Raw genomic sequence first — 288,358 nt, 5'->3', positions numbered from 1 at the left:
TGGTATAAAACACCCCTGTATATACTGTAATACTGGCACTACCTCTGTCAGATGGCCAGTACAGGTGGAAGGTATATAACACCCCTGTATATACTGTAACACTGGCGCTACCTCTGTCAGATGGCCAGTACAGGCGGTACAGTATATAACACCCCTGTATATACTGTAATACTGGTGCTACCTCTGTCAGATAGCCAGTACAGGCGGTATGGTATATAACACCCCTGTATATACAGTAACACTGGCGCTACCTCTGTCAGATGGCCAGTACAGGCGGAAGGCATATAACTACCCTGTATATACTGTAACACTGGTGCTACCTCTGTCAGATGGCCAGTACAGGCGGAAGGTATATAACACCCCTGTATATACTGTAACACTGGCACTACCTCTGTCAGATGGCCAGTACAGGCGGAAGGTATTTAACACCCCTGTATATACTGTAACACTGGCGCTACCTCTGTCAGATGGCCAGTACAGGCGGAAGGTATATAACACCCCTGTATATACTGTAATACTGGTGCTTCCTCTGTCAGATGGCCAGTACAGGTGGAAGGTATATAACACCCCTGTATATACTGTAATACTGGCGCTACCTCTGTCAGATGGCCAGTACAGGTGGAAGGTATATAACACCCCTGTATATACTGTAATACTGGTGCTACCTATGTCAGATGGCCATTACAGGCGGAAGGTATATAATACCTCTGTATATACAGTAACACAGGCGCTACCTCTGTCAGATGGCCGGTACAGGCGGAAGGTATATAACTACCCTGTATATACTGTAACACTGGTGCTACCTCTGTCAGATGGCCAGTACAGGCGGAAGGTATATAACTACCCTGTATATACTGTAACACTGGCGCTACCTCTGTCAGATGGCCAGTACAGGTGGAAGGTATATAACACCCCTGTATATACTGTAATACTGGTGCTACCTCTGTCAGATGGCCAGTACAGGCGGAAGGTATATAACACCCCTGTATATACTGTAACACTGGCACTACCTCTGTCAGATGGCCAGTACAGGCGGAAGGTATATAACACCCCTGTATATACTGTAACACTGGCGCTACCTCTGTCAGATGGCCAGTACAGGTGGAAGGTATATAACACCCCTGTATATACTGTAATACTGGTGCTTCCTCTGTCAGATGCCCAGTACAGGTGGAAGGTATATAACACCCCTGTATATACTGTAATACTGGCGCTACCTCTGTCAGATGACCATTACAGGCGGAAGGTATATAACACCCCTGTATATACTGTAATACTGGTGCTACCTCTGTCAGATGGCCAGTACAGGTGGAAGGTATATAACACCCCTGTATATACTGTAATACTGGCGCTACCTCTGTCAGATGGCAAGTACAGGTGGAAGGTATATAACACCCCTGTATATACTGTAATACTGGTGCTTCCTCTGTCAGATGCCCAGTACAGGTGGAAGGTATATAACACCCCTGTATATACTGTAATACTGGCGCTACCTCTGTCAGATGACCATTACAGGCGGAAGGTATATAACACCCCTGTATATACTGTAATACTGGTGCTACCTCTGTCAGATGGCCAGTACAGGTGGAAGGTATATAACAGCCCTGTATATACTGTAATACTGGCGCTACCTCTGTCAGATGGCAAGTACAGGTGGAAGGTATATAACACCCCTATATATACAGTAACACTGGCGCTACCTCTGTCAGATGGCCAGTACAGGCGGTACGGTATATAACACCCCTGTATATACTGTAATACTGGCGCTACCTCTGTCAGATGGCCAGTATAGGCGGTATGGTATATAGCACCCCTGTATATACTGTAACACTGGTGCTACCTCTGTCAGATGGCCAGTACAGGTGGAAGGTATATAACACCCCTGTATATACTGTAATACTGGTGCTACCTCTGTCAGATGGCCAGTACAGGCGGAAAGTATATAACACCCCTGTAAATACTGTAAAACTGGCGCTACCTCTGTCAGATGGCCAGTACAGGTGGTATGGTATATAACACCCCTGTATATACTGTAACACAGGCGCTACCTCTGTCAGATGGCCAGTACAGGCGGAAGGTATATAACACCCCTGTATATACTGTAACACTAGCGCTACCTCTGTCAGATCGCCAGTACAGGCGGTATGGTATAAAACTACCCTGTATATACTGTAATACTGGTGCTACCTCTGTCAGATGGCCAGTACAGGCGGTATGGTATATAACACCCCTGTATATACAGTAACACTGGCGCTACCTCTGTCAGATGGCCAGTACTGGCGGAAGGTATATAACACCCCTGTATATACTGTAATACTGGTGCTACCTCTGTCAGATGGCCAGTACAGGCGGAAGGTATATAATACCTCTGTATATACTGTAACACTGGTGCTACCTCTGTCAGATGGCCAGTACAGGCGGAAGGTATATAACACCCCTGTATATACTGTAATACTGGCGCTACCTCTGTCAGATGGCCAGTACAGGCGGAAGGTATACAACACCCCTGTATATACTGTAACACTGGCGCTACCTCTGTCAGATGGCCAGTACAGGCGGAAGGTATATAACACCCCTGTATATACTGTAATACTGGCGCTACCTCTGTCAGATGGCCGGTACAGGTGGAAGGTATATAACACCCCTGTATATACTGTAATACTGGCGCTACCTCTGTCAGATGGCCATTACAGGTGGAAGGTATATAATACCTCTGTATATACAGTAACACAGGCGCTACCTCTGTCAGATGGCCAGTACAGGCGGAAGGTATATAACTACCCTGTATATACTGTAACACTGGTGCTACCTCTGTCAGATCGCCAGTACAGGCGGAAGGTATATAACACCCCTGTATATACTGTAACACTGGCGCTACCTCTGTCAGATGGCCAGTACAGGTGGAAGGTATATAACACCCCTGTATATACTGTAACACTGGCGCTACCTCTGTCAGATGGCCAGTACAGGCGGTACAGTATATAACACCCCTGTATATACTGTAATACTGGTGCTACCTCTGTCAGATGGCCAGTACAGGCGGTATGGTATATAACACCCCTGTATATACAGTAACACAGGCGCTACCTCTGTCAGATGGCCAGTACAGGCGGAAGGTATATAACTACCCTGTATATACTGTAACACTGGTGCTACCTCTGTCAGATCGCCAGTACAGGCGGTATGGTATAAAACTACCCTGTATATACTGTAACACTGGTGCTACCTCTGTCAGATGGCCAGTACAGGCGGAAGGTATGTAACACCCCTGTTTATACTGTAATACTGGCGCTACCTCTGTCAGATGGCCAGTACAGGCGGAAGGTATACAACACCCCTGTATATACTGTAATACTGGTGCTTCCTCTGTCAGATGGCCAGTACAGGCGGAAGGTATATAACACCCCTGTATATACTGTAATACTGGCGCTACCTCTGTCAGATGGCCGGTACAGGTGGAAGGTATATAACACCCCTGTATATACTGTAATACTGGCGCTACCTCTGTCAGATGGCCATTACAGGCGGAAGGTATATAATACCTCTGTATATACAGTAACACAGGCGCTACCTCTGTCAGATGGCCAGTACAGGCGGAAGGTATATAACTACCCTGTATATACTGTAACACTGGTGCTACCTCTGTCAGATGGCCAGTACAGGCGGAAGGTATATAACACCCCTGTATATACTGTAACACTGGCACTACCTCTGTCAGATGGCCAGTACAGGCGGAAGGTATATAACACCCCTGTATATACTGTAACACTGGCGCTACCTCTGTCAGATGGCCAGTACAGGCGGAAGGTATATAACACCCCTGTATATACTGTAATACTGGTGCTTCCTCTGTCAGATGGCCAGTACAGGTGGAAGGTATATAACACCCCTGTATATACTGTAATACTGGCGCTACCTCTGTCAGATGGCCAGTACAGGTGGAAGGTATATAACACCCCTGTATATACTGTAATACTGGTGCTACCTATGTCAGATGGCCAGTACAGGTGGAAGGTATATAATACCTCTGTATATACAGTAACACAGCCGCTACCTCTGTCAGATGGCCAGTACAGGCGGAAGGTATATAACACCCCTGTAAATACTATAATACTGGCGCTACCTCTGTCAGATGGCCAGTACAGGCGGTATGGTATATAACACCCCTGTAAATACTGTAATACTGGCGCTACCTCTGTCAGATGGCCAGTACAGGCGGTATGGTATAAAACACCCCTGTATATACTGTAACACTGGTGCTACCTCTGTCAGATGGCCAGTACAGGCGGAAGGTATATAACACCCCTGTATATACTGTAACACTGGCGCTACCTCTGTCAGATGGCCAGTACAGGCGGAAGGTATATAACACCCCTGTATATACTGTAACACTAGCGCTACCTCTGTCAGATGGCCAGTACAGATGGAAGGTATATAACACCCCTGTATATACTGTAATACTGGTGCTACCTCTGTCAGATGGCCAATACAGGCGGAAGGTATATAACTACCCTGTATATACTGTAACACTGGTGCTACCTCTGTCAGATGGCCAGTACAGGCGGAAGGTATGTAACACCCCTGTTTATACTGTAATACTGGCGCTACCTCTGTCAGATGGCCAGTACAGGCGGAAGGTATATAACACCCCTGTATATACTGTAACACTGGCACTACCTCTGTCAGATGGCCAGTACAGGCGGAAGGTATATAACACCCCTGTATATACTGTAACACTGGCGCTACCTCTGTCAGATGGCCAGTACAGGCGGAAGGTATATAACACCCCTGTATATACTGTAATACTGGTGCTTCCTCTGTCAGATGGCCAGTACAGGTGGAAGGTATATAACACCCCTGTATATACTGTAATACTGGCGCTACCTCTGTCAGATGGCCAGTACAGGTGGAAGGTATATAACACCCCTGTATATACTGTAATACTGGTGCTACCTATGTCAGATGGCCAGTACAGGTGGAAGGTATATAATACCTCTGTATATACAGTAACACAGGCGCTACCTCTGTCAGATGGCCAGTACAGGCGGAAGGTATATAACACCCCTGTAAATACTATAATACTGGCGCTACCTCTGTCAGATGGCCAGTACAGGCGGTATGGTATATAACACCCCTGTAAATACTGTAATACTGGCGCTACCTCTGTCAGATGGCCAGTACAGGCGGTATGGTATAAAACACCCCTGTATATACTGTAATACTGGCACTACCTCTGTCAGATGGCCAGTACAGGTGGAAGGTATATAACACCCCTGTATATACTGTAACACTGGCGCTACCTCTGTCAGATGGCCAGTACAGGCGGTACAGTATATAACACCCCTGTATATACTGTAATACTGGTGCTACCTCTGTCAGATAGCCAGTACAGGCGGTATGGTATATAACACCCCTGTATATACAGTAACACTGGCGCTACCTCTGTCAGATGGCCAGTACAGGCGGAAGGCATATAACTACCCTGTATATACTGTAACACTGGTGCTACCTCTGTCAGATGGCCAGTACAGGCGGAAGGTATATAACACCCCTGTATATACTGTAACACTGGCACTACCTCTGTCAGATGGCCAGTACAGGCGGAAGGTATTTAACACCCCTGTATATACTGTAACACTGGCGCTACCTCTGTCAGATGGCCAGTACAGGCGGAAGGTATATAACACCCCTGTATATACTGTAATACTGGTGCTTCCTCTGTCAGATGGCCAGTACAGGTGGAAGGTATATAACACCCCTGTATATACTGTAATACTGGCGCTACCTCTGTCAGATGGCCAGTACAGGTGGAAGGTATATAACACCCCTGTATATACTGTAATACTGGTGCTACCTATGTCAGATGGCCATTACAGGCGGAAGGTATATAATACCTCTGTATATACAGTAACACAGGCGCTACCTCTGTCAGATGGCCGGTACAGGCGGAAGGTATATAACTACCCTGTATATACTGTAACACTGGTGCTACCTCTGTCAGATGGCCAGTACAGGCGGAAGGTATATAACTACCCTGTATATACTGTAACACTGGCGCTACCTCTGTCAGATGGCCAGTACAGGTGGAAGGTATATAACACCCCTGTATATACTGTAATACTGGTGCTACCTCTGTCAGATGGCCAGTACAGGCGGAAGGTATATAATACCTCTGTATATACAGTAACACAGGCGCTACCTCTGTCAGATGGCCAGTACAGGTGGAAGGTATATAACACCCCTGTATATACTGTAATACTGGTGCTTCCTCTGTCAGATGCCCAGTACAGGTGGAAGGTATATAACACCCCTGTATATACTGTAATACTGGCGCTACCTCTGTCAGATGACCATTACAGGCGGAAGGTATATAACACCCCTGTATATACTGTAATACTGGTGCTACCTCTGTCAGATGGCCAGTACAGGTGGAAGGTATATAACACCCCTGTATATACTGTAATACTGGCGCTACCTCTGTCAGATGGCAAGTACAGGTGGAAGGTATATAACACCCCTGTATATACTGTAATACTGGTGCTTCCTCTGTCAGATGCCCAGTACAGGTGGAAGGTATATAACACCCCTGTATATACTGTAATACTGGCGCTACCTCTGTCAGATGACCATTACAGGCGGAAGGTATATAACACCCCTGTATATACTGTAATACTGGTGCTACCTCTGTCAGATGGCCAGTACAGGTGGAAGGTATATAACAGCCCTGTATATACTGTAATACTGGCGCTACCTCTGTCAGATGGCAAGTACAGGTGGAAGGTATATAACACCCCTGTATATACAGTAACACTGGCGCTACCTCTGTCAGATGGCCAGTACAGGCGGTACGGTATATAACACCCCTGTATATACTGTAATACTGGCGCTACCTCTGTCAGATGGCCAGTATAGGCGGTATGGTATATAGCACCCCTGTATATACTGTAACACTGGTGCTACCTCTGTCAGATGGCCAGTACAGGTGGAAGGTATATAACACCCCTGTATATACTGTAATACTGGTGCTACCTCTGTCAGATGGCCAGTACAGGCGGAAGGTATACAACACCCCTGTATATACTGTAATACTGGCGCTACCTCTGTCAGATGGCCAGTACAGGCGGAAGGTATATAACACCCCTGTATATACTGTAATACTGGTGCTACCTCTGTCAGATGGCCAGTACAGGCGGAAGGTATATAACACCCCTGTATATACTGTAATACTGGCGCTACCTCTGTCAGATGGCCGGTACAGGTGGAAGGTATATAACACCCCTGTATATACTGTAATACTGGCGCTACCTCTGTCAGATGGCCATTACAGGTGGAAGGTATATAATACCTCTGTATAACTATATACAGTAACACAGGCGCTACCTCTGTCAGATGGTCAGTACAGGCGGAAGGTATATAACACCCCTGTATATACTGTAATACTGGCGCTACCTCTGTCAGATGGCCAGTACAGGCGGAAGGTATTCAACACCCCTGTATATACTGTAAAACTGGCGCTACCTCTGTCAGATGGCCAGTACAGGCGGAAGGTATATAACACCCCTGTATATACTGTAATACTGGCGCTACCTCTGTCAGATGGCCAGTACAGGTGGAAGGTATATAACACCCCTGTATATACTGTAATACTGGTGCTACCTATGTCAGATGGCCAGTACAGGTGGAAGGTATATAATACCTCTGTATATACAGTAACACAGGCGCTACCTCTGTCAGATGGCCAGTACAGGCGGAAGGTATATAACACCCCTGTAAATACTATAATACTGGCGCTACCTCTGTCAGATGGCCAGTACAGGCGGTATGGTATATAACACCCCTGTAAATACTGTAATACTGGCGCTACCTCTGTCAGATGGCCAGTACAGGCGGTATGGTATAAAACACCCCTGTATATACTGTAACACTGGCGCTACCTCTGTCAGATGGCCAGTACAGGCGGAAGGTATATAACACCCCTGTATATACTGTAACACTGGCGCTACCTCTGTCAGATGGCCAGTACAGGCGGTACAGTATATAACACCCCTGTATATACTGTAATACTGGTGCTACCTCTGTCAGATGGCCAGTACAGGCGGTATGGTATATAACACCCCTGTATATACTGTAACACTGGCGCTACCTCTGTCAGATGGCCATTACAGGCGGAAGGTATATAATACCTCTGTATATACAGTAACACAGGCGCTACCTCTGTCAGATGGCCGGTACAGGCGGAAGGTATATAACACCCCTGTATATACTGTAACACTGGCGCTACCTCTGTCAGATGGCCATTAAAGGCGGAAGGTATATAATACCTCTGTATATACAGTAACACAGGCGCTACCTCTGTCAGATGGCCGGTACAGGCGGAAGGTATATAACTACCCTGTATATACTGTAACACTGGTGCTACCTCTGTCAGATGGCCATTAAAGGCGGAAGGTATATAATACCTCTGTATATACAGTAACACAGGCGCTACCTCTGTCAGATGGCCAGTACAGGCGGAAGGTATATAACACCCCTGTATATACTGTAACACTGGCACTACCTCTGTCAGATGGCCAGTACAGGCGGAAGGTATATAACACCCCTGTATATACTGTAATACTGGCGCTACCTCTGTCAGATGGCCAGTACAGGTGGAAGGTATATAACACCCCTGTATATACTGTAATACTGGTGCTACCTATGTCAGATGGCCAGTACAGGTGGAAGGTATATAACACCCCTGTATATACTGTAATACTGGTGCTACCTATGTCAGATGGCCAGTACAGGTGGAAGGTATATAATACCTCTGTATATACAGTAACACAGGCGCTACCTCTGTCAGATGGCCAGTACAGGCGGAAGGTATATAACACCCCTGTAAATACTATAATACTGGCGCTACCTCTGTCAGATGGCCAGTACAGGCGGTATGGTATATAACACCCCTGTAAATACTGTAATACTGGCGCGACCTCTGTCAGATGGCCAGTACAGGCGGAAGGTATATAACACCCCTGTATATACTGTAATACTGGTGCTTCCTCTGTCAGATGGCCAGTACAGGTGGAAGGTATATAACACCCCTGTAAATACTGTAATACTGGCGCTACCTCTGTCAGATGGCCAGTACAGGTGGAAGGTATATAACACCCCTGTATATACTGTAATACTGGTGCTACCTATGTCAGATGGCCAGTACAGGCGGAAGGTATATAATACCTCTGTATATACAGTAACACAGGCGCTACCTCTGTCAGATGGCCAGTACAGGCGGAAGGTATATAACACCCCTGTAAATACTATAATACTGGCGCTACCTCTGTCAGATGGCCAGTACAGGCGGTATGGTATATAACACCCCTGTAAATACTGTAATACTGGCGCTACCTCTGTCAGATGGCCAGTACAGGCGGTATGGTATAAAACACCCCTGTATATACTGTAATACTGGCACTACCTCTGTCAGATGGCCAGTACAGGTGGAAGGTATATAACACCCCTGTATATACTGTAACACTGGCGCTACCTCTGTCAGATGGCCAGTACAGGCGGTACAGTATATAACACCCCTGTATATACTGTAATACTGGTGCTACCTCTGTCAGATGGCCAGTACAGGCGGTATGGTATATAACACCCCTGTATATACAGTAACACTGGCGCTACCTCTGTCAGATGGCCAGTACTGGCGGAAGGTATATAACACCCCTGTATATACTGTAATACTGGTGCTACCTCTGTCAGATGGCCAGTACAGGCGGAAGGTATATAATACCTCTGTATATACAGTAACACTGGCGCTACCTCTGTCAGATGGCCAGTACATGCGGAAGGCATATAACTACCCTGTATATACTGTAACACTGGTGCTACCTCTGTCAGATGGCCAGTACAGGCGGAAGGTATATAACACCCCTGTATATACTGTAATACTGGCGCTACCTCTGTCAGATGGCCAGTACAGGTGGAAGGTATATAACACCCCTGTATATACTGTAATACTGGCGCTACCTCTGTCAGATGACCATTACAGGCGGAAGGTATATAACACCCCTGTATATACTGTAATACTGGTGCTACCTCTGTCAGATGGCCAGTACAGGTGGAAGGTATATAACACCCCTGTATATACTGTAATACTGGCGCTACCTCTGTCAGATGGCCAGTACAGGTGGAAGGTATATAACAGCCCTGTATATACTGTAATACTGGCGCTACCTCTGTCAGATGGCAAGTACAGGTGGAAGGTATATAACACCCCTGTATATACAGTAACACTGGCGCTACCTCTGTCAGATGGCCAGTACAGGCGGTACGGTATATAACACCCCTGTATATACTGTAATACTGGCGCTACCTCTGTCAGATGGCCAGTACAGGCGTAAGGTATATAACTACCCTGTATATACTGTAACACTGGTGCTACCTCTGTCAGATGGCCAGTACAGGCGGAAGGTATATAACACCCCTGTATATACTGTACCACTGGCGCTACCTCTGTCAGATGGCCAGTACAGGCGGAAGGTATATAACACCCCTGTATATACTGTAATACTGGCGCTACCTCTGTCAGATGGCCAGTACAGGCGGAAGGTATATAACACCCCTGTATATACTGTAATACTGGTGCTACCTCTGTCAGATGGCCAGTACAGGCGGAAGGTATATAACACCCCTGTATATACTGTAATACTGGCGCTACCTCTGTCAGATGGCCGGTACAGGTGGAAGGTATATAACACCCCTGTATATACTGTAATACTGGCGCTACCTCTGTCAGATGGCCATTACAGGCGGAAGGTATATAATACCTCTGTATATACAGTAACACAGGCGCTACCTCTGTCAGATGGCCGGTACAGGCGGAAGGTATATAACTACCCTGTATATACTGTAACACTGGTGCTACCTCTGTCAGATGGCCAGTACAGGCGGAAGGTATATAACTACCCTGTATATACTGTAACACTGGCGCTACCTCTGTCAGATGGCCAGTACAGGTGGAAGGTATATAACACCCCTGTATATACTGTAATACTGGTGCTACCTCTGTCAGATGGCCAGTACAGGCGGAAGGTATATAACACCCCTGTATATACTGTAACACTGGCACTACCTCTGTCAGATGGCCAGTACAGGCGGAAGGTATATAACACCCCTGTATATACTGTAATACTGGCGCTACCTCTGTCAGATGGCCAGTACAGGCGGAAGGTATATAACTACCCTGTATATACTGTAACACTGGTGCTACCTCTGTCAGATGGCCAGTACAGGCGGAAGGTATATAACACCCCTGTATATACTGTACCACTGGCGCTACCTATGTCAGATGGCCAGTACAGGCGGAAGGTATATAACACCCCTGTATATACTGTAATACTGGCGCTACCTCTGTCAGATGGCCAGTACAGGCGGTATGGTATATAGCACCCCTGTATATACTGTAATACTGGCGCTACCTCTGTCAGATGGCCAGTACAGGCGGAAGGTATATAACACCCCTGTATATACTGTAATACTGGCGCTACCTCTGTCAGATGGCCAGTATAGGCGGTATGGTATATAGCACCCCTGTATATACTGTAACACTGGTGCTACCTCTGTCAGATGGCCAGTACAGGTGGAAGGTATATAACACCCCTGTATATACTGTAATACTGGTGCTACCTCTGTCAGATGGCCAGTACAGGCGGAAGGTATACAACACCCCTGTATATACTGTAACACTGGTGCTACCTCTGTCAGATGGCCGGTACAGGTGGAAGGTATATAACACCCCTGTATATACTGTAATACTGGCGCTACCTCTGTCAGATGGCCATTACAGGCGGAAGGTATATAATACCTCTGTATATACAGTAACACAGGCGCTACCTCTGTCAGATGGCCGGTACAGGCGGAAGGTATATAACTACCCTGTATATACTGTAACACTGGTGCTACCTCTGTCAGATGGCCAGTACAGGCGGAAGGTATATAACACCCCTGTATATACTGTAACACTGGCACTACCTCTGTCAGATGGCCAGTACAGGCGGAAGGTATATAACACCCCTGTATATACTGTAACACTGGCGCTACCTCTGTCAGATGGACAGTACAGGCGGAAGGTATATAACACCCCTGTATATACTGTAATACTGGTGCTTCCTCTGTCAGATGGCCAGTACAGGTGGAAGGTATATAACACCCCTGTATATACTGTAACACTGGTGCTACCTCTGTCAGATGGCCAGTACAGGCGGAAGGTATATAACTACCCTGTATATACTGTAACACTGGTGCTACCTCTGTCAGATGGCCAGTACAGGCGGAAGGTATATAACACCCCTGTAAATACTATAATACTGGCGCTACCTCTGTCAGATGGCCAGTACAGGCGGTATGGTATATAACACCCCTGTATATACAGTAACACTGGCGCTACCTCTGTCAGATGGCCGGTACAGGTGGAAGGTATATACAACCCCTGTATATACTTACTGTAATACTGGCACTACCTCTGTCAGATGGCCGGTACAGGTGGAAGGTATATAACACCCCTGTATATACTGTAATACTGGCGCTACCTCTGTCAGATGGCCATTACAGGTGGAAGGTATATAATACCTCTGTATATACAGTAACACAGGCGCTACCTCTGTCAGATGGCCAGTACAGGCGGAAGGTATATAACTACCCTGTATATACTGTAACACTGGTGCTACCTCTGTCAGATCGCCAGTACAGGCGGAAGGTATATAACACCCCTGTATATACTGTAACACTGGTGCTACCTCTGTCAGATGGCCAGTACAGGCGGAAGGTATATAACACCCCTGTTATACTGTAATACTGGTGCTACCTCTGTCAGATGGCCAGTACAGGCGGAAGGTATATAACACCCCTGTTTATACTGTAATACTGGTGCTACCTCTGTCAGATGGCCAGTACAGGCGAAAGGTATACAACACCCCTGTATATACTGTAATACTGGTGCTACCTCTGTCAGATGGCCGGTACAGGCGGAAGGTATATAACACCCCTGTATATACTGTAATACTGGCGCTACCTCTGTCAGATGGCCGGTACAGGTGGAAGGTATATAAACACCCTGTATATACTGTAATACTGGCGCTACCTCTGTCAGATGGCCATTACAGGCGGAAGGTATATAATACCTCTGTATATACAGTAACACTGGTGCTACCTCTGTCAGATGGCCAGTACAGGCGGAAGGTATATAACTACCCTGTATATACTGTAACACTGGTGCTACCTCTGTCAGATGGCCAGTACAGGCGGAAGGTATATAACACCCCTGTATATACTGTAACACTGGCACTACCTCTGTCAGATGGCCAGTACAGGCGGAAGGTATATAACACCCCTGTATATACTGTAACACTGGCGCTACCTCTGTCAGATGGCCAGTACAGGTGGAAGGTATATAACACCCCTGTATATACTGTAATACTGGTGCTTCCTCTGTCAGATGGCCAGTACAGGTGGAAGGTATATAACACCCCTGTATATACTGTAATACTGGCGCTACCTCTGTCAGATGGCCAGTACAGGTGGAAGGTATATAACTACCCTGTATATACTGTAACACTGGTGCTACCTCTGTCAGATGGCCAGTACAGGCGGAAGGTATATAACACCCCTGTATATACTGTAACACTGGCGCTACCTATGTCAGATGGCCAGTACAGGCGGAAGGTATATAACACCCCTGTATATACTGTAATACTGGCGCTACCTCTGTCAGATGGCCAGTACAGGCGGAAGGTATATAACACCCCTGTATATACTGTAATACTGGCGCTACCTCTGTCAGATGGCCAGTATAGGCGGTATGGTATATAGCACCCCTGTATATACTGTAACACTGGTGCTACCTCTGTCAGATGGCCAGTACAGGTGGAAGGAATATAACACCCCTGTATATACTGTAACACTGGCGCTACCTCTGTCAGGCGGCCAGTACAGGCGGTATGGTATATAGCACCCCTGTATATACTGTAATTCTGGCGCTACCTCTGTCAGATGGCCAGTACAGGCGGTATGGTATATAACACCCCTGTATATACTGTAATACTGGTGCTTCCTCTGTCAGATGGCCAGTACAGGTGGAAGGTATATAACACCCCTGTATATACTGTAATACTGGCGCTACCTCTGTCAGATGGCCAGTACAGGTGGAAGGTATATAACTACCCTGTATATACTGTAACACTGGTGCTACCTCTGTCAGATGGCCAGTACAGGCGGAAGTTATATAACACCCCTGTATATACTGTAACACTGGCGCTACCTCTGTCAGATGGCCAGTACAGGTGGTATGGTATATAGCACCCCTGTAAATACTGTAATACTGGCGCTACCTCTGGGAGATGGCCAGTACAGGCGTAAGGTATATAACAGCCCTGTAGATACTGTAATACTGGTGCTACCTCTGTCAGATGGCCAGTACAGGCGGAAGGTATATAACACCCCTGTATATACTGTAACACTGGCACTACCTCTGTCAGATGGCCAGTACAGGCGGTATGGTATATAACACCCCTGTATATACTGTAATACTGGCACTACCTCTGTCAGATGGCCAGTACAGGTGGAAGGTATATAACACCCCTGTATATACTGTAACACTGGCGCTACCTCTGTAAGATGGCCAGTACAGGCGGAAGGTATATAGCACCCCTGTATATAGTGTAATACTGGCGCTACCTCTGTCAGATGCCCAGTACAGGCGGTATAGTATGTAACACCCCTGTATATACTGTAATACTGGTGCTACCTCTGTCAGATGGCCAGTACAGGCGGTATGGTATATAACACCCCTGTATATACAGTAACACTGGCGCTACCTCTGTCAGATGGCCAGTACAGGTGGAAGGTATATAACACCCCTGTATACACTGTAACACTGGCGCTACCTCTGTCAGATGGCCAGTACATGCGGAAGTTATATAGCACCCCTGTATATAGTGTAATACTGGCGCTAGCTCTGTCAGATGGCCAGTACAGGCGGTACAGTATATAACACCCCTGTATATACTGTAATACTGGTGCTACCTCTGTCAGATGGCCAGTACAGGCGGTATGGTATATAACACCCCTGTATATACAGTAACACTGGCGCTACCTCTGTCAGATGGCCAGTACAGGTGGAAGGTATATAACACCCCTGTATACAGGGCCGAAACTAGGATTTTTGTCACCAGGGGCAAGACAGTAATTTGGCGCCCCCCATGTAATTCCCCCTGCAGTAGTGCCCATATTGTAATGTCCCCATAGTAATGCCCATATGTTAATACCCCCATAGTAATGCCCCTGTAGTGCCCACCATACAGTAATGCCCCTGTAGTGCCCATGCTCCCATATTAATGCCCCTGTAGTGCCCATGCTTTCATAGTAATGCCCCAGTAGTGCCCATGCTCTCATAGTAATGCCCCTGTATTGCCCATGCCCCCATAGTAATATCCCTGTAGTGCCCTTACAGTAATGCCCCTGTAGTGCTCATGCCACCACAGTAATGCCCCTGTAGTGCCCATGCCCCATTAGTAATGCCCCTTATTGCCTATGCCCCCATAGTAATGCCCCTGTGGTAATGCCCCTGTAGTGCAGCTTATTAAAAAAAAAAATACTTACCTTGAACCCCGCTCCTGCATCCTGCATCCAGCATCGCGTCCGGTCCGCCGGCTGCTCCTTGGAACTATGGGGGAGATGTCATGACGTCTCCCCCATAGTGCCCGTGGGGAGAGCCGGAAGCTGGAGTTCGGGAGAGAACTCCAGCCTCCGGCTCCGGCTACACCGCGTCGCTGCAGAGAAGGAGCCGGGCGACCGCTGGTAATAAATATTACCAGCGGACGTCCGGCTTGGAGCCTCTCTGCAGCGCCGGGCTGGAGGTCACTGGCACCAGGTACAGCGGCTCACCCGGTGCACGTGCACCTCCAGCCCCCCCCCTAGTTGCGGTCCTGCTGTATATTCTGTAATACTGGTGCTACCTCTGTCAGATGGCCAGTACAGGCGGAAGGTATACAACACCCCTGTATATACTGTAATACTGGCGCTACCTCTGTCAGATGGCCAGTACAGGCGGAAGGTATATACCTGCAGAGAGATGGTAATAACCCCCCCCATACCCACACCTGCAGAGAGATGGTAATAACCCCCCCCATCTCCACACCTGCAGAGAGATGGTAATAACCCCCCCCATCCCCACACCTGCAGAGAGATGGTAATAACCCCCCCATCTCCACACCTGCAGAGAGATGGTAATAACCCCCCCCATACCCACACCTGCAGAGAGATGGTAATAACCCCCCCCATACCCACACCTGCAGAGAGATGGTAATAACCCCCCCATCTCCACACCTGCAGAGAGATGGTAATAACCCCCCCCCCATCCCCACACCTGCAGAGAGATGGTAATAACCCCCCCCCCATCCGCACACCTGCAGAGCGATGGTAATAACCCCCCCATCTCCACACCTGCAGAGAGATGGTAATAACCCCCCCATCCCCACACCTGCAGAGAGATGGTAATAACCCCCCATCCCCACACCTGCAGAGAGATGGTTATAACCCCCCATCCCCACACCTGCAGAGAGATGGTAATAACCCCCCCAGATGGCAGAATTCCCTCAGTAGTAATAACCCCCATTTCCCAATAAATGATCATTAAGTTGTTTAGCGTCTGTTCTCCAGGTGTTTAGTGCCCACAAGCTGGAAGTCCGACCTGCGACAGTCACACAGAGGTTTCCTGAACATGTGGTTGGGACAGCGCCCTCCAGAATATCAGAGGCAACGGTTATTGGCAATGGTGGATAACAAATAAACTGAGCGTCCAGCAATGACCTCCATCTGGCCTCTACAGTTTGGTTTACATGGACAATGAATCTATGATTAGCTCGTGTGAGGATCCAGGCACGATATTCTCTCTCTATATGGGTCAATGAGTTCAGAGTATATCACTATGTACCTGTCAGGGGGTAGATGGGACAGAGCAATGTTCTGCAGATCACTAGAGAGGTCAGTAATGTAATAATCTGCAGAATATATCACTATGTATTTGTCAGGGGGTAGATGGGACAGAGCAATGTTCTGCAGATCACTAGAGAGGTCAGTAATGTAATAATCTGCAGAATATATCACTATGTATTTGTCAGGGGGTAGATGGGACAGAGCAATGTTCTGCAGATCACTAGAGATGTCAGAAATGTAATAATCTGCAGAATATATCACTATGTATCTGTCAGGGGGTAGATGGGACAGAGCAATGTTCTGCAGAGCACTAGAGACGTCAGAAATGTAATAATCTGCAGAATATATCACTATGTACAGTTGGGCAAAAATGTATTAGGACAGACACCGATTGTGCTGGTTGTTGCACTGTAAAAGATGAGAGAGGTCTGTAACTTCCATCATAGGTTACACTTCAACTGTGAGAGACAGAATCTGAACCAAAAATTCCGGAAATCACTTCGTATGATTTTTAAACAATTTATTTGTATATTTTTTCGGTAGAAAAATATTTGGACAATCAAAAAGTTTAACTCAATACTTTGTAAAGTAACCTCGGTTGGCAATTACAGAGGTCAAACATTTCCTGTAGTTCTTGACCAGGTTTCCACACACTGCAGCAGGTATTTTGGCCCACTCTTCAATGCAGATCTTCTCTAGATGTGTCATGTTTTGGGGCTGTCGCCGGGCAACACGGACTTTGAACTCCCTCCACAGATTTTCTATTGGGTTGAGGGCTGGAGACTGGCTAGGCCAATCCAGGACCTTGAAATGCTTCTTACGGAGCCACTCCTTAGTTGCCCGGGCAGTGTGTTTGGGGTCATTGTCATGCTGGAAGACCCAGCCACGTTGCATCTTCAATGCTCTTACCGAGGGAAGATTTTTCCCCAAAATGTCACGATACATGTCCCCATTCATCCTCTCGGTAATACGGATCAGTCGCCCTGTCCCCTTTGCAAAAAAGCATCCCCAAAGCATGATGTTACCACCCCCATGCTTCACAGTGGGTATGGTATTTTTGGGATGCCACTCATCATTCTTCTCCCTCCAAACACGAGTTTATACCAAAAAGTTCTATTTTGGTCTCAACTGACCACATGACATTCTTCCAATCCTCCTCTGGATCATCCAGATGGTCACGGGCAAACTTTAGACGGGCCTGGACATGTGCTGGCTTAAGCAGGGGGACCTTTCGGGCGCTGCAGGATTTGAATCCATGATGACGTAGTGTGTTACTACTTACTAATGGTAACCTTTGTGACTGTGGTCCCAGCTCTCTTGAGGTCATTGACCAGGTCCCCCCATGTAGTTCTGGGCTGATCCCTCACTGTTCTCAAGATCGTTGATACCCCAACGAGGTGAGATCTTGCATGGAGCCCCTGGTCGAGGGAGATTGTCAGTGATCTTGTATTTCTTCCATTTTTTAATAATTGCGCCAACAGTTGATCTCTTCTCACCAAGCTGCTGGCCTATTGGCGAGTCGCTCAACCCAGCCTTGTGCAGGTCTACAACTTTGTCCCTGGTGTCCTTAGATAGCTCTCTGGTCTTGGCCATGGTGGAGAGGTTCCAGTCTGACTGTTTGAACTGGTTAACTGTATAAAAAGACACCTGTCCACACCCTCAAGCAGGTGCCATTAATACAGGTAACGAGCGGAGGATAGATGAGCTTCCTAAAGAAGTAACAGGTCTGTGAAAGCCAGAATTCTTGCTGGTTGGTAGGTGTCCAAATATTTATTTTCCACAAGAATATACAAATAAATTACTTAAAAATCATACAATGTGATTTCCTGAATTTTTTGTTCTGATTCTGTCTCTCACAGTTGAAGTGTAACCTATGATGGAAGTTACTCTCTCATCTTTTACAGTGCAACAACTTGCACGATCGGTGGCTGTCCAAATACTTTTTTGCCCCACTGTATCTGTCAGTGGGTAAATGGGACAAAACAATGTTCTGCAAACATTTATAGAGGTCAGTAATGTAATAATCTGCAGAAAATATCACTATGTATCTTTTGGGGAGTAGGTGGGACAGAGCAATGTTCTGCAGATCACTAGAGAGGCCAGTAATGTAATAATCTGCAGAATATATCACTATGGGCTCTATTTACTACAAACCGCATTGGTAATGCAGATTGTAGTGTGATATTACCGAGTGAATTCGCATTGCGAATTCAGGCAATATCACAGGGATTTACTGTAAATCCCTTGCAGGGACAGAGCTTGCGATAAAGCTCTGTCCCTGCTAATCCCCTTCGGAGCCTTATCACGGTATTTTCGGAAAAAATACCGTGATTAACTGCCCGCGCATGTGCCGACCGGTCGCCGCTGCTACCCCCCCTCCGGCGGTAAGCCCCGCCCCTAAGCCCCACCCCCCGCAATCGCGGACACCCCCTCCCCCCCGCGACCCCCCTCACTTACACTTACCTGCATGCTCCAGGCCTCCGGTGAAATTCTCCATTCCTCCGGTCAGGTGATCTCCCGTACTGCACTGGGGCCCGATCACCTGATGACCGGGCTGCAGTGCACTGTGGGAGACCAGCTGACCGGAGGGGAGACATCACCGGAGGCCCGATCACCGGTCCCTGGATTCAGGTAAGTAATTATTTTTTTTACACTGTATCAGCTTGCGGTCTATTTAGACCACATAGCTGATTACTGGTACCGGCTCCCGCCTCTGCTCTCCCCGTTAGAGCAGAGTGGGAGCCCGGTAAGCGGGGGAGACCCTCCAGGTGGCGTTATTTATCACAGGGCTTCCCCCGGTATTTTTTTCACATTTATTTTTAGTAACTATGGTCGGATCACATTTCCCATTACAGTTATGGGAAATGCGATCTGCTTTCCTAAAAATAAGTGATACTGGGGGTTGGAGTAGAATTTTACGAATTCTACTCCAATTGCCCTGTAATAACTACAGGTGAAACTAAAATAATGTGAAAAGGGTGTGACAACACAAAACAGCCTTTATCACTTTATTTTAGTAGACATAATGTTGATAAATAGAGCCCTATGTATCTTTTGGGGAGTAGGTGGGACAGAGCAATGTTCTGCAGATCACTAGAGAGGCCAGTAATGTAATAATCTGCAGAATATATTACATTGTTGCCGACTTTCTGGCTGCTCCTTCCGGGAGGGAGCAGCCAGATCGTCAGGGCAGGGGGCGTGGCCGGCACAAGGGGGCGAGGCCGGGCGACTGACATTTGTGGGCGTGACGGGGCGGACCACGTGTTCGCCTCATTTTGACTCCGCCCCCGATACACAATGCCGATAATACAAGCATTGTGAAGCTGGGGGTGGGGCCAAAATAATTCAGCGAGAATCGCGTCACTGGCCCCCTCCGCTGTGGGGATTTCACAGTTAATCGTGGGGGGGTGTATGTATGCATTTGTGTGTGTAATATATATATATATATATATATATATGTGTGTGTATGAGTGTGTGTGTGTGTGTGTGTGTGTGGCGGGAGACGTGTTTATGGGTGCGCTTATAGCAGCCACATATTATCGCTTATTTGGGGTATACACGTTGCTCCCCTGTGGTCCTGTAGCTTTGGGACCACCCTTGGGCTTTATAATGAGTGTTCAGGATGCAGAGTGATGGAGATCTTAGAGGACTAATTACAGGAACATTTGTCATTTCTAGAACTGGTATAAATCAGATAATTGTGATATTTGCAGCAGCACAAAGCGCGGTGATTATTATTATAATCCTAAGTGTTTCCCTGACGATGTCGCTGCAGGAAACACATTCAGCTCTGAGTCTGCAGTCAGCGCGTGGCGGGAATCCTTTATGTGCCCTGCGCTGCTTGTTCTGCAAAGTGCCACCGTCAGCACGGTTACCAAGCCCCCGGCATACATTCTCCTCATATACCTCCTCCATTGTGTTTCTCCTCTCCCTCCCGGTTATTACAGTGTCTTTTCCTCCAAGGACTATGAGGGCAGAGATGACAGGCCTCCAGGGGCATTACAGAGGGGGAGATGTGCTGGCCGCTGCTAATAGCGCTTTTCCGGGGATATCTCACTATTTGGGGTGACTAAGGGTACGATACCTCGTTCATGGGGAAAGTGCCCCCCGAGTCCCAGTTACTTTCATGGAAAAGCGTCTACATTCCTCGGTCTTTAGAGAAACAATAACATGTTTATACGTTAGGAAATAAAACAGAGGCGGCTCTTGCGTTGTGACAATGGTGGGGGATAGATCCCCTTCAGTAAATGTCCCCTGACATCATCATCCAGTAACCACGTGGACATAGGCGAGCGATCAGCCGCTCTGGCTGTTACGGTCAGACCTAGAGAGATCCAGCAGTGTCATTGGCCTGTAGCCCACAGACGCTATACAGCTGTATTATTACATTGCAACTTAGATATCAGCTAGGACACGCCCTGCCTACATCTCTCTGCCCCCACCCCCACCAAGGGTCCCAACTCAGAATCTAGTGGTCAATCTAGCACCCTGCACCTGTCAAAACCCGTGCAGTTCCTGTTTCCGGTCTGGGGTGTCGCTCTCGGCTCTGGTGCTTCTAGCACACTCTGGTCTGCATCTCAGCAGGGGTCCACCGGAACACGTCATGACCGCTAACCGCTATGTTGCATTGCTTGATGACCATTTGCAGCCATTCATGGCTTTCTCATAGACCATAAAGTCACCTGGAGCACGAGGCCCTCACATACCAGCCTCCTCTAATAGTCATCAGTGTATGGTAAGTACCATAGGGCATGACAGTCACCTGGAGCACGAGGCCCTCACATAACAACTGTCACGGCCAGGGTATTTCAGCATGGCACTAGGCAGGTGTTACCTGTGAGGTCGTTGTGGCGCGGGCTGTCTGGTGGCGGAGCTGGTGTCTGGCGGGGAGCTTTGGCTGCGCGCGTTGTTGTGCGGCCCTGTTGTCACTATGCGCTGGTGAGGCCTGGCGGTGTCTCCGTTTCGTTTGGCATGGGCGCCGCCATCTTACCTTCTGGCCATGTGATGCGGCTGGCCAATCCTGGTGAGTCACATGTTCCCTCCGGCCAGTAACAGCACGGCATGGGGTATTTAGGAAGGGTCAGTGCCTTCCTTCTTGGCCAGTGCAACGTGTATCTCAGCCTAGCTGAGAGGGAGTTCTCTGTGCTTTCCTGTTCCTGTGAATCCGCTGTCTGCCAGTCTGCCTGTCAGCTCCTAGCTCCCACTGGACTACCCCGCTACCTCCATCACCCTTGCCCATACCTGAGTGCCTGAGCCTGCTGACATCCTGCACTTCAGTTCACTATCTGTATACCTGGCTTGATTATTTTCAGTTTCACTACCTGCAAACCTGGACTGCTCTAATTGTTTCTACTTGGACATTAACCCTTTTACTCCCACCACAGAACTCTTGTGCACATTTATATATTCCTGGACTTTTATTTACTGCCACTCAATTATATGTCTACTCAAGTACTTATTAAAAATTCTAGTTTTATTTTTAAATCTGCTTCTGTGATCACTCCTGCTACCACCCCGGGTCCACAAACAACCCAGAACATCACACCAGCCTCCTCTAATAGTGATCAGTGTACAGTAAGTACCATAGGGCATGACAGTCACCTGGAGCACGAGGCCCTCACATACCAGCCTCCTCTAATAGTGATCAGTGTATAGTAAGTACCATAGGGCATGACAGTCACCTGGAGCACGAGGCCCTCACATACCAGCCTCCTCTAATAGTGATCAGTGTACAGTAAGTACCATAGGGCATGACAGTCACCTGGAGCACGAGGCCCTCACATACCAGCCTCCTCTAATAGTGATCAGTGTACAGTAAGTACCATAGGGCATGGCAGTCACCTGGAGCACGAGGCCCTCACATACCAGCCTCCTCTAATAGTGATCAGTGTACAGTAAGTACCATAGGGCATGGCAGTCACCTGGAGCACGAGGCTCTCACATACCAGCCTCCTCTAATAGTGATCAGTGTACAGTAAGTACCATAGGGCATGGCAGTCACCTGGAGCACGAGGCCCTCACATACCAGCCTCCTCTAATAGTGATCAGTGTACAGTAAGTACCATAGGGCATGGCAGTCACCTGGAGCACGAGGCTCTCACATACCAGCCTCCTCTAATAGTGATCAGTGTACAGTAAGTACCATAGGGAATGACAGTCACCTGGAGCACGAGGCCCTCACATACCAGCCTCCTCTAATAGTGATCAGCGTACAGTAAGTACCATAGGGCATGGCAGTCACCTGGAGCACGAGGCTCTCACATACCAGCCTCCTCTAATAGTGATCAGCGTACAGTAAGTACCATAGGGCATGGCAGTCACCTGGAGCACGAGGCCCTCACATACCAGCCTCCTCTAATAGTGATCAGTGTACAGTAAGTACCATAGGGCATGACAGTCACCTGGAGCACGAGGCCCTCACATACCAGCCTCCTCTAATAGTGATCAGTGTACAGTAAGTACCATAGGGCATGACAGTCACCTGGAGCACGAGGCCCTCACATACCAGCCTCCTCTAATAGTGATCAGTGTACAGTAAGTACCATAGGGCATGACAGTCACCTGGAGCACGAGGCCCTCACATACCAGCCTCCTCTAATAGTGATCAGTGTACAGTAAGTACCATAGGGCATGACAGTCACCTGGAGCACGAGGCCCTCACATACCAGCCTCCTCTAATAGTGATCAGTGTACAGTAAGTACCATAGGGCATGGCAGTCACCTGGAGCACGAGGCTCTCACATACCAGCCTCCTCTAATAGTGATCAGTGTACAGTAAGTACCATAGGGCATGGCAGTCACCTGGAGCACGAGGCCCTCACATACCAGCCTCCTCTAATAGTGATCAGTGTACAGTAAGTACCATAGGGCATGACAGTCACCTGGAGCACGAGGCCCTCACATACCAGCCTCCTCTAATAGTGATCAGTGTACAGTAAGTACCATAGGGCATGACAGTCACCTGGAGCACGAGGCCCTCACATACCAGCCTCCTCTAATAGTGATCAGTGTACAGTAAGTACCATAGGGCATGACAGTCACCTGGAGCACGAGGCCCTCACATACCAGCCTCCTCTAATAGTGATCAGTGTACAGTAAGTACCATAGGGCATGGCAGTCACCTGGAGCACGAGGCCCTCACATACCAGCCTCCTCTAATAGTGATCAGTGTACAGTAAGTACCATAGGGCATGACAGTCACCTGGAGCACGAGGCCCTCACATACCAGCCTCCTCTAATAGTGATCAGCGTACAGTAAGTACCATAGGGCATGACAGTCACCTGGAGCACGAGGCCCTCACATACCAGCCTCCTCTAATAGTGATCAGTGTACAGTAAGTACCATAGGGCATGGCAGTCACCTGGAGCACGAGGCCCTCACATACCAGCCTCCTCTAATAGTGATCAGCGTACAGTAAGTACCATAGGGCATGACAGTCACCTGGAGCACGAGGCCCTCACATACCAGCCTCCTCTAATAGTGATCAGTGTACAGTAAGTACCATAGGGCATGACAGTCACCTGGAGCACAAGGCCCTCACATACCAGCCTCCTCTAATAGTGATCAGCGTACAGTAAGTACCATAGGGCATGGCAGTCACCTGGAGCACGAGGCCCTCACATACCAGCCTCCTCTAATAGTGATCAGCGTACAGTAAGTACCATAGGGCATGACAGTCACCTGGAGCACGAGGCCCTCACATACCAGCCTCCTCTAATAGTGATCAGTGTACAGTAAGTACCATAGGGCATGACAGTCACCTGGAGCACGAGGCCCTCACATACCAGCCTCCTCTAATAGTGATCAGTGTACAGTAAGTACCATAGGGCATGGCAGTCACCTGGAGCACGAGGCCCTCACATACCAGCCTCCTCTAATAGTGATCAGCGTACAGTAAGTACCATAGGGCATGACAGTCACCTGGAGCACGAGGCCCTCACATACCAGCCTCCTCTAATAGTGATCAGTGTACAGTAAGTACCATAGGGCATGGCAGTCACCTGGAGCACGGGGCCCTCACATACCAGCCTCCTCTAATAGTGATCAGTGTACAGTAAGTACCATAGGGAATGGCAGTCACAGGTGCTTCTGATAGATCTTATTACTCCTGCATATTATAAGGAGAATGTGACATGCTTATGAGAGTTCCATGGTAGAGGAAATCAGAACCTGGGAACTAATTGCTAATTATTGTAATATGAACGTTTATAATGACACAATCATTAAAATATCAGCAAGCGTCACAAATCTTTGCCCCCTTGCGGTTTGTATTTAGAGTTACGAAACAGATCTTGAAAAAATTATCTTGTATATAAAAATCATTGGTTTGTCTGTCTGGTTATTGCATTTGGACACTCCTGCACCGATTGGGATGAAACCAACACAAGGTGGTCCAGTTGGATCCTGACCAGGTTTTATGGGGGTTAGGGTCTCGGTCGGACCTCCCGTTGGTGTACGCTGGGCAGAACTTTGACCCAGGGAGCCTGTTCCCAGCCTTCCACTGGATGGATGTGGATGAAAACGTCACAGAGGGGTGGCAATTGTTCTGCCCAATAGAGTGGTTAGGGTCCTGGTCGGACCTCGCGGCAGAGTGTGTCGTGCAGAACTTTGACCCAGGGAGCCTGTTCTGGACTTTCCACTGGATGGATTTGGACAACATCACATAATAAAACTTAATAATTTGAAGATTGAAACCCGGGCAACGCCGGGTACTTCAGCCATTTGTTTCATATAAAGGTTGGGGAAATTATTTTAGTGATTTATTTTACAATATCCCCCTCTAGTGGCCAATTATTGCACAACACACACAGAAACGAGTGATTGACAACAGGCACTCTCAGTGTAGAAATGTGCATTGTAATTAGTGCACACACATGGCGCGGGCAGTATACAGGGTTTTCCAGCCAAAAATGACTAAAGTATGTAAATAAAATTTATTTGGGACAAATATACCTTTAGGGACTGTTTATGAACTATGGAGACAAAAAAATGTGAACAGAATTTGCACAGGCTCCTCAAGTCCAAAATGACATAATGTGTATGTATTTATATACTACTGTGCAAAAGTTTTAGGCAGGTGGAAAAACTGCTGCAAAGAATGTTTTCAAAAATAAAAGTGTTAATAATTTATTTATATCATATTAACAAAATGCAAAGTGAATGAACAGAAGACAAATCTAAATTAAATCAAAATTAGGTGTGACCACCCTTTGCCTTCAAAACAGCATCAATTGTTCTAGGTACACTTGAACACAGTTTTTGAAGGAACTCGCACAGATGGCCTGATTCAGACCCGGTCACAAGCACTCGAGCGCTCGCAACCGGGTCAATGGTGGCCCAGAGCGCATGCGAGCGACGGAGCCGGCTCCGTCGTGCGCATGCGTGAGACCCGGATCGCGACGGGCAATGCGTCGCTCTGGGTTCGCACAAAAGGGGGCGTGCTGTCGATGTTGAGTGACAGCACGCCCCCTTTGGAGGGCGGGACGGGGGGTGGCTGCCCAAACGGAGGCGTTCCCATGTGAATGCCTACCGTTTGGGGCCGGCCCAACTGACATCACAAGTGTTGTCAGTGGAGAGATTCCGGCTCTGTTAGAGCCAAAATCTCTCTGGGGCTTGCGGCAACGAGACCCTACCACAAGGGTCTCGTCGCAACCCCGATTGTCGCGATGGTCTTGACCACCGCGACCATCTTCCTGGCCGCTCGCTATAGCTGTGGGTGGTCAAAATGGTGGAGAGAGGTACAATAATGAGTGTGTGCAGGTAACAGTGACACATGGTGGAGAGAGGTACAATAATGAGTGTGTGCAGGTAACAGTGACACATGGTGGAGAGAGGTACAATAATGAGTGTGTGCAGGTAACAGTGACACATGGTGGAGAGAGGTACAATAATGAGTGTGTGCAGGTAACAGTGACACATGGTGGAGAGAGGTACAATAATGAGTGTGTGCAGGTAACAGTGACACATGGTGGAGAGCGGTACAATAATGAGTGTGTGCAGGTAACAGTGACACATGGTGGAGAGCTGTACAATAATGAGTGTGTGCAGGTAACAGTGACACATGGTGGAGAGCGGTACAATAATGAGTGTGTGCAGGTAACAGTGACACATGGTGGAGAGAGGTACAATAATGAGGGCGTGCAGGTAACAGTGAGACATGGTGGAGAGAGGTACAATAATGAGTGTGTGCAGGTAACAGTGACACATGGTGGAGAGAGGTACAATAATGAGTGTGTGCAGGTAACAGTGACACATGGTGGAGAGAGGTACAATAATGAGTGTGTGCAGGTAACAGTGACACATGGTGGAGAGAGGTACAATAATGAGGGCGTGCAGGTAACAGTGACACATGGTGGAGAGAGGTACAATAATGAGTGTGTGCAGGTAACAGTGACACATGGTGGAGAGAGGTACAATAATGAGTGTGTGCAGGTAACAGTGACACATGGTGGAGAGAGGTACAATAATGAGTGTGTGCAGGTAACAGTGACACATGGTGGAGAGAGGTACAATAATGAGTGTGTGCAGGTAACAGTGACACATGGTGGAGAGAGGTACAATAATGAGTGTGTGCAGGTAACAGTGACACATGGGGGAGGTTTCCTGCAAGTTTGGGGCTTTATTAAAAATGTTTGCAGCTAAAACTGATGTATAGTAACAGTAGATAATTCATGTAAGAAGTGAAGGAGAAATAATGGCCACATTTACACAATAGATAATGTAGAACATTATTGTTCATGTACCCAGGCCACGTTCTATCTGATACCATCTGATCTTTGCTATATAACAGTGCTGGATTAGGGGGTAGAGGGGTCTTGGAAGCAGCACGAGGTGACAGAGCTGATCGAACTATTTTGTTACTTGTCCCCGGCCAGTCACCGCCTCCAGCGTTTGTATGGCTCACAGGGCCGTAGGGAGGGTGGTGCGGCCGGTGCCCCCGCACAGGGCCGGAATCCTCCAGCGGCAGCGGCCACACACTTCTCTGCGCCGGAGGTCTCTTCCTGCAGCCGCACAGTGAAAGTCGGCGTAGGATCCCGCCCTCCCTCCTCCCCTCAGAAGGAAAGGTAAGCGCTCAGGGGGGGCAGAGAGTGAGCGAGAGAGGCGGCAGTGCTGCACAGGGCGCACTGCCGTCCAGCTACGGCGCTGATGGCTCATTCCATAAGCAGCCTGAGCTGGGGACGACCATTGACCATCGATAATTAGAAACCATTGATGGTCAGCAGCCGATGTGGAATAGTTTTACCATCATTGGAGGAGACTCATATGGCTTCCTGCCATCGATGGTAGCCATGGGCCCAGTGTGTTTATTTTCTTCGCTCTCACACAGTGCTACGCTGTGTGTAAGAGCTGGGGGCGGTACAGGGCTGCTGACTGACAGCTGAGCCTGACATGTCAGGCCCCCGCCTCTTAAGCCGCATACACACTTAACAATATCGCTCATGGAACATGTCGTTTCCCCTACCTGCCGTGCTTAATGTCGTTAATGACACTGAACGATATTGTCAGCACTATCACTGAGTGACGGCACCCTCATCCCCATACTTACAGGACCTGACTATATCATCAGGTTGCCCTGTAAGTACGGGCGATGAAAGATATTGTTAATGATCCACGGGCGCATGCATCGTTAACGATATCTTGCATACACACTGGACGATATTGAACAATAACGTTTATATCGTCCAACTTATCATCTAGTGTGTATGCAGCATCACATACACATACAGGGTACCGCGATGCAGACGACACTCCTCCCCCGGACCCCAACCCCATGTCAGAAGTTGAACAGAGCTGTCCGGCCGCCGCGCATGCACGAAGGAAAGTGCCCAACTGCACGGGCTGTCCCTTCCGAGCATGGACACAAACGCACGCTTCTGTTATCCAATGCTGCTGTATCTCCAAGGCCTGAGAGTTTCTTTGCAGGCCAGAGACCAAGGGGTACATTTACCAAGTGGCGGTTTAGTAAACCCACATCAATGTCCATTTTACAGTGGTTTTCACAGAAAAGCAGCTGCGAGTGACCCTGACTGACCAGATAGCCCTGATGGCAGCGTAACCAGCTCTCTCACCCATCACATCCACCTCATCTTTTCCTGCAGTTCCTACACCTGACGCTTAGTAAATTTGGGGTTTGTACACGTGTAATGGGAAAAACATCGATGGTGCTTCAGTGTTCTATTCCAGCGTTTCCCATACTCATTCCTCAGGGAGCACTAACAGTGCATGTTTTCCAAGTCTCCTCACAGAATCACAAGTAATATAATTAGCTCCACCTGTGGATCTTTTATAATGTGTCAGCCAGTAATGACTACTCCTGTGCACTACCTAGGATACATGGAAACCCCTCCACTGTTCGTGCTTCCTGAGGAATGAGTTTGGGAGACGCTGTTCAATTGTACCGTGAAGTCTGGATTCTTGTCGGGTTTCTGGTGGTTTGGTTTCCATCTGCCTTTCCCTAATCTGTGCTTCAAATACAGGACCTCAGCCATCCTTGTCCAACACTTGCCGGACGTTGTGATTAGACCTGTTCCCCACTAACCGGAGGAGACGTCTTGAAGTCCAGCAACAGTTGGTGGATTCTTTGCTGGAAAGAGCCAGGTACAATGTTCCATCCCTTCACTTCTATGGTCATGGGTGTCTCCTGTACCTCGGCTAGATCAGTCAGTGCCTGTGTTGTACACCACCTCTCTGGTCTCTGGCTCTCTTGGATATGAACCCTGGAAGGTGCCTGTGTAACCTATAAGGTGTAGCTCCCCCAAATGTTTCAGTTATTGAGCCACATCTCCTGGTCTTTGACGGTAATATGACCCGGGAGCGGTTTCAGAAAAAGTTGGGTGCCTGTAACCACTCTATGTTCTACAAATGGGGTGATAGGTCCCCATGGAACTGTAGAAACATTATCTGGTCCTTCTGGGTGGGTGTGAGCTGCTCCCCTAATACCAGGAAGGCTATAAGAGGTCATCATGTTTCTATAGATCCCTTTATCTCCATCTACAGGACTTGCAGTTTCCAGTGGAGTCCTATCGAGCTTCAGCATGGCTCCATAGCACAATATGTATGTACCAGCCAATGACGCACAGCAGGGAGCACAAACCAAACTGAATGCTCAGAAGGATTGTAAATAGCAGCGTTCCACCTCCTGTTCCTCACACTGCACCGTACATTCGTACTTACGATCAGTCGTTAATGATGCAGCAATCACAAATAACACCTGGTATTTCAGAAGAATTGCCAGTAAATAACAGAGGTTTTGCTTGTGGGGAGAAATAAGCAAACTATCCACCCAAAGTGACCAAGAAAGAGAACTGAAGGCCTGATTCACTACAGCTCGCAACTCTAATAGTGATTACACACGCAGTCTGCGATACTATGCTAATCCATGGCGATCGCTATGCCACCGCAGCACTACATAAGGACGCCCACCTTACCTTACCCACATCCGTAATACTTAGCAAGACTGAGACACCATCAGTAACATGGAGTACCATCACATCCTCACACACACTTACACAGGCTCTGACCTTACTCAGGAATTACTAACCTCATCACACACAGTGATTACACAAGACTGAGATACCATCAGTAACATGGAGTACCATCACAGCCTCACACACACACTTACACAGGCTCTGACCTTACTCAGGAATTACAAACCTCATCACAAGCAGTGATTACATAAGACTGAGATACCATCAGTAATATGGAGTACCATCACATCCTCACACACACTTACACAGCCTCTGACCTTACTCAGGAATTACTAACCTCATCACACACATTGACTACACAAGACTGAGACACCATCAGTAACATGGAGTACCATCACATCCTCACACACACTTACACAGGCTCTGACCTTACTCAGGAATTACTAACCTCATCACACACAGTGATTACACAAGACTGAGAGACCATCAGTAACATGGAGTACCATCACAGCCTCACACACACTTACATAGGCTCTGACCTTACTCAGGAATTACTAATCTCATCACACACAGTGACTACACAAGACTGAGATACCATCAGTAACATGGAGTACCATCACATCCTCACACTCACTTACACAGGCTCTGACCTTACTCAGGGATTACTAACCTCATCACACACAGTGATTACACAAGACTGAGAGACCATCAGTAACATGGAGTACCATCACAGCCTCACACACACTTACACAGGCTCTGACCTTACTCAGGAATTACTAACCTCATCACACGCAGTGATTACACAAGACTGAGATACCATCAGTAACATGGAGTACCATCACATCCTCACACACACTTACACAGCTCTGACCTTACTCAGGAATTACTAACCTCATCACACGCAGTGATTACACAAGACTGAGATACCATCAGTAACATGGAGTACCATCACAGCCTCACACACACTTACACAGGCTCTGACCTTACTCAGGGATTACTAACCTCATCACACACAGTGATTACACAAGACTGAGAGACCATCAGTAACATTTGTACCATCACATCCTCACACACACATACACAGCTCTGACCTTACTCAGGAATTACTAACCTCATCACACGCTATGAGTCCTCAGGCTGAGCATGGCATCGCAGTGTATAATTTATGCACGCCCCTGCAATGGCACGCCTGCAATCTGCCGAACACCCCCCGTCACCTCTCACAAACGGCACTTCCTGTCACTCACTCTGTGATGGGTCTGCGTAGTCATTGTGATCCCAGTCCCGTCACAGTGGCTGGTGCGCGCACTGCAATGCATTTGCAGAACGCAACAAATCGGCCGATCGCATGCGTAATAGTAGTTGCGATCGGTAGTGAATCAGGCCCTAAAACCAAATGTGTGAATTTTTTTTTTCTTCTAACCACCTGGAAGAAATCCTTTATGGTTCCTGTGTCAGCAATAATCCATCTTTTCAAAAAAAGTAAAGATCCGAGTTCTGCACAAGTTGTATAATAAGATCTGCACTAACGCATCCGTATTTTTTTTTTAAAATTGGTTTGAATGAAGAACAGAAAATCTCCTGGAATAATAGGATCGCACAACAAGGAATAAAGGTGCGTACACACGGTCAGATTTTCCTTCAGACCTGTACAATAACCATTTTATAAATCGTTCAAATCTGAAGGAAAATCTGACACGTTTGTCCGATGAACGATGCGCGTTCCCGTTTGTCAGATAACGATATCTGACATCTGGTGTGTTTACAGTCAGATTTTCATTCATTTTAATACTGTCAAAAATCGTTCGTAGTTCATCGTTCGTCTGACAGATGTGACCGTGTGTATGCACCATAACACTTTGAAAAGTAGACAACCCACCGCATGAAATGAGGGGCTCCTGTGTTTACTGATCCCCCCAATCTCGTACATCTTCATTCTTTCTGTAGTGAATGTAATTACTATGAACAGAGGCAGATTGAAAGATGGGGACCAACTCAGCAAACGCGGGTTCCCCTGAATGTGTATGTTCCAGTACGTGATTGGATGCGTTAGGGGCCATCGCACCTCAGGGCAGAATGACTGCTCATCACAAATTAACCAGAAAGAGGCCACATCATATAAAAGAGGACTCTCCTCTCTGACATAAGGGGACCTCGGAGTTTGTAAACGCCAGGATGGGAAACCTATTCCTCTATCTCTGGGCAATGATTTCTGCAGTGCAGGGGTGGTCTCTGGTGATAAGAAAACAGTAAATCAGGGGTCACATCATATGAAAGAGGGGAGGGGGGGGTGGGCACCTGTGTGGGACAGAATGAGAGAGCACTTCATACTCCCACCCCCAGGAGGGAGAGACTTTTCGGTAAGCCTCCCATTTGAACTCCCATCATTGTTTAGTCTAGAGGTGCCCACACGCATAGCAATATTTTACACGATCTGGCCGATTCCGACACATTGGAACGACAGATCGTGTAAAATATGGCGAAATCGTGAATCCCAACTCACAATGCGATGCGCGTCCTGGCTGGTCGCACATCGCATCGTCAGATCTGCCGTGCTGTAGGGTAGATTTGACAATCTAGGACACGATGCACTGTGACAGTCTGGATGCAGGAGAGATCATTTGAAGATTGGACACCAAATCGTATGGGGATCGTGTGCAGAGCTGCCGGGGAGTTTCAAGGGAAATCGTACACACCGGCTGATCGTGGGCAGATCGCTATGTGTGTGGGCACCTTCACTCTTCATTAGCAGTAAAGGGGTGACTGTTCTCCCCATGGCCTGAGCTTCCCACGTTGGGCAGATGCTTCTACATGACCCAGCTGATCTGTTACAGCTGTAGCACGCTGTGTTTAGGATAAAGGGAACAGGCACACAACCCTGAAGAAGTCCTTTTATTGGGGACGAAACACGTTAGCACGGCATAGACACTGCAATGCAACAAGAGGGGCGAGCCTCTAACCGCTGAGACTACATGCTACTAAGTGTTCCCGCACGCCTGTATTAGCAGGGCACCATGCACTGTCCAAAATGTTCAGCGTACCGTGGGTTGCTGACACCTGCCGTAGAATATAAGAATGAGGGTTACTTTTCCTTAAATTTGCATAAATGCTCTCGAACTGATAAGTATTAATACAATAAACTCTGTAACTCTATCCTACCCAGATATGGGGCCAACTCATTATAGACCATAGCTCTATCACTCTATCCTACCCAGATATGGGGCCAACTCATTATAGACCATAGCTCTATCACTCTATCCTACCCAGATATGGGGCAAACTCATTATAGACCATAGCTCTATCACTCTATCCTACCCAGATATGGGGCCAACTCATTATAGACCATAGCTCTATCACTCTATCCTACCCAGATATGGGGCCAACTCATTAGACCATAGCTCTATCACTCTATCCTACCCAGATATGGGGCCAACTCATTATAGACCATAGCTCTATCACTCTATCCTACCCAGATATGGGGCCAACTCATTATAGACCATAGCTCTATCACTCTATCCTACCCAGATATGGGGCCAACTCATTAGACCATAGCTCTATCACTCTATCCTACCCAGATATGGGGCCAACTCATTATAGACCATAGCTCTATCACTCTATCCTACCCAGATATGGGGCCAACTCATTATAGACCATAGCTCTATCACTCTATCCTACCCAGATATGGGGCCAACTCATTATAGACCATAGCTCTATCACTCTATCCTACCCAGATATGGGGCCAACTCATTATAGACCATAACTCTATCCTACCCAGATATGGGGCCAACTCATTATAGACTATAGCTCTATCACGCTATCCTACCCAGATATGGGGCCAACTCATTAGACCATAGCTCTATCACTCTATCCTACCCAGATATGGGGCTAACTCAAGTGCAGCACATTCAGTCAGTCACAGGAATATATTTGCATTAAAAATAGAATTTGTATTATGAGGCCAAAAAGTCGCCTTAAATTACATCATTTTCCTCTGTGAGTTTGCTAATTACTTAAGTTTGTAAGACATTAATCCGAGGCAAAGTCATACCTGCCAGGATAGTGCAGCCCCAATAACCACTGCAGCTTCCACTGGTCAGTAATGACACCTGTAACAGGTAGCACCAGCCCTGCACAGAGATTCATATTCCAATAACAATACGTTGTATGGCTTCAAGGGATACCAGTAATCCCATCAATGCTGCTGTCATGTCACTGCAAGGGTGTAATGAGCCCAGCATCACCCACAATAACATCACCCGCAATCCCTCCCAGCATTACACCTACTTCCTCAATCCTCAGCACCACCCACAATAACATCTCCCGCAATCCCTCCCAGCATTACACCCACTTCCCCAATCCCCAGCACCACCCAAAATACCAGCACCCGCAATCCCTCCCAGCATTACACCCACTTCCCCAATCCCCAGCACCACCCACAACAACATCTCCCGCAATCCCTCCCAGCATTACACCCACTTCCCCAATCCCTAGCACCACCCACAACATCTCCCGCAATCCCTCCCAGCATTACACCCAAATCCACAATCCTCAGCACCACCCGCAATCCCTCCCAGCATTAAACCCACTTCCCCAATCCCCAGCACCACCCACATCATCACCCGCAATCCCCACCAGCATTACACCCACTTCCCCAATCCCCAGCACCACCCACAATCCCTCCCAGCATTACACCCACTTCCCCAATCCCCAGCATCACCCACAATAACATCACCCGCAATCCCTCCCAGCATTACATCCACTTCCCCAATCCCCAGCACCACCCACAACACCCGCAATCCCTCCCAGCATTACACCCACTTCCCCAATCCCCAGCACCACCCACAACAACATCACCCGCAATCCCTCCCAGCATTACACCCACTTCCCCAATCCCCAGCACCACCCACAACACCCGCAATCCCTCCCAGCATTACACCCACTTCCCCAATCCCCAGCATCACCCACAATAACATCACCCGCAACCCCTCCCAGCATTACACCCACTTTCCCAATCCCCAGCAGTACCCACAATAACATTGCCCGCAATCCTTCCTTCCTAGCATCCCACCCTCAAACTCACCCATTATCTATTTCAAGCCATTGGCCCCATGAGGGTCTACAAAAGACGTTTCTTTAGATGTAATGGCTGGACTGTAATGAAGTAATGGCTGGACTGTAATGAAGTAATGGCTGGACTGTAATGAAGTAATGGCTGGACTGTAATGAAGTAATGGCGTCACTTCTTAGCCTGAAATGTTATAAAGGACATTATAGCGGAACACATTTGTAGCGCTTGTTTATGTAACACCACTTTATGATGGAGAAAGTCAAACATTTCTGTTTACATTTATTTTCCCTCAGATGTGAAAAACAAAAGTGAAGTCATAGAATACAAAACAATCTAATATACAACACAGTTAGGAAATGAAAACTATTACAAAAAACAATTTGCAGTCATCTCACACTGGGAAGAGTGATCTGGTTCTCCTGTGCGCCGATAGAAATTCCCAGTCCACGCTGATCACTATTTGGCCGCCTGCTAATGAAAACAAATCAGTCAGCACCTGCAGAACGGCGCACTTTGCATCAACATGTAAACGCGTTTCACCCAAAGTGTATGTAATGTTCATGGCAAACACTGGTTCTCATACGTTCCAACGGCCAGTACTGGAGAACCATTTCTGTAGTGACCCCTTTTATTTAGGGGATACATGTGCAAACGGGGCCTTAGGAGTTTATGCTGCAAATATAAGCTCTCTACAATCTAGAACCCTTCTGCACTCTTCTATGGGCCCATCCAGTTCTCTATACATACATAAATCATGCTGTTTTACTGATTGCTACACATAAGTCAGCATTAACAAGTATCACTTTTCACTACTGTTCTCTTTAGGGCTCACAGTCCTATGTTGCAGCAGTCTGTCTGTGTGGGGTCGTCATAGCCATCTCTATCTGCCGTAAGAACAAACCTTGTTTGCACCTTCCTCCTCCTCCACCCCTGCCTGCGTCATGAGATCAGCAATGTTTTTCTCCAGGTCGTCGATGCGAGTACTCATGTCATCGAGTGAGATCAGTTAAAGATTACACATTGAAGGATACGTACAGTCTCTATATGCACTATAATATAATATACATGTATAGAAGTACAGGACTTGTTACGCCATAGAAGCCTGGCCTTGACATACGCATCACTAGGGATACTGCTGTGTAGCTGCATGGGACTTAGGAGCCTACTGATCATTAAATATTTGCAGGATATCCCCCCCCCCCCCCCAAAAAAAAAGCCAGGACAGGCTCTTATGGGACAATATAAATGTTCACGATGCAAATTTAAGCAAAAAAATTATTTATCACATCCACAAAATAAATAAAAAATATGGATTGTGATAAATATGCCCCAGAAGCACTGGTGCAGGTGTGATCCATCTTTTAAACATCTCTTTAGGGATTGGAGGGGAGTACAGAGCACTGTGATTTGTGTACAGTCTCCTAGGTAACAGAACCACTCTGTACATACTGGTGGACACAAAACAGACATGCTGGATTTACCTATTGGGCTTTGACTCCTGCTTTTTAGTTAGTATCTAAGGACTGTGAGATTTGTCATGTGCTATGTGTGATAGAGGCGAGAAGGAAGGAAATACTCCATCACGTTTTCCTATTCTACAAAGCTGCAATAGAATGCCAGAATAACACTGAATAATGCTTTTACATCCATTTTTCATATATGAACATATAAATTGTTAGGTTTCGTTGTCCCTTGTAGGTCTACAATTACTGAGGGCATACAGCTGTGTGAATGCAGAGAAGTCACATTGCCTAATAGCATACGACTATTCACAAGGATATTTCTCCCGATTATCTGATCGGACATGGTCTGGAACTTGTCCTGCATTTGTTGAAGCAAATTCTGGACCTGTACAGGAATAGATATGTCAGTAGCAGACACATAGCCACATGGGAATATACACTATATTATACAGGACTGAGTCATGCTCTACGTGTGATGTACAGCACCAGACAGTGTTACATATATAACTAAATGCCTGTAACACTAGACTGTACACATCCCCCTGTACACTGAGCTAGCTATGCAGCCTGTAAGGGCCCCCACACTGAGGAGCTGGGGATACATACAGCCCCCCTGTATAATGGTCCTGAGGACCCCACACTGAGGAGCTGGGGATACATACAGCCCCCTTCCCCTGTATAATGGGCCTGAGGACCCCACACTGAGGAGCTGGGGATACATACAGCCCCCTCCCCCCTGTATAATGTGCCTGAGGGCCCCACACTGAGGAGCTGGGGATACATACAGCCCCCTTCCCTCCTGTATACTGGGCCTGAGGACCCCACACTGAGGAGCTGAGGATACATACAGCCCCCTTCCCCTGTATAATGGGCCCGAGGACCCCACACTGAGGAGCTGGGGATACATACAGCCCCCCTCCCCCCTGTATAATGTGCCTGAGGGCCCCACACTGAGGAGCTGGGGATACATACAGCCCCTCCTGTATAATGGGTCTGAGGACCCCACACTGAGGAGCTGGGGATACATACAGTCCCCCCTGTATAATGTGCCTGAGGGCCCCACACCGAGAAGCTGGGGCTACATACAGCCCCCCTCCCCCCTGTATAATGGGCCTGAGGACCCCACACTGAGGAGCTGGGGATACATACAGCCCCCCCCCCTGTATAATGGACCTGAGGACCCCACACTGTGGAGCTGGGGATACATACAGCCCCCTTCCCTCCTGTATACTGGGCCTGAGGACCCCACACTGAGGAGCTGGGGATACATACAGCCCCCTTCCCTCCTGTATACTGGGCCTGAGGACCCCACACTGAGGAGCTGGGGATACATACAGCCCCCTTCCCTCCTGTATACTGGGCCTGAGGACCCCACACAGGAGCTGGGGATACATACAGCCCCCCTCTATAATGGGCCTGAGGACCCCACACTGAGGAGCTGGGGATACATACAGCCCCCTCTATAATGGGCCTGAGGACCCCACACTGAGGAGCTGGGGATACATACAGCCCCCTCCCCTGTATAATGGACCTGAGGACTCCACACTGAGGAGCTGAGGATACATACAGCCCCCTTCCCCTGTATACTGGGCCTGAGGACCCCACACTGAGGAGCTGGGGATACATACAGCCCCCTTCCCTCCTGTATACTGGGCCTGAGGACCCCACACTGAGGAGCTGGGGATACATACAGCCCCCCTGTATACTGGGCCTGAGGACCCCACACAGGAGCTGGGGATAGATATAGCCCCCCCTGTATAATGTGCCTGAGGACCCCACACTGAGGAGCTGGGGATACATACAGCCCCCCTCTATAATGGGCCTGAGGACCCCACACTGAGGAGCTGGGGATACATACAGCCCCCCTCTATAATGGGCCTGAGGACCCCACACTGAGGAGCTGGGGATACATACAGCCCCCCTCTATAATGGGCCTGAGGACCCCACACTGAGGATCTGAGGATACATACAGCCCCCCTGTATACTGGGCCTGAGGACCCCACACAGGAGCTGGGGATAGATATAGCCCCCCCTGTATAATGTGCCTGAGGACCCCACACTGAGGAGCTGGGGATACATACAGCCCCCCTCTATAATGGGCCTGAGGACCCCACACTGAGGAGCTGGGGATACATACAGCCCCCCCCCCCCTGTATAATGGGCCTGAGGACCCCACACTGAGGAGCTGGGGATACATACAGCCCCCCTCCCCCCTGTATAATGGGCCTGAGGACCCCACACTGAGGAGCTGGGGATACATACAGCCCCCTTCCCTCCTGTATACTGGGCCTGAGGACCCCACACTGAGGAGCTGGGGATACATACAGCCCCCTTCCCTCCTGTATACTGGGCCTGAGGACCGCACACACAGAGGAGCTGGGGATACATACAGCCCCCTTCCCTCCTGTATACTGGGCCTGAGGACCCCACACAGGAGCTGGGGATACATACAGCCCCCCTCTATAATGGGCCTGAGGACCCCACACTGAGGAGCTGGGGATACATACAGCCCCCTCTATAATGGGCCTGAGGACCCCACACTGAGGAGCTGGGGATACATACAGCCCCCTCCCCTGTATAATGGACCTGAGGACTCCACACTGAGGAGCTGAGGATACATACAGCCCCCTTCCCCTGTATACTGGGCCTGAGGACCCCACACTGAGGAGCTGAGGATACATACAGCCCCCTTCCCCTGTATACTGGGCCTGAGGACCCCACACTGAGGAGCTGGGGATACATACAGCCCCCTTCCCTCCTGTATACTGGGCCTGAGGACCCCACACTGAGGAGCTGGGGATACATACAGCCCCTGTATACTGGGCCTGAGGACCCCACACAGGAGCTGGGGATAGATATAGCCCCCCCTGTATAATGGGCCTGAGGACCCCACACTGAGGAGCTGGGGATACATACAGCCCCCCTCTATAATGGGCCTGAGGACCCCACACTGAGGAGCTGGGGATACATACAGCCCCCCTCTATAATGGGCCTGAGGACCCCACACTGAGGAGCTGGGGATACATACAGCCCCCCTCTATAATGGGCCTGAGGACCCCACACTGAGGATCTGAGGATACATACAGCCCCCCTGTATACTGGGCCTGAGGACCCCACACAGGAGCTGGGGATAGATATAGCCCCCCCTGTATAATGTGCCTGAGGACCCCACACTGAGGAGCTGGGGATACATACAGCACCCCTCTATAATGGGCCTGAGGACCCCACACTGAGGAGCTGGGGATACATACAGCCCCCCCCCCCCCTGTATAATGGGCCTGAGGACCCCACACTGAGGAGCTGGGGATACATACAGCCCCCTTCCCTCCTGTATACTGGGCCTGAGGACCCCACACTGAGGAGCTGGGGATACATACAGCCCCCCTCCCCCCTGTATAATGGGCCTGAGGACCCCACACTGAGGAGCTGGGGATACATACAGACCCCCCCCCCCTCCTGTATACTGGGCCTGAGGACCCCACACTGAGGAGCTGGGGATACATACGAACAGATACCACCACAGGCCCCGGACACCACGGCGCAGTTCCCCGTCCCCGCACTCACCACCTCGGTCAGGTCCTGGACGGTTTTAGGGTCAGTCTCCGACATCCCGGTCTCCTCAGTCTCAGCCCGTGCACCGACACCTCACCCGCAGCGGCCGCGCTGAGATCTCGCGAGAGGCGGGAACGCCGGGCACGCCCACTCTCCGCCTTACCGGCCAATCACAGGGGAGGACTCGCTCCTGGGTTTCCTGGAGTTTGAACGGTCCCTTGGTTGCCATAGAGACAGAATCGAGTGACGTCATCCGCAGTGACTGCTGGGCGGGACCAGGGAGACAGAAAATCGGGACAGTCAGCTGCTCGGCTTCTCATAGTGAGGTATAGCACCAGTGTCCTGCACTGCTGCACAATGACACGGGAGGCCACAGGAGCTTACACTCTACATCATAGTTGCCAGCAGTCCCAATTTTCCTGGTTTCAAAGATTTGCCCCTGACAATGTCCCTATTTTCCAGTTGTGACCATGTCCTCCTTATCCCCATAGTAGCCATCTGCTCCGGCTCTCTGGGCCTTGTATTCATAATATGTATTGAATTTACAGATCAGAAATGCCCAATAGTCAGGTAAGGAGAGCAGGAGATGCTGGGGATTGTAGTGCTCCTGGGTGTGCAGAGATGGTACCACGTACAACCTGCGTACGGCCACCAGCATAGCGGCAGAGTATCCCTGGAATATATATTACTCTGCATGGATATGACAGAATAAATATCCTCACATCCCACAATTTAGGTCTTGTCCCGAATGCTGGGAAGTGTATCGCTCACCACCAACAGCGCACACCATGGCAATGCAAGGGTGTTTCTAGGGGTAGGGTCACCCAGGGCCCTAGATGCAGGCTGGAGGGCACGGTACCCTTGCAACAAGTGCCCGTTCCCCTATACAGAGTGGGCTTAGCCATGACCAGATTCCCCAACATAACACCCAGGCTGGTATAGGTCAGACAACATATGAATGAACATGGATTACGTGTTACAGCTGTATGTTATCTTCTATATTCGCCTTATTACAGTTTAGCATCACTAGGCAGCTGTGAGTACTCAGGAGTAATAATGAGAGTGTGACCATCCCATGTACTGGCGGGGACATGCCCACTGTGCTCCTGAGCCGCATCCTATGACATCATCACGCTGCAGGGAGCCTGCCAGCTCTCACTACATTGGCCCTGACTGATCACATGAGCCCACTGTGCTCCTGAGCCGCATCCTGTGACATCACGCTGCAGGAAGCCTGCCAGCTCTCGCTACATTGGCCCTGACTGATCACATGAGCCCACTGTGCCCCTGAGCCGCATCCTGTGACATCATCACGCTGCAGGAAGCCCGCCAGCTCTCACTACATTGGCCCTGACTGATCACATGAGCCCACTGTGCTCCTGAGCCACATCCTATGACATCATCATGCTGCAGGAAGCTCGCCAGCTCTCACTACATTGGCCCTGACGGATCACATGAGCCCACTGTGCTCCTGAGCCACATCCTATGACATCATCACGCTGCAGGAAGCCTGCCAGCTCTCACTACATTGGCCCTGACGGATCACATGAGCCCACTGTGCCCCTGAGCCACATCCTGTGACATCATCACGCTGCAGGAAGCCCGCCAGCTCTCTCTACATTGGCCCTGACTGATCACATGAGCCCACTGTGCCTCCTGACCCGCATCCTGTGACATCATCACGCTGCAGGAAGCCCGCCAGCTCTCACTACATTGGTCCTGACTGATCACATGAGCCCACTGTGCTCCTGAGCTGCATCCTGTGACATCATCACGCTGCAGGAAGCCTGCCAGCTCTCACTACATTGGCCCTGACTGATCACATGAGCCCACTGTGCTCCTGAGCCACATCCTATGACATCATCACGCTGCAGGGAGCCTGCCAGCTCTCACTACATTGGCCCTGACTGATCACATGAGCCCACTGTGCTCCTGAGCCGCATCCTATGACATCACGCTGCAGGAAGCCTGCCAGCTCTCGCTACATTGGCCCTGACTGATCACATGAGCCCACTGTGCCCCTGAGCCGCATCCTGTGACATCATCACGCTGCAGGAAGCCCGCCAGCTCTCACTACATTGGCCCTGACTGATCACATGAGCCCACTGTGCCCCTGAGCCGCATCCTGTGACATCATCACGCTGCAGGAAGCCCGCCAGCTCTCACTACATTGGCCCTGACTGATCACATGAGCCCACTGTGCTCCTGAGCCACATCCTATGACATCATCATGCTGCAGGAAGCTCGCCAGCTCTCACTACATTGGCCCTGACGGATCACATGAGCCCACTGTGCTCCTGAGCCACATCCTATGACATCATCACGCTGCAGGAAGCCTGCCAGCTCTCACTACATTGGCCCTGACGGATCACATGAGCCCACTGTGCCCCTGAGCCGCATCCTGTGACATCATCACGCTGCAGGAAGCCCGCCAGCTCTCTCTACATTGGCCCTGACTGATCACATGAGCCCACTGTGCCTCCTGACCCGCATCCTGTGACATCATCACGCTGCAGGAAGCCCGCCAGCTCTCACTACATTGGTCCTGACTGATCACATGAGCCCACTGTGCTCCTGAGCTGCATCCTGTGACATCATCACGCTGCAGGAAGCCTGCCAGCTCTCACTACATTGGCCCTGACTGATCACATGAGCCCACTGTGCTCCTGAGCCGCATCCTATGACATCATGCTGCAGGAAGCCTGCCAGCTCTCGTTACATTGGCCCTGACTGATCACATGAGCCCACTGTGCCCCTGAGCTGCATCCTGTGACATCATCACGCTGCAGGAAGCCCGCCAGCTCTCACTACATTGGCCCTGACTGATCACATGAGCCCACTGTGCTCATGAGCCACATCCTGTGACATCATCACGCTGCAGGAAGCCCGCCAGCTCTCTCTACATTGGCCCTGACTGATCACATGAGCCCACTGTGCTCCTGAGCCGCATCCTATGACATCACGCTGCAGGAAACTCGCCAGCTCTCACTACATTGGCCCTGACTGATCACATGAGCCCACTGTGCTCCTGAGCCGCATCCTATGACATCACGCTGCAGGAAACTCGCCAGCTTTCTCTACATTGGCCCTGACTGATCACATGAGCTCACTGTGCCCCTGAGCCGCATCCTGTGACATCATCACGCTGCAGGAAGCCCACCAGCTCTCACTACATTGGCCCTGACTGATCACATGAGCCCACTGTGCTCCTGAGCCACATCCTGTGACATCATCACGCTGCAGGAAGCCTGCCAGCTCTCACTACATTGGCCCTGACTGATCACATGAGCCCACTGTGCTCCTGAGCCGCATCCTGTGACATCATCACGCTGCAGGAAGCCCGCCAGCTCTCACTACATTGGCCCTGACTGATCACATGAGCCCACTGTGCTCCTGAGCCACATCCTGTGACATCATCACGCTGCAGGAAGCCCGCCAGCTCTCACTACATTGGCCCTGACTGATCACATGAGCCCACTGTGCCCCTGAGCTGCATCCTGTGACATCATCACGCTGCAGGAAGCCCGCCAGCTCTCACTACATTGGCCCTGACTGATCACATGAGCCCACTGTGCCCCTGAGCCGAATCCTGTGACATCATCACGCTGCAGGAAGCCTGCCAGCTCTCACTACATTGGCCCTGACTGATCACATGAGCCCACTGTGCTCCTGAGTCGCATCCTGTGACATCATCACGCTGCAGGAAGCCTGCCAGCTCTCACTACATTGGCTCTGACTGATCACATGAGCCCACTGTGCTCCTGAGCCGCATCCTGTGACATCATCACGCTGCAGAAAGCCTGCCAGCTCTCACTACATTGGCCCTTACTGATCACATGAGCCCACAGTGCTCCTGAGCCGCATCCTATGACATCACGCTGCAGGAAGCCTGCCAGCTCTCACTACATTGGCCCTGACTGATCACATGAGCCCACTGTGCTCCTGAGCCGCATCCTATGACATCATGCTGCAGGAAGCCTGCCAGCTCTCGCTACATTGGCCCTGACTGATCACATGAGCCCACTGTGCTCCTGAGCCACATCCTGTGACATCATCACGCTGCAGGAAGCCTGCCAGCTCTCACTACATTGGCCCTGACTGATCACATGAGCCCACTGTGCTCCTGAGCCGCATCCTATGACATCACGCTGCAGGAAGCCCGCCAGCTCTCTCTACATTGGCCCTGACTGATCACATGAGCCCACTGTGCCCCTGAGTCACATCCTGTGACATCATCACGCTGCAGGAAGCCTGCCAGCTCTCAATACATTGGCCCTGACTGGGATCACATGAGCCCACTGTGCTCCTGAGCCGCATCCTATGACATCACGCTGCAGGAAGCATGCCAGCTCTTACTACATTGCCCCTGACTGATCACATGAGCCCACTGTGCTCCTGAGCTGCATCCTGTGACATCATCACGCTGCAGGAAGCCTGCCAGCTCTCACTACATTGGCCCTGACTGATCACATGAGCCCACTGTGCTCCTGAGCCACATCCTGTGACATCATCACGCTGCAGGAAGCCTGCCAGCTCTCACTACATTGGCCCTGACTGATCACATGAGCCCACTGTGCTCCTGAGCCGCATCCTATGACATCATCACGCTGCAGGAAGCCTGCCAGCTCTCACTACATTGGCCCTGACTGATCACATGAGCCCACTGTGCTCCTGAGCCGCATCCTGTGACATCACGCTGCAGGAAGCCTGCCAGCTCTCACTACATTGGCCCTGACTGATCACATGAGCCCACTGTGCTCCTGACCCGCATTCTATGACATCATCACGCTGCAGGATGCCCGCCAGCTCTCACTACATTGGCCCTGACTGATCACATGAGCCCACTGTGTTCCTGAGCCGCATCCTGTGACATCATCACGCTGCAGGAAGCCCGCCAGCTCTCACTACATTGGCCCTGACTGATCACATGAACCCACTGTGCTCCTGAGCCACATCCTGTGACATCATCACGCTGCAGGAAGCCTGCCAGCTCTCACTACATTGGCCCTGACTGATCACATGAGCCCACTGTGCTCCTGAGCCGCATCCTATGACATCACGCTGCAGGAAGCCCGCCAGCTCTCACTACATTGGCCCTGACTGATCACATGAGCCCACTGTGCCCCTGAGCCACATCCTGTGACATCATCACGGTGCAGGAAGCCTGCCAGCTCTCGTTACATTGGCCCTGACTGGGATCACATGAGCCCACTGTGCTCCTGAGCCGCATCCTATGACATCACGCTGCAGGAAGCATGCCAGCTCTCACTACATTGGCCCTGACTGATCACATGAGCCCACTGTGCTCCTGAGCTGCATCCTGTGACATCATCACGCTGCAGGAAGCCTGCCAGCTCTCACTACATTGGCCCTGACTGATCACATGAGCCCACTGTGCTCCTGAGCCACATCCTGTGACATCATCACGCTGCAGGAAGCCCGCCAGCTCTCACTACATTGGCCCTTACTGATCACATGAGCCCACTGTGCCCCTGAGCCGCATCCTATGATATCACGCTGCAGGAAGCCTGCCAGCTCTCACTACTTTGGCCCTGACTGATCACATGAGCCCACTGTGCTCCTGAGCCACATCCTGTGACATCACGCTGCAGGAAGCCCGCCAGCTCTCACTACATTGGCCCTGACTGATCACATGAGCCACTGTGCTCCTGAGCCGCATCCTGTGACATCATCACGCTGCAGGAAGCCTGCCAGCTCTCACTACATTGGCCCTGACTGATCACATGAGCCCACTGTGCTCCTGAGCCTCATCCTGTGACATCACGCTGCAGGAAGCCTGCCAGCTCTCACTACATTGCCCTGACTGATCACATGAGCCACTGTGCTCCTGAGCCACATCCTGTGACATCATCACGCTGCAGGAAGCCCGCCAGCTCTCACTACATTGGCCCTGACTGATCACATGAGCCACTGTGCTCCTGAGCCGCATCCTGTGACATCATCACTCTGCAGGAAGCCCGCCAGCTCTCACTACATTGGCCCTGACTAATCACATGAGCCCACTGTGCTCCTGAGCCGCATCCTGTGACATCATCACGCTGCAGGAACTCTGCCAGCTCTCACTACATTGGCCCTGACTGATCACATGAGCCCACTGTGCTCCTGAGCCGCATCCTGTGACATCATCACGCTGCAGGAAGCCCGCCAGCTCTCACTACATTGGCCCTGAGTGATCACATGAGCCACTGTGCTCCTGAGCCACATCCTGTGACATCATCTCGCTGCAGGAAGCCTGCCAGCTCTCACTACATTGGCCCTGACTGATCACATGAGCTCAGCGTCTCAGGAACTCCTATACACACCAACCATAATGGTAATAATGCCTATTGTGCTTATGACACTGTGTTTGAGTTAAAGGGGGTGATTCTGAGGCGGACACGGAAACCATCTGACGCAAGTGTCCAATGGTTTCACTTTATGCATACGTCTGGGCCACTCTGCACCGCGGATGGATTATCGCACAGATTTCGATGAGCATTTCTGGGTGGTAATTGGGTTGAGGGGTGAATACCAGTTGTAGCCATGTCGGTGTCAGTAATTGCAATGACGCAGGCGGCCAGGTCATTTGGACATTCTGCTCCTGCCATAGGCAGTTGCAGGGTCTGATGATCCGGCCGCTGGGGCACGCATAGTGCGTCTTAGTATGCGCATTGGTGGAATGGCGCAACAGTATTACCATCATAATACACTAGCGGCTGAGCCAGAAGATGCAGCCACTACTTCAACCATGTCCACCTCTAAGTCACCCCAGAGATGTATTCACAATAGTGATCGGTGTGTACACGGGTGCACTTGTTACATGTTCTAAAGACTTCACGCCAGGGCTGTGTGACATTAGGCTTTGCTCCATCAGTTTATCTCAGGTGCAGTCAGTAGCGTCTTCCTCAACGTAGGTGCGGCTAGATCAGCTGTCACCATAGAGGGTACTGAGCCACCTGGTGGGGATGGGCACAGGATTCCCAGAGCTCAGGATGCCGACAGATTTCTGTAACTATTATAACCCTAAGCCATCCCTCCTGCAGGGTAATCATTCCCTCCCGCAGCCTACCCCCCGACACCCCCCCCCCCCATTGTCTTACCCCTAACCTTAATACCGCCAGGGTGTCAGCGGTCAGGATTCTAGAGCCGGGATTCAGACTGCTCTCAGGATCACAGCTGTAGGATTATGACCGTCGGGATGCCAACTACATTCCCTCGCTAAGCATTCACTAAAGGTCGGCCTGTAAGAAGGTCGACAGGTACAAATGGTCGACAAGGTCAAAAAGTCGACATGAAAATAGTCAACACAAAAAAAATGGTTGGCGCATTATTTTTTTTTTTTTTGGTTAGGGTTAGGCACTTACCAAAAGGGTTAGGGTTAGGCACCAGGAAGGAGGATTAGGCACTAGAAGGGACGGTTAGGGTTAGGCACTAGAAGGGATGGTTAGGGTTAGGCACCAGGAGGGAGGGTTAGGCACTAGAAAGGACGGTTAGGGTTAGGCATTAGCAGGTAGGGTTAGGCACTAGAAAGGACGGTTAGAGTTAGGCACCAAGAGGGAGGGTTAGGCACTAGAACAGACGGTTAGGGTTAGGCACCAGGAGGGAGGGTGAGGCACTAGATGGGACGGTTAGGGTTAGGCACCAGGAGGGAGGGTTAGGCACTAGAAAGGACGGTTAGGGTTACGCACCAGGAGGTAGGGTTAGGCACTAGAAAGGATGGTTAGGGTTAGGCACCAAGAGGGAGGGTTAGGCACTAGAACAGACGGTTAGGGTTAGGCACCAGGAGGGAGGGTGAGGCACTAGATTGGACGGTTAGGGTTAGGTACCAGGAGGGAGGGTTAGGCACTAGAAAGGACGGTTATGGTTAGGCACTAGGAGGTAGGGTTAGGCACTAGAAGGGACGGTTAGGGTCGGGCACCAGGAGGTAGGATTAGGCACTATAACAGACGGTTAGGGTTAGGCACCAGGAGGGAGGATTAGGCATTAGAACAGACGGTTAGGGTTAGGCACTAGAAGGGATGGTTAGGGTTAGGCACCAGGAGGGAGGGTTAGGTACTAGAAGGGACGGTTAGGGTTAGGCACCAAGAGGGAGGGTTAGGCACTAGAACAGACGGTTAGGGTTAGGCACCCGGAGGGAGGGTGAGGCACTAGAAGGGACGTTTAGGGTTAGGTACCAGGAGGGAGGATTAGGCACTAGAACAGACGGTTAGGGTTAGGCACTAGAAGGGACGGTTAGGGTTAGGCACCAGGAGGGAGGGTTAGGCACTAGAACAGACGGTTAGAGTTAGGCACCAGGAGGGAGGGTGAGGCACTAGAACAGACGGTTAGGGTTAGGCACCAAGAGGGAGGATTAGGCACTAGAACAGACGGTTAGCGTTAGGCACCAGGAGAGAGTATTAGGCATTAGAACAGACGGTTAGGGTTAGGCACCAGGAGGTAGGGTTAGGCACTAGAAGGGACGGTTAGGGTCGCGCACCAGGCGGGAGGGTTAGGCACTGGAAGGGACGGTTAGGGTTAGGCACCAGGAGGGAGGGTTAGGCACTAGAAAGGATGATTAGGGTTAGGCACCACGAGGTACGGTTAGACACCAGGAGGGAGGGTTAGGGTTAGGCACCAGGAAAGAGGATTAGGCACTAGAGGACGGTTAGGGTTGGGCACCAGGAGGAAGGGTTAGGCACTAGAACAGATGGTTAGGGTTAGGCACCAGGAGGGAGGGTTAGGCACTAGAACAGACAGTTAGGGTTAGGCACCAGGAGGGAGGATTAGGCACTAGAACAGACGGTTAGGGTTAGGCACCAGGAGGTAGGGTTAGGGACTAGAATGGACGGTTAGGGTTAGGCACCAAGAGGGAGGGTTAGGCACTAGAACAGACGGTTAGGGTTAGGCACCAGGAGGGAGGGTGAGGCACTAGATGGGACAGTTCGGGTTAGGCACCAGGAGGGAGGGTTAGGCACTAGAAAGGACGGTTAGGGTTAGGCACTAGGAGGTAGGGTTAGGCACTAGAAGGGACGGTTAGGGTCGGGCACCAGGAGGGAGGATTAGGCATTAGAACAGAAGGTTAGGGTTAGGCACCAGGAGGGAGGGTTAGGTACTAGAAGGGACGGTTAGGGTTAGGCACCAAGAGGGAGGGTTAGGCACTAGAACAGACGGTTAGGCACCAGGAGGGAGGGTGAGGCACTAGAAAGGACGGTTAGGGTTAGGTACCAGGAGGGAGGATTAGGCACTAGAACAGACGGTTAGGGTTAGGCACTAGAAGGGACGGTTAGGGTTAGGCAACAGGAGGGAGGGTTAGGCACTAGAACAGACGGTTAGAGTTAGGCACGAGGAATGAGGGTGAGGCACTAGAACAGACGGTTAGGGTTAGGCACCAAGAGGGAGGATTAGGCACTAAAACAGACGGTTAGGGTTGGGCACCAGGAGGTAGGGTTAGGCACTAGAAGGGACGGTTAGGGTTAGGCACCAGGAGGGAGGGTTAGGCACTAGAAAGGATGATTAGGGTTAGGCACCAGGAGGTAGGGTTAGGCACTAGAAGGGACGGTTAGGGTCGGGCACCAGGAGGGAAGGTTAGGCACTAGAAGGGACGGTTAGGGTTAGGCACCAGGAGGGAGGGTTAGGCACTAGAAGGGACGGTTAGGGTTAGGCACCAGGAGGGAGGGTTAGGCACTAGAAAGGATGATTAGGGTTAGGCACCAGGAGGTAGGGTTAGGCACCAGGAGGGAGGGTTAGGCACTAGAACAGACGGTTAGGGTTAGGCACCAGGAGGGAGGATTAGGCATTAGAACAGAAGGTTAGGGTTAGGCACCAGGAGGGAGGGTTAGGTACTAGAAGGGACGGTTAGGGTTAGGCACCAAGAGGGAGGGTTAGGCACTAGAACAGACGGTTAGGGTTAGGCACCAGGAGGGAGGGTGAGGCACTAGAACAGACGGTTAGGGTTAGGCACTAGAAGGGACCGTTAGGGTTAGGCACCAGGAGGGAGGGTTAGGCACTAGAACAGACGGTTAGAGTTAGGCACCAGGAGGGAGGGTGAGGCACTAGAACAGACGGTTAGGGTCAGGCACCAAGAGGGAGTATTAGGCACTAGAACAGACGGTTAGGGTTGGGCACCAGGAGGTAGGGTTAGGCACTAGAAGGGACGGTTAGGGTTAGGCACCAGGAGGGAGGGTTAGGCACTAGAAAGGATGATTAGGGTTAGGCACCAGGAGGTAGGGTTAGGCACCAGGAGGGAGGGTTAGGGTTAGGCACCAGGAAAGAGGATTAGGCACTAGAGGACGGTTAGGGTTGGGCACCAGGCGGGAGGGTTAGGCACTAGAACAGATGGTTAGGGTTAGGCACCAGGAGGGAGGGTTAGGCACTAGAACAGACGGTTAGAGTTAGGCACTAGAACAGACGGTTAGGGTTAGGCACCAGGAGGGAGGATTAGGCACTAGAACAGACAGTTAAGGTTAGGCACCAGGAGGTAGGGTTAGGCACTAGAAGGGACGGTTAGGGTTAGGCACCAGGAGGGAGGGTTTGGTACTAGAAAGGACGATTAGGGTTAGGCACCAGGAGGTAGGGTTAGGCACTAGAAGGGACGGTTAGGGTCGGGCACCAGGAGGGAGGGTTAGGCACTAGAAGGGACGGTTAGGGTTAGGCACCAGGAGGGAGGGTTAGGCACTAGAACAGACGGTTAGAGTTAGGCACCAGGAGGGAGGGTGAGGCACTAGAACAGACGGTTAGGGTTAGGCACCAAGAGGGAGGATTAGGCACTAGAACAGACGGTTAGGGTTGGGCACCAGGAGGTAGGGTTAGGCACTAGAAGGGACGGTTAGGGTTAGGCACCAGGAGGGAGGATTAGGCACTAGAATAGATGGTTAGGGTTAGGCACCAGGAGGGAGGGTTAGGCACTAGAAGGGACGGTTAGGGTCGGGCACCAGTAGGGAAGGTTAGGCACTAGAAGGGACGGTTAGGGTTAGGCACCAGGAGGGAGGGTTAGGCACTAGAAAGGATGATTAGGGTTAGGCACCAGGAGGTAGGGTTAGGCACCAGGAGGGAGGGTTAGGGTTAGGCACCAGGAAAGAGGATTAGGCACTAGAGGACGGTTAGGGTTGGGCACCAGGAGGGAGGGTTAGGCACTAGAACAGATGGTTAGGGTTAGGCACCAGGAGGGAGGGTTAGGCACTAGAACAGACGGTTAGAGTTAGGCACTAGAACAGACGGTTAGGGTTAGGCACCAGGAGGGAGGATTAGGCACTAGAACAGACAGTTAGGGTTAGGCACCAGGAGGTAGGGTTAGGCACTAGAAGGGACGGTTAGGGTTAGGCACCAGGAGGGAGGGTTTGGCAGTAGAAAGGACGATTAGGGTTAGGCACCAGGAGGTAGGGTTAGGCACTAGAAGGGACGGTTAGGGTCGGGCACCAGGAGGGAGGGTTAGGCACTAGAAGGGACGGTTAGGGTTAGGCACCAGGAGGGAGGGTTATGCACTAGAAGGGACGGTTAGGGTTAGGCACCAGGAGGGAGGGTTAGGCACTAGAAAGGATGATTAGGGTTAGGCACCAGGAGGGAGGGTTAGGGTTAGGTACCAGGAAAGAGGATTAGGCACTAGAGGACGGTTAGGGTTGGGCACTAGAACAGATGGTTAGGGTTAGGCACCAGGAGGGAGGGTTAGGCACTAGAAAGATGGTTAGAGTTAAGCACTAGAACAGACGGTTAGGGTTAGGCACCAAGAGGGAGGATTAGGCATTAGAACAGACGGTTAGGGTTAGGCACCAGGAGGTAGGGTTAGGCACTAGAAGGGACGGTTAGGGTTAGGTACCAGGAGGGAGGGTTTGGCACTAGAAAGGACGATTAGGGTTAGGCACCAGGAGGTAGGGTTAGGCACTAGAAGGGACGGTTAGGGTCGGGCACCAGGAGGGAGGGTTAGGCCCTAGAACAGACGGTTAGGGTTAGGCACTAGAAGGGACGGTTAGGGTTAGGCACCAGGAAAGAGGATTAGGCACTAGAAAGGACGGTTAGGGTTGGGCACCTGGATGGAGGGTTAGGCACTAGAACAGATGGTTAGGGTTAGGCACCAGGAGGGAGGATTAGGCACTAGAAAGGACGGTTAGGGTTAGGCACCTGGAGGGAGGGTTAGGCACTAGAACAGACGGTTAGGGTTAGGCACCAGGAGGGTGGGTTAGGCACTAGAACAGACGGTTAGGGTTAGGCACCAGGAGGGAGGCTGAGGCACTAGAAGGGACGGTTAGGGTTAGGCTCCAGGAGGGAGGGTTTGGAACTTGAAGGACGGTTAGGGTCAGACACCTACCCTGATGGTTAGGGTTAGGCACTAGGAGGGAGGGTAGGCACTAGTAGGGACGGTTAAGATCAGGCACCTACCCCGACGGTTAGGGTTAGGCACCAGGAGGGAGGGTTAGGCACTAGAAGGGACGGTTAGGGTTAGGCACCAGGAGGGAGGGTCAGGCACCTACCCCGACAATTAGGGTTAGGCACCAGGAGGGAGGGTTAGGGTGAAGATTAGGGCTAAAAAAAAAACATGTCGACCATTTTCATGTTGACCTTTTGATTTTGGTGACCATTTGTATATGTCGACCTTCAGTGTATCGACCTTTTTTCCCAGTTGACCTATTGACTGTCTAACATCTGGGGGCAAATTTACTAAGGGTCGATTTGACTTTCGTTTTGTAGTTCGATTTAGCTCACCTCAAACCGACTTAAATCGAAAGTTCAAATCCCTCATTTACTAACATTCGATTTGAGGAGCAGTGATTTGCTGTTCGATTTGGCATGTTCATGTACAAATCGAGCAGCAAATCCGACTTCAAACCAAATTGCAAATCCCCGACTGCATAGACCTGCTTCATGCTTTCACTTTCAGCATGAGCAGTTCATTTCCACACAGATACATGCATACGTCAGTGAGATGCATGCGTGTATCTTAGCATAACAAGCTTATAAATAGTTAAATTTAGTATAAAAATGACGTGGGGTCACCCATCAAAACAGAACCAGCCCCGGACTTTTCATACTCAGTCCTGGTTGTCTAAGTACAGGGAAAAAATTGCGTAGTGTTCCACTGTACTTAGTACAACCAGCACTGGGCTCTGGAATTACAGGGGAAAAAATGCGTGGGAAAAAAATGCATAGGGTTCAAGCTCCAGAACCAGCACCGGACCCTTTCTAGCGGGGGGCTGATGCCACAGCCAGGGGAGCCCTTTTACCGTGCCCCACAGCCGCAGCATCAGCCCTGACCACTAGTCAGCCCAGGCCAGGGATTCCTGGGAAGTTGGGGAACCCCCCAATAAGGGGTCCCCCTCTCCAGGGCACCCCTAGCCTAGGTTGATGTAAATGTAGTGCATTTTGTATAGTTTTAAATATTGTCTTTTGCTGTGGAACTCTAGGTCCCAGCAAGCCTCCCCTGCATGCTGGTACTTGGAGAACCACAAGTACCAGCATGGGGGGCATTAAGGGCCAGCTGGTACCTGTAGTTCCACTGCAAAAGCAATATTAAAAAAGGACACACACCGTACACAGTATAATTTTAATAAACATACAAGCACACACACATGTACTCAAACTCACCTGTGTATCCCTGTAGCATTGGTCCCCTGGTCCAGTAGAAATTCCATATGGTACCTGTGGAAAAAAAAACATACTCTCCTTCTCCTATGCGTGGTTCGGTCCTCTTCGGTCCAAAGTAGGCTTCCATGGGTCTTCTTAAAACAAAAAAATTAAAAACACAAACCACGCACCAGGATGGTTGTTACTTCCCGACTGAAGTGCTCAGACGCGGCTTCTTCCTTTGAAGGTCCGTGTCTGAGCGTTCATTGGCTGAGAGAGGCCAGCCCCCGCCTCTCAGCCAATGAACGGCTCCCACCGATGAAGTCAATGGAGAGCCGCAGGGTAACTAAAGTTTATTCTGCGGTTCCCACCATTGACTTCAATGGAGGAGCCGCTCATTGGCTGAGAGACGGGGGCTGGCCTCTCTCAGCCAATGAATGCTCAGATACGGCTCTACAAAAGTTAAAGCCACATCTGAGCTCTTCATTCGGGAGATAACAACCATCCTGGTTGTTATCTAGTGTGTGGGTCGGTTGTATTAATTTTATTATTTTAAGAAGACCATGGATGCCTACAAGGACAAGGGGACCACTCCTGGTAATGTAGGTGAGTATGTGTGAGTGTGTGTGTATGTATGTATTAAAACTGTAATTTCACGGTGTATTTAAACATTTCTTTACAGGTGAACTACAGGTACCAGTGGGCCCTTAATGTCCCGCATGCTGGTACTTGTGGTTCCTCAAGTACCAGCATGTGGGGGAGGCTTGCTGGGACCTGCAGTTCTACTGTAAAGACAATGTTTTTAAACCTCTTTTTTTACACTACACCTACACTATCAACCCGCCACCCACCACCCAGGGGTGGCGTGGATAGCCCCGACCTATCAGCCTACGCTAGGGGTGCCCTGGAGAGGGGGACCTCTTTATTGGGTGGGTCCCCAACTCCCCAGGGATCCCTGGCCTGGGCTGACTAGCGGTCAGGGCTGATGCTGCGGCGGGGGGGCTCGGCGAAAGCACTCCCCTGGCTGTGGCATCAGTCCCCCGCTAGAAAGGGTCCGGTGCTGGTTCTGGAGCTTACAGGGCTGGTTCCCAGGGCCCCCGGGAAGAACAGTTGGCTCCTCCCATTCAGTCCTAGGAGCCCTCCTGCTCTGTGACCAGCGCTGCCCGTTCTTGGACAGGTGTGAGATATATTACCATGCGGATACAGGCGTTTCCATGCACTGACAGAACTTGTGATATGCAGTATGTACAGTATGTAAGTACTGAGATTGGGACAACAAGCCTCCGGACTCGCGTGGAATAAGCGTGTGCTGGCAGGTGGGTTAGTTATCAGCTCATTATTCGGTAGTCTCCTCTTACACTGAATATCTCATCCCTCATCCTACACGTTGCTCTATTACAGATCTCACACCTGCTCTGCGCCTCTACCTCCTCAGGATATAAAGTACACACTGTTCCGCGTTCTGCGTGTAACAGTCTCTCATAAACAACAATCTCGGCATCACACATCTCAGGACGGCTGCCAGTACCCAATTAAATCACCCATAAATGTTTCTAACACCCACATACAGATCAGGCAACTGTACTTCTTCATTTTCAGTAATTCTCATGTTATATTAACTAAGCGGCATGTACAGGTTCTTATTACCCCAATCACTGACATACCCTCTTATTACCCCAATCACTGACATACATACCCTCTTATTACCCCAATCACTGACATACATACCCTCTTATTACCCCAATCACTGACATACCCTCTTATTACCCCAATCACTGACATACATACCCTCTTATTACACCAATCACTGACATACCCTCTTATTACCCCAATCACTGACATACATACCCTCTTATTACCCCAATCACTGACATACCCTCTTATTACCCCAATCACTGACATACATACCCTCTTATTACCCCAATCACTGACATACATACCCTCTTATTACCCCAATCACTGACATACATACCCTCTTATTACCCCAATCACTGACATACCCTCTTATTACCCCAATCACTGACATACATACCCTCTTATTACCCCAATCACTGACATACATACCCTCTTATTACCCCAATCACTGACATACATACCCTCTTATTACCCCAATCACTGACATACATACCCTCTTATTACCCCAATCACTGACATACCCTCTTATTACCCCAATCACTGACATACATACCCTCTTATTACCCCAATCACTGACATACATACCCTCTTATTACCCCAATCACTGACATACATACCCTCTTATTACCCCAATCACTGACATACATACCCTCTTATTACCCCAATCACTGACATACATACCCTCTTATTACCCCAATCACTGACATACCCTCTTATTACCCCAATCACTGACATACATACCCTCTTATTACCCCAATCACTGACATACATACCCTCTTATTGTTGTTGACGCCACAAGGCAGTAAGGTAGCAGGACATACATAAGACATGGGCATACAAGGTAAACTAAATGCAACTATGAAAACCAAAGGGAGAGAGCTGGCATTATACAGGGGAAAGGGAGGATGGGGCAGTGGCAGATGCCTCCACATGGGGTGAGTAGTACAGGTGGGGGAGGATGGGGCAGTGGTATAAGCCTCTGTAGGGAGTAAGTAGTTCAGGTGGGGGGAGGATGGGGCAGTGGCAGATGCCTCCGCAGGGGGTGAGTAGTACAGGTGGGGGGAGGATGGGGCAGAGGCAGAAGCATCCACATGGGACGAGTAGTACAGGTGTGGGGAGGATGGGGCAGAGGCAGAAGCATCCATATGGGACGAGTAGTACAGGTGGGGGGAGGATGGGGCAGTGGCAGATGCCTCCGTAGGGGGTGAGTACTACAGGTGGGGGGAGGATGGGGCAGTGGTATAAGCCTCTGTAGGGGGTGAGTAGTACAGGTGGGGGGAGGATGGGGCAGTGGTATAAGCCTCTGCAGGGGGTGAGTACAGGTGGGGGAGGATGGGGCAGTGGTATAAGCCTCTGCATGGTGTAAGTAATACAGGTGGGAGGAGGATGGGGTAGTGGTTTAAGCCTCTGCCTGGTGTAAGTAATACAGGTGGGGGGAGGATGGGGCAGTGGCAGAAGCATCCACATGGGGTAAGTAGTAGTGGGGGGAGGATGGGGCAGTGGCAGAAGCATCCACATGGGGTGAGTAGTACAGGTGGGGGGAGGATGGGGCAGTGGCAGAAGCATCCACATGGGGTGAGTAGTACAGGTGGGGGGAGGATGGGGCAGTGGCAGAAGCCTCCATAGGGGGAGAGTAGTACAGGTGGGGGGGAGGATGGGGCAGTGGCAGAAGCCTCCATAGGGGGAGAGTAGTACAGGTGGGGGGGGAGGATGGGGCAGTGCCAGAAGCCTCTGTATGGGGAGAGTAGTACAGGTGGGGGGCGGATGGGGCAGAGGCAGAAGCCTCCGTAGGGGGAGAGTAGTACAGGTGGGGGGAGGATGGGGCAGTGGCAGAAGCCTCTGCAGGGGGAGAGTAGTACAGGTGGGGGGAGGATGGGGCAGTGGCAGAAGCCTCCACACCCATGTTACCAGCACCCATAATATGATAGATAGACCACATTGCAGCTGTGGTTCCACGAGTGGCCCCCTGTGTAATCTTACATGGGTGCCACCTGGCTGAAACGCTGCTTCCCCCCAGTCATCTGGTTGTACCTGAGAATATTACATGTAAGGTTTAATTAAATCTGGAACAGAGATAGTTGTAAATAGTCTCTTCTTTATAAGCTGCTAGTGTGGGGGTGTCCATAGCACTGCCTACCTTCAGTATCACACCTGCTGACATAGGTTGGATCTAGTGCCAAGATCATTGGATGTGCTAAACACTAGATGGCAGCAGTGATTCCTGATTTCCTGGGTGCAGTCCCGTCAGTGCAGTTAGCAGGATGAGAGTCGAGGAGAAATAACAAGGATGAGATGGAAATGTGCAGTCAGACGTTTTATAGTTGTACTGTAATTCTGATATTAGGTGAAGTACGGCAGGCGTAGTGGTTAATTCCTGACCAAGGCCCTATCTGTCTGGAGTTTGTAGGTTCTCTCTATGTTTGTCTGGGTTTCCTCCTGTTGCTACAGTTTCATACCAAAAATATACTGGTAGGTTACTTGGCTTCTGACAATATTAAAGTAAACCCTAGTGTGTATAGATGTTATAGGGAATATAGGGCCTGATTCAGACCTGGTTGCAACCACTGTGCGCTTGCAACCGGGTCGATGGTGGGCCAGTGCGTATGCGCGAGACCCAGATAGCGACGGGCACTCCGTCGCCCCGGGTCTCGCAACAAAAGTGGCGTGCTGTCGATGTTGAGTGACAGCACGCCCGCTTTGGTGGGCGGGCCGGGGAAGTGGCTGCCCACACGGAGGCGTTCCCATGTGAACGCCTCCGTTTGGGGGCGGCTCCACTGACATCACTAGTGACGTCAGTGGGAGAGATTTCGGCTCTGTTACAGCTGAAATCTCTCTGGGACTTGCGGCGTCTTGACCATCGCGACCAACTTCCTGGCCGCTTGCTATAGCTGTGGGTGGTCACTTTCTTATCACTTTTCACTCTGTCTCTTATCACTGCTTAGTAAATAGACCCCTATATCCCCAAGAGTTTCTTCTAGCCTCCAAACCTTCAAGCTCTACCTTTAAAACTCACCTCTACAGGTGCCAGCACACAGCTATAACTGATGGGAACCGGTGCCAGCCCACAGCTACAACTGATGGGAACCAGTGCCAGCACACAGCTACAACTGATGGGAACCGGTGCCAGCACACAGCTATAACTGATGGGAACCGGTGCCAGCACACAGCTATAACTGATGAGAACCGGTGCCAGCATACAGCTACAACTGATGGGAACCGGTGCCAGCACACAGCTATAACTGATGGGAACCGGTGCCAGCACACAGCTACAACTGATGGGAACCGGTGCCAGCACACAGCTACAACTGATGGGAACCGGTGCCAGCACACAGCTACAACTGATGGGAACCGGTGCCAGCACACAGCTACAACTGATGGGAACAGGTGCCAGCACACAGCTATAACTGATGGGAACCGGTGCCAGCACACAGCTACAACTGATGGGAACTGGTGCCAGCACACAGCTACAACTGATGGGAACCGGTGCCAGCACACAGCTATAACTGATGGGAACCGGTGCCAGCACACTGCTATAACTGATGGGAACCGGTGCCAGCATACAGCTACAACTGATGGGAACCGGTGCCAGCACACGCAGCTACAAATGATGGGAACCGGTGCCAGCACACAGCTACAACTGATGGGAACCGGTGCCAGCACACAGCTACAACTGATGGGAACCGGTGCCAGCACACAGCTACAACTGATGGGAACCGGTGCCAGCACACTGCTACAACTGATGGGAACCGGTGCCAGCACACAGCTACAACTGATGGGATCCGGTGCCAGCACACAGCTACAACTGATGGGATCCGGTGCCAGCACACAGCTACAACTGATGGGATCCGGTGCCAGCACACAGCTACAACTGATGGGAGCCGGTGCCAGCACACGGCTACAACTGATGGGAACCGGTGCCAGCACACGGCTACAACTGATGGGAACCGGGGCCAGAACACGGCTACAAATGATGGGAACCAGTGCCAGCCCACGGCTACAACTATTGGGAACCGGTGCCAGCACACGGCTACAACTAATGGGAACCGGTGCCAGCACACGGCTACAACTGATGGGAACCGGGGCCAGAACACGGCTACAAATGATGGGAACCAGTGCCAGCCCACGGCTACAACTATTGGGAACCAGTGCCAGCCCACAGCTACAACTATTGGGAACCGGTGCCAGCACACGGCTACAACTAATGGGAACCGGTGCCAGCACACGGCTACAACTGATGGGAACCGGTGCCAGCACACGGCTACAACTGATGGGAACCGGTGCCAGCACACGGCTACAACTGATGGGAACCGGTGCCAGCACACACCTACAACTGATGGGAACCGGTGCCAGCACACAGCTACAACTGATGGGAACCGGTGCCAGCACACAGCTACAACTGATGGGAGCCGATGCCAGCACACAGCTACAACTGATGGGAACCGGTGCCAGCACACAGCTACAACTGATGGGAACCGGTGCCAGCACACAGCTACAACTGATGGGAACCGGTGCCAGCACACAGCTATAACTGATGGGAGCCGGTGGCATCACACAGCTACAACTAATGGGAACCGGTGCCAGCACACGGCTACAACTGATGGGAACCGGTGCCAGCACACGGCTACAACTGATGGGAACCGGTGCCAGCATACGGCTACAACTGATGGGTACCGGTGCCAGCAAACGGCTACAACTGATGGGAGCCGGTGCCAGCCCACGGCTACAACTGATGGGAGCCGGTGCCAGCACACGGCTACAACTGAAGGGAAGCGGTGCCAGCACACGGCTACAACTGATGGGAACCGGTGTCAGCCCACGGCTACAACTGATGGGAACCGGTGCCAGCACACGGCTACAACTGATGGGAACCGGTGTCAGCACACCGCTACAACTGATGGGAACCGGTGCCAGCACACAGCTACAACTGATGGGAACCGGTGCCAGCACACAGCTACAACTGATGGGAACCGGTGCCAGCACACAGCTACAACTGATGGGAGCCGGTGCCAGCACACAGCTACAACTGATGGGAGCCGGTGCCAGCACACAGCTACAACTGATGGGAACCGGTGCCAGCACACAACTATAATTGATGGGAACCGGTGCCAGCACACAGCTACAACTGATGGGAGCTGGTGCCATCACACAGCTCCTACTGATGGGATCCGGTGCCAGCACACAGCTACAGTCAGGTGCATAAATATTGGGACATTGACAGAATTTTCATATTTTGGCCTCTATTCACCACCACAATGGCTTTGTAATGAAACAAACAAGATGTGCTTTACCTGCAGACTTTCAGATTTAATTTGAGGGTAATTACATCCAAATCAGGTGAACGGTGTAGGAATTACAACGGTTTCTATATGTGCCTCCCACTTTTTAAGGGGCCAAATGTAATGGGACTATCAACTCAAAAGCTATTTCATGGACAGGTGTGGGCTATTCCCTCGTTATTTCATTATCAATTAAGCAGGTAAAAGGTCTGGAGTTGATTCTAGGTGTGACATTTGCATTTGGAATCAGTTGCTGTCGACTCTCAATATGAGATCCAAAGAGCTGTCACTATCAGTGAAGCAAGCCATCATTAGGCTGAATAATCAAAACAAACCCATCAGAGAGATAGCAAAAACATTAGGTGTGGCCAAATCAACTGTTTGGAACAGTCTTAAAAAGAAAGAATGCACCGGAGAGCTCAGCAACACCAAAAGACCCGGAAGACCACGGAAAACAACTGTGGTGGATGACAGAAGAATTATTTCCCTGGTGAAGAGAAACCCCTTCACAACAGTTGGCCAAATCAAGAACACTCTCCAGGAGGTAGGTGCATATGTGTCAAAGTCAACAATCAACAGAAGACCTCACAAGAGTGAATATAGAGGGTTCACCACAAGATGTAAACCATTGGTGAGCCTCAAAAACAGGAAGACAAGGCTAGAGTTTGCCAAACAACATCTGAAAAAGCCATTACAGTTCTGGAACAACATCCTATGGACAGATGAGACAAAGATCAACTTGTACCAGAGTGATGGGAAGAGAACAGTATGGAGAAGGAAAGGAACTGCTCATGATCCAAAACATACCACCTCATCTGTGAAGCATGGTGGTGGTAGTGTCATGGCGTGGGCATGTATGGCTGCCAATGGAACTGGTTTCCTTGTATTTATTGATGATGTGACTGCTGACAAAAGCAGCAGAATGAATTCTGAAGTGTTTCGAGCAATATTATATGCTCATATTCAGTCAAATGCTTCAGAACTCATTGGACGGTGCTTCACAGTGCAGATGGACAATGACCCGAAGCATACTGCAAAAGCAACCAAAGAGTTTTTTAAGGCTAAAAAGTGGAATGTTATGCGATGGCCAAGTCAATCCCCTGACCTGAATCCGATTGAGCATGCATTTCACTTGATGAAGACAAAACTGAAGGGAAAATGCCCCAAGAACAAGCAGGAACTGAAGACATTTGCAGTAGAGACCAGGCAGAGCATCACCAGGGATGAAACCCAGCGTCTGGTGATGTCTATGCGTTCCAGACTTCAGGCTGTAATTGCCTGCAAAGGATTTGCAACAAGTATTAAAAAGTGAAAGCTAGATTTAGGATTGTTTAGTTTGTCCCATTACTTTGGCCCCTTAAAAAGTGGGAGGCACATATAGAAACCGTTGTAATTCCTACACCGTTCACCTGATTTGGATGTAATTACCTTCAAATTAAATCTGAAAGCCTGCAGGTAAAGCACATCTTGTTTGTTTCATTTCAAAGCCATTGTGGTGGTGAATAGAGGCCAAAATATGAAAATTCTTCCAATGTCCCAATTGTTATGCTCCTGTCTGTATAACTGATGGGATCCGGTGCCAGCACACAGCTATAACTGATGGGAACCGGTGCCAGCACACAGCTATAACTGATGGGAACCGGTGCCAGCACACATCTATAACTGATGGGATCCGGTGCCAGCACACGGCTACAGCTGATAGGAGCCGGTGCCAGCACACAACTACAATTGATGGAAACTGGTGCCAGCACACAGCTACAACTGATGGGAACCGGTGCCAGCACACGGCTACAACTGATGGGAACCGGTGCCAGCACAGAGCTACAACTGATGGGAACCGGTGCCAGCACACATCTATAACTGATGGGATCCGGTGCCAGCACACAGCTACAACTGATGGGATCCGGTGCCAGCACACGGCTACAGCTGATAGGAGCCGGTGCCAGCACACAGCTACAACTGATGGGATCCGGTGCCAGCACACGGCTACAACTGATGGGAACCGGTGCCAGCACAGCGCTACAACTGATGGGAACCGGTACCAGCACACGGCTACAACTGATGGGAACCGGTGTTAGCAAACATCTACAACTGATGGGAACCGGTGCCAGCACACGGCTACAACTGATGGGAACCGGTGCCAGCACACGGCTACAACTGATGGGAACCGGTGCTAGCAAACATCTCCAACTGATGGGAACCGGTGCCAGCACACGGCTACAACTGATGGGAACCGGTGCCAGCACACGGCTACAACTGATGGGAACCGGTGCCAGCACACGGCTACAACTGATGGAAACCGGTGCCAGCACACGGCTACAACTGATGGGAACCGGTGCCAGCACAGCGCTACAACTGATGGGAACCGGTGCCAGCACACGGCTACAACTGATGGGAACCGGTGCCAGCACACGGCTACAACTGATGGGATCCGGTAGCAGCACACGGCTTCAACTGATGGGAACCGGTGCCAGAACACGGCTACAACTTATGGGAACTGGTGCCAGCACACGGCTACAACTGATGGGAACCGGTGCCAGCACACAGCTACAACTGATGGGAGCCGGTGCCAGCACACGGCTACAACTGATGGGAACCGGTGCCAGCACACGGCTACAACTGATGGGAACCGGTGCCAGCACACAGCTACAACTGATGGGAAGCGGTGCCAGCACACGGCTACAACTGATGGGATCCAGTGCCAGCACACAGCTACAACTAATGGGATCCAGTGCCAGCACACAACTATAACTGTTGAGAACCGGTGCCAGCACACGGCTACAACTGATGGGAACCGGTGCCAGCACACGGCTACAACTGATGGGAACCGTTGCCAGCACACGGCTACAACTGATGGGAACCGGTGCCAGCACACGGCTACAACTGATGGGAACCGGTGCCAGCACACGGCTACAACTGATGGGATGCGGTGCCAGCACACGGCCACAACTGATGGGAAGTGGTGCCAGCACACGGCTACAACTGATGGGAACCGGTGCCAGCACACGGCTACAACTGATGGGAAGCGGTGCCAGCACACGGCTACAACTGATGGGAACCGGTGCCAGCACACGGCTACAACTGATGGGATCCAGTGCCAGCACACAGCTACAACTAATGGGATCCAGTGCCAGCACACAACTATAACTGATGAGAACCGGTGCCAGCACACGGCTATAACTGATGGGAACCGGTGCCAGCACACGGTTACAGCTGATGGGAGCCGGTGCCAGCACACAGCTATAACTGATGGGAACCGGTGCCAGCACACAGCTATAACTGATGGGATCCTGTGCCATCACAAAGCTATAACTGATGGGAGCCGGTGCCAGCACACAGCTACAACTGATGGGATCCAGTGCCAGCACACAGCTACAACTAATGGGATCCAGTGCCAGCACACAGCTACAACTAATGGGATCCAGTGCCAGCACACAACTATAACTGATGAGAACCGGTGCCAGCACACGGCTACAACTGATGGGAGCCGGTGCCAGCACACGGCTACAACTGATGGGAACCGGTGCCAGCACACGGCTACAACTGATGGGAACCGGGGCCAGAACACGGCTACAAATGATGGGAACCGGTGCCAGCCCACGGCTACAACTATTGGGAACCGGTGCCAGCACACGGCTACAACTATTGGGAACCGGTGCCAGCACACGGCTACAACTGATGGGAACCGGGGCCAGAACACGGCTACAACTGATGGGAACCGGGGCCAGAACACGGCTACAAATGATGGGAACCAGTGCCAGCCCACGGCTACAACTATTGGGAACCAGTGCCAGCCCACGGCTACAACTATTGGGAACCGGTGCCAGCACACGGCTACAACTAATGGGAACCGGTGCCAGCACACGGCTACAACTGATGGGAACCGGTGCCAGCACACGGCTACAACTGATGGGAACCGGTGCCAGCACACGGCTACAACTGATGGGAACCGGTGCCAGCACACACCTACAACTGATGGGAACCGGTGCCAGCACACAGCTACAACTGATGGGAACCGGTGCCAGCACACAGCTACAACTGATGGGAGCCGATGCCAGCACACAGCTACAACTGATGGGAACCGGTGCCAGCACACAGCTACAACTGATGGGAACCGGTGCCAGCACACAGCTACAACTGATGGGAACCGGTGCCAGCACACAGCTATAACTGATGGGAGCCGGTGGCATCACAGAACCAGTGCCAGCACACGGCTACAACTGATGGGAACCGGTTCCAGCACACGGCTACAACTGATGGAAACCGGTGTCAGCACACCGCTACAACTGATGGGAACCGGTGCCAGCACACAGCTACAACTGATGGGAACCGGTGCCAGCACACAGCTACAATTGATGGGAGCCGGTGCCAGCACACAGCTACAACTGATGGGAGCCGGTGCCAGCACACAGCTACAACTGATGGGAACCGGTGCCAGCACACAACTATAATTGATGGGAACCGGTGCCAGCACACAGCTACAACTGATGGGAGCTGGTGCCATCACACAGCTCCTACTGATGGGATCCGGTGCCAGCACACAGCTACAGTCAGGTGCATAAATATTGGGACATTGACAGAATTTTCATATTTTGGCCTCTATTCACCACCACAATGGCTTTGTAATGAAACAAACAAGATGTGCTTTACCTGCAGACTTTCAGATTTAATTTGAGGGTAATTACATCCAAATCAGGTGAACGGTGTAGGAATTACAACGGTTTCTATATGTGCCTCCCACTTTTTAAGGGGCCAAATGTAATGGGACTATCAACTCAAAAGCTATTTCATGGACAGGTGTGGGCTATTCCCTCGTTATTTCATTATCAATTAAGCAGGTAAAAGGTCTGGAGTTGATTCTAGGTGTGACATTTGCATTTGGAATCAGTTGCTGTCGACTCTCAATATGAGATCCAAAGAGCTGTCACTATCAGTGAAGCAAGCCATCATTAGGCTGAATAATCAAAACAAACCCATCAGAGAGATAGCAAAAACATTAGGTGTGGCCAAATCAACTGTTTGGAACATTCTTAAAAAGAAAGAATGCATCGGAGAGCTCAGCAACACCAAAAGACCCGGAAGACCACGGAAAACAACTGTGGTGGATGACAGAAGAATTATTTCCCTGGTGAAGAGAAACCCCTTCACAACAGTTGGCCAAATCAAGAACACTCTCCAGGAGGTAGGTGCATATGTGTCAAAGTCAACAATCAAGAGAAGACCTCACAAGAGTGAATATAGAGGGTTCACCACAAGATGTAAACCATTGGTGAGCCTCAAAAACAGGAAGACAAGGCTAGAGTTTGCCAAACAACATCTGAAAAAGCCATTACAGTTCTGGAACAACATCCTATGGACAGATGAGACAAAGATCAACTTGTACCAGAGTGATGGGAAGAGAACAGTATGGAGAAGGAAAGGAACTGCTCATGATCCCCAACATACCACCTCATCTGTGAAGCATGGTGGTGGTAGTGTCATGGCGTGGGCATGTATGGCTGCCAATGGAACTGGTTCCCTTGTATTTATTGATGATGTGACTGCTGACAAAAGCAGCAGAATGAATTCTGAAGTGTTTCGAGCAATATTATATGCTCATATTCAGTCAAATGCTTCAGAACTCATTGGACGGTGCTTCACAGTGCAGATGGACAATGACCCGAAGCATACTGCAAAAGCAACCAAAGAGTTTTTTAAGGCTAAAAAGTGGAATGTTATGCGATGGCCAAGTCAATCCCCTGACCTGAATCCGATTGAGCATGCATTTCACTTGATGAAGACAAAACTGAAGGGAAAATGCCCCAAGAACAAGCAGGAACTGAAGACATTTGCAGTAGAGACCTGGCAGAGCATCACCAGGGATGAAACCCAGCGTCTGGTGATGTCTATGCGTTCCAGACTTCAGGCTGTAATTGCCTGCAAAGGATTTGCAACAAAGTATTAAAAAGTGAAAGCTAGATTTAGGATTGTTTAGTTTGTCCCATTACTTTGGCCCCTTAAAAAGTGGGAGGCACATATAGAAACCGTTGTAATTCCTACACCGTTCACCTGATTTGGATGTAATTACCTTCAAATTAAATCTGAAAGCCTGCAGGTAAAGCACATCTTGTTTGTTTCATTTCAAAGCCATTGTGGTGGTGAATAGAGGCCAAAATATGAAAATTCTTCCAATGTCCCAATTGTTATGCTCCTGTCTGTATAACTGATGGGATCCGGTGCCAGCACACAGCTATAACTGATGGGAACCGGTGCCAGCACACAGCTATAACTGATGGGAACCGGTGCCAGCACACATCTATAACTGATGGGATCCGGTGCCAGCACACAGCTACAACTGATGGGATCCGGTGCCAGCACACGGCTACAGCTGATAGGAGCCGGTGCCAGCACACAACTACAACTGATGGCAACTGGTGCCAGCACACAGCTACAACTGATGGGAACCGGTGCCAGCACACGGCTACAACTGATGGGAACCGGTGCTAGCAAACATCTCCAACTGATGGGAACCGGTGCCAGCACACGGCTACAACTGATGGGAACCGGTGCCAGCACACGGCTACAACTGATGGGAACCGGTGCCAGCACACGGCTACAACTGATGGGAACCGGTGCCAGCACACAACTACAACTGATGGCAACCGGTGCCAGCACACAGCTACAACTGATGGGAACCGGTGCCAGCACACGGCTACAACTGATGGGAACCGGTGCCAGCACAGCGCTACAACTGATGGGAACCGGTGCCAGCACACGGCTACAACTGATGGGAACCGGTGCCAGCACACGGCTACAACTGATGGGATCCGGTAGCAGCACACGGCTTCAACTGATGGGAACCGGTGCCAGAACACGGCTACAACTTATGGGAACCGGTGCCAGCACACGGCTACAACTGATGGGAACCGGTGCCAGCACACAGCTACAACTGATGGGAGCCGGTGCCAGCACACGGCTACAACTGATGGGAATCGGTGCCAGCACAGGCTACAACTGATGGGAACCGGTGCCAGCACACGGCTACAACTGATGGGAAGCGGTGCCAGCACACGGCTACAACTGATGGGATCCAGTGCCAGCACACAGCTACAACTAATGGGATCCAGTTCCAGCACACAACTATAACTGTTGAGAACCGGTGCCAGCACACGGCTACAACTGATGGGAACCGGTGCCAGCACACGGCTACAACTGATGGGAACCGGTGCCAGCACACGGCTACAACTGATGGGAACCGGTGCCAGCACACGGCTACAACTGATGGGAAGCAGTGCCAGCACACGGCCACAACTGATGGGATCCAGTGCCAGCACACAGCTACAACTAATGGGATCCAGTGCCAGCACACAACTATAACTGTTGAGAACCGGTGCCAGCACACGGCTACAACTGATGGGAACCGGTGCCAGCACACGGCTACAACTGATGGGAACCGGTGCCAGCACACGGCTACAACTGATGGGAACCGGTGCCAGCACACGGCTACAACTGATGGGAAGCGGTGCCAGCACACGGCCACAACTGATGGGAAGCGGTGCCAGCACACGGCTACAACTGATGGGAACCGGTGCCAGCACACGGCTACAACTGATGGGAAGCGGTGCCAGCACACGGCTACAACTGATGGGAACCGGTGCCAGCACACGGCTACAACTGATGGGATCCAGTGCCAGCACACAGCTACAACTAATGGTATCCAGTGCCAGCACACAACTATAACTGATGAGAACCGGTGCCAGCACACGGCTATAACTGATGGGAACCGGTGCCAGCACACGGTTACAGCTGATGGGAGCCGGTGCCAGCACACAGCTATAACTGATGGGAACCGGTGCCAGCACACAGCTATAACTGATGGGATCCTGTGCCATCACAAAGCTATAACTGATGGGAGCCGGTGCCAGCACACAGCTACAACTGATGGGATCCAGTGCCAGCACACAGCTATAACTGATGGGATCCAGTGCCAGCACACAGCTACAACTAATGGGATCCAGTGCCAGCACACAACTATAACTGATGAGAACCGGTGCCAGCACACGGCTACAACTGATGGGAACCGGTGCCAGCACACGGCTACAACTGATGGGAGCCGGTGCCAGCACACGGCTACAACTGATGGGAACCGGTGCCAGCACACGGCTACAACTGATGGGAACCGGGGCCAGAACACGGCTACAAATGATGGGAACCAGTGCCAGCCCACGGCTACAACTATTGGGAACCGGTGCCAGCACACGGCTACAACTAATGGGAACCGGTGCCAGCACACGGCTACAACTGATGGGAACCGGGGCCAGAACACGGCTACAAGTGATGGGAACCAGTGCCAGCCCACGGCTACAACTATTGGGAACCAGTGCCAGCCCACGGCTACAACTATTGGGAACCGGTGCCAGCACACGGCTACAACTAATGGGAACCGGTGCCAGCACACGGCTACAACTGATGGGAACCGGTGCCAGCACACGGCTACAACTGATGGGAACCGGTGCCAGCACACGGCTACAACTGATGGGAACCGGTGCCAGCACACACCTACAACTGATGGGAACCGGTGCCAGCACACAGCTACAACTGATGGGAACCGGTGCCAGCACACAGCTACAACTGATGGGAGCCGATGCCAGCACACAGCTACAACTGATGGGAACCGGTGCCAGCACACAGCTACAACTGATGGGAACCGGTGCCAGCACACGGCTACAACTGATGGGAAGCGGTGCCAGCACACGGCTACAACTGATGGGAACCGGTGCCAGCACACGGCTACAACTGATGGGATCCAGTGCCAGCACACAACTATAACTGATGAGAACCGGTGCCATCACAAAGCTATAACTGATGGGAGCCGGTGCCAGCACACAGCTACAACTGATGGGATCCAGTGCCAGCACACAGCTATAACTGATGGGATCCAGTGCCAGCACACAGCTACAACTAATGGGATCCAGTGCCAGCACACAACTATAACTGATGAGAACCGGTGCCAGCACACGGCTACAACTGATGGGAACCGGTGCCAGCACACGGCTACAACTGATGGGAGCCGGTGCCAGCACACGGCTACAACTGATGGGAACCGGTGCCAGCACACGGCTACAACTGATGGGAACCGGGGCCAGAACACGGCTACAAATGATGGGAACCAGTGCCAGCCCACGGCTACAACTATTGGGAACCGGTGACAGCACACGGCTACAACTAATGGGAACCGGTGCCAGCACACGGCTACAACTGATGGGAACCGGGGCCAGAACACGGCTACAAATGATGGGAACCAGTGCCAGCCCACGGCTACAACTATTGGGAACCGGTGCCAGCCCACGGCTACAACTATTGGGAACCGGTGCCAGCACACGGCTACAACTAATGGGAACCGGTGCCAGCACACGGCTACAACTGATGGGAACCGGTGCCAGCACACGGCTACAACTGATGGGAACCGGTGCCAGCACACGGCTACAACTGTTGGGAACCGGTGCCAGCACACACCTACAACTGATGGGAACCGGTGCCAGCACACAGCTACAACTGATGGGAACCGGTGCCAGCACACAGCTACAACTGATGGGAGCCGATGCCAGCACACAGCTACAACTGATGGGAACCGGTGCCAGCACACAGCTACAACTGATGGGAACCGGTGCCAGCACACAGCTACAACTGATGGGAACCGGTGCCAGCACACAGCTACAACTGATGGGAGCCGGTGGCATCACACAGCTACAACTAATGGGAACCAGTGCCAGCACACGGCTACAACTGATGGGAACCGGTGCCAGCACACGGCTACAACTGATGGGAACCGGTGCCAGCATACGGCTACAACTGATGGGTACCGGTGCCAGCAAACGGCTACAACTGATGGGAGCCGGTGCCAGCCCACGGCTACAACTGATGGGAGCCGGTGCCAGCACACGGCTACAACTGAAGGGAAGCGGTGCCAGCACACGGCTACAACTGATGGGAACCGGTGTCAGCCCACGGCTACAACTGATGGGAACCGGTGCCAGCACACGGCTACAACTGATGGGAACCGGTGCCAGCACACGGCTACAACTGATGGGAACCGGTGCCAGCACACGGCTACAACTGATGGGAACCGGTTCCAGCACACGGCTACAACTGATGGGAACCGGTGTCAGCACACCGCTACAACTGATGGGAACCGGTGCCAGCACACAGCTACAACTGATGGGAACCGGTGCCAGCACACAGCTACAACTGATGGGAACCGGTGCCAGCACACAGCTACAACTGATGGGAGCCGGTGCCAGCACACAGCTACAACTGATGGGAGCCGGTGCCAGCACACAGCTACAACTGATGGGAACCGGTGCCAGCACACAACTATAATTGATGGGAACCGGTGCCAGCACACAGCTACAACTGATGGGAGCTGGTGCCATCACACAGCTCCTACTGATGGGATCCGGTGCCAGCACACAGCTACAGTCAGGTGCATAAATATTGGGACATTGACAGAATTTTCATATTTTGGCCTCTATTCACCACCACAATGGCTTTGTAATGAAACAAACAAGATGTGCTTTACCTGCAGACTTTCAGATTTAATTTGAGGGTAATTACATCCAAATCAGGTGAACGGTGTAGGAATTACAACGGTTTCTATATGTGCCTCCCACTTTTTAAGGGGCCAAATGTAATGGGACTATCAACTCAAAAGCTATTTCATGGACAGGTGTGGGCTATTCCCTTGTTATTTCATTATCAATTAAGCAGGTAAAAGGTCTGGAGTTGATTCTAGGTGTGACATTTGCATTTGGAATCAGTTGCTGTCGACTCTCAATATGAGATCCAAAGAGCTGTCACTATCAGTGAAGCAAGCCATCATTAGGCTGAATAATCAAAACAAACCCATCAGAGAGATAGCAAAAACATTAGGTGTGGCCAAATCAACTGTTTGGAACATTCTTAAAAAGAAAGAATGCACCGGAGAGCTCAGCAACACCAAAAGACCCGGAAGACCACGGAAAACAACTGTGGTGGATGACAGAAGAATTATTTCCCTGGTGAAGAGAAACCCCTTCACAACAGTTGGCCAAATCAAGAACACTCTCCAGGAGGTAGGTGCATATGTGTCAAAGTCAACAATCAAGAGAAGACCTCACAAGAGTGAATATAGAGGGTTCACCACAAGATGTAAACCATTGGTGAGCCTCAAAAACAGGAAGACAAGGCTAGAGTTTGCCAAACAACATCTGAAAAAGCCATTACAGTTCTGGAACAACATCCTATGGACAGATGAGACAAAGATCAACTTGTACCAGAGTGATGGGAAGAGAACAGTATGGAGAAGGAAAGGAACTGCTCATGATCCCCAACATACCACCTCATCTGTGAAGCATGGTGGTGGTAGTGTCATGGCGTGGGCATGTATGGCTGCCAATGGAACTGGTTCCCTTGTATTTATTGATGATGTGACTGCTGACAAAAGCAGCAGAATGAATTCTGAAGTGTTTCGAGCAATATTATATGCTCATATTCAGTCAAATGCTTCAGAACTCATTGGACGGTGCTTCACAGTGCAGATGGACAATGACCCGAAGCATACTGCAAAAGCAACCAAAGAGTTTTTTAAGGCTAAAAAGTGGAATGTTATGCGATGGCCAAGTCAATCCCCTGACCTGAATCCGATTGAGCATGCATTTCACTTGATGAAGACAAAACTGAAGGGAAAATGCCCCAAGAACAAGCAGGAACTGAAGACATTTGCAGTAGAGACCTGGCAGAGCATCACCAGGGATGAAACCCAGCGTCTGGTGATGTCTATGCGTTCCAGACTTCAGGCTGTAATTGCCTGCAAAGGATTTGCAACAAAGTATTAAAAAGTGAAAGCTAGATTTAGGATTGTTTAGTTTGTCCCATTACTTTGGCCCCTTAAAAAGTGGGAGGCACATATAGAAACCGTTGTAATTCCTACACCGTTCACCTGATTTGGATGTAATTACCTTCAAATTAAATCTGAAAGCCTGCAGGTAAAGCACATCTTGTTTGTTTCATTTCAAAGCCATTGTGGTGGTGAATAGAGGCCAAAATATGAAAATTCTTCCAATGTCCCAATTGTTATGCTCCTGTCTGTATAACTGATGGGATCCGGTGCCAGCACACAGCTATAACTGATGGGAACCGGTGCCAGCACACAGCTATAACTGATGGGAACCGGTGCCAGCACACATCTATAACTGATGGGATCCGGTGCCAGCACACAGCTACAACTGATGGGATCCGGTGCCAGCACACGGCTACAGCTGATAGGAGCCGGTGCCAGCACACAACTACAACTGATGGCAACTGGTGCCAGCACAGAGCTACAACTGATGGGAACCGGTGCCAGCACAGAGCTACAACTGATGGGAACCGGTGCCAGCACACGGCTACAACTGATGGGAACCGGTGCCAGCACACAGCTACAACTGATGGGATCCGGTGCCAGCACACGGCTACAGCTGATAGGAGCCGGTGCCAGCACACAACTACAACTGATGGCAACTGGTGCCAGCACACAGCTACAACTGATGGGAACCGGTGCCAGCACACGGCTACAACTGATGGGAACCGGTGCCAGCACAGAGCTACAACTGATGGGAACCGGTGCCAGCACACGGCTACAACTGATGGGAACCGGTGCCAGCACACAGCTACAACTGATGGGATCCGGTGCCAGCACACGGCTACAACTGATGGGAACCGGTGCCAGCACAGCGCTACAACTGATGGGAACCGGTACCAGCACACGGCTACAACTGATGGGAACCGGTGTTAGCAAACATCTACAACTGATGGGAACCGGTGCCAGCACACGGCTACAACTGATGGGAACCGGTGCCAGCACACGGCTACAACTGATGGGAACCGGTGCTAGCAAACATCTCCAACTGATGGGAACCGGTGCCAGCACACGGCTACAACTGATGGGAACCGGTGCCAGCACACGGCTACAACTGATGGGAACCGGTGCCAGCACACGGCTACAACTGATGGGAACCGGTGCCAGCACACAACTACAACTGATGGCAACCGGTGCCAGCACACAGCTACAACTGATGGGAACCGGTGCCAGCACACGGCTACAACTGATGGGAACCGGTGCCAGCACAGCGCTACAACTGATGGGAACCGGTGCCAGCACACGGCTACAACTGATGGGAACCGGTGCCAGCACACGGCTACAACTGATGGGATCCGGTAGCAGCACACGGCTTCAACTGATGGGAACCGGTGCCAGCACACGGCTACAACTGATGGGAAGCGGTGCCAGCACACGGCTTCAACTGATGGGATCCAGAGCCAGCACACAGCTACAACTAATGGGATCCAGTGCCATCACACAACTATAACTGATGAGAACCGGTGCCAGCACACGGCTATAACTGATGGGAACCGGTGCCAGCACACGGTTACAGCTGATGGGAGCCGGTGCCAGCACACAGCTATAACTGATGGGAACCGGTGCCAGCACACAGCTACAACTGATGGGAACCACTGCCAGCACACAGCTACAACTAATGGGAACCGGTGCCAGCACACGGCTATAACTGATGGGAACCGGTGCCAGCACACGGCTATAGCAGCTATAACTGATGGGATCCAGTGCCAGCACACAGCTATAACTGATGGGATCCAGTGCCAGCATACAGCTACAACTGATGGGAACCGGTGCCAGCACACAGCTATAACTGATGGGAGCCGGCGCCAGCACACAGCTACAACTGATGGGATCCAGTGCCAGCACATAGCTATAACTGATGGGATCCAGTACCAGCACACAGCTATAACTGATGGGATCCAGTGCCAGCACACAGCTTCAACTGATGGGAACCGGTGCCAGCACACAGCTACAACTGATGGGAACCGGCGCCAGCATTCAGCTACAACTGATGGGAGCCGGCGCCAGCACACAGCTACAACTGATGGGATCCATTGCCAGCACACAGCTACAACTGATGGGAACCGGTGCCAGCACACAGCTATAACTGATGGGAACCGATGCCAGCACACAGCTATAACTGATGGGATCCTGTGCCATCACAAAGCTATAACTGATGGGAGCCGGTGCCAGCACACAGCTACAACTGATGGGATCCAGTGCCAGCACACAGCTATAACTGATGGGAACCGATGCCAGCACACAGCTATAACTGATGGGATCCTGTGCCAGCACACAGCTACAACTGATGGGATCCAGTGCCAGCACACAGCTATAACTGATGGGAACCGGTGCTGGCACACAGCTACAACTGATGGGAACCGGTGCCAGCACACGGCTACAACTGATGGGAACCGGTGCCAGCACACGGCTACAACTGATGGGAACCGGTGCCAGCACACGGCTACAACTGATGGGAACCGGTGATGGGAACCGGTGCTAGCACACAGCTACAACTGATGGGAACCGGTGCCAGCACACGGCTACAACTGATGGGAACCGGTGCCAGCACACGGCTACAACTGATGGGAACCGGTGCCAGCACACGGCTACAACTGATGGGAACCGGTGCCAGCACACGGCTACAACTGATGGGAACCGGTGCCAGCACACGGCTACAACTGATGGGAACCGGTGCCAGCACACGGCTACAACTGATGGGAACCGGTGCTAGCACACGGCTACAACTGATGGGAACCGGTGCCAGCACACGGCTATAACTGATGGGAACCGGTGCCAGCACAAAGCTACAACTGATGGGTACCGGTGCCAGCACACAACTGATTGGGACTGTGTGTGAGGCTTGGAAATAGGTAACACTGATGGGAATCTGCTATCAGACTTTAGAATACTATTGAGCATTATTTCATCATCAGTGTATATTACATTAGAAGTATAAAACCCCCAGATTTAGGACCCGCCGCAATGCTGATGGGAAGGACTCCCAAATAATAGTCCAGCCTCTGGCAGGTGAGTGTGCATCAAACACTGCACAGATCAATAGATTCGGTGCAGTCTCTTATTAGAAAAGTGTAAAAACAGGAATGGGGGAGGGGATCTAGTGTGGGGTCACCCAGCCATAATGTCACTCAGCCCTAGGGCTGGATTACCTAACGAACTGGGGAACCCCACCTCCCAGAGCATAGGATTCGCTGCCAACTATTTTTTTTAATAAGGAAAAAATTCTGTTGTGTGTGTGGAGTCTTTTTTTCAATATCTGTTTTTACAGGTGGAGTACCAATGCCAGTGTGGGCTCTTCAAGTACCATCATGCCCTGGCAGCCTTGCTGGGACCTGCAGTCCACCTACTACCTCCGTACTGGCACCAGGTGTATAAGGAGAAGAGTCTAGAGGCTGGATGACATCATGACAGTGGGGTCCCACGTTGCTTGTCTCCCGGCTATTGTGCCTGGTTCAGCCTAGTGCTGGTTAGTGGAAAATCAGGAGGACCCCATGCCTTATTTGTCAATCCTAGCCTGGCTAAGAGGTCTAAGGCTGGTTACCATTTTGCTGGGGACCCCTACCTCATTTATTTTATAAACTTTTCCTGTGTTATTCATTAATCACATTAAAGCCTGCACATATCCCGCAGTGAATTAAGGGCCTGATTCAGACCCACTCGCGATCGGCTGTCCGCTCGCAAGTGGGTTCGATGGTGTGCACTGAGCATGCGCACGACGGAGGGAGCTCCGTCGTGCGCATGCGCGAGACGCGACGAGCGAAGGATTTTCCTTTGCTCGTTGTGTCTGATCAAAGGGGGCGTGCTGTCGAAGTTGATTGACAGCACGCCCCCTTTGGTGGGCGTGCCGGGGGCGTGCCTCCCAGACGGGGGCGTTCCCAAGGGAACGCCTACCGTCAGAAGCCGGCCCACTGACATCACTAGTGATGTCAGTGGGAGTGATTTTGGCTCTGATAGAGCCAAAATCACTCCGGGCCTTGCGGTTGAGAAACTCAACCGCAGGCTCCGGCTCGCAGTGGCGATGGTCGCGATGGTCAAGACCATCGCGACCATCAACCTGCACGCTCGTATAGGCTGTGGGTGGTGACCCACAGCTATACGATCATCCAGGAGGACGCTCCATTTTTATGGAGGACGTCCCTCATTCAGAGCGAGCGCTCTGCTCAGAGCGTCCGGCTCTGAATGAGGGCCTAAATATGCTACTGATTGATGGACAGTTGTGGGATTTGTGACATTATAGGCATTGATGGTGGATTTTAAATGACCGATGTTTAGTAAATACTGTTACACTAAAGGTCCATCAATATCTGTCATTCTTTAATTGAAGCCCAAACTAACTCTTAGTAAATTTACCCCAATCTGTCCATTTATACCAGTCTTTTTACCGTCTTTCCCAGCACAATGGTGCTTTATATATCAAGCCCGGAGCTGGCTGTGTAACTGAGCTCTGCCTTTACTGCTCCTGTAGTTACTGCAGAGACCTGCAGTCTGCAATGTTACGGGCTCAGGGGAAATGTGAGGAATGTTGCGCTCCAGGTGTATTCCTGCAGAGCGCAGAGCTATTCCGGCTGGCAGAACGCATCATGTCTGGGATAAGCGTAGAGCCAGGAGGAACCATAGAGCACCAAAGACAACATTTAGATGGAGCTTTATGGCTGAGAGTCAGCTGTGATCACTTATCTCCCAGAATGTCCCCATGGTGAGAGAGCAGAGCTCTGACTGGGGTGGAGGGACGTTAGAGGTAGCTGTACAGTGTGACAGGGACAAGTCTGTAAATCAGGGAATGACAGGTACTAGGAACAGTTGTCAGAGGGCTGTGTGATACTGTGAAATCGCTCCAAGACTCTCAGCTCCCTGTATATAATGAGCGTCTGGCAGTGATTTATGCACAGTACACAGAAGGTTCAGTTCTGTTTTGCAGCATGTAATCCTTTAATCCAGAAAGTAAAGTATATCCGTATCCTATTCCATTCCGCAAACACAGATGTGACTGTCACCATCTGTCTGCCTCTCACAGCATAGACATCACTGGTGTATACATGCTGCAATATCAGGCCGATGGCTCAAAACCCACCACTGTACACACCTGTCCAATCCCCCAAGGATCCAGCTCCAGATCATACTGTGTATACAATCCTACTGCAGACCTGGTCACATAGTCTACACCCAATCTATGTGTACACACCTGTCCAATCCCCCAAGGATCCAGCTCCAGATCATACTGTGTATACAATCCTACTGCAGACCTGGTCACATAGTCTATACCCAATCTATGTGTACACACCTGTCCTATACTCCGGGGATCCAGCTCCAGATCATACTGTGTATACAATCCTACTACAGACCTGGATATAGATTCTACACCCAATCTATGTGTACACACCTGTCCTATCCTCCGGGGATCCAGCTCCAGATCATACTGTGTATACAAACCTACTACAGGCCTGGATATAGATTCTACACCCAATCTATGTGTACACACCTGTCCTATCCTCCGGGGATCCAGCTCCAGATCATACTGTGTATACAATCCTACTGCAGACCTGGTCACATAGTCTACACCCAATCTATGTGTTCACACCTGTCCAATCCTCCAGGGATCCAGCTCCAGATCATACTGTGTATACAAACCTACTACAGACCTGGATATAGATTCTACACCCAATCTATGTGTACACACCTGTCCTATCCTCCGGGGATCCAGCTCCAGATCATACTGTGTATACAATCCTACTGCAGACCTGGTCACATAGTCTACACCCAATCTATGTGTACACACCTGTCCTATCCTCCGGGGATCCAGCTCCAGATCATACTGTGTATACAATCCTACTGCAGACCTGGTCACATAGTCTACACCCAATCTATGTGTACACACCTGTCCTATCCTCCAGGGATCCAGCTCCAGATCATACTGTGTATACAATCCTACTACAGACCTGGTCACATAGTCTACACCCAATCTATGTGTACACACCTGTCCTATCCTCCGGGGATCCAGTTCCAGATCATACTGTGTACACAATCCTACTGCAGACCTGGTCACAGATTCTACACCCAATCTATGTGTACACACCTGTCCAATCCTCCAGTGATCCAGATCATACTGTGTACACAATCCTACTGCAGACCTGGTCACATAGTCTACACCCAATCTATGTGTACACACCTGTCCTATCCTCCAGGGTTCCAGCTCCAGATCATACTGTGAACACAATCCTACTGCAGACCTGCTCACATAGTCTACACCCAATCTATGTGTACACACCTGTCCTATCCCCGGGGATCCAGCTCCAGATCATACTGTGTATACAATCCTACTGCAGACCTGGTCACAGACTCTACAACCAATCTTTGTGTACACACCTGTCCTATCCTCCAGGGATCCAGCTCCAGATCATACTGTGTACACAATCCTACTGCAGACCTGGCCACATAGTCTACACCCAATCTATGTGTACACACCTGTCCTATCCTCCGGGGATCCAGCTCCAGATCATACTGTGTACACAATCCTACTGCAGACCTGGTCACAGATTGTACACCCAGTCTATGTGTACACACCTGTCCAATCCCCCAAGGATCCAGCTCCAGATCATACTGTGTACACAATCCTACTGTAGACCTGATCACAGATTCTACACCCAATCTATGTGTACACACCTATCCAATCCCCCAAGGATCCAGATCATACTGTGTACACAATCCTACTGCAGACCTGGTCACATAGTCTACACCCAATCTATGTGTTCACACCTGTCCTATCCTCCGGGGATCCAGCTCCAGATCATACTGTGTATACAATCCTACTGCAGACCTGGTCACAGACTCTACACCCAATCTATGTGTACAGACCTGTCCTATCCTCCAGGGATCCAGCTCCAGATCATACTGTGTACACAATCCTTCTGCAGACCTGGTCACATAGTCTACACCCAATCTATGTGTACACACCTGTCCTATCCTCCGGGGATCCAGCTCCAGATCATACTGTGTATACAATCCTACTGCAGACCTGGTCACATAGTCTACACCCAATCTATGTGTACACACCTGTCCTATCCTCCGGGGATCCAGCTCCAGAACATACTGTGTATACAATCCTACTGCAGACCTGGTCACATAGTCTACACCCAATCTATGTGTACACACCTGTCCTATCCTCCAGGGATCCAGCTCCAGATCATACTGTGAATACAATCCTACTGCAGACCTGGTCGCTGATTCTACACCCAATCTATGTGTACACACCTGTCCTATCCTCCAGGGATCCAGCTCCAGATCATACTGTGTATACAATCCTACTGCAGACCTGGTCGCTGATTCTATACCCAATCTATGTGTACACACCTGTCCTATCCTCGGGGGATCTAGCTCCAGATCATACTGTGTATATAATCCTACTGCAGACCTGGTCACATATTCTACACCCAATCTATGTGTACACACCTGTCCAATCCCCCAAGGATCCAGCTCCAGATCATACTGTGTATACAATCCTACTGCAGACCTGGTCACATATTCTACACCCAATCTATGTGTACACACCTGTCCTATCCTCCAGGGATCCAGCTCCAGATCATACTGTGTATACAATCCTACTGCAGACCTGGTCACATAGTCTATACCCAATCTATGTGTACACACCTGTCCTATCCTCCGGGGATCCTGCTCCAGATCATACTGTGTATACAATCCTACTGCAGACCTGGTCACATAGTCTACACCCAATCTATGTGTACACACCTGTCCTATCCTCTGGGGATCCAGCTCCAGATCATACTGTGTATACAATCCTACTACAGACCTGGATATAGATTCTACACCCAATCTATGTGTACACACCTGTCCTATCCTCCGGGGATCCAGCTCCAGATCATACTGTGTATACAATCCTACTACAGACCTGGATATAGATTCTACACCCAATCTATGTGTACACACCTGTCCTATCCTCCGGGGATCCAGCTCCAGATCATACTGTGTATACAAACCTACTACAGACCTGGATATAGATTCTACACCCAATCTATGTGTACACACCTGTCCTATCCTCCAGGGATCCAGCTCCAGATCATACTGTGTATACAATCCTACTGCAGACCTGGCCATAGATTCTACACCCAATCTATGTGTACACACCTGTCCTATCCTCGGGCGATCCAACTCCAGATCATACTGTGTATACAATCCTACTACAGACCTGGTCACATATTCTACACCCAATCTATGTGTACACACCTGTCCAATACTCCGGGGATCCAGCTCCAGATCATACTGTGTATCCAATCCTACTGCAGACCTGGTCACATACTCTACACCCAATCTATGTGTACACACCTGTCCTATCCTCCGGGGATCCAGCTCCAGATCATGCTGTGGATACAATCCTACTGCAGACCTGGTCACATAGTCTACACCCAATATATGTGTACACACCTGTCCAATCCTCCGGGGATCCAGCTCCAGATCATACTGTGAATACAATCCTACTGCAGACCTGGTCGCTGAGTCTATACCCAATCTATGTGTACACACCTGTCCTATCCTCGGGGGATCTAGCTCCAGATCATACTGTGTATATAATCCTACTGCAGACCTCGTCACATATTCTACACCCAATCTATGTGTACACACCTGTCCAATCCCCCAAGGATCCAGCTCCAGATCATACTGTGTATGCAATCCTACTGCAGACCTGGTCACATACTCTACACCCAATCTATGTGTACACACGTGTCCTATCCTCGGGGGATCCAGCTCCAGATCATACTGTGTATACAATCCTACTGCAGAACTGGTCACATAGTCTACACCCAATCTATGTGTACACACCTGTCCAATCCTCCAGGGATCCAGCTCCAGATCATACTGTGTATACAATCCTACTACAGACCTGGTCACAGACTCTACACCCAATCTATGTGTACACACCTGTCCTATCCTCCAGGGATCCAGATCATACTGTGTATACAATCCTACTGCAGACCTGGTCACAGACTCTACACCCAATCTATGTGTACACACCTGTCCAATCCTCCAGGGATCCAGATCATACTGTGTATACAATCCTACTGCAGATCTGGTCACATAGTCTACACCCAATCTATGTGTACACACCTATCCTATCCTCCGGGGATCCAGCTCCAGATAATACTGTGTATACAATCCTACTGCAGACCTGGTCACATAGTCTACACCCAATCTATGAGTACACACCTGTCCTATCCTCCAGGGATCCAGCTCCAGATCATACTGTGTATACAATCCTACTGCAGACCTGGTCGCTGATTCTACACCCAATCTATGTGTACACACCTGTCCTATCCTCCAAGGATCCAGCTCCAGATCATACTGTGTATACAATCCTACTGCAGACCTGGTCGCTGAGTCTATACCCAATCTATGTGTACACACCTGTCCTATCCTCGGGGGATCTAGCTCCAGATCATACTGTGTATATAATCCTACTGCAGACCTCGTCACATATTCTACACCCAATCTATGTGTACACACCTGTCCAATCCCCCAAGGATCCAGCTCCAGATCATACTGTGTATGCAATCCTACTGCAGACCTGGTCACATATTCTACACCCAATCTATGTGTACACACCTGTCCAATGCCCCAAGGATCCAGCTCCAGATCATACTGTGTATACAATCCTACTGCAGACCTGGCCATAGATTCTACACCCAATCTATGTGTACACACCTGTCCTATCCTCTGGGGATCCAGATCATACTGTGTATACAATCCTACTGCAGACCTGGTCACATAGTCTACACCCAATCTATGTGTACACACCTGTCCAATCCTCCGGGGATCCAGCTCCAGATCATACTGTGTATACAATCCTACTGCAGACCTGGCCATAGATTCTACACCCAATCTATGTGTACACACCTGTCCTATCCTCGGGCGATCCAACTCCAGATCATACTGTGTATACAATCCTACTACAGACCTGGTCACATATTCTACACCCAATCTATGTGTACACACCTGTCCAATACTCCGGGGATCCAGCTCCAGATCATACTGTGTATCCAATCCTACTGCAGACCTGGTCACATACTCTACACCCAATCTATGTGTACACACCTGTCCTATCCTCCGGGGATCCAGCTCCAGATCATGCTGTGGATACAATCCTACTGCAGACCTGGTCACATAGTCTACACCCAATATATGTGTACACACCTGTCCAATCCTCCGGGGATCCAGCTCCAGATCATACTGTGAATACAATCCTACTGCAGACCTGGTCGCTGAGTCTATACCCAATCTATGTGTACACACCTGTCCTATCCTCGGGGGATCTAGCTCCAGATCATACTGTGTATATAATCCTACTGCAGACCTCGTCACATATTCTACACCCAATCTATGTGTACACACCTGTCCAATCCCCCAAGGATCCAGCTCCAGATCATACTGTGTATGCAATCCTACTGCAGACCTGGTCACATACTCTACACCCAATCTATGTGTACACACGTGTCCTATCCTCGGGGGATCCAGCTCCAGATCATACTGTGTATACAATCCTACTGCAGAACTGGTCACATAGTCTACACCCAATCTATGTGTACACACCTGTCCAATCCTCCAGGGATCCAGCTCCAGATCATACTGTGTATACAATCCTACTACAGACCTGGTCACAGACTCTACACCCAATCTATGTGTACACACCTGTCCTATCCTCCAGGGATCCAGATCATACTGTGTATACAATCCTACTGCAGACCTGGTCACAGACTCTACACCCAATCTATGTGTACACACCTGTCCAATCCTCCAGGGATCCAGATCATACTGTGTATACAATCCTACTGCAGATCTGGTCACATAGTCTACACCCAATCTATGTGTACACACCTATCCTATCCTCCGGGGATCCAGCTCCAGATAATACTGTGTATACAATCCTACTGCAGACCTGGTCACATAGTCTACACCCAATCTATGAGTACACACCTGTCCTATCCTCCAGGGATCCAGCTCCAGATCATACTGTGTATACAATCCTACTGCAGACCTGGTCGCTGATTCTACACCCAATCTATGTGTACACACCTGTCCTATCCTCCAAGGATCCAACTCCAGATCATACTGTGTATACAATCCTACTGCAGACCTGGTCGCTGAGTCTATAAACAATCTATGTGTACACACCTGTCCTATCCTCGGGGGATCTAGCTCCAGATCATACTGTGTATATAATCCTACTGCAGACCTCGTCACATATTCTACACCCAATCTATGTGTACACACCTGTCCAATCCCCCAAGGATCCAGCTCCAGATCATACTGTGTATGCAATCCTACTGCAGACCTGGTCACATATTCTACACCCAATCTATGTGTACACACCTGTCCAATGCCCCAAGGATCCAGCTCCAGATCATACTGTGTATACAATCCTACTGCAGACCTGGCCATAGATTCTACACCCAATCTATGTGTACACACCTGTCCTATCCTCTGGGGATCCAGATCATACTGTGTATACAATCCTACTGCAGACCTGGTCACATAGTCTACACCCAATCTATGTGTACACACCTGTCCAATCCTCCGGGGATCCAGCTCCAGATCATACTGTGTATACAATCCTACTACAGACCTGGTCACATATTCTACACCCAATCTATGTGTACACACCTGTCCTATCCTCCGGGGATCCAGCTCCAGATCATACTGTGTATACAATCCTACTACAGACCTGGTCACAGACTCTACACCCAATCTATGTGTACACACCTGTCCTATCCTCCGGTGATCCAGCTCCAGATCATACTGTGTATACAATCCTACTACAGACCTGGTCACAGACTCTACACCCAATCTATGTGTACACACCTGTCCAATCCTCCGGGGATCCAGCTACAGATCATACTGTGTATACAATCCTACTGCAGACCTGGTCACAGACTCTACACCCAATCTATGTGTACACACCTGTCCAATCCTCCAGGGATCCAGATCATACTGTGTATACAATCCTACTGCAGACCTGGTCACATAGTCTACACCCAATCTATGTGTACACACCTGTCCTATCCTCCGGGGATCAAACTCCAGATCATACTGTGTATACAATCCTACTGCAGACCTGGTCACATAGTCTACACCCAATCTATGTGTACAAACCTGTCCTATCATCCGGGGATCCAGCTCCAGATCATACTGTGTATACAATCCTACTGCAGATCTGGTCACATAGTCTACACCCAATCTATGTGTACACACCTGTCCTATCCTCCGGGGATCCTGCTCCAGATCATACTGTGTATACAATCCTACTGCAGACCTGGTCACATAGTCTACACCCAATCTATGTGTACACACCTGTCCTATCCTCTGGGGATCCAGCTCCAGATCATACTGTGTATATAATCCTACTGCAGACCTGCTCACATAGTCTACACCCAAGCTATGTGTACACACCTGTCCAATCCTTCGGGGATCCAGCTCCAGATCATACTGTGTATACAATCCTACTGCAGATCTGGTCACATAGTCTACACCCAAGCTATGTGTACACACCTGTCCAATCCTCCGGGGATCCAGCTCCAGATCATACTGTGTATATAATCCTACTGCAGACCTGGTCACATAGTCTACACCCAATCTATGTGTACACACCTGTCCAATCCTCCGGGGATCCAGCTCCAGATCATACTGTATATACAATCCTACTGCAGACCTGGTCAAAGACTCTACACCCAATCTATGTGTACACACCTGTCCAATCCTCCGGGGATCCAGCTCCAGATCATACTGTGTATACAATCCTACTGCAGACCTGGTCACAGACTCTACACCCATTCTATGTGTACACACCTGTCCAATCCTCCGGGGAACCAGCTCCAGATCATACTGTGTATACAAACCTACTGCAGACCTGGTCACAGACTCTACACCCAATCTATGTGTACACACCTGTCCTATCCTCGGGGGATCTAGCTCCAGATCATACTGTGTATACAATCCTACTGCAGACCTGGTCACAGATTCTACATCCTATCTATGTGTACACACCTGTCCTATCCTCCAGGGATCCAGCTCCAGATCATACTGTGTATATAATCCTACTGCAGACCTGGCCACATATTCTACACCCAATCTATGTGTACACACCTGTCCTATCCTCCGGGGATCCAGCTCCAGATCAGACTGTGTATATAATCCTACTGCAGACCTGGTCATAGATTCTTCACCCAATCTATGTGTATACACCTGTCCTATCCTCCGGGGATCCAGCTCCACATCATACTGTGTATATAATCCTACTGCAGACCTGGCCACATAGTCTACACCCAATCTATGTGTACACACCTGTCCAATCCTCCGGGGATCCAGCTCCAGATCATACTGTGTATACAATCCTACTGCAGACCTGGTCACAGATTCTACACCCAATCTATGTGTACACACCTGTCCAATCCCCCATGGATCCAGCTCCAGATCATACTGTATATACAATCCTACTGCAGACCTTGTCCCAGATTCTACACCCAATCTCTGTGTACACACCAGTCCTATCCTCCGGGGATCCAACTCCAGATCATACTGTGTATACAATCCTACTGCAGACCTGGTCACATAGTCTGCACCCATTCTATGTGTACACACCTGTCCTATCCTCGGGGGATCCAGCTCCAGATCATACTGTGTATACAATCCTACTGCAGACCTGGCCATAGATTCTACACCCAATCTATGTGTACACACCTGTCCTATCCTCCTGGGATCCAGCTCCAGATTTTACTGTGTATACAATCCTACTACAGACCTGGTCACATATTCTACACCCAATCTATGTGTACACACCTGTCCAATCCTCCGGGGATCCAGCTCCAGATCATACTGTGTATACAAACCTACTGCAGACCTGGTCACAGATTCTACACCCAATCTATGTGTACACACCTGTCAATCCTCCGGTGATCCAGATCATACTGTGTGTACAATCCTACTACAGACCTGGTCACATATTCTACACCCAATCTATGTGTACACACCTGTCCTATCCTCCGGGGATCCAGATCATACTGTGTATACAATCCTACTGCACACCTGGATATAGATTCTACACCCAATCTATGTGTACACACCTGTCCAATCCTCCGGGGATCCATCTCCAGATCATACTGTGTATACAATCCTACTGCAGACCTGGTCACTGATTCTACACCCAATCTATGTGTACACACCTGTCCTATCCTCCTGGTATCCTGCTCCAGATCATATTGTGTATATAACCCTACTGCAGACCTGGATATAGATTCTACACCCAATCTATGTGTACACACCTGTCCAATCCTCCAGGGATCCAGCTCCAGATCATACTGTGTATACAATCCTACTGCAGACCTGGTCACATATTCTACACCCACTCTATATGTTCACACCTGTCCTATCCTCCGGGGATCCAGCTCCAGATCATACTGTGTATACAATCCTACTGCAGACCTTGCCATTGATTCTACACCCAATCTATGTGTACACACCTGTCCAATCCTCCAGGGATCCAGCCCCAGATCATACTGTGTACACAATCCTACTGCAGAACTGGTCACATAGTCTACACCCAATCTATGTGTTCACACCTGTCCAATTCTCCGGGGATCCAGCTGCAGATCATACTGTATATACAATCCTACTGCAGACCTGGTCACATATTCTACTTCCAATCTATGTGTACACACCTGTCCAATCCTCCGGGGATCCAGATCATACTGTGTATACAATCCTACTGCAGACCTGGCCATAGATTCTACACCAAATCTAGGTGTACACACCTGTCCAATCCTCCGGGGATCCAGATCATACTGTGTATACAATCCTACTGCAGACCTGGCCATAGATTCTACACCCAATCTATGTGTACACACCTGTCCAATCCTCCGGGGATCCAGATCATACTGTGTATACAATCCTACTGCAGACCTGGCCATAGATTCTACACCCAATCTATGTGTACACACCTGTCCAATCCTCCGGGGATCCAGCTCCAGATCATACTGTGTATACAATCCTACTGCAGACCTGGTCACAGATTCTACACCCAATCTATGTGTACACACCTGTCCAATCCCCCATGGATCCAGCTCCAGATCATACTGTATATACAATCCTACTGCAGACCTTGTCCCAGATTCTACACCCAATCTCTGTGTACACACCTGTCCTATCCTCCGGGGATCCAACTCCAGATCATACTGTGTATACAATCCTACTGCAGACCTGGTCACATAGTCTGCACCCATTCTATGTGTACACACCTGTCCTATCCTCGGGGGATCCAGCTCCAGATCATACTGTGTATACAATCCTACTGCAGACCTGGCCATAGATTCTACACCCAATCTATGTGTACACACCTGTCCTATCCTCCTGGGATCCAGCTCCAGATTTTACTGTGTATACAATCCTACTACAGACCTGGTCACATATTCTACACCCAATCTATGTGTACACACCTGTCCAATCCTCCGGGGATCCAGCTCCAGATCATACTGTGTATACAAACCTACTGCAGACCTGGTCACAGATTCTACACCCAATCTATGTGTACACACCTGTCAATCCTCCGGGGATCCAGATCATACTGTGTGTACAATCCTACTACAGACCTGGTCACTTATTCTATACCCAATCTATGTGTACACACCTGTCCTATCCTCCGGGGATCCAGATCATACTGTGTATACAATCCTACTGCACACCTGGATATAGATTCTACACCCAATCTATGTGTACACACCTGTCCAATCCTCCGGGGATCCATCTCCAGATCATACTGTGTATACAATCCTACTGCAGACCTGGTCACTGATTCTACACCCAATCTATGTGTACACACCTGTCCTATCCTCCTGGTATCCTGCTCCAGATCATATTGTGTATATAACCCTACTGCAGACCTGGATATAGATTCTACACCCAATCTATGTGTACACACCTGTCCAATCCTCCAGGGATCCAGCTCCAGATCATACTGTGTATACAATCCTACTGCAGACCTGGTCACATATTCTACACCCACTCTATGTGTTCACACCTGTCCTATCCTCCGGGGATCCAGCTCCAGATCATACTGTATATACAATCCTACTGCAGACCTTGCCATTGATTCTACACCCAATCTATGTGTACACACCTGTCCAATCCTCCAGGGATCCAGCCCCAGATCATACTGTGTACACAATCCTACTGCAGAACTGGTCACATAGTCTACACCCAATCTATGTGTTCACACCTGTCCAATTCTCCGGGGATCCAGCTGCAGATCATACTGTATATACAATCCTACTGCAGACCTGGTCACATATTCTACTTCCAATCTATGTGTACACACCTGTCCAATCCTCCGGGGATCCAGATCATACTGTGTATACAATCCTACTGCAGACCTGGCCATAGATTCTACACCAAATCTAGGTGTACACACCTGTCCAATCCTCCGGGGATCCAGATCATACTGTGTATACAATCCTACTGCAGACCTGGCCATAGATTCTACACCCAATCTATGTGTACACACCTGTCCAATCCTCCGGGGATCCAGATCATACTGTGTATACAATCCTACTGCAGACCTGGCCATAGATTCTACACCCAATCTATGTGTACACACCTGTTTAATCCTTCGGGGATCCAGCTCCAAATCATACTGTGTATACAATCCTACTGCAGACCTGGTCACAGATTCTACACCCAATCCATGTGTACACACCTGTCCTATCCTTCGGGGATCCAGCTCCAGATCATACTGTGTATACAATCCTACTGCAGACCTGGTCACATATTCTACATCCAATCTATGTGTACACACCTGTCCAATCCTCCGGGGATCCAGCTCCAGATCATACTGTGTATACAATCCTACTGCAGACCTGGCCATAGATTCTACACCCAATCTATGTGTACACACCTTTCCTTTCCTTGGGGGATCCAGCTCCAGATTTTACTGTGTATACAATCCTACTACAGACCTGGTCACATATTCTACACCCAATCTATGTGTACACACCTGTCCAATCCTCTGGGGATCCAGATCATACTGTGTATACAATCCTACTGCAGACCTGGTCACAGATTCTACACCCAGTCTATGTGTACACACCTGTCCTATCCTCCGGGGATCCAGCTCCAGATCATACTGTGTATTCAATCCCACTACAGACCTGGTCACAGATTCTACACCCAATCTATGTGTACACACCTGTCCAATCCTCCGGGGATCCAGATCATACTGTGTATACAATCCTACTACAGACCTGGTCACATATTCTACACCCAATCTATGTGTACACACCTGTCCAATCCTCCGGGGATCCAGCTCCAGATCATACTGTGTATTCAATCCCACTACAGACCTGGTCACAGATTCTACACCCTATCTATGTGTACACACCTGTCCAATCCTCCGGGGATCCAGCTCCAGATCATACTGTGTATACAATCCTACTGCAGACCTGGTCACATACTCTACACCCAATCTATGTGTACACACCTGTCCAATCCTCTGGGGATCCAGATCATACTGTGTATTCAATCCTACTACAGACCTGGTCACATATTCTACACCCAATCTATTTGTACACACCTGTCCAATCCTTCGGGGATCCAGCTCCAGATCATACTGTGTATACAATCCTACTGCAGACCTGGTCACATACTCTACACCCAATCTATGTGTACACACCTGTCCAATCCTCCAGGGATCCAGATCATACTGTGTATACAATCCTACTGCAGACCTGGTCACATATTCTACACCCAAATTATGTGTACACACCTGTCCATACCTGTGTATTATGTTATTGATGTGTATTATGTTTTTGGTGTGCTGCTGTGTAATAATTTATTGGTTACTGCTGTGTATTATATTATTGGTGTTACTGCTGTGTATTCTGTTATTGGTGTTACTGCTGTGTATTATGTTACTGGTGTTACTGCTTTGTATTATGTTATTGGTGTTACTGCTGTGTATTTTATTATTGGTGTTACTGCTATGTATTATATTATTAGTGTTACTGCTGTGTATTATGTTATTGGTGTTACTGCTGTATATTATGCTATTGGTTACTGCTGTGTATTATGTTATTGATGTACTGTTATGTCTTTTGTTTTTGGTTTTACTGCTGTGTATTATATTATTAGTGTTACTGCTGTGTATTATGTTATTGGTGTTACTGCTGTGTATTATGTTATTGGTTACTGCTTTGTATTATGTTATTAGTGTTACTGCTGTGTATTATATAATTGGTGTTACTGCTGAGTATTATGTTATTGGTGTACTGCTGTGTATTATATTATTGGTTACTGCTTTGTATTAATTTTTTTTGTGTTACTGTTGTGTATTATGTTATTGGTTACTGCTTTGTATTATGTTATTAGTTTTACTGCTATGTATTATGTAATTGGTTTACTGCTATGTATTATGTAATTGGTTTTACTGCTGTGTATTATGTTATTAGTGTTACTGTTGTGTATTATGTAATTGGTGTTACTGCTGAGTATTATGTTATTAGTGTTACTGCTATGTATTATGTAATTGGTGTTACTGCTGTGTATTATTATGTTATTCTTGTTACTGCTGTGTATTATTTTATTGGTGTTACTGCTGTGTATTAGGTTATTGGTGTTACTGCTGTGTTTTATTATGTTACTGGTGTTACGGCTATGTATTATGTTATTGGTTACTGCTGTGTATTATGTTATTAGTATTACTGCTGTGTATTATGTTATTGGTTACTGCTGTGTATTATGTTATTAGTATTACTGCTGTGTATTATGTTATTAGTGTTACTGCTATGTATTATGTAATTGGTGTTACTGCTATGTATTATGTTGTTGGTGTTACTGCTGTGTTTTATTATGTTACTGGTGTTACTGCTGTGTATTATGTAATTGGTGTTACTGCTGTGTATTATGTTATTAGTATTACTGCTGTGTATTATGTTATTGGTGTTACTGCTGTGTATTATGTTATTGGTGTTACTGCTGTGTATTATGTTATTGGTTACTGCTTTGTATTATGTTATTAGTGTTACTGCTGTGTATTATATAATTGGTGTTACTGCTGAGTATTATGTTATTGGTGTACTGCTGTGTATTATATTATTGGTTACTGCTTTGTATTATTTTTTTTTGTGTTACTGTTGTGTATTATGTTATTGGTTACTGCTTTGTATTATGTTATTAGTTTTACTGCTATGTATTATGTAATTGGTTTACTGCTGTGTATTATGTAATTGGTTACTGCTGTGTATTATGTTATTAGTGTTACTGTTGTGTATTATGTAATTGGTGTTACTGCTGAGTATTATGTTATTAGTGTTACTGCTATGTATTATGTAATTGGTGTTACTGCTGTGTATTATATTATTAGTGTTACTGCTATGTATTATGTAATTGGTGTTACTGCTATGTATTATGTTGTTGGTGTTACTGCTGTGTTTTATTATGTTACTGGTGTTACTGCTGTGTATTATGTAATTGGTGTTACTGCTGTGTATTATGTTATTAGTATTACTGCTGTGTATTATGTTATTGGTGTTACTGCTGTGTATTATGTTATTGGTGTTACTGCTGTGTATTATATTATTGCTGTTACTGCTTTGTATTATGTAATTGGTGTTACTGCTGTGTATTATTATGTTATTCTTGTTACTGCTGTGTATTAGGTTATTGGTGTTACTGCTGTGTTTTATTATGTTACTGGTGTTACGGCTATGTATTATGTTATTGGTTACTGCTGTGTATTATGTTATTAGTATTACTGCTGTGTATTATGTTATTAGTGTTACTGCTATGTATTATATAATTGGTGTTACTGCTATGTATTATGTTGTTGGTGTTACTGCTGTGTTTTATTATGTTACTGGTGTTACTGCTGTGTATTATGTAATTGGTGTTACTGCTGTGTATTATGTTATTAGTATTACTGCTGTGTATTATGTTATTAGTATTACTGCTGTGTATTATGTTATTGGTGTTACTGCTGTGTATTATGTTATTGGTGTTACTGCTGTGTATTATTATGTTATTGGTGTTACTGCTGTGTATTATATTATTGGTGTTACTGCTGTGTATTATGTATTTGGTGTTTCTGCTATGTATTATGTATTTGGTGTTACTGCTGTGTATTATATTATTGCTGTTACTGCTGTGTATTATTATGTTATTATGTTATTGGTGTTACTGCTGTGTTTTATGTCGTTGGTGCTATTGTTATGTTATTGTTATGTATTACGTTATTGTTGCATACGGTCACAGATACTTCCTCTTTGTAGAAGACTCTGTGAAGTGTTGTTTTGCTATGAATGTCTCATGTAACGGTTCCCACCATCCATGTAAAGTATAGCTGACTGCGACCCTCAGTTGCTGTGACTGGGTGGGGGTCAGTGATATGGGTCACACAGTTTATAGTGTGTTTGCAGAAAGATACAGTGTATGTGTGTGTCCCACTTCTGCAGGCATGTTTCGGATGCTGGCAGCCTCAGCCCTTCCCTCCTGTCTGTTGTGTCACAACTTGTTTTGATATGAGGATCTCAGGATGGCTTGTTTATCCTGTACTCCGCCCGATGTTGCAGAGCTAGCCATCCGATCCCAGTACAGTCTCCTGATTTGCCTAGTGTAGTGTATCTAGCACAGGGCAGCGTGTCTTCTACATCTTGGTGCACACTAAGAGGCTATTGAGTTGTATCTGTGTGTGAACTCCCGGGTAAGTACAATCTTTTAGACATGAGTAATTGTGGGTGTGTGAGCTCCATATAACATACACTAAACCGGACTCAGTGCCTCCCCTCTGGCCTCCTTACTCCAAATACTGTACATTACACACACAGTGAGACCCTCACCCCATGTATATATGAGGGTCTCCATCCCATCCGCATAAAGTCGGTCACATGGTGAGTTAGATACCAGGCTGCACCAGAAATAGGTGATCCGTTACACAGCATCAGGATTACAGAGCTCAATAGACAGTACAGCAGGAACATACGCCGCCTGACGTCCATCTGTACGAGGGATCCATAGATGCCGCACCAGCACCAGGATTACAGAGCTCACTAGATAGTACAGCAGGAACATACGCCGCCTGACGTCCGTCTGTACGAGGGATCCATAGGGCCCGCACCAGCACCAGGATTACAGAGCTCACTAGATAGTACAGCAGGAACATACGCCGCCTGACGTCCGTCTGTACGAGGAATCCATAGGGGCCGCACCAGCATCAGGATTACAGAGCTCACTAGATAGTACAGCAGGAACATACGCCACCTGACGTCCGTCTGTACAAGGGATCCATAGGGCCCGCACCAGCACCAGGATTACAGAACTCACTAGAAAGTACAGCAGGAACATACGCCGCCTGACGTCCGTCTGTACGAGGGATCCATAGAGGCCGCACCAGCACCAGGATTACAGAGCTCACTAGATAGTACAGCAGGAACATACGCCACCTGACGTCCGTCTGTACGAGGGATCCATAGGGGCCGCACCAGCATCAGGATTACAGAGGTCACTAGATAGTACAGCAGGAACATACGCCACCTGACATCCGTCTGTACGAGGGATCCATAGGGGCCGCACCAGCACCAGGATTACAGAGCTCACTAGATAGTACAGCAGGAACATACGCCGCCTGACATCCGTCTGTACGAGGGAACCATAGGGGCCGCACCAGCACCAGGATTACAGAGCTCACTAGATAGTACAGCAGGAACATACGCCGCCTGACGTCCGTCTGTACGAGGGATCCATAGGGGCCGCACCAGCATCAGGATTACAGAGCTCTCTAGAAAGTACAGCAGGAACATACGCCGCCTGACGTCCGTCTGTACGAGGGATCCATAGAGGCCGCACCAGCACCAGGATTACAGAGCTCACTAGATAGTACAGCAGGAACATACGCCACCTGACGTCCGTCTGTACGAGGGATCCATAGGGGCCGCACCAGCATCAGGATTACAGAGGTCACTAGATAGTACAGCAGGAACATACGCCACCTGACATCCGTCTGTACGAGGGATCCATAGGGGCCGCACCAGCACCAGGATTACAGAACTCACTAGAAAGTACAGCAGGAACATACGCCGCCTGACGTCCGTCTGTACGAGGGATCCATAGAGGCCGCACCAGCACCAGGATTACAGAGCTCACTAGATAGTACAGCAGGAACATACGCCACCTGACGTCCGTCTGTACGAGGGATCCATAGGGGCCGCACCAGCATCAGGATTACAGAGGTCACTAGATAGTACAGCAGGAACATACGCCACCTGACATCCGTCTGTACGAGGGATCCATAGGGGCCGCACCAGCACCAGGATTACAGAGCTCACTAGATAGTACAGCAGGAACATACGCCGCCTGACATCCGTCTGTACGAGGGAACCATAGGGGCCGCACCAGCACCAGGATTACAGAGCTCACTAGATAGTACAGCAGGAACATACGCCGCCTGACGTCCGTCTGTACGAGGGATCCATAGGGGCCGCACCAGCATCAGGATTACAGAGCTCTCTAGAAAGTACAGCAGGAACATACGCTGCCTGACGTCCGTCTGTACGAGGAATCCATAGGGGCCGCACCAGCATCAGGATTACAGAGCTCACTAGATAGTACAGCAGGAACATACGCCGCCTGACGTCCATCTGTACGAGGGATCCATAGGGGCCGCACCAGCATCAGGATTACAGAGCTCACTAGATAGTACAGCAGGAACATACGCCGCCTGACGTCCGTCTGTACGAGGGATCCATAGGGGCCGCACCAGCATCAGGATTACAGAGCTCTCTAGAAAGTACAGCAGGAACATACGCTGCCTGACGTCCGTCTGTACGAGGAATCCATAGGGGCTGCACCAGTATCAGGGATAAATTGTCTGAGTCTATATCAGTGCCTCCCAAATGCCGCCTTTAAATCCCCGACAGTTCATGTCTTCAGGATTTCTTTTTTTCATGCTCTGGTGACTTTATCTACTTGCAGGGGCGTTTAAAGAGAGGAGGGGGCCTGTGTGCAGTCTCCGTCACGGGCCCCCCCTCTCAGTCCTGTGGCCTGCAGCGCACTGAGCGTGCCGAGAGTCTATAGCGCATGCGCAGGTTACCGGGAAATGGCCGCAGCTGCCATTTACCAGACGTTTTTACAGCTCTGATACCGGCCCTGACGTGGGTCTCCGGAGAGGTAAGTATAATATGGGTGTTAGGTGTGCGGTGCGGCCCTGCGCACCCTCCACCCATTATAACTACGCCCCTGTCTACTTGCTAGGTTAACATTTATCCTACTTGTTTCCACAGACAGAAATCCTGGAACTCCTGAAAACCTGAGCTGTTGGGGGAACAATGAATATATAATGGGGCTATGTGGTGCCACGGAGATGCTATATGAGTGTAATTGGGTTACTATGCGGCTGCATTGCTTTACTTATCTATCCAATGGAAATTGCGAGCCGGGTAATGGTAGTACATTAGCGTGGAGTGTTGCGCTCCGTCTGCCGGTGTCCATTACAAATGGTAGGTTCATATAGAGCTTAATACATCTGTTTAATGGACATTTATCGGAACACCTGCGCATTCGCAGCTTTCTCGCATCACATGGGTGCGGTGAAATCACCAATACTGGGTCATCACTATAAGTTTCCCGTAAACCGGCAGGTTAGATTACGCTGAATACATTTGTAACCACTGAGACACATTGCATATTATCATAAATATACTCTTCAGATATCAGGTTCTTATATACTGATATATATTATCATTGTCATAGTCACTAACATCTCTGACACTGGTCCTTTCATGTACATAACACTCTCAGCTGTCTCAGCGTTATCACATACGGTTTTATTTCTCTCATATATGACGTCCAGTGTAAGGAGTAATAGGAGAGGAGACTTGAGTTACTGCCTCTCTGTGTAAGGAGTAATAGGAGAGGAGACTTGAGTTACTGCCTCTCTGTGTAAGGAGTAATAGGAGAGGAGACTTGAGTTACTGCCTCTCTGTGTAAGGAGTAATAGGAGAGGAGACCTGAGTTACTGCCTCTCTGTGTAAGGAGTAATAGGAGAGGAGACCTGAGTTACTGCCTCTCTGTGTAAGGAGTAATGGGAGACGAGACCTGAGTTACTGCCTCTCTGTGTAAGGAGTAATAGGAGAGGAGACCTGAGTTACTGCCTCTCTGTGTAAGGAGTAATAGGAGAGGAGACCTGAGTTACCGCCTCTCTGTGTAAGGAGTAATAGGAGAGGAGACCTGAGTTACCGCCTCTCTGTGTAATGAGTAATAGGAGAGGAGACCTGAGTTACCGCCTCTCTGTGTAAGGAGTAATAGGAGTGGAGACCTGAGTTACTGCCTCTCTGTGTAAGGAGTAATAGGAGAGGAGACCTGAGTTACTGCCTCTCTGTGTAAGGAGTAATAGGAGAGGAGACCTGAGTTACTGCCTCTCTGTGTAAGGAGTAATGGGAGAGGAGACCTGAGTTACCGCCTCTCTGTGTAAGGAGTAATGGGAGAGGAGACCTGAGTTACCGCCTCTCTGTGTAAGGAGTAATAGGAGAGGAGACCTGAGTTACCGCCTCTCTGTGTAAGGAGTAATAGGAGAGGAGACCTGAGTTACTGCCTCTCTGTGTAAGGAGTAATAGGAGAGGAGACCTGAGTTACCGCCTCTCTGTGTAAGGAGTAATAGGAGAGGAGACCTGAGTTACTGCCTCTCTGTGTAAGGAGTAATGGGAGAGGAGACCTGAGTTACCGCCTTTCTGTGTAAGGAGTAATGGGAGAGGAGACCTGAGTTACTGCCTCTCTGTGTAAGGAGTAATGGGAGAGGAGACCTGAGTTACTGCCTCTCTGTGTAATGAGTAATAGGAGAGGAGACCTGATTTACCGCCTCTCTGTGTAAGGAGTAATAGGAGAGGAGACCTGAGTTACTGCCTCTCTGTGTAAGGAGTAATGGGAGAGGAGACTTGAGTTACTGCCTCTCTGTGTAAGGAGTAATAGGAGAGGAGACCTGAGTTACTGCCTCTCTGTGTAAGGAGTAATAGGAGAGGAGACCTAAGTTACTGCCTCTCTGTGTAAGGAGTAATAGGAGAGGAGACCTGAGTTACCGCCTTTCTGTGTAAGGAGTAATAGGAGATGAGACCTGAGTTACTGCCTCTCTGTGTAAGGAGTAATAGGAGAGGAGACCTGAGTCACTGCCTCTCTGTGTAAGGAGTAATGGGAGACGAGACCTGAGTTACTGCCTCTCTGTGTAAGGAGTAATGGGAGAGGAGACCTGAGTTACCGCCTCTCTGTGTAAGGAGTAATAGGAGAGGAGACCTGAGTTACCGCCTCTCTGTGTAAGGAGTAATAGGAGAGGAGACCTGAGTTACTGCCTCTCTGTGTAAGGAGTAATAGGAGAGGAGACCTGAGTTACCGCCTCTCTGTGTAAGGAGTAATAGGAGAGGAGACCTGAGTTACCGCCTCTCTGTGTAATGAGTAATAGGAGAGGAGACCTGAGTTACCGCCTCTCTGTGTAAGGAGTAATAGGAGTGGAGACCTGAGTTACTGCCTCTCTGTGTAAGGAGTAATAGGAGAGGAGACCTGAGTTACTGCCTCTCTGTGTAAGGAGTAATAGGAGAGGAGACCTGAGTTACTGCCTCTCTGTGTAAGGAGTAATGGGAGAGGAGACCTGAGTTACCGCCTCTCTGTGTAAGGAGTAATGGGAGAGGAGACCTGAGTTACCGCCTCTCTGTGTAAGGAGTAATAGGAGAGGAGACCTGAGTTACCGCCTCTCTGTGTAAGGAGTAATAGGAGAGGAGACCTGAGTTACTGCCTCTCTGTGTAAGGAGTAATAGGAGAGGAGACCTGAGTTACCGCCTCTCTGTGTAAGGAGTAATAGGAGAGGAGACCTGAGTTACTGCCTCTCTGTGTAAGGAGTAATGGGAGAGGAGACCTGAGTTACCGCCTTTCTGAGTAAGGAGTAATGGGAGAGGAGACCTGAGTTACTGCCTCTCTGTGTAAGGAGTAATGGGAGAGGAGACCTGAGTTACTGCCTCTCTGTGTAATGAGTAATAGGAGAGGAGACCTGATTTACCGCCTCTCTGTGTAAGGAGTAATAGGAGAGGAGACCTGAGTTACTGCCTCTCTGTGTAAGGAGTAATGGGAGAGGAGACTTGAGTTACTGCCTCTCTGTGTAAGGAGTAATAGGAGAGGAGACCTGAGTTACTGCCTCTCTGTGTAAGGAGTAATAGGAGAGGAGACCTAAGTTACTGCCTCTCTGTGTAAGGAGTAATAGGAGAGGAGACCTGAGTTACCGCCTTTCTGTGTAAGGAGTAATAGGAGATGAGACCTGAGTTACTGCCTCTCTGTGTAAGGAGTAATAGGAGAGGAGACCTGAGTCACTGCCTCTCTGTGTAAGGAGTAATAGGAGAGGAGACCTGAGTCACTGCCTCTCTGTGTAAGGAGTAATAGGAGAGGAGACCTGAGTTACCGCCTCTCTGTGTAAGGAGTAATAGGAGAGGAGACCTGAGTTACCGCCTCTCTGTGTAAGGAGTAATAGGAGAGGAGACCTGAGTTACTGCCTCTCTGTGTAAGGAGTAATAGGAGAGGAGACCTGAGTTACTGCCTCTCTGTGTAAGGAGTAATAGGAGAGGAGACCTGAGTCACTGCCTCTCTGTGTAAGGAGTAATAGGAGAGGAGACCTGAGTTACCGCCTCTCTGTGTAAGGAGTAATAGGAGAGGAGACCTGAGTTACCGCCTCTCTGTGTAAGGAGTAATAGGAGAGGAGACCTGAGTTACCGCCTCTCTGTGTAAGGAGTAATAGGAGAGGAGACCTGAGTTACCGCCTTTCTGTGTAAGGAGTAATAGGAGAGGAGACCTGAGTTACTGCCTCTCTGTGTAAGGAGTAATGGGAGACGAGACCTGAGTTACTGCCTCTCTGTGTAAGGAGTAATGGGAGAGGAGACCTGAGTTACCGCCTCTCTGTGTAAGGAGTAATAGGAGAGGAGACCTGAGTTACCGCCTCTCTGTGTAAGGAGTAATAGGAGAGGAGACCTGAGTTACTGCCTCTCTGTGTAAGGAGTAATAGGAGAGGAGACCTGAGTTACCGCCTCTCTGTGTAAGGAGTAATAGGAGAGGAGACCTGAGTTACTGCCTCTCTGTGTAAGGAGTAATGGGAGAGGAGACCTGAGTTACCGCCTCTCTGTGTAAGGAGTAATGGGAGAGGAGACCTGAGTTACCGCCTCTCTGTGTAAGGAGTAATAGGAGAGGAGACCTGAGTTACCGCCTCTCTGTGTAAGGAGTAATAGGAGAGGAGACCTGAGTTACTGCCTCTCTGTGTAAGGAGTAATAGGAGAGGAGACCTGAGTTACCGCCTCTCTGTGTAAGGAGTAATAGGAGAGGAGACCTGAGTTACTGCCTCTCTGTGTAAGGAGTAATGGGAGAGGAGACCTGAGTTACCGCCTTTCTGTGTAAGGAGTAATGGGAGAGGAGACCTGAGTTACTGCCTCTCTGTGTAAGGAGTAATGGGAGAGGAGACCTGAGTTACTGCCTCTCTGTGTAATGAGTAATAGGAGAGGAGACCTGATTTACCGCCTCTCTGTGTAAGGAGTAATAGGAGAGGAGACCTGAGTTACTGCCTCTCTGTGTAAGGAGTAATGGGAGAGGAGACTTGAGTTACTGCCTCTCTGTGTAAGGAGTAATAGGAGAGGAGACCTGAGTTACTGCCTCTCTGTGTAAGGAGTAATAGGAGAGGAGACCTAAGTTACTGCCTCTCTGTGTAAGGAGTAATAGGAGAGGAGACCTGAGTTACCGCCTTTCTGTGTAAGGAGTAATAGGAGATGAGACCTGAGTTACTGCCTCTCTGTGTAAGGAGTAATAGGAGAGGAGACCTGAGTCACTGCCTCTCTGTGTAAGGAGTAATAGGAGAGGAGACCTGAGTCACTGCCTCTCTGTGTAAGGAGTAATAGGAGAGGAGACCTGAGTTACCGCCTCTCTGTGTAAGGAGTAATAGGAGAGGAGACCTGAGTTACCGCCTCTCTGTGTAAGGAGTAATAGGAGAGGAGACCTGAGTTACTGCCTCTCTGTGTAAGGAGTAATAGGAGAGGAGACCTGAGTTACTGCCTCTCTGTGTAAGGAGTAATAGGAGAGGAGACCTGAGTCACTGCCTCTCTGTGTAAGGAGTAATAGGAGAGGAGACCTGAGTTACCGCCTCTCTGTGTAAGGAGTAATAGGAGAGGAGACCTGAGTTACCGCCTCTCTGTGTAAGGAGTAATAGGAGAGGAGACCTGAGTTACCGCCTCTCTGTGTAAGGAGTAATAGGAGAGGAGACCTGAGTTACCGCCTTTCTGTGTAAGGAGTAATAGGAGAGGAGACCTGAGTTACTGCCTCTCTGTGTAAGGAGTAATAGGAGAGGAGACCTAAGTTACTGCCTCTCTGTGTAAGGAGTAATAGGAGAGGAGACCTGAGTTACTGCCTCTCTGTGTAAGGAGTAATAGGAGAGGAGACCTGAGTTACCGCCTCTCTGTGTAAGGAGTAATAGGAGAGGAGACCTGAGTTACCGCCTCTCTGTGTAAGGAGTAATAGGAGAGGAGACCTGAGTCACTGCCTATCTGTGTAAGGAGTAATAGGAGAGGAGACCTGAGTTACCGCCTCTCTGTGTAAGGAGTAATAGGAGAGGAGACCTGAGTTACCGCCTCTCTGTGTAAGGAGTAATAGGAGAGGAGACCTGAGTTACCGCCTCTCTGTGTAAGGAGTAATAGGAGAGGAGACCTGAGTTACCGCCTCTCTGTGTAAGGAGTAATAGGAGAGGAGACCTGAGTTACTGCCTCTCTGTGTAATGAGTAATAGGAGAGGAGACCTGAGTTACTGCCTCTCTGTGTAAGGAGTAATAGGAGAGGAGACCTGAGTTACCGCCTCTCTGTGTAAGGAGTAATAGGAGAGGAGACCTGAGTTACCGCCTCTCTGTGTAAGGAGTAATAGGAGAGGAGACCTAAGTTACCGCCTCTCTGTGTAAGGAGTAATAGGAGAGGAGACCTGAGTTACCGCCTCTCTGTGTAAGGAGTAATAGGAGAGGAGACCTGAGTTACCGCCTCTCTGTGTAAGGAGTAATAGGAGAGGAGACCTGAGTCACTGCCTCTCTGTGTAAGGAGTAATAGGGGAGGAGACCTGAGTTACCGCCTCTCTGTGTAAGGAGTAATAGGAGAGGAGACCTGAGTTACCGCCTCTCTGTGTAAGGAGTAATAGGAGAGGAGACCTGAGTTACCGCCTCTCTGTGTAAGGAGTAATAGGAGAGGAGACCTGAGTTACCGCCTCTCTGTGTAAGGAGTAATAGGAGAGGAGACCTGAGTTACTGCCTCTCTGTGTAATGAGTAATAGGAGAGGAGACCTGAGTTACCGCCTCTCTGTGTAAGGAGTAATAGGAGTGGAGACCTGAGTTACTGCCTCTCTGTGTAAGGAGTAATAGGAGAGGAGACCTGAGTTACCGCCTCTCTGTGTAAGGAGTAATAGGAGAGGAGACCTGAGTTACCGCCTCTCTGTGTAAGGAGTAATAGGAGAGGAGACCTGAGTTACCGCCTCTCTGTGTAAGGAGTAATAGGAGAGGAGACCTGAGTTACCGCCTCTCTGTGTAATGAGTAATAGGAGAGGAGACCTGAGTTACCGCCTCTCTGTGTAAGGAGTAATAGGAGAGGAGACCTGAGTTACTGCCTCTCTGTGTAAGGAGTAATAGGAGAGGAGACCTGAGTTACCGCCTCCCTGTGTAAGGAGTAATAGGAGAGGAGACCTGAGTTACTGCCTCTCTGTGTAAGGAGTAATAGGAGAGGAGACCTGAGTTACCGCCTCTCTGTGTAAGGAGTAATAGGAGAGGAGACCTGAGTTACCGCCTCTCTGTGTAAGGAGTAATAGGAGAGGAGACCTGAGTTACCGCCTCTCTGTGTAAGGAGTAATAGGAGAGGAGACCTGAGTTACCGCCTCTCTGTGTAAGGAGTAATAGGAGAGGAGACCTGAGTTACTGCCTCTCTGTGTAATGAGTAATAGGAGAGGAGACCTGAGTTACCGCCTCTCTGTGTAAGGAGTAATAGGAGTGGAGACCTGAGTTACTGCCTCTCTGTGTAAGGAGTAATAGGAGAGGAGACCTGAGTTACTGCCTCTCTGTGTAAGGAGTAATAGGAGAGGAGACCTGAGTTACTGCCTCTCTGTGTAAGGAGTAATAGGAGAGGAGACCTGAGTTACTGCCTCTCTGTGTAAGGAGTAATAGGAGAGGAGACCTGAGTTACTGCCTCTCTGTGTAAGGAGTAATAGGAGAGGAGACCTGAGTTACTGCCTCTCTGTGTAAGGAGTAATAGGAGAGGAGACCTGAGTTACCGCCTCTCTGTGTAAGGAGTAATAGGAGAGGAGACCTGAGTTACTGCCTCTCTGTGTAAGGAGTAATAGGAGAGGAGACCTGAGTTACCGCCTTTCTGTGTAAGGAGTAATAGGAGAGGAGACCTGAGTTACTGCCTCTCTGTGTAAGGAGTAATAGGAGAGGAGACCTGAGTTACCGCCTCTCTGTGTAAGGAGTAATAGGAGAGGAGACCTGAGTTACTGCCTCTCTGTGTAAGGAGTAATAGGAGAGGAGACCTGAGTTACTGCCTCTCTGTGTAAGGAGTAATAGGAGAGGAGACCTGAGTTACCGCCTTTCTGTGTAAGGAGTAATAGGAGAGGAGACCTGAGTTACTGCCTCTCTGTGTAAGGAGTAATAGGAGAGGAGACCTGAGTTACCGCCTTTCTGTGTAAGGAGTAATAGGAGAGGAGACCTGAGTTACTGCCTCTCTGTGTAAGGAGTAATAGGAGAGGAGACCTGAGTCACTGCCTCTCTGTGTAAGGAGTAATAGGAGAGGAGACCTGAGTTACCGCCTCTCTGTGTAAGGAGTAATAGGAGAGGAGACCTGAGTCACTGCCTCTCTGTGTAAGGAGTAATAGGAGAGGAGACCTGAGTCACTGCCTCTCTGTGTAAGGAGTAATAGGAGAGGAGACCTGAGTTACCGCCTCTCTGTGTAAGGAGTAATAGGAGAGGAGACCTGAGTTACCGCCTCTCTGTGTAAGGAGTAATAGGAGAGGAGACCTGAGTTACCGCCTCTCTGTGTAAGGAGTAATAGGAGAGGAGACCTGAGTTACTGCCTCTCTGTGTAATGAGTAATAGGAGAGGAGACCTGAGTTACCGCCTCTCTGTGTAAGGAGTAATAGGAGTGGAGACCTGAGTTACTGCCTCTCTGTGTAAGGAGTAATAGGAGAGGAGACCTGAGTTACTGCCTCTCTGTGTAAGGAGTAATAGGAGAGGAGACCTGAGTTACTGCCTCTCTGTGTAAGGAGTAATAGGAGAGGAGACCTGAGTTACTGCCTCTCTGTGTAAGGAGTAATAGGAGAGGAGACCTGAGTTACTGCCTCTCTGTGTAAGGAGTAATAGGAGAGGAGACCTGAGTTACTGCCTCTCTGTGTAAGGAGTAATAGGAGAGGAGACCTGAGTTACCGCCTCTCTGTGTAAGGAGTAATAGGAGAGGAGACCTGAGTTACCGCCTCTCTGTGTAAGGAGTAATAGGAGAGGAGACCTGAGTTACCGCCTCTCTGTGTAAGGAGTAATAGGAGAGGAGACCTGAGTTACCGCCTCTCTGTGTAAGGAGTAATAGGAGAGGAGACCTGAGTTACCGCCTCTCTGTGTAAGGAGTAATAGGAGAGGAGACCTGAGTTACCGCCTCTCTGTGTAAGGAGTAATAGGAGAGGAGACCTGAGTTACCGCCTCTCTGTGTAAGGAGTAATAGGAGAGGAGACCTGAGTTACTGCCTCTCTGTGTAAGGAGTAATAGGAGAGGAGACCTGAGTTACTGCCTCTCTGTGTAAGGAGTAACAGGAGAAGATACCTGTTACTGCCTCTCTGTGTAATGAGTAATAGGAGAGGAGACCTGAGTTACCGCCTCTCTGTGTAAGGAGTAATAGGAGAGGAGACCTGAGTTACTGCCTCTCTGTGTAAGGAGTAATGGAAGAGGAGACCTGAGTTACTGCCTCTCTGTGTATGGAGTAATGGGAGAGGAGACCTGAGTTACCGCCTCTCTGTGTAAGGAGTAATGGGAGAGGAGACCTGAGTTACCGCCTCTCTGTTTAAGGAGTAATGGGAGAGGAGACCTGAGTTACCGCCTCTCTGTGTAAGGAGTAATGGGAGAGGAGACCTGAGTTACCGCCTCTCTGTGTAAGGAGTAATGGGAGAGGAGACCTGAGTTACCGCCTCTCTGTGTAAGGAGTAATGGGAGAGGAGACCTGAGTTACCGCCTCTCTGTGTAAGGAGTAATGGGAGAGGAGACCTGAGTTACCGCCTCTCTGTGTAAGGAGTAATAGGAGAGGAGACCTGAGTTACCGCCTCTCTGTGTAAGGAGTAATAGGAGAGGAGACCCGAGTTACCGCCTCTCTGTGTAAGGAGTAATAGGAGAGGAGACCTGAGTTACCGCCTCTCTGTGTAAGGAGTAATAGGAGAGGAGACCTGAGTTACTGCCTCTCTGTGTAAGGAGTAATAGGAGAGGAGACCTGAGTTACCGCCTCCCTGTGTAAGGAGTAATAGGAGAGGAGACCTGAGTTACTGCCTCTCTGTGTAAGGAGTAATGGGAGAGGAGACCTGAGTTACCGCCTCTCTGTGTAAGGAGTAATGGGAGAGGAGACCTGAGTTACTGCCTCTCTGTGTAAGGAGTAATGGGAGAGGAGACCTGAGATAGATTGATATAAGATAGATATGAGATAAATATGAGATAGGTGTCATGGCCAGGGTATTTCAGCATGGCGCTAGGCGAGTGTTACCTGTGAGGTCGTTGTGGTGCGGGCTGTCTGGTGGCGGAGCTGGTGTCTGGCGGGGGGCTTTGGCTGCGCGCGTTGTTGTGCGGGCCTGTTGTTACTCTGCGCTGGTAAGGCCTGGCGGCGTCTCCGTTCTGTTTGGCATGGGTGCCGCTATCTTGCCTTCTGGCCATGTGATGCGGCTGGCCAATCCTGGTGAGTCACATGTTCCCTCTGGCCAGTAACAGCACGGCATGGGGTATTTACTATTTAGGAAGGATCAGTGCCTTCCTTCTTTGCCAGTGCAACGTGTATCTCAGCCTAGCTGAGAGGGAGTTATCTGTGCTTATCCTGTTCCTGTGAATTCGCTGTCTGCCAGTCTGCCTGTCAGCTCCTAGCTTCCACTGGACTACCCCGCTTCCTCCATCACCCTTGCCCATACCTGAGTGCCTGAGCCTGCTGACATCCTGCTCATTTGCCTTAGTTCACTACCTGCATACCTGGCTTATTATTTCCTGCATCACTACCTGCATACCCGCTTGATTATTTTCAGTCTCACTACCTGCACACCTGGACAGTTCTAATTGTTTCTACTTGGACATTAACCCATTACTCCCACCACAGAACTCTTGTGCACATTTATATATTCCTGGACTTTTATTTACTGCCATATTTTATGTCTACTCAAGCACTTATTAAAAAAACTCGTTTTTTATTCAAACCCGCTTCTGTGATCGCTCCTGCTACCACCCCGGGTCCACAAAACCCAGAACATAACAGTTTGCACTGGCCCCATGGAGCTGGCCACGGACCAGGAGTCAGGAGTGGATTTGTTCCGGTGCATTTCTGGTCGTTTAGAAAATCTGGAAAACATGCAGCATCAGATGGCTCAATTTCTGCAAGAGATGTCCAAGCGACAGGATAGTTTGCAAACTTCCTTTTCTACCCCTGTAGTACCAGCATCTACATCCACATCAGCGTCTGGGAATACAGGAGGCAGATCATCTCCCCGCTTACATCTTCCTTTACCAAGTAAATCTGACGGCAACCCTAAACTCTGCCGAGGATTCCTAAATCAGTGTGACATACATTTTACCCTGCAGCCTGACAACTTTCTAACTGCAAGAACTAAAGTGGCTTATATAGTCTCTCTGTTATCCGGCCAGGCCTTGGAATGGGCTTACCCACTCTGGGAGCGCTCAGATCCGCTGCTAGATAATTACACAGGCTTTGTGTCATCTTTCAGGAGGATTTTCGATGAACCTGGGCGTACTGTATCAGCATCATCAAACATCATGACACTGAGACAAGGGGTCCGTCCTGTCAGTCAATATGCCGTGCAATTTGAAATTTTAGCATCAGAGCTCAAATGGAATGAGGAAGCCCTCACCTCGACCTTCTGGCATGGGTTGTCAGACCGACTAAAGGATGATCTAGTCACTCGAGAGCTTCCTACTAATCTGAACGACATGATTTCGTTGTGTATCAAAGTTAACCTACGCTTCAGGGAATGTCAGGCTGAAAAACACAGAACTGACCAGCAAAGGTCACTTGCCCCCTCCATTTCTACCCATCCCATTCCTTCTCCTACTGAAGAGGAGCCTATGCAGGTGAATCATACACACCTCTCCAAAGAAGAACGTCAGAGAAGAATGCAAAAGAACCTCTGTCTGTACTGCGGAGAGTCAGGTCACCTGCTGATCTCCTGTCCCCGTAAACCGGGAAATGCCAAATCCTAACTGACCCTGGAGACATCAAGTTAGGAGTTATGAGCCCGTCTCCAAAAATTAAAGATTTCACGATTACCCTAGCATTGGATCTTAAACCCAAACCTGTCTTTGCTACTGCTCTACTTGACTCGGGAGCAGCCGGAAATTTCATAACGTCTAGTTTCATAGATAAATTTCAGATTCCTTGTTCATCTCTAAACCATGCCATCTCTCTGACCTCTATAGACTGACGCCCTCTAACTAATGGGATTGTCACCAAGGAGACTCAACTGGTATTGGTCCGAATTGGGGCACTTCATTCTGTCCTTAAAATTTCTGGTGGTCTCAGAGGCCTCTCAAGAAATTGTTCTTGGTCTACCCTGGTTGCGTCAACATAATCCCAGGATTGATTGGAGTTCTATGCAGATTCTGTCATGGGGTATGGACTGTCAGAAATTCTGTCTTCCAAAAATTCGACCTGTAAGAAAGACAGTTCCATTAGTTTCTTCTGCCATTCCCAAGGAATATCAGATGTTCGCCGACGTGTTCTCTGAGCAGTGAGCAAATACCGTACCTCCTCATAGGGAATGGGACTGTCCAATTGAATTGATACCTGATAAGACACCACCTCGTGGTCGTACCTATCCGCTGTCCTTGCCTGAGACTCAAGCCATGACCGAGTACATCCGGGACAACCTGGCAAAGGGGTTCATTCGCCCCTCTACTTCACCTGCCGGAGCTGGGTTTTTCTTCGTTGGCAAGAAGGACGGTGGTCTAAGACCATGTATTGATTATAGAGACCTTAATGACATTACTGTAAAGAATCGATACCCTCTTCCCCTGATTACTGAGTTGTTTGATAGGGTCAAGGGCTCTGTCATTTTTTCTAAATTTGAACTGAGAGGGGCTTACAACCTCATTCGTATCCGAGCTGGCGATGAATGGAAGACCGCTTTTAATACCAGAGATGGACATTTCGAATATTTAGTAATGCCTTTTGGATTGTGCAACGCCCCTGCTGTCTTTCAGTTTCATTAATGAGATTTTCCGGGATCTGTTATATGTTTCGGTTGTTGTCTATCTGGATGACATACTGATTTTTTCACCTTCTGTGGCTAAACATCAAGAACATGTTAAAGAAGTTTTGACCCGTTTGAGAGAAAACCACCTTTACTGCAAACTGGAGAAGTGCATCTTTGGTGTGCCCAGTGTACCTTTTCTCGGCTACGTTATTTCTGGCTCCAGTTTGGAAATGAACCCCAAGAAGGTACAGGCAATTCTGGATTGGACCCGACCTCAGACACTGAAAGCCATGCAGAGATTGTTGGGCTTCGCCAATTATTATAGGCGCTTCATCAAGGGATTTTCTACATTGCTGGCTCCCATTACAGCCTTGACCCGCAAAGGTGCTAATCCTTTCCAATGGTCACCTGAGGCAGAGTCTGCCTTTCATCTTCTAAAACAGGCCTTTATCACAGCACCAGTTCTTCGACAACCAGGTCTGGACAGGCCTTTTTTGTTGGAAGTAGACGCATCATCTGAAGCTGTGGGAGCAGTCTTGTCTCAATGTTATGAGGACAACCGAGTCCATCCTTGTGGGTTCTTTTCTAAAAAATTCTCACCTGCCGAAAGGAACTACGCCATAGGTGAGCAAGAGCTACTAGCTGTTAAGTTGGCAATGAAGGAATGGAGATATTTACTAGAAGGTGCTAAATTCCCATTTACTGTATTTACGGACCATAGAAATCTCCAATTTCTCAAAAACCTTCAATGTGTGAGTCCTCGTTTAGCCCGCTGGGCAATATTCTTTGCCAGGTTTCAGTTCACCCTGACCTTCCGGTCTGGAGCACTTAATCAGAAGGCTGATGCCCTATCGAGATCTCTTCTCTGTGATGATCAATCTGAAAATCAATGCATTACCCCTGTCTTGGAATCAAGAGTCTTTGCCGCATTACAGCTTCAGCCTCCTACGGGAAAATCATTTGTGGCCCCTGAAGTAAGGAAGCGGCTTCTCACTTGGGCACATTCCTCTCGCTTCGCAGGGCACTCAGGCACTCGGAAGACCTTGGAGTTCTTGAAAAGACACTATTGGTGGCCTTCTATGAAGGCAGATATAATGGAGTTCATCTCTTCCTGCTCCTCCTGTGCCCAGCATAAATCATCACGACAAGCTCCAGCTGGGGAATTGCTTCCACTACCTACTCCATCACGTCCATGGACACATCTCTCCATGGATTTCGTCACAGACCTGCCAGTCTCTCAAGGCTTCAACACTATCTGGGTTGTAATAGACCGATTCTCTAAAATGGTCCACTATATACCGTTGAAGAAGTTACCTTCTGCCCCTGACCTGGCACAGTTGTTTGTCCAACACATATTTCGTCTACATGGCCTTCCTGCTGATATTGTCTTTGACCGTGGTGTGCAGTTTACTGCAAAATTCTGGAGGGCTTTGTGTTCTGTTCTTCAAGTGAAGTTAAACTTTTCCACGGCCTACCATCCGCAAAGCAACGGCTCCACCGAGAGAGTTAATCAAGATCTAGAGACTTTCTTAAGAATTTTTATGTCATCTTCCCAGGACAATTGGGCTGTCTTGTTGCCGTGGGCCGAGTTTGCACATAATGCTTCCTACCACTCGTCAACTAACCAAACGCCATTTCAGGTTGTTTATGGCCTTCATCCTCGTGTTCCCGAATTCCGAAGCCTGCCTGTTTTTGATGTTCCGGCCGTGGAGGACACGGTGCGGAATTTTGCTGCCATCTGGACTCAAGTACGGTCTGATTTGTTGAAGGCATCCTCTCGCTATAAGACCCAGGTCGATAAGAAGCGTAGAATAGTTCCACGCATGCAAGTAGGAAACCAGGTCTGGTTGTCTACCCGGAACCTTCGTCTAAGAGTTCCTTCAATGAAATTTGCACCCCGCTTCATTGGTCCCTTCACCATTACAGAAGTCATTAATCCTGTGGCCTACCGTTTACAGTTACCCCCATACCTAAAAATTCCTAATTCCTTCCATGTTTCCTTATTAAAGCCCCTGGTCCTGAATAAGTTCCATAATGCTCTACCTGCTTCTCCTTGAGTCCAGACAGAGAGAGGAGTTGAGTTTGAGGTCGCCCAGATCTTGGACTCTCGTCTACGCAGAGGTCATCTACAGTATTTGCTGGACTGGAAAGGTTACGGTCCAGAGGAACGTTGCTGGACCGATGCTCGAGATGTCCACACTCCCACGCTCATCAGGAGATTCCATTCTGCCCATCCGGAGAAGCCTGGTGAGTGTCCTGAGGCCACCCCAAAAGGGGGGGGTACTGTCACGGCCAGGGTATTTCAGCATGGCGCTAGGCGAGTGTTACCTGTGAGGTCGTTGTGGCGCGGGCTGTCTGGTGGCGGAGCTGGTGTCTGGCGGGGGGGCTTTGGCTGCGCGCGTTGTTGTGCGGGCCTGTTGTCACTCTGCGCTGGTAAGGCCTGGCGGCGTCTCCGTTCCGTTTGGCATGGGTGCCGCCATCTTGCCTTCTGGCCATGTGATGCGGCTGGCCAATCCTGGTGAGTCACATGTTCCCTCTGGCCAGTAACAGCACGGCATGGGGTATTTACTATTTAGGAAGGATCAGTGCCTTCCTTCTTTGCCAGTGCAACGTGTATCTCAGCCTAGCTGAGAGGGAGTTCTCTGTGCTTATCCTGTTCCTGTGAATCGCTGTCTGCCAGTCTGCCTGTCAGCCCCTAGCTTCCACTGGACTACCCCGCTTCCTCCATCACCCTTGCCCATACCTGAGTGCCTGAGCCTGCTGACATCCTGCTCATTTGCCTTAGTTCACTACCTGCATACCTGGCTTATTATTTCCTGCATCACTACCTGCATACCCGCTTGATTATTTTCAGTCTCACTACCTGCACACCTGGACAGTTCTAATTGTTTCTACTTGGACATTAACCCATTACTCCCACCACAGAACTCTTGTGCACATTTATATATTCCTGGACTTTAATTTACTGCCATATTTTATGTCTACTCAAGCACTTATTAAAAAAACTCGTTTTTTATTCAAACCCGCTTCTGTGATCGCTCCTGCTACCACCCCGGGTCCACAAATAACCCAGAACATAACAATAGGTATGAGATAGATATGAGATAGATACATAGATATGAGATAGATATGAGATAGATGTGAGATAGATAGATATGAGATAAATATGAGATAGGTATGAGATAGATATGAGATAGATACATAGATATGAGATAGATAGATTTGAGATAGATATGATATAGATAGATATGAGATAGATAGATAGACAGATAGATATGAAAAAGATAGATATATATGAGATAAATAGATATGATATAGATAGATATGAGATAGATAGATAGTTATGATGTAGATAGATAGATAGATATGAGATCGATAGATGTGAGATAGATAGATGAGAAATAAAGATTGATGTGATATAGATAGATAGATAGATATGAGATAGATATATAGATATGAGATAGATAGATAGATAGATATGAGATAGATAGATATGATATAGATAGATATGAGATAGATAGATAGATAGATATGATATAGATAGATATGATATAGTTATATATGAGATAGATAGGTATGAGATAGATAAATGTGAGATAGATAGATAGATAGATAGAAAGATAGATTTGAGATAGATATGATATACATAGATAGATAGATAGATAGATAGATAGATAGATAGATAGATAGATAGATATTGGTAAAGTTCCTTAACATTAGAACTACTAGTATAGTAATAATATAGAGAACTAGTTACAGCTAGTTCTAAACTCTCCGTATACGGTAATAACAGTGGCGACACCTATAGGAAACCTTGAGGAACTGCACTTGTTGCTATCTGCAAGCAGACATGCACTATAAATGGCTAAATGACCATGCACTCTACTTCAGTAGCTTATAGACACAAAGACCATTGTGCAATGGAAAAATGTTTCCTCCATGTTGTCAACTTTATGCCAGATAACGTCAGTCCTGACCAGGTTCTGCTCTTCCCTATTGTAGGAGTATAAGGAGATTGCTGCAAGAGGATGGACTCTGTGGAGGACGATATAGGCTCCTGGCCGCTCCTCTCCTGGCTCGCCTCCTGTGTCATGGTGTTTGGCGGGGTAGTGCCCTACTTCCCCCAGTATCAGGACATTAAGCGGACGTCTAATCCTGACGGATTCTCCACCTGGGTGTGTTTTGTGCTGCTGGTCGCTAATATTCTAAGAATATTCTTTTGGTGAGTGGAAAATATCACGGATGTGATAACCAGCCTGTACCTCAGTCACTAGTTACACCCACCAAAATGTCATTTATTCCTGAACACTCTTAGAAATTGTGCTCTCTCTCTGTACTGGGGCAGGAAACTGGAGGAAATTAATACAGACAGTGGATCTACTAATGATGGAAGTGACCCTAATGGGGTGATGCAGTGTTCAGCGCAAGTTGGTGTAATTTCTCCTACTATGCTTGCATGGTACTAAGGGGCATATGTATCAAAGCTTGATGTGAGTTAAAATTGTGAAATATATATAGCACCAACCAATCAGCTCCAAACTATCATTTCTTAAACACAGCCTGGAAAAATGTAAGTTAGAAGCTGATTGGTTGGTGATATATATCTCACAATTTTATCTCACATCAAGCTTTGATACATCTGCCCCTAAGGCACCCATTTACTAACGAGTTTTATCACCAAAATGAGTGATAAATTTCACTGTGTATGATATATGGTGCTCCAGCCAAACAGCTCCCAACTGTCACTGTGTATGATAAATGGTGCTCCAGCCAATCAGCTCCTAGCTGTCACTGTGTATGATAAATGGTGCTCCAGCCAATCAGCTCCCAACTGTCACTGTGTATGATAAATGGTGCTCCAGCCAATTAGCTCTCAACTGTCACTGTGTATGATAAATGGTGCTCCAGCCAATCAGCTCCCAACTGTCACTGTGTATGATAAATGGTGCTCCAGCCAATCAGCTCCTAGCTGTCACTGTGTATGATAAATGGTGCTCCAGCCAATCAGCTCCTAACTGTCATGTGTATGATAAATGGTGCTCCAGCCAATCAGCTCCTAACTGTCACTGTGTATGATAAATTGTGCTCCAGCCAATCAGCTCTCAGCTGTCACTGTGTATGATAAATGGTGCTTCAACCAATTAGCTCCCAACTGTCACTGTGTATGATAAATGATGCTCCAGCCAATCAGCTCCCAACTGTCACTGTGTATGATAAATGGTGCTCCAGCCAATCAGCTCCCCACTGTCACTGTGTATGATAAATGGTGCTCCAGCCAATCAGCTCCCAACTGTCACTGTGTATGATAAATGGTACTCCAACCAATCAGATCCCAACTGTCACTGTGTATGATAAATGGTGCTCCAGCCAATCAGCTCTCAGCTGTCACTGTGTATGATAAATGGTGCTCCAACCAATCAGATCCCAACTGTCACTGTGTATGATAAATGGTGCTCCAGCCAAACAGCTCCCAACTGTCACTGTGTATGATAAATGGAGCTCCAGCCAAACAGCTCCCAACTGTCACTGTGTATGATAAATGGTGCTCCAGCCAATCAGCTCCTAGCTGTCACTGTGTATGATAAATGGTGCTCCAGCCAATCAGCTCCCAACTGTCACTGTGTATGATAAATGGTGCTCCAGCCAATTAGCTCTCAACTGTCACTGTGTATGATAAATGGTGCTCCAGCCAATCAGCTCCCAACTGTCACTGTGTATGATAAATGGTGCTCCAGCCAATCAGCTCCTAGCTGTCACTGTGTATGATAAATGGTGCTCCAGCCAATCAGCTCCTAACTGTCATGTGTATGATAAATGGTGCTCCAGCCAATCAGCTCCTAACTGTCACTGTGTATGATAAATTGTGCTCCAGCCAATCAGCTCTCAGCTGTCACTGTGTATGATAAATGGTGCTTCAACCAATTTGCTCCCAACTGTCACTGTGTATGATAAATGATGCTCCAGCCAATCAGCTCCCAACTGTCACTGTGTATGATAAATGGTGCTCCAGCCAATCAGCTCCCCACTGTCACTGTGTATAATAAATGGTGCTCCAGCCAATCAGCTCCCAACTGTCACTGTGTATGATAAATGGTGCTCCAACCAATCAGATCCCAACTGTCACTGTGTATGATAAATGGTGCTCCAGCCAATCAGCTCTCAGCTGTCACTGTGTATGATAAATGGTGCTCCAACCAAGTAGCTCCCAACTGTCACTGTGTATGATAAATGGTGCTCCAGCCAAACAGCTCCCAACTGTCACTGTGTATGATAAATGGTGCTCCAGCCAATCAGCTCCCAACTGCAACTGTGTATGATAAATGGTGCTCCAACCAATCAGCTCCCAACTGTCACTGTGTATGATAAATGGTGCTCCAGCCAATCAGCTCCCCACTGTCACTGTGTATGATAAATGGTGCTCCAACCAATCAGCTCCCAACTGTCACTGTGTATGATAAATGGTGCTCCAGCCAATCAGCTCCCAACTGTCACTGTGTATGATAAATGGTGCTCCAGCCAATTAGCTCCCAACTGTCACTGTGTACGCTAAATGGTGCTCCAGCCAATCGGCTCTCAGCCGTCACTGTGTATGATAAATGGTGCTCCAACCAATCAGCTCCCAACTGTCACTGTGTTTGATCAATTGTTCTCCAGCCAATCAGCTTCCAATTGTCCTGTGTATGATAAATGGTGCTCCAGCCAATCAGCTTCCAACTGTCCTGTGTATGATAAATGGTGCTCCAGCCAATCAGCTCCCAACTGTCACTGTGTATGATAAATGGTGCTCCAGCCAATCAGCTCCCAAGTGTCACTGTGTATGATAAATGGTTCTCCAGCCAATCAGCTCCGAACTGTCATCTGTGCATGATAAATGGTGCTCCAGCCAATCAGCTCCCAACTGTCACTGTGTATGATAAATGGTGCTCCAACCAATCAGATCCCAACTGTCACTGTGTATGATAAATGGTGCTCCAGCCAATCAGCTCTCAGCTGTCACTGTGTATGATAAATGGTGCTCCAACCAAGTAGCTCCCAACTGTCACTGTGTATGATAAATGGTGCTCCAGCCAAACAGCTCCCAACTGTCACTGTGTATGATAAATGGTGCTCCAGCCAATCAGCTCCCAAGTGTCACTGTGTATGATAAATGGTGCTCCAGCCAATCAGCTCTCCACTGTCACTGTGTATGATAAATGGTGCTCCAACCAATCAGCTCTCATCTGTCATTGTGTATGATAAATGGTGCTCCAGCCAATCAGCTCCCCACTGTCACTGTGTATGATAAATGGTGCTCCAGCCAATCAGCTCCCAACTGTCACTGTGTATGATAAATGGTGCTCCAGCCAATCAGCTCCCAACTGTCACTGTGTATGATAAATGGTGCTCCAGCCAATTAGCTCCCAACTGTCACTGTGTACGCTAAATGGTGCTCCAGCCAATCAGCTCTCAGCTGTCACTGTGTATGATAAATGGTGCTCCAGCCAATCAGCTTCCAACTGTCCTGTGTATGATAAATGGTGCTCCAGCCAATCAGCTCCCAACTGTCACTGTGTATGATAAATGGTGCTCCAGCCAATCACCTCCCAACTGTCACTGTGTATGATACATGGTGCTCCAGCCAATCAGCTCCCAAGTGTCACTGTGTATGATAAATGGTGCTCCAGCCAATCAGCTCCCAAGTGTCACTGTGTATGATAAATGGTTCTCCAGCCAATCAGCTCCCAACTGTCACTGTGTATGATAAATGGTGCTCCAGCCAATCAGCTCCCAAGTGTCACTGTGTATGATAAATGGTTCTCCAGCCAATCAGCTCCCAACTGTCATCTGTGTATGATAAACGGTGCTCCAGCCAATCAGCTCCCAACAGTCACTGTGTATGATAAATGGTGCTCCAGCCAATCAGCTCCCAACTGTCACTATGTATGATAAATGTTGCTCCAACCAATCAGCTCCCATCTGTCACTGTGTATGATAAATGGTGCTCCAGCCAATCAGCTCCCATCTGTCACTGTGTATGATAAGTGATGCTCCACCCAATCATCTCCCAACTGTCATTTTTCTAACAGTTGACAGTTGGGAGCTGATTGGCTGGAGCACCATTTATCATACACAGTGACAGTTGGGAGCTGATTGGCTGGAGCACCATTTATCATACACAGTGACAGTAGGGAGCTGATTGGCTGGATCACCATTTATCATACACAGTGACAGTTAGGAGCTGATTGATTGGAGCACCATTTATCATACACAGTGACAGTTGGGAGCTGATTGGCTGGAGCACCAGTTATCATACACAGTGACAGTTAGGAGGTGATTTGCTGGAGCACCATTTATCATACACAGTGACAGTTAGGAGCTGATTGGCTGGAGCACCATTTATCATACACAGATGACAGTTAGGAGCTGATTGGCTGGAGCACCATTTATCATACACAGTGACAGTTGGGAGCTGATTGGCTGGAGCACCATTTATCATACACAGTGACAGTTAGGAGCTGATTGATTGGAGCACCATTTATCATACACAGTGACAGTAGGGAGCTGATTGGCTGGATCACCATTTATCATACACAGTGACAGTTAGGAGCTGATTGATTGGAGCACCATTTATCATACACAGTGACAGTTAGGAGCTGATTGGCTGGAGCACCATTTATCATACACAGATGACAGTTAGGAGCTGATTGGCTGGAGCACCATTTATCATACACAGTGACAGTTGGGAGCTGATTGGCTGGAGCACCATTTATCATACACAGTGACAGTTGGGAGCTGATTGGCTGGAGCACCATTTATCATACACAGTGACAGTTGGGAGCTGATTGGCTGGAGCACCATTTATCATTCACAGTGACAGTTGGGAGCTGATTGGCTGGAGCACCATTTATTATACACAGTGACATTTTTCACTCGTTTTGGTGATAAAACTTACATCGGTATGCAGCGCTACATATGTTACTAATTGCCATACGCTTGGTTTGATGCCGTCGTAATCATTACGCAATAGGACTAACCCTATACAAAGTGCACAAAAATCATCTGCATGTGCACAACTCGCACTTCTCATGACAGACTCTCAACTTACCCTCGCTCAACTCAGCCTACATGCCAACTTCCTCTTACCACCCAGCAATGCCCCTCTAACAGCAGGTGGAGATGCGTCTGAGTTGTGTAATCTCTGTACATACGTGTGGCTTCATAGCATGTGTAACACGAAAACATGCAACATAAATCCGTATTTCTGTACAGCACCTATCCATGTGGTTTGTGTAATAGCCGTCATTATAAGCGTGTACTTACCCCATCTCTGCTCCTGGTTCTACAAACCTGCGTATTTACACACACAGGACATGCGGACAGCAGGAGATAGAGCGTTATAGCCCATCCGATGGGGGCACATACTATTACCAGTGTGTGTCAGTGCTGAGCGGGGACAGTTACAGCAGGAGATAGAGCGTTATAGCCCATCCGATGGGGGCACATACTATTACCAGTGTGTGTCAGTGCTGAGCGGGGACAGTTACAGCAGGAGATAGAGCGTTATAGCCCATCCGATGGGGGCACATACTATTACCAGTGTGTGTCAGTGCTGAGCAGGGAGAGTTACAGCAGGAGATAGAGCGTTATAGCCCATCCGATGGGGGCACATACTATTACCAGTGTGTGTCAGCGCTGAGCAGGGAGAGTTACAGCAGGAGATAGAGCGTTATAGCCCATCCGATGGGGGCACATACTATTACCAGTGTGTGTCAGTGCTGATCAGGGACAGTTACAGCAGGAGATAGAGCGTTATAGCCCATCCGATGGGGGCACATACTATTACCAGTGTGTGTCAGCGCTGATCAGGGACAGTTACAGCAGGAGATAGAGCGTTATAGCCCATCCGATGGGGGCACATACTATTACCAGTGTGTGTCAGCGCTGATCAGGGACAGTTACAGCAGGAGATAGAACGTTATAGCCCATCCGATGGGGGCACATACTATTACCAGTGTGTGTCAGCGCTGATCAGGGACAGTTACAGCAGGAGATAGAGCGTTATAGCCCATCCGATGGGGGCACATACCATTACCAGTGTGTGTCAGTGCTGATCAGGGAGAGTTACAGCAGGAGATAGAGCATTATAGCCTATCCGATGGGGGCACATACTATTACCAGTGTGTGTCAGCGCTGAGCAGGGAGAGTTACAGCAGGAGATAGAGCGTTATAGCCCATCCGATGGGGGCACATACTATTACCAGTGTGTGTCAGTGCTGATCAGGGACAGTTACAGCAGGAGATAGAGCGTTATAGCCCATCCGATGGGGGCACATACTATTACCAGTGTGTGTCAGCGCTGAGCAGGGAGAGTTACAGCAGGAGATAGAGCGTTATAGCCCATCCGATGGGGGCACATACTATTACCAGTGTGTGTCAGTGCTGATCAGGGACAGTTACAGCAGGAGATAGAGCGTTATAGCCCATCCGATGGGGGCACATACTATTACCAGTGTGTGTCAGTGCTGAGCAGGGAGAGTTACAGCAGGAGATAGAACGTTATAGCCCATCCGATGGGGGCACATACTATTACCAGTGTGTGTCAGTGCTGAGCAGGGAGAGTTACAGCAGGAGATAGAGCGTTATAGCCCATCCGATGGGGGCACATACTATTACCAGTGTGTGTCAGTGCTGATCAGGGACAGTTACAGCAGGAGATAGAGCGTTATAGCCCATCCGATGGGGGCACATACTATTACCAGTGTGTGTCAGTGCTGATCAGGGACAGTTACAGCAGGAGATAGAGCGTTATAGCCCATCCGATGGGGGCACATACTATTACCAGTGTGTGTCAGTGCTGATCAGGGACAGTTACAGCAGGAGATAGAGCGTTATAGCCCATCCGATGGGGGCACATACTATTACCAGTGTGTGTCAGTGCTGATCAGGGACAGTTACAGCAGGAGATAGAGCGTTATAGCCCATCCGATGGGGGCACATACTATTACCAGTGTGTGTCAGTGCTGATCAGGGAGAGTTACAGCAGGAGATAGAACGTTATAGCCCATCCGATGGGGGCACATACTATTACCAGTGTGTGTCAGTGCTGATCAGGGAGAGTTACAGCAGGAGATAGAGCGTTATAGCCCATCCGATGGGGGCACATACTATTACCAGTGTGTGTCAGTGCTGATCAGGGACAGTTACAGCAGGAGATAGAGCGTTATAGCCCATCCGATGGGGGCACATACTATTACCAGTGTGTGTCAGTGCTGATCAGGGAGAGTTACAGCGGGAGATAGAGCGTTATAGCCCATCCGATGGGGGCACATACTATTACCAGTGTGTGTCAGTGCTGATCAGGGACAGTTACAGCGGGAGATAGAGCGTTATAGCCCATCCGATGGGGGCACATACTATTACCAGTGTGTGTCAGCGCTGATCAGGGACAGTTACAGCGGGAGATAGAGCGTTATAGCCCATCCGATGGGGGCACATACTATTACCAGTGTGTGTCAGCGCTGATCAGGGACAGTTACAGCAGGAGATAGAACGTTATATCCCATCCGATAGGGGCACATACTATTACCAGTGTGTGTCAGCGCTGATCAGGGACAGTTACAGCAGGAGATAGAGCGTTATAGCCCATCCGATGGGGGCACATACTATTACCAGTGTGTGTCAGTGCTGATCAGGGAGAGTTACAGCAGGAGATAGAGCGTTATAGCCCATCCGATGGGGGCACATACTATTACCAGTGTGTGTCAGCGCTGAGCAGGGAGAGTTACAGCAGGAGATAGAGCGTTATAGCCCATCCGATGGGGGCACATACTATTACCAGTGTGTGTCAGTGCTGAGCGGGGACAGTTACAGCAGGAGATAGAGCGTTATACCCCATCCGATGGGGGCACATACTATTACCAGTGTGTGTCAGTGCTGAGCGGGGACAGTTACAGCAGGAGATAGAGCGTTATACCCCATCCGATGGGGGCACATACTATTACCAGTGTGTGTCAGTGCTGAGCGGGGACAGTTACAGCAGGAGATAGAGCGTTATAGCCCATCCGATGGGGGCACATACTATTACCAGTGTGTGTCAGTGCTGAGCAGGGAGAGTTACAGCAGGAGATAGAGCGTTATAGCCCATCCGATGGGGGCACATACTATTACCAGTGTGTGTCAGTGCTGAGCAGGGAGAGTTACAGCAGGAGATAGAGCGTTATAGCCCATCCGATGGGGGCACATACTATTACCAGTGTGTGTCAGTGCTGAGCAGGGAGAGTTACAGCAGGAGATAGAGCGTTATAGCCCATCCTATGGGGGCACATACTATTACCAGTGTGTGTCAGTCCTGATCAGGGACAGTTACAGCAGGAGATAGAGCGTTATAGCCCATCCGATGGGGGCACATACTATTACCAGTGTGTGTCAGCGCTGAGCAGGGAGACTGACAGCAGGAGATAGAGCGTTATAGCCCATCCGATGGGGGCACATACTATTACCAGTGTGTGTCAGTGCTGATCAGGGACAGTTACAGTAGGAGATAGAGCGTTATAGCCCATCCGATGGGGGCACATACTATTACCAGTGTGTGTCAGTGCTGAGCAGGGAGAGTTACAGCAGGAGATAGAACGTTATAGCCCATCCGATGGGGGCACATACTATTACCAGTGTGTGTCAGTGCTGAGCAGGGAGAGTTACAGCAGGAGATAGAGCGTTATAGCCCATCCGATAGGGGCACATACTATTACCAGTGTGTGTCAGTGCTGATCAGGGACAGTTACAGCAGGAGATAGAGCGTTATAGCCCATCCGATGGGGGCACATACTATTACCAGTGTGTGTCAGTGCTGATCAGGGACAGTTACAGCAGGAGATAGAGCGTTATAGCCCATCCGATGGGGGCACATACTATTACCAGTGTGTGTCAGTGCTGATCAGGGACAGTTACAGCAGGAGATAGAGCGTTATAGCCCATCCGATGGGGGCACATACTATTACCAGTGTGTGTCAGTGCTGATCAGGGAGAGTTACAGCAGGAGATAGAACGTTATAGCCCATCCGATGGGGGCACATACTATTACCAGTGTGTGTCAGTGCTGATCAGGGAGAGTTACAGCAGGAGATAGAGCGTTATAGCCCATCCGATGGGGGCACATACTATTACCAGTGTGTGTCAGTGCTGATCAGGGACAGTTACAGCAGGAGATAGAGCGTTATAGCCCATCCGATGGGGGCACATACTATTACCAGTGTGTGTCAGTGCTGATCAGGGAGAGTTACAGCAGGAGATAGAGCGTTATAGCCCATCCGATGGGGGCACATACTATTACCAGTGTGTGTCAGTGCTGATCAGGGACAGTTACAGCGGGAGATAGAGCGTTATAGCCCATCCGATGGGGGCACATACTATTACCAGTGTGTGTCAGCGCTGATCAGGGACAGTTACAGCAGGAGATAGAACGTTATAGCCCATCCGATGGGGGCACATACTATTACCAGTGTGTGTCAGCGCTGATCAGGGACAGTTACAGCAGGAGATAGAGCGTTATAGCCCATCCGATGGGGGCACATACTATTACCAGTGTGTGTCAGTGCTGATCAGGGAGAGTTACAGCAGGAGATAGAGCGTTATAGCCCATCCGATGGGGGCACATACTATTACCAGTGTGTGTCAGCGCTGAGCAGGGAGAGTTACAGCAGGAGATAGAGCGTTATAGCCCATCCGATGGGGGCACATACTATTACCAGTGTGTGTCAGTGCTGAGCGGGGACAGTTACAGCAGGAGATAGAGCGTTATACCCCATCCGATGGGGGCACATACTATTACCAGTGTGTGTCAGTGCTGAGCGGGGACAGTTACAGCAGGAGATAGAGCGTTATACCCCATCCGATGGGGGCACATACTATTACCAGTGTGTGTCAGTGCTGAGCGGGGACAGTTACAGCAGGAGATAGAGCGTTATAGCCCATCCGATGGGGGCACATACTATTACCAGTGTGTGTCAGTGCTGAGCAGGGAGAGTTACAGCAGGAGATAGAATGTTATAGCCCATCCGATGGGGGCACATACTATTACCAGTGTGTGTCAGTGCTGAGCAGGGAGAGTTACAGCAGGAGATAGAGCGTTATAGCCCATCCGATGGGGGCACATACTATTACCAGTGTGTGTCAGTGCTGAGCAGGGAGAGTTACAGCAGGAGATAGAGCGTTATAGCCCATCCGATGGGGGCACATACTATTACCAGTGTGTGTCAGTGCTGAGCAGGGAGAGTTACAGCGGGAGATAGAGCGTTATAGCCCTTCCTATGGGGGCACATACTATTACCAGTGTGTGTCAGTGCTGATCAGGGACAGTTACAGCGGGAGATAGAGCGTTATAGCCCATCCGATGGGGGCACATACTATTACCAGTGTGTGTCAGTGCTGATCAGGGACAGTTACAGCGGGAGATAGAGCGTTATAGCCCATCCTATGGGGGCACATACTATTACCAGTGTGTGTCAGTGCTGATCAGGGACAGTTACAGCAGGAGATAGAGCGTTATAGCCCATCCGATGGGGGCACATACTATTACCAGTGTGTGTCAGTGCTGATCAGGGACAGTTACAGCAGGAGATAGAGCGTTATAGCCCATCCGATGGGGGCACATACTATTACCAGTGTGTGTCAGTGCTGATCAGGGAGAGTTACAGCAGGAGATAGAGCGTTATAGCCCATCCGATGGGGGCACATACTATTACCAGTGTGTGTCAGTGCTGATCAGGGACAGTTACAGCAGGAGATAGAGCGTTATAGCCTATCCGATGGGGGCACATACTATTACCAGTGTGCGTCAGTGCTGAGCAGGGAGAGTTACAGCAGGAGATAGAGCGTTATAGCCCATCCGATGGGGGCACATACTATTACCAGTGTGTGTCAGCGCTGATCAGGGACAGTTACAGCAGGAGATAGAGCGTTATAGCCCATCCGATGGGGGCACATACTATTACCAGTGTGTGTCAGCGCTGAGCAGGGAGAGTTACAGCAGGAGATAGAGCGTTATAGCCCATCCGATGGGGGCACATACTATTACCAGTGTGTGTCAGTGCTGAGCGGGGACAGTTACAGCAGGAGATAGAGCGTTATAGCCCATCCGATGGGGGCACATACTATTACCAGTGTGTGTCAGTGCTGAGCAGGGAGAGTTACAGCAGGAGATAGAGCGTTATAGCCCATCCGATGGGGGCACATACTATTACCAGTGTGTGTCAGTGCTGATCAGGTACAGTTACAGCAGGAGATAGAGCGTTATAGCCCATCCGATGGGGGCACATACTATTACCAGTGTGTGTCAGCGCTGATCAGGGACAGTTACAGCGGGAGATAGAGCGTTATAGCCCTTACTATGGGGGCACATACTATTACCAGTGTGTGTCAGTGCTGAGCGGGGACAGTTACAGCAGGAGACAGAGCGTTATAGCCCATCCTATGGGGGCACATACTATTACCAGTGTGTGTCAGTGCTGATCAGGTACAGTTACAGCAGGAGATAGAGCGTTATAGCCCATCCTATGGGGGCACATACTATTACCAGTGTGTGTCAGTGCTGAGCGGGGACAGTTACAGCAGGAGATAGAACGTTATAGCCCATCCGATGGGGGCACATACTATTATCAGTGTGTGTCAGTGCTGATCAGGGACAGTTACAGCAGGAGATAGAGCGTTATAGCCCATCCGATGGGGGCACATACTATTACCAGTGTGTGTCAGTGCTGATCAGGGACAGTTACAGCAGGAGATAGAGCGTTATAGCCCATCCGATGGGGGCACATACTATTACCAGTGTGTGTCAGTGCTGATCAGGGAGAGTTACAGCAGGAGATAGAGCGTTATAGCCTATCCGATGGGGGCACATACTATTACCAGTGTGTGTCAGTGCTGATCAGTTACAGTTACAGCAGGAGATAGAGCGTTATAGCCCATCCGATGGGGGCACATACTATTACCAGTGTGTGTCAGCGCTGATCAGGGACAGTTACAGCAGGAGATAGAACGTTATAGCCCATCCGATGGGGGCACATACTATTACCAGTGTGTGTCAGTGCTGATCAGGGACAGTTACAGCAGGAGATAGAGCGTTATAGCCCATCCGATGGGGGCACATACTATTACCAGTGTGTGTCAGTGCTGATCAGGGACAGTTACAGCTGGAGATAGAGCGTTATAGCCCATCCGATGGGGGCACATACTATTACCAGTGTGTGTCAGTGCTGATCAGGGACAGTTACAGCAGGAGATAGAGCGTTATAGCCCATCCGATGGGGGCACATACTATTACCAGTGTGTGTCAGTGCTGAGCAGGGAGAGTTACAGCGGGAGATAGAGCGTTATAGCCCATCCGATGGGGGCACATACTATTACCAGTGTGTGTCAGTGCTGATCAGGGACAGTTACAGCGGGAGATAGAGCGTTATAGCCCATCCGATGGGGGCACATACTATTACCAGTGTGTGTCAGTGCTGATCAGGGACAGTTACAGCGGGAGATAGAGCGTTATAGCCCATCCTATGGGGGCACATACTATTACCAGTGTGTGTCAGTGCTGATCAGGGACAGTTACAGCAGGAGATAGAGCGTTATAGCCCATCCGATGGGGGCACATACTATTACCAGTGTGTGTCAGTGCTGATCAGGGAGAGTTACAGCAGGAGATAGAGCGTTATAGCCCATCCGATGGGGGCACATACTATTACCAGTGTGTGTCAGTGCTGATCAGGGACAGTTACAGCAGGAGATAGAGCGTTATAGCCTATCCGATGGGGGCACATACTATTACCAGTGTGTGTCAGTGCTGAGCAGGGAGAGTTACAGCAGGAGATAGAGCGTTATAGCCCATCCGATGGGGGCACATACTATTACCAGTGTGTGTCAGCGCTGATCAGGGACAGTTACAGCAGGAGATAGAGCGTTATAGCCCATCCGATGGGGGCACATACTATTACCAGTGTGTGTCAGCGCTGAGCAGGGAGAGTTACAGCAGGAGATAGAGCGTTATAGCCCATCCGATGGGGGCACATACTATTACCAGTGTGTGTCAGTGCTGAGCGGGGACAGTTACAGCAGGAGATAGAGCGTTATACCCCATCCGATGGGGGCACATACTATTACCAGTGTGTGTCAGTGCTGAGCGGGGACAGTTACAGCAGGAGATAGAGCGTTATAGCCCATCCGATGGGGGCACATACTATTACCAGTGTGTGTCAGTGCTGAGCAGGGAGAGTTACAGCAGGAGATAGAATGTTATAGCCCATCCGATGGGGGCACATACTATTACCAGTGTGTGTCAGTGCTGAGCAGGGAGAGTTACAGCAGGAGATAGAGCGTTATAGCCCATCCGATGGGGGCACATACTATTACCAGTGTGTGTCAGTTCTGAGCGGGGACAGTTACAGCAGGAGATAGAGCGTTATAGCCCATCCGATGGGGGCACATACTATTACCAGTGTGTGTCAGTGCTGAGCAGGGAGAGTTACAGCAGGAGATAGAATGTTATAGCCCATCCGATGGGGGCACATACTATTACCAGTGTGTGTCAGTGCTGAGCAGGGAGAGTTACAGCGGGAGATAGAGCGTTATAGCCCATCCTATGGGGGCACATACTATTACCAGTGTGTGTCAGTGCTGATCAGGGACAGTTACAGCAGGAGATAGAGCGTTATAGCCCATCCGATGGGGGCACATACTATTACCAGTGTGTGTCAGTGCTGATCAGGGACAGTTACAGCGGGAGATAGAGCGTTATAGCCCATCCGATGGGGGCACATACTATTACCTGTGTGTGTCAGTGCTGATCAGGGACAGTTACAGCGGGAGATAGAGCGTTATAGCCCATCCTATGGGGGCACATACTATTACCAGTGTGTGTCAGTGCTGATCAGGGACAGTTACAGCAGGAGATAGAGCGTTATAGCCCATCCGATGGGGGCACATACTATTACCAGTGTGTGTCAGTGCTGATTAGGGAGAGTTACAGCAGGAGATAGAGCGTTATAGCCCATCCGATGGGGGCACATACTATTACCAGTGTGTGTCAGTGCTGATCAGGGACAGTTACAGCAGGAGATAGAGCGTTATAGCCTATCCGATGGGGGCACATACTATTACCAGTGTGTGTCAGTGCTGAGCAGGGAGAGTTACAGCAGGAGATAGAGCGTTATAGCCCATCCGATGGGGGCACATACTATTACCAGTGTGTGTCAGCGCTGATCAGGGACAGTTACAGCAGGAGATAGAGCGTTATAGCCCATCCGATGGGGGCACATACTATTACCAGTGTGTGTCAGTGCTGAGCGGGGACAGTTACAGCAGGAGATAGAGCGTTATACCCCATCCGATGGGGGCACATACTATTACCAGTGTGTGTCAGCGCTGATCAGGGACAGTTACAGCAGGAGATAGAGCGTTATAGCCCATCCGATGGGGGCACATACTATTACCAGTGTGTGTCAGTGCTGATCAGGTACAGTTACAGCAGGAGATAGAGCGTTATAGCCCATCCGATGGGGGCACATACTATTACCAGTGTGTGTCAGTGCTGAGCAGGGACAGTTACAGCAGGAGATAGAGCGTTATAGCCCATCCGATGGGGGCACATACTATTACCAGTGTGTGTCAGTGCTGAGCAGGGAGAATTACAGCAGGAGATAGAATGTTATAGCCCATCCGATGGGGGCACATACTATTACCAGTGTGTGTCAGTGCTGAGCAGGGAGAGTTACAGCAGGAGATAGAGCGTTATAGCCCATCCGATGGGGGCACATACTATTACCAGTGTGTGTCAGCGCTGATCAGGGACAGTTACAGCAGGAGATAGAGCGTTATAGCCCATCCGATGGGGGCACATGCTATTACCAGTGTGTGTCAGCGCTGATCAGGGACAGTTACAGCAGGAGATAGAGCGTTAAAGCCCATCCGATGGGGGCACATACTATTACCAGTGTGTGTCAGTGCTGATCAGGGACAGTTACAGCAGGAGATAGAGCGTTATAGCCCATCCGATGGGGGCACATACTATTACCAGTGTGTGTCAGTGCTGATCAGGGACAGTTACTGCAGGAGATAGAGCGTTATAGCCCATCCGATGGGGGCACATACTATTACTAGGGATGTGCGCCGGACCATTTTTGCCGGATTTGGATTTGGATTTGGTTCTAATTCGTCGTCCGGCTTTGGATTTGGATTTGGATTTGCCAAACTGCGGTGACTGGCTTTGGATTTGGATTTGGATTTGGATTTTTTTACAAAAATTGACAAAAAAAGCTAAAATCACATAAATTGGTCTTTTTTTTCTTCCTAGAGTATTATTAACCTCAATAACATTAATTTCCAGTCAATTTAGACCATATCACAGCTTATAATATTGTTTTCAACATTATTGGCCAAAGGTTGCAGTGAGCTGACTGGTTACTAAGCGACAAAGCAGCGGCACAACGACACAGACACCACAGTATAAAGCACATCTATGACACATTGCCACACAGCAGTGGCAGAAATGAAAAGTAGTGCACCCACCCAGTGGGGTACGGCCAGCAGAGTCACAGTACTTGTTTACAAAGTGGGCTACGGCCCTAGGAGTCACAGTGCACAATCTTATTAGCATTACACCGCACATAGGGCCTGATTCACATTACACCATAAAGTAGTGTCTCTTATTTATGTTACGACACACAGTAGTGCCCCTTTTACACAATGCCCACAGTAGTGACCCTTTTACACAATGCCCACAGTAGCGGTGTCCCTTACACAATGTCCCCCAGCAGTGGTGCCCCCTATGCAGTCCCCTTAGTAGTACGGTCCACTATGCAGTGCCCCCAGTTGAATGCTCCCCAGTAGTATGCCCCCCATTAGCAGGCCCCCCCAGTAGTATGTCCCCCATTAGCAGGCCCCCCCAGTAGTATGCCCCCCATTAGCATGCCACCCAGTAGTATGCCCCCCCAGTAGTATGGCTCCCCCAGTAGTATGGCTCCCCCAGTAGCAGGCCCCCCCAGTAGTAGGCTGCTCCAGTAGTAGCCCCCCCTGTAGTATGGGCCCCCCCTGTAGTATGGCCCCCCCTGTAGTAGGCCCCCCCAGTAGTATGGCCCCCCCCAGTAGCAGGCCCCTCAGTAGTATGGCCCCCCCAGTAGCAGACCCCCCCCAGTAGTATAGCCCCCCCCAGTAGCAGGCCCCTCTGTAGTATGGCCCCCCAGTAGTATAGCCCTGCCCAGTAGCAGACCCCCCCCAGTAGTGCAGACCCCCCCAGTAGTATAGCCCCCCCCCCAGTAGCAGGCCCCTCTGTAGTATGGCCCCCCAATAGTGCAGATCCCCCCCAGTAGTATGGCCCCCCCAGTAGCAGACCCCCCCCAGTAGTATAGCCCCCCCAGTAGCAGGCCCCTCTGTAGTATGGCCCCCCCAGTAGTATTGCCTCCCCCAGTAGCAGACCCCCCCCAGTAGTGCAGACCCCCCCCCAGTAGTATAGCCCCCCCAGTAGCAGGCCCCTCTGTAGTATGGCCCCCCCAGTAGTATAGCCCCCCCCCAGTAGCAGACCCCCCCAGTAGTGCAGACCCCCCCCCCCCCAGTAGCGCCCCCGGACCTTTGACAAGTAAAAAAATAAAAAAAATAAAACTTACCTGTATCCCCGCTCCCGCGCCGTCCGCTCTGTCACACGCTGAGGAGGGAGCCGGAAGACGGAGCTCATGTGTGAGCTCCAGCCGGCTCCCTCCGTGCAGCAGCCAATGAGAGTCTGTGTGACTCTCATTGGCTGCTGTAACAAACACACAGCTGCCGCTGGCGGCTGTGTGTCTGTGTCTGTGTAGGGCAGAGCGCTATCACTGCGCTCTGCCCTACACGCGAGGAGACCTGATGTCGGATTCTCTAGTGAGAATCCGACATCAGGCGGCCGCCGTTCGGCCCCGAACGGGGATCCGAGTCAGGCGGTGAACACCCGAACAGGGTTCGGGTGGACTCGGATCCCCAATGTTCGGAGCGGTTCGGATTCCACAGAATCCGAACCGCTCATCTCTAACTATTACCAGTGACAAATAGATCACCGATCTGGTTTAGTCTCTGTTTTGACCCATGCTGACCAATGCCAAAATTACCACAACAGCTATGTCTGATACCCCCAGCTAGGCCAAGTCCCTATAAGGGCCCAGAAAGCCTTTTCTGTTACATTATTAATGAAATGGGTTTTAGCTGACGTCACGCAGCTGGAACGGTCACAGTTTGACTTTTACCAACACACAGATGTCATTATTTCTCTGTTGGAAAGTAGATTTCGCCTCCTGGGCTGTATTATAAATTGATGCTTTCCTGAATTTACGCTGTAATTATTAAACCCGCTGACGTGTACGCAGCATCGCTTCTTCATCTTCTATTTTGTTTAATTTTATTTTTTTAATGATTAGTTTAAAATATTCCCCTTGTCACGGGGGCACCTAATTACATCCAATTCTTGTAACTGTCATGTTTCTTTCAACTTCCAGTTGTTCCCTCACATTATTGCAGCCCATGAAATGTGCAGAGAATTAATGTGAGCGTATTAATGAGCGGCTTCTGATCTCCGTGCCAGTAATAAGGCTGAGATAATGTGCAAATATGAACGGACAGAGAAAGGCTTATTCAATGCCGTCCCTACATTTATCCCAGCATAACAAGTTGTGTATCGGCAAGGTCACTGCGGTGTTGTAATAATCTATAGTTACTGTCAGTGCACTTTGTGGCATCATTACTATGTGCGTATTGATAAATAAATGTATGGATGGTCACTAAATGCCACACCCAGCGAGAGTATATTTGTATTTTATCAGTGGAATAAACCACACTGACCAATAGGCTTTATTGCACTATTTCTAGAGCGCAGAATGAAAGCACACTGCCAAACAGAGGGGCTTATTCACAGCACAGCCCATGGTTTGCGTACATCTCCGAAGGTTTGGGATCTGCGCGTGCCCAGGATCTGTGCTGCGAGCTCGCTCGCAATGCCCCCTAAGATGCAGCATGAGTGGCACCCTGTGGTCGTTTGGGGGCAGGGAGGGCGTGGCGATGGGGACCGTGCAGATGTGCTGAGCCAGTGTCTCCGTCTTCTGACACAGATCTACTGGACTGGGCTACGGAGATGAGACTGCTATTGTGAGTAGCCTTAGGCTTACTCAGTTGGCCGATGCCATGACCGATGGTCGCTATGTCTTCGGACGCAGCATTTGGATATCACCAAGGGATGCAATCGGGAAGCCGGCTGACGTAAGTCCGACAGCCGGCTTCCCGACTGCATTATCCCGGCGAGGGTCAACTGACAGGCGTCTAAATCTAGACGCCTGTCATATTTCTGACGCCTGGAGACCGGCGCCCGGCATCCCGATCGAAGGGATACCGGCGCCGCCAGCAGAGAGCCGAGGGATGGGAGGGTTAGGTTTAGGGCTCCCGGGGGGGGACTTAGGGTTAGGCACCCTCCCCAGGAGGGTTAGGATTAGGCTAGGGGGAGGTAGGGTTAGGGTTAGGAACCCTCGGGAGCAGGTTAGGGTTAGGCACCCTCCCGGGGGACTTAGGTTTAGGCAGCGGGGAAGGGGGGGTTTAGGGTTAGGCACTTAGAGGGGGGATTAGGGTTAGGCACAGGGGGATGGTTATTGTTAGGCACCCCTAAGGAGGGTTAAGGTTAGGGGGGTTAGGTTAGGTTAGTAGATACTTACCTTAGGACGATCGGGATTTCTAGCGCTGTCGGGCTTCCGTGCTCTGCTGTTTTGTCGGCCTGCCGCTGCCAGGATTCGAACTCTCGACCATGCGGCCGCCGGGAAATCATACCGATTCCATCACCAATGCTCTTTCTGGCCCAGGGCACCATAAAGTCTACTTATGGCTCTGGGTCCCTTAACCAATGAGCGGTGACCTGTTTGTTAGGATTTGTCCCTAGAAATGAGGCTGAGGACCTGACAGCTGGTACCCGGTCTCTGGTATAGCCTCCTCCGGCCTCTGATGACCATGGTCCTCTTTGTTGCCAGGGACAGACAGAGTGCCAGCACCGCCAATCTGTTCATGATCACTGTGTTCTTTTCTTTCTACAGGTTTGGGAAGTATTTTGAGTACCCGCTCCTGCTACAGAGCATTCTGATGATCATGGTCATGTTCACTCTACTGCACCTCTGCTGCTCAGTGCAGGCGGCGAACCGCGTCTCCACAATGCAGCACCGCTTTACAGGTGAGCGACACCAGTCTTATGTAATAGGGGACACAAGGAGGTACCAGGCGAAGGCCATCAGGCATGTCACTGGTCATACAATCATGTGCTCATGTATAGTGACCACCTCCTCTGGGTGCAGATAGTAGACCCCTTCCAAAGTTCCAGGTCCTACTCCTATTTATGACTAATAGTTATATTCTATTATCTAGTTATCTCCACTTACTAATATAAATAGGAGATGCCATGTTTATTTGTGATAGAAATATGGATATCTATCTAGGTGCGGGGAGGGACGCTGTGTGCCGAAAAGGGGGCGTGGCCACGTGGGCAGGGGAGTGGCCACGTGGGCAGGGGGCATGGCCTCTCAGCTTGAACCCTTGGGGGAGAGCGGGGGTGCAGGAGGTACCTTCCTGCAGTGCTACAGTGCAGCACCCGGCTCCTGTCACTGAGGAAGAGTCTGCACCTAGGTGTCACCCCTCGGCGGGTGACACCCAGGTGCGAACCGCACCCCCCTTGTGACGCCACTACTCATATCTATCTATCTTATCTCTATCTTTCTCATATATATTTCGTATATATCTCATATCTATCTTTCTCATATATATCTATCTCATATATATCTCATATATGTCTCATATCTATCTTTCTCATATATATCTATCTATCTCTCTCATATCTATCTATCTCATATCTATCTCATATCTATCTATCTATCTCATATCTATCTATCCGATAGATAGATAGATATGATATAGATAGATATGAGATAGATATGAGATAGATAGATAGATAGATAGATAGATATGAGATAGATAGATGGATAGATAGATATGAGATAAATATGAGATAGATAGATAGATAGATAGATAGATAGATAGATAGATAGATAGATAGATATGAGATAGATAGATAGATAGATATGAGATAGATAGATAAATAGATATGAGATAGGTAGATATGAGATAGATAGATATGAGATAGATAGATAGATAGATATTAGATAGATAGATATGAGAGAGAGAAATAGATATGAGATAGATAGATAGATAGATAGATATGAGATAGATAGATAGAAATATATGGAGATAGATAGATAGATAGATAATTAGATAGATCTGAGATAGATAGATAGATGTAAGTTAGATATGAGATAGATATTAGATAGATTTGAGATAGATCTCATATCTAACTCATATCTATCTATCTCTCTATCTCATATCCATCTAATATCTATCTATCTATCTATCTATCTCATATCTATACAGTAACTTCCTTGCTTCTCTCTGAGCTTTTCACTCATGTCTTCATATCAGTCGGCTGTTTCTCAGTAATCTATACTAGAAAAAGCTGCTCTCTGGATAGAGCTGTATGTGATGGAGAGAGCAGAGCAGAGCTGTGTCTCATTCCAGAGTAACAACAGCTGCACCTGATGATATAAACTTGTCTTATACTGACGTTTCACACCCTGAGGAAAGGTTTGGTCTTATACTGACGTTTCACACCCTGAGGAAAGGGTTTGGTCTTATAATGACGTTTCACACCCTGAGGAAAGGGTTTGGTCTTATACTGACATTTCACACCCTGAGGAAAGGGTTTGGTCTTATACTGACGTTTCACACCCTGAGGGAGGGTTTGGTCTTATACTGACGTTTCACACCCTGAGGAAAGGGTTTGGTCTTATACTGACGTTTCACACCCTGAGGGAAGGTTTGGTCTTATACTGACGTTTCACACCCTGAGGGAAAGGTTTGGTCTTATACTGACGTTTCACACCCTGAGGGAAGGTTTGGTCTTATACAAACGTTTCACACCCTGAGGGAAGGTTTGGTCTTATACTGACGTTTCACACCCTGAGGAAAGGGTTTGGTCTTATACTGACGTTTCACACCCTGAGGGAGGGTTTGGTCTTATACTGACGTTTCACACCCTGAGGGAAAGGTTTGGTCTTATACTGACGTTGCACACCCTGAGGAAAGGGTTTGGTCTTATACTGACGTTTCACACCCTGAGGGAAAGGTTTGGTCTTATACTGACGTTTCACACCCTGAGGGAAAGGTTTGATCTTATACTGACATTTCACACCCTGAGGGAAAGGTTTGGTCTTATACTGACGCTTCACACCCTGAGGAAAGGGTTTGGTCTTATACTGACGTTTCACACCCTGAGGGAAAGGTTTGGTCTTATACTGACATTTCACACCCTGAGGAAAGGGTTTGGTCTTATACTGACGTTTCACACCTTGAGGGAAAGGTTTGGTCTTATACTGACGTTTCACACCCTGAGGGAAGGTTTGGTCTTATACTGACGTTTCACACCCTGAGGAAAGGTTTGGTCTTATACTGACGTTTCACACCCTGAGGAAAGGTTTGGTCTTATACTGACGTTTCACACCCTGAGGAAAGGTTTGGTCTTATACTGACGTTTCACACCCTGAGGAAAGGTTTGGTCTTATACTGACGTTTCACACCCTGAGGGAGGGTTTGGTCTTATACTGACGTTTCACACCCTGAGGAAAGGTTTGGTCTTATACTGACGTTTCACACCCTGAGGAAAGGTTTGGTCTTATACTGACATTTCACACCCTGAGGGAGGGTTTGGTCTTATACTGACGTTTCACACCCTGAGGGAAAGGTTTGGTCTTATACTGACGTTTCACACCCTGAGGGAAGGTTTGGTCTTATACTGACGTTTCACACCCTGAGGAAAGGTTTGGTCTTATACTGACGTTTCACACCCTGAGGGAGGGTTTGGTCTTATACTGACGTTTCACACCCTGAAGGAAAGGTTTGGTCTTATACTGACGTTTCACACCCTGAGGGAAAGGTTTGATCTTATACTGACGTTTCACACCCTGAGGAAAGGTTTGGTCTTATACTGACGTTTCACACCCTGAGGGAAAGGTTTGGTCTTATACTGACGTTTCACACCCTGAGGAAAGGTTTGGTCTTATACTGACGTTTCACACCCTGAGGGAGGGTTTGGTCTTATACTGACGTTTCACACCCTCAGGGAAGGGTTTGGTCTTATACTGACGTTTCACACCCTGAGGAAAGGTTTGGTCTTATACTGACGTTTCACACCCTGAGGAAAGGTTTGGTCTTATACTGACGTTTCACACCCTGAGGAAAGGGTTTGGTCTTATAATGACGTTTCACACCCTGAGGAAAGGGTTTGGTCTTATACTGACGTTTCACACCCTGAGGAAAGGGTTTGGTCTTATACTGACGTTTCACACCCTGAGGGAGGGTTTGGTCTTATACTGACGTTTCACACCCTGAGGAAAGGGTTTGGTCTTATACTGACGTTTCACACCCTGAGGAAAGGGTTTGGTCTTATACTGACGTTTCACACCCTGAGGGAAAGGGTTTGGTCTTATACTGACGTTTTACACCCTGAGGGAAAGGTTTGGTCTTATACTGACGTTTCACACCCTGAGGAAAGGTTTGGTCTTATACTGACGTTTCACACCCTGAGGAAAGGTTTGGTCTTATACTGACGTTTCACACCCTGAGGGAGGGTTTGGTCTTATACTGACGTTTCACACCCTGAGGGAGGGTTTGGTCTTATACTGACGTTTCACACCCTGAGGGAAGGGTTTGGTCTTATACTGACGTTTCACACCCTGAGGGAAGGGTTTGGTCTTCTACTGACGTTTCACACCCTGAGGGAAAGGTTTGGTCTTATACTGACGTTTCACACCCTGAGGGAAAGGTTTGGTCTTATACTGACGTTTCACACCCTGAGGGAAAGGTTTGCTCTTATACTGACGTTTAACACCCTGAGGGAAAGGTTTGGTCTTATACTGACGTTTCACAGCCTGAGGGAAAGGGTTTGGTCTTATACTGACGTTTCACACCCTGAGGGAAGGTTTGGTCTTATACTGACGTTTCACACCCTGAGGAAAGGGTTTGGTCTTATACTGACGTTTCACACCCTGAGGGAAAGGTTTGGTCTTATACTGACGTTTCACACCCCGAGGGAAGGTTTGGTCTTATACTGACGTTTCACACCCCGAGGGAAGGTTTGGTCTTATACTGACGTTTCACACCCCGAGGGAAGGTTTGGTCTTATACTGACGTTTCACACCCCGAGGAAAGGTTTGGTCTTATACTGACGTTTCACACCCTGAGGAAAGGTTTGGTCTTATACTGACTTTCACACCCTGAGGAAAGGGTTGGTCTTATACTGACGTTTCACACCCTGAGGAAAGGTTTGGTCTTATACTGACGTTTCACACCCTGTGGGAGGGTTTGGTCTTATACTGACGTTTCACACCCTGAGGAAAGGTTTGGTCTTATACTGACGTTTCACACCCTGAGGAAAGGTTTGGTCTTATACTGACGTTTCACACCCTGAGGGAGGGTTTGGTCTTATACTGACGTTTCACACCCTGAGGAAAGGTTTGGTCTTATACTGACGTTTCACACCCTGAGGGAAGGTTTGGTCTTATACTGACGTTTCACACCCTGAGGAAAGGTTTGGTCTTATACTGACGTTTCACACCCTGAGGGAGGGTTTGGTCTTATACTGACGTTTCACACCCTGAAGGAAAGGTTTGGTCTTATACTGACGTTTCACACCCTGAGGAAAGGTTTGGTCTTATACTGACGTTTCACACCCTGAGGAAAGGGTTTGGTCTTATACTGACGTTTCACACCCTGAGGAAAGGGTTTGGTCTTATACTGACGTTTCACACCCTGAGGAAAGGTTTGGTCTTATACTGATGTTTCACTCCCTGAGGGAAAGGTTTGGTCTTATACTGACGTTTCACACCCTGAGGAAAGGGTTTGGTCTTATACTGACGTTTCACACCCTGAGGAAAGGGTTTGGTCTTATACTGATGTTTCACACCCTGAGGAAAGGTTTGGTCTTATACTGACGTTTCACACCCTGAGGGAAAGGTTTGGTCTTATACTGACGTTTCACACGCTGAGGAAAGGTTTGGTCTTATACTGACGTTTCACACCCTGAGGGAGGGTTTGGTCTTATACTGACGTTTCACACCCTGAGGGAAAGGTTTGGTCTTATACTGACATTTCACACCCTGAGGAAAGGTTTGGTCTTATACTGACGTTTCACACCCTGAGGAAAGGGTTTGGTCTTATACTGACGTTTCACACCCTGAGGAAAGGGTTTGGTCTTATACTGACGTTTCACACCCTGAGGAAAGGGTTTGGTCTTATACTGACGTTTCACACCCTGAGGGAGGGTTTGGTCTTATACTGACGTTTCACACCCTGAGGAAAGGGTTTGGTCTTATACTGACGTTTCACACCCTGAGGAAAGGGTTTGGTCTTATACTGACGTTTCACACCCTGAGGGAAAGGTTTGGTCTTATACTGACGTTTTACACCCTGAGGAAAGGTTTGGTCTTATACTGACGTTTCACACCCTGAGGGAGGGTTTGGTCTTATACTGACGTTTCACACCCTGAGGGAGGGTTTGGTCTTATACTGATGTTTCACACCCTGAGGGAAGGGTTTGGTCTTCTACTGACGTTTCACACCCTGAGGGAAAGGTTTGGTCTTATACTGACGTTTCACACCCTGAGGGAAAGGTTTGGTCTTATACTGACGTTTCACACCCTGAGGGAAAGGTTTGGTCTTATACTGACGTTTCACACCCTGAGGGAAAGGGTTTGGTCTTATACTGACGTTTCACACCCTGAGGGAAGGTTTGGTCTTATACTGACGTTTCACACCCTGAGGGAAGGTTTGGTCTTATACTGATGTTTCACACCCTGAGGAAAGGTTTGGTCTTATACTGACGTTTCACACCCTGAGGAAAGGTTTGGTCTTATACTGACGTTTCACACCCTGAGGGAAAGGTTTGGTCTTATACTGACGTTTCACACCCTGAGGGAAAGGTTTGGTCTTATACTGACGTTTCACACCCTGAGGGAAGGTTTGGTCTTATACTGACGTTTCACACCCTGAGGGAAGGTTTGGTCTTATACTGACGTTTCACACCCTGAGGGAAAGGTTTGGTCTTATACTGACGTTTCACACCCTGAGGACAGGGTTTGGTCTTATACTGACGTTTCACACCCTGAGGAAAGGTTTGGTCTTATACTGACGTTTCACACCCTGAGGAAAGGGTTTGGTCTTATACTGATGTTTCACACCCTGAGGAAAGGTTTGGTCTTATACTGACGTTTCACACCCTGAGGAAAGGTTTGGTCTTATACTCATGTTTCACACCCTGAGGAAAGGGTTTGGTCTTATACTGACGTTTCACACCCTGAGGAAAGGTTTGGTCTTATACTGACGTTTCACACCCTGAGGAAAGGGTTTGGTTTTATACTGACATTTCACACCCTGAGGAAAGGTTTGGTCTTATACTGAGGTTTCACACCCTGAGGGAAAGGTTTGGTCTTATACTGACGTTTCACACCCTGCGGGAAAGGTTTGGTCTTATACTGATGTTTCACACCCTGAGGAAAGGTTTGGTCTTATACTGACGTTTCACACCCTGAGGAAAGGTTTGGTCTTATACTGACGTTTCACACCCTGAGGGAGGGTTTGGTCTTATACTGACGTTTCACACCCTGATGAAAGGTTTGGTCTCATACTGACGTTTCACACCCTGAGGGAAAGGTTTGGTCTTATACTGACGTTTCACACCCTGAGGGAAAGGGTTTGGTCTTATACTGATGTTTCACACCCTGAGGAAAGGGTTTGGTCTTATACTGACGTTTCACACCCTGAGGAAAGGTTTGGTCTTATACTGACGTTTCACACCCTGAGGGAAAGGTTTGGTCTTATACTGACGTTTCACACCCTGAGGGAAAGGTTTGGTCTTATACTGACGTTTCACACCCTGAGGAAAGGGTTTGGTCTTATACTGACGTTTCACACCCTGAGTTAAGGGTTTGGTCTTATACTGATGTTTCACACCCTGAGGAAAGGGTTTGGTCTTATACTGACGTTTCACACCCTGAGGAAATGTTTGGTCTTATACTGACGTTTCACACCCTGAGGGAGGGTTTGGTCTTATTCTGATGTTTCACACCCTGAGGGAAAGGGTTTGGTCTTATACTGACGTTTCACACCCTGAGGACAGGGTTTGGTCTTATACTGACGTTTCACACCCTGAGGAAAGGTTTGGTCTTATACTGACGTTTCACACCCTGAGGAAAGGTTTGGTCTTATACTGATGTTTCACACCCTGAGGAAAGGGTTTGGTCTTATACTGACGTTTCACACCCTGAGGAAAGGTTTGGTCTTATACTGACGTTTCACACCCTGAGGAAAGGTTTGGTCTTATACTGACGTTTCACACCCTGAGGAAAGGTTTGGTCTTATACTGACGTTTCACACCCTGTGGGAGGGTTTGGTCTTATACTGACGTTTCACACCCTGAGGAAAGGTTTGGTCTTATACTGACGTTTCACACCCTGAGGAAAGGTTTGGTCTTATACTGACGTTTCACACCCTGAGGGAGGGTTTGGTCTTATACTGACGTTTCACACCCTGAGGGAAAGGTTTGGTCTTATACTGACGTTTCACACCCTGAGGGAAGGTTTGGTCTTATACTGACGTTTCACACCCTGAGGAAAGGTTTGGTCTTATACTGACGTTTCACACCCTGAGGGAGGGTTTGGTCTTATACTGACGTTTCACACCCTGAAGGAAAGGTTTGGTCTTATACTGACGTTTCACACCCTGAGGAAAGGTTTGGTCTTATACTGACGTTTCACACCCTGAGGAAAGGTTTTGGTCTTATACTGACGTTTCACACCCTGAGGAAAGGGTTTGGTCTTATACTGACGTTTCACACCCTGAGGAAAGGTTTGGTTTTATACTGACGTTTCACACCCTGAGGGAAAGGTTTGGTCTTATACTGACGTTTCACACCCTGAGGAAAGGGTTTGGTCTTATACTGACGTTTCACACCCTGAGGAAAGGGTTTGGTCTTATACTGATGTTTCACACCCTGAGGAAAGGTTTGGTCTTATACTGACGTTTCACACCCTGAGGGAAAGGTTTGGTCTTATACTGACGTTTCACACCCTGAGGAAAGGTTTGGTCTTATACTGACGTTTCACACCCTGAGGGAGGGTTTGGTCTTATACTGACGTTTCACACCCTGAGGAAAGGTTTGGTCTTATACTGACGTTTCACACCCTGAGGAAAGGTTTGGTCTTATACTGACGTTTCACACCCTGAGGAAAGGGTTTGGTCTTATACTGACGTTTCACACCCTGAGGAAAGGGTTTGGTCTTATACTGACGTTTCACACCCTGAGGAAAGGGTTTGGTCTTATACTGACGTTTCACACCCTGAGGGAGGGTTTGGTCTTATACTGACGTTTCACACCCTGAGGAAAGGGTTTGGTCTTATACTGACGTTTCACACCCTGAGGAAAGGGTTTGGTCTTATACTGACGTTTCACACCCTGAGGGAAAGGTTTGGTCTTATACTGACGTTTTACACCCTGAGGAAAGGTTTGGTCTTATACTGACGTTTCACACCCTGAGGGAGGGTTTGGTCTTATACTGACGTTTCACACCCTGAGGGAGGGTTTGGTCTTATACTGACGTTTCACACCCTGAGGGAAGGGTTTGGTCTTCTACTGACGTTTCACACCCTGAGGGAAAGGTTTGGTCTTATACTGACGTTTCACACCCTGAGGGAAAGGTTTGGTCTTATACTGACATTTCACACCCTGAGGGAAAGGTTTGGTCTTATACTGACGTTTCACACCCTGAGGGAAAGGGTTTGGTCTTATACTGACGTTTCACACCCTGAGGGAAGGTTTGGTCTTATACTGACGTTTCACACCCTGAGGAAAGGGTTTGGTCTTATACTGACGTTTCACACCCTGAGGGAAAGGTTTGGTCTTATACTGACGTTTCACACCCTGAGGGAAAGGTTTGGTCTTATACTGACGTTTCACACCCTGAGGGAAGGTTTGGTCTTATACTGACGTTTCACACCCTGAGGGAAGGTTTGGTCTTATACTGACGTTTCACACCCTGAGGGAAAGGTTTGGTCTTATACTGACGTTTCACACCCTGAGGACAGGGTTTGGTCTTATACTGATGTTTCACACCCTGAGGAAAGGTTTGGTCTTATACTGACGTTTCACACCCTGAGGAAAGGTTTGGTCTTATACTGATGTTTCACACCCTGAGGAAAGGGTTTGGTCTTATACTGACGTTTCACACCCTGAGGAAAGGTTTGGTCTTATACTGACGTTTCACACCCTGAGGAAAGGGTTTGGTTTTATACTGACATTTCACACCCTGAGGAAAGGTTTGGTCTTATACTGAGGTTTCACACCCTGAGGGAAAGGTTTGGTCTTATACTGACGTTTCACACCCTGCGGGAAAGGTTTGGTCTTATACTGACGTTTCACACCCTGAGGAAAGGTTTGGTCTTATACTGACGTTTCACACCCTGAGGAAAGGTTTGGTCTTATACTGACGTTTCACACCCTAAGGGAGGGTTTGGTCTTATACTGACGTTTCACACCCTGAGGAAAGGTTTGGTCTCATACTGACGTTTCACACCCTGAGGGAACGGTTTGGTCTTATACTGACGTTTCACACCCTGAGGGAAAGGGTTTGGTCTTATACTGATGTTTCACACCCTGAGGAAAGGGTTTGGTCTTATACTGACGTTTCACACCCTGAGGAAAGGTTTGGTCTTATACTGACGTTTCACACCCTGAGGGAAAGGTTTGGTCTTATACTGACGTTTCACACCCTGAGGGAAAGGTTTGGTCTTATACTGACATTTCACACCCTGAGGAAAGGGTTTGGTCTTATACTGACGTTTCACACCCTGAGTTAAGGGTTTGGTCTTATACTGATGTTTCACACCCTGAGGAAAGGGTTTGGTCTTATACTGACGTTTCACACCCTGAGGAAATGTTTGGTCTTATACTGACGTTTCACACCCTGAGGGAGGGTTTGGTCTTATTCTGATGTTTCACACCCTGAGGGAAAGGGTTTGGTCTTATACTGACGTTTTACACCCTGAGGGAAAGGTTTGGTCTTATACTGACGTTTCACACCCTGAGGGAAAGGTTTGGTCTTATACTGACGTTTCACACCCTGAGGGAAAGGGTTTGGTCTTATACTGACGTTTCACACCCTGAGGGAAAGGTTTGGTCTTATACTGACGTTTTACACCCTGAGGGAAAGGTTTGGTCTTATACTGACGTTTCACACCCTGAAGGAAAGGTTTGGTCTTATACTGACGTTTCACACCCTGAGGGAAAGGGTTTGGTCTTATATGACGTTTCACACCCTGAGGGAAAGGTTTGGTCTTATACTGAAGTTTCACACCCTGAGGGAGGGTTTGGTCTTATACTGACGTTTCACACCCTGAGGGAAAGGTTTGGTCTTATACTGACGTTTCACACCCTGAGGGAAAGGTTTGGTCTTATACTGATGTTTCACACCCTGAGGGAAAGGTTTGGTCTTATACTGACGTTTCACACCCTGAGGGAAGGTTTGGTCTTATACTGACGTTTCACAGCCTGAGGAAAGGGTTTGGTCTTATACTGATGTTTCACACCCTGAGGAAAGGTTTGGTCTTATACTGACGTTTCACACCCTGAGGGAAGGTTTAGTCTTATACTGACGTTTCACACCCTGAGGAAAGGGTTTGGTCTTATACTGACGTTTCACACCCTGAGGAAAGGTTTGGTCTTATACTGACGTTTCACACCCTGAGGGTAAGGTTTGGTCTTATACTGACGTTTCACACCCTGAGGAAAGGGTTTGGTCTTATACTGACGTTTCACACCCTGAGGAAAGGTTTGGTCTTATACTGACGTTTCACACCCTGAGGGAAGGTTTGGTCTTATACTGACCTTTCACACCCTGAGGGAGGGTTTGGTCTTATACTGATGTTTCACACCCTGAGGGAGGGTTTGGTCTTATACTGACGTTTCACACCCTGAGGAAGGGTTTGGTCTTATACTGACGTTTCACACCCTGAGGAAAGGTTTGGTCTTATACTGACGTTTCACACCCTGACGGAGGGTTTGGTCTTATACTGACGTTTCACACCCTGAGGGAGGGTTTGGTCTTATACTGACGTTTCACACCCTGAGGAAAGGTTTGGTCTTACACTGAGATTTTAAAGGAAACATAACTGATTTTAAGTGGAAAATTTATTTTGCATTTGGTGATTATTTGTTACTAATTTAGTCAGAAAGAAAAATTTGTGAACTCTTATAGTTAGAAAACATAATGCTGAAAGCAATGGATCATATGTAATCATATTTACTAAGACTCATCTGCTAAGCTTACATCTCTACGGTTGTGACGGTAAAACCGATACATGGGGTCTATTCAATTGACAGCGAGTTGAGTCCTGCGGTCTATACACAAGTTACCAGAGTTCCCTTTCTAATTGAATCATCAGTTACTATCCACGTGGACATAGGACCTCATTCAGAGGCGGTCGTTAGTTGCAAGCGGTCGCCCTGAAACAGGGCGGCCGCTTGCATCCTGAACAGCCGCCTCCTTGTCGATCGATCAACATCGACAGCCGCCCCTTTGGTAGCGAGCTCCGGAGCGACAGAGTTTCTCTGATGCTCCGGGGCTTGCGCACGCGTAGTGCGGCCGCTGCGCGTGCGCAGGCCTAACCATTGAGTCGGTTACGAGTGCATCGGCGCTAGCGACCGACTCTGAATAAGGTCCATAGAGTGGGAAGTGGAACCTGTGGCGAGAGTAGCGAGGGTACTAATTTCTCCTATAGGTGGCCAGATACTACAGCGGAGACAAAATAATGGCACTGCCAGCGCATGGAACCGCTCTTCCACCCTCACTCCACATCACGTCCGGTACATTCACTGAAGGGGATCTATACACAACCAATTACCCAGTTCATCAGGGGTAATGACAGCCACCTGACAGGTATTGGTTGTATTGCAGTAAGCCCCGTCCTCCACCAGGTGGTGTCATTCCCCCTGGGGATGATCTCCATGAATGTGGCAGGGTAATATTATCTTTTGCCCTGATTCAGAGCCGGACGCTCTGACCAGAGCGCTCGCTCTGAATCAGGGCCCACCTCCATTAATATGGAGCGTCCTCCTGGAAGCTCATATAGCTGTGGGTCACCACCCACAGCATATACGAGCGTGCAGGATGATGGTCGCGATGGTCTTGACCATCGCGACCATCGAAACTGCGAGCAAAAGCCTGCGGTTGAGTTTTTCAACCGCAAGGCCAGGAGTGATTTTGGCTCTATCAGAGCCAAAATCACTCCCACTGACATCACTAGTGATGCCAGTGGGGCCGGCTTCAGACGGTAGGCGTTCCCTTGGGAACGCCTCCGTCTGGCAGGCACGCCCCCAACACGCCCACCAAAGGGGGCGTGCTGTCAGTCAACATCGACAGCACGCCACCTTTGATGAGACACTCCGAGCGAAGGAAAGTCCTTCGCTCGTCGGGTCTCGCGCATGCGCACGACGGAGCTCCCTCCGTCGTGCGCATGCGCAGTGCGGACCATCGACCCACTTGCGAGCGGACAGCCGCTCGCGAGTGGGTCTGAATGAGGGCCTTTGTTTTGTACACTGGGCCTCCAGAGAAGTTGATGAAATACTGTTAAATCCTGGAAATTGGTCATTTTTTATTACTACGATGTTAGATTGATAAATAAGCCCCTTACTTCCCTTACACTGCATCCTTATAACTTTCTGTTTTGGATCACTGTGAAAAGTGACGCGCTACAGGGAGTGATAACTGCATATGTCATAGAGCAGGGGTATTCTACATGGCACCGGTCAGCTGCTGTGAAACTACACATCCCCTACCACAGTTTTGCCATTAGGGCATGCTGGGATGTGTAGTTCCAGAGCAGCTGGAGGGCCGCTTGTTGAATACCCCTGTTGTAGAGCTATATTATATCTGTACAAATCATACCATGAACACTACACAAGACAAATAATCGTTTCCCTTTATGGAGCAACACAGTTACATGAATACATAATTTATTTGTGACAGCAGCTAGCATGTACTAATAAGGTGCATTATTACACTTACATGATACACTATCTCTTCTCATGGATACATGTAAGAGTCAGGAGAGAGGTGTGATCACTGTGCTATATTACACCCATAGTCCCATACATGTGCTAACACTCTCTCTCTCTCTTCTCATGGATACCTGTAAGAGTCAGGGGAGAGGTGTGATCACTGTGCTATATTACACCCATACATGTGCTGCTAACACTCTCTCTCTCTTCTCATGGATACCTGTAAGAGTCAGGAGAGAGGTGTAATCACTGTGCTATATTACACCCATACATGTGCTAACACTCTCTCTCTTCTCATGGATACATGTAAGAGTCAGGAGAGAGGTGTGATCACTGTGCTATATTACACCCATACATGTGCTAACACTCTCTCTCTTCTCATGGATACATGTAAGAGTCAGGAGAGAGGTGTGATCACTGTGCTATATTACACCCATACATGTGCTAACACTCTCTCTCTCTTCTCATGGATACCTGTAAGAGTCAGGGGAGAGGTGTAATCACTGTGCTATATTACACCCATACATGTGCTAACACTCTCTCTCTTCTCATGGATACATGTAAGAGTCAGGAGAGAGGTGTGATCACTGTGCTATATTACACCCATACATGTGCTAACACTCTCTCTCTCTTCTCATGGATACCTGTAAGAGTCAGGAGAGAGGTGTAATCACTGTGCTATATTACACCCATAGTCCCATACATGTGCTAATACTCTCTCTCTCTCTTCTCATGGATACCTGTAAGAGTCAGGGGAGAGGTGTGATCACTGTGCTATATTACACCCATACATGTGCTAACACTCTCTCTCTTCTCATGGATACATGTAAGAGTCAGGAGAGAGGTGTGATCACTGTGCTATATTACACCCATACATGTGCTAACACTCTCTCTCTTCTCATGGATACCTGTAAGAGTCAGGGGAGAGGTGTGATCACTGTGCTATATTACACCCACACATGTGCTAACACTCTCTCTCTCTTCTCATGGATACCTGTAAGAGTCAGGGGAGAGGTGTGATCACTGTGCTATATTACACCCATACATGTGCTAACACACTCTCTCTCTTCTCATGGATACCTGTAAGAGTCAGGGGAGAGGTGTAATCACTGTGCTATATTACACCCATACATGTGCTAACACTCTCTCTCTTCTCATGGATACATGTAAGAGTCAGGGGAGAGGTGTGATCACTGTGCATATTACACCCATACATGTGCTAACACACTCTCTCTCTTCTCATGGATACCTGTAAGAGTCAGGGGAGAGGTGTAATCATTGTGCTATATTACACCCATACATGTGCTAACACTCTCTCTCTTCTCATGGATACATGTAAGAGTCAGGGGAGAGGTGTGATCACTGTGCTATATTACACCCATACATGTGCTAACACTCTCTCTCTCTTGTCATGGATACCTGTAAGAGTCAGGGGAGAGGTGTAATCACTGTGCTATATTACACCCATACATGTGCTAACACTCTCTCTCTTCTCATGGATACATGTAAGAGTCAGGAGAGAGGTGTGATCACTGTGCTATATTACACCCATACATGTGCTAACACTCTCTCTCTCTTCTCATGGATACCTGTAAGAGTCAGGGGAGAGATGTGATCACTGTGCTATATTACACCCATACATGTGCTAACACTCTCTCTCTCTTCTCATGGATACTTGTAAGAGTCAGGGGAGAGGTGTTATCACTGTGCTATATTACACCCATACATGTGCTAACACTCTCTCTCTTCTCATGGATACCTGTAAGAGTCAGGGGAGAGATGTGATCACTGTGCTATATTACACCCATACATGTGCTAACACTCTCTCTCTCTTCTCATGGATACATGTAAGAGTCAGGGGAGAGATGTAATCACTGTGCTATATTACACCCATACATGTGCTAACACTCTCTCTCTTCTCATGGATACCTGTAAGAGTCAGGGGAGAGGTGTGATCACTGTGCTATATTACACCCATACATGTGCTAACACTCTCTCTCTTCTCATGGATACCTGTAAGAGTCAGGGGAGAGGTGTGATCACTGTGCTATATTACACCCATACATGTGCTAACACTCTCTCTCTCTTCTCATGGATACCTGTAAGAGTCAGGGGAGAGGTGTAATCACTGTGCTATATTACACCCATACATGTGCTAACACTCTCTCTCTTCTCATGGATACATGTAAGAGTCAGGAGAGAGGTGTGATCACTGTGCTATATTACACCCATACATGTGCTAACACTCTCTCTCTCTTCTCATGGATACCTGTAAGAGTCAGGGGAGAGGTGTGATCACTGTGCTATATTACACCCATACATGTGCTAACACTCTCTCTCTCTTCTCATGGATACCTGTAAGAGTCAGGAGAGAGGTGTAATCACTGTGCTATATTACACCCATAGTCCCATACATGTGCTAACACTCTCTCTCTCTCTTCTCATGGATACCTGTAAGAGTCAGGGGAGAGGTGTGATCACTGTGCTATATTACACCCATACATGTGCTAACACTCTCTCTCTCTCTCTTCTCATGGATACCTGTAAGAGTCAGGGGAGACGTGTGATCACTGTGCTATATTACACCCATACATGTGCTAACACTCTCTCTCTTCTCATGGATACCTGTAAGAGTCAGGAGAGAGGTGTGATCACTGTGCTATATTACACCCATACATGTGCTAACACTCTCTCTCTCTTCTCATGGATACCTGTAAGAGTCAGGGGAGAGGTGTAATCACTGTGCTATTTTATACCCATACATGTGCTAACACTCTCTCTCTCTTCTCATGGATACCTGTAAGAGTCAGGGGAGAGGTGTGATCACTGTGCTATATTACACCCATACATGTGCTAACACACTCTCTCTCTTCTCATGGATACCTGTAAGAGTCAGGGGAGAGGTGTAATCACTGTGCTATATTACACCCATACATGTGCTAACACTCTCTCTCTTCTCATGGATACCTGTAAGAGTCAGGAGAGAGGTGTGATCACTGTGCTATATTACACCCATACATGTGCTAACACTCTCTCTCTTCTCATGGATACATGTAAGAGTCAGGGGAGAGGTGTAATCACTGTGCTATATTACACCCATACATGTGCTAACACTCTCTCTCTTCTCATGGATACATGTAAGAGTCAGGAGAGAGGTGTGATCACTGTGCTATATTACACCCATACATGTGCTAACACTCTCTCTCTCTTCTCATGGATACCTGTCAGAGTCAGGGGAGAGATGTGATCACTGTGCTATATTACACCCATACATGTGCTAACACTCTCTCTCTCTTCTCATGGATACCTGTAAGAGTCAGGGGAGAGGTGTTATCACTGTGCTATATTACACCCATACATGTGCTAACACTCTCTCTCTTCTCATGGATACCTGTAAGAGTCAGGGGAGAGATGTGATCACTGTGCTATATTACACCCATACATGTGCTAACACTCTCTCTCTTCTCATGGATACCTGTAAGAGTCAGGGGAGAGGTGTGATCACTGTGCTATATTACACCCATACATGTGCTAACACTCTCTCTCTTCTCATGGATACCTGTAAGAGTCAGGGGAGAGGTGTGATCACTGTGCTATATTACACCCATACATGTGCTAACACTCTCTCTCTCTCTTCTCATGGATACCTGTAAGAGTCAGGGGAGAGGTGTGATCACTGTGCTATATTACACCCATACATGTGCTAACACTCTCTCTCTCTTCTCATGGATACCTGTAAGAGTCAGGGGAGAGGTGTGATCACTGTGCTATATTACACCCATACATGTGCTAACACTCTCTCTCTTCTCATGGATACCTGTAAGAGTCAGGGGAGAGATGTGATCACTGTGCTATATTACACCCATACTTGTGCTAACACTCTCTCTCTTCTCATGGATACCTGTAAGACTCAGGGGAGAGGTGTGATCACTGTGCTATATTACACCCACACATGTGCTAACACTCTCTCTCTTCTCATGGATACATGTAAGAGCCAGGAGAGAGGTGTAATCACTGTGCTATATTACACCCATACATGTGCTAACACTCTCTCTCTTCTCATGGATACATGTAAGAGTCAGGGGAGAGATGTGATCACTGTGCTATAATACACCCATACTTGTGCTAACACTCTCTCTCTTCTCATGGATACCTGTAAGAGTCAGGGGAGAGGTGTGATCACTGTGCTATATTACACCCATACATGTGCTAACACTATCTCTCTTCTCATGGATACCTGTAAGAGTCAGGGGAGAGGTGTGATCACTGTGCTATATTACACCCATACATGTGCTAACACTCTCTCTCTTCTCATGGATACATGTAAGAGCCAGGAGAGAGGTGTAATCACTGTGCTATATTACACCCATACATGTGCTAACACTCTCTCTCTTCTCATGGATACATGTAAGAGTCAGGGGAGAGATGTGATCACTGTGCTATATTACACCCATACATGTGCTAACACTCTATCTCTTCTCATGGATACCTGTAAGAGTCAGGGGAGAGGTGTGATCACTGTGCTATATTACACCCATACATGTGCTAACACTATCTCTCTTCTCATGGATACCTGTAAGAGTCAGGGTAGGGATGTGATCACTGTGCTATATTACACCCATACATGTGCTAACACACTCTCTCTCTCTTCTCATGGATACATGTAAGAGTCAGGGGAGAGGTGTGATCACTGTGCTATATTACACCCACACATGTGCTAACACTCTCTCTCTCTTCTCATGGATACCTGTAAGAGTCAGGGGAGAGGTGTGATCACTGTGCTATATTACACCCACACATGTGCTAACACTCTCTCTCTCTTCTCATGGATACCTGTAAGAGTCAGGGGAGAGGTGTGATCACTGTGTTATATTACACCCATACATGTGCTAACACTCTCTCTCTCTTCTCATGGATACCTGTAAGAGTCAGGGTAGGGATGTGATCACTGTGCTATATTACACCCATACATGTGCTAACACTCTCTCTCTTCCCATGGATACCTGTAAGAGTCAGGGGAGAGGTGTGATCACTGTGCTATATTACACCCATACATGTGCTAACACTCTCTCTCTCTTCTCATGGATACCTGCAAGAGTCAGGGGAGAGGTGTGATCACTGTGCTATATTACACCTATACATGTGCTAACACTCTCTCTCTTCTCATGGATACCTGTAATATTCAGGGGAGAGGTGTAATCACTGTGCTATATTACACCCATACATGTGCTAACACTCTCTTCTCATGGATACCTGTAAGAGTCAGGGGAGAGGTGTGATCTCTGTGCTATATTACACCCATACATGTGCTAACACTCTCTCTCTCTTCTCATGGATACCTGTAAGAGTCAGGGGAGAGGTGTGATCACTGTGCTATATTACACCCATACATGTGCTAACACTCTCTCTCTCTCTTCTCATGGATACATGTAAGAGTCAGGGGAGACGTGTGATCACTGTGCTATATTACACCCATACATGTGCTAACACTCTCTCTCTCTCTTCTCATGGATACATGTAAGAGTCAGGGGAGAGGTGTGATCACTGTGCTATATTACACCCATACATGTGCTAACACTCTCTCTCTTCTCATGGATACCTGTAAGAGTCAGGGGAGAGGTGTGATCACTGTGCTATATTACACTCATACATGTGCTAACACTCTCTCTCTCTCTTCTCATGGATACCTGTAAGAATCAGGGGAGAGGTGTGATCACTGTGCTATATTACACCCATACATGTGCTAACACTCTCTCTCTTCTCATGGATACCTGTAAGAGTCAGGGGAGAGGTGTAATCACTGTGCTATATTACACCCATACATGTGCTAACACTCTCTCTCTTCTCATGGATACCTGTAAGATTCCGGGGAGAGGTGTGATCACTGTGCTATATTACACCCATGCATGTGCTAACACTCTCTCTCTCTCTTCTCATGGATACCTGTAAGAGTCATGGGAGAGGTGTGATCACTGTGCTATATTACACCCATACATGTGCTAACACTCTCTTCTCATGGATACATGTAAGAGTCAGGGGAGAGGTGTGATCACTGTGCTATATTACACCCACACATGTGCTAACACTCTCTCTCTCTTTTCATGGATACCTGTAAGAGTCAGGGGAGAGGTGTGATCACTGTGCTATATTACACCCATACATGTGCTAACACTCTCTCTCTCTTCTCATGGATACCTGTAAGAGTCAGGGGAGAGGTGTAATCACTGTGCTATATTACACCCATACATGTGCTAACACTCTCTCTCTCTTCTCATTGATACCTGTAAGAGTCATGGGAGAGGTGTGATCACTGTGCTATATTACACCCATACATGTGCTAACACTCTCTCTCTTCTCATGGATACCTGTAAGATTCAGGGGAGAGGTGTGATCACTGTGCTATATTACACCCATAGTCCCATACATGTGCTAACACTCTCTCTCTCTTCTCATGGATACCTGTAAGAGTCAGGGGAGAGGTGTGATCACTGTGCTATATTACACCCATACATGTGCTAACACTCTCTCTCTTCTCATGGATACCTGTAAGAGTCAGGGGAGAGGTGTGATCTCTGTGCTATATTACACCCATACATGTGCTAACACTCTCTCTCTCTTCTCATGGATACCTGTAAGAGTCAGGGGAGAGGTGTGATCACTGTGCTATATTACACCCATACATGTGCTAACACTCTCTCTCTCTCTTCTCATGGATACATGTAAGAGTCAGGGGAGAGGTGTGATCACTGTTCTATATTACACCCATACATGTGCTAACACTCTCTCTCTTCTCATGGATACATGTAAGAGTCAGGGGAGAGGTGTAATCACTGTGCTATATTACACCCATACATGTGCTAACACTCTCTCTCTCTCTCTTCTCATGGATACCTGTAAGAGTCAGTGGAGACGTGTGATCACTGTGCTATATTACACCCATACATGTGCTAACACTCTCTCTCTCTCTTCTCATGGATACATGTAAGAGTCAGGGGAGAGGTGTGATCACTGTGCTATATTACACCCATACATGTGCTAACACTCTCTCTCTCTCTTCTCATGGATACATGTAAGAGTCAGGGGAGACGTGTGATCACTGTGCTATATTACACCCATACATGTGCTAACACTCTCTCTCTTCTCATGGATACCTGTAAGAGTCAGGGGAGAGGTGTGATCACTGTGCTATATTATACCCATACATGTGCTAACACTCTCTCTCTTCTCATGGATACATGTAAGAGTCAGGGGAGAGGTGTGATCACTGTGCTATATTACACCCATACATGTGCTAACACTCTCTCTCTTCTCATGGATACCTGTAAGAGTCAGGTTAGAGATGTGATCATTATGCTATATTACACCCATACATGTGCTAACACTCTCTCTCTCTTCTCATGGATACATGTAAGAGTCAGGGGAGAGGTGTGATCACTGTGCTATATTATACCCATACATGTGCTAACACTCTCTCTCTTCTCATGGATACATGTAGGAGTCAGGGGAGAGGTGTAATCACTGTGCTATATTACACCCATACATGTGCTAACACTCTCTCTCTTCTCATGGATACATGTAAGAGTCAGGGGAGAGGTGTAAACATTGTGCTATATTACACCCATACATGTGCTAACACTCTCTCTCTTCTCATGGATACATGTAAGAGCCAGGGGAGAGGTGTAATCACTGTGCTATATTACACCCATACATGTGCTAACACTCTCTCTCTTCTCATGAATACCTGTAAGTGTCAGGGAGAGGTGTGATCACTGTGCTATATTACACCCATACATGTGCTAACACTCTCTCTTCTCTCTTCTCATGGATACCTGTAAGAGTCAGGGGAGAGGTGTAATCACTGTGCTATATTACACCTATACATGTGCTAACACTTTCTCTCTCTTCTCATGGATACCTGTAAGAGTCAGGGGAGAGGTGTGATCACTGTGCTATATTACACCCATACATGTGCTAACACTCTCTCTCTCTTCTCATGGATACCTGTAAGAGTCAGGGGAGAGGTGTGATCACTGTGCTATATTACACCCATACATGTGCTAACACTCTCTCTCTTCTCATGGATACCTGTAAGAGTCAGGGGAGAGGTGTGATCACTGTGCTATATTACACCCATACATGTGCTAACACTCTCTCTCTCTTCTCATGGATACCTGTAAGAGTCAGGGGAGAGGTGTGATCACTGTGCTATATTACACCCATACATGTGCTAACACTCTCTCTCTTCTCATGGATACCTGTAAGAGTCAGGGGAGAGGTGTGATCACTGTGCTATATTACACCCATACATGTGCTAACACTCTCTCTCTTCTCATGGATACCTGTAAGAGTCAGGGGAGAGGTGTGATCACTGTTCTATATTACACCCATACATGTGCTAACACTCTCTTCTCATGGATACATGTAAGAGTCAGGGGAGACGTGTGATCACTGTGCTATATTACACCCATACATGTGCTAACACTCTCTCTCTCTCTTCTCATGGATACATGTAAGAGTCAGGGGAGAGGTGTGATCACTGTGCTATATTACACCCATACATGTGCTAACACTATCTCTCTTCTCATGGATACCTGTAAGAGTCAGGGGAGAGGTGTAATCACTGTGCTATATTACACCCATAGATGTGCTAACACTCTCTCTCTTCTCATGGATACATGTAAGAGCCAGGAGAGAGGTGTAATCACTGTGCTATATTACACCCATACATGTGCTAACACTCTCTCTCTTCTCATGGATACCTGTAAGAGTCAGGGGAGAGATGTGATCACTGTGCTATATTACACCCATACATGTGCTAACACTCTCTCTCTCTCTTCTCATGGATACCTGTAAGAGTCAGGGGAGAGGTGTGATCTCTGTGATATATTACACCCATACATGTGCTAACACTCTCTCTCTTCTCATGGATAACTGTAAGAGTCAGGGGAGAGGTGTAATCACTGTGCTATATTACACCCATACATGTGCTAACACTATCTCTCTTCTCATGGATACCTGTAAGAGTCAGGGGAGAGGTGTGATCACTTTGCTATATTACACCCATACATGTGCTAACACTCTCTCTCTCTCTTCTCATGGATACCTGTAAGAGTCAGGGGAGAGGTGTAATCACTGTGCTATATTACACCCATACATGTGCTAACACTCTCTCTCTCTCTCTTCTCATGGATACCTGTAAGAGTCAGGGGAGAGGTGTGATCACTGTGCTATACTACACCCATACATGTGCTAACACTCTCTCTCTCTCTTTTCATGGATACATGTAAGAGTCAGGGGAGAGGTGTGATCACTGTGCTATATTACACCCACACATGTGCTAACACTCTCTCTCTCTTTTCATGGATACCTGTAAGAGTCAGGGGAGAGATGTGATCACTGTGCTATATTACACCCATACATGTGCTAACACTCTCTCTCTCTTCTCATGGATACCTGTAAGAGTCAGGGGAGAGGTGTAATCACTGTGCTATATTACACCCATACATGTGCTAACACTCTCTCTCTTCTCATGGATACCTGTAAGAGTCAGGGGAGAGGTGTGATCACTGTGCTATATTACACCCATACATGTGCTAACACTCTCTCTCTTCTCATGGATACATGTAAGAGTCAGGGGAGAGGTGTGATCACTGTGCTATATTACACCCATACATGTGCTAACACTCTCTCTCTTCTCATGGATACCTGTAAGAGTCAGGTTAGAGATGTGATCATTATGCTATATTACACCCATACATGTGCTAACACTCTCTCTCTCTTCTCATGGATACATGTAAGAGTCAGGGGAGAGGTGTGATCACTGTGCTATATTACACCCATACATGTGCTAACACACTCTCTCTCTTCTCATGGATACCTGTAAGAGTCAGGGGAGAGGTGTAATCACTGTGCTATATTACACCCATACATGTGCTAACACTCTCTCTCTTCTCATGGATACATGTAAGAGCCAGGGGAGAGGTGTAATCACTGTGCTATATTACACCCATACATGTGCTAACACTCTCTCTCTTCTCATGGATACCTGTAAGAGTCAGGGAGAGGTGTGATCACTGTGCTATATTACACCCATACATGTGCTAACACTCTCTCTTCTCTCTTCTCATGGATACCTGTAAGAGTCAGGGGAGAGGTGTAATCACTGTGCTATATTACACCTATACATGTGCTAACACTTTCTCTCTCTTCTCATGGATACCTGTAAGAGTCAGGGGAGAGGTGTGATCACTGTGCTATATTACACCCATACATGTGCTAACACTCTCTCTCTCTTCTCATGGATACCTGTAAGAGTCAGGGGAGAGGTGTGATCACTGTGCTATATTACACCCATACATGTGCTAACACTCTCTCTCTTCTCATGGATACCTGTAAGAGTCAGGGGAGAGGTGTGATCACTGTGCTATATTACACCCATACATGTGCTAACACTCTCTCTCTCTCTTCTCATGGATACATGTAAGAGTCAGGGGAGAGGTGTGATCACTGTTCTATATTACACCCATACATGTGCTAACACTCTATCTCTTCTCATGGATACATGTAAGAGTCAGGGGAGACGTGTGATCACTGTGCTATATTACACCCATACATGTGCTAACACTCTCTCTCTCTCTTCTCATGGATACATGTAAGAGTCAGGGGAGAGGTGTGATCACTGTGCTATATTACACCCATACATGTGCTAACACTATCTCTCTTCTCATGGATACCTGTAAGAGTCAGGGGAGAGGTGTAATCACTGTGCTATATTACACCCATACATGTGCTAACACTCTCTCTCTCTCTTCTCATGGATACATGTAAGAGCCAGGAGAGAGGTGTAATCACTGTGCTATATTACACCCATACATGTGCTAACACTCTCTCTCTTCTCATGGATACCTGTAAGAGTCAGGGGAGAGATGTGATCACTGTGCTATATTACACCCATACATGTGCTAACACTCTCTCTCTTCTCATGGATACCTGTAAGAGTCAGGGGAGAGGTGTGATCACTGTGCTATATTACACCAGGGTTGCCTACCTTTAATATTCTCTTCCCGGGAGAAGCCCGGGTAAGAGAAGCAGCAGGGGGCTGACGGGGGCGGGGCTTGACGATTTGTGTCATTAAGCCCCACCTCCTCAAGGTAAAATTGCCGCGATTGGGCACAATTTACATAGGGGGCGGGCCAAATGCTGTGATTCATGCAGAATCACAGCTTAAGCCCCGCCCCCTTCACGGAGACCCGCGATTGCCGCGGGTATTCTCCTAATTCTGCCCACTTCACTAGGAAGTGGGCAGAATGCGAGAGAAATGCCTACCCTTCCGGGGGTGCGGGGGGTTACCCGAAAAATCGGGAGCCTCCCGCAAAAACCGGGAGGGTAGGCATGTATGTATTACACCAATACATGTGCTAACACTCTCTCTCTTCTCATGGATACCTGTAAGAGTCAGGGGAGAGGTGTGATCACTGTGCTATATTACACCCATACATGTGCTAACACTCTCTCTTCTCATGGATACCTGTAAGAGCCAGGGGAGAGGTGTAATCACTGTGCTATATTACACCCATACATGTGCTAACACTCTCTCTCTTCTCATGGATACCTGTAAGAGTCAGGGGAGAGGTGTGAACACTGTGCTATATTACACCCATACATGTGCTAACACTCTCTCTCTTCTCATGGATACATGTAAGAGTCAGGGGAGAGGTGTAATCACTGTGCTATATTACACCCATACATGTGCTAACACTCTCTCTCTTCTCATGGATACATGTAAGAGCCAGGGGAGAGGTGTAATCACTGTGCTATATTACACCCATACATGTGCTAACACTCTCTCTCTTCTCATGGATACCTGTAAGAGTCAGGGAGAGGTGTGATCACTGTGCTATATTACACCCATACATGTGCTAACACTCTCTCTTCTCTCTTCTCATGGATACCTGTAAGAGTCAGGGGAGAGGTGTAATCACTGTGCTATATTACACCCATACATGTGCTAACACTCTCTCTCTCTTCTCATGGATACCTGTAAGAGTCAGGGGAGAGGTGTGATCACTGTGCTATATTACACCTATACATGTGCTAACACTTTCTCTCTCTTCTCATGGATACCTGTAAGAGTCAGGGGAGAGGTGTGATCACTGTGCTATATTACACCCATACATGTGCTAACACTCTCTCTCTTCTCTCGGATACCTGTAAGAGTCAGGGGAGAGGTGTGATCACTGTGCTATATTACACCCATACATGTGCTAACACTCTATCTCTTCTCATGGATACCTGTAAGAGTCAGGGGAGAGGTGTGATCACTGTGCTATATTACACCCATACATGTGCTAACACTCTCTCTCTCTCTTCTCATGGATACATGTAAGAGTCAGGGGAGAGGTGTGATCACTGTTCTATATTACACTCATACATGTGCTAACACTCTCTCTCTTCTCATGGATACATGTAAGAGTCAGGGGAGACGTGTGATCACTGTGCTATATTACACCCATACATGTGCTAACACTCTCTCTCTCTCTTCTCATGGATACCTGTAAGAGTCAGGGGAGAGGTGTGATCACTGTGCTATATTACACCCATACATGTGCTAACACTCTCTCTCTCTTCTCATGGATACCTGTAAGAGTCAGGGGAGAGGTGTGATCACTGTGCTATATTACACCCATACATGTGCTAACACTCTCTCTTCTCATGGATACCTGTAAGAGCCAGGGGAGAGGTGTAATCACTGTGCTATATTACACCCATACATGTGCTAACACTCTCTCTCTTCTCATGGATACATGTAGGAGTCAGGGGAGAGGTGTAATCACTGTGCTATATTACACCCATACATGTGTTAACACTCTCTCTTCTCATGGATACATGTAAGAGTCAGGGGAGAGGTGTAATCACTGTGCTATATTACACCCCTACATGTGCTAACACTCTCTCTCTTCTCATGGATACATGTAAGAGCCAGGGGAGAGGTGTAATCACTGTGCTATATTACACCCATACATGTGCTAACACTCTCTCTCTTCTCATGGATACCTGTAAGAGTCAGGGGAGAGGTGTGATCACTGTGTTATATTACACCCATACATGTGCTAACACTCTCTCTCTCTCTTCTCATGGATACCTGTAAGAGTCAGGGAGAGGTGTGATCACTGTGCTATATTACACCCATACATGTGCTAACACTCTCTCTCTTCTCATGGATACATGTAGGAGTCAGGGGAGAGGTGTGATCACTGTGCTATATTACACCCATACATGTGCTAACACTCTCTCTTCTCTCTTCTCATGGATACCTGTAAGAGTCAGGGGAGAGGTGTGATCACTGTGCTATATTACACCCATACATGTGCTAACACTCTCTCTTCTCTCTTCTCATGGATACCTGTAAGAGTCAGGGGAGAGGTGTGATCACTGTGCTATATTACACCTATACATGTGCTAACACTCTCTCTCTCTTCTCATGGATACCTGTAAGAGTCAGGGGAGAGGTGTGATCACTGTGCTATATTACACCCATACATGTGCTAACACTCTCTCTCTCTTCTCATGGAAACCTGTAAGAGTCAGGGGAGAGGTGTGATCACTGTGCTATATTACACCCATACATGTGCTAACACTCTCTCTCTCTCTTCTCATGGATACATGTAAGAGTCAGGAGAGAGGTGTAATCACTGTGCTATATTACACCCATACATGTGCTAACACTCTCTCTCTCTTCTCATGGATACATGTAAGAGTCAGGGGAGAGGTGTGATCACTGTGCTATATTACACCCATACATGTGCTAACACTCTCTCTCTTCTCATGGATACATGTAAGAGTCAGGGGAGAGGTGTGATCACTGTGCTATATTAAACCCATACATGTGCTAACACTCTCTCTCTTCTCATGGATACCTGTAAGAGTTAGGGGAGAGGTGTGATCACTGTGCTATATTACACCCATACATGTGCTAACACTCTCTCTCTCTCTTCTCATGGATACCTGTAAGAGTCAGGGGAGAGGTGTGATCTCTGTGATATATTACACCCATACATGTGCTAACACTCTCTCTCTTCTCATGGATAACTGTAAGAGTCAGGGGAGAGGTGTAATCACTGTGCTATATTACACCCATACATGTGCTAACACTCTCTCTCTTCTCATGGATACCTGTAAGATTCCGGGGAAAGGTGTGATCACTGTGCTATATTACACCCATACATGTGCTAACACTCTCTCTCTTCTCATGGATACCTGTAAGAGTCAGGGGAGAGGTGTGATCACTGTGCTATATTACACCCCTGCATGTGCTAACACTCTCTCTCTCTCTTCTCATGGATACCTGTAAGAGTCAGGGGAGAGGTGTGATCACTGTGCTATATTACACCCATACATGTGCTAACACTCTCTCTCTCTCTCTTCTCATGGATACCTGTAAGAGTCAGTGGAGACGTGTGATCACTGTGCTATATTACACCTATACATGTGCTAACACTCTCTCTCTCTCTTCTCATGGATACATGTAAGAGTCAGGGGAGAGGTGTGATCACTGTGCTATATTACACCCATACATGTGCTAACACTATCTCTCTTCTCATGGATACCTCTAAGAGTCAGGGGAGAGGTGTAATCACTGTGCTATATTACACCCATACATGTGCTAACACTCTCTCTCTTCTCATGGATACCTGTAAGAGTCAGGGGAGAGATGTGATCACTGTGCTATATTACACCCATACATGTGCTAACACTCTCTATCTTCTCATGGATACCTGTAAGAGTCAGGGGAGAGGTGTGATCACTGTGCTATATTACACCAGGGTTGCCTACCTTTAATATTCTCTTCCCGGGAGAAGCCCGGGTAAGAGAAGCAGCAGGGGGCTGATGGGGGCGGGGCTTGACGATTCGCGTCATTAAGCCCCACCCCCTCACGGTAAAATTGCCGCGATTGGGCACAATTTACATAGGGGGCGGGGCCAAATGCTGTGATTCATGCAGAATCACAGCTTAAGCCCTGTCCCCTTCACGGAGACCCGCGATTGCCACGGGTATTCTCCTAATTCTGCCCACTTCACTAGGAAGTGGGCAGAATGCGAGAGAAATGCATACCCTTCCGGGGGTGCGGGGGGTTACCCGAAAAATCGGGAGCCTCCCGCGAAAACCGGGAGGGTAGGCATGTATGTATTACACCCATGCATGTGCTAACACTCTCTCTCTCTCTTCTCATGGATACCTGTAAGAGTCAGGGGAGAGGTGTGATCACTGTGCTATATTACACCCATACATGTGCTAACACTCTCTCTCTCTCTCTTCTCATGGATACCTGTAAGAGTCAGAGGAGACGTGTGATCACTGTGCTATATTACACCCATACATGTGCTAACACTATCTCTCTTCTCATGGATACCTGTAAGAGTCAGGGGAGAGGTGTGATCACTGTGCGATATTACACCCATACATGTGCTAACACTCTCTCTCTTCTCATGGATACCTGTAAGAGCCAGGAGAGAGGTGTAATCACTGTGCTATATTACACCCATACATGTGCTAACACTCTCTCTCTTCTCATGGATACCTGTAAGAGTCAGGGGAGAGGTGTGATCACTGTGCTATATTACACCAGGGTTGCCTACCTTTAGTATTCTCTTCCCGGGAGAAGCCCGGGTAAGAGAAGCAGCAGGGGGCTGACGGGGGCGGGGCTTGACGATTCGCGTCATTAAGCCCCACCCCCTCATGGTAAAATTGCCGCGATTGGGAACAATTTACATAGGGGGCGGGGCCAAATGCTGTGATTCATGCAGAATCACAGCTTAAGCCCCGCCCCCTTCACAGAGACCCGCGATTGCCGCGGGTATTCTCCTAATTCTGCCCACTTCACTAGGAAGTGGGCAGAATGCGAGAGAAATGCCTACCCTTCCGGGGGTGCGGGGGGTTACCCGAAAAATCGGGAGCCTCCCGCGAAAACCGGGAGGGTAGGCATGTATGTATTACACCCATACATGTGCTAACACTCTCTCTCTTCTCATGGATACCTGTAAGAGTCAGGGGAGAGGTGTGATCACTGTGCTATATTACACCCATACATGTGCTAACACTCTCTCTCTTCTCATGGATACCTGTAAGAGCCAGGGGAGAGGTGTAATCACTGTGCTATATTACACCCATACATGTGCTAACACTCTCTCTCTTCTCATGGATACCTGTAAGAGTCAGGGGAGAGGTGTGATCACTGTGCTATATTACACCCATACATGTGCTAACACTCTCTCTCTTCTCATGGATACCTGTAAGAGTCAGGGGAGAGGTGTGATCACTGTGCTATATTACACCCATACATGTGCTAACACTCTCTCTCTTCTCATGGATACCTGTAAGAGTCAGGGGAGAGGTGTGATCACTGTGCTATATTACACCCATACATGTGCTAACACTCTCTCTCTCTCTTCTCATGGATACCTGTAAGAGCCAGGGGAGAGGTGTGATCACTGTGCTATATTACACCCATACATGTGCTAACACTCTCTCTCTCTCTTCTCATGGATACATGTAAGAGTCAGGGGAGACGTGTGATCACTGTGCTATATTACACCCATACATGTGCTAACACTCTCTCTCTCTCTTCTCATGGATACATGTAAGAGTCAGGGGAGAGGTGTGATCACTGTGCTATATTACACCCATACATGTGCTAACACTCTCTCTCTCTTCTCATGGATACATGTAAGAGTCAGGGGAGAGGTGTGATCACTGTGCTATATTACACCCATACATGTGCTAACACTCTCTCTCTCTTCTCATGGATACATGTAAGAGTCAGGGGAGAGGTGTGATCACTGTGCTATATTACACCCATACATGTGCTAACACTCTCTCTCTTCTCATGGATACCTGTAAGAGTCAGGGGAGAGGTGTGATCACTGTGCTATATTTCACCCATACATGTGCTAATACTCTCTCTCTCTTCTCATGGATACATGTAAGAGTCAGGGGAGAGGTGTGATCACTGTGCTATATTACACCCATACATGTGCTAACACTCTCTCTCTTCTCATGGATACCTGTAAGAGTCAGGGGAGAGGTGTGATCACTGTGCTATATTACACCCATACATGTGCTAACACTCTCTCTCTCTCTCTTCTCATGGATACCTGTAAGAGTCAGGGGAGAGGTGTGATCACTGTGCTATATTACACCCATACATGTGCTAACACTCTCTCTCTCTCTTCTCATGGATACCTGTAAGAGTCAGGGGAGAGGTGTAATCACTGTGCTATATTACACCCATACATGTGCTAACACTCTCTCTCTCTCTCTTCTCATGGATACCTGTAAGAGTCAGGGGAGAGGTGTGATCACTGTGCTATACTACACCCACACATGTGCTAACACTCTCTCTCTCTTTTCATGGATACCTGTAAGAGTCAGGGGAGAGATGTGATCACTGTGCTATATTACACCCATACATGTGCTAACACTCTCTCTCTATTCTCATGGATACCTGTAAGAGTCAGGGGAGGTGTAATCACTGTGCTATATTACACCCATACATGTGCTAACACTCTCTCTCTTCTCATGGATACCTGTAAGAGTCAGGGAGAGGTGTGATCACTGTGCTATATTACACCCATACATGTGCTTACACTCTCTCTTCTCTCTTCTCATGGATACCTGTAAGAGTCAGGGGAGAGGTGTAATCACTGTGCTATATTACACCTATACATGTGCTAACACTTTCTCTCTCTTCTCATGGATACCTGTAAGAGTCAGGGGAGAGGTGTGATCACTGTGCTATATTACACCCATACATGTGCTAACACTCTCTCTCTCTTCTCATGGATACCTGTAAGAGTCAGGGGAGAGGTGTGATCACTGTGCTATATTACACCCATACATGTGCTAACACTCTCTCTCTTCTCATGGATACCTGTAAGAGTCAGGGGAGAGGTGTGATCACTGTGCTATATTACACCCATACATGTGCTAACACTCTCTCTGTCTCTTCTCATGGATACATGTAAGAGTCAGGGGAGAGGTGTGATCACTGTTCTATATTACACCCATACATGTGCTAACACTCTCTCTCTTCTCATGGATACATATAAGAGTCAGGGGAGACGTGTGATCACTGTGCTATATTACACCCATACATGTGCTAACACTCTCTCTCTCTCTTCTCATGGATACATGTAAGAGTCAGGGGAGAGGTGTGATCACTGTGCTATATTACACCCATACATGTGCTAACACTATCTCTCTTCTCATGGATACCTGTAAGAGTCAGGGGAGAGGTGTAATCACTGTGCTATATTACACCCATAGATGTGCTAACACTCTCTCTCTTCTCATGGATACCTGTAAGAGTCAGGGGAGAGGTGTGATCACTGTGCTATATTACACCAGGGTTGCCTCCCTTTAATATTCTCTTCCCGGGAGAAGCCCGGGTAAGAGAAGCAGCAGGGGGCTGACGGGGGCAGGGCTTGATGATTTGTGTCATTAAGCCCCACCTCCTCAAGGTAAAATTGCCGCGATTGGGCACAATTTACATAGGGGGCGGGGCCAAATGCTGTGATTCATGCAGAATCACAGCTTAAGCCCCGCCCCCTTCACGGAGACCCGCGATTGCTGCGGGTATTCTCCTAATTCTGCCCACTTCACTAGGAAGTGGGCAGAATGCGAGAGAAATGCCTACCCTTCCGGGGGTGCGGGGGGTTACCCGAAAAATCGGGAGCCTCCCGCAAAAACCGGGAGGGTAGGCATGTATGTATTACACCAATACATGTGCTAACACTCTCTCTCTTCTCATGGATACCTGTAAGAGTCAGGGGAGAGGTGTGATCACTGTGCTATATTACACCCATACATGTGCTAACACTCTCTCTTCTCATGGATACCTGTAAGAGCCAGGGGAGAGGTGTAATCACTGTGCTATATTACACCCATACATGTGCTAACACTCTCTCTCTTCTCATGGATACCTGTAAGAGTCAGGGAGAGGTGTGATCACTGTGCTATATTACACCCATACATGTGCTAACACTCTCTCTCTTCTCATGGATACATGTAAGAGTCAGGGGAGAGGTGTAATCACTGTGCTATATTACACCCATACATGTGCTAACACTCTCTCTCTTCTCATGGATACATGTAAGAGCCAGGGGAGAGGTGTAATCACTGTGCTATATTACACCCATACATGTGCTAACACTCTCTCTCTTCTCATGGATACCTGTAAGAGTCAGGGAGAGGTGTGATCACTGTGCTATATTACACCCATACATGTGCTAACACTCTCTTTTCTCTCTTCTCATGGATACCTGTAAGAGTCAGGGGAGAGGTGTAATCACTGTGCTATATTACACCCATACATGTGCTAACACTCTCTCTCTCTTCTCATGGATACCTGTAAGAGTCAGGGGAGAGGTGTGATCACTGTGCTATATTACACCTATACATGTGCTAACACTTTCTCTCTCTTCTCATGGATACCTGTAAGAGTCAGGGGAGAGGTGTGATCACTGTGCTATATTACACCCATACATGTGCTAACACTCTCTCTCTCTTCTCATGGATACCTGTAAGAGTCAGGGGAGAGGTGTGATCACTGTGCTATATTACACCCATACATGTGCTAACACTCTCTCTCTTCTCATGGATACCTGTAAGAGTCAGGGGAGAGGTGTGATCACTGTGCTATATTACACCCATACATGTGCTAACACTCTCTCTCTCTCTTCTCATGGATACATGTAAGAGTCAGGGGAGAGGTGTGATCACTGTTCTATATTACACCCATACATGTGCTAACACTCTCTCTCTTCTCATGGATACATGTAAGAGTTAGGGGAGACGTGTGATCACTGTGCTATATTACACCCATACATGTGCTAACACTCTCTCTCTCTCTTCTCATGGATACCTGTAAGAGTCAGGGGAGAGGTGTGATCACTGTGCTATATTACACCCATACATGTGCTAACACTCTCTCTCTCTTCTCATGGATACCTGTAAGAGTCAGGGGAGAGGTGTGATCACTGTGCTATATTACACCCTTACATGTGCTAACACTCTCTCTTCTCATGGATACCTGTAAGAGCCAGGGGAGAGGTGTAATCACTGTGCTATATTACACCCATACATGTGCTAACACTCTCTCTCTTCTCATGGATACATGTAGGAGTCAGGGGAGAGGTGTAATCACTGTGCTATATTACACCCATACATGTGCTAACACTCTCTCTTCTCATGGATACATGTAAGAGTCAGGGGAGAGGTGTAATCACTGTGCTATATTACACCCCTACATGTGCTAACACTCTATCTCTTCTCATGGATACATGTAAGAGCCAGGGGAGAGGTGTAATCACTGTGCTATATTACACCCATACATGTGCTAACACTCTCTCTCTTCTCATGGATACCTGTAAGAGTCAGGGGAGAGGTGTGATCACTGTGTTATATTACACCCATACATGTGCTAACACTCTCTCTCTCTCTTCTCATGGATACCTGTAAGAGTCAGGGAGAGGTGTGATCACTGTGCTATATTACACCCATACATGTGCTAACACTCTCTCTTCTCATGGATACCTGTAAGAGTCAGGGGAGAGGTGTGATCACTGTGCTATATTACACCTATACATGTGCTAACACTCTCTCTCTCTTCTCATGGATACCTGTAAGAGTCAGGGGAGAGGTGTGATCACTGTGCTATATTACACCCATACATGTGCTAACACTCTCTCTCTCTTCTCATGGAAACCTGTAAGAGTCAGGGGAGAGGTGTGATCACTGTGCTATATTACACCCATACATGTGCTAACACTCTCTCTCTCTTCTCATGGATACATGTAAGAGTCAGGGGAGAGGTGTGATCACTGTGCTATATTACACCCATACATGTGCTAACACTCTCTCTCTTCTCATGGATACAAGTAAGAGTCAGGGGAGAGGTGTGATCACTGTGCTATATTACACCCATACATGTGCTAACACTCTCTCTCTTCTCATGGATACCTGTAAGAGTTAGGGGAGAGGTGTGATCACTGTGCTATATTACACCCATACATGTGCTAACACTCTCTCTCTCTCTTCTCATGGATACCTTTAAGAGTCAGGGGAGAGGTGTGATCTCTGTGATATATTACACCCATACATGTGCTACCACTCTCTCTCTTCTCATGGATAACTGTAAGAGTCAGGGGAGAGGTGTAATCACTGTGCTATATTACACCCATACATGTGCTAACACTATCTCTCTTCTCATGGATACCTGTAAGAGTCAGGGGAGAGGTGTAATCACTGTGCTATATTACACCCATACATGTGCTAACACTCTCTCTCTTCTCATGGATACCTGTAAGATTCCGGGGAGAGGTGTGATCACTGTGCTATATTACACCCATACATGTGCTAACACTCTCTCTCTTCTCATGGATACCTGTAAGAGTCAGGGGAGAGGTGTGATCACTGTGCTATATTACACCCATGCATGTGCTAACACTCTCTCTCTCTCTTCTCATGGATACCTATAAGAGTCAGGGGAGAGGTGTGATCACTGTGCTATATTACACCCATACATGTGCTAACACTCTCTCTCTCTCTCTTCTCATGGATACCTGTAAGAGTCAGTGGAGAGGTGTAATCACTGTGCTAGATTACACCCATACATGTGCTAACACTCTCTCTCTCTTCTCATGGATACATGTAAGAGTCAGGGGAGAGGTGTGATCACTGTGCTATATTACACCCATACATGTGCTAACACTCTCTCTCTCTCTTCTCATGGATACATGTAAGAGTCAGGGGAGAGGTGTGATCACTGTGCTATATTACACCCATACATGTGCTAACACTATCTCTCTTCTCATGGATACCTCTAAGAGTCAGGGGAGAGGTGTGATCACTGTGCTATATTACACCCATACATGTGCTAACACTCTCTCTCTTCTCATGGATACCTGTAAGAGTCAGGGGAGAGATGTGATCACTGTGCTATATTACACCCATACATGTGCTAACACTCTCTATCTTCTCATGGATACCTGTAAGAGTCAGGGGAGAGGTGTGATCACTGTGCTATATTACACCAGGGTTGCCTACCTTTAATATTCTCTTCCCGGGAGAAGCCCGGGTAAGAGAAGCAGCAGGGGGCTGATGGGGGCGGGGCTTGACGATTCGCATCATTAAGCCCCACCCCCTCATGGTAAAATTGCCGCGATTGGGCACAATTTACATAGGGGGCGGGGCCAAATGCTGTGATTCATGCAGAATCACAGCTTAAGCCCCGTCCCCTTCACGGAGACCCGCGATTGCCACGGGTATTCTCCTAATTCTGCCCACTTCACTAGGAAGTGGGCAGAATGCGAGAGAAATGCATACCCTTCCGGGGGTGCGGGGGGTTACCCGAAAAATCGGGAGCCTCCCGCGAAAACCGGGAGGGTAGGCATGTATGTATTACACCCATGCATGTGCTAACACTCTCTCTCTCTCTTCTCATGGATACCTGTAAGAGTCAGGGGAGACGTGTGATCACTGTGCTATATTACACCCATACATGTGCTAACACTCTCTCTCTCTCTCTTCTCATGGATACCTGTAAGAGTCAGAGGAGACGTGTGATCACTGTGCTATATTACACCCATACATGTGCTAACACTCTCTCTCTCTCTTCTCATGGATAGATGTAAGAGTCAGGGGAGAGGTGTGATCACTGTGCTATATTACACCCATACATGTGCTAACACTATCTCTCTTCTCATGGATACCTGTAAGAGTCAGGGGAGAGGTGTGATCACTGTGCTATATTACACCCATACATGTGCTAACACTCTCTCTCTTCTCATGGATACCTGTAAGAGCCAGGAGAGAGGTGTAATCACTGTGCTATATTACACCCATACATGTGCTAACACTCTCTCTCTTCTCATGGATACCTGTAAGAGTCAGGGGAGAGATGTGATCATTGTGCTATATTACACCCATACATGTGCTAACACTCTCTCTCTTCTCATGGATACCTGTAAGAGTCAGGGGAGAGGTGTGATCACTGTGCTATATTACACCAGGGTTGCCTACCTTTAATATTCTCTTCCCGGGAGAAGCCCGGGTAAGAGAAGCAGCAGGGGGCTGACGGGGGCGGGGCTTGACGATTCGCGTCATTAAGCCCCACCCCCTCATGGTAAAATTGCCGCGATTGGGAACAATTTACATAGGGGGCGGGGCCAAATGCTGTGATTCATGCAGAATCACAGCTTAAGCCCCGCCCCCTTCACGGAGACCCGCGATTGCCGCGGGTATTCTCCTAATTCTGCCCACTTCACTAGGAAGTGGGCAGAATGCGAGAGAAATGCCTACCCTTCCGGGGGTGCGGGGGGTTACCCGAAAAATCGGGAGCCTCCCGCGAAAACCGGGAGGGTAGGCATGTATGTATTACACCCATACATGTGCTAACACTCTCTCTCTTCTCATGGATACCTGTAAGAGTCAGGGGAGAGGTGTGATCACTGTGCTATATTACACCCATACATGTGCTAACACTCTCTCTCTTCTCATGGATACCTGTAAGAGCCAGGGGAGAGGTGTAATCACTGTGCTATATTACACCCATACATGTGCTAACACTCTCTCTCTTCTCATGGATACCTGTAAGAGTCAGGGAGAGAGGTGATCACTGTGCTATATTACACCCATACATGTGCTAACACTCTCTCTCTTCTCATGGATACCTGTAAGAGTCAGGGGAGAGGTGTGATCACTGTGCTATATTACACCCATACATGTGCTAACACTCTCTCTCTCTCTTCTCATGGATACCTGTAAGAGTCAGGGGAGAGGTGTAATCACTGTGCTATATTACACCCATACATGTGCTAACACTCTCTCTCTCTTTTCATGGATACCTGTAAGAGTCAGGGGAGAGATGTGATCACTGTGCTATATTACACCCATACATGTGCTAACACTCTCTCTCTCTTCTCATGGATACCTGTAAGATTCAGGGGAGAGGTGTGATCTCTGTGCTATATTACACCCATACATGTGCTAACACTCTCTCTCTCTTCTCATGGATACCTGTAAGAGTCAGGGGAGAGGTGTGATCACTGTGCTATATTACACCCATACATGTGCTAACACTCTCTCTCTCTCTTCTCATGGATACATGTAAGAGTCAGGGGAGACGTGTGATCACTGTGCTATATTACACCCATACATGTGCTAACACTCTCTCTCTTCTCATGGATACCTGTAAGAGTCAGGGGAGAGGTGTGATCACTGTGCTATATTACACCCATACATGTGCTAACACTCTCTCTCTTCTCATGGATACATGTAAGAGTCAGGGGAGAGATGTGATCACTGTGCTATATTACACCCATACATGTGCTAACACTCTCTCTCTTCTCATGGATACCTGTAAGAGTCAGGTTAGAGATGTGATCATTATGCTATATTACACCCATACATGTGCTAACACTCTCTCTCTCTTCTCATGGATACATGTAAGAGTCAGGGGAGAGGTGTGATCACTGTGCTATATTACACCCATACATGTGCTAACACTCTCTCTCTCTTCTCATGGATACCTGTAAGAGTCAGGGGAGAGATGTGATCACTGTGCTATATTACACCCATACATGTGCTAACACTCCCTCTCTTCTCATGGATACCTGTAAGAGTCAGGGGAGAGGTGTGATCACTGTGCTATATTACACCCATACATGTGCTAACACTCTCTCTCTCTCTTCTCATGGATACCTGTAAGAGTCAGGGGAGAGGTGTGATCACTGTGTTATATTACACCCATACATGTGCTAACACTCTCTCTTCTCATGGATACCTGTAAGAGTCAGGGGAGAGGTGTAATCACTGTGCTATATTACACCCAAACATGTGCTAACACTCTCTCTCTCTTCTCATGGATACCTGTAAGAGTCAGGGGAGAGGTGTAATCACTGTGCTATATTACACCCATACATGTGCTAACACTCTCTCTCTTCTCATGGATACCTGTAAGAGTCAGGGGAGAGGTGTAATCACTGTGTTATATTACACCCATACATGTGCTAACACTCTCTCTCTCTTCTCATGGATACATGTAAGAGTCAGGGGAGAGGTGTGATCACTGTGCTATATTACACCCATACATGTGCTAACACTCTCTCTCTCTCTTCTCATGGATACCTGTAAGAGTCAGGGGAGAGGTGTGATCACTGTGCTATATTACACCCATACATGTGCTAACACTCTCTCTCTCTTCTCATGGATACCTGTAAGAGTCAGGGAGAGGTGTAATCACTGTGCTATATTACACCCATACATGTGCTAACACTCTCTCTCTTTTCATGGATACCTGTAAGATTCAGGGGAGAGATGTGATCACTGTGGTATATTACACCCATACATGTGCTAACACTCTCTCTCTCTCTTCTCATGGATACCTGTAAGAGTCAGGGGAGAGGTGTAATCACTGTTCTATATTACACCCATACTGTGCTATATTACACCCATACATGATTGGTGATTGGTGGAGGATGAGGGGTTAATGACTGATGGGAGGATGAGGGGTTAATGACTGATGGGAGGATGAGGGATTAATGACTGATGGGAGTTTGAGGGGTTAAGGAAGAATAATGATAAAAGGGGGATAGTGATGGTGGCAGAAGGGTTAATAATTGATGGAGGTTGAGCCAGAGTGTATAGAGAATGATGATGACTTGGATTTAATGGACGAAGATAATGAAGGGGATTAAAGATGCAATATAATGGGTTAATAATTGATTGAAGATGCAGATGAAAGGGGATAAATGGTGGAGAATTAGGGGTTAATGATGAATGATGATAATTAGGGGTGATAGTGGAGGCTGAAGGGTTAATAATTGAGAGGGAAGATAAATGAATGGAGAATGATGATGGAGGGAGTTAACGATGGAGTATAAGGGGTTAACGATGGAGTATAAGGGGTTAATAATGGAGTATAAGTGGTTAATGATGGACAGTGGAGGGTTAGTAATGGATAATTAGGGGTTAATGATGGACAGTGGAGGGTTAGTAATGGATAATGAGGGGTTAATGATGGACAGTGGAGGGTTAGTAATGGATAATTATGGGTTAATGATGGACAGTGGAGGGTTAGTAATGGATAATTAGGGGTTAATGATGGACAGTGGAGGGTTAGTAATGGATAATTAGGGGTTAATGATGGACAGTGGAGGGTTAGTAATGGATAATTAGGGGTTAATGATGGAGGGTTAGTAATGGATAATTAGGGGTTAATGATGGACAGTGGAGGGTTAGTAATGGATAATTAGGGGTTAATGATGGAGGGTTAGTAATGGATAATTAGGGGTTAATGATGGACAGTGGAGGGTTAGTAATGGATAATTAGAGGTTAATGATGAAGGGTTAGTAATGGATAATTAGGGGTTAATGATGGACAGTGGAGGGTTAGTAATGGATAATTAGGGGTTAATGATGGAGGGTTAGTAATGGATAATTAGGGGCTAATGATGGACAGTGGAGGGTTAGTAATGGATAATTAGAGGTTAATGATGAAGGGTTAGTAATGGATAATTAGGGGTTAATGATGGACAGTGGAGGGTTAGTAATGGATAATTAGGGGTTAATGATGGAGGGTTAGTAATGGATAATTAGGGGTTAATGATGGACAGTGGAGGGTTAGTAATGGATAATTAGGGGTTAATGATGAAGGGTTAGTAATGGATAATTAGGGGTTAATGATGGACAGTGGAGGGTTAGTAATGGATAATTAGGGGTTAATGATGGACAGTGGACGTTAGTAATGGATAATTAGGGGTTAATGATGGAGGGTTAGTAATGGATAATTAGGGGTTAATGATGGACAGTGGAGGGTTAGTAATGGATAATTAGGGGTTAATGATGAAGGGTTAATGACAGAGGATGGGTCATTGGTCATCTTTAAGCATGTTGGGTGCACACGGTAATGACATGTGCTGCACACTCTGTACATGGCGTAAATCATCGCAGTAACTACACGCCATGTCTCCCTGTAGTGCCGCAGTGTCAGGCTCACTTATACCTCTATTATACCGAAATTCGGAGGTTGGAACAGGCCTCAAAACCGGATCAGACCCGGAATTTCTCCGGTGCCGACCCAGGATATTCTGCACCGTTTTCACCGGAGCCGGATATGTAGAAACGTCATCACATACCAGGTGATAGTAATAGCATATACCAGGTGATAGTGATAGCACATGCCAGGTGATAGTGATAGCACATGCCAGGTGATAGTGATAGCACATGCCAGATGATAGTGATAGCACATGCCAGGTGATAGTGATAGCACATACCAGGTGATAGTGTAAGCAGTGTTTAAGTATATACCAGGTAAGTAATAGCGTAAGTATATAACTGGTGATAGCGTAAGTATATAACAGGTAAGTGATAGAGTAAGTATATAACAGGTAAGTGATAGCGTAAGTATATAACAGGTAAGTGATAGAGTAAGTATATAACAGGTGATAGCGTAAGTATATAACAGGTAAGTGATAGAGTAGGTATATAACAGGTAAGTGATAGTGTAAGTATATAACAGGTGATAGTGTAAGTATATAACAGGTAAGTGATAGAGTAAGTATATAACAGGTGATAGCGTAAGTATATAACAGGTGATAGAGTAAGTATATAACAGGTAAGTGATAGAGTAAGTATATAACAGGTAAGTGATAGAGTAAGTATATAACAGGTAAGAGATAGAGTAAGTATATAACAGGTAAGTGATAGCGTAAGTATATAACAGGTAAGTGATAGAGTAAGTATATAACAGGTAAGTGATAGAGTAAGTATATAACAGGTGATAGCGTAAGTATATAACAGGTAAGTGATAGAGTAAGTATATAACAGGTAAGTGATAGCGTAAGTATATAACAGGTAAGTGATAGAGTAAGTATATAACAGGTGATAGCGTAAGTATATAACAGGTAAGTGATAGAGTAGGTATATAACAGGTGATAGCGTAAGTATATAACAGGTGATAGTGTAAGTATATAATAGGTGATAGCGTGAGTATATAACAGCTGATAGCGTGAGTATATAACAGGTGATAGCGTAAGTATATAACAGGTGATAGCGTAAGTATATAACAGGTGATAGCGTAAGTATATAACAGGTGATAGCGTGAGTATATAACAGGTGATAGCGTGAGTATATAACAGGTGATAGCGTAAGTATATAACAGGTGATAGTGTGAGTATATAACAGGTGATAGAGTAAGTATATAACAGGTAAGTGATAGAGTAAGTATATAACAGGTAAGTGATAGCATAAGTATATAACAGGTAAGTGATAGAGTAAGAATATAACAGGTGATAGCGTAAGTATATAACAGGTAAGTGATAGAGTAGGTATATAGCAGGTGATAGCGTAAGTATATAACAGGTAAGTGATAGTGTAAGTATATAACAGGTGATAGAGTAAGTATATAACAGGTAAGTGATAGAGTAAGTATATAACAGGTAAGTGATAGCGTAAGTATATAACAGGTAAGTGATAGAGTAAGTATATAACAGGTAAGTGATAGCGTAAGTATATAACAGGTAAGCGAAAGAGTAAGTATATAACAGGTGATAGCGTAAGTATATAACAGGTAAGTGATAGAGTAGGTATATAACAGGTGATAGCGTAAGTATATAACAGGTAAGTGATAGAGTAAGTATATAACAGGTGATAGTGTAAGTATATAACAGGTAAGTGATAGAGTAAGTATATAACAGGTAAGTGATAGCGTAAGTATATAACAGGTAAGTGATAGCATAAGTATATAACAGGTAAGTGATAGCGTAAGTATATAACAGGTAAGTGATAGTGTAAGTATATAACAGGTGATAGCGTAAGTATATAACAGGTAAGAGATAGAGTAGGTATATAACAGGTGATAGCGTAAGTATATAACAGGTAAGTGATAGCATAAGTATATAACAGGTAAGTGATAGTGTAAGTATATAACAGGTGATAGCGTAAGTATATAACAGGTAAGTGATAGAGTAAGTATATAACAGGTAAGTGATAGAGTAAGTATATAACAGGTAAGTGATAGCGTAAGTATATAACAGGTAAGTGATAGAGTAAGTATATAATAGGTGATAGCGTAAGTATATAACAGGTAAGTGATAGAGTAAGTATATAACAGGTAAGTGATAGCGTAAGTATATAACAGGTAAGTGATAGAGTAGGTATATAACAGGTGATAGCGTAAGTATATAACAGGTAAGTGATAGAGTAAGTATATAACAGGTGATAGTGTGAGTATATAACAGGTGATAGTGTAAGTATATAACAGGTGATAGAGTAAGTATATAACAGGTAAGAGATAGAGTAAGTATATAACAGGTAAGTGATAGCGTAAGTATATAACAGGTAAGTGATAGAGTAAGTATATAACAGGTGATAGCATAAGTATATAACAGGTAAGTGATAGAGTAAGTATATAACAGGTAAGTGATAGAGTAAGTATATAACAGGTAAGAGATAGAGTAAGTATATAACAGGTAAGTGATAGCGTAAGTATATAACAGGTAAGTGATAGAGTAAGTATATAACAGGTGATAGCATAAGTATATAACAGGTAAGTGATAGAGTAGGTATATAACAGGTGATAGCGTAAGTATATAACAGGTAAGTGATAGTGTAAGTATATAACAGGTGATAGAGTAAGTATATAACAGGTAAGTGATAGAGTAAGTATATAACAGGTAAGTGATAGCGTAAGTATATAACAGGTAAGTGATAGAGTAAGTATATAACAGCTGATAGCGTAAGTATATAACAGGTAAGTGATAGAGTAGGTATATAACAGGTGATAGTGTAAGTATATAACAGGTGATAGTGTGAGTATATAACAGGTGATAGCTTGAGTATATAACAGGTGATAGCGTAAGTATATAACAGGTGATAGCGTAAGTATATAACAGGTGATAGTGTGAGTATATAACAGGTGATAGAGTAAGTATATAACAGGTAAGTGAGAGAGTAAGTATATAACAGGTAAGAGATAGAGTAAGTATATAACAGGTAAGTGATAGCATAAGTATATAACAGGTAAGTGATAGAGTAAGTATATAACAGATGATAGCGTAAGTATATAACAGGTAAGTGATAGAGTAGGTATATAACAGGTGATAGTGTAAGTATATAACAGGTAAGTGATAGTGTAAGTATATAACAGGTGATAGAGTAAGTATATAACAGGTAAGTGATAGAGTAAGTATATAACAGGTAAATGATAGCGTAAGTATATAACAGGTAAGTGATAGAGTAAGTATATAACAGGTAAGTGATAGCGTAAGTATATAACAGGTAAGTGATAGAGTAAGTATATAACAGGTGATAGCGTAAGTATATAACAGGTAAGTGATAGAGTAGGTATATAACAGGTGATAGCGTAAGTATATAACAGGTAAGTGATAGAGTAAGTATATAACAGGTGATAGTGTAAGTATATAACAGGTAAGTGATAGAGTAAGTATATAACAGGTAAGTGATAGCGTAAGTATATAACAGGTAAGTGATAGCATAAGTATATAACAGGTAAGTGATAGCGTAAGTATATAACAGGTAAGTGATAGTGTAAGTATATAACAGGTGATAGCGTAAGTATATAACAGGTAAGAGATAGAGTAGGTATATAACAGGTGATAGCGTAAGTATATAACAGGTAAGTGATAGCATAAGTATATAACAGGTAAGTGATAGTGTAAGTATATAACAGGTGATAGCGTAAGTATATAACAGGTAAGTGATAGAGTAAGTATATAACAGGTAAGTGATAGAGTAAGTATATAACAGGTAAGTGATAGCGTAAGTATATAACAGGTAAGTGATAGAGTAAGTATATAACAGCTGATAGCGTAAGTATATAACAGGTAAGTGATAGAGTAGGTATATAACAGGTGATAGTGTAAGTATATAACAGGTGATAGTGTGAGTATATAACAGGTGATAGCTTGAGTATATAACAGGTGATAGCGTAAGTATATAACAGGTGATAGCGTAAGTATATAACAGGTGATAGTGTGAGTATATAACAGGTGATAGAGTAAGTATATAACAGGTAAGTGAGAGAGTAAGTATATAACAGGTAAGAGATAGAGTAAGTATATAACAGGTAAGTGATAGAGTAAGTATATAACAGGTAAGTGATAGCGTAAGTATATAACAGGTAAGTGATAGAGTAAGTATATAACAGGTGATAGCGTAAGTATATAACAGGTAAGTGATAGAGTAGGTATATAACAGGTGATAGCGTAAGTATATAACAGGTAAGTGATAGAGTAAGTATATAACAGGTGATTGTGTGAGTATATAACAGGTGATAGTGTAAGTATATAACAGGTGATAGAGTAAGTATATAACAGGTAAGTGATAGAGTAAGTATTTAACAGGTGATAGCGTAAGTATATAACAGGTAAGTGATAGAGTAAGTATATAACAGGTGATAGCGTAAGTATATAACAGGTAAGTGATAGAGTAAGTTTATAACAGGTAAGTGATAGAGTAAGTATATTACAGGTAAGTGATGTGTACTGATAACAAATGATCTGCTACTACCAATGATATAATTATGTCCCCATGGAGACATAATTATGTTACACATGTTATAAATTGTCAGCTCTGTGCACTTTCTGCTCCCGTTCCATTGTGATGTGAGATACAGGGGCACCACTGATGTGAGATACAGGGGCACCACTGATGTGAGATAGAGGGGCACCACTGATGTGAGATACAGGGGCACCACTGATGTGTGATAGAGGGGCACCACTGATGTGAGATAGAGGGGCACCACTGATGTGTGATAGAGGAGCACCATGGATGTGTGATAGAGGGGCACCACTGATGTGAGATACAGGGGCACCACGGATGTGTGATAGAGGGGCACCACTGATGTGTGATAGAGGGGCACCACTGATGTGAGATACAGGGGCACTATGGATGTGTGATACAGGGGCACCACTGATGTGTGATAGAGGGGCACCACGGATGTGTGATAGAGGGGCACCATGGATGTGTGATAGATAGGCACCATGGATGTGTGATAGTGGGGCACCACTGATGTGAGATAGAGGGGCACCACTGATGTGTGATACAGGGGCACCACTGATGTGAGATACAGGGGGGTACCACTGATGTGAGATACAGGGGCACCACTGATGTGAGATAGAGGGGCACCACTGATGTGAGATACAGGGGCACCACTGATGTGAGATACAGGGGCACCACTGATATGAGATACAGGGGCACCACTGATGTGAGATAGAGAGGCACCACCTTAATGGGCGGACTGTTACACAGGACAGATAGAGATATATCTTGAATGCAGCTAAATGCCACATTGCATCACAATGGAAATCGTCCACACCCTGTGTTCTGATCTGCTTACAGAACGTAGAGAATCCCCTCGGTGTTACATAATGCTCCAGATCACTGACAAAGGTCGGATCCCATGGACCAGTAACTTTGAGGCCCAACCTCATTTGAATTCCATTTAGTTCCATCAGCTTTTGACTACAGTATACTGTATGTGACGATATGCACCAGCTGGCTCCCCCCTCCTCCTCCCTCTGTACCCCAATATCCCACAGTTCTTATACTACTTTCTTTCTTTAATATCTATATAGGCCTGATTATTAGGGTTCTTGATAGGATTACTGATTTCCATGTTGTCTTATTTATTTATCTATTCTCGAGTACAATTTTGTTATTGTGTATCACTTTGGTGACCATAATTTGTTACCTTTATATCACTTTTGTGTATTTCCTATTATCACATATGAATTTGTTATTGACTATCTACGTATATATCTGTACTATACAACAACTTTAACAAAACTGATTTAAAAAAAAAAACCATGTCAGATACTGTAGATGCAGGACAAGAATGGATGAGTTAGATCAGTGGTTCTCAAACTTGGTCCTCAGGACCCCACACAGGTCATGTTTCCCAGGTCACCTAGCAGGAGCACAGGTGTATTCATTACTCACTGACACATTTCCCAGGTCACCCAGCAGAAGCATAGGTGTAATAATTACTCACTGACATATTTCCCAGGTCACCCAGCAGGTGCACATGTGTACTCATTACTCACTGACACATTTCCCAGGTCACCCAGCAGGTGCACAGGTGTATTCATTACTCACTGACACATTTCCCAGGTCACCCAGCAGGTGCACAGGTGTAATCATTACTCACTGACACATTTCCCAGGTCACCCAGCAGGAGCACAGGTGTAATCATTACTCACTGACACATTTTCCAGGTCACCCAGCAGGTGCACAGGTGTACTAATTACTCACTGACACATTTCCCAAGTCACCCAGCAGGTGCACAGGTGTAGTCATTACTCACTGACACATTTCCCAGGTCACCCAGCAGGAGCACAGGTGTAATCATTACTCACTGACACATTTTCCAGGTCACCCAGCAGATGCACATGTGTATTCATTACTCACTGACACATTTCCCAGGTCACCCAGCAGGTGCACAGGTGTAATCATTACTCACTGACACATTTCCCAGGTCACCCAGCAGGTGCACATGTCTACTCATTACTCACTGACACATTTCCCAGGTCACCTAGGAAGGTGCACAGGTGTATTCATTACTCACTGACACATTTCCCAGGTCACCCAGCAGGAGCACAGGTGTAATCATTACTCACTGACACATTTCCCAGGTCACCCAGCAGGTGCACAGGTGTAATCATTACTCACTGACACATTTCCCAGGTCACCCAGCAGGTGCACAGGTGTAATCATTACTCACTGATACATCTCCCAGGTCACCCAGCAGGAGCACAGGTGTAATCATTACTCACTGACACATTTCCCAGGTCACCCAGCAGGTGCACAGGTGTAATCATTACTCACTGACACATTTCCCAGGTCACCCAGCAGGTGCACAGGTGTAATCATTACTCACTGACACATTTCCCAGGTCACCCAGCAGGTGCACAGGTGTAATAATTACTCACTGACACATTTCCCAGGTCACCCAGCAGGAGCACAGGTGTAATAATTACTCACTGGCAGATTTCCCAGGTCACCCAGCAGGAGCACAGGTGTAATAATTACTCACTGACACATTTCCCAGGTCACCCAGCAGGTGCACAGGTGTAATAATTACTCACTGACACATTTCCCAGGTCACCCAGCAGGAGCACAGGTGTAATAATTACTCACTGACACATTTCCCAGGTCACCCAGCAGGTGCACAGGTGTAATCATTACTCACTGACACATTTCCCAGGTCACCCAGCAGGTGCACAGGTGTAATCATTACTCACTGACACATTTCCCAGGTCACCCAGCAGGAGCACAGGTGTACTAATTACTCACTGACACATTTCCCAGGTCACCCAGCAGGTGCACAGGTGTAATCATTACTCACTGACACATTTCCCAGGTCATCCAGCAGGTGCACAGGTGTAATCATTACTCACTGACACATTTCCCAGGTCACCCAGCAGGTGCACAGGTGTAATCATTACTCACTGACACATTTCCCAGGTCACCCAGCAGGAGCACAGGTGTAATCATTACTCACTGACACATTTCCCAGGTCACCCAGCAGGAGCACAGGTGTACTAATTACTCACTGACACATTTCCCAGGTCACCCAGCATGTGCACAGGTGTACTCATTACTCACTGACACGTTTCCCAGGTCACCCAGCAGGAGCACAGGTGTATTCATTACTCACTGACACATTTCCCAGGTCACCCAGCAGGTGCACAGGTGTACTCATTACTCACTGACACGTTTCCCAGGTCACCCAGCAGGTGCACAGGTGTACTCATTACTCACTGACACATATCCCAGGTCACCCAGCAGGTGCACAGGTGTACTCATTACTAACTGACACATTTCCCAGGTCACCCAGCAGGTGCACAGGTGTACTCATTACTCACTGACACATTTCCCAGGTCAGGCGAAGATAATGGTTTCACTCTGATTCTGTGAGTAGACCTGGAAAACATGCACTGTTTGGGGTCCTGAGGACTGAGTTTGAGAAGCTGTGAGTTAGAGTATATGTATTACCTAGTGTACAATAGTATACTATATGCCACCGTATATAACTATATTACCATTATAAGCACAAATTAAAGACAATTATTCTGTTTATTGAAACTTTTTTCCTTTCAAATCCCATAATAACTTCTATACAATATAACAATGTCCTGCTAGCAACCAGCACCACAAAGCTCCCATCCTACTGATACCCCTCTTACACCGGAGCTAAAACCCGGGTTATTGCAGGGATAACAGGGTAGCTCATTGGTGTAATAGGAGAGAGGGCTGGATTCCCGGGTGGAGTGACCCAGCAATGCAACCCAGGTAACTTGCAGGGATTAACACAGGCGTAACCGGTGAAACCCTGCAGTGTGAACGGCGCGCTCCGGGTCACAATGACTGGAGCGCGCCGCAAGCCGACATCATCTCCAAGCGTCCACTTCAACGCCGGGAAAGCCGGGTCTATGCAGACACAACTCCGGTGTGAACGGCGCTGACTCAGGAAAGTCCTGGGTCGGCACCGGCTACTGGGTTCCAACTGGGTCTGATCCAGGTTGGAGCGCAGTTCCAACTCCGGGTCAGACTCGGAATTTAGGTGGAAAAGGGGAATAAGCTAACAGCCATATTCATAAATAATCAGAATGATTTACCCCTGGCTCTCGTCCATTGCAGAGGTTACACAGATACGCTACTCCCAAAGTTAAATACCCCACAGCGGTTTATTTTCCCTCAGATCTCCTCTGTTAGAGCTCACAGCTGTCACTGCTTCTCCAGATTACACTGTAATTCCCTTCAAGGTAAAATGAATGTATTCATCATTAACTGCTTGTCCCCTGGTCTGAATGTGACCGTACAGTCATACAGGACAGTACTGAGGCACAGACAGTTATCTGATTGTATTTGGTATGTGACCGTACAATCATACAGGACAGTACTGAGGCACAGACAGTTATCTGATTGTATTTGGTATGTGACCGTACAATCATACAGGACAGTACTGAGGCACAGACATTTATCTGATTGTATTTGGTATGTGACCGTACACTCATACAGGACAGTGCTGAGGCACAGACATTTATCTGATTGTATTTGGTATGTGACCGTACACTCATACAGGACTGTACTGAGGCACAGACAGTTATCTGATTGTATTTGGTATGTGACCGTACAGTCATACAGGACAGTACTGAGGCACAGACATTTATTTGATTGTATTTGGTATGTGACCGTACACTCATACAGGACAGTACTGAGGCACAGACATTTATCTGATTGTATTTGGTATGTGACCGTACACTCATACAGGACAGTACTGAGGCACAGACATTTATCTGATTGTATTTGGTATGTGACCGTACAGTCATACAGGACAGTACTGAGGCACAGACATTTATCTGATTGTATTTGGTATGTGACCGTACAGTCATACAGGACAGTACTGAGGCACAGACATTTATCTGATTGTATTTGGTATGTGACCGTACACTCATACAGGACAGTACTGAGTCACAGAACATTTATCTGATTGTATTTGCTATGTGACCGTACAATCATACAGGACAGCACTGAGGCACAGACATTTATCTGATTGTATTTGGTATGTGACCGTACAGTCATACAGGACAGTACTGAGGCACAGACAGTTATCTGATTGTATTTGGTATGTGACCGTACAGTTATACAGGACAGCACTGAGGCACAGACATTTATCTGATTGTATTTGGTATGTGACCGTACAATCATACAGGACAGCACTGAGGCACAGACATTTATCTGATTGTATTTGGTATGTGACCGTACAGTCATACAGGACAGTACTGAGGCACAGACATTTATCTGATTGTATTTGGTATGTGACCGTACAGTCATACAGGACAGTACTGAGGCACAGACATTTATCTGATTGTATTTGGTATGTGACCGTACACTCATACAGGACAGTACTGAGGCACAGACATTTATCTGATTGTATTTGGTATGTGACCGTACACTCATACAGGACAGTACTGAGGCACAGACATTTATCTGATTGTATTTGGTATGTGACCATACAGTCATACAGGACAGTACTGAGGCACAGACATTTATCTGATTGTATTTGGTATGTGACCGTACAGTCATACAGGACAGTACTGAGGCACAGACATTTATCTGATTGTATTTGGTATGTGACCGTACACTCATACAGGACAGTACTGAGGCACAGACATTTATCTGATTGTATTTGGTATGTGACCGTACACTCATACAGGACAGTACTGAGGCACAGACATTTATCTGATTGTATTTGGTATGTGACCGTACAGTCATACAGGACAGTACTGAGGCACAGACATTTATCTGATTGTATTTGGTATGTGACCGTACAGTCATACAGGACAGTACTGAGGCACAGACATTTATCTGATTGTATTTGGTATGTGACCGTACAGTCATACAGGACAGTACTGAGGCACAGACATTTATCTGATTGTATTTGGTATGTGACCGTACAATCATACAGGACAGTACTGAGGCACAGACATTTATTTGATTGTATTTGGTATGTGACCGTACAATCATACAGGACAGTACTGAGGCACAGACATTTATCTGATTGTATTTGGTATGTGACCGTACAATCATACAGGACAGTACTGAGGCACAGACATTTATCTGATTGTATTTGGTATGTGACCGTACAATCATACAGGACAGTACTGAGGCACAGACATTTATCTGATTGTATTTGGTATGTGACCGTACAATCATACAGGACAGCACTGAGGCACAGACAGTTATCTGATTGTATTTGGTATGTGACCGTACAATCATAGAGGACAGCACTGAGGCACAGACAGTTATCTGATTGTATTTGGTATGTGACCGTACAATAATACAGGACAGTACTGAGGCACAGACATTTATCTGATTGTATTTGGTATGTGACCGTACAATCATACAGGACAGCACTGAGGCACAGACAGTTATCTGATTGTATTTGGTATGTGTCCGTACAGTCATACAGGACAGCACTGAGGCACAGACAGTTATCTGATTGTATTTGGTATGTGACCGTACAGTCATACAGGACAGTACTGAGGCACAGACATTTATCTGATTGTATTTGGTATGTGACCGTACACTCATACAGGACAGTACTGAGGCACAGACAGTTATCTGATTGTATTTGGTATGTGACCGTACACTCATACAGGACAGTACTGAGGCACAGACAGTTATCTGATTGTATTTGGTATGTGACCGTACAGTCATACAGGACAGCACTGAGGCACAGACAGTTATCTGATTGTATTTGGTATGTGACCGTACAGTCACACAGGACAGTACCGAGGCACAGACATTTATCTGATTGTATTTGGTATGTGACCGTACAGTCATACAGGACAGTACCGAGGCACAGACATTTATCTGATTGTATTTGGTATGTGACCGTACAATAATACAGGACAGTACTGAGGCACAGACAGTTATCTGATTGTCTTTGGTATGTGACCGTACAATAATACAGGACAGTACTGAGGCACAGACAGTTATCTGATTGTCTTTGGTATGTGACCGTACAGTCATACAGGACAGTACTGAGGCACAGACATTTATCTGATTGTATTTGGTATGTGACCGTACAATCATACAGGACAGCACTGAGGCACAGACATTTATCTGATTGTATTTGGTATGTGACCGTACAGTCATACAGGACAGTACTGAGGCACAGACAGTTATCTGATTGTATTTGGTATGTGACCGTACAGTTATACAGGACAGCACTGAGGCACAGACATTTATCTGATTGTATTTGGTATGTGACCGTACAATCATACAGGACAGCACTGAGGCACAGACATTTATCTGATTGTATTTGGTATGTGACCGTACAGTCATACAGGACAGTACTGAGGCACAGACATTTATCTGATTGTATTTGGTATGTGACCGTACAGTCATACAGGACAGTACTGAGGCACAGACATTTATCTGATTGTATTTGGTATGTGACCGTACACTCATACAGGACAGTACTGAGGCACAGACATTTATCTGATTGTATTTGGTATGTGACCGTACACTCATACAGGACAGTACTGAGGCACAGACATTTATCTGATTGTATTTGGTATGTGACCATACAGTCATACAGGACAGTACTGAGGCACAGACATTTATCTGATTGTATTTGGTATGTGACCGTACAGTCATACAGGACAGTACTGAGGCACAGACATTTATCTGATTGTATTTGGTATGTGACCGTACACTCATACAGGACAGTACTGAGGCACAGACATTTATCTGATTGTATTTGGTATGTGACCGTACACTCATACAGGACAGTACTGAGGCACAGACATTTATCTGATTGTATTTGGTATGTGACCGTACAGTCATACAGGACAGTACTGAGGCACAGACATTTATCTGATTGTATTTGGTATGTGACCGTACAGTCATACAGGACAGTACTGAGGCACAGACATTTATCTGATTGTATTTGGTATGTGACCGTACAGTCATACAGGACAGTACTGAGGCACAGACATTTATCTGATTGTATTTGGTATGTGACCGTACAATCATACAGGACAGTACTGAGGCACAGACATTTATTTGATTGTATTTGGTATGTGACCGTACAATCATACAGGACAGTACTGAGGCACAGACATTTATCTGATTGTATTTGGTATGTGACCGTACAATCATACAGGACAGTACTGAGGCACAGACAGTTATCTGATTGTATTTGGTATGTGACCGTACAATCATACAGGACAGTACTGAGGCACAGACATTTATCTGATTGTATTTGGTATGTGACCGTACAATCATACAGGACAGCACTGAGGCACAGACAGTTATCTGATTGTATTTGGTATGTGACCGTACAATCATAGAGGACAGCACTGAGGCACAGACAGTTATCTGATTGTATTTGGTATGTGACCGTACAATCATACAGGACAGTACTGAGGCACAGACATTTATCTGATTGTATTTGGTATGTGACCGTACAATCATACAGGACAGCACTGAGGCACAGACAGTTATCTGATTGTATTTGGTATGTGACCGTACAATCATAGAGGACAGCACTGAGGCACAGACAGTTATCTGATTGTATTTGGTATGTGACCGTACAATAATACAGGACAGTACTGAGGCACAGACATTTATCTGATTGTATTTGGTATGTGACCGTACAATCATACAGGACAGCACTGAGGCACAGACAGTTATCTGATTGTATTTGGTATGTGTCCGTACAGTCATACAGGACAGCACTGAGGCACAGACAGTTATCTGATTGTATTTGGTATGTGACCGTACACTCATACAGGACAGTACTGAGGCACAGACATTTATCTGATTGTATTTGGTATGTGACCGTACACTCATACAGGACAGTACTGAGGCACAGACAGTTATCTGATTGTATTTGGTATGTGACCGTACACTCATACAGGACAGTACTGAGGCACAGACAGTTATCTGATTGTATTTGGTATGTGACCGTACAGTCATACAGGACAGCACTGAGGCACAGACAGTTATCTGATTGTATTTGGTATGTGACCGTACAGTCACACAGGACAGTACCGAGGCACAGACATTTATCTGATTGTATTTGGTATGTGACCGTACAGTCATACAGGACAGTACCGAGGCACAGACATTTATCTGATTGTATTTGGTATGTGACCGTACAATCATACAGGACAGTACCGAGGCACAGACATTTATCTGGTTGTATTTGGTATGTGACCCTACAATCATACAGGACAGAACCGAGGCACAGACATTTATATGATTGTATTTGGTATGTGACCGTACAATCATACAGGACAGCACTGAGGCACAGACAGTTATCTGATTGTATTTGGTATGTGACCGTACAATCATAGAGGACAGCACTGAGGCACAGACAGTTATCTGATTGTATTTGGTATGTGACCGTACAATAATACAGGACAGTACTGAGGCACAGACATTTATCTGATTGTATTTGGTATGTGACCGTACAATCATACAGGACAGCACTGAGGCACAGACAGTTATCTGATTGTATTTGGTATGTGTCCGTACAGTCATACAGGACAGCACTGAGGCACAGACAGTTATCTGATTGTATTTGGTATGTGACCGTACACTCATACAGGACAGTACTGAGGCACAGACATTTATCTGATTGTATTTGGTATGTGACCGTACACTCATACAGGACAGTACTGAGGCACAGACAGTTATCTGATTGTATTTGGTATGTGACCGTACACTCATACAGGACAGTACTGAGGCACAGACAGTTATCTGATTGTATTTGGTATGTGACCGTACAGTCATACAGGACAGCACTGAGGCACAGACAGTTATCTGATTGTATTTGGTATGTGACCGTACAGTCACACAGGACAGTACCGAGGCACAGACATTTATCTGATTGTATTTGGTATGTGACCGTACAGTCATACAGGACAGTACCGAGGCACAGACATTTATCTGATTGTATTTGGTATGTGACCGTACAATAATACAGGACAGTACTGAGGCACAGACAGTTATCTGATTGTCTTTGGTATGTGACCGTACAATAATACAGGACAGTACTGAGGCACAGACAGTTATCTGATTGTCTTTGGTATGTGACCGTACAATCATACAGGACAGTACTGAGGCACAGACATTTATCTGATTGTATTTGGTATGTGACCGTACAATCATAAAGGACAGCACTGAGGCACAGACAGTTATCTGATTGTATTTGGTATGTGACCGTACAATCATAGAGGACAGCACTGAGGCACAGACAGTTATCTGATTGTATTTGGTATGTGACCGTACAATAATACAGGACAGTACTGAGGCACAGACATTTATCTGATTGTATTTGGTATGTGACCGTACAATCATACAGGGCAGCACTGAGGCACAGACAGTTATCTGATTGTATTTGGTATGTGTCCGTACAGTCATACAGGACAGCACTGAGGCACAGACAGTTATCTGATTGTATTTGGTATGTGACCGTACACTCATACAGGACAGTACTGAGGCACAGACATTTATCTGATTGTATTTGGTATGTGACCGTACACTCATACAGGACAGTACTGAGGCACAGACAGTTATCTGATTGTATTTGGTATGTGAACGTACACTCATACAGGACAGTGCTGAGGCACAGACATTTATCTGATTGTATTTGGTATGTGACCGTACACTCATACAGGACTGTACTGAGGCACAGACAGTTATCTGATTGTATTTGGTATGTGACCGTACAGTCATACAGGACAGTACTGAGGCACAGACATTTATCTGATTGTATTTGGTATGTGACCGTACAGTCATACAGGACAGTACTGAGGCACAGACATTTATCTGATTGTATTTGGTATGTGACCGTACAGTCATACAGGACAGTACTGAGGCACAGACAGTTATCTGATTGTATTTGGTATGTGACCGTACACTCATACAGGACAGTACTGAGGCACAGACAGTTATCTGATTGTATTTGGTATGTGACCGTACAGTCATACAGGACAGCACTGAGGCACAGACAGTTATCTGATTGTATTTGGTATGTGACCGTACAGTCACACAGGACAGTACCGAGGCACAGACATTTATCTGATTGTATTTGGTATGTGACCGTACAGTCATACAGGACAGTACCGAGGCACAGACATTTATCTGATTGTATTTGGTATGTGACCGTACAATCATACAGGACAGTACCGAGGCACAGACATTTATCTGGTTGTATTTGGTATGTGACCCTACAATCATACAAGACAGTACCGAGGCACAGACATTTATCTGATTGTATTTGGTATGTGACCGTACAATCATACAGGACAGCACTGAGGCACAGACAGTTATCTGATTGTATTTGGTATGTGACCGTACAGTCATACAGGACAGCACTGAGCCACAGACATTTATCTGATTGTATTTGGTATGTGACCGTACAATCATACAGGACAGTACTGAGGCACAGACATTTATCTGATTGTCTTTGGTATGTGACCGTACAGTCATACAGGACAGTACTGAGGCACAGACATTTATCTGATTGTATTTGGTATGTGACCGTACACTCATACAGGACAGTACTGAGGCACAGACATTTATCTGATTGTATTTGGTATGTGACCGTACAATAATACAGGACAGTACTGAGGCACAGACAGTTATCTGATTGTCTTTGGTATGTGACCGTACAATAATACAGTACAGTACTGAGGCACAGACAGTTATCTGATTGTCTTTGGTATGTGACCGTACAGTCATACAGGACAGTACTGAGGCACAGACATTTATCTGATTGTATTTGGTATGTGACCGTACACTCATACAGGACAGTACTGAGGCACAGACATTTATCTGATTGTATTTGGTATGTGACCGTACAATCATACAGGACAGTACCGAGGCACAGACATTTATCTGATTGTATTTGGTATGTGACCGTACAATCATACAGGACAGTACCGAGGCACAGACATTTATCTGATTGTATTTGGTATGTGACCGTACAATAATACAGGACAGTACTGAGGCACAGACATTTATCTGATTGTCTTTGGTATGTGACCGTACAGTCATACAGGACAGTACTGAGGCACAGACATTTATCTGATTGTATTTGGTATGTGACCGTACACTCATACAGGACAGTACTGAGGCACAGACATTTATCTGATTGTATTTGGTATGTGACCGTACAATAATACAGGACAGTACTGAGGCACAGACAGTTATCTGATTGTATTTGGTATGTGACCGTACAATCATACAGGACAGTACCGAGGCACAGACATTTATCTGATTGTATTTGGTATGTGACCGTACAATCATACAGGACAGTACCGAGGCACAGACATTTATCTGATTGTATTTGGTATGTGACCGTACAATAATACAGGACAGTACTGAGGCACAGACAGTTATCTGATTGTATTTGGTATGTGACCGTACAATAATACAGGACAGTACTGAGGCACAGACAGTTATCTGATTGTATTTGGTATGTGACCGTACACTCATACAGGACAGTACTGAGGCTCAATTATATTTATTTATATTCATTTTAAATTAATATATACTGTATGAAAGTCTGTGTATTACTGAAGAATATACGTGACATAACTGGAGTGTTTATGCGTAGTGCCGAGTATCTGTAAGCAGCCATATGATGTTTATCACCCACTCCTGACCACCCACAAATAATTCAGCGTTCCAGGCATACAGTATATGCGCCATTTGCCCAGTCTGTGTGCGTTTGCAATAACATGGAAACACCCTTAGGGGTTTACTATAGTGAGAGTTTTTAGAAGTGAGTTTTAGAAGAGATGTTGCCCATAGCAACCAATTAGATTCTACTTAACATTTAACTAGCACCTTCCAGAAGATAATAGCTAGAGTCTGGTTGCTATGGGCAACATCACTTCTAAAAACCCTCACGTTAGTAAATGTACCCCTTCCTGTATTAGGTCTACACTAGGACGTGCCCTGTCCTGCCACTTCCGCCCATCCAGGTGCAGGGAGGGGTAAAGGTTAGAGTTATGCAATCTGCATGGGCACATGTCTGTGCGCAAACTGTCCTGGCCATACACTTTGCCAATTCATGCAAGATACACTACGCCAGCTGCTGTAGTACTCACAGTGTGACTGACGGCTTCACAGACTTGCCTGCAAAAATGCTTTATGTTGATTGGTTGAGTTGGAGGCATACACAGTGTGGGGTCAGTGATGTCACAGTAGCTTAATGACTGCCACCTCAGTCTTTTCACCTGCATCAGACCTCATAAAGATCCCACTGTCCTAGCAATGTGGGAGGAGCTTCAGCTGTGTGTAACAGAGTGGGTGGGGCTATACTGTATTATATATAGCAGAGCTGCAGTGGAATGTTATACCCCTTTTACACCAGGGCAAAAACCTGGGTTTTTGCTGGGTCTATCCGGGTCGCAGCTCGGTGTAAAAGGGTCCCTGAAAAATAACCCAGGTCAAGTGACCTTGCAATCCATCCGGTAGCTATCAGGGTTGGACCCAGGATGGACCTGGGTAATGGTGCAGTGTAAACAGCGCAATCTGGGTTATCTGACCTGGGTCATGCCTAAAATGAGCTGATTGGTGGCTGTGGAGCAGTCACCTCCCACTTTTTATGACCTCACAAGTCTAGCAGGGCAGATTCAGGTTCAGCGTGAACGGGGCTGACCTGAGAATAACCCAGATCGATGGTGCTGTGTAAACGGTGTCTGACCTGGGTTGGAACCATGTTTGAAAACCCAGGTCGGACCCGGGTTTTTGGTGGAAAAAAGGTATTAGGGAGGGACAGGTAAGGGTAACACGGAGATCCTCAGGACCCCACACAGGTCACGTTTTGCAGGTCACCCAGCAGGTGCACAGGTGTAATCATTACTCACTGACACATTTCCCAGGTCACCCAGCAGGTGCACAGGTGTATTCGTTACTCACTGACACATTTCCCAGGTCACCCAGCAGGTACACAGGTGTAATCATTACTCACTGACACATTTCCCAGGTCACCCAGCAGGTGCACAGGTGTAATCATTACTCACTGACACATTTCCCAGGTCACCCAGCAGGTGCACAGGTGTAATCATTACTCACTGACACATATCCCAGGTCACCCAGCAGGTGCACAGGTGTACTCGTTACTCACTGACACATTTCCCAGGTCACCCAGCAGGTGCACAGGTGTATTCGTTACTCACTGACACATTTCCCAGGTCACCCAGCAGGTACACAGGTGTAATCATTACTCACTGACACATTTCCCAGGTCACCCAGCAGGTGCACAGGTGTAATCATTACTCACTGACACATTTCCCAGGTCACCCAGCAGGTGCACAGGTGTAATCATTACTCACTGACACATATCCCAGGTCACCCAGCAGGTGCACAGGTGTACTCGTTACTCACTGACACATTTCCCAGGTCACCCAGCAGGTGCACAGGTGTAATCATTACTCACTGACACATTTCCCAGGTCACCCAGCAGGTGCACAGGTGTAATCATTACTCACTGGCACATTTCCCAGGTCACCCAGCAGGTGCACAGGTGTACTCATTACTCACTGACACATTTCCCAGATCACCCAGCAGGTGCACAGGTGTACTCATTACTCACTGACACATTTCCCAGGTCACCCAGCAGGTGCACAGGTGTAATCATTACTCACTGACACATTTCCCAGGTCACCCAGCAGGTGCACAGGTGTAATCATTACTCACTGACACATATCCCAGGTCACCCAGCAGGTGCACAGGTGTACTCGTTACTCACTGACACATTTCCCAGGTCACCCAGCAGGTGCACAGGTGTAATCATTACTCACTGGCACATTTCCCAGGTCACCCAGCAGGAGCACAGGTGTACTCATTACTCACTGACACATTTCCCAGATCACCCAGCAGGTGCACAGGTGTACTCATTACTCACTGACACATTTCCCAGGTCACCCAGCAGGTGCACAGGTGTAATCATTACTCACTGACACATTTCCCAGGTCACCCAGCAGGTGCACAGGTGTAATCATTACTCACTGACACATCTCCCTGGTCACCCAGCAGGAGCACAGGTGTATTCGTTACTCACTGACACATTTTAAAAGATCCACAGGTGGAGCTAATGATTTCACTTGTGATTTTGTGAGGAGACCTAGAAAACATGCACTGTTTGAGGTCCTGAGGATCGAGTTTGAGAACCTGTGAGTTACGCTTATACAATCACGTTACAGCTGCATCACACCCTAAGCAGCAGTGGAGGAAGGGTCACTGGGCCCTGCAGCGTCACGCGTGGATACAGACCACACAAAACGTGGCTGTACGCAGATTTCTCGCCCTACCTATCCGCTTGATGACAAGCTTTGTTTTCTCTATTTTGTATGAATACAATGTTGCATAAAAATCGGAATGAATATCGTCTTCTGGGTGGAATAACGTCCCCGTGCCGGGGACCAGAAGTTGTCATCACTGTAGCTTTTCTCCCTCAGTCTCCCTGTGCTGTACATCTGTCGCTGGCTGTACATCTGTCACTGGCTGTACATCTGTCACTGGCTGTACATCTGTCACTGGCTGTACATCTGTCGGTGGCTGTACATCTGTCCCTGGCTGTACATCTGTCCCTGGCTGTACATCTGTCCCTGGCTGTACATATGTCGGTGGCTGTACATCTGTCACTGGCTGTACATCTTTCACTGGCTGTACATCTGTCACTGGCTGTACATCTGTCACTGGCTGTACATATGTCGGTGGCTGTACATATGTCGTTGGCTGTGTTATCGCTGATTAGCTGCCAGTCGGTAACCTTAGGCTCGGTACACACTGTACAATTTTTCTGATCGGGCCAACAAGCAGCAAATCGATAGCCCCCATATCTGTGCTGGACATCACGCAATTTCTTATTAGAAGTTACCGATTTTCCGCTGATATTGTATTTTGTTAGCCCACAAGGAGGATGAGGTCATCACGGGAAAACGTAGGAAATGTGGGCAGATTACCGGTAATGCGCACACACTGCTCGATATCGGGAGATTGAGGCCGAGATTTCCTGTCTTGGGCAACCGATCGGATAATTGAAGGAATGCGTTTGTGGACATTTTTCAACCATTTTGCCGGTGAAACGCCAAAATGCTCATGCCTACACGCTATACAATAAATCAGACCGATCAGCCGCTTATTGGCAGATGCAGTGCAGCGATATTTTGCTCATTTGCATGTTCCAACGTCACACTAGCGATGGATCCGCGATTGTGACCACAGAGATGATATCTTGCAATGTGAGTGACAGGTCGTCAGCATTTAGGGGACGGTAATGGGGATGGCTAGAAAATAACAGGTATGCCGGGACCGTTTTCTGGGCGTGCCCTAGTGAGCCTCTGCGAATTAGTGCGCAGCTGGAAAGACCGCGGCGTCTTAGGTGAGATGCTCTGACTGAGACATAGGCCTACTCAGAGGTTCAATGTGCGACCAATGTTTTCACTTTTGTATGTAAGCGGCGGATGTGAGACACCGATAGTGGGCGTTTCTGCGCACAAGATGGCGGCCGAGTCATTAGCATATTTTCACATGTCCAGTGCGTATCGCAGCAGCGACGGGCATTGCGTATGTCTCTGAATCGGCCCACAGAGAGGCGCATTGTTTAAATAAGAACATTCTTCTCTATATCTAAGTATACAATTGTCAGAAGGACAGAGGCCAGTGGGACGTAACCTGGATACTGGCTGCACCAGGACCCTTATGGCTCAGCGATACTTCCGTTCTTACGCTGGATGAGACATAGATATAGTAATGCACTCCCCTGTACTCATCCTCCCCTGTACTCGTCCTGCATCAGTGTTCATATTACATGTAGATCGCTGCACACATACAACGTTACCTGTGTGATAATAACTGCGACAGGCTATAATACTATACTGCCGGGAGTTTGTACGTTCTCCCTATGTTTTATGTGCTCTCCTCCCACTGCTCAGGCTTTTTTCGCATTGTCCAAAAATATCATGACAGGTTCTTTTGGCTTTTATGTCTTCTAAATTAGCCCCACATGCCTGTAGAAATTAGAGTGCAAGCCCACGGGGGCAGGGACAATGGTAACCCTGGATTTACATCTTCCCGGTGCCTTATTATAGGAGGTTCCACTATATCAACAGGAGGTTATATTATCCCTCCGTGCGGTGATACGTATTATCAGAGGTCCAAGTCTGTTTATTCTGTCATTTATGTTATAGTAATTTTATTACAACATTTATCATTAAATATATCATTGTTACATCCCATTGCGCTTTCTCCCACTAGAATGGTTAGTCACCACTCAGAGAGCAGCAGACGGATTATCATTTTATTATTGTTATAATCACAGCGCCCTTCATTGTTGTGTATTTCATGTGACAGAGAGTGCTGGTTTTTTGCATGGAATTGGAAACTGTTGTTGACCACAATGGAGGACAATTGTAATTCTATTCAAGTGATTTGTTTTGCAACAGTGCAACCTGGTGACAACATTTACTAAGTAGATGTTACCTGCAGCTTCGCCCGCGATGAAGTTGCTCCTGACAACATTTTTTTTACTTGAGGTGTTCTAGTTGTATAGCTTAGCATAGGGGCACTGTCGCAGGAGAGGCCCATGTGACCAGCAGCGCTATACAGACTGCTGGCAGCAGCACCTTCACCCACCACTCACCCATGTCACTGTGTGCCCTGTGCATGTACTGCTATGTAGCCTATCCTATTCATGCGACCGCGGGCCCAAAGCTCCTCTCCCCCCACCCCTTACCAGCCACACACATGGTGCCACACCTATCTCACCAATGTCACTGTGTGCCCTGTGCACAGACTGCTATGTAGCCTATCCTATTCATGTGACCGCGGGCCCAAAGCCACTCTCCCCCCACCCCTTACCGGCCACACACATGGTGCCACACCTATCTCACCAATGTCACTGTGTGCCCTGTGCACAGACTGCTATGTACCCTATCCTATTCATGTGACCACAGAGCCAAAGCCCCTCTCCCCCCACCCCTTATCAGCCACACACATGGTGCCACCCCTATCTCACCAATGTCACTGTGTGCCCTGTGCACAGACTGCTATGTAGCCTATCTTATTCATGTGACCGCAGGCCCAAAGCCCCTCTCCCCCACCCCTTACCAGCCACACACATGGTGCCACACCTATATCACCAATGTCACTGTGTGCCCTGTGCACAGACTGCTATGTAGCCTATCCTATTCATGTGACCACAGGCCCAAAGCACCTCTCCCCCACCCCTTATCAGCCACACACATGGTGCCAAACCTATCTCACCAATGTCACTGTGTGCCCTGTGCACAGACTGCTATGTAGCCTATCCTATTCATGTGACCACAGGCCCAAAGCCCCTCTCCCCCCACCCCTTACCAGCCACACACATGGTGCCACACCTATCTCACCAATGTCACTGTTTGCCCTGTGCACAGACTGCTATGTAGCCTATCCTATTCATGTGACCACAGGCCCAAAGCACCTCTCCCCCCACCTCTTACCAGCCACACACATAGTGCCACACCTATCTCACCAATGTCACTGTGTGCCCTGTGCACAGACTGCTATGTACCCTATCCTATTCATGTGACCACAGGCCCAAAGCCCCTCTCCCCCCACCCCTTACCAGCCACACACATGGTGCCACACCTATCTCACCAATGTCATTGTGTGCCCTGTGCACAGACTGCTATGTACCCTATCCTATTCATATGACCGCAGGCCCAAAGCGCCTCTCCCCCCACCCCTTACCAGCCACACACATGGTGCCACACCTATCTCACCAATGTCACTGTGTGTCCTGTGCACAGACTGTTATGTAGCCTATCCTATTCATGTGACCGTGGGCCCAAAGCCCCTCTCCCCCCACCCCTTACCAGCCGCACACATGGTGCCACACCTATCTCACCAATGTCACTGTGTGCCCTGTGCACAGACTGCTATGTAGCCTATCCTATTCATGTGACCGCAGGCCCAAAGCCCCACCCCTTACCAGCCACATGCATGGTGCCACACCTATCTCACCAATGTCACTGTGTGCCCTGTGCACAGACTGTTATGTAGCCTATCCTATTCATGTGACCGCAGGCCCAAAGCCCCACCCCTTCCCAGCCACACACATGGTGCCACACCTATCTCCCCAATGTCACTGTGTGCCCTGTGCATGTACTGCTATGTAACCTATCCTATTCATGTGACCGCAGACCCAAAGCCCCTCTCCCCCCACCCCTTACCGGCCACACACATGGTGCCACACCTATCTCACAAATGTCACTGTGTGCCCTGTGCACAGACTGCTATGTAGCCTATCCTATTCATGTGACCGCAGGCCCACAGCACCTCTCCCCCCACCCCTTACCAGCCACAAACATGGTGCCACACCTATCTCACCAATGTCACTGTGTGCCCTGTGCACAGACTGCTATGTACCCTATCCTATTCATGTGACCACAGGCCCAAAGCCCCTCTCCCCCCACCCCTTACCAGCCACACACATGGTGCCACACCTATCTCACCAATGTCACTGTGTGCCCTGTGCACAGACTGCTATGTACCCTATCCTATTCATATGACCGCAGGCCCAAAGCGCCTCTCCCCCCACCCCTTACCAGCCACACACATGGTGCCACACCTATCTCACCAATGTCACTGTGTGCCCTGTGCACAGACTGTTATGTAGCCTATCCTATTCATGTGACCGTGGGCCCAAAGCCCCTCTCCCCCCACCCCTTACCAGCCGCACACATGGTGCCACACCTATCTCACCAATGTCACTGTGTGCCCTGTGCACAGACTGCTATGTAGCCTATCCTATTCATGTGACCGCAGGCCCAAAGCCCCACCCCTTACCAGCCACATGCATGGTGCCACACCTATCTCACCAATGTCACTGTGTGCCCTGTGCACAGACTGTTATGTAGCCTATCCTATTCATGTGACCGCAGGCCCAAAGCCCCACCCCTTCCCAGCCACACACATGGTGCCACACCTATCTCCCCAATGTCACTGTGTGCCCTGTGCATGTACTGCTATGTAACCTATCCTATTCATGTGACCGCAGACCCAAAGCCCCTCTCCCCCCACCCCTTACCGGCCACACACATGGTGCCACACCTATCTCACAAATGTCACTGTGTGCCCTGTGCACAGACTGCTATGTAGCCTATCCTATTCATGTGACCGCAGGCCCACAGCACCTCTCCCCCCACCCCTTACCAGCCACAAACATGGTGCCACACCTATCTCACCAATGTCACTGTGTGCCCTGTGCACAGACTGCTATGTAGCCTATCCTATTCATGTGACCGTGGGCCCAAAGCACCTCTCCCCCCACCCCTTACCAGCCACACGCATGGTGCCACACCTATCTCACCAATGTTACTGTGTGCCCTGTGAACAGACTGCTATGTAGCCTATCCTATTCATGTGACCGCAGGCCCAAAACCCCCCCACCCCTTACCAGCCACACGCCTGGTGCCACACGTATCTCGCCAATGTCACTGTGTGCCCTGTGCACAGACTGCTATGTAGCCTATCCTATTCATGTGACCGCAGGCCCAAAGCCCCTCTCCCCCCACCCATTACCAGCCACACACATGGTGCCACACCTATCTCACCAATGTCACTGTGTGCCCTGTGTACAGACTGCTATGTAGCCTATCCTATTCATGTGACCGCAGGCCCAGAGCCCCTCTCCCCACACCTCTTACCAGCCACACACATGGTGCCTCACCTATCTCACCAATGTCACTGTGTGCCCTGTGCACAGGCTGCTATGTAGCCTATCCTATTCCTATGACCACGGGCACAAAGCACCTCTCCCCCCACCCCTTACCAGCCACACACATGGGGCCACACCTATCTCACCAATGTCACTGTGTGCCCTGCGCACAGACTGCTATGTAGCCTATCCTATTCATGTGACCATGGGCCCAAAGCACCTCTCCCCCCACCCCTTACCAGCCCCACACATGGTGCCACACCTAACTCACCAATGTCACTGTGTGCCCTGTGCACAGACTGCTATGTAGCCTATCCTATTCATGTGACCACAGGCCCAAAGCACCTCTCCCCCCACCTCTTACCAGCCACACACATAGTGCCACACCTATCTCACCAATGTCACTGTGTGCCCTGTACACAGACTGCTATGTAGCCTATCTTATTCATGTGACCGCGGGCACAAAGCATCTCTCCCCCCACCCTTACCACTTACCAGTCACACGCATGGTGCAACACCTATCTCACCAATGTCACTGTGTGCCCTGTGCACAGACTGCTATGTAGCCTATCCTATTCACGTGACTGCAGGCCCAAAGCCCCTCTCCCCCCACCCCTTACCAGCCACACACATGGTGCCACACCTATCTAACCAATGTCACTGTTTGCCCTGTGCACAGACTGCTATGTAGCCTATCCTATTCATGTGACCGCGGGCCCAAAGCACCTCTCCCCCCACCCCTTACCTGCCACACACATGGTGCCACACCTATCTCCCCAATGTCACTGTGTGCCCTGTGCACAGACTGCTATGTAGCCTATCCTATTCATGTGACCGTGGGCCCAAAGCCCCTCTCCCCCCACCCCTTACCAGCCACACACATGGTGCCACACCTATCTCACCAATGTCACTGTGTGCCCTGTGCACAGACTGCTCTGTAGCCTATCCTATTCATGTGACCGCGGGCCCAAAGCCCCTCTCCCCTCACCCCTTACCAGCCACACACATGGTGCCACACCTATCTCACCAATGTCACTGTGTGCCCTGTACACAGACTGCTATGTAGCCTATCTTATTCATGTGACCGCGGGCACAAAGCATCTCTCCCCCCACCCTTACCACTTACCAGTCACACGCATGGTGCAACACCTATCTCACCAATGTCACTGTGTCCCCTGTGCACAGACTGCTATGTAGCCTATCCTATTCATGTGACCGCAGGCCCAAAGCCCCTCTCCCCTCACCCCTTACCAGCCACACACATGGTGCCACACCTATCTCACCAATGTCACTGTGTCCCCTGTGCACAGACTGCTATGTAGCCTATCCTATTCATGTGACCGCGGGCCCAAAGCACCTCTCCCCCCACCCCTTACCAGCCACACACATGGTGCCTCACCTATATCACCAATGTCACTGTGTGCCCTGTGCACAGACTGCTATGTAGCCTATCCTATTCATGTGACCGCAGGCCCAAAGCACCTCTCCCCCCACCCCTTACCAGCCACACACATGGTGCCACACCTATCTCACCAATGTCACTGTGTGCCCTGTGCACAGACTGCTATGTAACCTATACCATTCATGTGACCACAGGCCCAAAGCACCTCTCCCCCACCCCTTACCAGCCACACACATGGTGCCACACCTATCTCACCAATGTCACTGTGTGCCCTGTGCACAGACTGCTATGTAGCCTATCCTATTCATGTGACCGCAGGCCCAAAGCCCCTCTCCCCTCACCCCTTACCAGCCACACACATGGTGCCACACCTATCTCCCCAATTTCACTGTGTGCCCTGTGCACAGACTGCTATGTAGCCTATCCTATTCATGTGACCGCGGGCCCAAAGCACCTCTCCCCCCACCCCTTCCCAGCCACACACATGGTGCCACACCTATCTCTCCAATGTCACTGTGTGCCCTGTGCACAGACTGCTATGTAACCTATACTATTCATGTGACCACAGGCCCAAAACACCTCTCCCCCCACCCCTTACCTGCCACACACATGGTGCCATACCTATCTCACCAATGTCACTGTGTGCCCTGTGCACAGACTGCTATGTAGCCTATCCTATTCATGTGACCACAGGCCCAAAGCACCTCTCCCCCACCCCTTACCAGCCACACACATGGTGCCACACCTATCTCCCCAATGTCACTGTGTGCCCTGTGCACAGACTGCTATGTAGCCTATCTTATTCATGTGACCGCGGGCACAAAGCATCTCTCCCCCCACCCTTACCACTTACCAGTCACACGCATGGTGCCACACCTATCTCACCAATGTCACTGTGTGCCCTGTGCACAGACTGCTATGTAGCCTATCCTATTCATGTGACCGCAGGGCCCAAAGCACCTCTCCCCCCACCCCTTACCAGCCACACGCATGGTGCCACACCTATCTCACCAATGTCACTGTGTGCCCTGTGCACAGACTGCTATATAGCCTATCCTATTCATGTGACCGCAGGCCCAAAGCACACCTCTCCCCCCACCCCTTACCAGCCACACACATGGTGCCACACCTATCTCACCAATGTCACTGTGTGCCCTGTGCACAGACTGCTATGTACCCTATCCTATTCATGTGACCGCTGGCCCAAAGCCCCCCTCCGCCCACCCCTTACCGGCCGCACACATGGTGCCACACCTATCTCACCAATGTCACTGTGTGCCCTGTGCACAGACTGCTATGTACCCTATCCTATTCATGTGACCACAGGCCCAAAGCCCCTCTCCCCCCACCCCTTACCGGCCACACACATGGTGCCATACCTATCTCACCAATGTCACTGTGTGCCCTGTGCACAGACTGCTATGTAGCCTATCCTATTCATGTGACCGCAGGCCCAAAGCTCCTCTCCCCCCACCCCTTACCAGCCACACACATGGTGCCACACCTATCTCACCAATGTCACTGTGTGCCCTGTGCACAGACTGCTATGTACCCTATCCTATTCATGTGACCGCTGGCCCAAAGCCCCCCTCCGCCCACCCCTTACCGGCCGCACACATGGTGCCACACCTATCTCACCAATGTCACTGTGTGCCCTGTGCACAGACTGCTATGTACCCTATCCTATTCATGTGACCACAGGCCCAAAGCCCCTCTCCCCCCACCCCTTACCGGCCACACACATGGTGCCATACCTATCTCACCAATGTCACTGTGTGCCCTGTGCACAGACTGCTATGTAGCCTATCCTATTCATGTGACCGCAGGCCCAAAGCTCCTCTCCCCCCACCCTTACCACTTACCAGTCACACGCATGGTTGCCACACCTATCTCACCAATGTCACTGTGTGCCCTGTACACAGGCTGTTATGTAGCCTATCCTATTCATGTGACCGCAGGCCCAAAGCCCCTCTCCCCCCACCCCTTACCGGCCACACACATGGTGCCACACCTATCTCCCCAATGTCACTGTGTGCCCTGTGCACAGACTGCTATGTAGCCTATCCTATTCATGTGACCGTGGGCCCAAAGCACCTCTCCCCCCCACCCCTTACCAGCCACACACATGGTGCCACACCTATCTCCCCAATGTCACTGTGTGTCCTGTGCACAGACTGCTATGTAGCCTATCCTATTCATGTGACCACGGGCACAAATCACCTCTCCCCCCACCCATTACCAGCCACACACATGGTGCCACACCTATCTCACCAATGTCACTGTGTGCCCTGTGCACAGACTGCTATGTAGCCTATCCTATTCATGTGACTGCTAAATTTTGTTTTTGTTATTGCTCAGCTTTAAATGGACGGATGGAGATGAAACGAAGTGCAGGATATTTCTAGGAATTTCCGCTACAAAATGATGCATGACAATCGTTTCAGTAGTTTTTGCACCAACTTGGAACAAACAGACAGACACAGCGTCCTTATAATATTAGTATAGAATATAGACAGAAGTTTTTCAATAAATGTCTCTTGTGTATCCTGTTCTCCAAATGTCTCTTCAGTTCTGTTCGGGGTATTTATACTCGGGGGGCTGCTTACATGCTTCTTCCTCTTTGTCTACCCTATCTGTGTCACCTCTATCTGTCTCCCCCCCCTATAGAATGTAAGCATGCACGAGCAGGGCCCTCTTCCCTCATATACTTCTCCTTCTCTCACTCATACGATCATCTACTCAAAACTCCCCACAAGGGCACTTACTGTAACACTTGGTAGCTGACGCCCTGCTGCTTTATTGAGTGTTATGATCGCTGCAGCAATGTTATAAACCATGTCCTTATTCTGTATTGTCTTGTACTGTAAGTCGCTGTTTTAAGAGTTTGCTCATTTGTTTATGTACTATGTAAGGCGCTGCGGAACCCTTGTGGCGCCATATAAAGGATAATAGTAATAATAATAATACTCATGGTATTATTATTCTTTATTTATATGGCGCCACAAGGGTTCCGCAGCGCCTTACACAGAACATAAACAAATGAGCACACAAGAAAACAGTTATTAACAGTACAAACAATACAGGTCAGATACATGATTAATACATTGCTGCATAACACTTAGATAAGCAGCATGGTGTCTGGGTACTGTTGTATATTAAAGTATAATCAAGTGAAGGAGAAGTACATGAGGGAAGAGGGTCCTGCTGGTGAGAGCTTACATTGTAAGGGCAGGGGGCAGACAGACAGGGGTGACACAGATGGGCTGGATACAAGGGTGACACAGTAATATAACATTTATGGAAAGGTTATTTAAGAGGAAAGGACAATGAGTTGATCCAAATTTCACCAAGCCTGAAGATTTGGGGCCACAACCAATGTCCATTAGAGGGGTCATCTTGCTGCGTGGATCGGGACGGCATAGTTATAGTGGATAAGCAGATTGCATGAGGAGGTCAGGAGGGATGTGGGCAGCATTGGAGATCCAGGTGCAGGCACAATCCATAGGCATGGTGGAAGTGTGGTGGTAGATAAGAACAGTCCTTAATAGCAGGAATAGTTGATTTGTTAGTTTCTCCTTCTGTATAACTCCGGCTTCAATTAAAAAATTCCAGTTACACTTCAAATATAATCACTCTTGCAAACGCAGCCCTGGATTATCAGCCTACGATGTAAGTAATAAGTATGGCTGAAACCAGGTGTCCACACTGATTCTACCCCTCCCCAAACAGTAAAGGGTCAGCAAGCAAATAAACAAATGGTGAGAGGACAACCCACAAACACAGATTATTATTATTATTATCATTTATTTATATGGCGCCACAAATGTTCAGCAGCGCCTTACACAGTACATACACAAGTTGTAGACAAGCGACTTACAGAACAATACAATACAGTACCAGGACATGGATAATACATATTGCTACATTAGTGACCATAACACCCAGATAAGCAACAGAGCATAAGCACCAAGTGTTAGGTGCCCTAGTGGTGAGTAAGAAGTAGATGAAACTAAAGTAGGGAGAAGTACAAGAGGGTAGAGTGCCCTGCTCATAAGAGCTTACATTCTACAAGGGGAGGGGAAGACATACAGGGGTGACACAGATTGGGAGGAAGGTGTATGTATCAGGGAGTTAGGATGATAGCTGGAAGGCTTTGATGAAGTAGTGGATCTTGAGAGCCCGTTTGAAGGATTGCAAAGAGGTGGAGAGTCTGATGGGGAGAGGGAGAGAGTTCCAGAGGTGGGGAGCAGTGCGGGCAAAATCTTGGAGGCGGGAGTGGGAGGAAGTAATCAGCTGGCATGAGAGGCGGCGTGCATTTGTTGAACGAAGAGAGCGGAGAGGAGAGCGAAGGGAGATGAGATCAGAGATGTATATGGGAGAAGATTGGGTGAGGGCTTTGTAAGTGAGCGCGAGAGCCTTATATTGGGTTCTAAGAGGGAAGGGGAGCCAGTGGAGGGCTTCTAGGAGAGGGGAGGCAGATGTAGAGCGTTTGGAGAGGAAGATGAGCCGAGCAGCAGCATTGAGCACAGACTGGAGAGGAGAGAGATGGGATTTGGGGAGGCCAGATAGGAGGAGGTTACAGTAGTCCAGTCTGGAGATGACCAGTGAGTGTATGAGGGTCTTAGTAGCATCCTGGGTGAGAAAGGGTCTGATCCTGGAAATATTTTTGAGATGGAAATGACAGGACTGTGAGAGGTTCTGGATATGTGGTTTGTAGGAGAGGGAGGAGTCCAGGATAACTCCAAGACAGTGCACCTTGGGACTAGATGAGATAGTTATTCCATCAACTGATAAAGAAATAGTGGGAAGTGAGGTTATGTGGGAGGGTGGGAAGATAACCAGCTCTGTCTTAGACATATTAAGTTTAAGAAATCGCTGGGACATCCAGGAAGAGATAGCAGAGAGACATTACCTTCATACCTGTTCTTTCTGTATCTTTAAGTGATTGGTGATTATCACATTTTTCAAGCTGCACCTTCCTGTGTGGAGCGCAGGGGATTTACTAATTGTTTTGATACATAGTAATGCTTCATATTGACACATAATACTACTCAGGGTATTGATACCTAGTAATGCTTCGGGTATTGATACCTAGTAATGCTCCGGGTATTGATACCTAGTAATGCTCCGGGTATTGATACATAATACTACTCAGGGTATTGATACCTAGTAATGCTCCGGGTATTGATACCTAGTAATGCTCCGGGTATTGATACATAATATTACTCAGGGTATTGATACCTAGTAATGCTCCGGGTATTGATACCTAGTTATGCTCCGGGTATTGATACATAGTAATGCTTCAGGTATTGATAAATAATACTACTCAGGGTATTGATACCTAGTAATGCTCCGGGTATTGATACATAATATTACTCAGGGTATTGATACCTAGTAATGCTTCGGGTATTGATACCTAGTAATGCTCCGGGTATTGATACATAATACTACTCTGGATATTGATACCTAGTAATGCTCCGGGTATTGATACATAGTAATGCTTCAGGTATTGATACATAATACTACTCAGGGTATTGATACCTAGTAATGCTCTTAATATTTTTTATCTTGGCAGATTTTGATCTGGCTTACTTCTGGCAGTGGAGTGGGTTTGCGGATTACCTCCAGTTCTGCCTGTCGCTGACTATCTGCTGTGCCTTCCTTACCTACGTCTTCCTAGATGTCCCTATCTTTGTGGAAGGCATTGGGCTATTGGCTCTCCTGACTGAGGCAATGCTGGGACTTCCACAGCTGCTGCAGAACCTCAGGAACAGATCCACACAGGGAATGAGGTAATGCAGAAATATATTCATTCATTTTACCTGCCATCTCTCATCTCCCACCTTGTCTTACTTCTCCTACGTTATGGTACTTATTGTGAACATTCCATTTGTTAGATCTCTGAATAAACCAAGGGTACTCCCACGTCTAAGACTATTTCTTCTACATTTTTTGCAGAAAATAAACTGTTTATAAATAGCTTATATGTTGCGTAGAAAGGAATCCTATCATGTACATTGTTATTATATAAACTGATATATCATATAATTCATATCCCCCCTAAATCCTGCTGTCTGAGGTAGGTGCCACAATAAAGGACCATCCTATTGTTACAGAAATTATGGACAAAGCTGGGTAGTTGTCAGGACGCTTGGTCTGGCCTGCGGAATTGTCACTCATTTCCCATTTGTGCCCCCCACTATGTAAAGCTAGCTAAGCAAATTGGTTCAGAAATCTATAATAATATTGACCACAGGCTAAGGAGAAGACAAACTTACCTGCCCTGGTGTCTGGCATCTGTGAGACTGACCTGCCCGCGTGAGGCGGTTTCAGCAGTCACGTGTAACCTCAGCCACTGCCTGAGTGGGATATAAACGTGATCTGGACCTAGTATACTTTGCTAGGTGATTGTCCAGTCTGTTCCTGATCGCTGTGCATTTCGGTTTCTCTGACTTCCAATCTACTGACTTGGCATCTGTGTTACTCTCTCACTATTCTCATTTTCTGCAAGTGTACCAGGCCTTTGCAATATCCTATTAACTGTACCTTGCAAGTAATATCTACTCTGTCTTTGCTGCTTAAATGTTGTAACTGCTTTACCTCCTTCTTAGCCCCTGACTATACCGTTCTACCCCTCGGAGTCCTCCCTGAGTATACTAAAGGTATCCTAACTACCATCATAATGAGGGTATTCCATCCATTGAGCCATACACAGGAGACGGATGGGCTGTGTCTATGGTAATACACCCCTAATCTTTGTCCCAGGTGGCTGTGAGGGTCAGCCCTGTGATGATACAGGATTCTCTCTGGTTGTCTCTCCCTGCGACCCCCTTAGGGCTGATTCCGGGCAGACGTTATTAGGAATTGCACCAGGCATGAGTGATATGGATAAACCCAGAGGCTGTCGTTATCCATCTATTGTATGAAAGCAAAACACCACACACAGAGCAAACACAAATGACATTGTCTCCCCACTCTCCTGCGCTCCGTATCTCAAGTGACACATTTACGAGCAACACAAAGCAATGCAGACTAGTAATAAATGTTCTCTCTAGCTCATAAATATGAATCTAGAATAATTCCAGCATGCAAACCCAGACATCAGTGCTCAGTAATGGTGTCGTCGGCAGGTCGGGCATTAGGTAAATCCTGTTGGAAGCTCTCGGGTAAGATGGTTATAATAAAGCTTTGTGATTTCCCTGGGCTGATTATCATCTGAAAGACGTCTGTAAAGTCCTCTAGACCCGAGGCTGGCTGTGTACCAAAAATAACCATAAAATCAGAAATATCAGCGCTGGGATTTGTAAAGGACACGAGTGCGACCATTTTCTATGCTTTTTGCATTTTGATGAGTTTGTGGCCCCTTTCCTGCTGAGACGGCTCCTAACACACGACGCACGACGTTGTTACTCAGATATAAGGATCGCGGTTATTTCTGACAATCATCCCTTCTTTATTCTCAATGAATGTATGTTATACAGAAAATAACTCTGAAAGAATTACACTTATTCATGTTTTTGACATTTATATAACTGTATAACTGTATAACGTAGTCCTCTGATTGATTTCCTTTAGCGTCTATAGTCCTTGGAAGGTTCTGAGGAGATAGATCAGTAGAATTTCTCATGACAATTGGCCAAAGAAATACACTTACATATTGTCTGTCAGCTAATAGGGGCCAAATGTAATAGGGGAAGAGTTTAGCAGTAACACTATTACATTGGTGGAGTTTTATCTTCAAAATGGGAAAACATCTGGATGAGAGTTTCAATCGTGAGAGTTTTTTTAGTCTAAAAACAGAGAGTTTCATGTTCTCGGACTCTATTACATTGGCCGGGTTTAAAAAGTGTAAGAGGTTACTGCTAAACTCTCACAGTATCTAACCTCTCACCCTATTACATTTGGCCCTAAGGGCGGAGACGGCCATTTTGTTTTGTTGGCTCAGCCAACATTCCTGAGAATCAGTTCATTAGCCTCTCTGGCTCTCAGGTGGCTAGCTCTGTGGTTCTCAGGTGGCTATATCTGTGGTTCTCAGCTGGCTATATCTGTGGTTCTCAGGTGGCTATCTCTCTGGATTATCAGGTGGCTACCTATCTGGCTCTCAGGTGGCTATCTCTCTGGCTCCTAGGTGGCTACCTCTCTGGCTCCTAGGTGGCTACCTCTCTGGCTTCCAGGTGGCTACCTCCCTGGCTCTCAGGTGGCTGGCTCTCAGGTCGCTACCTCTCTGGTGGCTACCTCTCTGGTTCTCAGGTGGCTACCTCTCTGGTTCTCAGGTGGCTATGTCTCTGGTTCTCAGGTGGCTATATCTCTGGCTCTCAGGTGGCTATATCTCTGGTTCTCAGGTGGCTACCTCCCTGGCTCTCAGGTGGCTACCTCTCTGGTTCCCAGGTGGCTAAATCTCTGGCTCTCCGGTGGCTACCCCTCTGGCTCTCAGGTGGCTACCCATCTGGTTCTCAGGTGGCTACCTCTGTGGCTCAAAGGTGGCTACCTCTGTGGCTCCCAGGTGGCTACCTCTGTGGCTCCAAGGTGGCTACTTCTGCGGCTCTCAGGTTCTGTGAATCTCTCTGATTCTCAGGTGGCTATATCTGTCTCTCAGGTGGCCACCTCTCTGGCTCTCAGGTGGCTACCTCTCTGGCTCTCAGGTGGCTGGCTCTCAGGTCACTACCTCTCTGGCTCTCAGGTGGCTGGCTCTCAGGTCACTACCTCTCTGGCGGCTACCTCTCTGGCTCTTAGGTGGCTACCTCTCTGGCTCTCAAGTGGCTACCTCTGTGGCTCTCAGGTGGCTACTTCTGTGGCTCTCAGGTGGCTACCTCTCTGGCTGTCAGGTAGCTGGCTCTCAGGTCACTACCTCTCTGGCAGCTATCTCTCTGGCTCTCAGGTGGCTACCTCTCTGGCTCCCAGGTGGCTACCTCTGTGGCTCCCAGGTGGCTACCTCTGTGGCTCTCAGGTGACTACTTCTGTGGCTCTCAGGTGGCTACTTCTGTGGCTCTCAGGTGGCTATCTCTCTGATTCTCAGGTGGCTATATCTGTCTCTCAGGTGGCCACCTCTCTGGCTCTTAGGTGGCTGGCTCTCAGGTCGCTACCTCTCTGGCGGCTACCTCTCTGGCTCTCAGGGGGCTACCTCTCTGGCTCTCAAGTGGCTACCTCTATGGCTCTCAGGTGGCTACTTCTGTGGCTCTCAGGTGGCTACCTCTCTGGCTGTCAGGTAGCTGGCTCTCAGGTCGCTACCTCTCTGGCGCCTACCTCTCTGGCTCTCAGGTGGCTACCTCTCTGGTTCTCAGGTGGCTATATCTCTGGCTCTCAGGTGGCTACCTGGCTCTCAGGTGGCTACCTCTCTGGCTCTCAGGTGGCTACCTCTCTGGCTCTCAGGTCGCTACCTCTCTGGCGGCTACCTCTCTGGCTCTCAGGTGGCTACCTCTCTGGCTCTCAAGTGGCTACCTCTATGGCTCTCAGGTGGCTACTTCTGTGGCTGTCAGGTAGCTGGCTCTCAGGTCGCTACCTCTCTGGCGCCTACCTCTCTGGCTCTCAGGTGGCTACCTCTCTGGTTCTCAGGTGGCTATATCTCTGGCTCTCAGGTGGCTACCTGGCTCTCAGGTGGCTACCTCTCTGGCTCTCAGGTGGCTACCTCTCTGGCTCTCAGGTGGCTACCTCTCTGGCTCCCAGGTAGCTGGCTCCCAGGTGGCTACCTCTCTGGTTTTCAGGTGGCTATATCTCTGGCTCTCAGGTGGCTACCCCTGTGGCTCCCAGTTGGCTACTTCTCTGGCTCTCAGGTGGCTACCTCTCTGGTTCTCAGGTGGCTACCTCTCTGTTTCTCAGGTGGCTACCTCTCTGTCTCTCAGGTGGCTACCTCTCTGGTTCTCAGGTGGCTACCTCTCTGGTTCTCAGGTGGCTACCTCTCTGGCTCTCAGGTGGCTACCTCTCTGGCTCTCAGGTGGCTATATCTCTGGCTCTCAGGTGGCTACCCCTGTGGCTCCCAGGTGGCTACTTCTCTGGCTCTCAGGTGGCTACCTCTCTGGTTCTCAGGTGGCTACCTCTCTGTCTCTCAGGTGGCTACCTCTCTGGCTGTGGACACCAAGCTATTCCTAGACTTTGCTATACTTAAGTCCCCTGGCTTATCCTCTGTGCTTAAAGATACAATAATACACTTTTTGCTCTATAAACTGTTCCTGACATTGGAATACACCAAACCACTCTACAGATATCCTAAACCTCGACACAACCATGATCAACCATATCATCCTACATCATCACTACAGGAGACCAGCAGAGCTCTCTACTGAATGCGGGTGCGAGGACCCTGCTGAGCAAACATTAGTGCCCCCCAGGTGATAGAGCCCAGTGCCCCCCACACCGGAGACATTGAAAGTAACAGAAGTGTGATAACCCAATAAAAATACTTCATTTCCAAAGTAATCTTGTTTGCAGCTAACTCGTTTAAATCTGTTGTGTCATTAAAGATCTTTATTATAATAACGGTTTCAATTCCGGCTGGAAGCTGTAAAGAACACTGTCAATAAATGTGAGAGATGACAGAAAAACTTATACACATTGGATTATTTGTAGCAAAGTCATTATTTTATGTGTACTTAGAAAGTCATTAGTGATTTCTCTAAGGCAAACGCTGAGAGAATAAACACATTCCCATTAAAATCACTTTGAATTAGCGCATGCTGTGACTACTCTTATATGACCGTAAGGAGGATGGCGAATTACATTGTATTCCTCACATTTGGGCTTTATGTATTATACATGACGGTTTCTGCATATTGCATTTAGGCTATTTCTTTTGTTAAATAAAAATAACTTTTTGATTCTTTCAAATCCCTTTGTTACTTACTGTAAGGTATACGGCAAATTGTTCTCATGCTCTAGTAAGATGTATACTCTCTGAGAGTAGTTTTACTTCTCGGAGCAGTGTCCCTCATATATTCATATAGCCTATGCCCATTAGAGTGTGCGGGAAAATTCAGGACACTTTCCAGTAGCACCAAAAGAGAGATGGCTGCTCCTACTCTGGGGGCGGCGAATGTCAGCTGGACAAATCTTTATTTGAGACAATGGTAGAGAGATTTAGCAAAGAACCACAGATACCCCTGAGTTAGTTATTGGGTATGTATGTGCTTTGGGTATAGATACATAATACTCCTGAGTTAGTTATTAGGTATGTGCTTTGGGTATAGATACATAATACTCCTGGGTTAGTTATTAGGTGTGTGCTTTGGGTATATATACATAATACTCCTGAGTTAGTTATTAGGTGTGTGTTTTGGGTATATATACATAATACTCCTGAGTTAGTTATTAGGTATGTGCTTTGGGTATAGATACATAATACTCCTGAGTTAGTTATTAGGTATGTGCTTTGGGTATATATACATAATACTCCTGAGTTAGTTATTAGGTATGTGCTTTGGGTATATATACATAATACTCCTGAGTTAGTTATTAGGTGTGTGCTTTGGGTATATATACATAATACTCCTGAGTTAGTTATTAGGTGTGTGCTTTGGGTATATATACATAATACTCCTGAGTTAGTTATTAGGTAGGTGTGTGCTTTGGGTATAGATACATAATACTCCTGAGTTAGTTATTAGGTGTGTGCTTTGGGTATATATACATAATACTCCTGAGTTAGTTATTAGATGTGTGCTTTGGGTATATATACATAATACTCCTGAGTTAGTTATTAGGTATGTGCTTTGGGTATAGATACATAATACTCCTGAGTTAGTTATTAGGTATGTGCTTTGGGTATATATACATCATACTCCTGAGTTAGATATTAGGTGTGTGCTTTGGGTATATATACATAATACTCCTGTGTTAGTTATTAGGTATGTGCTTTGGGTATAGATACATAATACTCCTGGGTTAGTTATTAGGTATGTGCTTTGGGTATAGATACATAATATTCCTGAGTTAGTTATTAGGTGTGTGCTTTGGGTATAGATACATAATACTCTTGAGTTAGTTATTAGGTGTGTGCTTTGGGTATATATACATAATACTCCTGAGTTAGTTATTAGGTGTGTGCTTTGGGTATAGATACATAATACTCCTGAGTTAGTTATTAGGTGTGTGCTTTGGGTATATATACATAATACTCCTGAGTTAGTTATTAGGTATGTGCTTTGGGTATATATACATAATACTCCTGAGATAGTTATTAGGTGTGAGCTTTGGATATAGATACATAATACTCCTGAGTTAGTTATTAGGAATGTGCTTTGGGTATAGATATATAATACTCCTGTGTTAGTTATTAGGTATGTGCTTCGGATATAGATACATAATACTCCTGAGTTAGTTATTAGATATGTGCTTTGGGTATAGATACATAATACTCCTGAGTTAGTTATTAGGTATGTGCTTTGGGTATATATACATAATACTCCTGAGTTAGTTATTAGGTGTGTGCTTTGGGTATAGATACATAATACTCCTGAGTTAGTTATTAGGTATGTGCTTTGGGTATATATACATAATACTCCTGAGTTAGTTATTAGGTGTGTGCTTTGGGTATAGATACATAATACTCCTGGGTTAGTTATTAGGTGTGTGCTTTGGGTATATATACATAATACTCCTGAGTTAGTTATTAGGTGTGTGCTTTGGGTATAGATACATAATACTCCTGGGTTAGTTATTAGGTGTGTGCTTTGGGTATATATACATAATACTCCTGTGTTAGTTATTAGGTGTGTGCTTTGGGTATAGATACACAATACTCCTGTGTTAGTTATTAGGTATGTGCTTTGGGTATAGATACATAATACTCCTGGGTTAGTTATTAGGTATGTGATTTGGGTATATATACATAATACTCCTGAGTTAGTTATTAGGTATGTGTGTGCTTTGGGTATAGATACATAATACTCCTGAGTTAGTTATTAGGTGTGTGCTTTGGGTATATATACATAATACTCCTGAGTTAGTTATTAGGTATGTGCTTTGGGTATAGATACATAATACTCCTGAGTTAGTTATTAGGTATGTGCTTTGCGTATATATACATAATACTCCTGAGTTAGTTATTAGGTGTGTGCTTTGGGTATAGATACATAATACTCCTGGGTTAGTTATTAGGTGTGTGCTTTGGGTATATATACATAATACTCCTGAGTTAGTTATTAGGTGTGTGCTTTGGGTATAGATATATAATACTCCTGGGTTAGTTATTAGGTGTGTTCTTTGGGTATAGATACATAATACTCCTGAGTTAGTTATTAGGTGTGTGTGCTTTGGGTATATATACATAATACTCCTGAGTTAGTTATTAGGTATGTGTGCTTTGGGTATAGATACATAATACTCCTGGGTTAGTTATTAGGTGTGTGTGCTTTGGGTATATATACATAATACTCCTGAGTTAGTTATTAGGTATGTGTGCTTTGGGTATAGATACATAATACTCCTGAGTTAGTTATTAGGTATGTGCTTTGGGTATATATACATAATACTCCTGGGTTAGTTATTAGGTATTTGCTTTGGGTATAGATACATAATACTCCTGAGTTAGTTATTAGGTATTTGCTTTGGGAATAGATACATAATAATCCTGAGTAAGTTATTAGGTATGTGCTTTGGGTATAGATACATAATACTCCTGAGTTAGTTATTAGGTATTTGCTTTGGGAATAGATACATAATAATCCTGAGTTAGTTATTAGGTATGTGCTTTGGGTATAGATACATAATACTCCTGAGTTAGTTATTAGGTATGTGCTTTGGGTATAGATACATAATATTCCTGAGTTAGTTATTAGGTGTGTGCTTTGGGTATAGATACATAATACTCTTGAGTTAGTTATTAGGTGTGTGCTTTGGGTATATATACATAATACTCCTGAGTTAGTTATTAGGTATGTGCTTTGGGTATAGATACATAATACTCCTGAGTTAGTTATTAGGTGTGTGCTTTGGGTATATATACATAATACTCCTGAGTTAGTTATTAGGTATGTGCTTTGGGTATATATACATAATACTTCTGAGATAGTTATTAGGTGTGAGCTTTGGATATAGATACATAATACTCCTGAGTTAGTTATTAGGAATGTGCTTTGGGTATAGATATATAATACTCCTGTGTTAGTTATTAGGTATGTGCTTCGGATATAGATACATAATACTCCTGAGTTAGTTATTAGATATGTGCTTTGGGTATAGATACATAATACTCCTGAGTTAGTTATTAGGTATGTGCTTTGGGTATATATACATAATACTCCTGAGTTAGTTATTAGGTGTGTGCTTTGGGTATAGATACATAATACTCCTGAGTTAGTTATTAGGTATGTGCTTTGGGTATATATACATAATACTCCTGAGTTAGTTATTAGGTGTGTGCTTTGGGTATAGATACATAATACTCCTGGGTTAGTTATTAGGTGTGTGCTTTGGGTATATATACATAATACTGAGTTAGTTATTAGGTGTGTGCTTTGGGTATAGATACATAATACTCCTGGGTTAGTTATTAGGTGTGTGCTTTGGGTATATATACATAATACTCCTGTGTTAGTTATTAGGTGTGTGCTTTGGGTATAGATACACAATACTCCTGTGTTAGTTATTAGGTATGTGCTTTGGGTATAGATACATAATACTCCTGGGTTAGTTATTAGGTATGTGCTTTGGGTATATATACATAATACTCCTGAGTTAGTTATTAGGTATGTGTGTGCTTTGGGTATAGATACATAATACTCCTGAGTTAGTTATTAGGTGTGTGCTTTGGGTATATATACATAATACTCCTGAGTTAGTTATTAGGTATGTGCTTTGGGTATAGATACATAATACTCCTGAGTTAGTTATTAGGTATGTGCTTTGCGTATATATACATAATACTCCTGAGTTAGTTATTAGGTGTGTGCTTTGGGTATAGATACATAATACTCCTGGGTTAGTTATTAGGTGTGTGCTTTGGGTATATATACATAATACTCCTGAGTTAGTTATTAGGTGTGTGCTTTGGGTATAGATATATAATACTCCTGGGTTAGTTATTAGGTGTGTTCTTTGGGTATAGATACATAATACTCCTGAGTTAGTTATTAGGTGTGTGTGCTTTGGGTATATATACATAATACTCCTGAGTTAGTTATTAGGTATGTGTGCTTTGGGTATAGATACATAATACTCCTGGGTTAGTTATTAGGTGTGTGTGCTTTGGGTATATATACATAATACTCCTGAGTTAGTTATTAGGTATGTGTGCTTTGGGTATAGATACATAATACTCCTGAGTTAGTTATTAGGTATGTGCTTTGGGTATATATACATAATACTCCTGGGTTAGTTATTAGGTATTTGCTTTGAGTATAGATACATAATACTCCTGAGTTAGTTATTAGGTATTTGCTTTGGGAATAGATACATAATAATCCTGAGTAAGTTATTAGGTATGTGCTTTGGGTATAGATACATAATACTCCTGAGTTAGTTATTAGGTATTTGCTTTGGGAATAGATACATAATAATCCTGAGTTAGTTATTAGGTATGTGCTTTGGGTATAGATACATAATACTCCTGAGTTAGTTATTAGGTATGTGCTTTGGGTATAGATACATAATACTCCTGAGTTAGTTATTAGGTATTTGCTTTGGGTATAGATACATAATACTCCTGAATTAGTTATTAGCTATGTGTGTGCTTTGGGTATAGATACACAATACTCCTGGGTTAGTTATTAGGTATGTGCTTTGGGTATATATACATAATACTCCTGGGTTAGTTATTAGGTATGTGCTTTGGGTATAGATACATAATACTCTTGAGTTAGTTATTAGGTGTGTGCTTTGGGTATATATACATAATACTCCTGAGTTAGTTATTAGGTATGTGCTTTGGGTATAGATACATAATACTCCTGAGTTAGTTATTAGATGTGTGCTTTGGGTATATATACATAATACTCCTGAGTTAGTTATTAGGTATTTGCTTTGGGTATATATACATAATACCCCTGAGTTAGTTATTAGGTATGTGCTTTGGGTATATATACATAATACTCCTGAGATAGTTATTAGGTATGTGCTTTGGATATAGATACATAATACTCCTGAGTTAGTTATTAGGAATGTGCTTTGGGTATAGATATATAATACTCCTGTGTTAGTTATTAGGTATGTGCTTCGGATATAGATACATAATACTCCTGAGTTAGTTATTAGATATGTGCTTTGGGTATAGATACATAATACTCCTGAGTTAGTTATTAGGTATGTGCTTTGGGTATATATACATAATACTCCTGAGTTAGTTATTAGGTGTGTGCTTTGGGTATAGATACATAATACTCCTGGGTTAGTTATTAGGTGTGTGCTTTGGGTATATATACATAATACTCCTGAGTTAGTTATTAGGTGTGTGCTTTGGGTATAGATACATAATACTCCTGGGTTAGTTATTAGGTGTGTGCTTTGGGTATATATACATAATACTCCTGTGTTAGTTATTAGGTATGTGCTTTGGGTATAGATACATAATACTCCTGGGTTAGTTATTAGGTATGTGCTTTGGGTATATATACATAATACTCCTGAGTTAGTTATTAGGTATGTGTGTGCTTTGGGTATAGATACATAATACTCCTGTGTTAGTTATTAGGTATGTGCTTTGGGTATAGATACATAATACTCCTGGGTTAGTTATTAGGTATGTGCTTTGGGTATATATACATAATACTCCTGAGTTAGTTATTAGGTATGTGTGTGCTTTGGGTATAGATACATAATACTCCTGAGTTAGTTATTAGGTGTGTGCTTTGGGTATATATACATAATACTCCTGAGTTAGTTATTAGGTATGTGCTTTGGGTATAGATACATAATACTCCTGAGTTAGTTATTAGGTATGTGCTTTGCGTATATATACATAATACTCCTGAGTTAGTTATTAGGTGTGTGCTTTGGGTATAGATACATAATACTCCTGAGTTAGTTATTAGGTGTGTGCTTTGGGTATATATACATAATACTCCTGAGTTAGTTATTAGGTGTGTGCTTTGGGTATAGATATATAATACTCCTGGGTTAGTTACTAGGTGTGTGTGCTTTGGGTATAGATACATAATACTCCTGAGTTAGTTATTAGGTGTGTGTGCTTTGGGTATATATACATAATACTCCTGAGTTAGTTATTAGGTATGTGTGCTTTGGGTATAGATACATAATACTCCTGGGTTAGTTATTAGGTGTGTGTGCTTTGGGTATATATACATAATACTCCTGAGTTAGTTATTAGGTATGTGTGCTTTGGGTATAGATACATAATACTCCTGAGTTAGTTATTAGGTATGTGCTTTGGGTATATATACATAATACTCCTGGGTTAGTTATTAGGTATTTGCTTTGGGTATAGATACATAATACTCCTGAGTTAGTTATTAGGTATTTGCTTTGGGAAGAGATACATAATAATCCTGAGTTAGTTATTAGGTATGTGCTTTGGGTATAGATACATAATACTCCTGAGTTAGTTATTAGGTATTTGCTTTGGGAATAGATACATAATAATCCTGAGTTAGTTATTAGGTATGTGCTTTGGGTATAGATACATAATACTCCTGAGTTAGTTATTAGGTATGTGCTTTGGGTATAGATACATAATACTCCTGAGTTAGTTATTAGGTATTTGCTTTGGGTATAGATACATAATACTCCTGAATTAGTTATTAGCTATGTGTGTGCTTTGGGTATAGATACACAATACTCCTGGGTTAGTTATTAGGTATGTGCTTTGGGTATATATACATAATACTCCTGGGTTAGTTATTAGGTATGTGCTTTGGGTATAGATACATAATACTCTTGAGTTAGTTATTAGGTGTGTGCTTTGGGTATATATACATAATACTCCTGAGTTAGTTATTAGGTATGTGCTTTGGGTATAGATACATAATACTCCTGAGTTAGTTATTAGATGTGTGCTTTGGGTATATATACATAATACTCCTGAGTTAGTTATTAGGTATTTGCTTTGGGTATATATACATAATACCCCTGAGTTAGTTATTAGATATGTGCTTTGGGTATATATACATAATACTCCTGAGATAGTTATTAGGTATGTGCTTTGGATATAGATACATAATACTCCTGAGTTAGTTATTAGGAATGTGCTTTGGGTATAGATATATAATACTCCTGTGTTAGTTATTAGGTATGTGCTTCGGATATAGATACATAATACTCCTGAGTTAGTTATTAGATATGTGCTTTGGGTATAGATACATAATACTCCTGAGTTAGTTATTAGGTATGTGCTTTGGGTATATATACATAATACTCCTGAGTTAGTTATTAGGTGTGTGCTTTGGGTATAGATACATAATACTCCTGGGTTAGTTATTAGGTGTGTGCTTTGGGTATATATACATAATACTCCTGAGTTAGTTATTAGGTGTGTGCTTTGGGTATAGATACATAATACTCCTGGGTTAGTTATTAGGTGTGTGCTTTGGGTATATATACATAATACTCCTGTGTTAGTTATTAGGTATGTGCTTTGGGTATAGATACATAATACTCCTGGGTTAGTTATTAGGTATGTGCTTTGGGTATATATACATAATACTCCTGAGTTAGTTATTAGGTATGTGTGTGCTTTGGGTATAGATACATAATACTCCTGTGTTAGTTATTAGGTATGTGCTTTGGGTATAGATACATAATACTCCTGGGTTAGTTATTAGGTATGTGCTTTGGGTATATATACATAATACTCCTGAGTTAGTTATTAGGTATGTGTGTGCTTTGGGTATAGATACATAATACTCCTGAGTTAGTTATTAGGTGTGTGCTTTGGGTATATATACATAATACTCCTGAGTTAGTTATTAGGTATGTGCTTTGGGTATAGATACATAATACTCCTGAGTTAGTTATTAGGTATGTGCTTTGCGTATATATACATAATACTCCTGAGTTAGTTATTAGGTGTGTGCTTTGGGTATAGATACATAATACTCCTGAGTTAGTTATTAGGTGTGTGCTTTGGGTATATATACATAATACTCCTGAGTTAGTTATTAGGTGTGTGCTTTGGGTATAGATATATAAAACTCCTGGGTTAGTTATTAGGTGTGTGTGCTTTGGGTATAGATACATAATACTCCTGAGTTAGTTATTAGGTGTGTGTGCTTTGGGTATATATACATAATACTCCTGAGTTAGTTATTAGGTATGTGTGCTTTGGGTATAGATACATAATACTCCTGGGTTAGTTATTAGGTGTGTGTGCTTTGGGTATATATACATAATACTCCTGAGTTAGTTTTAGGTATGTGTGCTTTGGGTATAGATACATAATACTCCTGAGTTAGTTATTAGGTATGTGCTTTGGGTATATATACATAATACTCCTGGGTTAGTTATTAGGTATTTGCTTTGGGTATAGATACATAATACTCCTGAGTTAGTTATTAGGTATTTGCTTTGGGAAGAGATACAAAATAATCCTGAGTTAGTTATTAGGTATGTGCTTTGGGTATAGATACATAATACTCCTGAGTTAGTTATTAGGTATTTGCTTTGGGAATAGATACATAATAATCCTGAGTTAGTTATTAGGTATGTGCTTTGGGTATAGATACATAATACTCCTGAGTTAGTTATTAGGTATGTGCTTTGGGTATAGATACATAATACTCCTGAGTTAGTTATTAGGTATTTGCTTTGTGTATAGATACATAATACTCCTGAATTAGTTATTAGCTATGTGTGTGCTTTGGGTATAGATACACAATACTCCTGGGTTAGTTATTAGGTATGTGCTTTGGGTATATATACATAATACTCCTGGGTTAGTTATTAGATATGTGCTTTGGGTATAGATACATAATAGTCCTGGGTTAGTTATTAGGTATGTGCTTTGGGTATAGATACACAATACTCCTTGGTTAGTTATTAGGTATGTGCTTTGGGTATATATACATAATACTCCTGAGTTAGTTATTAGGTATGTGTGTGCTTTGGGTATAGATACATAATACTCCTGAGTTAGTTATTAGGTGTGTGCTTTGGGTATATATACATAATACTCCTGAGTTAGTTATTAGGTATGTGCTTTGGGTATAGATACATAATACTCCTGAGTTAGTTATTAGATGTGTGCTTTGGGAATATATACATAATACTCCTGAGTTAGTTATTAGGTATTTGCTTTGGGTATATATACATAATACCCCTGAGTTAGTTATTAGGTATGTGCTTTGGGTATATATACATAATACTCCTGAGATAGTTATTAGGTATGTGCTTTGGATATAGATACATAATACTCCTGAGTTAGTTATTAGGAATGTGCTTTGGGTATAGATATATAATACTCCTGTGTTAGTTATTAGGTATGTGCTTCGGATATAGATACATAATACTCCTGAGTTAGTTATTAGATATGTGCTTTGGGTATAGATACATAATACTCCTGAGTTAGTTATTAGGTATGTGCTTTGGGTATATATACATAATACTCCTGAGTTAGTTATTAGGTGTGTGCTTTGGGTATAGATACATAATACTCCTGGGTTAGTTATTAGGTGTGTGCTTTGGGTATATATACATAATACTCCTGAGTTAGTTATTAGGTGTGTGCTTTGGGTATAGATACATAATACTCCTGGGTTAGTTATTAGGTGTGTGCTTTGGGTATATATACATAATACTCCTGTGTTAGTTATTAGGTATGTGCTTTGGGTATAGATACATAATACTCCTGGGTTAGTTATTAGGTATGTGCTTTGGGTATATATACATAATACTCCTGAGTTAGTTATTAGGTATGTGTGTGCTTTGGGTATAGATACATAATACTCCTGTGTTAGTTATTAGGTATGTGCTTTGGGTATAGATACATAATACTCCTGGGTTAGTTATTAGGTATGTGCTTTGGGTATATATACATAATACTCCTGAGTTAGTTATTAGGTATGTGTGTGCTTTGGGTATAGATACATAATACTCCTGAGTAAGTTATTAGGTGTGTGCTTTGGGTATATATACATAATACTCCTGAGTTAGTTATTAGGTATGTGCTTTGGGTATAGATACATAATACTCCTGAGTTAGTTATTAGGTATGTGCTTTGCGTATATATACATAATACTCCTGAGTTAGTTATTAGGTGTGTGCTTTGGGTATAGATACATAATACTCCTGAGTTAGTTATTAGGTGTGTGCTTTGGGTATATATACATAATACTCCTGAGTTAGTTATTAGGTGTGTGCTTTGGGTATAGATATATAATACTCCTGTGTTAGTTATTAGGTGTGTGTGCTTTGGGTATAGATACATAATACTCCTGAGTTAGTTATTAGGTGTGTGTGCTTTGGGTATATATACATAATACTCCTGAGTTAGTTATTAGGTATGTGTGCTTTGGGTATAGATACATAATACTCCTGGGTTAGTTATTAGGTGTGTGTGCTTTGGGTATATATACATAATACTCCTGAGTTAGTTATTAGGTATGTGTGCTTTGGGTATAGATACATAATACTCCTGAGTTAGTTATTAGGTATGTGCTTTGGGTATATATACATAATACTCCTGGGTTAGTTATTAGGTATTTGCTTTGGGTATAGATACATAATACTCCTGAGTTAGTTATTAGGTATTTGCTTTGGGAAGAGATACATAATAATCCTGAGTTAGTTATTAGGTATGTGCTTTGGGTATAGATACATAATACTCCTGAGTTAGTTATTAGGTATTTGCTTTGGGAATAGATACATAATAATCCTGAGTTAGTTATTAGGTATGTGCTTTGGGTATAGATACATAATACTCCTGAGTTAGTTTTTAGGTATGTGCTTTGGGTATAGATACATAATACTCCTGAGTTAGTTATTAGGTATTTGCTTTGGGTATAGATACATAATACTCCTGAATTAGTTATTAGCTATGTGTGTGCTTTGGGTATAGATACACAATACTCCTGGGTTAGTTATTAGGTATGTGCTTTGGGTATATATACATAATACTCCTGGGTTAGTTATTAGGTATGTGCTTTGGGTATAGATACATAATAGTCCTGGGTTAGTTATTAGGTATGTGCTTTGGGTATAGATACACAATACTCCTTGGTTAGTTATTAGGTATGTGCTTTGGGTATATATACATAATACTCCTGAGTTAGTTATTAGGTATGTGTGTGCTTTGGGTATAGATACATAATACTCCTGAGTTAGTTATTAGGTGTGTGCTTTGGGTATATATACATAATACTCCTGAGTTAGTTATTAGGTATGTGCTTTGGGTATAGATACATAATACTCCTGAGTTAGTTATTAGGTATGTGCTTTGCGTATATATACATAATACTCCTGAGTTAGTTATTAGGTGTGTGCTTTGGGTATAGATACATAATACTCCTGAGTTAGTTATTAGGTGTGTGCTTTGGGTATATATACATAATACTCCTGAGTTAGTTATTAGGTGTGTGCTTTGGGTATAGATATATAATACTCCTGGGTTAGTTATTAGGTGTGTGTGCTTTGGGTATAGATACATAATACTCCTGAGTTAGTTATTAGGTGTGTGTGCTTTGGGTATATATACATAATACTCCTGAGTTAGTTATTAGGTATGTGTGCTTTGGGTATAGATACATAATACTCCTGGGTTAGTTATTAGGTGTGTGTGCTTTGGGTATATATACATAATACTCCTGAGTTAGTTATTAGGTATGTGTGCTTTGGGTATAGATACATAATACTCCTGAGTTAGTTATTAGGTATGTGCTTTGGGTATATATACATAATACTCCTGGGTTAGTTATTAGGTATTTGCTTTGGGTATAGATACATAATACTCCTGAGTTAGTTATTAGGTATTTGCTTTGGGAAGAGATACATAATAATCCTGAGTTAGTTATTAGGTATGTGCTTTGGGTATAGATACATAATACTCCTGAGTTAGTTATTAGGTATTTGCTTTGGGAATAGATACATAATAATCCTGAGTTAGTTATTAGGTATGTGCTTTGGGTATAGATACATAATACTCCTGAGTTAGTTATTAGGTATGTGCTTTGGGTATAGATACATAATACTCCTGAGTTAGTTATTAGGTATTTGCTTTGGGTATAGATACATAATACTCCTGAATTAGTTATTAGCTATGTGTGTGCTTTGGGTATAGATACACAATACTCCTGGGTTAGTTATTAGGTATGTGCTTTGGGTATATATACATAATACTCCTGGGTTAGTTATTAGGTATGTGCTTTGGGTATAGATACATAATACTCTTGAGTTAGTTATTAGGTGTGTGCTTTGGGTATATATACATAATACTCCTGAGTTAGTTATTAGGTGTGTGCTTTGGGTATAGATACATAATACTCCTGAGTTAGTTATTAGGTGTGTGCTTTGGGTATATATACATACTACTCCTGAATTAGTTATTAGCTATGTATGTGCTTTGGGTATAGATACATAATACTCCTGAGTTAGTTATTAGGTATGTGCTTCGGATATAGATACATAATACTCCTGAGTTAGTTATTAGGTATGTGCTTTGGGTATAGATACATAATATTCCTGAGTTAGTTATTAGGTATGTGCTTTGGGTATAGATACATAATACTCCTGAGTTAGTTATTAGGTGTGTGCTTTGGGTATAGATACATAATACTCCTGAGTTAGTTATTAGGTGTGTGCTTTGGGTATAGATATACAATACTCCTGAGTTAGTTATTAGGTATGTGCTTTGGGTATAGATACATAATACTCCTGAGTTAGTTATTAGATATGTGCTTTGGGTTTAGATACATAATACTCCTGAGTTAGTTATTAGGTATGTGCTTTGGGTATAGATACATAATACTCCTGTGTTAGTTATTAGGTATTTGCTTTGGGTATAGATACATAATACTCCTGGGTTAGTTATTAGGTATTTGCTTTGGGTATAGATACATAATACTCCTGGGTTAGTTATTAGGTATTTGCTTTGGGAATAGATACATAATACTCATGAGTTAGTTATTAGGTGTGTGCTTTGGGTATATATACATACTACTCCTGAATTAGTTATTAGCTATGTATGTGCTTTGGGTATAGATACATAATACTCCTGAGTTAGTTATTAGGTATGTGCTTTGGGTATAGATACATAATACTCCTGAGTTAGTTATTAGGTGTGTGCTTTGGGTATATATACATACTACTCCTGAATTAGTTATTAGCTATGTATGTGCTTTGGGTATAGATACATAATACTCCTGAGTTAGTTATTAGGTGTGTGCTTCGGATATAGATACATAATACTCCTGAGTTAGTTATTAGGTATGTGCTTTGGGTATAGATACATAATATTCCTGAGTTAGTTATTAGATGTGTGCTTTGGGTATATATACATAATACTCCTGAGTTAGTTATTAGGTATTTGCTTTGGGTATATATACATAATACCCCTGAGTTAGTTATTAGGTATGTGCTTTGGGTATATATACATAATACTCCTGAGATAGTTATTAGGTATGTGCTTTGGATATAGATACATAATACTCCTGAGTTAGTTATTAGGAATGTGCTTTGGGTATAGATATATAATACTCCTGTGTTAGTTATTAGGTATGTGCTTCGGATATAGATACATAATACTCCTGAGTTAGTTATTAGATATGTGCTTTGGGTATAGATACATAATACTCCTGAGTTAGTTATTAGGTATGTGCTTTGGGTATATATACATAATACTCCTGAGTTAGTTATTAGGTGTGTGCTTTGGGTATAGATACATAATACTCCTGGGTTAGTTATTAGGTGTGTGCTTTGGGTATATATACATAATACTCCTGAGTTAGTTATTAGGTGTGTGCTTTGGGTATAGATACATAATACTCCTGGGTTAGTTATTAGGTGTGTGCTTAGGGTATATATACATAATACTCCTGTGTTAGTTATTAGGTGTGTGCTTTGGGTATAGATACACAATACTCCTGTGTTAGTTATTAGGTATGTGCTTTGGGTATAGATACATAATACTCCTGGGTTAGTTATTAGGTATGTGCTTTGGGTATATATACATAATACTCCTGAGTTAGTTATTAGGTATGTGTGTGCTTTGGGTATAGATACATAATACTCCTGTGTTAGTTATTAGGTATGTGCTTTGGGTATAGATACATAATACTCCTGGGTTAGTTATTAGGTATGTGCTTTGGGTATATATACATAATACTCCTGAGTTAGTTATTAGGTATGTGTGTGCTTTGGGTATAGATACATAATACTCCTGAGTTAGTTATTAGGTGTGTGCTTTGGGTATATATACATAATACTCCTGAGTTAGTTATTAGGTATGTGCTTTGGGTATAGATACATAATACTCCTGAGTTAGTTATTAGGTATGTGCTTTGCGTATATATACATAATACTCCTGAGTTAGTTATTAGGTGTGTGCTTTGGGTATAGATACATAATACTCCTGGGTTAGTTATTAGGTGTGTGCTTTGGGTATATATACATAATACTCCTGAGTTAGTTATTAGGTGTGTGCTTTGGGTATAGATATATAATACTCCTGGGTTAGTTATTAGGTGTGTGTGCTTTGGGTATAGATACATAATACTCCTGAGTTAGTTATTAGGTATTTGCTTTGGGAAGAGATACATAATAATCCTGAGTTAGTTATTAGGTATGTGCTTTGGGTATAGATACATAATACTCCTGAGTTAGTTATTAGGTATTTGCTTTGGGAATAGATACATAATAATCCTGAGTTAGTTATTAGGTATGTGCTTTGGGTATAGATACATAATACTCCTGAGTTAGTTATTAGGTGTGTGCTTCGGATATAGATACATAATACTCCTGAGTTAGTTATTAGGTATGTGCTTTGGGTATAGATACATAATATTCCTGAGTTAGTTATTAGATGTGTGCTTTGGGTATATATACATAATACTCCTGAGTTAGTTATTAGGTATTTGCTTTAGGTATATATACATAATACCCCTGAGTTAGTTATTAGGTATGTGCTTTGGGTATATATACATAATACTCCTGAGATAGTTATTAGGTATGTGCTTTGGATATAGATACATAATACTCCTGAGTTAGTTATTAGGAATGTGCTTTGGGTATAGATATATAATACTCCTGTGTTAGTTATTAGGTATGTGCTTCGGATATAGATACATAATACTCCTGAGTTAGTTATTAGATATGTGCTTTGGGTATAGATTCATAATACTCCTGAGTTAGTTATTAGGTATGTGCTTTGGGTATATATACATAATACTCCTGAGTTAGTTATTAGGTGTGTGCTTTGGGTATAGATACATAATACTCCTGGGTTAGTTATTAGGTGTGTGCTTTGGGTATATATACATAATACTCCTGAGTTAGTTATTAGGTGTGTGCTTTGGGTATAGATACATAATACTCCTGGGTTAGTTATTAGGTGTGTGCTTAGGGTATATATACATAATACTCCTGTGTTAGTTATTAGGTGTGTGCTTTGGGTATAGATACACAATACTCCTGTGTTAGTTATTAGGTATGTGCTTTGGGTATAGATACATAATACTCCTGGGTTAGTTATTAGGTATGTGCTTTGGGTATATATACATAATACTCCTGAGTTAGTTATTAGGTATGTGTGTGCTTTGGGTATAGATACATAATCCTCCTGTGTTAGTTATTAGGTATGTGCTTTGGGTATAGATACATAATACTCCTGGGTTAGTTATTAGGTATGTGCTTTGGGTATATATACATAATACTCCTGAGTTAGTTATTAGGTATGTGTGTGCTTTGGGTATAGATACATAATACTCCTGAGTTAGTTATTAGGTGTGTGCTTTGGGTATATATACATAATACTCCTGAGTTAGTTATTAGGTATGTGCTTTGGGTATAGATACATAATACTCCTGAGTTAGTTATTAGGTATGTGCTTTGCGTATATATACATAATACTCCTGAGTTAGTTATTAGGTGTGTGCTTTGGGTATAGATACATAATACTCCTGGGTTAGTTATTAGATGTGTGCTTTGGGTATATATACATAATACTCCTGAGTTAGTTATTAGGTGTGTGCTTTGGGTATAGATATATAATAATCCTGGGTTAGTTATTAGGTGTGTGTGCTTTGGGTATAGATACATAATACTCCTGAGTTAGTTATTAGGTGTGTGTGCTTTGGGTATATATACATAATACTCCTGAGTTAGTTATTAGGTATGTGTGCTTTGGGTATAGATACATAATACTCCTGGGTTAGTTATTAGGTGTGTGTGCTTTGGGTATATATACATAATACTCCTGAGTTAGTTATTAGGTATGTGTGCTTTGGGTATAGATACATAATACTCCTGAGTTAGTTATTAGGTATGTGCTTTGGGTATATATACATAATACTCCTGGGTTAGTTATTAGGTATTTGCTTTGGGTATAGATACATAATACTCCTGAGTTAGTTATTAGGTATTTGCTTTGGGAAGAGATACATAATAATCCTGAGTTAGTTATTAGGTATGTGCTTTGGGTATAGATACATAATACTCCTGAGTTAGTTATTAGGTATTTGCTTTGGGAATAGATACATAATAATCCTGAGTTAGTTATTAGGTATGTGCTTTGGGTATAGATACATAATACTCCTGAGTTAGTTATTAGGTATGTGCTTTGGGTATAGATACATAATACTCCTGAGTTAGTTATTAGGTATTTGCTTTGGGTATAGACACATAATACTCCTGAATTAGTTATTAGCTATGTGTGTGCTTTGGGTATAGATACACAATACTCCTGGGTTAGTTATTAGGTATGTGCTTTGGGTATATATACATAATACTCCTGGGTTAGTTATTAGGTATGTGCTTTGGGTATAGATACATAATACTCCTGGGTTAGTTATTAGGTATGTGCTTTGGGTATAGATACACAATACTCCTTGGTTAGTTATTAGGTATGTGCTTTGGGTATATATACATAATACTCCTGAGTTAGTTATTAGGTGTGTGCTTTGGGTATAGATACATAATACTCCTGAGTTAGTTTTTAGGTATGTGCTTTGGGTATATATACATAATACTCCTGGGTTAGTTATTAGGTATTTGCTTTGGGTATAGATACATAATACTCCTGAGTTAGTTATTAGGTATTTGCTTTGGGAATAGATACATAATAATCCTGAGTTAGTTATTAGGTATGTGCTTTGGGTATAGATACATAATACTCCTGAGTTAGTTATTAGGTATTTGCTTTGGGTATAGATACATAATACTCCTGGGTTAGTTATTAGGTATGTGCTTTGGGTATAGATACATAATACTCTTGAGTTAGTTATTAGGTGTGTGCTTTGGGTATATATACATAATACTCCTGAGTTAGTTATTAGGTGTGTGCTTTGGGTATAGATACATAATACTCCTGAGATAGTTATTAGGTGTGTGCTTTGGGTATATATACATACTACTCCTGAATTAGTTATTAGCTATGTATGTGCTTTGGGTATAGATACATAATACTCCTGAGTTAGTTATTAGGTATGTGCTTCGGATATAGATACATAATACTCCTGAGTTAGTTATTAGGTATGTGCTTTGGGTATAGATACATAATATTCCTGAGTTAGTTATTAGGTATGTGCTTTGGGTATAGATACATAATACTCCTGAGTTAGTTATTAGGTGTGTGCTTTGGGTATAGATACATAATACTCCTGAGTTAGTTATTAGGTGTGTGCTTTGGGTATAGATATACAATACTCCTGAGTTAGTTATTAGGTATGTGCTTTGGGTATAGATACATAATACTCCTGAGTTAGTTATTAGATATGTGCTTTGGGTATAGATACATAATACTCCTGAGTTAGTTATTAGGTATGTGCTTTGGGTATAGATACATAATACTCCTGTGTTAGTTATTAGGTATTTGCTTTGGGTATAGATACATAATACTCCTGGGTTAGTTATTAGGTATTTGCTTTGGGTATAGATACATAATACTCCTGGGTTAGTTATTAGGTATTTGCTTTGGGAATAGATACATAATACTCATGAGTTAGTTATTAGGTGTGTGCTTTGGGTATATATACATACTACTCCTGAATTAGTTATTAGCTATGTATGTGCTTTGGGTATAGATACATAATACTCCTGAGTTAGTTATTAGGTATGTGCTTTGGGTATAGATACATAATACTCCTGAGTTAGTTATTAGGTGTGTGCTTTGGGTATATATACATACTACTCCTGAATTAGTTATTAGCTATGTATGTGCTTTGGGTATAGATACATAATACTCCTGAGTTAGTTATTAGGTGTGTGCTTCGGATATAGATACATAATACTCCTGAGTTAGTTATTAGATATGTGCTTTGGGTATAGATACATAATACTCCTGTGTTAGTTATTAGGTATTTGCTTTGGGTATAGATACATAATACTCCTGGGTTAGTTATTAGGTATTTGCTTTCTGTATAGATACATAATACTCCTGGGTTAGTTATTAGGTATTTGCTTTGGGAATAGATACATAATACTCTTGAGTTAGTTATTAGGTGTGTGCTTTGGGTATATATACATACTACTCCTGAATTAGTTATTAGCTATGTATGTGCTTTGGGTATAGATACATAATACTCCTGAGTTAGTTATTAGGTATGTGCTTTGGGTATAGATACATAATACTCCTGTGTTAGTTATTAGGTATGTGCTTTGGGTATAGATATATAATACTCCTGAGTTAGTTATTAGATATGTGCTTTGGGTATAGATACATAATACTCCTGAGTTAGTTATTAGGTATGTGCTTCGGATATAGATACATAATACTCCTGAGTTAGTTATTAGGAATGTGCTTTGGGTATAGATATATAATACTCCTGTGTTAGTTATTAGGTATGTGCTTCGGATACAGATACATAATACTCCTGAGTTAGTTATTAGATATGTGCTTTGGGTATAGATACATAATTCTCCTGAGTTAGTTATTAGGTATGTGCTTCGGATATAGATACATAATACTCCTGAGTTAGTTATTAGGTATGTGCTTTGGGTATAGATATATAATATTCCTGAGTTAGTTATTAGGAATGTGCTTTGGGTATAGATACATAATACTCCTGAGTTAATTATTAGGAATGTGCTTTGGGTATAGATACATAATACTCCTGAGTTAGTTATTAGGTATGTGCTTTGGGTATAGATACACAATACTCCTGGGTTAGTTATTAGGTATGTGCTTTGGGTATAGATACACAATACTCCTGTGTTAGTTATTAGGTATGTGCTTTGGGAATAGATACATAATACTCCTGAGTTAGTTATTAGGTATGTGCTTTGGGTATAGATATATGATATTCCTGAGTTAGTTATTAGGTATGTGCTTTGGGTATATATACATAATACTCCTGTGTTAGTTATTAGGTATGTGCTTTGGGTATAGATACATTATACTCCTGAGTTAGTTATTAGGTATGTGCTTTGGGTATAGATACACAATACTGCTGTGTTAGTTATTAGGTATGTGCTTTGGGTATAGATACACAATACTCCTGTGTTAGTTATTAGGTATGTGTGTGCTTTGCGTATATATACATAATACTCCTGAGTTAGTTATTAGGTATTTGCTTTGGGAATAGATACATAATACTCCTGAGTTAGTTATTAGGTGTGTGCTTTGGGTATAGATATATAATTCTCCTGAGTTAGTTATTAGGTATGTGCTTTGGGTATATATACATAATACTCCTGAGTTAGTTATTAGGTATGTGCTTTGGGTATAGATACATAATACTCCTGAGTTAGTTATTAGGTGTGTGCTTTGGGTATAGATATATAATACTCCTGAGTTAGTTATTAGGTATGTGCTTTGGGAATAGATACATAATACTCCTGAGTTAGTTATTAGGTATGTGCTTTGGGAATAGATACATAATACTCCTGAGTTAGTTATTAGGTATGTTTGTGCTTTGGGTATAGATACATAATACTCCTGAGATAGTTATTAGGTATGTGTGTGCTTTGGGTATAGATACATAATACTCCTGAGTTAGTTATTAGGTGTGTGCTTTGGGTATAGATACATAATACTCCTGAGTTAATTATTAGGAATGTGCTTTGGGTATAGATACATAATACTCCTGAGTTAGTTATTAGGTATGTGCTTTGGGTATAGATACACAATACTCCTGGGTTAGTTATTAGGTATGTGCTTTTGGGTATAGATACACAATACTCCTGTGTTAGTTATTAGGTATGTGCTTTGGGAATAGATACATAATACTCCTGAGTTAGTTATTAGGTGTGTGCTTTGGGTATAGATACATAATACTCCTGAGTTAGTTATTAGGTATGTGCTTTGGGTATATATACATAATACTCCTGGGTTAGTTATTAGGTATTTGCTTTGGGTATAGATACATAATTCTCCTGAGTTAGTTATTAGGTATTTGCTTTGGGAATAGATACATAATAATCCTGAGTTAGTTATTAGGTATGTGCTTTGGGTATAGATACATAATACTCCTGAGTTAGTTATTAGGTATTTGCTTTGGGTATAGATACATAATACTCCTGGGTTAGTTATTAGGTATGTGCTTTGGGTATAGATACATAATACTCTTGAGTTAGTTATTAGGTGTGTGCTTTGGGTATATATACATAATACTCCTGAGTTAGTTATTAGGTGTGTGCTTTGGGTATAGATACATAATACTCCTGAGTTAGTTATTAGGTGTGTGCTTTGGATATATATACACACTACTCCTGAATTAGTTATTAGCTATGTATGTGCTTTGGGTATAGATACATAATACTCCTGAGTTAGTTATTAGGTATGTGCTTCGGATATAGATACATAATACTCCTGAGTTAGTTATTAGGTATGTGCTTTGGGTATAGATACATAATATTCCTGAGTTAGTTATTAGGTATGTGCTTTGGGTATAGATACATAATAATCCTGAGTTAGTTATTAGGTGTGTGCTTTGGGTATAGATACATAATACTCCTGAGTTAGTTATTAGGTGTGTGCTTTGGGTATAGATATACAATACTCCTGAGTTAGTTATTAGGTATGTGCTTTGGGTATAGATACATAATACTCCTGAGTTAGTTATTAGATATGTGCTTTGGGTATAGATAAATAATACTCCTGAGTTATTTATTAGGTATGTGCTTTGGGTATAGATACGTAATACTCCTGTGTTAGTTATTAGGTATTTGCTTTGGGTATAGATACATAATACTCCTGGGTTAGTTATTAGGTATTTGCTTTGGGTATAGATACATAATACTCCTGGGTTAGTTATTAGGTATTTGCTTTGGGAATAGATACATAATACTCATGAGTTAGTTATTAGGTGTGTGCTTTGGGTATATATACATACTACTCCTGAATTAGTTATTAGCTATGTATGTGCTTTGGGTATAGATACATAATACTCCTGAGTTAGTTATTAGGTATGTGCTTTGGGTATAGATACATAATACTCCTGAGTTAGTTATTAGGTGTGTGCTTTGGGTATATATACATACTACTCCTGAATTAGTTATTAGCTATGTATGTGCTTTGGGTATAGATACATAATACTCCTGAGTTAGTTATTAGGTATGTGCTTTGGGTATAGATACATAATATTCCTGAGTTAGTTATTAGGTATGTGCTTTGGGTATAGATACATAATACTCCTGAGTTAGTTATTAGATATTTGCTTTGGGTATAGATACATAATACTCCTGTGTTAGTTATTAGGTATTTGCTTTGGGTATAGATACATAATACTCCTGGGTTAGTTATTAGGTATTTGCTGTGGGTATAGATACATAATACTCCTGGGTTAGTTATTAGGTATTTGCTTTGGGAATAGATACATAATACTCTTGAGTTAGTTATTAGGTGTGTGCTTTGGGTATATATACATACTACTCCTGAATTAGTTATTAGCTATGTATGTGCTTTGGGTATAGATACATAATACTCCTGAGTTAGTTATTAGGTATGTGCTTTGGGTATAGATACATAATACTCCTGTGTTAGTTATTAGGTATGTGCTTTGGGTATAGATATATAATACTCCTGAGTTAGTTATTAGATATGTGCTTTGGGTATAGATACATAATACTCCTGAGTTAGTTATTAGGTATGTGCTTCGGATATAGATACATAATACTCCTGAGTTAGTTATTAGGAATGTGCTTTGGGTATAGATATATAATACTCCTGTGTTAGTTATTAGGTATGTGCTTCGGATATAGATACATAATACTCCTGAGTTAGTTATTAGATATGTGCTTTGGGTATAGATACATAATTCTCCTGAGTTAGTTATTAGGTATGTGCTTCGGATATAGATACATAATACTCCTGAGTTAGTTATTAGGTATGTGCTTTGGGTATAGATATATAATATTCCTGAGTTAGTTATTAGGTATGTGCTTTGGGTATAGATACATAATACTCCTGAGTTAATTATTAGGAATGTGCTTTGGGTATAGATACATAATACTCCTGAGTTAGTTATTAGGTATGTGCTTTGGGTATAGATACACAATACTCCTGGGTTAGTTATTAGGTATGTGCTTTGGGTATAGATACACAATACTCCTGTGTTAGTTATTAGGTATGTGCTTTGGGAATAGATACATAATACTCCTGAGTTAGTTATTAGGTATGTGCTTTGGGTATAGATATATAATATTCCTGAGTTAGTTATTAGGTATGTGCTTTGGGTATATATACATAATACTCCTGTGTTAGTTATTAGGTGTGTGCTTTGGGTATATATATACATAATACTCCTGTGTTAGTTATTAGGTATGTGCTTTGGGTATAGATACATAATACTCCTGAGTTAGTTATTAGGAATGTGCTTTGGGTATAGATACATTATACTCCTGAGTTAGTTATTAGGTATGTGCTTTGGGTATAGATACACAATACTCCTGTGTTAGTTATTAGGTATGTGCTTTGGGTATAGATACACAATACTCCTGAGTTAGTTATTAGGTATGTGCTTTGCGTATATATACATAATACTCCTGAGTTAGTTATTAGGTATTTGCTTTGGGAATAGATACATAATACTCCTGAGTTAGTTATTAGGTGTGTGCTTTGGGTATAGATATATAATACTCCTGAGTTAGTTATTAGGTACGCGCTTTGGGTATATATACATAATACTCCTGAGTTAGTTATTAGGTATGTGCTTTGGGTATAGATACATAATACTCCTGAGTTAGTTATTAGGTGTGTGCTTTGGGTATAGATATATAATACTCCTGAGTTAGTTATTAGGTATGTGCTTTGGGAATAGATACATAATACTCCTGAGTTAGTTATTAGGTATGTGCTTTGGGTATATATACATAATACTCCTGAGTTAGTTATTAGGTATGTGTGTGCTTTGGGTATAGATACATAATACTCCTGAGTTAGTTATTAGGTGTGTGCTTTGGGTATAGATACATAATACTCCTGAGTTAGTTATTAGGTATGTGCTTTGGGAATAGATACATAATACTCCTGAGTTAGTTATTAGGTATGTGTGTGCTTTGGGTATAGATACATAATACTCCTGGGTTAGTTATTAGGTATGTGTGTGCTTTGGGTATAGATACATAATACTCCTGAGTTAGTTATTAGGTATGTGTGTGCTTTGGGTATAGATACATAATACTCCTGAGTTAGTTATTAGGTATGTGCTTTGGGTATAGATACATAATACTCCTGAGTTAGTTATTAGGTATGTGTGTGCTTTGGGTATAGATACATAATACTCCTGAGTTAGTTATTAGGTGTGTGCTTTGGGTATAGATACATAATACTGCTGAGTTAGTTATTAGGTATGTGTGTGCTTTGTTTGACTTCTCCTTTACACCTAAGAGAACAGTAAGATTGCACCGTATAGCATAAATAACCACAGCGTCATTAGGAACCCAGGAGCCAGAGCCCGGGTGATAAGAGGCCGCAGTGAGTGATCTGGGAGGCAGATAGCTGGAGAGGGAATGGGCTGTGTATCTGCTTATTACAGGCCAGTAACCTGAACCTTCTGTCTCTCCTGGTCAGTGTGAAGATGGTCCTGCTGTGGACTGTTGGCGACAGCTTCAAGGCCACTTATTTTATTATTAAGGAAACCCCGGCTCAGTTCTGGCTGTGCGGAGCCCTACAGATCTGCCTGGACACCGCTATCCTCCTCCAGGTCTATCACTACAACCACAGGCCTCACGCCAAGTTTGGCTGAGCACCCGCCAGTCACGGATAAAGAGATAAAGCGTGGCAGCGCAGGATGCATGCGCTATCACCGGGGACAGGACCTAGGACGCAGCAGCCTTCTCCCGCGCTATGGAATGATCTGTCATCGGATTAGAAATGTCAGTATTTTATGGCAATCAAACAATACACAAGGCGGATAGAGTCATGGAAAATATAGATGTTCATTTTTAATGTAAAAACTGTCACCATCAATTAAAATAAATCTCTTCTGAAGATACATTTGTACGTTATGTAAATTTGTTTCTGGCCATTTACATTGTGGCTGTGCAGCCCTGTACTATTATTTGGCTACTACACTCCGTGCAGCCATATATATATATTTATATATATATATATATATATATATATATGAGAAAAGGTTTGGAAAGAACATGCGCCTAATAGTGTAGTATTTTTAAATTAAAGTGCATGTGCTCATATACAAAATGTGCGTACCAGATATAAGATCTTTTAGGCTTATCTGAGTTTCAATGCGGTGGTTCCAGTCGATGGGATGGACCTGGGATTCTGTTGACAGGAAACCTTAGGGGATCGGCTCAGTTGAAGCCAAATATGATAGAAAATATAGTTTAGCACTTGTTATATTGTACATGTGGATAAAGTAATATATTTTGCGTACCAGAAAGCACTGAATAGACAGCATTTAATCATTAGTTCCTGCTTGTTCTTTCAATATCCCTTAGACTGCCCACATTTCCACACGTATGGGTTTAAAAGCTTCAAACCAAGCAGAAATGACCCATTGTCAGTGGTAATTCGAGTAGGGGTTTATTACAAGATGATGGGGGGGGGGAATACAGGAAAACAATGATGAAGTAAAAAATAATAGTAAAAGTGCTTATCTTGTATATGCAAAAGGTCCTTAGCAGTGTCTAGAACTATACACATTCATGAGAATATATATATAATGAACAACAAATATCATTAAACTGTGTCTCTTTTTTATATCATGTTGACATGATGTATTTCCTAATGTATTTGGTGATTACAGAGTTCCTCCATATCACAGTTAGTTATGTCGTTGTGTATCTCTATATTCCTATATTCCTTTCTCCAAACCGATGTTCATCCCTGATCTTACGTGCACAACTCCAAATCATCAATAATATATATAAATGCAATAACATTTTGCAATCAATAGAGGTTTTTAGCATAATCATGGCCAAGGTTATGGGCCTACCCAACATATCCAGGTAACCTCTTTCGGGTAGGTCCATAACATACTAAGGTTCAAATCCAGAGCACAGGACCCCCCAAAACCGGCCAGGCTAAGCCGCCCCAGGGCACCACCATAGTAAGAAAAGTGCAGTGTAAAGAGATAGTTAGGAGCAGCTGCTGCTGCATATAAAGAATGAAAATAAAAAAGTGAAGTACATATATATTAGACACACAGTGAAGGGTTAAAATGTGTTATAAAGGAAAATGTGCTATAATGCGGTGCCCTGAGACAGACCAACCAACGCAATCCAGGGGGACCCATGCCCCAAAAATGAACCAAAGTTGCACTACAGTATATAACTTGTAGGACTTACCTAGAATTGTGCCTAATACAGTGTGCATATACATTACCATACTCCATGCTTTTACACCAATAAGGAAGGGTGCTAGTCCAGACTGAGGGCGTCTCCTTTCCCTCAGAAGTGCAGTAAAGCACATTAAATGGAGCATATGGGAAAGATTTCTGGGCTGCACAACCTGACTCTATATATTAAGGGAGGTGCTACCTGATGAGACTAATTGCAGGCACAGAAACAGACAAATCCCAGGTGCACAACTCCAAATCATCAATAATATATATAAATGCAATAACATTTTGCAATCAATAGAGGTTTTTAGCATAATCATGGCCAAGCTTATGGGCCTACCCACCATATCTAGGTAACCTCTTTCGGGTAGGTCCCTAACATACTACGATTCAAATCCAGAGCGCAGGACCCCCCAAAACCGTGAAGGAATGACAGATATCATCGTAATTGGAGGCGGCGCTGGATGCGTCTCTCTGTTACCGGATATAAATGTGGGTAATGTTCTTTCATCCCTTTCTGTAGGGTTTAGTGCGCAGCTCTGGGAGCGATTTAAGCAGTGTAATAGACACGTCACCCTGGGGCGGCTTCCTGATAAAGGGTCCCCGCCGGGCGCACTGGGGAATCTTCACTCACAGGAGCGCGGGAATATTGTTCCTGGCTCGTACAGAACTTTATTGGGTGAGTGTAATAAATGTGAGGGCAGGGTGTCATTTCCATTATTATAGTTCTACAGGGTGTTGTCATTAGGTCGGCAATAACAATGTCAGCAGTTATGATGTTGACAGGCAACATGTCGTCATTCTCAGAATATCGATAGGTGAAATGGCGGCACTGTCACAATGTCGGCATTAGGGTTAGGCTGCGGGACGGGGGTAAGGATTAGGCTGCGGGGGGAGTTAAGGTTAGGATTAGGCACTAGGAGGAGGGTTAGGCTGGGGAGGGGAGGTCAGGGTTGGGCACTAGGAGGAGGTTAGGGTTTGGCTGGGGAGGGGAGGCCAGGGTGAGGCACTAGGAGGAGGTTAGGGTTTGGCTGGGGAGGGGAGGCCAGGGTGAGCCACTAGGAGGAGGTTAGGGTTAGGCTGGGGAGGCCAGGGTGAGGCACTAGGAGGAGGTTAGGGTTAGGCTGGGGAGGGGAGGCCAGGGTGAGGCACTAGGAGGAGGTTAGGGTTCGGCTGGGGAGGGGAGGCCAGGTTGAAGCACTAGGAGGAGGTTAGGGTTAGGCTGGGGAGGGGAGGTTAGGTTGAGGCACTAGGAGGAGATTAGGGTTAGGCTGGGGAGGGGAGGTCAGGGTTAGGCACTAGGAGGAGGTTAGGGTTAGGCTGGGGAGGGGAGGCCAGGGTTAGGCACTAGGAGGAGGTTAGGGTTAGACTGGGGAGGGGAGGCCAGGGTTAGGCACTAGGAGGAGATTAGGGTTAGGCTGGGGAGGGGAGGCCAGGGTTAGGCACTAGGAGGAGGTTGGGGTTAGGCTGGGGAGGGAGGTTAGGATGCATGACTGGGGGGTTAGGCTGGGGGGGTGAGGGTTAGGCACTAGGAGGAGGTTAGGGTTAGGCTGGGGAGGGAAGGGTTTGGCACTAGGAGGAGGTTAGGGTTAGGCTGAGAAGGGAGGTTAGGATGCATGACGGGGGTTAGGGTAAGGCACCAGGAGGGAGGGTGGTTAAGGGTAGGGCGGGTACAGTATACTCACTAGAACACAGCTCCATCAGATGACTCCGCTGGAAGTGACGGTCACATGACTGCTGGGACACGGAACATCACTGTCTCCCTGATGACCTGATGAATGTGGACATATCATACCGCACCCATTTCTACACCCACACAGATATTATATTGCCTCAGAAACATGGGCAACGTGGGCACTGCCAGAGGGTAATGGGACTACAACGCTACTGTCATTAATTATTTTATTCAATATAAAGTTAGCGCAGCGTACAAATCGCCACATTGTAAGAGTATCCCGCACGTGTCTGCCTGCAACATGATGGCGTACCTGTCATGTGTGTATTAGTGGGGTTTCCTGCATCCCGGTCACACTATCAGTGCCTGCGCACTCTGTAACTCCGCATCGGTGCATCATCGTGTTCACCATCGACACTTCCACCCAGCTCTGTTACTGGCGCCGTACTCAACTCCTGTAGCGCATTTGTGTGCACACAACTGTGCTGCAACAAATAATCGCTCAACTACATGAACAGCAGCATTGCTGGCACTTAGCGTTCACCGCTGTATTAGGCCCAATGGCTCTGGCAGCACCTCCATCAAATACGCCCTTCACTCTCTTATTACCCACATACTATATATGTAAGATGTGTAAGGATACAGGGATAGCGTTAGTAATGGTGTCCGGTTCTGTCTTAGTCACTGTGAATATGGGAATCCTAGATTACTCCAACACTAGCATGGACTGAGAGAGGGACTGAGAGAGGGACTGAGAGAGGGACAGAGAGAGAGATGGACTGAGAGAGGGACTGAGAGAGGGATGGACTGAGAGATGGACTGACAGATGGACAGAGAGGTGGACAGAGAGAGGGACTGAGAGATGGACAGAGAGAGAGATGGACTGACAGATGGACTGACAGATGGACTGACAGATGGACAGAGAGAGGGACTAAGATGGACTGAGATGGACAGAGAGAGAGATGGACTGAGAGATGGACTGAGATGGACAGAGAGAGAGATGGACTGAGAGATGGATAGAGAGAGGGACTGAGAGAGAGATGCACTGAGAGATGGACTGAGTGAGAGATGGACTTAGACGGACAGAGAGAGAGATGGACTGAGAGAGGGACTGAGAGAGAGATGGACTGAGATGGACAGAGAAAGAGATGAACAGAGAGAGAGATGGACAGAGACAGAGAGATGTACTGGGAGATGTACTGGTAGATGGACTGGGAGATGGACTGGGAGATGGACAGGGAGATGGACTGAGAGATGGTCAGAGAGAGAGAGATGGACAGAGAGAGGGACTGAGAGATGGACTGAGATAGACAAAGAGAGAGATGGACTGAGAGATGGACTGAGAGATGGATAGAGAGAGAGGGACTGAGAGAGGGACTGAGAGAGAGATGCACTGAGAGATGGAATGAGCGAGAGATGGTCTTAGATGGACAGAGAGAGAGATGGACTGAGAGAGGGACTGAGAGAGAGATGGAACTGAGACGGACAGAGAAAGACATGAACAGAGAGAGAGATGGACAGAGAGATGGACAGAGACAGAGAGATGGACTGGGAGATGGACTGGGAGATGGACAGGGAGATGGACTGAGAGATGGACTGAGAGATGATCAGAGAGAGAGAGAGATGGAGAGAGAGAGAGAGATGGACAGAGAGAGGGACTGAGAGATGGACTGAGATGGACAGAGAGAGAGATGGACTGAGAGATGGATAGAGAGAGAGGGACTGAGAGAGAGATGCACTGAGAGATGGACTGAGCGAGAGATGGACTTAGATGGACAGAGAGAGAGATGGACTGAGAGAGGGACTGAGAGAGAGATGGACTGAGACGGACAGAGAAAGAGATGAACAGAGAGAGAGATGGACAGAGAGATGGACAGAGACAGAGAGATGGACTGGGAGATGGACTGGGAGATGGACAGGGAGATGGACTGAGAGATGGATTGAGAGATGGTCAGAGAGAGAGAGATGGACAGAGAGAGAGATGGACAGAGAGAGGGACTGAGAGATGGACTGAGATAGACAAAGAGAGAGATGGACTGAGATGGACAGAGAGAGAGATGGATAGAGAGAGAGGGACTGAGAGAGGGACTGAGAGAGGGACTGAGAGAGAGAGACACTGAGAGATGGACTGAGCGAGAGATGGACTTAGACGGACAGAGAGAGAGATGGACTGAGAGAGGGACTGAGAGAGAGATGGACTGAGACGGACAGAGAGATGAACAGAGAGAGAGATGGACAGAGAGATGGACAGAGACAGGGAGATGGACAGAGATGGACTGAGAGATGGGCAGAGAGAGGGACTGACTGACTGAGAGATGGACAGAGAGGGACTGAGAGATGGACAGAGAGGGACTGAGAGATGGGCAGAGAGATGGACAGAGAGGGACAGAGAGATGAACTGAGGGAGAGACGAGAGACTGAGAGAGGGACAGAGAGATGGACAGAGATGGACTGAGGAAGGGACTGGGAGATGGACAGGGAGAGGGACAGAGAGATGGACAGAGGGCCTGATTCAGCAAGGAACACAAGTGTGCACACGCACGCACTCGACCAGAGAGAGGGTCTGAGAGAAGGACTGAGAGGGGTTAAGAGAGATGGACAGAGAGAAGGACTGAGAGGTGGATAGAGAGGGACAGATGGACTGAGAGATGGACAGAGAGGGACTGAGAGATGGGCAGAGAGAGATGGACTGAGAGATGGACAGAGAGGGACTGAGAGATGGGCAGAGAGATGGGCAGAGAGATGGACAAAGAGATGGGCAGAGAGATGGGCAGAGAGATGGACAGAGAGATGGGCAGAGAGAGGGACAGAGAGATTGACTGACTGACTGACTGAGAGATGGACAGAGATGGACTGAGAGATGGGCAAAGAGAGATGGACAGAGAGATGGACAGAGAGGGACTGAGAGATGGATAGAGAGGGACAGATGGACTGAGAGATGGACAGAGAGGGACTGAGAGATGGGCAGAGAGATGGGCAGAGAGATGGACAAAGAGATGGGCAGAGAGATGGGCAGAGAGATGGGCAGAGAGATGGACAGAGATATGGGCAGAGAGAGGGACAGAGAGATTGACTGACTGACTGACTGAGAGATGGACAGAGATGGACTTGAGAGACTGATTCAGACCCCTTCGCTAGCAAGCGATCACTCGGAGCAATGTTTTACAAAGTGCGCATATGTATGCATCGCAGTGCGAGAACTAGTCCGAGCGATTGGGAAGAATCGCTTGCCCTGCAGAGACAGCCCAGCAGAGTGAGTGACAGGAGAAGCCGTTTGTGGGTGGTAACAGGGGCAGGGCAGTAGTAGCGGGGGAGTGGAGGTGCGAACACAGACGTGCCTGATTGTCTTAACGCCATTTCAGAGGCGTGCATAATTAACAGGCAGCGTCCTAGTACACGTTACCTGGTTGAATTACACACTGAAGTGCTCGCAGTGCTTGCAGTAGGGTACAGTCAACCGCAAGTGCTGCGTTCTGATCCGATGGAACCCGATGTACCGATGGTTGTATCTACTTCCTGGAGATGACGTTCAATAGTGGGCGGCTAAAGACAGGCTGGTTGGCGTCTATAAACACAAAGTGATCGCTCGCCAAAACATAGTTGGCGTGCTTATGCCTTACCGTGCGCTCACCTGCCTTGACGTCACTTAGCTGATTTTGCATAAGCTGGGAGCGAGCGTCCGCATCTAGCGACCGGGTCTGAATCAGGCCCTGAATACACAAAGGATTTAGGACTAAATTTATATAAATTAAAATGAGCAATTACCACTATTTTGTCTGTACACAGCAACAGATTCCATGTGTCACCTGCAGCCCGAGTGATAAATCACCACAAAGTGTCTGAGTGACATAAGCTTTACATTATTAATGGCATCTTTTCACACAAATGCTCAGAGTCCCAGCAGGACTAATTTAGGGACTGTGCAGGTCCCTTATGTAAAGTGAGCCTGACAGATCACCGGGGATAGGATGATGTATAAGGCTTGTGCTGTGGTGTGAACTCATAGTATTATTACCCCTCATACACAAGTAACCAACCTGTACCACAAGGAACACGCTAACACGCTAAACATGCAATAACAGAACAAGACGTTATTGGTTGTGTTGTATGAGAGGTGGAAGGGGCTCAGGACATAATTCAGACCCGTTCGCTAGGATGCGTTCGCACACAGCCAGGTGATTGTCTGCATTCTGCAGATGCGTACGCATCGCAATGCGTCTGCGTGAACCAGTGCGAGCTATCGGAAAGCGTTCGCTCGCTGCGCATAGACTGCCCGGCGGAATGTGTGACAGATGAGGCCGTTTGTGTGTGGTGACAGGGACTGGCCGCTAGAAATGGGGGAGTGGCGGTGCGAACGCAGGTGTGCCTGAGCGTCTTAGCGCCATTTCAGAGGCGTGCATAATTAAAATACAGCATAATTAAAAGACCGCACCTTTGCACACATCACCAGGTAGTATTCACTTGCAGTGCTTGCCACAAGTGCAGCGATCGCATGCGATGTTACCGATGGTTGCATACACTTCCTGGACATGACGTGCGCTAGTGGGCATCTTAAGACAGGCTGCTGGGCGACTGCATACACAATGTGATCGCACGCTAAGACATAGAGGACGTGCTAATGCCATGCCGTGCAATCGCCTGCCTTGCCGAATTTGCATACGCATCTAGCGAACAAACGCATCTAGCGAGCAAACTCATCTAGCGAGCGGGTCTGAATCAGGTGCTGAGGCCGGAGAGGTTTCTACAATCCTCATAGTAATATTCATATTGCCAGTTATTTTCCAGCTGCGTTCCCTGGGCTAAGGTCAAAAATTAAGGGTGGAGGGCATGCCAGCATCAGCCCCAGTTCATTCATTTAGGAAATAAGTGCAGTCTGTGTGTAAGGTACAGAACCCTCTGCCTTCCCCTCCGTGTGTGATGTACAGTACAATGTGTGCTAGGATGTCACTATACATTACCATAGTGGGGTCAGTAGTACGGTCTGTGTGTAAGGTACAGAACCCTCTGCATTCCCTTCCGTGTGTGATGTACAGTACAATGTGTGCTAGGATGTCACTATACATTACCATAGTGGGGTCAGTAGTACGGTCTGTGTGTAAGGTACAGAACCCTCTGCATTCCCCTCCGTGTGTGATGTACAGTACAATGTGTGCTAGGATGTCACTATACATTACCATAGTGGGGTCAGTAGTACGGTCTGTGTGTAAGGTACAGAACCCTCTGCATTCCCCTCCGTGTGTGAAGTACAGTACAATGTGTGCTAGGATGTCACTGTACATTACCATATTGGGGTCAGTAGTACGGTCTGTGTGTAAGGTACAGAACCCTCTGCATTCCCTTCCGTGTGTGGAGTACAGTACAATGTGTGCTAGGATGTCACTATACATTACCATAGGGGGGTCAGTAGTACGGTCTGTGTGTAATGTACGGAACCCTCTGCATTCCCTTCCGTGTGTGAAGTACAGTACAATGTGTGCTAGGATGTCACTATACATTACCATAGTGGGGTCAGTAGTACGGTATGTGTGTAAGGTACAGAACCCTCTGCATTCCCTTCCGTGTGTGAAGTACAGTACAATGTGTGCTAGGATGTCACTATACATTACCATAGTGGGGTCAGTAGTACGGTCTGTGTGTAAGGTACAGAACCCTCTGCATTCCCTTCCGTGTGTGAAGTACAGTACAATGTGTGCTAGGATGTCACTATACATTACCATAGTGGGGTCAGTAGTACGGTCTGTGTGTAAGGTACAGAACCCTCTGCATTCCCTTCCGTGTGTGAAGTACAGTACAATGTGTGCTAGGATGTCACTATACATTACCATAGTGGGGTCAGTAGTACGGTCTGTGTGTAAGGTACGGAACCCTCTGCATTCCCTTCCGTGTGTGAAGTACAGTACAATGTATGCTAGGATGTCACTGTACATTACCATAGTGGGGTCAGTAGTACAGTATGTGTGTAAGGTACAGAACCCTCTGCATTCCCTTCCGTGTGTGGAGTACAGTACAATGTGTGCTAGGATGTCACTATACATCACCATATTGGGGTCAGTAGTACGGTCTGTGTGTAAGGTACAGAACCCTCTGCATTCCCTTCCGTGTGTGTACAGTACAATGTGTGCTAGGATGTCACTATACATTACCATAGTGGGGTCAGTAGTACGGTCTGTGTGTAAGGTACAGAACCTTCTGCATTACCTTCCGTGTGTGAAGTACAGTACAATGTGTGCTAGGATGTCACTATACATTACCATAGTGGGGTCAGTAGTACGGTCTGTGTGTAAGGTACAGAACCCTCTGCATTCCCCTCCGTGTGTGAAGTATAGTACAATGTGTGCTAGGATGTCACTATACATTACCATAGTGGGGTCAGTAGTACGGTATGTGTGTAAGGTACAGAACCCTCTGCATTCCCTTCCGTGTGTGAAGTACAGTACAATGTGTGCTAGGATGTCACTATACATTACCATAGTGGGGTCAGTAGTACGGTCTGTGTGTAATGTACGGAACCCTCTGCATTCCCTTCCGTGTGTGAAGCACAGTACAATGTGTGCTAGGATGTCTCTATACATTACCATAGTGGGGTCAGAAGTACGGTCTGTGTGTAAGGTACAGAACCCTCTGCATTCCCTTCCGTGTGTGAAGTACAGTACAATGTGTGCTAGGAGGTCACTATACATTACCATAGTGGGGTCAGTAGTACGGTCTGTGTGTAAGGTACAGAACCCTCTGCATTCCCTTCCGTGTGTGAAGTACAGTACAATGTGTGCTAGGATGTCACTATACATTACCATAGTGGGGTCAGTAGTACGGTCTGTGTGTAAGGTACGGAAGCCTCTGCATTCCCTTCCGTGTGTGATGTACAGTACAATGTGTGCTAGGATGTCACTATACATTACCATAGTGGGGTCAGTAGTACGGTCTGTGTGTAAGGTACAGAACCCTCTGCATTCCCTTCCGTGTGTGATGTACAGTACAATGTGTGCTAGGATGTCACTATACATTACCATAGTGGGGTCAGTAGTACGGTCTGTGTGTAAGGTACAGAACCCTCTGCATTCCCTTCCCTGTGTGAAGTACAGTACAATGTGTGCTAGGAGGTCACTATACATTACCATAGTGGGGTCAGTAGTACGGTCTGTGTGTAAGGTACTGAAGCCTCTGCATTCCCTTCCGTGTGTGAAGTACAGTACAATGTGTGCTAGGATGTCACTATACATTACCATAGTGGGGTCAGTAGTACGGTCTGTGTGTAAGGTACAGAACCCTCTGCATTCCCCTCCGTGTGTGAAGTACAGTACAATGTGTGCTAGGATGTCACTATACATTACCATAGTGGGGTCAGTAGTACGGTCTGTGTGTAAGGTACAGAACCCTCTGCATTCCCTTCCGTGTGTGAAGTACAGTACAATGTGTGCTAGGATGTCACTATACATTACCATAGTGGGGTCAGTAGTACGGTCTGTGTGTAAGGTACGGAATCCTCTGCATTCCCTTCCGTGTGTGAAGTACAGTACAATGTGTGCTAGGATGTCACTATACATTACCATAGTGGGGTCAGTAGTACGGTCTGTGTGTAAGGTACTGAAGCCTCTGCATTCCCTTCCGTGTGTGAAGTACAGTACAATGTGTGCTAGGATGTCACTATACATTACCATAGTGGGGTCAGTAGTACGGTCTGTGTGTAAGGTACAGAACCCTCTGCATTCCCTTCCGTGTGTGGAGTACAGTACAATGTGTGCTAGGATGTCACTATACATTACCATAGTGGGGTCAGTAGTACGGTCTGTGTGTAAGGTACTGAAGCCTCTGCATTCCCTTCCGTGTGTGAGGTACAGTACAATGTGTGCTAGGATGTCACTATACATTACCATAGTGGGGTCAGTAGTACGGTCTGTGTGTAAGGTACAGAACCCTCTGCATTCCCTTCCGTGTGTGGAGTACAGTACAATGTGTGCTAGGATGTCACTATACATTACCATAGTGGGGTCAGTAGTACGGTCTGTGTGTAAGGTACTGAAGCCTCTGCATTCCCTTCCGTGTGTGAAGTACAGTACAATGTGTGCTAGGATGTCACTATACATCACCATATTGGGGTCAGTAGTACGGTCTGTGTGTAAGGTACAGAACCCTCTGCATTCCCTTCCGTGTGTGAAGTACAGTACAATGTATGCTAGGATGTCACTATACATTACCATAGTGGGGTCAGTAGTACGGTCTGTGTGTAAGGTACAGAACCTTCTGCATTCCCTTCCGTGTGTGAAGTACAGTACAATATGTGCTAGGATGTCACTATACATTACCATAGTGGGGTCAGTAGTACGGTCTGTGTGTAAGGTACAGAACCTTCTGCATTCCCTTCCGTGTGTGAAGTACAGTACAATGTGTGCTAGGATGTCACTATACATCACCATATTGGGGTCAGTAGTACGGTCTGTGTGTAAGGTACAGAACCCTCTGCATTCCCTTCCGTGTGTGAAGTACAGTACAATGTATGCTAGGATGTCACTATACATTACCATAGTGGGGTCAGTAGTACGGTCTGTGTGTAAGGTACAGAACCCTCTGCATTCCCATCCGTGTGTGAAGTACAGTACAATGGGCCTGATTCAGAGCCGTTCGCTATTTGCGGTCGTTCGTTCAAAAACAAGGGGTGGCTATTCAAATGATCCGTTCGCAAATTGTAGTTTGTTCACGCCTCTAAGTCTGAACGAGCGAGCAAAACATACGCTCGTTTATTTGTTAAAAACGCCCCCTGGCCGCTCGCATCCTACGTCATGTCCGCTATTTATTAGATTAATCGAGTACATCGACCAGCGTATGAACTGCTCGCTATTCTTGTGGTTGGTGTTTGCTAATGCAAATTTGCGAGCAGTTCTGGCTATAAAATAACCCAGTGACGTGGTCAATGACGCTGCTGAATTAATTATGCACACCCATAATACGCCCATTTTGACCTTTAAGCACGCCTGCGTTCGGATCTCCACTCCCCATTTTCAAGCACCTTCCCCTGTTACCACCCACATACGCCTCATTCTGTCACTCAAAATAGCAGGCACTCGCTATATAGCGTACAAACGATTTTTGACCGCACTGACTGGTTCGCGCATGCGTACTAAAAACCGTACGCATGCGCAGATGTGCAAACATCGCTCGGAACGAGCGTACTGCCGCTAACGAGCGGCTCTGAATGAGGGCCAATGTGTGCTAGGATGTCACTATACATTACCATAGTGGGGTCAGTAGTACGGTCTGTGTGTAAGGTACAGAACCCTCTGCATTCCCTTCCGTGTGTGTACAGTACAATGTGTGCTAGGATGTCACTATACATTACCATAGTGGGGTCAGTAGTACGGTCTGTGTGTAAGGTACAGAACCCACTGCATTCCCCTCCGTGTGTGAAGTACAGTACAATGTGTGCTAGGATGTCACTATACATTACCATAGTGGGGTCAGTAGTACGGTCTCTGTGTAAGGTACAGAACCCTCTGCATTCCCCTCCGTGTGTGAAGTATAGTACAATGTGTGCTAGGATGTCACTATACATTACCATAGTGGGGTCAGTAGTACGGTCTGTGTGTAAGGTACAGAACCCTCTGCATTCCCTTCCGTGTGTGAAGTACAGTACAATGTGTGCTAGGATGTCACTATACATTACCATAGTGGGGTCAGTAGTACGGTCTGTGTGTAAGGTACAGAACCCTCTGCATTCCCTTCCGTGTGTGAAGTACAGTACAATGTGTGCTAGGATGTCACTATACATTACCATAGTGGGGTCAGTAGTACGGTCTGTGTGTAAGGTACAGAACCCTCTGCATTCCCTTCCGTGTGTGAAGTACAGTACAATGTGTGCTAGGATGTCACTATACATTACCATAGTGGGGTCAGTAGTACGGTCTGTGTGTAAGGTACGGAAGCATCTGCATTCCCTTCCGTGTGTGATGTACAGTACAATGTGTGCTAGGAGGTCACTATACATTACCATAGTGGGGTCAGTAGTACGGTCTGTGTGTAAGGTACGGAACCCTCTGCATTCCCTTCCGTGTGTGATGTACAGTACAATGTGTGCTAGGATGTCACTATACATTACCATAGTGGGGTCAGTAGTACGGTCTGTGTGTAAGGTACAGAACCCTCTGCATTCCCTTCCGTGTGTGAAGTACAGTACAATGTGTGCTAGGATGTCACTATACATTACCATAGTGGGGTCAGTAGTACGGTCTGTGTGTAAGGTACAGAACCCTCTGCATTCCCTTCCGTGTGTGAAGTACAGTACAATGGGCCTGATTCAGAGCCGTTCGCTATTTGCGGTCGTTCGTTCAAAAACAAGGGGTGGCTATTCAAATGATCCGTTCGCAAATTGTAGTTTGTTCACGCCTCTAAGTCTGAACGAGCGAGCAAAACATACGCTCGTTTATTTGTTAAAAACGCCCCCTGGCCGCTCGCATCCTACGTCATGTCCGCTATTTATTAGATTAATCGAGTACATCGACCAGCGTATGAACTGCTCGCTATTCTTGTGGTTGGTGTTTGCTACCACAAATTTGCGAGCAGTTCTGGCTATAAAATAATCCAGTGACGTGGTCAATGACGCTGCTGAATTAATTATGCACACCAATAATACGCCCGTTTTGACCTTTAAGCACGCCTGCGTTCGGATCTCCACTCCCCATTTTCAAGCACCTTCCCCTGTTACCACCCACATACGCCTCATTCTGTCACTCAAAATAGCAGGCACTCGATATATAGCGTACAAACGATTTTTGACCGCACTGACTGGTTCGCGCATGCGTACTAAAAACCGTACGCATGCGCAGATGTGCAAACATCGCTCGGAACGAGCGTACTGCCGCTAACGAGCGGCTCTGAATGAGGGCCAATGTGTGCTAGGATGTCACTATACATTACCATAGTGGGGTCAGTAGTACGGTCTGTGTGTAAGGTACAGAACCCACTGCATTCCCCTCCGTGTGTGAAGTACAGTACAATGTGTGCTAGGATGTCACTATACATTACCATAGTGGGGTCAGTAGTACGGTCTGTGTGTAAGGTACAGAACCCTCTGCATTCCCTTCCGTGTGTGAAGTACAGAACAATGTATGCTAGGATGTCACTATACATTACCATAGTGGGGTCAGTAGTACGGTCTGTGTGTAAGGTACAGAACCCTCTGCATTCCCCTCCGTGTGTGGAGTACAGTACAATGTGTGCTAGGATGTCACTATACATTACCATAGTGGGGTCAGTAGTACGGCCTGTGTGTAAGGTACAGAACCCTCTGCATTCCCTTCCGTGTGTGAAGTACAGTACAATGTGTGCTAGGATGTCACTATACATCACCATATTGGGGTCAGTAGTACGGTCTGTGTGTAAGGTACAGAACCCTCTGCATTCCCCTCCGTGTGTGAAGTACAGTACAGTGTGTGCTAGGATGTCACTATACATTACCATAGTGGGGTCAGTAGTACGGTCTGTGTGTAAGGTACAGAACCCTCTGCATTCCCTTCCGTGTGTGAAGTACAGTACAATGTATGCTAGGATGTCACTGTACATTACCATAGTGGGGTCAGTAGTACGGTCTGTGTGTAAGGTACAGAACCCTCTGCATTCCCTTCCGTGTGTGAAGTACAGTACAATGTGTGCTAGGATGTCACTATACATTACCATAGTGGGGTCAGTAGTACGGTCTTTGTGTAAGGTACAGAACCCTCTGCATTCCCTTCCGTGTGTGAAGTACAGTACAATGTATGCTAGGATGTCACTATACATTACCATAGTGGGGTCAGTAGTACGGTCTGTGTGTAAGGTACAGAACCCTCTGCATTCCCTTCCGTGTGTGAAGTACAGTACAATGTGTGCTAGGATGTCACTATACATTACCATAGTGGGGTCAGTAGTACGGTCTGTGTGTAAGGTACAGAACCCTCTGCATTCCCTTCCGTGTGTGAAGTACAGTACAATGTATGCTAGGATGTCACTGTACATTACCATAGTGGGGTCAGTAGTACGGTCTGTGTGTAAGGTACAGAACCCTCTGCATTCCCTTCCGTGTGTGAAGTACAGTACAATGTGTGCTAGGATGTCACTATACATTACCATAGTGGGGTCAGTAGTACGGTCTTTGTGTAAGGTACAGAACCCTCTGCATTCCCTTCCGTGTGTGAAGTACAGTACAATGTATGCTAGGATGTCACTATACATTACCATAGTGGGGTCAGTAGTACGGTCTGTGTGTAAGGTACAGAACCCTCTGCATTCCCTTCCGTGTGTGAAGTACAGTACAATGTATGCTAGGATGTCACTATACATTACCATAGTGGGGTCAGTAGTACGGTCTGTGTGTAAGGTACAGAACCCTCTGCATTCCCTTCCGTGTGTGAAGTACAGTACAATGTGTGCTAGGATGTCACTATACATTACCATAGTGGGGTCAGTAGTACGGTCTCTGTGTAAGGTACAGAACCCTCTGCATTCCCTTCCTTGTGTGGAGTACAGTACAATGTGTGCTAGGATGTCACTATACATTACCATAGTGGGGTCAGTAGTACGGTCTGTGTGTAAGGTACAGAACCCTCAGCATTCCCCTCCGTGTGTGGAGTACAGTACAATGTGTGCTAGGATGTCACTATACATTACCATAGTGGGGTCAGTAGTACGGTCTTTGTGTAAGGTACAGAACCCTCTGCATTCCCTTCCGTGTGTGAAGTACAGTACAATGTGTGCTAGGATGTCACTGTACATTACCATATTGGGGTCTGTAGTACTGTCTGTGTGTAAGGTACAGAACCCTCTGCATTCCCTTCCGTGTGTGGAGTACAGTACAATGTGTGCTAGGATGTCACTGTACATTACCATATTGGGGTCAGTAGTACGGTCTGTGTGTAAGGTACAGAACCCTCTGCATTCCCTTCCGTGTGTGAAGTACAGTACAATGTGTGCTAGGATGTCACTGTACATTACCATATTGGGGTCTGTAGTACTGTCTGTGTGTAAGGTACAGAACCCTCTGCATTCCCTTCCGTGTGTGAAGTACAGTACAATGTGTGCTAGGAGGTCACTATACATTACCATAGTGGGGTCAGTAGTACGGTCTGTGTGTAAGGTACAGAACCCTCTGCATTCCCTTCCGTGTGTGGAGCACAGTACAATGTGTGCTAGGATGTCACTATACATTACCATATTGGGGTCAGTAGTACGGTCTGTGTGTAAGGTACAGAACCCTCTGCATTCCCTTCCGTGTGTGAAGTACAGTACAATGTGTGCTAGGATGTCACTGTACATTACCATAGTGGGGTCAGTAGTACGGTCTGTGTGTAAGGTACAGAACCCTCTGCATTCCCTTCCGTGTGTGAAGTACAGTACAATGTGTGCTAGGATGTCACTGTACATTACCATAGTGGGGTCAGTAGTACGGTCTGTGTGTAAGGTACAGAACCCTCTGCATTCCCCTCCGTGTGTGATGTACAGTACAATGTATGCTAGGATGTCACTATACATTACCATAGTGGAGTCAGTAGTACGGTCTGTGTGTAAGGTACAGAACTCTCTGCATTCCCTTCCGTGTGATGTACAGTACAATGTGTGCTAGGATGTCACTATACATTACCATAGTGGGGTCAGTAGTACGGTCTTTGTGTAAGGTACAGAACCCTCAGCATTCCCCTCCGTGTGTGAAGCACAGTACAATGTGTGCTAGGATGTCACTATACATTACTATAGTGGGGTCAGTAGTACGGTCTGTGTGTAAGGTACAGAACTCTCTGCATTCCCTTCCGTGTGTGAAGTACAGTACAATGTGTGCTAGGATGTCACTATACATTACTATAGTGGGGTCAGTAGTACGGTCTGTGTGTAAGGTACGGAACCCTCTGCATTCCCTTCCGTGTGTGAAGTACAGTACAATGTGTGCTAGGATGTCACTGTACATTACCATAGTGGGGTCAGTAGTACGGTCTGTGTGTAAGGTACGAAACCCTCTGCATTCCCTTCCGTGTGTGATGTACAGTACAATGTGTGCTAGGATGTCACTGTACATTACCATATTGGGGTCTGTAGTACTGTCTGTGTGTAAGGTACAGAACCCTCTGCATTCCCTTCCGTGTGTGGAGTACAGTACAATGTGTGCTAGGATGTCACTGTACATTACCATATTGGGGTCAGTAGTACGGTCTGTGTGTAAGGTACAGAACCCTCTGCATTCCCTTCCGTGTGTGGAGTACAGTACAATGTGTGCTAGGATGTCACTATATATTACCATAGTGGGGTCAGTAGTACGGTCTGTGTGTAAGGTACAGAACCCTCTGCATTCCCTTCCGTGTGTGAAGTACAGTACAATGTGTGCTAGGATGTCACTATACATTACCATAGTGGGGTCAGTAGTACGGTCTGTGTGTAAGGTACAGAACCCTCTGCATTCCCTTCCGTGTGTGGAGTACAGTACAATGTGTGCTAGGATGTCACTATACATTACCATATTGGGGTCAGTAGTACGGTCTGTGTGTAAGGTACAGAACCCTCTGCATTCCCCTCCGTGTGTGAAGTACAGTACAATGTGTGCTAGGATGTCACTATACATTACCATAGTGGGGTCAGTAGTACGGTCTGTGTGTAAGGTACAGAACCCTCTGCATTCCCTTCCGTGTGTGAAGTACAGTACAGTGTGTGGTAGGATGTCACTGTACATTACCATAGTGGGGTCAGTTTTACGGTCTGTGTGTAAGGTACGGAACCCTCTGCATTCCCCTCCGTGTGTGAAGTACAGTACAATGTGTGCTAGGATGTCACTGTACATTACCATAGTGGGGTCAGTAGTACAGTATGTGTGTAAGGTACAGAACCCTCTGCATTCCCTTCCGTGTGTGAAGTACAGTACAATGTGTGCTAGGATGTCACTATACATTACCATAGTGGGGTCAGTAGTACGGTCTGTGTGTAAGGTACAGAACCCTCTGCATTCCCTTCCGTGTGTGATGTACAGTACAATGTGTGCTAGGATGTCACTATCCTTTACCATAGTGGGGTCAGTAGTACGGTCTGTGTGTAATGTACGGAACCCTCTGCATTCCCCTCCGTGTGTGAAGTACAGTACAATGTGTGCTAGGATGTCACTATACATTACCATAGTGGGGTCAGTAGTACGGTCTGTGTGTAAGGTACAGAACCCTCTGCATTCCCTTCCGTGTGTGATGTACAGTACAATGTGTGCTAGGATGTCACTATACATTACCATAGTGGGGTCAGTAGTACGGTCTGTGTGTAAGGTACAGAACCCTCTGCATTCCCTTCCGTGTGTGTACAGTACAATGTGTGCTAGGATGTCACTATACATTACTATAGTGGGGTCAGTAGTACGGTCTGTGTGTAATGTACAGAACCCTCTGCATTCCCTTCCGTGTGTGGAGTACAGTACAATGTGTGCTAGGATGTCACTATACATTACTATAGTGGGGTCAGTAGTACGGTCTGTGTGTAAGGTACAGAACCCTCTGCATTCCCTTCCGTGTGTGAAGTACAGTACAATGTGTGCTAGGATGTCACTATACATTACCATAGTGGGGTCAGTAGTACGGTCTGTGTGTAAGGTACAGAACCCACTGCATTCCCCTCCGTGTGTTAAGTACAGTACAATGTATGCTAGGATGTCACTATACATTACCATAGTGGGGTCAGTAGTACGGTCTGTGTGTAAGGTACAGAACCCACTGCATTCCCCTCCGTGTGTGAAGTACAGTACAATGTGTGCTAGGATGTCTCTATACATTACCATAGTGGGGTCAGTAGTACGGTCTGTGTGTAAGGTACTGAAGCCTCTGCATTCCCTTCCGTGTGTGATGTACAGTACAATGTGTGCTAGGATGTCACTATACATTACCATAGTGGGGTCAGTAGTACGGTCTGTGTGTAAGGTACTGAAGCCTCTGCATTCCCTTCCGTGTGTGATGTACAGTACAATGTGTGCTAGGATGTCACTATACATTACCATAGAGGGGTCAGTAGTACGGTCTGTGTGTAAGGTACTGAAGCCTCTGCATTCCCTTCCGTGTGTGAAGTACAGTACAATGTGTGCTAGGATGTCACTGTACAGTACCATAGAGGGGTCAGTAGTACGGTCTGTGTGTAAGGTACAGCACCCTCTGCATTCCCTTCCGTGTGTGAAGTACAGTACAATGTGTGCTAGGATGTCACTATACATTACCATAGTGGGGTCAGTAGTACGGTCTGTGTGTAAGGTACAGAACCCTCTGCATTCCCTTCCGTGTGTGATGTACAGTACAATGTGTGCTAGGATGTCACTATACATTACCATAGTGGGGTCAGTAGTACGGTCTGTGTGTAATGTACGGAACTCTCTGCATTCCCTTCCCTGTGTGAAGTACAGTACAATGTGTGCTAGGATGTCACTATACATTACCATAGTGGGGTCAGTAGTACGGTCTGTGTGTAAGGTACAGAACCCTCTGCATTCCCTTCCGTGTGTGAAGTACAGTACAATGTGTGCTAGGATGTCACTATACATTACCATAGTGGGGTCAGTAGTACGGTCTGTGTGTAAGGTACAGAACCCTCTGCATTCCCTTCCGTGTGTTGTGTACAGTACAATGTGTGCTAGGATGTCACTATACATTACCATAGTGGGGTCAGTAGTACGGTCTGTGTGTAAGGTACAGAACCCTCTGCATTCCCTTCCGTGTGTGTACAGTACAATGTGTGCTAGGATGTCACTATACATTACTATAGTGGGGTCAGTAGTACGGTCTGTGTGTAAGGTACAGAACCCTCTGCATTCCCTTCCGTGTGTGAAGTACAGTACAATGTGTGCTAGGATGTCACTATACATTACCATAGTGGGGTCAGTAGTACGGTCTGTGTGTAAGGTACAGAACCCACTGCATTCCCCTCCGTGTGTTAAGTACAGTACAATGTATGCTAGGATGTCACTATACATTACCATAGTGGGGTCAGTAGTACGGTCTGTGTGTAAGGTACAGAACCCTCTGCATTCCCTTCCGTGTGTGATGTACAGTACAATGTGTGCTAGGATGTCACTATACATTACCATAGTGGGGTCAGTAGTACGGTCTGTGTGTAAGGTACGGAATCCTCTGCATTCCCTTCCGTGTGTGAAGTACAGTACAGTGTGTGCTAGGATGTCACTATACATTACCATAGTGGGGTCAGTAGTACGGTCTGTGTGTAAGGTACAGAACCCTCTGCATTCCCTTCCGTGTGTGAAGTACAGTACAATGTGTGCTAGGATGTCACTATACATTACCATAGTGGGGTCAGTAGTACGGTCTGTGTGTAAGGTACAGAACCCTCTGCATTCCCTTCCGTGTGTGATGTACAGTACAGTGTGTGCTAGGATGTCACTATACATTACCATAGTGGGGTCAGTAGTACGGTCTGTGTGTAAGGTAATGAAGCCTCTGCATTCCCTTCCGTGTGTGATGTACAGTACAATGTGTGCTAGGATGTCACTATACATTACCATAGAGGGGTCAGTAGTACGGTCTGTGTGTAAGGTACTGAAGCCTCTGCATTCCCTTCCGTGTGTGATGTACAGTACAATGTGTGCTAGGATGTCACTATACATTACCATAGTGGGGTCAGTAGTACGGTCTGTGTGTAAGGTACGGAACCCTCTGCATTCCCTTCCGTGTGTGAAGTACAGTACAATGTGTGCTAGGATGTCACTATACATTACCATAGTGGGGTCAGTAGTACGGTCTGTGTGTAAGGTACTGAAGCCTCTGCATTCCCTTCCGTGTGTGATGTACAGTACAATGTGTGCTAGGATGTCACTATACATTACCATAGAGGGGTCAGTAGTACGGTCTGTGTGTAAGGTACTGAAGCCTTTGCATTCCCTTCCGTGTGTGATGTACAGTACAATGTGTGCTAGGAGGTCACTATACATTACCATAGTGGGGTCAGTAGTACGGTCTGTGTGTAAGGTACAGAACCCTCTGCATTCCCATCCGTGTGTGAAGTACAGTACAATGTGTGCTAGGATGTCACTATACATTACCATAGTGGGGTCAGTAGTACGGTCTGTGTGTAAGGTACGGAACCCTCTGCATTCCCTTCCGTGTGTGAAGTACAGTACAATGTGTGCTAGGATGTCACTATACATTACCATAGTGGGGTCAGTAGTACGGTCTGTGTGTAAGGTACTGAAGCCTCTGCATTCCCTTCCGTGTGTGATGTACAGTACAATGTGTGCTAGGATGTCACTATACATTACCATAGAGGGGTCAGTAGTACGGTCTGTGTGTAAGGTACTGAAGCCTCTGCATTCCCTTCCGTGTGTGATGTACAGTACAATGTGTGCTAGGAGGTCACTATACATTACCATAGTGGGGTCAGTAGTACGGTCTGTGTGTAAGGTACAGAACCCTCTGCATTCCCATCCGTGTGTGAAGTACAGTACAATGTGTGCTAGGATGTCACTATACATTACCATAGTGGGGTCAGTAGTACGGTCTGTGTGTAATGTACGGAACTCTCTGCATTCCCTTCCCTGTGTGAAGTACAGTACAATGTGTGCTAGGATGTCACTATACATTACCATAGTGGGGTCAGTAGTACGGTCTGTGTGTAAGGTACAGAACCCTCTGCATTCCCTTCCGTGTGTGAAGCACAGTACAATGTGTGCTAGGATGTCACTATACATTACCATAGTGGGGTCAGTAGTACGGTCTGTGTGTAAGGTACAGAACCCTCTGCATTCCCTTCCGTGTGTGAAGTACAGTACAATGTGTGCTAGGATGTCACTATACATTACCATAGTGGGGTCAGTAGTATGGTCTGTGTGTAAGGTACAGAACCTTCTGCATTCCCTTCCGTGTGTGAAGTACAGTACAATATGTGCTAGGATGTCACTATACATTACCACAGTGGGGTCTGTAGGAACGATTACATTTGCATCCTTTCCAAGTAAAGCCACCGAGGCCTGATTCTTAGGGGTAAATTTACTAAGAATCGTGTTGGTCCGAGATTGCAATCTCGGGTGAAAACATCGGTTTTTACTAGAGATGTGCACTGACCTCCGTATTTTGGTTTTGGTTTTGGATCTGGATCTCCCCTGGTTTGGGATCTGGATGGGTTTTGCCAAAACCTGACCTCCGTGTTTTGTTTTTCGGTTTTGGTTTTGGATCTGAATTTTTTCTTAAAAAATCATAAAAACAGGTAAAACCACATAAAATTGGCCTTTTTTGTTCCTACAGTATTATTAACCTCAATAATATTTATTTATACTTGTTTCCAGTCAATTTTGACCACCTCACAGCTCACTATATTGTTTTCATCCAGTTTAGGCCCAAAATTTGCACCAAGCTGGCTGGCTAATATAAGCGGCAGCATTGGGCGGCACAAACACATGGCAGGTCAACTTCAAGCATGGCACATCAGGAAACACTTTTATTATTCAAGAGAGGCCTATAGAAGCGGTGGCCGCACTGACACAGCTGGTTTATTATGTGCGACAGCTTCGGAGAAAGCACTGCACAGGTCTATCAAGAAAGTGAGAAAATGCAAAAACCATTTTATGTGGATCCCGCTAACCCTGCTGTGTAACCACAGAACCCGCAATGTTAAAGCCCTTTGGGATTTTTTGAGAAGTTTGTGGTAGAAACTCCATTAACACTCTCCTCCCTGATGCTGGCTTCAGGCAAGTCACCTAAAGAGATTCACGTCACCACAGTACAGACGCTATATGAAGTTCTGCAGAAGAGAGTTCAGGAGACAGAAAATCTTGATGCGCATTTGGAAACATTGAAAAAAAATTGGCAAAGAATGTAGAGAATGAAATTTACAACAACTTGTATAATACTGGTGTGAGGTACAAAAATAAGTACAGAAGTCTCCTCTTCAATCTCAAAGACCCAAAAAGTAAGATCTTCTTTCACCGTGTGGTACTAGGGGAGATCACCGCACAATGTCTTGTTCAGCTGAGCTCAACAGAAATGGTTGTACTGGAGCTGACAAATTGGAGAAACCAAGAGAGACAGCATACTCTGGAGATCATTGAGAAAGCAGAAAAGGAGCTCCACCACAAGCGGCAGATGACTAAACTCACACACAAAGGTTTAATAGAAATAGATACAACACCAGATCAGATGTTTACCCTGGAGGATCTGTCTGATTCATCATGGCGCCCCCAAGATTGTGCAAATTCTACCAAAAGAGAGACTGACACCACGGCTAAACATAAGAGTCACCTTCTGGATGTGAATTGTCTCATTGGCATGGGGAAAACCCAACCCTCAGATGAGATGGATCTCAGCCAGTGGACAACATTGAAATCACCATTAAAAAGTCACAATGGAATACTACAGTGTGGAGAATCTTTCTTCACAGTCAGGAGAGGCCTCAGAGAACATGAAAAAAGATGCTCTAGGTGAACTTCAAGGGATTTCTCCATCATGTTCTGCAGTGTGGAAAGATTTCATTCACATGTTTTCTATAAAGCAGTTCAAAGTTACAGCCTTCAAAGTGTCTGGCTATAGCACCCACCTTTACCAGGAATTTCCAAAGATTATCACAAGCAAAGGATTCATCTGTCCGGAATCTGTCTGGGAATTCATGAATTGAATCTGGCCTGAATGCACTAAGACATCCAGTGATTCTGTGTTCTGTAGCCGACTTTATTCCTACCTGAATTGCAAACTGAAATACGGAATAATGAGCACAGACAACATGGAGGCCTTTGTTATTCTGCTGCCTGCATGCCAACCAATACCTCCCAGACTACATCTCCTGGGGGGACCAGGTCTTGATAATTACCATCCCCATCTGTTGCTAGACCTTCTTCTTCCAAACCATCCATCCTGGACTTCCTGTTCAAAAAGGGTGAGCAGGGCACAGAAAGAGGAGCTAGATGTCCCCGATGACATTTTTTTTCATCTATAATAGATGATGTGGAGAGAGAAGACCTTCAGATGGTGGAACAGGGGCTCCAACTTATTTGGCTTCCCTCCAGGGAGCAGAGCTCTGTTCCTCAGGAAGTGTCTATGCCTGAGCTGATAGGTAGTCTCTGTCTGTTGGGAAACACCCTTCAGGAGATGGCAACCCAAAATAACAACAACTATAATAATAATAATAATAATGTGTCCACTGATAATGATAACCAGCCTGATTCCTTAGCAACATACCCATATGGCCAACTCATAACATGACACCCAGTTTGCAGCCTCCTCTTCCTTATGACACTAATCTAGTCGCCATGGTTGATCAATCAGCCATGTGTGGTTCACCCAAATTTTGGCCTTCTACATTCTAACATCATAATAACACACTATAACACACTAGACTTATAATCTTTGCTTTTGTTTATGTTTTTGAAAAGAACCGTTTTAGAATTTAGGATGTCCACTCTATATAGGTTTGTAAATATAGGCTTTAGTTTTTTAGAGCATATAACTTTATAAGCTGTTAGGATAACATTTCTGCTATGTTTTAGATTAAAAAAAACTTTTTGTGAACCAATAACTTAAAAAAAAAAAGTTTTCATTGCAATATATTGTTTTTTGTTTTTTTTCAAAAAAATATATTTTTTTATTGCTGGTTTTGTTTACAAAATGCAATAAAAATATTTATCAAAATTAAAAAAAGTTTTTATTTTTTCACTGATGGTGTGGCTAACACGCACACAGAAAAAAAATAGTTTTTTTAACACTGGGGGTGAACCCCTGAAAGAGGCAGCAGCCCCTTGACAGACAGCAGCACAGCACCCCTGCACTGATGACAAGTGTGGCTAACACTAATGTTTTTAATTTTTTTCTCACTGGGGGTGGGTGATGAGCACCCCTGAAGGACAGAGCACACCCTGGACAACACAGCACTATAGCCAGCCCCTATGGACAGGACAAGTACAACAGCCAGACCCTATGCACAGGACAAGTACAACAGCCAGCCCCTAGGGACAGGACAATGACAGCCAGCCCCTATGGACACGACAACAACCAGCCAGCCCCTATGGACACGACAACAGCCAGCCCCTATGGACACGACAACAGCCAGCCAGCCCTTATGGACACGACAACAGCCAGCCAGCCCCTATGGACACGACAACAGCCAGCCCCTATGGACACGACAACAGCCAGACAGCCCCTATGCACAGGACAAGTACAACAGCTAGCCCCTATAGACAGGACAACGACAGCCTGCCAGCCCCTATGGACACGACAACAGCCAGCCAGCCCCTCTGACACAGCCAGCCCTTATGGACAACAGCAGCCCCTCTGACACAGCCAGCCAGCCTTTATGGACAACAGTAGCCAGCCCCTCTGACACAGCCAGCCAGCCCTTATGGACAACAGCCAGCCCGTATGGGCAACAGCCAGCCCCTCTGACACAGCCAGCCCTTATGGACAACAGCCAGCCCTTATGGACAACAGTAGCCAGCCCCTCTGACACAGCCAGCCAGCCCTTATGGACAACAGCCAGCCCCTCTGACACAGCCAGCCAGCCCTTAAGGACAACAGTAGCCAGCCCCTCTGACACAGTCAGCCAGCCCTTATGGACAACAGTAGCCAGCCCCTCTGACACAGTCAGCCAGCCCTTATGGACAACAGTAGCCAGCCCCTCTGACACAGCCAGCCAGCCCTTATGGACAACAGCCAGCCAGCCCCTCTGACAACAGCCAGCCCTTATGGACAATAGTAGCCAGCCCCTATGCACAGCGTCAGCGTGCAATTAGCAATAATAACACAACAGCACAGCTCCCTCCCTCTTCACTCTACACAGCCGGAATGAAAAAAGGCGGTGAATCGTGGGACCTTTATAGAATCCAAAACCCGTGAGAATCCGACAGCGGGATGATGACGTTTTGCCTCATTTTCAGATCCGAGAAAGGCGGGAATACCCGAGCCGACTTGTATCTTCCTCAGATCCCCGTAATTCGGGTGGGTTCGGTTCTCAGGGAACCGAACCTGCTCATCTCTAGTTTTACCAACAAGGAAATTGACTATTTTTAAACTCTGGTGTTTTTTTTTACTTAGGGATGTTGAATTCGGCCGTGTTATTCCCGCTAAATCGACCGTTTTTTACACTAGAAATGAATACACCATCGACTGAAATCAGAAGTACTTTTCATTCACTTCAGCATATCACGGGAATTTACCATTATTCGTTTTGTTCTATTCGGCCCTTATTGCAGGGAAATCAGGGAGTAAATAGAAGTTACAAATAGAACACCGCCTGAGCTGCGAGTTTCCCTGAAACATACTCAGATCAGTGTGATTTGTGCTTGGAAACCTTCTGTAAAGTGTTATTTATTTATTTTTTTTAATGACGTAGGGTTCCCCCCAAAAGCATAACCAGCACCGCGCTTCTCAGTTCCCTCTTTATTTAAAACCAGCACTGGACCCAAACCGAGCAGCGTGTAATGGCAGAGCCAGGGGACCCTATCACCGGGTTTCCGCAGACCGGCGCTGTCTCACAATTTAGTGCTTCCGTTGCCCATTCATATCCTACAGCAGCAAATGCCAATAAAACTACATCAACAACAAACTTGCTGGAAAAGTTTGGGACAAAAAAGTTGATGGTTTGCCTGCCGGACAGAGACAGCCCATGGTCAGCATGACACATGCTATATATACCCTCTATCCCCAGCAGCGACTTGGACGCAATGATTATATCACACCCCTGCAGCAAGTCACAAGCTCCCTGCAAAATGCAGACTGACAAAGTGCCCACAGCGCCCAGAGAGGACTCATTATAAATGATGTACAATCCTTCGTCTCCACAACCAGAGCTGCAATAAACAAATAAACACGACTCGGCTGCGCACAGCAGGTTTAACGTTCTCCCCGAAATCTCCCACAGCCTCTGCAAGCAGGAGAGAAAATCTAACAGCGATTTATCAGCAGACAATAGGCACCTACATTACTGCTTCTCCCGTATGTAACACAATTAAATGTTACTTTAAATTGCCTCAAAATCCTACATATGGTGCCATGAATTCCACCAGGTTAAAATATGCAACTTTGTGCAATATGCAGAGCTGCAGGTATCTCCGCATACCCGCGACTCTGATGCATATATCATTTACGCTAGTAGAGTTAAGATATTCTAGCAGCATAAGAAACGCATTAAGCTTATCATATGCTGGTGACGTATCAGCAGGTCCGGCAACAGGTGAGGACTAAGGGGGACACCTGTACTGGGCCCCGAGGTTCAGAGGAGCCCCCGAAATTCGCATGAGGAACAATATAATGAGGAGACACTGTAATATGCTGGCAGTGGTAGAGTATTATTAGTTCACCAGCATCGGCGGAGGAACAATATAATGAGGAGAGACTGTAATATACTGGCAGTGGTAGAGTATTATTAGTGCACCAGCATCGGCAGAGGAACAATATAATGAGGAGAGACTGTGATATGCTGGCAGTGGTAGAGTATTATTAGTGCACCAGCATCGGCGGAGGAACAATATAATGAGGAGAGACTGTGACATGCTGGCAGTGGTAGAGTATTATTAGTGCACCAGCATCGGCGGAGGAACAATATAATGAGGAGAGACTGTAATATGCTGGTAGTGGTAGAGTATTATTAGTGCACCAGCATCGGCGGAGGAACAATATAATGAGGAGAGACTGTAATATGCTGGCAGTGGTAGAGTATTATTAGTGCACCAGCATCGGCGGGGGAACAATATAATGAGGAGAGACTGTGACATGCTGGCAGTGGTAGAGTATTATTAGTGCACCAGCATCGGCGGAGGAACAATATAATGAGGAGAGACTGTAATATGCTGGCAGTGGTAGAGTATTATTAGTGCACCAGCATCGGCGGAGGAACAATATAATGAGGAGAGACTGTGATATGCTGGCAGTGGTAGAGTATTATTAGTGCACCAGCATCGGCGGAGGAACTGTCACGTCTGAAACTGGAGAAGAGGACGTGGTGGGCCTAAGTTGGGGAAAGAAGCGGAGACGAGGGGCCTGGATGTACGTTCTCCTCATCCACAGGTCTTGAGTGTTGGCGAGACCTGGGCAAAGGTGCGGAGTCTAACCCACAGGATGGTGTTTGCCAGTGACCCCCCCAATTGGGATATGGGCTTAGCTGCACCCCGTGAGCAGGTCGAGGTCCTTTGACCAGGTACCCAAGCCCTGCAGGGATAGAGACACTACACCCGTGGCCCAGCGAGGATATGCCTGTTTAGGCACAAAACAGTCCCTTCAAATACTGTATAGAAAACACCTTGACACGAGGATCAAAAACGTCAATAAGGATTTCAAGTTGGAAGCGACTCACGGTTACTTGAGACGTCACCAGGGATAGAAGGCACACGGGTAGAGGCGGTATACGTTGTAGCACGGATGTTCACTGGAGATGTAAGGCACACAGGTGGGGATGGTAACACTGCTGCACAGGTATTCACCAGAGACGTATAGGCATACAGGTAAAGGTGGGTACACTGCTGCACAGGTATTCACCAGAGATGTTTAGGCACACAGGTAAAGGTGGTAACACTGCTGCTGTACGAATGAATAGGAACCTGGACCGGGAACTCACTAAGGCACGCTAGGAGACAACCGTTGTTCAGGCAACTTCCCATAACCTGTGGAACAGTTTTATACCCAGGGGAATCCTTAGACAGGTGCACAGCATCAGCTGGAAATGAGCCTATCAGGAAGAAGGATCCAGTCACATGGGCCGACTGTCATGGCGGCGCCCATGTCCGGATTTGTGATGCCGGACACCAGCCCTCCAGGAAGCCACAGCAAGCGGGGAGAATACTCAGCTTCTCCCCCGCCATCGCGCAGGCCGACCGACCACCCAGGATGAAAGGGGAAGCCGGCGGTGCGGTAAGCGGGCGCCGATCCCCGGCTGAGCCCTGACAGTACCCCCTCCTTTAAGGGTGGGCACTGAACACCCAACAGGCTTATCTGGAAATCGCCTATGAAATCTCTGGATTAGTCGCGGACCGTGTACATCAGAGGCTCTGATCCAGGCCCTTTCCTCAGGGCCGTAGCCCTTCCAATCGATGAGATATTGAAGGGTGTGGAATCTGTGCCGGGAATCCAAGATCTTTTCCACCTCAAATTTAGTGCCTTGTAATGTCTTGACTTGAGGCAATTTAGGGGAACACTTCTGAAAACGATTGAGCACCACGGGCCGTAAGAGAGAAACGTGAAAAGTATTTGAAATCTTCAATTGAGGAGGAAGTTCCAATTTATAAGTTACTGGACTTATTATCTTAATGATACGATATGGACCGATAAAACGCGGAGCGAGTTTCATGGACGGGACTCTTAAGCAAATATTTTTGGAAGATAACCAGGCCCTGTCCCCGACTCTCAACAGAGGAACCGCCAAACGTTTCCTGTCCGCAAATTTCTTGTAATTCCTAGAAGATTGCTTTAGAGATAAGTGAATTTTATTCCATAAAACTGAAAAGGATTGAATCTCTTGATTCACAGCTGGAACATCTATAGATGGAAGCTTCTGGAAATCTGGAACTCGTGGATGTCTACCAAAAACCGTAAAAAAAGGAGTGGATTTAGAGGAAGAATGGAATTTAAAGTTATGAGAAAACTCTGCCCATGGCAGGAGGTCCACCCAATCATCCTGGGAAGATGACACAAAGAGCCTAATGAAGGTCTCTAGCTCTTGATTGACCCTTTCCGTTTGACCATTCGACTGTGGGTGGTAGGCTGAGGAAAAGTTCAGTTTGATTCCACAGGTACTACACAGGGCTCTCCAGAATTTGGCTGTAAACTGAACACCTCGATCAGAGACTATTTCCCTGGGGAGACCGTGTAATCTGAAGATGTCTCGAATAAAAAATTTTGCTAATTGAGGAGCAGAAGGAAGGCCAACGAGCGGGATAAAATGTGCCATTTTAGAAAAGCGATCCACGACCACCCATACCGTGTTATGTCCTTTGCACCGAGGTAATTCAGAAATAAAATCCATTGAGATGTGGGTCCATGGAGCAGTTGGGATAGACAAGGGACGAAGAGGACCAACCATCTGTCTACACGGAGTTTTATGTTGGGCGCATTTGATACAGGAGCGGACAAACTCCGTGACATCCTTCTTCATGGTCGGCCACCAGTACGATCGAAGTAAGAACTGGTAGGTCTTGGTGATTCCAGTGTGACCTGCGAACAAGGATGCATGAGCCCAAACCAGCAATTTTTTACGTAAATTAGGAGGTACAAAAATTTTCCCAGGTGGCAAGGACACTACTTGAGTAGGAGCAAATACAATTGGGTCAAAAATGGAACGAACTTGAGAACACTCCTCCTCATCCAAGTTAGTCATGAAGGAGCGAGATAATGCATCGGCCTTCTTGTTCAACACACCAGGACGAAACTGGAGTTTTAAATCAAACCTAGAAAAAAAAAGTGACCATCGAGCCTGCCTGGCATTTAACCGGTGTGCAGTTTGCAGATAGATCAGATTCTTATGGTCTGTAATAATCATGACAGGAAATTTGGCCCCTTCCAGAAGATACCGCCATTCCTCTAAGGCTAGGCGCATGGCTAGAAGTTCTTGGTCGATAATAATATAATTTCTCTCAGCAGGGGAAAATTTACGGGAGAAAAATCCACAAGGATGCATCTTCCCATCTTCAGCAGACTGAGATAATACCGCGCCTACTCCAACGAAGGATGCGTCCACCTCCACAATGAATGGTTTGTCTATTTGAGGCTGACAGAGAATGGGAGCTTGAGAAAAGGCACCTTTTAGGTTTTGAAAGGCTTGTACTGCTGGAACAGACCATTTAGAAGGATTGGCTCCTTTCCTTGTGAGGGAGGTAATAGGTGCTACCAGTGTAGAAAAGTGTGGAATAAACCTCCTGTAATAGTTTACGAATCCTAGAAAACGCTGAGTACCTTTTAACGAAGTAGGCAGGGGCCATTCAGAGATTGCTTTTAGTTTATCAGGATCCATCTGGAGACTCCCCCCGGAGATAATATGGCCTAAAAAAGGTACTGAAGTTTGGTGAAACATACATTTGGAAAGTTTCCCAAAGAGGTGATGAGTGCGAAGGCGGAACAATACCTCCCATACATGAAGACGATGGCTCTGTAAATCTCTGGAAAAGATTAAAATATCATCGAGATAAATCACAACAAATTTATGAAGAATATCCCGGAAGATCTCATTGACGTAACCTTGAAAAATAGCTGGTGCGTTACAAAGACCGAAGGGCATTATGAGGTACTCAAAGTGTCCGTCTCTGGTATTGAACGCGGTCTTCCACTCGTCCCCGGTTTTAATTCGAATCAGATTAGACGCACCACGTAGATCCAGCTTCGTGAAAACCTGAGCCCCTTGAACCTTGTCAAACAGTTCTGAAATTAAAGGTAGAGGGTACCGATTCTTTATGGTGATTTGATTTAATCCTCGATAATCAATATAGGGGTGGAGTCCACCATCCTTTTTCCCTACAAAAAAGAAACCTGCCCCTGCAGGAGAAGAAGAAGGCCGAATGAATCCTTTAGCAAGGTTTTCCATAATGTATTCCTCCATGGCCGCGGTCTCAGGCACGGACAAAGGGTAAACACGGCCACGTGGAGGACTTTTCCCAGGAAGCAAATCGATGGCACAATCCCAAGGTCGATGCGGAGGAAGTTTATCTGCGGCTTGTTCACAAAATACGTCAGCAAAGCCCGGCTGGGGGGAATGTTTAGAAGACTCTGGTCGAAGGGACTTCTTAGCCGGGTTGGAAACCGTCGCTTGGTTACATACTGGGACGACCTTGGTCAAACAATCTTGGAAATACTGTGAACCCCAGGATAGGATTTGCATAGCATCCCAGTCGAAGACAGGATTGTGTTTTCTCAACCAGGGCAGCCCTAATACCAGCTCATAGGAGGATTCGGGTAACACAAAAAATTCCAGCATTTCATGATGTAGGCACCCAATTTGGACAGACACAGGATGAGAGAGTGAAGAAATGGGTAACCCCACCAGAGTTTTACCATCTAGACCAGACAGTAACAATTTATTAGGTAGGGAAACGACTGGAACACCCAAGGTGTGAATCAATCTCTCTGCAATAAAATTACCAGCGGCTCCAGAATCAATTAAAGCGTGAACCTTTCTTGTCCTGGACTTATGGGAAAGCGACACTACTAAAAGACTCTCTGATAATTGGGATGGCTTGAGAATAACCCCCAACTGAATGCTCCCTACTTCAGTCAGGGTTTCGCATGTCCTGCAAGTAAAGGACAATTCCTCAGAATGTGGTTAGGTGCAGCGCAATAGATACACAATTTATTTTGGAAGCGTCTATTACGCTTTGCCGGGGTGAGTTTGGCTCTGTTGACCTGCATCGGTTCCTCTTCACAAGCTAGGGTGGGTATAGGCGGACTAACAGCAGAAGAGCGGACTGGTAGACGTTCACCTCTTCCCCTACTAGCCCATCTTTCCCGATGGCGAAGGTCAATTTTGATACAGAGAGAGATAACGTCAGCGAAGGATTCTGGCAAATCTCTGGAGGCAAGCTCATCCTTCATCCTCTCAGAGAGTCCATGAAGGAAGGACGCTTTAAGAGCTTCCTCGTTCCATTTTAAGTCAGATGCCAGGGTCTGAAATTGGACTACATACTGCCCCACGGACCGTGTGCCCTGTCGCACTCGGAGGAGGTCAGAGGATGCAGATGCAGAACGGCCTGGCTCGTCAAAAATTCTCTTAAATGCGGAAACGAATTCCTCGTAGGTAGATACGATGGGGTCGGCCCGTTCCCATAAAGGGGAGACCCAGTCTAACGCTGCTCCTGCTAATAATGAAATCACATATGCTACTTGGCCCGAGACGTGGGAAAGTTCTGGGGAAGACATTCGAATTGGATTTCACATTGGTTGATGAACCCGCGGCACCGCCATCAAACCTTTCTGGAGTGGCAAGCTATAGTCGCGGTTTGGGAGTAGGAACCACTGGTGGAGGAACTGATGGAGAAGGTACAGGAACCGCAGGCGGGGAAACCGGGAGAATAGAAGCCAACGTGGTTTGGATCGAAACCAGTTGCCTCGAGAGCTCCTGTAAATACTGAGCCACTTGTTGTTGTTGCGCCTCCTGGTTGTCCATCCGAGAGGTCAACTCTTGCAGAGACCCAGTACCTTGGGATCCTGCAGCCTCCATTTGGCCTGAACAAACTGTCACATCTGAAACTGGAGAAGAGGACGTGGTGGGCCTAAGTTGGGGAAAGAAGCAGAGACGAGGGGCCTGTATGTACGTTCTCCTCATCCACAGGTCTTGAGTGTTGGCGAGACCTGGGCAAAGGTGCGGAGTCTAACCCACAGGATGGTGTTCGCCAGTGACCCCCCCAATTGGGATATGGGCTTAGCTGCACCCCGTGAGCAGGTCGCGGTCCTTTGACCAGGTACCCAAGCCCTGCAGGGATAGAGACACTACACCCGTGGCCAAGCGAGGATATGCCTGTTTAGGCACAAAACGGTCCCTTAAAATACTGTATAGAAACACCTTGACACGAGGATCAAAAACGTCAATAAGGATTTCAAGTGGGAAGTGACTCACGGTTACTTGAGACGTCTCCAGGGATAGAAGGCACACGGGTAGAGGCGGTATACGTTGTAGCACGGATGTTCACTGGAGACGTAAGGCAAACAGGTGGGGATGGTAACACTGCTGCACGGGTATTCACCAGAGACGTATAGGCACACAGGTAAAGGTGGGTACACTGCTGTACGGGTATTCACCAGAGACGTAAAGGCACACAGGTAAAGGTGGTAACACTGCTGCACGGGTATTCACCAGAGATGTTTAGGCACACAGGTAAAGGTGGTAACACTGCTGCTGTACGGATGAATAGGAACCTGGATCGGGAACTCACTAAGGCACGCTAGGAGACAACTGTTGTTCAGGCAACTTCCCATAACCTGTGGAACAGTTTTATACCCAGGGGAACCCTTAGACAGGTGCACAGCATCGACTGGAAACGAGCCTATCAGGAAGAAGGATCCAGTCACATGGGCCGACTGTCATGGCGGCGCCCATGTCCGGATTTGTGATGCCGGACATCAGCCCTCCAGGAAGCCACAGCAAGCGGGGAGAATACTCAGCTTCTCCCCCGCCATCGCGCAGGCCGACCGACCACCCAGGATGAAAGGGGAAGCCGGCGGTGCGGTAAGCGGGCGCCGATCTCCGGCTGAGCCCTGACAAAAACAATATAATGAGGAGAGGCTGTAATATGCTGGCAGTGGTAGAGTATTATTAGTGCACCAGCATCGGCGGAGGAACAATATAATGAGAAGAGACTGTAATATGCTGGCAGTGGTAGAGTATTATTAGTGCACCAGCATCAGCGGAGGAACAATATAATGAGGAGAGACTGTGACATGCTGGCAGAGGTAATGTATTATTAGTGCACCAGCATCGGCGGAGGAACAATATAATGAGGAGAGGCTGTGACATGCTGGCAGTGGTAGAGTATTATTAGTGCACCAGCATCGGCGAAGGAAAAATATAATGAGGAGACACTGTAATATGCTGGCAGTGGTAGAGTATTATTAGTGCATCAGCATCGGCGGCAGAACAATATAATGAGGAGAGACTGTAATATGCTGGCAGTGGTAGAGTATTATTAGTGTACCAGCATCGGCGGCGGAACAATATAATGTTCTATGCTGTAATATGCTGGCACTGGTAGAGTATTATTAGTGCACCAGCATCGGTGGAGGAACAATATAATGAGGAGAGACTGTAATATGCTGGCAGTGGTAGAGTATTATTAGTACACCAGCATTGGCGGAGGAACAATATAATGAGGAGAGACTGTAATATGCTGGCAGTGGTAGAGTATTATTAGTGCACCAGCATCGGCAGAGGAACAATATAATGAGTAGAGACTGTAATATGCTGGCAGTCGTAGAGTATTATTAGTGTACCAGCATCGGCGGCATCAGCCCTCCAGGAAGCCACAGCAAGCGGGGAGAATACTCAGCTTCTCCCCCGCCATCGCGCAGGCCGACCGACCACCCAGGATGAAAGGGGAAGCCGGCGGTGCGGTAAGCGGGCGCCGATCTCCGGCTGAGCCCTGACAAAAACAATATAATGAGGAGAGGCTGTAATATGCTGGCAGTGGTAGAGTATTATTAGTGCACCAGCATCGGCGGAGGAACAATATAATGAGAAGAGACTGTAATATGCTGGCAGTGGTAGAGTATTATTAGTGCACCAGCATCAGCGGAGGAACAATATAATGAGGAGAGACTGTAATATGCTGGCAGTGGTAGAGTATTATTAGTGCACCAGCATCGGCGGAGGAACAATATAATGAGGAGAGACTGTGATATGCTCTCAGTGGTAGAGTATTATTAGTGCACCAGCATCGGTGGAGGAACAATATAATGAGGAGAGACTGTAATATGCTGGCAGTGGTAGAGTATTATTAGTGCAACAGCTTCGGCGGAGGAACAATATAATGAGGAGAGACTGTGACATGCTGGCAGTGGTAGAGTATTATTAGTATACCAGCATCGGCGGAGGAACAAAATAATGAGGAGAGACTGTAATATGCTGGCAGTGGTAGAGTATTATTAGTGTACCAGCATCGGCGGAGAAACAATATAATGAGGAGAGACTGTGATATGCTGGCAGTGGTAGAGTATTATTAGTATACCAGCATCGACGGAGGACCAATTTATGAGGAGAGACTGTAATATGCTGGCAGTGGTAGAGTATTATTAGTGTGCCAGCATCGGTGGCAGAACAATATAATGAGGAGAGACTGTAATATGCTGGCAGTGGTAGAGTATTATTAGTGCACCAGCATCGGTGGAGGAACAATATAATGAGGAGAGACTGTAATATACTGGCAGTGGTAGAGTATTATTAGTATACCAGCATCGACGGAGGAACAATATAATGAGGAGAGACTGTAATATGCTGGCAGTGGTTAAGTGTTATTAGTGCACCAGCATCGGTGGAGGAACAATATAATGAGGAGAGACTGTAATATGCTGGCAGTGGTAGAGTGTTATTAGTGCACCAGCATCGGTGGAGGAACAATATAATGAGGAGAGACTGTAATATGCTGGCAGTAGTAGAGTTTTATTAGTGCACCAGCATCGGTGGAGGAACAATATAATGAGGAGAGACTGTAATATGCTGGCAGTGGTAGAGTATTATTAGTGCACCAGCATCTGTGGAGGAACAATATAATGAGGAGAGACTGTAATATACTGGCAGTGGTAGAGTATTATTAGTATACCAGCATCGACGGAGGAACAATATAATGAGGAGAGACTGTAATATGCTGGCAGTGGTTAAGTGTTATTAGTGCACCAGCATCGGTGGAGGAACAATATAATGAGGAGAGACTGTAATATGCTGGCAGTGGTAGAGTGTTATTAGAGCACCAGCATCGGTGGAGGAACAATATAATGAGGAGAGACTGTAATATGCTGGCAGTAGTAGAGTTTTATTAGTGCACCAGCATCGGTGGAGGAACAATATAATGAGGAGAGACTGTAATCTTCTGGCAGTGGTAGAGTATTATTAGTGCACCAGCATCTGTGGAGGAACAATATAATGAGGAGAGACTGTAATATGCTGGCAGTGGTAGCGTATTATGAGTACACCAGCATCGACGGAGGAGCAATATAATGTGGAGAGACTGTAATATGCTGGCAGTGGTAGAGTATTATTAGTGTACCAGCATCGACAGAGGAACAATATAATGAGGAGAGACAGTGACATGCTGGCAGTGGTAGAGTATTATTAGTATACCAGCATCGACGGAGGAACAATATAATGAGGAGAGACTGTAATATGCTGGCAGTTGTAGAGTATTATTAGTGTACCAGCATCGGCGGAGGAACAATGCAATGAGGAGACACTGTAATATGCTGGCAGTGGTAGAGTATTAGTAGTGCACCAGCATCGGCGGAGGAACAATATAATGAGGAGAGACTGTAATATGCTGGCAGTGGTAGAGTATTATTAGTGTACCAGCATTGGCGGAGGAACAATATAATGAGGAGAGACTGTAATATGCTGGCAGTGGTAGAGTATTATTAGTACACCAGCATTGGCGGAGGAACAATATAATGAGGAGAGACTGTAATATGCTGGCAGTGGTAGAGTATTATTAGTGTACCAGGATCGGCGGCGGAACAATATAATGAGGAGAGACTGTAATATGCTGGCAGTGGTAGAGTATTATTAGTGCACCAGCATCGGCGGAGGAACAATATAATGAGGAGAGACTGTAATATGCTGGCAGTGGTAGAGTATTATTAATGCAACAGCTTCGGCGGAGGAACAATATAATGAGGAGAGACTGTAATATGCTGGCAGTGGTTAAGTGTTATTAGTGCACCAGCATCGGTGGAGGAACAATATAATGAGGAGAGACTGTAATATGCTGGCAGTGGTAGAGTGTTATTAGAGCACCAGCATCGGTGGAGGAACAATATAATGAGGAGAGACTGTAATATGCTGGCAGTAGTAGAGTTTTATTAGTGCACCAGCATCGGTGGAGGAACAATATAATGAGGAGAGACTGTAATATGCTGGCAGTGGTAGAGTATTATTAGTGCACCAACATCTGTGGAGGAACAATATAATGAGGAGAGACTGTAAAATGCTGGCAGTGGTAGCGTATTATGAGTACACCAGCATCGACGGAGGAGCAATATAATGAGGAGAGACTGTGATAGGCTGGCAGTGGTAGAGTATTATTAGTATACCAGCATCGACGGAGGACCAATATAATGAGGAGAGACTGTAATATACTGGCAGTGGTAGAGTATTATTAGTATACCAGCATCGACGGAGGAACAATATAATGAGGAGAGACTGTAATATGCTGGCAGTGGTTATGTGTTATTAGTGCACCAGCATCGGTGGAGGAACAATATAATGAGGAGAGACTGTAATATGCTGGCAGCGGTAGAGTGTTATTAGTGCACCAGCATCGGTGGAGGAACAATATAATGAGGAGAGACTGTAATATGCTGGCAGTAGTAGAGTTTTATTAGTGCACCAGCATCGGTGGAGGAACAATATAATGAGGAGAGACTGTAATATGCTGGCAGTGGTAGAGTATTATTAGTGCACCAGCATCTGTGGAGGAACAATATAATGAGGAGAGACTGTAATATACTGGCAGTGGTAGAGTATTATTAGTATACCTGCATCGACGGAGGAACAATATAATGAGGAGAGACTGTAATATGCTGGCTGTGGTTAAGTGTTATTAGTGCACCAGCATCGGTGGAGGAACAATATAATGAGGAGAGACTGTAATATGCTGGCAGTGGTAGAGTGTTATTAGAGCACCAGCATCGGTGGAGGAACAATATAATGAGGAGAGACTGTAATATGCTGGCAGTAGTAGAGTTTTATTAGTGCTCCAGCATCGGTGGAGGAACAATATAATGAGGAGAGACTGTAATATGCTGGCAGTGGTAGAGTATTATTAGTGCACCAGCATCTGTGGAGGAACAATATAATGAGGAGAGACTGTAAAATGCTGGCAGTGGTAGCGTATTATGAGTACACCAGCATCGACGGAGGAGCAATATAATGTGCAGAGACTGTAATATGCTGGCAGTGGTAGAGTATTATTAGTGTACCAGCATCGACAGTGGAACAATATAATGAGGAGAGACAGTGACATGCTGGCAGTGGTAGAGTATTATTAGTATACCAGCATCGACGGAGGAACAATATAATGAGGAGAGACTGTAATATGCTGGCAGTTGTAGAGTATTATTAGTGTACCAGCATCGGCGGAGGAACAATACAATGAGGAGACACTGTAATATGCTGGCAGTGGTAGAGTATTAGTAGTGCACCAGCATCGGCGGAGGAACAATATAATGAGGAGAGACTGTAATATGCTGGCAGTGGTAGAGTATTATTAGTGTACCAGCATTGGCGGAGGAACAATATAATGAGGAGAGACTGTAATATGCTGGCAGTGGTAGAGTATTATTAGTACACCAGCATTGGCGGAGGAACAATATAATGAGGAGAGACTGTAATATGCTGGCAGTGGTAGAGTATTATTAGTGTACCAGGATCGGCGGCGGAACAATATAATGAGGAGAGACTGTAATATGCTGGCAGTGGTAGAGTATTATTAGTGCACCAGCATCGGCGGAGGAACAATATAATGAGGAGAGACTGTAATATGCTGGCAGTGGTAGAGTATTATTAGTGCAACAGCTTCGGCGGAGGAACAATATAATGAGGAGAGACTGTGACATGCTGGCAGTGGTAGAGTATTAACAGTATACCAGCATCGGCGGAGGAACAAAATAATGAGGAGAGACTGTAATATGCTGGCAGTGGTAGAGTATTATTAGTCTACCAGCATCGGCGGAGAAACAATATAATGAGGAGAGACTGTGATATGCTGGCAGTGGTAGAGTATTATTAGTATACCAGCATTGACGGAGGACCAATATAATGAGGAGAGACTGTAATATGCTGGCAGTGGTAGAGTATTATTAGTGTACCAGCATCGGTGGCAGAACAATATAATGAGGAGAGACTGTAATATGCTGGCAGTGGTAGAGTATTATTAGTGCACCAGCATCGGTGGAGGAAAAATATAATGAGGAGAGACTGTAATATACTGGCAGTGGTAGAGTATTATTAGTATACCAGCATCGACGGAGGAACAATATAATGAGGAGAGACTGTAATATGCTGGCAGTGGTTAAGTGTTGTTAGTGCACCAGCATCGGTGGAGGAACAATATAATGAGGAGAGACTGTAATATGCTGGCAGTGGTAGAGTGTTATTAGTGCACCAGCATCGGTGGAGGAACAATATAATGAGGAGAGACTGTAATATGCTGGCAGTAGTAGAGTTTTATTAGTGCACCAGCATCGGTGGAGGAACAATATAATGAGGAGAGACTGTAATATGCTGGCAGTGGTAGAGTATTATTCGTGCACCAGCATCTGTGGAGGAACAATATATTGAGGAGAGACTGTAATATGCTGGCAGTGGTAGAGTATTATTAGTATACCAGCATCGACGGAGGAGCAATATAATGTTTAGAGACTGTAATATGCTGGCAGTGGTAGAGTATTATTAATGTACCAGCATTGACGGAGGAACAATATAATGAGGAGAGACTTTGACATGCTGGCAGTGGTAGAGTGTTATTAGTATACCAGCATCGACGGAGGAACAATATAATGAGGAGAGACTGTAATATGCTGGCAGTGGTAGAGTATTATTAGTGTACCAGCATCGGCGGAGGAACAATATAATGAGGGGAGACTGTAATATGCTGGCAGTGGTAGAGTATTATTAGTGTACCGCATCGGCGCCAGAACAATATAATGAGGAGAGACTGTAATATGCTGGCAGTGGTAGAGTATTAGTAGTGCACCAGCATCGGCGGAGGAACAATATAATGAGGAGAGACTGTAATATGCTGGCAGTGGTAGAGTATTATTAGTGTACCAGCATTGGCGGAGGAACAATATAATGAGGAGAGACTGTAATATGCTGGCAGTGGTAGAGTATTATTAGTACACCAGCATTGGCGGAGGAACAATATAATGAGGAGAGACTGTAATATGCTGGCAGTGGTAGAGTATTATTAGTGTACCAGGATCGGCGGCGGAACAATATAATGAGGAGAGACTGTAATATGCTGGCAGTGGTAGAGTATTATTAGTGCACCAGCATCGGCGGAGGAACAATATAATGAGGAGAGACTGTAATATGCTGGCAGTGGTAGAGTATTATTAATGCAACAGCTTCGGCGGAGGAACAATATAATGAGGAGAGACTGTAATATGCTGGCAGTGGTTAAGTGTTATTAGTGCACCAGCATCGGTGGAGGAACAATATAATGAGGAGAGACTGTAATATGCTGGCAGTGGTAGAGTGTTATTAGAGCACCAGCATCGGTGGAGGAACAATATAATGAGGAGAGACTGTAATATGCTGGCAGTAGTAGAGATTTATTAGTGCACCAGCATCGGTGGAGGAACAATATAATGAGGAGAGACTGTAATATGCTGGCAGTGGTAGAGTATTATTAGTGCACCAACATCTGTGGAGGAACAATATAATGAGGAGAGACTGTAAAATGCTGGCAGTGGTAGCGTATTATGAGTACACCAGCATCGACGGAGGAGCAATATAATGAGGAGAGACTGTGATAGGCTGGCAGTGGTAGAGTATTATTAGTATACCAGCATCGACGGAGGACCAATATAATGAGGAGAGACTGTAATATACTGGCAGTGGTAGAGTATTATTAGTATACCAGCATCGACGGAGGAACAATATAATGAGGAGAGACTGTAATATGCTGGCAGTGGTTATGTGTTATTAGTGCACCAGCATCGGTGGAGGAACAATATAATGAGGAGAGACTGTAATATGCTGGCAGCGGTAGAGTGTTATTAGTGCACCAGCATCGGTGGAGGAACAATATAATGAGGAGAGACTGTAATATGCTGGCAGTAGTAGAGTTTTATTAGTGCACCAGCATCGGTGGAGGAACAATATAATGAGGAGAGACTGTAATATGCTGGCAGTGGTAGAGTATTATTAGTGCACCAGCATCTGTGGAGGAACAATATAATGAGGAGAGACTGTAATATACTGGCAGTGGTAGAGTATTATTAGTATACCTGCATCGACGGAGGAACAATATAATGAGGAGAGACTGTAATATGCTGGCTGTGGTTAAGTGTTATTAGTGCACCAGCATCGGTGGAGGAACAATATAATGAGGAGAGACTGTAATATGCTGGCAGTGGTAGAGTGTTATTAGAGCACCAGCATCGGTGGAGGAACAATATAATGAGGAGAGACTGTAATATGCTGGCAGTAGTAGAGTTTTATTAGTGCTCCAGCATCGGTGGAGGAACAATATAATGAGGAGAGACTGTAATATGCTGGCAGTGGTAGAGTATTATTAGTGCACCAGCATCTGTGGAGGAACAATATAATGAGGAGAGACTGTAAAATGCTGGCAGTGGTAGCGTATTATGAGTACACCAGCATCGACGGAGGAGCAATATAATGTGCAGAGACTGTAATATGCTGGCAGTGGTAGAGTATTATTAGTGTACCAGCATCGACAGTGGAACAATATAATGAGGAGAGACAGTGACATGCTGGCAGTGGTAGAGTATTATTAGTATACCAGCATCGACGGAGGAACAATATAATGAGGAGAGACTGTAATATGCTGGCAGTTGTAGAGTATTATTAGTGTACCAGCATCGGCGGAGGAACAATACAATGAGGAGACACTGTAATATGCTGGCAGTGGTAGAGTATTAGTAGTGCACCAGCATCGGCGGAGGAACAATATAATGAGGAGAGACTGTAATATGCTGGCAGTGGTAGAGTATTATTAGTGTACCAGCATTGGCGGAGGAACAATATAATGAGGAGAGACTGTAATATGCTGGCAGTGGTAGAGTATTATTAGTACACCAGCATTGGCGGAGGAACAATATAATGAGGAGAGACTGTAATATGCTGGCAGTGGTAGAGTATTATTAGTGTACCAGGATCGGCGGCGGAACAATATAATGAGGAGAGACTGTAATATGCTGGCAGTGGTAGAGTATTATTAGTGCACCAGCATCGGCGGAGGAACAATATAATGAGGAGAGACTGTAATATGCTGGCAGTGGTAGAGTATTATTAGTGCAACAGCTTCGGCGGAGGAACAATATAATGAGGAGAGACTGTGACATGCTGGCAGTGGTAGAGTATTAACAGTATACCAGCATCGGCGGAGGAACAAAATAATGAGGAGAGACTGTAATATGCTGGCAGTGGTAGAGTATTATTAGTCTACCAGCATCGGCGGAGAAACAATATAATGAGGAGAGACTGTGATATGCTGGCAGTGGTAGAGTATTATTAGTATACCAGCATTGACGGAGGACCAATATAATGAGGAGAGACTGTAATATGCTGGCAGTGGTAGAGTATTATTAGTGTACCAGCATCGGTGGCAGAACAATATAATGAGGAGAGACTGTAATATGCTGGCAGTGGTAGAGTATTATTAGTGCACCAGCATCGGTGGAGGAAAAATATAATGAGGAGAGACTGTAATATACTGGCAGTGGTAGAGTATTATTAGTATACCAGCATCGACGGAGGAACAATATAATGAGGAGAGACTGTAATATGCTGGCAGTGGTTAAGTGTTGTTAGTGCACCAGCATCGGTGGAGGAACAATATAATGAGGAGAGACTGTAATATGCTGGCAGTGGTAGAGTGTTATTAGTGCACCAGCATCGGTGGAGGAACAATATAATGAGGAGAGACTGTAATATGCTGGCAGTAGTAGAGTTTTATTAGTGCACCAGCATCGGTGGAGGAACAATATAATGAGGAGAGACTGTAATATGCTGGCAGTGGTAGAGTATTATTAGTGCACCAGCATCTGTGGAGGAACAATATATTGAGGAGAGACTGTAATATGCTGGCAGTGGTAGAGTATTATTAGTATACCAGCATCGACGGAGGAGCAATATAATGTGGAGAGACTGTAATATGCTGGCAGTGGTAGAGTATTATTAATGTACCAGCATTGACGGAGGAACAATATAATGAGGAGAGACTTTGACATGCTGGCAGTGGTAGAGTATTATTAGTATACCAGCATCGACGGAGGAACAATATAATGAGGAGAGACTGTAATATGCTGGCAGTGGTAGAGTATTATTAGTGTACCAGCATCGGCGGAGGAACAATATAATGAGGGGAGACTGTAATATGCTGGCAGTGGTAGAGTATTATTAGTGTACCGCATCGGCGCCAGAACAATATAATGAGGAGAGACTGTAATATGCTGGCAGTGGTAGAGTATTATTAGTGCACCAGCATTGGTGGAGGAACAATATAATGAGGAGAGACTGTAATATACTGGCAGTGGTAGAGTATAATTAGTGTACCAGCATCGGCGGAGGAACAATATAATGAGGAGAGACTGTAATATGCTGGCAGTGGTAGAGTATTATTTGTGAAAAAGCATCGGCAGAGGAACAATATAATGAGGAGAGACTGTAATATGCTGGCAGTGGTAGAGTGTTATTAGTGTACCAGCATCGGCGGAGAAACAATATAATGAGGAGAGACTGTGATATGCTGGCAGTGGTAGAGTATTATTAGTATACCAGCATCGACGGAGGACCAATATAATGAGGAGAGACTGTAATATGCTGGCAGTGGTAGAGTTTTTTAGTGTACCAGCATCGGTGGCAGAACAATATAATGAGGAGAGACTGTAATATGCTGGCAGTGGTAGAGTATTATTAGTGCACCAGCATCGGTGGAGGAACAATATAATGAGGAGAGACTGTAATATACTGGCAGTGGTTAAGTGTTATTAGTGCACCAGCATCGGTGGAGGAACAATATAATGAGGAGAGACTGTAATATGCTGGCAGTGGTAGAGTGTTATTAGTGCACCAGCATCGGTGGAGGAACAATATAATGAGGAGAGACTGTAATATGCTGGCAGTAGTAGAGTTTTATTAGTGCACCAGCATCGGTGGAGGAACAATATAATGAGGAGAGACTGTAATATGCTGGCAGTGGTAGAGTATTATTAGTGCACCAACATCTGTGGAGGAACAATATAATGAGGAGAGACTGTAATATACTGGCAGTGGTAGAGTATTATTAGTATACCAGCATCGACGGAGGAACAATATAATGAGGAGAGACTGTAATATGCTGGCAGTGGTTAAGTGTTATTAGTGCACCAGCATCGGTGGAGGAACAATATAATGAGGAGAGACTGTAATATGCTGGCAGTGGTAGAGTGTTATTAGAGCACCAGCATCGGTGGAGGAACAATATAATGAGGAGAGACTGTAATATGCTGGCAGTAGTAGAGTTTTATTAGTGCACCAGCATCGGTGGAGGAACAATATAATGAGGAGAGACTGTAATATGCTGGCAGTGGTAGAGTATTATTAGTGCACCAGCATCTGTGGAGGAACAATATAATGAGGAGAGACTGTAATATGCTGGCAGTGGTAGCGTATTATGAGTACACCAGCATCGACGGAGGAGCAATATAATGTGGAGAGACTGTAATATGCTGGCAGTGGTAGAGTATTATTAGTGTACCAGCATCAACAGAGGAACAATATAATGAGGAGAGACAGTGACATGCTGGCAGTGGTAGAGTATTATTAGTGCACCAGCATCGACGGAGGAACAATATAATGAGGAGAGACTGTAATATGCTGGCAGTGGTAGAGTATTATTAGTGCACCAGCATCGGCGGAGGAACAATATAATGAGGAGAGACTGTAATATGCTGGCAGTGGTAGAGTATTATTAGTGCAACAGCTTCGGCGGAGGAACAATATAATGAGGAGAGACTGTGACATGCTGGCAGTGGTAGAGTATTAATAGTATACCAGCATCGGCGGAGGAACAAAATAATGAGGAGAGACTGTAATATGCTGGCAGTGGTAGAGTATTATTAGTGTACCAGCATCGGCGGAGAAACAATATAATGAGGAGAGACTGTAATATGCTGGCAGTGGTAGAGTATTATTAGTGCACCAGCATCGGTGGAGGACCAATATAATGAGGAGAGACTGTAAAATGCTGGCAGTGGTAGAGTATTATTAGTACACCAGCATTGGCGGAGGAACAATATAATGAGGAGAGACTGTAATATGCTGGCAGTGGTAGAGTATTATTAGTGCACCAGCATCGGCAGAGGAACAATATAATGAGTAGAGACTGTAATATGCTGGCAGTGGTAGAGTATTATTAGTGCACCAGCATCGGCAGAGGAACAATATAATGAGTAGAGACTGTAATATGCTGGCAGTTGTAGAGTATTATTAGTGTACCAGCATCGGCGGAGGAACAATATAATGAGGAGAGACTGTGACATGCTGGCAGTGGTAGAGTATTATTAGTATACCAGCATCGGCGGAGGAACAAAATAATGAGGAGAGACTGTAATATGCTGGCAGTGGTAGAGTATTATTAGTGTACCAGCATCGGCGGAGAAATAATATAATGAGGAGAGACTGTGATATGCTGGCAGTAGTAGAGTATTATTAGTATACCAGCATCGACGGAGGACCAATATAATGAGGAGAGACTGTAATATGCTGGCAGTGGTAGAGTATTATTAGTGTACCAGCATCGGTGGCAGAACAATATAATGAGGAGAGACTGTAATATGCTGGCAGTGGTAGAGTATTATTAGTGCACCAGCATCGGTGGAGGAACAATATAATGAGGAGAGACTGTAATATACTGGCAGTGGTAGAGTATTATTAGTATACCAGCATCGACGGAGGAACAATATAATGAGGAGAGACTGTAATATGCTGGCAGTGGTTATGTGTTATTAGTGCACCAGCATCGGTGGAGGAACAATATAATGAGGAGAGACTGTAATATGCTGGCACTGGTAGAGTGTTATTAGTGCACCAGCATCGGTGGAGGAACAATATAATGAGGAGAGACTGTAATATGCTGGCAGTAGTAGAGTATTATTAGTGCACCAGCATCGGTGGAGGAACAATATAATGAGGAGAGACTGTAATATGCTGGCAGTGGTAGAGTGTTATTAGTGCACCAGCATCGGTGGAGGAACAATATAATGAGGAGAGACTGTAATATGCTGGCAGTAGTAGAGTTTTATTAGTGCACCAGCATCGGTGGAGGAACAATATAATGAGGAGAGACTGTAATATGCTGGCAGTGGTAGAGTATTATTAGTGCACCAGCATCTGTGGAGGAACAATATATTGAGGAGAGACTGTAATATGCTGGCAGTGGTAGAGTATTATTAGTATACCAGCATCGACGGAGGAGCAATATAATGTGGAGAGACTGTAATATGCTGGCAGTGGTAGAGTATTATTAATGTACCAGCATTGACGGAGGAACAATATAATGAGGAGAGACTTTGACATGCTGGCAGTGGTAGAGTGTTATTAGTATACCAGCATCGACGGAGGAACAATATAATGAGGAGAGACTGTAATATGCTGGCAGTGGTAGAGTATTATTAGTGTACCAGCATCGGCGGAGGAACAATATAATGAGGGGAGACTGTAATATGCTGGCAGTGGTAGAGTATTATTAGTGTACCGCATCGGCGCCAGAACAATATAATGAGGAGAGACTGTAATATGCTGGCAGTGGTAGAGTATTATTAGTGCACCAGCATTGGTGGAGGAACAATATAATGAGGAGAGACTGTAATATACTGGCAGTGGTAGAGTATAATTAGTGTACCAGCATCGGCGGAGGAACAATATAATGAGGAGAGACTGTAATATGCTGGCAGTGGTAGAGTATTATTTGTGAAAAAGCATCGGCAGAGGAACAATATAATGAGGAGAGACTGTAATATGCTGGCAGTGGTAGAGTGTTATTAGTGTACCAGCATCGGCGGAGAAACAATATAATGAGGAGAGACTGTGATATGCTGGCAGTGGTAGAGTATTATTAGTATACCAGCATCGACGGAGGACCAATATAATAAGGAGAGACTGTAATATGCTGGCAGTGGTAGAGTATTATTAGTGTACCAGCATCGGTGGCAGAACAATATAATGCGGAGAGACTGTAATATGCTGGCAGTGGTAGAGTATTATTAGTGCACCAGCATCGGTGGAGGAACAATATAATGAGGAGAGACTGTAATATACTGGCAGTGGTTAAGTGTTATTAGTGCACCAGCATCGGTGGAGGAACAATATAATGAGGAGAGACTGTAATATGCTGGCAGTGGTAGAGTGTTATTAGTGCACCAGCATCGGTGGAGGAACAATATAATGAGGAGAGACTGTAATATGCTGGCAGTAGTAGAGTTTTATTAGTGCACCAGCATCGGTGGAGGAACAATATAATGAGGAGAGACTGTAATATGCTGGCAGTGGTAGAGTATTATTAGTGCACCAGCATCTGTGGAGGAACAATATAATGAGGAGAGACTGTAATATCCTGGCAGTGGTAGAGTATTATTAGTATACCAGCATCGACGGAGGAACAATATAATGAGGAGAGACTGTAATATGCTGGCAGTGGTTAAGTGTTATTAGTGCACCAGCATCGGTGGAGGAACAATATAATGAGGAGAGACTGTAATATGCTGGTAGTGGTAGAGTGTTATTAGAGCACCAGCATCGGTGGAGGAACAATATAATGAGGAGAGACTGTAATATGCTGGCAGTAGTAGAGTTTTATTAGTGCACCAGCATCGGTGGAGGAACAATATAATGAGGAGAGACTGTAATATGCTGGCAGTGGTAGAGTATTATTAGTGCACCAGCATCTGTGGAGGAACAATATAATGAGGAGAGACTGTAATATGCTGGCAGTGGTAGCGTATTATGAGTACACCAGCATCGACGGAGGAGCAATATAATGTGGAGAGACTGTAATATGCTGGCAGTGGTAGAGTATTATTAGTGTACCAGCATCAACAGAGGAACAATATAATGAGGAGAGACAGTGACATGCTGGCAGTGGTAGAGTATTATTAGTGCACCAGCATCGACGGAGGAACAATATAATGAGGAGAGACTGTAATATGCTGGCAGTTGTAGAGTATTATTAGTGTACCAGCATCGGCGGAGGAACAATGCAATGAGGAGACACTGTAATATGCTGGCAGTAGTAGAGTATTAGTAGTGCACCAGCATCGGCGGAGGAACAATATAATGAGGAGAGACTGTAATATGCTGGCAGTGGTAGAGTATTATTAGTGTACCAGCATTGGCGGAGGAACAATATAATGAGGAGAGACTGTAATATGCTGGCAGTGGTAGAGTATTATTAGTACACCAGCATTGGCGGAGGAACAATATAATGAGGAGAGACTGTAATATGCTGGCAGTGGTAGAGTATTATTAGTGTACCAGGATCGGCGGCAGAACAATATAATGAGGAGAGACTGTAATATGCTGGCAGTGGTAGAGTATTATTAGTGCACCAGCATCGGCGGAGGAACAATATAATGAGGAGAGACTGTAATATGCTGGCAGTGGTAGAGTATTATTAGTGCAACAGCTTCGGCGGAGGAACAATATAATGAGGAGAGACTGTGACATGCTGGCAGTGGTAGAGTATTAATAGTATACCAGCATCGGCGGAGGAACAAAATAATGAGGAGAGACTGTAATATGCTGGCAGTGGTAGAGTATTATTAGTGTACCAGCATCGGCGGAGAAACAATATAATGAGGAGAGACTGAAATATGCTGGCAGTGGTAGAGTATTATTAGTGCACCAGCATCGGTGGAGGACCAATATAATGAGGAGAGACTGTAATATGCTGGCAGTGGTAGAGTATTATTAGTACACCAGCATTGGCGGAGGAACAATATAATGAGGAGAGACTGTAATATGCTGGCAGTGGTAGAGTATTATTAGTGCACCAGCATCGGCAGAGGAACAATATAATGAGTAGAGACTGTAATATGCTGGCAGTTGTAGAGTATTATTAGTGTACCAGCATCGGCGGAGGAACAATATAATGAGGAGAGACTGTAATATGCTGGCAGTGGTAGAGTATTATTAGTGCACCAGCATCGGCGGAGGAACAATATAATGAGGAGAGACTGTGATATGCTCTCAGTGGTAGAGTATTATTAGTGCACCAGCATCGGTGGAGGAACAATATAATGAGGAGAGATTGTAATATGCTGGCAGTGGTAGAGTATTATTAGTGCAACAGCTTCGGCGGAGGAACAATATAATGAGGAGAGACTGTGACATGCTGGCAGTGGTAGAGTATTATTAGTATACCAGCATCGGCGGAGGAACAAAATAATGAGGAGAGACTGTAATATGCTGGCAGTGGTAGAGTATTATTAGTGTACCAGCATCGGCGGAGAAATAATATAATGAGGAGAGACTGTGATATGCTGGCAGTAGTAGAGTATTATTAGTATACCAGCATCGACGGAGGACCAATATAATGAGGAGAGACTGTAATATGCTGGCAGTGGTAGAGTATTATTAGTGTACCAGCATCGGTGGCAGAACAATATAATGAGGAGAGACTGTAATATGCTGGCAGTGGTAGAGTATTATTAGTGCACCAGCATCGGTGGAGGAACAATATAATGAGGAGAGACTGTAATATACTGGCAGTGGTAGAGTATTATTAGTATACCAGCATCGACGGAGGAACAATATAATGAGGAGAGACTGTAATATGCTGGCAGTGGTTATGTGTTATTAGTGCACCAGCATCGGTGGAGGAACAATATAATGAGGAGAGACTGTAATATGCTGGCAGTGGTAGAGTGTTATTAGTGCACCAGCATCGGTGGAGGAACAATATAATGAGGAGAGACTGTAATATGCTGGCAGTAGTAGAGTTTTATTAGTGCACCAGCATCGGTGGAGGAACAATATAATGAGGAGAGACTGTAATATGCTGGCAGTGGTAGAGTATTATTAGTGCACCAGCATCTGTGGAGGAACAATATAATGAGGAGAGACTGTAATATACTGGCAGTGGTAGAGTATTATTAGTATACCAGCATCGACGGAGGAACAATATAATGAGGAGAGACTGTAATATGCTGGCAGTGGTTAAGTGTTATTAGTGCACCAGCATCGGTGGAGGAACAATATAATGAGGAGAGACTGTAATATGCTGGTAGTGGTAGAGTGTTATTAGAGCACCAGCATCGGTGGAGGAACAATATAATGAGGAGAGACTGTAATATGCTGGCAGTAGTAGAGTTTTATTAGTGCACCAGCATCGGTGGAGGAACAATATAATGAGGAGAGACTGTAATATGCTGGCAGTGGTAGAGTATTATTAGTGCACCAGCATCTGTGGAGGAACAATATAATGAGGAGAGACTGTAATATGCTGGCAGTGGTAGCGTATTATGAGTACACCAGCATCGACGGAGGAGCAATATAATGTGGAGAGACTGTAATATGCTGGCAGTGGTAGAGTATTATTAGTGTACCAGCATCAACAGAGGAACAATATAATGAGGAGAGACAGTGACATGCTGGCAGTGGTAGAGTATTATTAGTGCACCAGCATCGACGGAGGAACAATATAATGAGGAGAGACTGTAATATGCTGGCAGTTGTAGAGTATTATTAGTGTACCAGCATCGGCGGAGGAACAATGCAATGAGGAGACACTGTAATATGCTGGCAGTAGTAGAGTATTAGTAGTGCACCAGCATCGGCGGAGGAACAATATAATGAGGAGAGACTGTAATATGCTGGCAGTGGTAGAGTATTATTAGTGTACCAGCATTGGCGGAGGAACAATATAATGAGGAGAGACTGTAATATGCTGGCAGTGGTAGAGTATTATTAGTACACCAGCATTGGCGGAGGAACAATATAATGAGGAGAGACTGTAATATGCTGGCAGTGGTAGAGTATTATTAGTGTACCAGGATCGGCGGCGGAACAATATAATGAGGAGAGACTGTAATATGCTGGCAGTGGTAGAGTATTATTAGTGCACCAGCATCGGCGGAGGAACAATATAATGAGGAGAGACTGTAATATGCTGGCAGTGGTAGAGTATTATTAGTGCAACAGCTTCGGCGGAGGAACAATATAATGAGGAGAGACTGTGACATGCTGGCAGTGGTAGAGTATTAATAGTATACCAGCATCGGCGGAGGAACAAAATAATGAGGAGAGACTGTAATATGCTGGCAGTGGTAGAGTATTATTAGTGTACCAGCATCGGCGGAGAAACAATATAATGAGGAGAGACTGAAATATGCTGGCAGTGGTAGAGTATTATTAGTGCACCAGCATCGGTGGAGGACCAATATAATGAGGAGAGACTGTAATATGCTGGCAGTGGTAGAGTATTATTAGTACACCAGCATTGGCGGAGGAACAATATAATGAGGAGAGACTGTAATATGCTGGCAGTGGTAGAGTATTATTAGTGCACCAGCATCGGCAGAGGAACAATATAATGAGTAGAGACTGTAATATGCTGGCAGTTGTAGAGTATTATTAGTGTACCAGCATCGGCGGAGGAACAATATAATGAGGAGAGACTGTAATATGCTGGCAGTGGTAGAGTATTATTAGTGCACCAGCATCGGCGGAGGAACAATATAATGAGGAGAGACTGTGATATGCTCTCAGTGGTAGAGTATTATTAGTGCACCAGCATCGGTGGAGGAACAATATAATGAGGAGAGACTGTAATATGCTGGCAGTGGTAGAGTATTATTAGTGCAACAGCTTCGGCGGAGGAACAATATAATGAGGAGAGACTGTGACATGCTGGCAGTGGTAGAGTATTATTAGTATACCAGCATCGGCGGAGGAACAAAATAATGAGGAGAGACTGTAATATGCTGGCAGTGGTAGAGTATTATTAGTGTACCAGCATCGGCGGAGAAATAATATAATGAGGAGAGACTGTGATATGCTGGCAGTAGTAGAGTATTATTAGTATACCAGCATCGACGGAGGACCAATATAATGAGGAGAGACTGTAATATGCTGGCAGTGGTAGAGTATTATTAGTGTACCAGCATCGGTGGCAGAACAATATAATGAGGAGAGACTGTAATATGCTGGCAGTGGTAGAGTATTATTAGTGCACCAGCATCGGTGGAGGAACAATATAATGAGGAGAGACTGTAATATACTGGCAGTGGTAGAGTATTATTAGTATACCAGCATCGACGGAGGAACAATATAATGAGGAGAGACTGTAATATGCTGGCAGTGGTTATGTGTTATTAGTGCACCAGCATCGGTGGAGGAACAATATAATGAGGAGAGACTGTAATATGCTGGCACTGGTAGAGTGTTATTAGTGCACCAGCATCGGTGGAGGAACAATATAATGAGGAGAGACTGTAATATGCTGGCAGTAGTAGAGTATTATTAGTGCACCAGCATCGGTGGAGGAACAATATAATGAGGAGAGACTGTAATATGCTGGCAGTGGTAGAGTGTTATTAGTGCACCAGCATCGGTGGAGGAACAATATAATGAGGAGAGACTGTAATATGCTGGCAGTAGTAGAGTTTTATTAGTGCACCAGCATCGGTGGAGGAACAATATAATGAGGAGAGACTGTAATATGCTGGCAGTGGTAGAGTATTATTAGTGCACCAGCATCTGTGGAGGAACAATATATTGAGGAGAGACTGTAATATGCTGGCAGTGGTAGAGTATTATTAGTATACCAGCATCGACGGAGGAGCAATATAATGTGGAGAGACTGTAATATGCTGGCAGTGGTAGAGTATTATTAATGTACCAGCATTGACGGAGGAACAATATAATGAGGAGAGACTTTGACATGCTGGCAGTGGTAGAGTGTTATTAGTATACCAGCATCGACGGAGGAACAATATAATGAGGAGAGACTGTAATATGCTGGCAGTGGTAGAGTATTATTAGTGTACCAGCATCGGCGGAGGAACAATATAATGAGGGGAGACTGTAATATGCTGGCAGTGGTAGAGTATTATTAGTGTACCGCATCGGCGCCAGAACAATATAATGAGGAGAGACTGTAATATGCTGGCAGTGGTAGAGTATTATTAGTGCACCAGCATTGGTGGAGGAACAATATAATGAGGAGAGACTGTAATATACTGGCAGTGGTAGAGTATAATTAGTGTACCAGCATCGGCGGAGGAACAATATAATGAGGAGAGACTGTAATATGCTGGCAGTGGTAGAGTATTATTTGTGAAAAAGCATCGGCAGAGGAACAATATAATGAGGAGAGACTGTAATATGCTGGCAGTGGTAGAGTGTTATTAGTGTACCAGCATCGGCGGAGAAACAATATAATGAGGAGAGACTGTGATATGCTGGCAGTGGTAGAGTATTATTAGTATACCAGCATCGACGGAGGACCAATATAATAAGGAGAGACTGTAATATGCTGGCAGTGGTAGAGTATTATTAGTGTACCAGCATCGGTGGCAGAACAATATAATGAGGAGAGACTGTAATATGCTGGCAGTGGTAGAGTATTATTAGTGCACCAGCATCGGTGGAGGAACAATATAATGAGGAGAGACTGTAATATACTGGCAGTGGTTAAGTGTTATTAGTGCACCAGCATCGGTGGAGGAACAATATAATGAGGAGAGACTGTAATATGCTGGCAGTGGTAGAGTGTTATTAGTGCACCAGCATCGGTGGAGGAACAATATAATGAGGAGAGACTGTAATATGCTGGCAGTAGTAGAGTTTTATTAGTGCACCAGCATCGGTGGAGGAACAATATAATGAGGAGAGACTGTAATATGCTGGCAGTGGTAGAGTATTATTAGTGCACCAGCATCTGTGGAGGAACAATATAATGAGGAGAGACTGTAATATACTGGCAGTGGTAGAGTATTATTAGTATACCAGCATCGACGGAGGAACAATATAATGAGGAGAGACTGTAATATGCTGGCAGTGGTTAAGTGTTATTAGTGCACCAGCATCGGTGGAGGAACAATATAATGAGGAGAGACTGTAATATGCTGGCAGTGGTAGAGTGTTATTAGAGCACCAGCATCGGTGGAGGAACAATATAATGAGGAGAGACTGTAATATGCTGGCAGTAGTAGAGTTTTATTAGTGCACCAGCATCGGTGGAGGAACAATATAATGAGGAGAGACTGTAATATGCTGGCAGTGGTAGAGTATTATTAGTGCACCAGCATCTGTGGAGGAACAATATAATGAGGAGAGACTGTAATATGCTGGCAGTGGTAGCGTATTATGAGTACAC

At 46.3% G+C, this 288,358-nt stretch overlaps 2 protein-coding genes across 3 annotated transcripts; one reads left to right on the top strand and one right to left on the bottom strand.

Moving 5' to 3' along the window:
- Positions 1 to 35,732: 35,732 nt before the first annotated feature.
- Positions 35,733 to 40,673, bottom strand: HSBP1 (heat shock factor binding protein 1). 2 transcript variants are annotated; one of them, XM_088463122.1, is made up of 4 exons: positions 40,498 to 40,673; positions 37,252 to 37,318; positions 36,372 to 36,466; positions 35,733 to 35,938 (listed from the first exon to the last, which is right to left on the bottom strand). In XM_088463122.1, the coding sequence occupies exons 1-4, from the start codon at positions 40,540 to 40,542 to the stop codon at positions 35,927 to 35,929; spliced, it is 219 nt and encodes a 72-aa protein (XP_088319248.1). In that variant the 5' UTR covers positions 40,543 to 40,673; the 3' UTR covers positions 35,733 to 35,926. The 2 variants fall into 2 exon arrangements, with proteins under 2 accessions (XP_088319248.1, XP_088319247.1); XM_088463121.1 differs by having other exon boundaries at positions 35,733 to 35,941; positions 40,498 to 40,671.
- Positions 40,674 to 93,436: 52,763 nt separating this feature from the next.
- Positions 93,437 to 233,648, top strand: LOC148443173 (solute carrier family 66 member 2-like). Its single transcript, XM_088463124.1, has 5 exons — positions 93,437 to 93,586; positions 112,351 to 112,570; positions 131,403 to 131,536; positions 203,804 to 204,020; positions 233,264 to 233,648. Exons 2-5 carry the CDS (start codon positions 112,377 to 112,379, stop codon positions 233,436 to 233,438), a joined length of 720 nt encoding a protein of 239 aa, XP_088319250.1. The 5' UTR covers positions 93,437 to 93,586; positions 112,351 to 112,376; the 3' UTR covers positions 233,439 to 233,648.
- Positions 233,649 to 288,358: the final 54,710 nt, after the last annotated feature.

Source organism: Taudactylus pleione, unplaced genomic scaffold, assembly GCF_031769625.1.
Source record: "Taudactylus pleione unplaced genomic scaffold, aTauple2 ptg001318l, whole genome shotgun sequence".
In the NCBI taxonomy this organism is placed as follows: domain Eukaryota; kingdom Metazoa; phylum Chordata; class Amphibia; order Anura; family Myobatrachidae; genus Taudactylus; species Taudactylus pleione.
Note: the sequence above shows the minus strand (reverse complement) of the source record. Positions and strands in the feature narration are given on the sequence as shown.

What these genes read in the sequence shown, in the direction of transcription:
- HSBP1 (XM_088463121.1), bottom strand. Translation starts at nt 40,542, where the DNA reads ATGTCGGAGACTGACCCTAAAACCGTCCAGGACCTGACCGAGGTG. An exon ending in TCCAGGACCTGACCGAGGTG is followed by an intron (nt 37,319 to 40,497) that starts GTGAGTGCGGGG and finishes ATTCCTGTACAG; the next exon opens with GTCCAGAATTTGCTTCAACA. An exon ending in CGATCAGATAATCGGGAGAA is followed by an intron (nt 36,467 to 37,251) that starts ATATCCTTGTGA and finishes AACTGATCTCAC; the next exon opens with TCGATGACATGAGTACTCGC.
- LOC148443173 (XM_088463124.1), top strand. Translation starts at nt 112,377, where the DNA reads ATGGACTCTGTGGAGGACGATATAGGCTCCTGGCCGCTCCTCTCCTGG. An exon ending in ATTCTAAGAATATTCTTTTG is followed by an intron (nt 112,571 to 131,402) that starts GTGAGTGGAAAA and finishes TTCTTTCTACAG; the next exon opens with GTTTGGGAAGTATTTTGAGT. An exon ending in AATGCAGCACCGCTTTACAG is followed by an intron (nt 131,537 to 203,803) that starts GTGAGCGACACC and finishes TTATCTTGGCAG; the next exon opens with ATTTTGATCTGGCTTACTTC.